The following is a 264,180-nucleotide window of genomic DNA, read 5'->3' as shown; positions in this document are numbered from 1 at the left end:
AGTTATTCCCCCTTAGTGCCCCAACACAGTAGTTATTCCCCCTTAGTGCCCCCCCGCACCGTAGTTATTCCCCCTTAGTGCCCCCCCGCACAGTAGTTATTCCCACTTAGTGCCCCAACACAGTAGTTATACCCCCTTAGTGCCCCCCCGCACAGTAGTTATTCCCCCTTAGTGCCCCCACACAGTAGTAATTCCTCCTTAATGCCCTGCTGCACAGTAGTTATTCCCCATTAGTGCCCCCACACAGTAGTTAGTGCCCCCGCACAGTAGTTATTCCCCCTTAGTGCCCCCCGCACAGTAGTTATTCCCCCTTAGTGCCCCCCGCACAGTAGTTATTCCCCCTTAGTGCCCCCCGCACAGTAGTTATTCCCCCTTAGTGCCCCCCGCACAGTAGTTATTCCCCCTTAGTGCCCCCCGCACAGTAGTTATTCCCCCTTAGTGCCCCCCGCACAGTAGTTATTCCCCCTTAGTGCCCCCCGCACAGTAGTTATTCCTCCTTAGTGCCCCCGCACAGTAGTTATTCCCCTTTAGTGCCCCCCGCACAGTAGTTATTCCCCCTTAGTGCCCCCCGCACAGTAGTTATTCCCCTTTAGTTCCCCCCGCACAGTAGTTATTCCCCTTTAGTTCCCCCCGCACAGTAGTTATTCCCCTTTAGTGCCCCCGCACAGTAGTTATTCCCCTTTAGTGCCCCCCGCACAGTAGTTATTCCCCCTTAGTGACCCTCGCACAGTAGTTATTCCCCCTTAGTGCCCCCCGCACAGTAGTTATTCCCCCTTAGTGCCCCCGCACAGTAGTTATTCCCCCTTAGTGCCCCCCTGCACAGTAGTTATTCCCCCTTAGTGCCCCCCTGCACAGTAGTTATTCCCCCTTAGTGCCCCCCTGCACAGTAGTTATTCCCCCTTAGTGCCCCCCTGCACAGTAGTTATTCCCCCTTAGTGCCCCCCTGCACAGTAGTTATTCCCCCTTAGTGCCCCCCGCACAGTAGTTATTCCCCCTTAGTGCCCTCACACAGTAGTTATTCCTCCTTAGTGCTCTCTACGCAGTAGTTATGATCCCTAAAAGGGGTTATCCAATCCCTATAATGCCCCCCAGAATGCCTGGGCCCCTCCTCTAGAACATACCTGCTTCCCATCTCTCCAGATCCCTGTATGGCGGCCGCTGCCTCTTCCCCTTCGTCATGCTAGGGAGACTGGTCACCTTTGTGGCCTGTTATTGGATTGACTTGATCATTGAGCAATCCAAATCTTTTGACATGTTAAAAAATTATCGTTTGCAGGCAGCAGATCATGGTGTCTAATAATGGCAAACCACATGGGGACGAGCAATGGCATAGCAGCGATCGCTCCTCCTCCTGTTGCTGAGGAGATCGCTGCATGAAATAGGTTTTCTCTGCTAGAGGGCAGGCGATTGCCGGGAGGGAACGCTTCCTTCCCAACAATTGTCTGCCACATCGGGCTGTGTAATACAGACTTTAGTCAAACAGTAGCGGAAGTGGGACTTGACAGCGATGCTACCTCAATCCACACAGCGTTACAGTAGAAGAGTTTTATTGGTATTTTTACAACACGTTTCAGGAACAGACTGGTCCCTTCATCAGGTAGTAGGCACCTGGTTATTACCTGATGAAGGGACCAGTCCGTTTCCGAAACTTGTAGTAAAGATACCAATAAAACTCTTCTACTGTAACACTGTGTGGATTGAGGTAGCGTCACTGTGAAGTCCCTCTTCAGCTACTGTTTGCTCTTCTTCTACTGGTACCCAGCAAGGATCGTGAGCTGCACCTCGATAACCTGCATAGGCCTTTCAGGTTGTTACGTCCTGATCGCAATTTACCAAGGTGAGCGGCCTTTTAGCTGTTTCTCTCCATATGCTGTCTGTACAGTACTGTGTGCTCTCCCTAGTTATGCCTCCTCACAGGCTGAATGCCCTCCTAGTGCCCCCCACACAGTAGTTATGCCCCCTTACAGTAGTGCTGGAGTCCAGGTATTGCATCCCTCATATTGGTGCAGAAATGCATATGTATAACAGCCATGTGAGACTGACCAATGCATGTTAGCCGCTTTCACGGAAGGACAAATGTTATTTGCTCCAATACTACTAGGTCACCTAAAGTGGGTAGCTCTGATATTCTGGCCAAATGTATGACCAAAAGACATGGGTTTGCACATTTAAGTATGTACAGGCATATACAGTGGCGGAAATAATTATTTGACCCCTCACTGATTTTGTAAGTTTGTCCAATGACAAAGAAATGAAAAGTCTCAGAACAGTATCATTTCAATGGTAGGTTTATTGTAACAGTGGCACATAGCACATCAAAAGGAAAATCGAAAAAATAACTTTAAATAAAAGATAGCAACTGATTTGCATTTCATTGAGTGAAATAAGTATTTGAACCCTCTAACAAAAAAAGACTTAATACTTGGTGGAAAAACCCTTGTTTGCAAGCACAGAGGTCAAACGTTTCTTGTAATTGATGACCAAGTTTGCGCACATTTTAGGAGGAATGTTGGTCCACTCCTCTTTGCAGATCATCTCTAAATCCCTAAGGTTTCGAGGCTGTCTCTGTGCAACTCTGAGCTTGAGCTCCCTCCATAGGTTTTCGATTGGATTAAGGTCCGGAGACTGACTAGGCCACTCCATGACCTTAATGTGCTTCTTCTTGAGCCACTCCTTTGTTGCCTTTGCTGTATGTTTTGGGTAATTGTCGTGCTGGAACACCCATCCACGACCCATTTTCAGTTTCCTGGCAGAGGGAAGGAGGTTGTAGCTCAGGATTTCACGATACATGGCTCCGTCCATTTTCCCGTTTATGCGAATAAGTTGTCCTGTGCCCTTAGCAGAAAAACACCCCCAAAGCAAAATGTTTCAACCCCCATGCTTGACGGTGGGGACGGTGTTTTGGGGGTCATAGGCAGCATTTTTCTTCCTCCAAACACAGCGAGTTGAGTTAATGCCAAAGAGCTCTATTTTGGTCTCATCAGACCACAGCACCTTCTCCCAGTCACTCTCTGAATCATTCAGGTGTTCATTGGCAAACTTCAGACGGGCCTGCACATGTGCCTTCCTGAGCAGGGGGACCTTGCGAGCCCTGCAGGATTTTAATCCATTGCGGTGTAATGTGTTTCCAATGGTTTTCTTGGTGACTGTGGTCCCTGCTAATTTGAGGTCATTAACTAACTCCTCCCGTGTAGTTCTAGGATGCTTTTTCACCTTTCTCAGAACCATTGACACCCCACGAGGTGAGATCTTGCGTGGAGCCCCAGAGCGAGGTCGATTGATGGTCATTTTGTGCTCCTTCCATTTTCGAACAATCGCACCAACAGTTGTCACCTTCTCTCCCAGCTTCTTGCTAATGGTTTTGTAGCCCATTCCAGCCTTGTGCAGGTCTACAATTTTGTCTCTGACATCCTTGGACAGCTCTTTGGTCTTTCCCATGTTGGAGAGTTTGGAGTCTGCTTGATTGATTGATTCTGTGGACAGGTGTCTTTTATACAGGTGACTAGTTAAGACAGGTGTCCTTAATGAGGGTGACTAATTGAGTAGAAGTGTCTAACCACTCTGTGGGAGCCAGAACTATTAATGGTTGGTAGGGGTTCAAATACTTATTTCACTCAATGAAATGCAAATCAGTTGCTATCTTTTATTTAAAGTTATTTTTTCGATTTTCCTTTTGATGTGCTATCTGCCACTGTTACAATAAACCTACCATTGAAATGATACTGTTCTGAGACTTTTCATTTCTTTGTCATTGGACAAACTTACAAAATCAGTGAGGGGTCAAATAATTATTTCCGCCACTGTACATATATACAGTAGGTTAGGAGATTTTTGCCAGCATGTACAACACAAGAACACATCAAGGAAATATTAAGCAATTGTGAGATGACGGAATTGTTTCAAAAACTGAGAACTATTGTAAGTAGGTCTACACACCATAGGGGCCACTGAGGAAGTAGAGGACAAAAATATATGGGGTCATTTATTAAGACCAGCGTTTTAGACACCGGTCTTAACAACCCTGCATTATGTAGAGGCGCTAGCCTGAAATTAGCCGGATATGTGGCCAGCGTAAAAGGGCCCTAACTTATTGTACTGAAGGTGTACTACAACATATAGTCTGGGCAGTGAATGTCTGGGAAGTGAGAATGTTTTTTTCATTCTCAGTAATACTTTATGTTCTGGATCTGCAATCTAACTAAACTTTCAGGCCTGCTGAATGACACCTTGTATTAGTATCTAATGATATGCGGAGGACAGTGGCGTACCTCTAATAGAGGCAGCCCACGAGGCTGCTATGGGGCCACTGGAGGAAGAAGGCGTGCCCCTGCAGGAAAGCCCCGCCACCCAATTACACAGCTAGATGTGAAAAGCTAGCTAGCTGTGCAGAAGGACCTGCGATGATGTCATCAGTATGTGATCAGGGCAGCCATACTGAGTACAGTCAGTAGTTTTACAGCTGAAGGACCTGTGATTATGTCATCATCATGTGACCGGGGCCAGGAGATAAAGCTCAACCTTGGAGAGGAAAATGTAGTGAATCTACATAGGGTGGAGCTTCTGTGTGTGCCCGGAGGAGTGGTGTCCCGGGATTGCCCATAATATCCTAATACTGGGAGTTGTAGTTTTGTCCTACTGTATCACCCTTCATGTAATGTTCACTGATGTCCTACAATAACAGTCTGGGTATGCTGGGAGTTATAGTTCTCTCCTTTTATATCCTCTCCCTATAATGTCAACTTGTGTTCCATAATAACAGCCTGGACATGCTGGGAGTTGTAGTCCTCTCCTCTATTACCCTTCCATGTATTTCCCATAAATTTTCACCTATTTTACACTGCCAGCAACGGTTCCAGCAAACTCTTCCGGCAGAGAATAACCTGCCGGAGCTCTCTGGATCCGGAATTGCTAGAGATTATCGAATTGCCAGACGGCTGAAGGCCCCATTGTATCCAGAGAGCACCGGAGGCTGTACACTGTCGGAACAGTTGGCTAGAACTACTGCCGGCAATGTGAAACTTGTAGTTCTCATCACTATTATAATGTTCTGCAGCAGCTGTGGTGTATATTAGGCTTTGTTCACATCCGCGCTAGTGGCGTTCGCTGTTCTGCTTTGTCATAGAAGTACAACAATGAAAATCACGGTAGGGCCAGATCTGGCGCATTCAGACATGGATTCTTATGTACGCCCCTGTTGAGAGATACATGTCATTATTCAATATTTAAAGGACGACTTTTTTATTGGATAAAAATAGTTAAAAACTGATAAAATACCTATAATAAATCAGGTGGTACTAGAGGAGTATCTCTCACAAATATGTGAATAAATAGTGCATAAATTAAAATATAACAATCAAAATAAATATGGTTTTAAGATGGTAAAAATTGAAGAAGTAGAAAAAGGTGAAATGTAAAAAAGAAGTGTGTCTTGATTTCAATAATGATTGTAGCAGTTGTATAATAAATAGGTATATTTGGAATCAATATCACAAATATAGGCTTCCAGTGCAAGTTGTGTTGCTCCGTGTGGTCACTCAGTGTTAATGAACCAAATGAAAAGTTAGTAGGAGTCTGGAACAAAAGTCAATTGTAGATGTGGTATTCCATATTTTCATTCAGGGTTGGTGATAAGGATTAGTAAAAATGTTAAGGTTAGTGTAGATCTTGAGATTAAGTCAGTTTATACCTTGTATCCACCTGATGGAAGTCACACTTGGGGGGGTAGAATAGTAAAATAGTAGGTATCAAACGTCTCTACTCACAGGAGACTTTTGTGGTTACGGCTGGAGTCGGGGTGTTCCACCTGCTACACAGCCACTCACCCGTCCTGATGTATCCGCGCCGGCTCTGTGTCTCTCCGTCTGATGGTTTCGTGTAGCTGGCCTCGCTACACTGACGTCTCACGTGATTTCGTGTCACTCACATGATAACATGGTGTGTCCCCTGTTACTCCTTATTCGTGAGATTCCGATTTTGTTATACTTGCAACGGAGTATTCAAATTATTTGATAATTTCAGAGTCTCCGACTTTGAGGATAGATGAAGATGAGCTTATAATAATCGTGGGATGTCGATTTTCTATTATAGTTGCAACAGAGTGTTGATTCAAATTATTTACGGATTCCACAGTCTTCGACTTTAAAGATAAATAAAATGGGCACGTAGTAATTATCCAAAAGAGTGTCCCATCCAATACCGCCAGACTCGTTTTGAGGTGTACTACCTCTTCCTCAGTGGCCTTGCACAATTTAGATTTAGATACAATTTAACGTTATTTTTGTTAATTAAGGGTACTTTCACACTTGCGTTGTTTGATTCCGGCAGGCAGTTCCGTTGCCTGAACTGACTGCCTGATCAGGCAAACTGTATGCAAACGGATGTCATTTTTTCTGACTGGTCAGGCATTTTTCAGACTGATCAGGATCCTGATCAGTCTGAAAAATGCCTGATCAGTCAGAAAAATGCATTGCAATACCGGATCCGTTTTTCCGGTGTCATCAGGCAAAACGGATCCGTTTTTTTTTCTTTTCTCATTTTTAAAGGTCTGCGCATGCGCAGACCGGAAGGACGGATCCGGCATTCCGGTATTTTGAATGCCGGATCCGGCGCTAAAACATTCCTATGGGAAAAAATGCCGGATCCGGCGTTCAGGCATGTCTTCAGTTTTTTTCGCCGGAGAGAAAACCGTAGCATGCTGCGGTTTTCTCTTTTGCCTGATCAGTCAAAACGACTGAACTGAAGACATCCTGATGCAAACTGAACGGATTACTCTCCATTCAGAATGCATGGGGATAAAACTGATCAGTTCTTTTCCGGTATAGAGCCCCTGTGACGGAACTCTATGCCGGAAAAGAAAAACGCTAGTGTGAAAGTAGCCTAAGTGTTCGTGCATGGCAAGACCACTTACTGTTATCTCACAAATATATTCTTATTCTAGCCAAATTTACCACCCTAACTCCTCCCACAGTTTTTACACTACATAGACAGTAATATACCGAAACGTGCGCATTGTTTCCGATTGGTGTGCTATTACTTTGTGGAACGTTTCGCTGAATGGTTCACAAAATATCGGCGTTTTTGTGGCGAAATTGGTCCCATAGGAATGAATGGCGGAATGCTCAAAACTAGAGTGTGAGCTGAAAAATCAGGACATGATTTCTAAACTGCCACCACTCCCATGTTCAGCTATCCCTGCTGCCACTAAAAATGTCCACGGCTAAGCCATAGTCCTGATAGTTTTCACAATATGACCATTTGTTTGCAACTCACGCCGCCCATTGACATTCATTGAAACTCCACTCTATCCACCTCAAATTTGAAGGGTAATTTCTAAACTGTGACTGTGCCTTCATTTTTAATATTTCAGAGACATACTATGCATCAAAATGTAGGTCTGGGTCTTGTGATTCTCACAATGTAAAGCTCTTTGGTGTAGGATTTATCATTTTTAAACTACGGTACAACCGTTTGTAGATGGCAACCGCCAGTGAAGTGAGCAAGTTGGAGCGGTTTGTTTTTAACCGCTCTTCTCTGCTGTAGAGTAAGTTGTCACAGGAACCCAGGTGTGTTAGCAGCCAGCAGAGTGACAAAAGCTGAAAAATCAGGACATGATTTGTAAACTGCCACCACTCCCTAATTTTCAAGCCCACCTACACAAATCGGCTGCTAATGTTTTTATAAATGTATGTTTTAAAGTAACTGTGAAGCACTTTGGGCAACAACATTGCAACTAAATGTGCTATATAAATAAATAGAGTGAGAAATGCATTTCAACTTTTATCAAGTTTGCCATGTGCACTTTTTAAATTTGATCAATTAATTGGTTAGTGTAATGTTTACTATCTTTACTCACTCCAAACACTCCACACAGTTACTCTGCCCACTCTATAAAGTTACTCTGCCTAGTCCAGCCTTTCCACAGTTACTCCAGCCACTCCAACCACACAACAGTTACTCAAGCCACTCCACCCAGTTACTCCGCCCACTCCAGTTGTAGACTACTGGTGGAGGCAAGGACATTTCACACAATTTCCCCAGAAATTGTAGCTTTTCTAGTTATTGTATATTATATTATTACTACCTATTCTCATAGTGACAGACATAATGAGATCTTGGAACGCTTCTCTGCATAGCTGAGCTGGGTTTACACAGTCACATCTACAAGGGTGCCTTCCAATGCTGCAAATTTTGTTGCAGAAACTTCTGAGATTTAAAATTAGTTCCATTCATAAGAATGTGGCTCTTTTGGCAGCAAGCACATGTGTGCCACAGAGTTTAAACAGTAAGACTCATTAAGATTAATGGAACTGATTTGCAAAAAGTGTGAAGGCACCCCTAAAGGGGATTTCAGGATTTTTATATTGATGGCCTATCCTCAGTATAGACCAGGGATGCTCAACCTGCGGCCCTCCAGCTGTTGTAAAGCTACAACTCCCATCATGCCCTGCTGTAGGCTGATAGCTGTAGGCTGTCTGGGAATGCTAGGAGTTGTAGTTTTGCAACAGCTGGAGGGCTGCAGGTTAAGGATCCCTAGTATAGACCATCAACATCTGATCGGTGGGGGTCCGACACCCGGCACCCCTGCCAGCATGACATTACCTTGTATCTCTGGCACTGAAAGTCAGCATTGAAGCTAATGGGAGCAGCATTGCAATTACCAGCGCCGTTCACTACACAATGGACAGAGCTGGGTACAAGGGCGGACTGGGAACTTAAAGTGGCCCTGTTTGGGTCCAAATTGATGGAAGGCAGAGACAGCAATACCATATTATGGCACATTATACCACCCAAACAGAGCCAAATACCACAGTCCATCACACAATACTGCCCCAGCAGTACAAAATACATCCCCAAAAGATTCCACTGGCTGGCCATAAGGAGGGCCCAGACGACCCCCTGGGAATCGGCCCACTGGGAAATTTCCCTGTAAGGTCTCTGGCTAATCCGCCCCTGGCTGTGTAGTTTGGGCACTAACTTACAGTGCTGGAGTAACAACTGATTGGCAGGGTGCAGGTTGTCAGACTCCCACCGATCTCATCAGAATACTCCATCAATATCCAGATCCTGGACAATCCCTTTAAGCTGATCTTAGTGACCAAATTTTAAATGTAATTCCCCTACAATTTTTTTAAAGGTGCTGTCTAGGGACTAAAAAATGTAAGACTTAAAGGAGGCATATTATTACCCTTCTCTAACATTATAATATCCCAAAAACAGATTTTTATATCTATCTTGAATCGCGCCACCTAATTTGCTCTGTACATTTCTCAGTCAACCATATATGAATCCTTTTTTACAAACCCAGCTTTGTTGACCAAGGGCGTCTCCAAAAGTTGTCAGGAAATCCAGTTACTTTTGTAGCTTAGAATTGTTTTCTTTCCAAATTAAATGGGAAGACAGTTTAAAGAAGACCTTTCATGGGTCCAGACATTATGAAATAACTAGAAAGTTATGTAGGGCATAGTCCAGGCATGTAATATCGCTTACTAGGTTGTCTGTCCGGCGCTTCGTTCCCCCGCTGTGGCCCCCGTTCACTTTTCCCGCCTGGTATGCTAATAGCATCGGTGCAGGGAGGAGGAGACTGCCCTGTTTCTCAATGGGCGTCTCCTTCTCCCTTGCTGTAGCGCTGTCCAATCACAGCGGAGAGCGTCACAGCCAGAGAGAAAAAAAACTCACCTTCTTCTCCACTGTGATTGGACCGCACTACAGCCAGGGAGAAGGAGACGCCCATTGAGAAACAGGGCAGTCTCCTCCTCCCTGTACCGATGCTATTCATTAGCATACTAGGCGGGAAAAGTGAACCGAGGGCACAGTGGGCGCCAAGACACACTAGAAAGCTATATTAGATGCCTGCACTATGCCCTACATAACTTGCTAGTTATTTCCTAATGTCTGGACTCATGAAATGTCCTCTTTAAAGTGTCACTTTTCTTCCGACCAGTGTTTTTTTGTATATTCTTTAAGTACATCTTCTACTAGATGTGTTAATCACTTAGAAACCACAAGAAAGTTATTGCATAGATGGTATTATCTGCCCTCTTGACTTTTTAAGATGTACCCACAAGTTTCCAATCTCTTCTGGTGTTGCACACATACTGTGGGCATGTTAATGCATATTTGGTGGTGGTGTGAGGGGATCCAGGGGTTTGGGTGCTCCATTGACCACTTGTTGCGTAAGATAATTCAAGGGCCAGTTTCATGGGGACCTGAAGTTGCTTATTTTTCTCTGCGTTTGGATTCCCTTCTGAGCTCAGATGCAATTATAACATCCCATATACTCACCGTTATTAGAACCTTGGAAAAGTGTTACTTTACCTTCCCTTGGGGGAAATCGTAGAGAGAGAGAGAGAGAGTACATTATAACTTTACCATGGAGGAAAATGGAGCTGTAGACTTGAGGCATATGTCTATAGTCTGTGGCTCATTCGCAGATTATAGGCTGCCATAAGCTAAACTATGCAATCAGTAGACAGAAGGAGAGGAAAACTACAAAGAATTTGTCTTCAAATCACAAAAAAACCCATTGTATTAGCACAGTCTACCCTACAGTGTGCAGCGGCAACAAGCTGACTTTGGAATCGAGAGCCTTCCCTGAATCCCTCACAATTCCTTGCTGCATCATTTCCTACTAATCTGCTCTGGAAATATTGGCAAAGGATGGATCGATAACCTCAGCCTCACATCCAGTTTTAGTAATATAAATTAAATGGAAAATACCATTAATATTTAATTCTGCTTATATTGACGCAGACACTGTGTTTCGTCTCATCGGTCTCACTACTTCCCTGTAACCTCGATTTCACCATGTTTATGCTATAAATATATTATTACATTATACATTTATTTTCGCATTGGAACTCGCGTCACTCATCTGTCTCCCCTCAAGTAGTGACTGCTTTCGTCATAAGGTTTTACTATGGTGACATCTGAATAAAAGATGATATGCACAGAGACAATGCCTGGGTGCATTTTATATGTCTTATTAACATGGCCTTTGCATAATTGATGAGCGTGGCAGACAACAGTTGAGCGCATGGTCAGATTTGTTTACAGTGTTATGTATTGTCTTGCGGTATAGGATTCTAACTTGAAGTAGCAAAGGTAAAGGGATAGTAAAAATAAAGTATTGCTGCGTTTGTCTTAAAGGGGTTTCCTAATTTGCATCAATATCCTTTAAAATAATAATTTATGTAGGGAGGTGTTATTTTGTAATGTATTTCTTTTACCTTTATTGCTCCAATCTTCCGTTCCGGACTGTGGTAACATGACCACGTCCATGTAGCTGTGATGGGCGGGGCAGTGATAGGGGAGTGTCTATGTAACTAGCTGGGGGGGAGGAGCTATAAACTAGCTTGGTGTGGTTAGGGGCGGTGCTGGAGCTGTGGCAGAGGAAGGAGAGGTGCATCATGGGGTTGGTTGAATGTGGCAACAGGAAGTGCTACATACAGGATGGGAACAAAACCTGCACCAAAAACCGCATGTGTCATTTCAGCCTATAATATGAGACAACCCTTTCTCAAAAGTGCACCACCCTAAGGATCAGTTCATCTTACATTTGTCCTTCAGAAGCTGTTGCAGGTGAAATGTAGTTTTGCATGCTAACCATTCAGTTGAATGGATAACCATGTAATTATATGGATGGGTCAGCTCCCCCAAGCAGAGTGCCATTCCTTTTTAGAAAAAAATAGTAGACGGCTCACCTAAAAATGGATTAACATACGACTAATTTTTTTTTTTTACAAATTATAAATAAAAATATTTTAAATTACATTGTCCTTTTTTTTTATATTGCCAGCGACTGCACTTATCTGGTCCCTACAGATATAAAAGGCTAATGAATAATGGAGGGCAGATGCTCTAGACATATATTTGTAAAATATATTTTAATAAAAATATAAAAGAAAAAGAAACAAAAAATGACTATAAATTCACATATACAATATGTGTACATCAATAAACAATCCCAATAAATACTATTCCAGTTAGTATACAAACTGCGGGCCCTGTAGTTGATGATGTTACTATATTAAAAAAGACTATATCTGGTGAACTACACATACTTCAATTTGAAAATACAATATTCTTCCAGATACGGTACAGATGCTATAAACACAATACAGACTCTCTCTCTCTAATATATATATCTTCATGCCATTGCGATTTTAATACATATAGTGTGGATCCACAATATTTATAACTGCAGGGCCCGCAGTTTATATACTAACTGGACTAGTGTAATATGTTTTCTTTTGAATTTATTGGGATTGTTTGTTGATTTATGTAAATTTGTCTTTTGTTTATCATTTTTGCTTTTATTTTTATTTTTTTCTATTTTTATTAAAATATATTTTACAAATATATGTCTAGAGTATCTGCATTCCATTATTCAATATCCATTCTTATTTACCAGCTCCCTGTCCTATCTCACGGAGGAGGATCCTGAGCTGGGAAACCACCTCTTTATTAATTAATGAAAGGTAATTCATGTATAGGTATATGGAAGTTTTTTAAAGAGTCTTCCATATGCCCTGCATTATTCTTTGCTGTTTTCTCACAGGTCTTATTACAAGGGTATTCCGAGACCCCCCAAAATGTAATTAAAGGAAGTCTTTGTGGTTCTTATATGTTTTTTTTTTGTTTTTTTTATATTTATTTGCTTCCTGCTGCACCGCTTCTGGCCCAGGTGAATGTAACCCAACTCTGCTCAAGACCTAAAAATCCAGATGTAATTACATTCAGTCCCCATACCCTTCTCCCCCATTTGTTGACAGGGCTCTCACCATAGAGAACTAGTTGTCACCGGTATTTTTTTCCCCAGCCTATCAAATCCCCAGCCTATCAGAATTAGTTGGTGAAAATTAAAGCGGTTGTCTCCCTTCAGCAAATGGCATTTATCATGTAGACAAAGTTAGTACAAGGCACTTACTAATGTATTGTGATTGCCCATATTGCCTCCTTTGCTTGCTGGATTCATTTTTCCATCACATTATACACTGCTCATATCCAGGGGTTACGACCACCCTGAAATGTAGCAGCGGTGGACGTGCTTGCACACTACAGGAAAAAGCATCAGCGTCACTGGTGGCCAGTACCGCGGCAGAACGCATATGCTGCTGCTTTTTCCCATAGCGTGCAAGCACGTCCACCATTACTGGATTACAGGGTGGTCATAACCCCTGGATATGAGCAGTGAATAATGTGATGGAAAAAATGAATCAAGCCAGCAAAGGAGGCAATATGGACCATCACAATACATTAGTAAGTGCCTTGCATTAACTTTCTCTACAGGATAAATGTAATTTGCTGAAGATGTTTCCTAAAAAACAATGAACAAATAGTGGGAAATATACATGAATATATGTCTTTTTATTTGAAATAAAAAGGTAGTCCATGCACACAGCATTGCTGTAGGCTAGAGATGACTGAAACGATTTGTCTCAGCAAGCAGAGTTCTCTACCTGCGATGGCGTGTCCCCAAAGCTGAGGACACTCCCCCTGCTGCTCGATTGACAAGGCCGGCCCTGACCATTTCACAGCTGAGCCGCTGCTCTGAGTAGCGGCACAAGCGCAAAGGCTTTGCTTCCACTGCTGGAGCAGCCACTGTGCATGGACCATTACACGTCCGGGATTATTAGGGAATTCTGAGTTAATAGAAGAGGGTTCCCTGTTTAATATCCTCATCTCTTGGCCAGAGTGGAGAGCATTACCAAAGCTTGTCCTGTCCTACATTACACAGACAACCCATTGATGTAAATGGGCACCGTTCATTTAACTTGTGGTGGTGCTGCAGGGAAAATGAACTTATTTTTGCCAAGTTTCCCCACAGATTACAGCGGATCACTGGGGGTATCAGTACGAGGACATCTTTGTGCTCAGATTATTGTCAAGGGAGCCTTCTTATAAATTGACACTGTCCATAGTGGAGAACCTCTTTAATGAGCGCTGCATTCCCTTTATTGTCTACCAGGCACAGCTCTGTATTTTTGGTAGTGGCTGTGCCTGGTATGGCAGCTCAGTCCCATTCCTTGAATGGTCCTAGTGTGTCTGATATAGAGAAATCAGGGTGCTATATAAGCAACAGACTATACATTTAGCACAGTTTTGCTTTGTTATTTAACATATTTTTGTAGCTGTTCAAAGGTTTGCTTCTTCTCAGAAGATGACTACTTAGGAAAGAACAATTATTCACTACGTTCTTAAACACTTAAGAAAAACCTTAATACCTTAATAGCTGTACTTACTGAAGCTTTGTGAATTATGCTTAGCATTCAGATGTATTCAGATACCCTGTATTCAGGCTAGCTGTATTTCTGCGGATTCTGAGAAGGAGGCATGTCTAGTAATTAGTTCCATTGTTAGCAATGTTGTATTGCTGCTCTGTAGTCCTATGATCCTTGAATTCAATCTTGCATTATAAGATTAATATTAGCCTTGGTGAACAAAGATGTCTGCTAGCTGTTTCTAGTTGGTGTAAGGGAATACATAGGATACTATTCAGAACCACCGACAGCAAACTCAAAAACTATTATCTGCCTTCCCTAACTACTCTGTTTAGTATGAATTAAGGCTGTCTCTAGGTTTTTCAGCAGAGCCTGCTGCAAGGCAGAGTGGACTTGGCTGCTAGGGACCCAGGTTACATCTGCGAAGTAAGGTAGCAGAAAACAGGTGTGAGCTCCCTAGTAGCAGAGCTACCAGAATGACTGGTTGGGGAGGGCACTAAAGAGTAGTCGGCAAGGGGTGTCAAAACCAGGAGAGACAGATACAGTCAAACTGTAAACAAGGGGTTTATCCAGAAACAAGCCAAAGTCAGTTCATCAGGAGAATCAATGTAAGCTGAATCAGCAGACTTAGGGTTAATCCAGAAACAAGCCAAAGTTAGTTTGCCAGGAGTTCAGATGCACAAGTTGAGAGTAGCACAATGCACAGGAGCCAGGACACATACAAAATCACAGGCAATAACTCATTGCCCAATTTAAAGTGACACTGACAGGCCCAATAAGCATAATTATATATATATATATATATATATATGCATGCACAGGTCTTCTATTGTGTATTAAAAACATATAAGTCTAACTCCTGTCCACCTTATAAACACTGCAAACTGATGTTTTATAACCTGATGTAATCGGTCTTCTTTCTGCCCAAGGGGCGGCGTTTCAGCTTCACTTCTGCCCAGCCAGCCGCGCCCAAACTGCAGTTTTGAAGCGCCGGCCAGCTCATCAATTTTCACTTCGCTGAGCGGCTTCTGCTGTCCCCGACGTTCCCAGATCCCATAGCTTTCTACTGGGCATGCGCGGGATCTCGGAAGGTCGGGGACAGCAGAAGCCGCCCAGCGAAGTGAATATTGATGAGCTGGGCAGCGCTTCAAAACGGCAGTTTGGGCGCGGCTGGCTGGGCAGAAGTGAAGCTGAAACGCCGCCCCTTGGGCAGAAAGAAGACCGATTACATCAGGTTATAAAACATCAGTTTGCAGTGTTCATAAGGTGGACAGGAGTTAGACTTATATGTTTTTAATACACAATAGAAGACCTGTGCATGCATATATATAGATAATTATGCTTATTGGGCCTGTCAGTGTCCCTTTAAATCCACAGCCTAGCCTTTTGTTTGGATGCTGAGCCAAAGCCCAGATTGGCTTGGCTAGGTAAGTTCCTGACAGATGGAGTGTGTGTACATTGATCATTTGACCATATACAGATGTAGCAGGGTTAACACTCAAACTCTTAACTCAAATTTATTACCTAATTGTGTTATCTTGAAACAAAAGCCATTGAAAAGCAATTGAAGGTGTTTGCTTAACGCATTTAGTTGAGATAACACATCTCATAAAGCATGAGTGTTAACTCTACTACATCTGTAAAATGGCTGAATGTACCTGGTATAGTATCCTGGCCTAGTCATCCATCACACCGAGACTATATCCAGTATATGCTTCCAATTATTAGAAAAATATGTCACAATCACACAAATTATTACCTGATTGCCCAAAACAAAAAGCCCTAATAGTTACTGATGCACCATCAATATGGGAATGAAAGATGTCTGACCTACTGGAAGCATCACTGATAACAAAAATGAAGAAAACAATTTGCTCTATGAAGAATTGTGCTACCTTCATCTTTCACCTGACCATGGCATGGTAACATTCACATGAATACTAGGACCCAAGACTTCCCCACAGAACATGGCCCAGCACGTCACACCGCCTATGCCATCTTGTCTTCTTCTCATTGGGCATCCTGGTACGATCTCTTCCTCGGGTAAGTGATTGCTCATGCACCGAGAACAGGATTTAATCAGACTAGGCCACCTTCTTCCATAGTTCCATGGTCCAGTTCTGGTGCATTTGTGTCCATTACAGGCAATTTGGCAGGGACAGGGGTCATCATGGGCACTTTGACAGGTCTTCAGCTACACAACCCCATACATTACAAACTGTGATTTCTTTGTGTTCTGACATCTGTACAGTGCTGCCCATAATTATTCATACCCCTGGCAAATTTTGACTTAAAGTTACTTTTATTCAACCAGCAAGTAATTTTTTGACGGGAAATGACATAGGTGTCTCCCAAAAGATAATAAGACTATGTACAAGAGCCATTATTGTGGAAAAAAAGCATTTTTCAGCTTTTATTTACATTTGAGCAAAAAGTGTCCAGTCCAAAATTATTCATACCCTTCTCAATAATCAATAGAAAAGCCTTTATTGGCTATTACAGCAATTAAACGCTTCCTATAATTGGAGACCAGCTTCTTGCAGGTCTCCACAGGTATTTTTGCCCATTCATCTTCAGCATGAGCTCCAAATCTTTCAGGTTGGAGGTTCTTCTTGCCATCACCCTGATCTTTAGCTCCATCCACAGATTCTCAATTGGAGACTCTGGCTGGGCCGCTCCAAAACGTTAATGTTGTTGTCTGTTAACCATTTCTTCACCACTTTTGCTGTGTTTTTTGTGTCATTATCATGCTGAAATGTCCACTGGTGCCCAAGGCCAAGTTTCTCTGCAGACTGCCTGATGTTGTCGTTGAGAATCCTCATGTATTGCTCTTCTTTCATGGTGCCGTTTACTTTGATTAGATTCCCTGGTCCATTGGCTGAAAAACACCCCCAAAGCATTAGGCTCCCACCACCATGTTTGGACAGTGGGGATGGTGTTCTTTGGGTTGAAGGCTTCTCCTTTTTTACACCAAATAAAGGAAACATCATTGTGACCAAACAATTCAATTTCTGTTTCATCTGACCATAACACAGAAGACCAGAAGTCTTCTTCTTTGTCCAGATGAGCTTTTGCAAAGGTCAAAAATTACTTGCTGGTTGAATAAAAGTAACTTTAAGTTAAAATTTGCCAGGGGTATGAATAATTATGGGCAGCACTGTATATCACAGCCAGCAGTAAGCTACAGTTCGCAGGCTAGCCTTCACTTCCCATGCTCATCAATGAGCCTTGGGTATCTATGACCATGTCATCAGTTCACCAGTTGTTCTTTCTGTGTCCCAGTCGTCTAGACACCACAATTTGGCCCTTGTTCACTCTCTGCCTACTATATCCCACCCCTTGTCAGGTGTCAAAGGTCTTTATATAGGCCGATCAGTGTATATTTTTCTAAAGCAGCATGAAAAATGGCTAGAGTGTTACCACCAGCGAAATACAGTACTATGTTTGCTTATTTTCCTCCACTGAGAAACTTAATTTTATCTCACATTGTGTGAATATGGTAAGGCTCCCTTCCTGCTCCTTTAACATTCATGGTATGGGGCTAAACCACTAATTGCGGTATAGCCCAATGTCAAACAGGATACCTTGCTTGTGATTCCGTATCCCATACAGCTAGCAGACACACTGACTGTCTGCTCTATTAGAACGCACATAGCAATTTACTGTACATGATTTCAATGTAGTCATACAAGAACATGAATTATTTAGAGCTACAGTATAATTATATTCATCAAACTGTTAAAATGCATTTTCTACATTACAATGTCAATTATACAATTTCTGTGATTTCCATATAATTTGATCCTGCTGTAACCTACAGTATGTAGTAATGCAGAGGTCCCCAACTTTTAGCTAGCAAGCCACTTTCAGATTTGAGAGTTGGAGTCAAGCCATACTTAGTATAAATGTGATAACGCATAGGAAACATCTGACCAAACGGCACTGTTCTTACACCAGTATTAAAGGGGTAAAAAAAATAAAACAGGGCAATCGTGGACAATGCAAAGAAAAAGGGTGCAGGGTTCTCCCCGCTGAGCTTTGTTCTCTTCATGTACTGATGATGTCACCTCAACAACACTTGATTGCTGTAGCCAATCACTGGTGTCAGTGGTTAGCCGCTGAGGCCTGTGATTGACTACAGTGGTCATGTTTGGTCACCATGACCTCATTGCTGCAGCAGGTGAACAGATCCCAGCTGGGAGGACCAGGGTGGCATTGCTGGATCTAGCTGGTAAGTAACGCTTGTTTTATCAATCTATTGGTTTGCCAAATTTTATCTTGAAACCAGATAACATACTGGTCAGTGATATGGTTTTGATCCTGGTGCCAAGCTTCAGTAGTGCTTTGACATAGCTTGTCTCGCTGGGGCACATTAAGGTGAGTGTTATATGTGGTTCCTGAACTACTGGTTGAGAAACACTGATTAGAGGATCTTCAGGTGGGCACAGGCTCTGACCTTGTAGCCCAGGCATGGCCAACCTGCGGCTCTCCAGCTGTTGTAAAACTACAACTCCCACCATGCCCTGCTGTAGGCTGATAGCTATAGACTGTCTGGGCATGATGGGAGTTCTAGTTTTGCAACAGCTGGAGAGCCTCAGGTTGGCCATCCCTGTTGTAGACAATCACTTGTCACAAATACCCCATCAGACCTCAATAATAATGTGTAACAATAGTGGACTTAAAATATATACTCTGTATCACCCGACCACAAATATCAAATAATCTAATATGACTGGAGTACATACTGTGAAACTGAGATACAGATAGTAATCACAGATCCTTTACTGTGTATGCGCAAGGCCTCCCTCACACAAACGTGACAGATTGGCTCCGGATGCGTTCAGTGAAACTCGCACCATTTTGAAAGCAAGTTCAGTCAGTTTTGTCTGCGATTGCGTTCAGTTCAGTTTTTTCCACATGGGTGCGATGCGTTTTAATGCGTTTTTCACGCGCGTGATAAAAAACGGAAGGTTTACAAACAACATCTCTTAGCAACCATCGGTGAAAAACGCTTCCGGATGAAATGCGCTTTTTACTGAACACCCATTCACTTCTATGGGAATATAGAACATGGTGCGTTTTTCATGCAACGCAGAACTAATGAGTAAAAAAAAACGCTCATGTACACAGACCCATTGAAATGAACAGCCAATAGCAGGCCGCGATGGGGACGAGCCTCCTAAGCGTCACAACCTCTGTGAGGGGCCCAGGCATAAGGGGGGCATTATAGAACTTGGATTACCCCTTTAAAGTCTACTTCCCCACGTGGACTTCTAATGGCTTTAATTTCAAACCCAACCAAATAAGGGCTGAAGTGAAGACCTAAGGAGAAAAAATGCACAGGTTTCTTCTACTTTTCTTTTTCTGTTACTTCCCCCAAACAATCCAGGAGTATTGTATCTGTAGATGAACAGGATTATGGGGGCGGCCATCTTGCCTGAGCTGTTCTAAACAGCATTTAGAAAGCATTTAAAGAGTTGCTTTATGGCAGCCACATGAGCCATAGACACACTGGTCTGAAGGGGACCTCATTGACTTCTATGGAAGAGTGTTCTAGGCATGCTGTGTGACCTGTGCAGAGGTCAGGAAGGACTAGATAAGCTTTAACAATCACTTATTGTAAATGGTGAACCCTGTGTTATCTATACACAGAGGTGATATCTGTTATTCTAATCCTGCCTGCAATGATAAGTGGATAACTGCAGTAAAGTGATCTGTACAGACCAAAAAGTGGCACTTATTATTAGGATTAGTAGCCAATGTGAAAACTGCCGAATTTTATTATTATTTTTGTTTAAATATAGATATTGACATAGAAAATTTAAAATAACATAATCAAAAATTCATTAAAAATATGTGTAACACAAAAATGTGATTTAACCAATAGGTTATTTTCGGATGACACATTCCCTTTAACACGGGATCCCGGTCAGTGGCGTACACACAATCCATGGGGCCCCTGTGCGAAACTGATCCATGGACCCCCCCGCCGCCGCCCCCCCCCCCAGTGGCGGATCCAGAGCCTGGTCTCGGGAGGGGCACTTCCCTGGGCAATAGGAGATTATGGGGCCCCTGTGTCCCCGCCCAGTCACCCACCCTCAAGCCACACCCACGCGCCCATACCTCTTACATCCAGTGACGTCTCCTTTGATGTACAGTAGATGTTTTCTTTCTTCATCTTCTCCATTCACACCGGACCACCATGATGATTTCTTTCAGCCATCTCTCATCTCAGCAGAGTTTGACAGACATCTTAGTTTCCTACCCCCATCAGACCCCAGTCAGACCTCAGATCAGCCCAAAGACCCCCATCAGACCTCAGATCAGCCCAAAGACCCCCAGTCAGCCCCCATCAGACCTCAGATCAGCCCAAAGACCCCCAGTCAGCCCCCATCAGACCTCAGATCAACCCAAAGACCCCCCAGTCAGCCCCCATCAGACCTCAGATCAGCCCAAAGACCCCCATCAGACCCCCAGTCAACCCCCATCAGACCTCAGATCCGCCCAAAGACCCCCACTCAGCCCCCATGCCCATCAGACCTCAGATCAGCCTAAAGACCGCCCAACTCAGCCACCAGATCATTAGCCCAAAGACCCCCCCATCAGATCAATCATTAGCCGAAAGACCCCTTAGATCAGCATCAGCCCAGGCCCCAAAAGACCCCAATCCCATCAATAAATTCGCAGGCCAGGGCCCCCACTACTCGGCCAGCTCAAACACCCCCCCCTCCCCCGGTCATCTGCCAGGGCCAGGGGGGCCCCCTCACTACTCCAGTCAGTGCGGCTTTTTCCTTACTTACCGGCTGCTGCGGCGCGCTGCACTAGGGGAAGTGAACTGTGCTGTCTCCTCGGCTCGGCGGTCCTTGCTCTCAGTCTCTCTCCAGTCCAGGTCCCGTCTGCTGCGTGAGTTCAGGCAGGCGCGCGAGACCTGCCGCGACGCCGACAACGTGCTCTCTCCTGCCCGGGCCCGGCGCTGACGGCTGACCGCAAGACAGATTAGCGCAGGGGCCAGCCAGGGGTCCGCAGGCGGCCGGGCCCCCTGGGGTGCCGGGCCCGGTCGCAACTGCGACCCCTGCGACCTCTATATGTACGCCACTGATCCCGGTCTCTGAGAACCCCTTTCATTGAATGGACCTGATCTTGTAGACAGGTGCAGAACTGTTTCTGGAAGAAAAACATTGTCCTTAGGCCCCTTTCACACGGGCGAGTATTCCGCGCAGGTGCGATGCTTGAGTTGAACGCATTGCACCCGCACTGAATCCTGACCCATTCATTTCTATGGGGCTGTTCACATGAGCGGTGATTTTCACGCATCACTTATGCATTGCGTGAAAATCGCAGCAGGCTCCTCTTTGAGCGTTGCGGTGCGATAATCCACGCAATGCAGGCCCCATAGAAGTGAATGGGGTTGCGTGAAAATCGCAAGCATCCGCAAGCAAGTGCGGATGCGGTGCGATTTTTACGTATGGTTGCTAGATGACAGTCTATTCACTGTATTATTTTCCCTTATAACATGGTCATAAGGGAAAATAATAGCATTCTGACTACAGAATGCATAGTATAATAGTGCTGGAAGGGTTAAAAAAATAAAAAAGTTAACTCACCTTATCCTCTTGATCGCGTAGTTCCCGGTCTGTTCTTTGCTAGCTGTGGGCTAAAGGACCTGTGGTGATGTCCGATCACATGCTCCATCACCACAGGTCATTTAGCCCACAGCTAGAAAAGAACAGACCGGGAACTACGCGATCAAGAGGATAAGGTGAGTTAACTTTTTTATTTTTTTAACCCTTCCAGCACTATTATACTATGCATTCTGTAGTCAGAATGCTATTATTTTCCCTTATAACCATGTTATAAGGAAAAATAATACAATCTTCCGAACATCAATCCCAAGCCCGAACTTCTGTGAAGAAGCTTGAGTTTGGGTACCAAACATGCGCGATTTTTCTCACGCGAGTGCAAAACGCATTACAATGTTTTGCACTGCGTGGAAAAATTGCGTATTTTCCCGCAACGCACCCGCCTCTTATCCGGGCAAAAAACATGACGCCCGTGTGAAAGAGGCCTTAGTTGTCAGGGTTGCCAACCAGAATTTTTATTTTTTCTGGACAACTTATCCCCAAATCACGGACAGCCAACATTTTTTACAGACAAATTTGATACCATAATGGATGATAAATGGCCAGGGGAAGGCTGGGATGGGAGGCAATTGCCCCCCAGGCCGCCCGCCGCTGGGCCGTCTTGAAAAAAATTATATATTTTTTTTATTTCCTCAGGGCCGCACCACTGATCACCACAGGCCCTGGTTCTAGTTGCCGGCGGTGGTGGTGGGGCAGTGAGAGATGAGCGCTTCCATTGTGGAAGCGCTCATCTCCATATTCACCTGTATCGCCATCCTCAGGACAGTATTAGTGTTTTTTGTTTTGTTTTGTTTTTCTTTGCAGGGGCATCTGACATTTCTTACAGCCCCATTTTTGGGGTGGCACTCTGGGGGCATTTATTTCTTGCCCATTTTTGGGGGGGGCACTATGAGGGTATTTCTTACTGGCACATTATGAGGGGCACTATGGGGGCATCTGGGGGCTCTAAAGGGGCTTTTTCTTTTATTGGCACATTATGGGGGGCACTATAGGGGAGAGCGGCACTATGGGGGCATCTGTTGGCACTATAGGGGGATTATTTGGGGGAACTATGAGGGAGAGGAGCACTATGGGGGCATCTGGGGCTCTAAAGGGGCCTTTTTATTGGCACATTATGGGGGCACTATAGAGGAGAGCAGCACTATGGGGCATTATTTGGGGGCACTATGGGGGACTGAAGCACTATTAGGGCATCTGGTGGCACTAAGAAGGGGCATTTTTTATTGGCACATTATGGGGGGTACTATGGAATCTGGTGGCACTAAGGGGGCATTTTTTACTGGCACATAATGGGAGGCACTATGGCATTTGGTGGCACTAAGGGGGCATTTTTTACTGGCACATAATGGGAGGCACTATAGGGGAGAGTGGCACTATGGAGCATTATTTGGGGGCACTATGGGGGAGTGGAGCACTATTGGGGCATCTGGTGGCACTAAGAAGGGGCATTTTTTACTGGCACATTATAGGGGAGAGGAGCACTATAGGAGCATCTGCTGGAGGCACTAAGAAGGGGCATTTTTACTGGCATATTATGGGGGACACTATGGGGAAGGGGGAGAGGAGCACTATGAGGGCATTTACTGGAGCACTATATAGGGGTATTTTATACTGGCATACATTATGGGGACATTAGCTCAACTGCGGGCACTAAGCAGGGGTATTTCATGTACTGTCATATTATAGGGAGAATTATTACTACTAGGAGGTATTATGGGGAGCTTTACTACTGCTGGGGGGCTATGAGGAACATGATTACTAGTATGGGCACTATAGGGGCACTATTACTACTTGTTTGCTCTGGCAGAGAATTCTTTCTATTGGTGGGATTTTGGGGAGCACTGTTACTTTGGGGGGCACCCTGGCACAGTATCAGTGTGCACAATAATTTTTGGGAGACATTATCTTTATACTATTAGTGTCTGGGCGCAGTTATTTTTTAGAGCACTGTGTGCCAATAATTGTTGAAGGGGGCACTATCTGTGTCGTAGCAGTATTTCCAGGGGGATTGTTTCTGCAGTATAGTATTGGGGGCACAGTGGGCACAGTATTGGGGGCACTATCTGTGTGGTAGTAGTATTTCCAGGGGGACTGTTTCTGCAGTATAGTATTGGGGGTGGCAGGAAAGGGTGTTCAGAAGATGTGAAGATGATGGAAATGTGGGAAACTAATGTCTGTTTGTCAATATCTGCAGAGACGGGAGATGGCTAAAAAATCATCATGGCGGTCTGGTCTGAATGGAGAAGATAAAGAAAGAGAACGTCTACTACAAAGGAGACATCACTGGATGTAAGAGGTAGGTGGCGCTATGTAGTAGAGGAGATGTTCCGGCTCCTGCCCCTGCCATATGTAGAAGGAGGATTCAGAGCTGGGTGAGGACGGCCAAGGGGGCAGCAGGCCACGGGCGGGTGGCAGATGGTGGGGGGAACCACAAGCCTTGAGCAGGATCTGGGGAGGGAGGAGAGCGGAGGAGCTTGCTGTTTATTGTATAATGTGAAGCAGGCAGTGCAGCCAGGACAGGCCTCCCCTCTCCGTATGATGTGTAGAGACAGGCCTCAACTATAGAATGTCAGCTGTACAGTGTTTGTTGGGAGTGGCCTATTAAATGTAGGAGGGGCTTTTAATAATGGGTGGGGCTAAAATGGGCCACTTGACTGGATTTGCCCCCCAGGACTAAGGCTGCCAGCCCTCCCCTAAATCTTATAGGTAATACCCTTCTACAGCTCAATATACTGATAAGAACTCATTACCAGAATTTACTGTGAGCTGTAAAATTATTATAATTACCACCAACATAATCTAGTCAAGTACTACCAGCCTCAAAAAAAATCATGGACACCTATTTTTACAGACTTTCCAGAAATTTCTGAGCGATTGGCAAGCCTGCTTAGTGTGTGTTTGAGATATGAGGAAATTCAATTGAAATTAAATTAGGGAATTAGTTTGATCCCAGCATCAAGTGATTTTAGGCTTGCAATTCATATGAGAGAGAAGAGAGTGTGTGGCCAGCGTCAGCCTTCACAATAAATAAAAGTTCTAGATATCATAATGAGCTCAAGATCCAATGGAGGACGACTTGCCCGGACGGTCCCCGAGGGCGGCTGCAAATTGAATCTTTCTGTGTCAGGCGGACTCTATTAAACATAAAATGTGTATATACAATGCTGGAGCCTTTGCTGGAGTGGAAAGGTGCAATTAGTATGTAGCAATGTTGTGTATTGTGTGAGACTGAGCAGATCATTTGGGTGAATGTGACAACAGCAAAAGAACAGATGCCTGTAGATGCTTGGAGGCCCCTTCAAAAGTGTCCTGTGGGGCTTGAAAACTTGTAGAATAAAGAATTTGCACTATAACCTAATTTACTTCACCCTCCAACATTCAACAGGATACATTTTCCAGGGCTAAGGAGCTACGTGTCCTTTTTAAGTCCAGGTAATTGAAGTCAGTGGGCAGTCCGTGCAATGGAGGGAGGTAGATGCTCTTTGTAGACGCTTTTCACAAGGCAAATACTTATGCAATCATATTTCACACTGGAACAATACTTGAATCACTATTTACTATATATCTCATTTCCCTGCTTGAATCGAGTGATGGTCGAACATGCTCACCGCCACTCCATAAGGTACTCAGCTTTCTATGGTACTCTCATAGAGGTGAATGAAGTGGAAGCCCAAATGCTTAACTGCTGTTCATTCATATAGGGGGACACAGGACCCCCATTCTTATGATTGATGACTCCCCAGTCCCACTATCTGTCATGTCCTATCCAGTGGAAAGGGCATAACTTGTCATTGAAACATATTTAACCCCTTAAGGACACAGCCCTATTTCACCTTAAGGACCAGGCCATTTTTTGCAAATCTGACCACTGTCACGTGCTGATAACTTTAAAACGCTTTGACTTACCCAGGCCGTTCTGAGATTGTTTTTTCGTCGCATATTGTACTTCATGACACTGCTAAAATTGGGTCAAAAAAGTTAATTTTTTTGCATAAAAAAATACCATATTTACCAAAAATTTTGAAAAATTTGCAAATTTCAAAGTTTCAGTTTCTCTACTTCTGTAATACATAGTAATACCCCCAAAAATTGTGATGACTTTACATTCCCCATATGTCTACTTCATGTTTGTAGCATTTTGGGAATGATATTTTATTTTTTGGGGATGTTACAAGGCTTAGAAGTTTAGAAGCAAATTTTGAAATTTTCGGAAATCTTCAAAATCCCACTTTTTATGGACCAGTTCAGGTTTGAAGTCACTTTGTGAGGCTTACATAATAGAAACCACCCAAAAATGACCCCATTCTAGAAACTACACCCCTCAAGGTATTCAAAACTGTTTTTACAAACTTTGTTAACCCTTTAGGTCTTCCACAACACTTCATGGCAAATGGACATACATTTTTAGAATTTAGATTTTTTGGAAAATTTTCCAATATAATCAATTTTTTCCTGGAAAAAAACAAGGGTTAACTGCCAAACAAAACTCAAAATGGGTTGCCCTGATTCTGTAGTTTGCAGAAACACCCCATATGTGGTCGTAAACTACTGTTTGGCCGAACGGGAGGACATAGAAGGAGGGGAACACCATATGGGTTTTGGAAGGCAGATTTGGCAGGACTGGTTTTGTTTATACCATGTCCCATTTGAAGCCCCCTGTTGCACCCCTAGAATAGAAATTTCAAAAAAGTGACTCCATCTAAGAAAGTACACCCCTCAAGGTATTCAAAACTGGGTTTACAAACTTTGTTAACCCTTTAGGTGTTCCACAAGAGTTATTGGCAGATGGAGAAACAATTTAGAAATTTCTATTTTTTGGAAAATTTTCCAATATAATCAATTTTTTCCAGGAGTAAAACAAGGGTTAACTGCCAAACAAAACTCAAAATGGGTTGCCCTGATTCTGTAGTTTGCAAAAACACCCCATATGTGGTCGTAAACTACTGTTTGGCCGAACGGGAGGACATAGAAGGAGGGGAACACCATATGGGTTTTGGAAGGCAGATTTGGCAGGACTAGGTTTTGTTTATACCATGTCCCATTTGAAGCCCCCTGTTGCACCCCTAGAATAGAAATTTCAAAAAAGTGACTCCATCTAAGAAAGTACACCCCTCAAGGTATTCAAAACTGGGTTTACAAACTTTGTTAACCCTTTAGGTGTTCCACAAGAGTTATTGGCAGATGGAGAAACAATTTAGAAATTTCTATTTTTTGGAAAATTTTCCAATATAATCAATTTTTTCCAGGAGTAAAACAAGGGTTAACTGCCAAACAAAACTCAAAATGGGTTGCCCTGATTCTGTAGTTTGCAAAAACACCCCATATGTGGTCGTAAACTACTGTTTGGCCGAACGGGAGGACATAGAAGGAGGGGAACACCATATGGGTTTTGGAAGGCAGATTTTGCAGGACTGGTTTTGTTTATACCATGTCCCATTTGAAGCCCCCTGTTGTACCCCTAGAATAAAAATTTCAAAAAAGTGACTCCATCTAAGAAAGTACACCCCTCAAGGTATTCAAAACTGGGTTTACAAACTTTGTTAACCCTTTAGGTGTTCCACAAGAGTTAATGGCAGATGGAGAAACAATTTAGAAATTTCTATTTTTTGGAAAATTTTCCATTTTAACCCATTTTTTCCAGCAATAAAGTAAGGGTTAACAGCCAAACAAAACTCAATATGGGTTGCCCTGATTCTGTAGTTTGCAAAAACACCCCATATGTGGTCGTAAACTACTGTTTGGCCAAACGGGAGCACGTAGAAAGAGGGGAACGCCATATGGGTTTTGGAAGGCAGATTTTGCAGGACTGGTTTTGTTTATACCATGTCCCATTTGAAGCCCCCTGTTGCACCCCTAGAATAGAAATTTCAAAAAAGTGACTCCATCTAAGAAAGTACACCCCTCAAGGTATTCAAAACTGGGTTTACAAACTTTGTTAACCCTTTAGGTGTTCCACAAGAGTTAATGGCAGATGGAGAAACAATTTAGAAATTTCTATTTTTTGGAAAATTTTCCATTTTAACCCTTACTTTATTACTGAAAAAAATGGGTTAACAGCCAAACAAAACTCAAAATGGGTTGCCCTGATTCTGTAGTTTGCAGAAACACCCCAAATGTGGTCGTAAACTACTATTTGGCTAAACGGCAGGACATAGAAGAAGGGGAACGCCATACGGTTTTTGGAAGGCAGATTTTGCTGGACTGGTTTATTTACACCATGTACCCTTTCAAGCCCCCTGATGCACCCCTAGAGTAGAAACTCCATAAAAGTGACCCCATCTAGGAAACTACGGGATAAGGTGGTTGTTGATTTGGTACTATTTTAGGGGTAAATATGATTTTTGGTTGCTCTATATTACACTTTTTTGAGGCAAGGTAACAAAAAAATTAAATTCTAAAATTTTTCTACATTTGCTATTTAGTTTTGTGGAACACCTAAAGGGTTAACAAAGTTTATAAAGTAACTTTTGAATACCTTGAGGGGTGTAGTTTCTTAGATGGGGTCACTTTTTTGGAGTTTCTAGTCTAGGCTACATCAGGGGGGGCTTCTAATGGGACATGGTGTCAAAAAAAAAAACTGTCCATCAAAATCTGCCTTCCAGAAACCATATGGAGTTCCCTTCGTTCTATGCCCTGCCGTGCGGCTATATAGCCATTTACGACCACATATGGGGTGTTTCTGCAAACTACAGAATCAGGGCCATAAATATTGAGTTTTTTTTGGCTGTTAACCCTTGCTTTATTACTGGAAAAAAAGGATTCAAATGGAAATTTTGCCCAAAAATGGGTGTTTTGGCACCGTTTTTATTTTATATTTTTAACACCGTTCATCCGAGGGGTTTGGTCAAATGTTATTTTTATAGCGACGACTTTTACGCACGCGACGATGCCCAATATGTATGGCTCTCAGACTTTGGAGACACTAAGCAGGCATCCTAAAACTGCGGCCCTCCAGATGTTGTAAAACTACAATTCCCACCATGCCCTGCTGATGGCTGTAGGTTGTCTGGGCATGCTGGGAGTTATAGTTTTACAACATCTGGAGGGCCGCAGTTTGAGGATGCCTGCACTAAAACTAATATTTTTTTGGGGAAAAAAAATTGTTTCTGTGTCTCCAAAGTCTGAGAGCCATAGTGTTTTATGTTCTCTAGGGGACTGTTGGAGATTATAAAAATTTAGTACTCCATGGAAGTGTGATACTCCCTGAAGCAATCGATAATGCAGAGGCCCGGATGATCGGGGCAAGTGTCACACTGAGTAGTGGTGTCCTTCCGTATCCCCCTCTTGTGACACACTCTGCATCTTTTTTGGGTTCGTCCCTTCTTTCCAGTATGGGGGACCACACCTGGAAAGTGTTGGCCAGGGACGATCCGGGCGCCTCCAGTTCCCGAGGTACTCCGGCCTGCTCTTTCCCGGTCCGAAAAGATCAGGTCTTTGAGGACTGCCTCATAGAATTGGAGGAATGTCCCTGTGCTGCCAGCGCTTCGGGATAGTACAAAAGAGTTGTACATGGCAACCTGCACCATGTAGACCGCAACTTTTTTGTACCATGCCCGGGTTTTGCGCATGGCATTATATGGCTTGAGGACTTGATCAGAGAGATCAACTCCTCCCATATACCGATTGTAGGCGACGATACAATCGGGCTTGAGGACCGTTGCCGTGGTACCTCGCACAGAGACTGGGGTGGTGCTGTTACCGTGGATTGTGGACAGCATAAGGACATCCCTCTTGTCCTTATACCTGACCAGCAACAGGTTTCCACTGGTAAGTGCACGGGTCTCACCCCTGGGGATAGGTACCTGGAGGGGGTGGGCAGGGAGGCCGCGTTGATTTTTCCGCACGGTCCCACAAGCGAACGTGGATCTGGCGGCAAGGGACCTGAACAAGGGAATGCTGGTATAAAAGTTGTCCACGTACAAGTGGTAACCCTTATCCAGCAGTGGGTACATAAGGTCCCACACGAGTTTCCCGGTAACACCCAGAGTGGGGGGACATTCTGGTGGTTGAATCCGGGAATCTCGCCCCTCGTACACACGAAATTTGTAAGTGTACCCTGAGGTACTCTCACAAATTTTGTATAGCTTCACGCCATACCTCGCCCGCTTTGTGGGAATGTATTGGCGGAAACTGAGTCTCCCCTTGAACGCAACGAGAGACTCATCAACCGCGACCTCCCTTCCAGGTACGTAGGCCTGCTGAAATGTGGCCCCAAAGTGATCGATGACCGGCCGTATCTTGTACAGCCGGTCATAGGCAGGATCACTTCGGGGGGGACATGCTGCATTATCGGAATAATGCAGACATTTCCGGATGGCCTCAAACCGGGAGCGTGTCATGGCCGTACTGTACAGTGGGGTCTGGTATAGGACGTCCCCACTCCAGTACAGCCTGACACTGGGTTTTTGCACTAGACCCATATGCAGCACGAGGCCCCAAAATGTCCTCATCTCGGCTGCACTGACCGGCGTCCAGCCACCGGGTCTAGCCAAAAATGAGCCCGGGTTTTGAGCGACGAACTGTTGGGCGTACAGATTCGTCTGCTCCACCATCAGATTCACCAGTGGGTTACTGAAAAAAAAACTAAAAAAGTCTATTTCAGTAAACCCCACTGTGGGAATCTGGATTCCAGGATTGCCAGCGAAATCCGGAATCTCAGGCTCAAAGTCCACTGGGGGACACCAGCTAAGTTCATCGGCAGGGGGCTCCGGTGAACTTATTTGGTGGGCCGGGAAACCAGTACGAACCCCAGGGCGGCTCGTACTAGGGTGGGCCACAGGATCCCTAGCATGTGTGGCCCCTGGCTCCGCCTGGCGGCGTCTCCGCTGCCTTGGTGGCTCATCGTCATCCGATGATGATGAGGAGGATGCGGATGACAAAAGGAACGTGGGGTCATCCTCATCCTCACTGGGGCTCTCAGAGTCGGAGGCAATCTGGGCATATGCCTCCTCGGCCGAGAACACCCGGCGGGCCATGGGTGTGTGTGTGTGCGTGTGTATGTGCGTGCGTGTAAACCTTTATTCTATGTGCGTGTGTGTGGGGGCACGGGTGTTCACGTACTAAAAGTCCAGGCAAAAAAAATGGGCAAGTGTTAGAAAAAAAAAAAAAAAAAGTTCAAACTTGCTGATCAGCGGTTCAACGCTGATCAGCGGTCGGTGGGGTGGTGGGGCGGTGGGGCGGGCGATGCGCTAACAGTGGACGGACGCTAAAAAGTGCCGGCCAGTCAGCGCACGCAGAAAAAAAAAAGTGGTGGTGGGGGGGTCTGGTGGGGGGGGGGGGGGCTGGTGGTGAGGGGGGGGCTGGTGGTGGGGGGGATGCGGGGGGGGCAAGTGGCAGGGGGGTCTGGGGTCTGGTAGCTGAAAAAAAAAGTTTGGAATAAATGTGATTTTTTTTTTTTTTTTTTTCTAACTTTTCCCTTCTATCCCTGCCTAAAGGTGCCTCTCCCTCACTGACCCTAACCTACCTGGGTGGCGATGGGTGCAGGAGGGTGATGGATGGCGATTAGGGGGACACAGGAGCTGGTGCTGGACGATGCTGCCGGGTGCTCGTGCAGAACAGGAAGAGGAGGGGAGAGAGGAGCGCAGGAAGTTTGAATCTCGCGCCTCTCTCCCCTGCACCAATCAGCACCCTGGACAGCGGCGTTCAGCACCAGGGCCAGCTCCGCCTCTGCAAATCCTCGGACTGCGATTGGTGGTGTAAAATTACGCCACCGATCGCAGTCTTTTTCCGGTTCATCGGGTCACAGGACACCCGAATGGACCGGAAACGCAGAAAACCGCAGGTCTGAATTGACCTGCGGTTTTCTGCGATCGTCGATGCGGGGGGGTCAAATGACCCCCCCCTGCATTGTTACAGGATGCCGGCTGAATGATTTCAGCCGGCATCCCGTTCCGATTAACCCCCGCGGCGCCGGCATCGCTATTTAAAGCCATGACGTACCGGTACGTCATGTGTCCTTAAGGACTCGGGAAACATGCCGTACCGGTACGTCATGTGTCCTTAAGGGGTTAACATTAAATATATACCGTATGTGCCGAATATATTTATATTCATTGTATGTTTAGGTATGTAGTACAATGTACTCTTATGTTATTCTGACCAAGGAATTCAATATTGATGGCCTATCTTCAGATCAGTGGGGGTCCAACTCCTGGCACACCCACTGATCAGCTGTCCATTGTATATTGGCTGTGCTTGGTATTGCAGCTCAGCTCCATTCACTTCTTTGGGACTGAGCCGTGCCTGGGCCAAGTGATCGATGTTCGGTGACGTCACTGCCCAATAGTTACTGTGATGCCATACAAGGAATGGGCATCGCAGTGCGCATGCGCCGGCCAAAGGAATGAGTGCGCAGGATCTCAGCGGAATAACAAATTGGTAGATAGGCGGTCAGAGGGAAAGGATGGGCGGGCGGAGGGAAGGAAGCAATGAAAAGGCTGAACTAGCAGGGCACCTTCGAGGGTAACGCCGCCCTTGGGCACTTGCGAGCCCTCATTTGCATATGTTATAAAGATCGTTTTTAATGGTTTTATAAGTCCAGGATTGATGCCAGAGGTAATGTTTTTATTAACTGTAAGCATGCTAGGGAGCTATGGGAAGGGTTAAAAAAGTGAAATGCTGATGACAGACTCCCTTTAACATTTTCTGTTCTCCAACAATTTCTGAGTGTGGTGGTTTTGCATATCCTCATCCCAGTGCTTCAGCCAATGTTCAGTTTGCGAGATAACATTGTTAACCCATTATGCACTAAACTCTCTGGTACTTGTTGAATGATTTCACCTTTACACTGGTATAATGTCCTCTGGATGGAGCCTAGGGGTCTTGTGTTGACATGATCGTGCTCCGTGCTGTGCTACTCTTAGGCCTCTTTCACACGGGCGTCCCGGATTTGCTCCGGATGCGTTGCGTGTGCATTGCAGGAAAACCATGCGAGTATGCACGTAATTGCAGTCAGTTTTGACTGAGATTGCGTTCCAATGTTCTGTTTTTTCCGTGCAAGAGCAATGCGTTTTGCACGCGTGTGAAGAAAAACTGAATGTGATACTCTGACCCGAACCCAGACTTCTTTACTGAAGTTCGGGTTTGGGTTAGGTGTTCTATTCATTTTATTATTCTTAATACAGAATGCTTAGTAAAATGTTGCTTGAGGGGTTAAAATAAATAAATAAATTAACTCACCTCATCCTCTTGTTCTCGCAGCCGGCATCTTCATCTTTCAGGACCTGCAAAAGGACCTTTGATGACGTAATTGCGCTCACCACGTGGTGAGCGCAGTGACGTCAGTGCAGGTCCTGCTGAATGAAGATAGAAGGATAGGGTGAAATAGATTTTTTTCACCACATCCTTTTGTTCTCCCATGAGATAAGCTGGTGCCAGGCACCCTCTCTCCCCTCTGAAAACACCTACACACTCGCCTGTTCGGGTGCACTGCTTATGGCCAGATAATCTGCTGCTGACCTTTCCTGTTTCTTCATCTGCTGTGTTATGTTGATCGGCCTGTTTTACCATTTGCTGCTTGTTTGAGATTACGGCATGCTTGCCTGTTCTCGCATTAAATACCTAATTAAATGTCCCACCTTTAGGCCTCATGCACACAACAGTGTGCCATCTGTGCCTGTGGACTGCAAATTGCGGTCCGCAATGCACGAGCGCCAAACATGTGCCCGGCGTCTGCTGACATGGGCCCATTCACTTGAATTGCATCTGCAATTCGCATCCGATGGTCCGCACCACAAAAAAGGAGTGCATGCATTACGTTTTTGCGGTGTGGAGGCACAGACAGAAAACCCACCGAAGCACTTGGTAGTGCTTCCGATCCGTGCCTCTGTTACACACCGCTCCATATCTTCCGAATTGCGGACTCATTCAAGCTGTTTGAGGGCCGCAATATGGGCACGGACCCTGCTACAGTTCAGTTGTGTGCATGAGGCCTTAGACAGAATCATTAGTGACCTACAATCCCCAGTGAAAATTTTTGAAAATTTCCCCTATTTCTAGATCCCTTTATATTACCCTATCTGAGCTAATCATGTTCACATTATCCAAATATTTGGAATTAATAAAGGAGAATCTTGTATTTGGGACCTCATTTAAGGGGTTGGTCCATCTCATACATATGGCTAGGATAGGTGCAGGTCCCACCTCCGTAGAATGTGAACAAGGGCGGCCACTCTCCATTCACTTCTATGGGAATTCCGAACACGGCTAAGCACTGGCTCTTTTCGGAAGTCCCTTAGAAGCAGATGCAGACTGCGCCACACATGCATAGAGCGCTTTCGCTTCACTTTGAGGACCTAGTTCTAAAGGTAGATGTGGTCCACAGACCTCCGCAACTACATTCATAGGAAAATTTCCGGGTGGATTTGCAGCAGTGGAAAAAAGTGGACTGCCACCCTAACAGTCGTTCACACAGAGTCTTTTGACGCCAGAATTTTGCTGTGGATCCCACAGCAAAAACCCAGCGGTCAGGCGGAATCCTCCTTCCATTGTTTTCAATGAGAGGCTGTGCAGCCGGTGGTTTGAGACCACCACGACTGTACCAAGAAAGAACATGTCTGGACAGAAGCTGCTGGAATCCCTGCCGGGTGCCCGTTCGTGATTTAGCTCCACCGCGTGAAAGGGGTTATTTTGGACATAAAACACGAAGATTAGAGGCTCCCGTGGAGTGCAACCTTCAAAACCGTTGCACATGGGAGGGCCAGCCTGCAATTTCTGAGGAATAAACAGCGCCTCTCCAGTCTGCGCCTGGTATTGCAGCATTCACTTGCATGAGACTGAGCTGCAAAGACAAAGTGGCGCTTTTTCTAATATTAGAGTAGACAACCTCCTCGCTCAAAATGCGTCTGGTAGTAAGGGGTTAATAAACTGAGTCCGCAAAATAACACGACTTTCTCTCGTCACATGTACAGCACACATTATACTGTAGGTGTCAGCTATTTTTATTCATTTTTGCACGAATCTCATGAAGAAATCTTCCGAATGAAGCCGCCGGGACCCGGAACAGACTGACAGGCGGAACCAACCTTCCCGGTGCAGTTCCTGAGGGGGAAGAGTGTTCTCAGCGCTCCGCTGCGTCAACTGTGGAGAGTAATGAGAAGAGATGGATGACCAGGGCTGCCCGAGGTGTAAGACCACCAAATACCGCAACCCGTCCCTGAAGCTGATGGTGAACGTGTGCGGCCATACCCTGTGAGTGGCAGCCGTGTCCTGCGCCGTGCTTCTGTCAGCGCCATCCCGTGTCCTCGCGTCTGGGCCACTGGCGCCATGCTGGGACTTGTAGTTCCACATCACGTTGTATGAAGGTGCAAATACAAAACCATGTAAGAATGTATGTGTGAAATGTCCCATGTCTGCGCCATAAGGGGTGTCAACCACTGCTTTTGTGTGAAATACAGGAAAACCTGCAAAATTGTTCAAAAATGCAAGGAAAATGGTGCAAAAATACCTGGAAAACTGTGCATAAATACCTGCAAAATTATGCAAAACTAAAAGGAAAACGGCTCCAAAAAGCCACATTTTTCAGAAAACAATGATGTGACATCCCCTATGGCGTACGCATAGGACGCTTCCCACATACATTCTTCCATGTTTCTGTATTTTCACCTTCAGGGTACGGCTGCACGGTGACATGTGTCGCAGAAAAGTCGTTCAACACAAAACGGGACCGTGTCGTGTGTCATGCAGTGTATTTCAATGTTGTGACAATGCGACGTGCTTCCGCTACAATAGTCGAAAATAAATCTGACTTGAATGTATTTCTTGTGACTGTCGTGTTACAGTCGCGTCATGGCGCATTATGACACCATTTAAATAAATTACATGAAAGTCGCGGTACCCTAAAAGTCCCAGCATGGTGCAATGAATACCTGATACCCATGGAAACACGTTGTACTGGTATTTTTGGCGCCATTTTACAGTGTGTTGCTACATTTTTCTTGACGAGAATGGCTTCGACTAGATGTCAGTTGAAAGCCAATAGGGTATTATCATGCCTTCTACTAGCAGTGTGTTATTTGTGCTGTTTTTCTCACTTGTGTTTTCGTGGTTTGGGTAGGGTTGGACGATGACAAAAATATTCCCACGAGAACGATATTAGGAAATTTATTGTGATAACGATATATATCGCGATAAATGCCCATTTAGAAGAAAAAAACACTTTGGGGCCACAAGGAGACGTTACACTGTATGGGGGCAGCCACAAGGCGACGTTACACTGTATGGGGGGCAGCCACAAGGAGACGTTACACTGTATGGGGACAGCCACAAGGAGACGTTTCTACTGTAAGGGGGCAGCCACAAGGAGACGTTTCTACTGTAAGGGGGCAGCCACAAGGAGACGTTTCTACTGTAAGGGGGCAGCCACAAGGAGACGTTTCTACTGTAAGGGGGCAGCCACAAGGAGACGTTTCTACTGTAAGGGGGCAGCCACAAGGAGACGTTTCTACTCTAAGGGGGCAGCCACAAGGAGACGTTTCTACTGTAAGGGGGCAGCCACAAGGAGACGTTTCTACTGTAAGGGGGCAGCCACAAGGAGACGTTTCTACTGTAAGGGGGCAGCCACAAGGAGACGTTTCTACTGTATGGGGGCAGCCACAAGGAGACGTTTCTACTGTATGGGGGCAGCCACAAGGAGATGTTTCTACTGTATGGGGGCAGCCACAAGGAGACGTTTCTACTGTATGGGGGCAGCCACAAGGAGACGTTATACTGTATGGGGGCAGCCACAAGGAGACGTTACACTGTATGGGGGCAGCCACAAGGAGACGGTACACTGTATGGGGGCAGCCACAAGGAGACGGTACACTGTATGGGGGCAGCCACAAGGAGACGTTATACTGTATGGGGGAAGCCACAAGGAGACATTATACTGTATGTTATACTGTATGGGGACAGCCAGGCAGCCACAAGGAGACGTTATACTGTATGGAGACAGTCAGGCAGCCACAAGGAGACATTATACTGTATGGGGACAGCCAGGCAGCCACAAGGAGACATTATACTGTATGGAGACAGCCAGGCAGCCACAAGGAGACATTATACTGTATGGGGACAGCCAGGCAGCCACAAGGAGACGTTATACTGTATGGGGACAGCCAGGCAGCCACAAGGAGACGTTATACTGTATGGGGACAACCACAAGGAGACACTATACTGTATGGGGGCCACAAGGAGACGTTATACTGTATGGGGACAGCCACAAGGAGACACTATACTGTATGGGGGCAGCCACAAGGAGACGTTATACTGTATGGGGGCAGCCACAAGGAGACGTTATACTGTATGGGGGTAGCCACAAGGAGACGTTATACTGTATGGGGGCAGCCACAAGGAGACGTTATACTGTATGGGGGCAGCCACAAGGAGACGTTATACTGTATGGGGGCAGCCACAAGGAGACGTTATACTGTATGGGGGCAGCCACAAGGAGACGTTATACTGTATGGGGGCAGCCACAAGGAGACGTTATACTGTATGGGGGCAGCCACAAGGAGACGTTATACTGTATGGGGGCAGCCACAAGGAGACGTTATACTGTATGGGGGCAGCCACAAGGAGACGTTATACTGTATGGGGGCAGCCACAAGGAGACGTTATACTGTATGGGGGCAGCCACAAGAAGACATTATACTGTATGGGGGCAGCCAGGCAGCCACAAGGAGACGTTATACTGTATGGTGGCAGCCACAAGGAGACGTTATACTGTATGGGGGCCACAAGGAGACGTTATACTGTATGGGGGCAGCCACAAGGAGACGTTATACTGTATGGGGGCAGCCACAAGGAGACGTTATACTGTATGGGGGCAGCCACAAGGAGACATTATACTGTATGGGGGCAGCCACAAGGAGACATTATACTGTATGGGGGCAGCCACAAGGAGACATTATACTGTATGGGGGCAGCCACAAGGAGACGTTATACTGTATGGGGGCAGCCACAAGGAGACGTTATAATTGGGGACAGCCACAAGGAGACGTTATACTGTATGGGGGCAGCCACAAGGAGACATTATACTGTATGGGGGCAGCCACAAGGAGACATTATACTGTATGGGGGCAGCCACAAGGAGACGTTATAATTGGGGACAGCCACAAGGAGACGTTATACTGTATGGGGACAGCCACAAGGAGACATTATACTGTATGGGGGCAGCCACAAGAAGACATTATACTGTATGGGGACAGCCAGGCAGCCACAAGGAGACGTTAATTGTTCTACTTTTATATGTAATTTTTCACCATTTCGGGTATCTAACTAGTCGATTGACTTCTAGTAACAACAAAAACATTACAGGGTTAATTCTGTACCAGAACGAGTGGTTTATAGTAATCTTGTGTATCATCTGCTACTAGAAGGTGTATTGCAGGCTGTAAGCAGAAGTGTTGGTGGCGCTCCTGTCCTGTCCTGCGCTGCGCAGCCTCGCCTGTCATCTGATTCCGATGTCAGACGTCTGGGCAGAGCCTGCATGGAGGAGCCAGGGTAGCCGCTGCGGGCAGTAATTGGTATAGAATCATGCTGGGACGGGCGGCCGCGGCCGCAGATTTTGAAGCGGTCAGCACACATGACCGCTTCTATGATGTCACAAAATACCGCGGTGATTAGGAAACAGTGATATCGCCATATCGTCATTTTTTTATACTGCGGTATATCGTGATACCAGTATATCGCCCAACCCTAGGTCTGGGTACGTTTTTTTTCTTTAGATGTCTTCCTATAGACTTAGGACTAGGAAGAAAAAAATGCGTGGCAAAAATGTGTGACCAAAAAAACACCATGAAGAAAAAAAAACTCATAGAGGCTCCTTTACACACAGTTTTTGTCCTGGTGTTTTTGAGCAAAAAAAAGCCTGAATTGCTCAGCGTTTTCGTAGCGTTTTTCAAGTTGTTTTGGCACATGGAGGTTTTAAACTACTTTCACACCAGCGTTTTTGCTGGATCCGGCAGGGTTCAGCAAAAACCTTCCGTTACTGAGAATACGACCGTCTGCATCCGTTATGAACGGATCCGGTTGTATTATCTTTAACATTGCCAAGACGGCTCCGTCATGAACTCCATTGAAAGTCAATGGGGGACGGATCCGTTTTCTATTGTGTCAGAGTTAGGGCTCTTTCACACCTGCGTTCTTGTCTTCCGGCATAGAGTTCCGTCGTCGGGGCTCTATGCTGGAAGAATCCTGATAAGGATTATCCCCATGCATTCTGAATGGAGTGAAATCCGTTCAGGATGCATCAGGATGTCTTCAGTTCCGGAACGGAACGTTTTTTGGCCGGAGAAAATACTGCAGCATGCTGCGCTTTTTGCTCCGGCCAAAAATCCTGAAGACTTGCCGCAAGGCCCGGAAGGCCGGATCCGGAATGAATGCCCATTGAAAGGCATTGATCCGGATCCGGCCTTAAGCTAAACGTCGTTTCGGCGCATTGCCGGATCCTACCTTTAGCTTTTTTAGAGTGGTTACCATGGCTGCCGAGACGCTAAAGTCCTGGCAGCCATGGTAAAGTGTAGCGGGGGAGCAGCATACTTACCGTCCGTGCGGCTCCCGGGGCGCTCCAGAGTGACGTCAGGGCGCCCCAAGCGCATGGATCACGTGATCGCATGGCATGGCTCTGACGTCACTCTGGAGCGCCCCGGGAGCCGCGCGGACTGTAAGTATACCGCTCCCCCGCTCCCCGCTCCTACTATGGCAACCAGGACTTTAATAGCGTCCTGGGTGCCATAGGAACACTGAAAGCATTTTGAAGACGGATCCGTCTTCAAATGCTTTCAGTACACTTGCGTTTTTCCGGACCTGGCGTGTAATTCCGGCAAGTGGAGTATACGCCGGATCCGGACAACGCAAGTGTGAAAGAGGCCTTAAACAGATCCGTCCACGTTGACTTGCATTGTGGGTCATGACGGATCCGTTTTGCTCCACATCCCATGACCGAAAGAAAACCACAGCTTGCTCTCTGGTATGGGAATGGAATGCATATGTATTTTGGAGCATTTTGGAGCTTTTGCATGTATGTCGTTTTTGTACATGAAAGTATGTGCCCCCCCTGTAATGTCGCTTTTTCTGGAGAGCTGTACAAGAATAAAGCATTGATTTAAAAAAAAAAAAAAAAAAAAAAAAAAAAATAAGCCTGAGCCTGCTGCACTGCAGCTTCTAGCTCCCGTGCCTGACAACCATAACCAAATACAACCTATATGTCAAGGAGACATCATTAATAAAATGAGTTCTGTGTTGTGCTTTTAACCAGGGCTGTGGAGTCGGTAGATAAATACTCCGACTCCGACTCCTCAGTTTTTTGTACTTCCGACTCCGACTCCGACTCCTCTGTATTTAATATGCAAATGTATTTTATACATTCCTTGAAGGAAAGAAAGAAGTTCTTCTAAGCTCTTCTAGCACAGAGAGGTAGTTGGGCAGAAGCTGCTGCCTTCTCCTTTGTGTGCTGATCTTCTGCTGAAGACAGGGCAGTGGGAGGATCCAAGAAGGGACATTTATTTTAAAACATGATTTCCCTAGAAGAATCCCATAGTCATGTTTAAAGAGGACCTTTCACTACTCTACAAACAAAAAACTAACTATACCTGTGGGCAGAGCGGCGCCCAGGGGTCCCCCTGCACTTACTAGTAAGTCTGGGCGCCGCTCCGTTCGCCCGGTATAGGCTCCGGTGTCTGCGCTCCCTCTGACTGATTTCTTGTAGGAGGCGTGTCCGTTGCTGCACTGCTGGCCAATCGCAGCGCACAGCTCATAGCCTGGCTAAGACTCCCATCATGCCTGGGCATACTACAGCTATCAGGGAATGATAGGAGTTGTAGTTTTGCAACATCTGGAGGGCCATGAGTTTGACATCCATGGTTTACAGCTTCAGTCTTGAACTATTGACCCTCCATTCCCTTCACTTATACAAGTGTCTCTAGTCCTGCAAAACACATATTTACTTAATCCCTTATCAGTGAGAGGCTAGGTAAACCATGGGCATTGTGTTCCCTGTAACATCAGAACACAACACAATGCAAAGTATATGTATTGCCACTCCTAATTGTGCATTGCGTACCATATAGTGAAGCATATGAAAAGCATGCTTCTTCACATCACTGAACGCGTTTGTTTTGCGGTTACGTGAGGCACTGCATGCATTGACCTTTATTCTTACAGTAGAGAAGTCATTAATTATAACTGTTTATGAATTCGGACATTTAAACTTGCTTTTTTATTTTTTTATTCCAATTTAAATTTAGTAGGAGTCGGAGTCGGAGTCGGTTCATTTTTTGCCGACTCCGACTCCAGGTACCCAAAATTGACTCCGACTCCGACTCCACAGCCCTGCTTTTAACCATAAAAAATTAAATTTTTCTTTTTTTTACATTTTCCTAGGTGTAAAAAAATTAATAAATTAAATAAGATCAAAATAAAGCCCTATGTATCATAAGGCACAAAAATTATTTAAATAACCGAACAGAAAAAAAAGGTTCACGTACTATATAACGGAAAATGCGCCTGATATCTGTCATTGTAATCCTGCCTGTAATGATAAGCAGGTGACTGGAGTAAAGTGATCTGTACAGACCAAGAAGTGGCTCCTATTATTAGGCATAGCGGTCAGTGTGAAAACTGCAGGATTTTAGCATTTTATTAAAAAATAGATATTAACATGGACAATGAATAATAACATTAGCAAGAATTCTTTAAAAATATGTCAAACATTAAAACATGATTTGAGCATCTGTGGGACCCCCTGGATGGTCGTGTTTGCTGTATGGAACCTTCCCACGCACCGTCCAGCAGCTGGGTCCACATACCTGTGACCACCTACCAGGACCTTATGTAGTCACTCCCAGCCCGTCTAGCTGCTGCCCGTGCTGCACACGGCAGATATTAGCTGGCGGTCATAATAAAGTGACTTGAATGTGTCTATAAAGCGCCATAAAAATGAAACGCATAAGCAGTGTGGTAATTAAGTTTTTTTCCCCAATTCCACCACATTTAGATTTTTTCCAGCTTCCCAGTACATCATGTGGAATACTAAATGGTGTCTTTAGAAAGTACAACTTGTCCCACAAAAAACAAGCCCTCATACGTCTGTGTGAAGAAAACAATAAAAAGTTATGGCTCTTGGAAGGCAAGGGGTAAAAAAACAGAACATGGCGACATCAGGCAGGGGTTAATACATTGCCTCCATTGCCTTGTCGTATAGAGCTGAGGCCACGTTTTTGGACTATGTCAGAGATGATGTAAAGACATAAAAGTACCTTTTTATCCTTTTACCTCACTATGCTGTACCTGACAATCAGCAGTGGTTGTCAGCTGTTAAAGGGGGTGTCCGCTTTTTGCTATTAATGACCTATCCTTAGGATAGGTCATTAATATCAGATCGGTGGAGTAAAACTCCCGGCACCTCTGCCGATCAGCACTGCCTTCTCTGCTCTATTTACCTGTTTGAAGAGAAGGCAACGCTTATACGAGCACTTCCATCTCTGCTCTGTTTACCTGCTCACTGCAGCAATAGCAGTGGTGAGCAGGTGTAATTACAAGTATGGCATCCCCTTTCACTGTCTGTTCAAGTGAATACTACAGTGCCGTCCCATAGAAGTGAATAGGGACGTCATACTTGTAATTACACCTGCCCACCACTGCTATTGCAGCCGTGAGCTGGTAAACAGAGCAGAGAAGGCAGTGCTCGTATAAGCGCTGCCTTCTCTTCAAACAGCTTATCGGCGGGGGTGTCGGGAATCGGACCACCGCTGATCTGATATTTCTGACCTATTCTGAGGATAGGGGATCAATAGTAAAAAACAGACAACCCCTTTTTAATCTTAGTTGGTTTGATGGAGGTAATCTAAATAAAACATGATAAATTGCCACAAATGATGCTCAGTCCATATGAACAGCATCTTCTTGCTCCTTGACTTGTCATATTCACCCGGACACCTGCTTTACCCTATCAAGACTGCATTCCTCGTCGCTTAAGTCAGTCACTGTCTCCGGCTGGTGCCAGCAGTAGCGTCACTCGTGAAAACCACACCGGCAGCCTCAGCATCTTCTGTGCGTTCCAGCCCCTGTGCCGTCTGCAGGTTCAGCTGCCGTGCCCTTATGTCCGTGGATGGTTTTAAAGCCTAGCAGCTGAACCAGCAGTCTTCAGAGACGCAGAAAACAGGTTTAAACAACAAACGCTGCGCTCCTGATAGACAGGAAAGCAGGTTTAGAGCCAGAAGTCATTGGGTGACCATGTGAGACCACCTCAAGCAGTCCCTCTATTAACCGTGTCATTTCTGTTGAGTTTAAAGATTTTTTTTTTATTTTTTTTTTAGAAACTTCCTTTTTGTTTCTGTTTCACAGAACCCTTAGATTTTGACCTTCCCTCGTGTGTGTCCTGGGCAAGGTGTGGATTTGTTTTTTTGGGGGGGGGGGGAGTTTATCATGTGCAAATCTGCTAATCATGTATGCCATATTAACCCCTACCCGACTGTCTACTGGGTATATACATGCTATCTGCACATGCCCTGTGCAGATAGCACATATATAAACATTCAGACAGCGCTGATCAGTGCTGGGATTAGAGCTCCTGCTACCTAGCAGGAGTAGGTGGGGTCCCGGCATTTTTTTTTTTTTTATCAGATCATTTTTTTATTTATTTTTTCAATCTTATTTTATTGTTTTCAAATGCAAGTTTACATCAATAGAAAACAGAACCATAGTACTCCATACACAGACAATGGTCATCTAGCTTATCTCACAGTGAAGCATATTAAATATTGCAAACATTCTATTGCAAATTTCTTAGGATGTCAATCAAAGAAATCTTAAATCAAATCTTAAATCAACAGGCGTGTAAATCAGTCCATATAATATTGAACAACACGTCTTACAACATTTCAATATGTCATTACAACATTTCGATATCTGGCCCTCATAACCAACATTTTGTCAACTGGATGATCTTCCGTAGTTAGCCCTTCCCTTGAATTATGCTCCGTCATTCTCATGTCTCCATTTATGAAAGCCCTACTTTGAATTCTATCGCCCATAGCGTTCATTGTGCCAATCTACCCATTTAGCCCAGTTCAAGGTAAATTTATCATGGGACATTGTCTCCCAGCTCGTCAGCTCCTCAAGTTGACATATCTCCTGCACTTTATTTACCCACTCACGTAAGCTGGGGACATTCGCTGAGAGCCAATATTTTGGTATGAGCAGTTTTGCTGCGGAGATCAGGTGAGCCGACAGCGAGTGTTTGACAAGTGTATAGTTGTGGTCAGGTAAATTCATAAGAGCCACCGTCGGGGTGATAGGTGAACTTAGTTGACAGATTTCCTGGACTGCTTTAGATATCCCATCCCAGTATACTGATATAAGAGGGCAAGTCCACCATATGTGGTACATGGTTCCCTTGTCTATACCACACCTCCAGCATTCCGCAGAGTTGGAAGGAGAGATAGAGTGCAATAGTGCCGGGGTTTTATACCATCTGGTTATTATCTTGTAGGAATTTTCCTGCAATTTAATACATCTTGACTGACCATGAGATTGGGATAATATTTTACTTGTGGTTTCATCATTCAAGGGCTGTCCTATCTCCTCCTCCCATTGTTCAATAATCCAGGGTCTAGCGTCTGAGCCAAACTCTAAGAGTTTCCTGTAAAGTAGAGATATCGTGCCTTTCTTACCCGCAGTCTGGTTCCATACCCCATCATACCAAGTGGGGATATAATTGCTTTGTGAGGAGGATAAGTATAACTTACAATACCATTTAAATTGATAGTATTGTGGGATAGTCCAAGGAATATGCCGAAATCTAGTTTTTAAGGCCAACACCTCCGGTATTTGGCGGTCAGTGAGTACGTCTCCAGTTGCTATATCACCCAATGAGGCCCATAAACCCATGTCGTCACGGAAATCCGCATTTAACAAGTAGGGTAGGAGTTTGATAGGCGTGAAAGGTGATATGGATGTGGAATTGCCTAGATGTCTAGCCATGATGCGCCAACACTCCATCACTCCTTTCAAGGATGTAGGTGTCTTAAAGTGATGTTGTGAAGAACCACTTATATCCCATAGTAGTGCTAACGCCTTTGATCCCAATATTTTCCTAGCAATCAGGCATCCCAATTTATTAACCTTGGGGCTGATTATCTCCGAATGCAATCTCATTTGTATAGCCTTATAATAACTACTAACATCAGGTAAATTAAAACCTCCTTTGGATCTAGGAAGAATCAGCCTTCGGTAGGCGAGTCTAGGTCTAGCCTGATTCCATACAAATGCCGAAAATGTTTTTCTGATCTGTGTCAAGAAGTGGTGGGGCAAATGCACTGGCAATGCCTGCATTAAATACAGCAATTTGGGGAGTACATAAGTTTTGAGAACATTTTTCCTCCCTAACCATGTCAGGAAAGGAATTTTCAACTCTTTTAGTTGAATTCTGATATCCGCCAGAAGTTGGGGATAGTTCTGGGAAAAAAGTTTATCCGGGTCTCTAGTGATTTGCACCCCTAAGTATTTGATGTGTTCGTTTTCCCATTGGAAAGGATAGTTCTTTTTGAGGTGGGCAATTGTCGTCTGAGGGGTGTTAATACCCATAGCTACACATTTGGCCAGATTTATTTTAAAATTGGACGCAAAACCGAATTCATCCAGTTGCCTCAACAAAGCAGGGAAAGCTACTATCGGATCTGAGAGTAAAAGCAGCATATCATCCGCGAATGCGGCTATAGTGTGAGGCTGGAACCCAATACTTAATCCCTGTATATCCTTATCCTGCCTAATGGCCTGTAACAGGGTCACCAAACATAGGATGAAAAGGGTAGGTGAGAGTGGGCAGCCCTGTCGGGTCCCATTTCATATTTCAAAAAGAGGCGTGAGAACACCATTTATGCGAATTCTTGCCGTGGGGCAGGAGTACAGCGACAGCACAGCGGTTATAAACTGAGAGGGAAACCCAAATTTGCCCAATGTAGCTTCCATAAAGTGCCAATCGACTCTGTCGAATGCCTTTTCGGCATCTGTGCTCAACAGGGTAAGCTTCTGACCGTGATTCAAAGCATACTGCTGTGCCTGTATTACCCGAAATGTGCTGTCCCTGCACTCCCTCCCACCCACAAACCCAGACTGTTCCGGTGAGACCAGGTCCCCCAACCAAGTTGCTATGCGGTATGCCAAAATCTTTGCCCAAAGCTTGATGTCCGCGTTAAGCAAGGATATTGGACGATAACTAGATGGAAGATTTAAGTCCTTCCCAGGCTTAGGCAGGACCGTAATGTGAGCTTCTAACGACTGTTTAGGGAGAGCAGTCCCAGTCAGCAAGGAATTGAACAGTGAGACCAGATGTGGGCCCAATATAGTGAAAAACTTTTTATAATAGGCAATAGTCAGGCCGTCCGGCCCTGGACTCTTGCCTTTAGGGGTCGACTTTAAGGCTTTCTTAACCTCCTCTATGGTCACCGGAGCCACCAGTGCCTCCTTGCCTGCGTCTGGTAGGGCTGGCAAGCGGAGCTTTTGCAAGAATGAAGCTGTCTTGTCCTGTCGGTCCTTGTGAACTTCTTTAGAGTCTCCCTGCCTTATATTATACAAGTCCTGATAGTACTCGTGAAACACCTTAGATATAGCCTTGGTGTCTGTGGAGATAAGGCCATCCGCTGACCTCATTTGTTTAATATAGGACTGCTCCTCCCTCTTTTTTATCATCGCCGTCATAACTTTACTTCCCCTATTGCCATGAATATAATGTTTATGTTTAACCCGTAGATATGCCCTGGCCACTTTAACGTTAAGTACCGACTTCAATTCTTGCCTGAGTGATACAAGCTGTTCAAACTCTTTTGCGGCTAGCGATCTTTTATGTGCTCTTTCTATCTGAGATATTTGCGTTAGAAGCTCCAGTATGCGTTTGTTCCTATTTTTCTTAATATGTGTACCTAGCGCAATGAATTCTCCCCGTATTACCGCCTTGTGTGCCTCCCAGGAGATAGCCGGTGACGTAGCCGTGTCAACATTTAATTCAAAATAGTCTTGCAATTTTTTCGCAATCGACTCCACATGGGCTTGTGTGTCAAGAATAGTATGATTAAGTCTCCAGGACCATTCTCTCCCAACTAGCTCCGGAAGCTGAAAGGCACACAACACCATTGCGTGATCCGACACTATTATACTATCTATTTTAGTGGATATCACTAGTGGCAAACTATTCTCTGGAAACATGAGGTAGTCCAATCTCTGGTACGACCTGTGCGGATTAGAGTAAAATGTGTAGTCCCTATCAATCCCATGTATAGAGCGCCAGACGTCCACTAATTGTAGTGCTTTCAACCGCATTTGTAGGGTTCTCAGGGCCTTAAATGAAACCACTGATCTTTGGGTTGATGAATCCAATAACGGATTCAGAGTCACATTGAAATCTCCCCCCCAGTAAGACCTTGCCGAATGCAAAAGCAGAGATTTTATCTAATGTTTCTAGCATCCACTGTACGGTTCTGACATTGGGGGCATATAAATTGCATAGTGTAAATTTGGTGTGGCCTATCTCACAGTTTAGTAATAAATAGCGACCTTCTGGATCAATCAGCTGTGAGTGGAAAGCAAAAGGGACGCACTTCCGCAAACCTATGCTGACCCCTTTGGACGCATTCCTATCCGAGCATGCGTGAAACCAATAGTGAAAGTTAGAGTTACCTAGGTTAGGGATATGACTAGCTGTGAAGTGGGTCTCCTGTAGCATAATAATATCTACTAGAGCCGACTTAATAGACCTAAAAATCCGACTTCTTTTTACTGGGCCCTTGCATCCGTGTACATTAAATGTTGCTATATTAATGACTAACGGTGCCATTTTTGTGTTGTATAGTAGAAGACATCCAGCTAAAACTGATCAGGACCAAGTATGGAGTGTGTAACATAAAGAACTTCGAACTTATTAGACAATACATAGTGTAAAACACCAACAGTGATACCAATGGGTCAGAGTCCTGGGTAGGGCTCAGTACCCGGGGGGTGGAAATATGTACCAGAAGCATATCCTGATCGGCCTAGATCCTTCTGATATTACCCTACATCTGCAACACTAATCTCAGCATATGTAATTCCAATTGAACTAGGGCTGCAACGATTAATCGATGTAATCGATTATATTCGATAACTGGATTCGTTGTCGACGAATCCAGTTATCGAATAATCGCCGATTCGTTGCTATGCGGGCGGGCGGGCGGTCCCTGCATCTTTATTTTACCTTTTTACAATGACGCTCCTGTAACAGCCAGGCAGAGCGGACGGCGGCGTAACGTCACTCACTCACGTGACACGCCTGCTCCGCCTCCTTCATTCATGAGGTGGGCGGAGCAGGTGCGTCACGTGAGTGAGTGACGTTACGCCGCCGTCCGCTCTGCCTGGCTGTTACAGGAGCGTCATTGTAAAAAGGTAAAATAAAGATGCAGACGTGATTAGTCCGACTTATAAGCATCGGGGCTGTTATGGGGAGGGGGGAGGATCTGTCTATGGCACTGCTATGGGGAGGGGGGTCTGTGTATAGCACTGCTATGGGGAGGGGGGAGGATCTGTCTATGGCACTGCTATGGGGAGGGGGGGTCTGTGTATAGCACTGCTATGGGAAGGGGGATCTGTGCACTGTTATGAGGAAAGGGATCTGTGCACTGTTATGCCCATAACAGTGCACATATCCCCCTCTCCATAACAGCGCCACCCACAGATCCCCCTCTCCATAACAGCGCCACCCACAGATCCCTCTCCATAACAGCGCCACCCACAGATCCCTCTCCATAACAGCGCCATCCACAGATCCCCCTCTCCATAACAGCGCCACCCACAGATCCCCCTCTCCATAACTGCGCCGCCCACAGATCCCCCTCTCCATAACTGCGCCGCCCACAGATCCCCCTCTCCTAACTGCGCCGCCCACAGATCCCCCTCTCCATAACTGCGCCGCCCACAGATCCCCCTCTCCATAACTGCGCCGCCCACAGATCCCCCTCTCCATAACTGCGCCGCCCACAGATCCCCCTCTCCATAACTGCGCCGCCCACAGATCCCCCTCTCCATAACTGCGCCGCCCACAGATCCCCCTCTCCATAACTGCGCCGCCCACAGATCCCCCTCTCCATAACTGCGCCGCCCACAGATCCCCCTCTCCATAACTGCGCCGCCCACAGATCCCCCTCTCCATAACTGCGCCGCCCACAGATCCCCCTCTCCATAACTGCGCCGCCCACAGATCCCCCTCTCCATAACTGCGCCGCCCACAGATCCCCCTCTCCATAACTGCGCCGCCCACAGATCCCCCTCTCCATAACTGCGCCGCCCACAGATCCCCCTCTCCATAACTGCGCCGCCCACAGATCCCCCTCTCCATAACTGCGCCGCCCACAGATCCCCCTCTCCATAACTGCGCCGCCCACAGATCCCCCTCTCCATAACTGCGCCGGCCACAGATCCCCCTCTCCATAACTGCGCCGGCCACAGATCCCCCTCTCCATAACTACGCCGCCCACAGATCCCCCTCTCCATAACTGCGCCGCCCACAGATCCCCCTCTCCATAACTACGCCGCCCACAGATCCCCCTCTCCATAACTACGCCACCCACAGATCCCCCTCTCCATAACTACGCCGTCCACAGATCCCCCTCTCCATAACTACGCCACCCACAGATCCCCCTCTCCATAACTACGCCGTCCACAGATCCCTCTCTCCATAACTGCGCCGTCCACAGATCCCCCTCTCCATAACAGCGCCACCCACAGATCCCCCTCTCCATAACTGCGCCGCCCACAGATCCCCCTCTCCATAACTACGCCGCCCACAGATCCCCCTCCATAACTACGCCACCCACAGATCCCCCTCTCCATAACTACGCCACCCACAGATCCCCCTCTCCATAACTACGCCGTCCACAGATCCCTCTCTCCATAACTGCGCCGTCCACAGATCCCCCATAATAGTGTCGTCCACAATTTGTTTTAATATGGCCTTTGAACATATTTTTTCAAGTAAGATCATATAAACCTGTTTTGTAATTTTGTCGTTTTTGCCGATTAATCGTAGAAATTAATCGGCAACTAATCGATTATTCAAATAATCGTTAGCTGCAGCCCTAAATTGAACATTTCTTTTGAACATTAACAGTGCTCTTGATAGTCTTATAAATAAACTAAGCATGTTTTGCGGAAAACCAGAGCACATCTAACAGCCCAAAAAGTGCAGTAAATCATATGTTAAAGAAGGGTGAAATAAGAACATTTAAGCAGTACAGATAATACCTCTCCCTCAAGCACACAAGGGAAGTAAGTCCATTCCGCCATATGCGCGAACTCAAGCCACATGTGTCTGCTATAGGGTCATATATCCATGCCTCTACTTGCCACTTTCCTGTTCCTTCCACTTCTTTGTTGCTTTGGCTGCATCCATGGGATACTCGCCGGTAAAGGTGGCAGTTCATCTTCTGAAGAAACCGGCAGCCAGGATGGAATCTCCACAGGGGTGATCCCCATCATTTCCCAAAAGGGGACTAAGTCCGCCGGTGCTCTCACGGTGAATCGACGATTTCCAGCTGTTATTAATATGCCGAATGGAAAAAGCCACCGGTATGGGAATTTTGAAGCACGTAGAAGATCCGTTAATGGCTTCAGCAGTCTCCTTTTTTGGAGGGTAGATGCTGCCAGGTCCTGGAAGATCTGTATACTTTCTCCTTGTAGCGTCACCTCCTTTAATGCTCTTTCTTTTTGCAGCAATTCCTCAGTGTCCCTGTAGCTCAATATGCCGCATATGATGTCTCTAGGATTTTCTGAGGTACCTGGTTTGGGTCTCAATGCACGATGAACCCTTTCCACTGTAATGTTCTGTGCTCTCTCCTGCCCCAACAATGAGGAGAATAGTGCATTCATCACATGCGCCAAGTCCTCCTTGTCAGCAGCCTCAGGGAAGCCCCGTATCCTGATGTTGCGGCGGCGGTTTCTATTCTCCTGATCTTCCATTTGTAACAACAGAGTGTTCATGGCTCTTGTATGGGATCCCAGCGTGTCTTTGACCGCCGTATTAAAAGTGAGCATGGCGTCCTGTACCTGTTCTAAAGACTCTACTCTGTCCCCAATATGGCGGACATCCGTCTTTATAGCAGCTAGATCCGCTGCAATGGGTGCCAGAGGTCTTTGTAGCGCTTGCTCTAAAAAGTCCCTAGTAAGCGCCGCTGCACCCGACTCAGCCTGAGGCCCGCTCACCTCGTTCGCGTCCTCGTGCAAGGTTTCAGGACTCGAGGTCCCACAGGAGTCTCCTTCTGCCTGCCGCTTGTGCGCCATTTTAGGCGTTCGCGCCGGGGCCTGTAGGTGCCGATTTCTGAAGGTACCTCTCCATGTCGGATTGGTGCTGTGAGTCCTTTCTTTGTTCAGTGGCGGCTCTGATCTGTTCTTTGGACTGAATCTTCATCTTTATGATTCGGGTATCGCTGTGACAAGGCTTACTTAGGATCTAGTGGCGGGAGCTCCGCTCTCAAGCAGCCGCCATCTAGCTCGGTCAGGCCACGCCCCCCTTTTATCAGATCATTTTTATTGTAGAAATGTACATCAATAAAGCATTGTTACAAATATACACATGTTGTATTACATAATTTGGTATACAACGTTAATTCCACTGGACAATGATACAACAACAAATGTCTATGTGGATTATAAAACTACCGCAACATACCCTTCCCACCCCTCCTTCCCCCCAACTCCCACTTCAACACTTTATGGACTTATCTGAGTATTATTCGGAGCTAATCCTCCAACGGCCCCACAATTTTTCATATTTTTGAGGACATCCCCTCTTCTTGAACACCATTTTCTCATAAACTAACATCGTGTTTACTTTCCTTCTGAATTCCTCAATGACTGGAGGGCATGACTGAATCCAATGTAAGGCAATCAACTTCCTTGCCACTTATAGTAATCGGCCAGCTACAATCCTATCTGTCTCCCCCTTTCCAATATCTGACACATAACCCAGAACACACATTTTTGGGTCCCGAGTAGAGATGAGCGAACTTCTGTTTTAAGTTCGGCGTCTAAAGTTCGGGGGCGGGTTAGCGGAGAATCCCGATCTGGAACCGGATATGGATTCCGACTTCCGTTGTGGTCCGTGGTAGCGGAATCAATAATCGGCCATTATTGATTCCGCTACCACGGACCACAACGGAAGTCGGAATCCATATCCGGTTCCAGATCGGGATTCTCCGCTAACCCGCCCCCGAACTTTAGACGCCGAACTTAAAACAGAAGTTCGCTCATCTCTAGTCCCGAGGTATCTGCAGTGAAAAGGTATTTTGAATCACTGCCAATACATCCGACCAGAAGCCATCTAATTGTGAACATTGCCACAGCATATGCAATAAATCAGCTGGTTCTGCTTGGCATCGTGGACACTTTGCATCCGTCCTGATGCCAATACGGTGTAAAAAGACCGGAGTTTTGTAGACTCTGTGTACAATGAAAAGTTGAGACAACTTCCCACCTTTGCTTAATGATACTGTCGGTATGGCTTCCTCTATGTCTTTCTCCCAACCCTTCATTCTGGATAGGGGGAACGCTTCCAGATATTTATCTAGTAAAATTTGATATATCATTGAAATAGTCCCTTTTTTATCTCCACTATTAACCGTAAGGACGCGTCTTTATGTATCTTGGTATTGTCATTTTTACACATCTCATTAAATGCGCGCCGTATTTGTAAAAACTGGTAGAAGCTGCTCTTTGGTATACCGTATTCCTCTTGTAATTTATTAAAAGTTTTGAGTACCCCTTTCTCCATTATATCTCCAATTTTGGTCACCCCCTATACTGCCATTGTTTGATAAATCCTCTGAGATGTAGGAATTCAGGTACATTGCGATTGTTCCGTAAAGGAGTAAGTTCCGTGATTCCGACTGCTTGACCTTCAGCTGCTTGACCTTCTCCCAAACCTTCCTTATTAGACATACCAAATGTGAGCGATTATCTACAAAGGGTGTTCCTGATCCCTCCAATATCCACAATAACTCCTTACCCCCAATGCATGTTTCAGTATTTGACCTGTCATGTCCGTCATGTCACTTTCTATCCAGCCCCGGTCCCGGCTGTTTATTATCGCTTCTGCCTCCTCCTGTGCTGGGAGGTCAGTGCTGCACGAGCTCATGGGGGAGAGCAGTAAGCCGCAGAGCTGCTGTTAGTCCCGGCGGTCACGTGACCCCCGGGGGTGTCTGAGGCAGAGGCAGAAGCAGAGCTGCAGGATCTAAGGAAACCATGATCAGCTATGTTTTCCCCTGTATTTGGTGCTCCTGTGGATGCCCCAGTTACAGTGGGAGAAAAAAAGTCCTCCAGAGGTCTTTTAAAAAAATGTAAAAAAAATAATAATTTAAAAATGCAGTCGCTGACAGAAACCATCACCATAGTTGCCCCGTTCGCTCAAACCTATACATGTTATGTATGAAAACAATTGTTACAAAATAGGGAACCCATTGCAATAATTATTTTTTGCGTTAGTTACTATAATTAAAAAAATTTATTTTTAATAATAATTAAGTTTTCCTCCAAATTAAACCTAAAAAAAGGGAAAAAAATGAATAAAAAAAATTAATAAAAAGTCCTAGGTCAAGTAAAAAAATAAATCGCAAAAATTATTTTGGTAGTCAAATAAATAAAAAACCTAGGGTCACTTAACCACCACGTGCACAAAATCACAAAAAGTTGCCTGGATATTCAATCCTTTTTTGGGGCCCATTCATGAAAGGGTTAAAGGGTTTGTCCGACCACTGAAGCAGTTTTCGTTAGGCCTCTTTCACATGGGCGAGATTTCCGGCGGGTGCAATGCGTGAGGTGAACGCATTGCACCCGCACTGAATCCAGACCCATTCATTTCTATGGGGCTGTGCACATGAGCGGTGATTTTCACGCATCACTTGTGCGTTGCGTGAAAATTGCAGCATGCTCTATTTTGTGCGTTTTTCACGCAACGCGGGCCACATTGAAGTTTAATGGGGCTGCGTGAAAATTGCAAGCATCCGCAAGCAAGTGCGGATGTGGTGAGATTTTCACGCACGGTTGGTAGGAGACGATCGGGATGGGGACCAGATCATTATTATTTTCCCTTATAACATGGTTATAAGGGAAAATAATATCATTCTTAATACAGAATGCTTAGTAAAAAAAAGGGCTGGAGGGGTTAAAAAAATTAATAAATGTAACTCACCTTAATCCACTTGTTCGCGCAGCCGGCATCTCTTCTGTCTTTTTCTTTGCTGTGCAGTAGGAAAAGGACCTGTGGTGACGTCACTGTGCTCATCACATGGTCCGTCACATGATCCATCACCATGGTGAATGGACCATGTGATGAGCGCAGTGATGTCATCAAAGGTCCTTTACCCAGGTCCTGAAGAAAGAAGAGAAGCCGGGCTACGCGAACAAGTGGATTAAGGTGAGTTAAATTTTTGTATTTTATTTTTTTAACCCCTCCAGCCCTATTCTACTAAGCATTCTGTATTAAGAATGCTATTATTTTCCCTTATAACCATGTTATAAGGGAAAATAATAGCAAATCTACACAACACCTAACCCAAACATGCCGATTTTTCTCACGTATTACAATGTTTTGCACTCGCGCGGAAAAATCACGCATTTTTTCCCGCGACGCACCCGCATCTTATCCAGCCCAACACCATGACGCTTGTGTGAAAGAGGCCTTATGGCTCCGAAAGTGCTCAGCCTAAAGAATCAAAACCACTTACCTATTCACAGGTGCTCCAATCCAGCTGCTTTTGGTTCATTGTGGACCGGAAATTTGCCTTCCCGGCCTTCTTCACATGCACCTCTGCAGCCTTTCACTGGCCTCTGCAGCCTTTCACTGGCCTCAGTAGCGACATGTGCTAAGCATCATGTGAAATGTGAGGGCAGTGAATGGCTGCAGCAAGTGCGCGTGGCATACGGAATTTCATACTTCCAGTCAACAGAGGAGAAGAAGCAGTAGGGACGGGCTCAGCTGTGGAACAGAGCTGCGGTGAATACATAAGTGGCTTTATCATTATAATATAAATTATGCAAACGCTGCTTTTTTGTAGTGATGTTTTAAGACCGTTTCCTTGCATTTTTTTTGCTAGGATGGCCACAGGTATGGATATAAACCTCAGGTAGAGAATCACATGGTATGTATGATGTACGGATTTTTGTGTGGAAAAATCCACAGCAGAATATTGTACCCCGACACACCTGGGTGGATTTGATTTTTAAAATGTCATGTACACGGTGCAGGAAATTTTCTCCTTGAAATTGACCTGTGGTGTGGATTTTGAACTCCGCAGGACATCAGTTGTTTGTGTGGATTTTCAGTGCAGATTTGACCCTTTGCAATAGGTGAGATCTGGAGCAAATCTGCATCAAAATTTGAAGTAGCATGTGTGGATTTGGGTTCAGATTTGGTACAGAAACATAAACATTTGCTCAGAAAATGGTAAATCTACACTGCCATGTGCCTGTACTTTAAGGCTACCTGCACACCGGTGCGGGCTGTCTTCCAAAAATTCGGCACAAATTTCTGTGTGTTTCTGATCCAAAAAACATGTTACTTGCAATTTTTGGTGTGGATTTGATGCGGTTTGCAGTGAAAAGGATGAAATCCACACAAAAAAATGCATAAAGAATTGACATGCTGCAGATTTAAAAATACGCACCATTATGTCTATGCTTACTGTGGTTTTCAATAAAAACAAATTGAACCTAAAAATACGCACCACAGGTCAATATCAGCATGGAACGATAAAAAACAGTGTACATGAGATTTGTGAAATCTCATACACTTTGGTGGCACTTTATTAGCCTGTGGTGTTCCACTCAAGTGTCCACATGGCAAAACCATGGCAGAGTGCATGCTGCACCTCGGCTTCATTCAAAAAGGGGACAGTGCACCCATGTTCTCTTGAACAGTGTGGGTCCCAGTGAACAGAACCTCTATCTATCTATCTATCTAACTCTATCCTGCTTTACTACCCCTCAACTATACCTGACAGTCTTTGTGCATGGTCTTAGGCCTTATTGAAGGGGTTGTCCTATGCCAATCAGCTGTGAGATAGGGAGGCAGCGCTCCATGTGGGCACTGCTTCCTGGTCATTACACTATGTCTAGTCTCCTGTGGAGCAATGGCATAGTGTAATTACAAGCACCCACTCCATTCACTTTAATGGAGCGAGTACTTCCAGGATGAAGTGTAGAGTAATGAAGAGGAAGCAGTGCTCACATGGAGCTGATCTGATATTGATGACCGCAGAGAGTGTCACTGCCAGGGAGAAGGTGAGCTGTTTTTTCTCCCTGGCTGTGACGCTTTCCTCTGCGATTGGACCGCTCTACAGCAAGGGGGAAGGAGAAACCCGGCCGTGTCCTCCTCCCTGTACTGATACTCTAAATTAACATATGAGGTGCCAAAAACAGCGGGGGACACAGCACCAGAACAGAGGGGTATTTTAGAAAAAAAAAAGTTCTGGCATCTGTTGGGGCTGTCCTATTTGGTAAGCATGCCAGTTTGTAAGCCCCATAATCCCATGAAAGGTCCTCTTTAATTCTCTTAGAATGGGGGTGTATGTCATCTAGTCCCAGCAAATCGTCTATTTTTTTTCTTTTTAAGACGCCGCTGTACTCCTTCCTGGGTCAGACAGGGCACTTTTAATTGGGAATTTACGTTTACATTCTGCATTTCATCTGACAGTTCAGTTTCCTCAGTGAATAGAGTGGAGAAAGAAATATTTGATAGCTTTGCTTTCTCCTCGTCGCTCTCTGCAACTCCCCCCTCATCACTCTGTAAAGGGCCGACACCTTCAGATTTATACTTTTTATAATTTATACAATTTAAGAACATTTTCGGGTTAGTTTTGCTCTCTTTGGCAATTAATTTCTGTATCTCCAGTTTGGCTGCTTTTATTTGTCTTTTACATATTTTTTACACAGTTTTTGAGATTTAAATGCTTTATTTTTTGTTATTTATTGCTTACTTTCCAATTCTATTTATCTACATAGTTTTTTTTCTTGCTCGTCACCTTTTCCCCCCCCCCATAAGGTATGTACCTTTCACAATTAGAGTTTAGGATAGTTTTAAAAAATTATCCCATTTTGTGGTCAAATTTAGCTTTTTTGAAGTTTAGTATTTTTGTGCCTCCCTGAAGAATTGCCAATTTAATGACATTTTGAAGATGATTATTTTATGGTCGCTATTTCCCAGGTGCCCCCCAACGTTCACATCTGTTGTTCTGTCAGGTCTATTGGTTAGTACGAAGTCCAGTATGGCCGTCCCTCTAGTTGGGTCCTGATTCAGTTGTCTTTGGTTATTGCCAAGAACCTGTTTCCTTTATGAGATGTAGAGGTTTCAGTTTCCCAGTCTATATCTGGCTAGTTGAAGACCCCTATAATAACCACCTCCTTATGATTTGCTGCCTCGTCTATTTCCCTTAGGCTACTTTGACATCTGCCTTTTCATTTCCGGCTTTGAGATCCGGCAGAGGATCTCAGAACCGGAATGAAACGGTTCAGTTTTGTTTTATTGTCAATGGGGATAAAACTGATCAGGATGCATAAGTATGCATCCGTTCCATTTTGGTGAAAGACACAAAACCGCTGCAAGCTGTGGTTTTGTGTCCAGTTTTTGCGAAACAGAACAAACCGGCATGTAAGTCAATGGTGCTGGATCCGTTTTTTGGTAGCCCATTGATTGTAACCCAGTACATGAACCACCCAGTCATAGCTATCATGCTGCCATGTCTCAGTTATTCCTACTATGTCATAGTTCTCCTCACACATCACTCATTCCAGTTCCCCAGTTTTATTAGTCAGGCTTCTGGCATTAGTGTAGTAGTGTAGATACAATTAAGAGTTTTTTGTATATTTTTTACCCCACACCTGTCCTTATGAACTGTTCTAGTCCCTCCTTCCTCTCCTTCCCCGGTTTCATTACCAGGTCTCTATCTGCACTACCTTCCGCCTCCTGCTTCCTCTGCCGGCCCTTCCTTCTCCTTGGTTGAGCCAGGTTCCTGTATACTCATTCCACCTAGACCTGTCAGTGGAAGCAGGAGGAGCAAGAGTGCACAGAGTGACTTGGGCCCACCCTCAGTGCACTTACTGTAACTGCTTATTTGCATATGGATTAAGAGTTCTTTTTCTCCAGAATGATGCAACTGATCGCTGATGTGTAAGGTATCTTTACATTCAGCTTAGCTAGCCCTACACGACATTGTGCCTGGTTTATCAGTAAATTTCCTGGTGGCAGGCTCCCTTTACATTTTTTGGTGTAGGGTTTCTTTAAGGGAAAAAAAGCAAGATGCTGAGGTACAGTACAGACCAAAAGTTTGGACACACCTTCTCATTCAAAGAGTTTTCTTTATTTTCATGACTATGAAAATTGTAGATTCACACTAATGGCATCAAAACTATGAATTAACACATGTGGAATTATATACATAACAAAAAAGTGGGAAACAACTGAAAATATGTCATATTCTAGGTTCTTCAAAGTAGCCACCTTTTGCTTTGATTACTGCTTTGCACACTCTTGGCATTCTCTTGATGAGCTTCAAGAGGTAGTCACCTGAAATGGTCTTCCAACACTCTTGAAGGAGTTCCCAGAGATGCTTAGCACTTGTTGGCCCTTTTGCCTTCACTCTGCGGTCCAGCTCACCCCAAACCATCTAGATTGGGTTCAGGTCCGGTGACTGTGGAGGCCAGGTCATCTGGCGCAGCACCCATCACTCTCCTTCATGGTCAAATAGCCCTTACACAGCCTGGAGGTGTGTTTGGGGTTATTGTCCTGTTGAAAAATAAATGATGGTCCAACTAAACGCAAACCGGATGGAATAGCATGCCGCTGCAAGATGCTGTGGTAGCCATGCTGGTTCAGTATGCCTTCAATTTTGAATAAATCCCCAACAGTGTCACCAGCAAAGCACCCCCACACCATCACACCTCCTCCTCCATGCTTCACGGTGGGAACCAGGCATGTAGAGTCCATCCGTTCACCTTTTCTGCGTCGCACAAAGACACGGTGGTTGGAACCAAAGATCTCAAATTTGGACTCATCAGACCAAAGCACAGATTTCCACTGGTCTAATGTCCATTCCTTGTGTTCTTTAGCCCAAACAAGTGTCTTCTGCTTGTTGCCTGTCCTTAGCAGTGGTTTCCTAGCAGATATTCTACCATGAAGGCTTGATTCACACAGTCTCCTCTTAACAGTTGTTCTAGAGATGTGTCTGCTGCTAGAACTCTGTGTGGCATTGACCTGGTCTCTAATCTGAGCTGCTGTTAACCTGCGATTTCTGAGGCTGGTGACTCGGATGAACTTATCCTCCGCAGCAGAGGTGACTCTTGGTCTTCCTTTCCTGGGGCGGTCCGCATGTGAGCCAGTTTCTTTGTAGCGCTTGATGGTTTTTGTGACTGCACTTGGGGACACTTTCAAAGTTTTCCCAATTTTTCGGACTGACTGACCTTCATTTCTTAAAGTAATGATGGTCACTCGTTTTTCTTTACTTAGCTGCTTTTTTCTTGCCATAATACAATTCTAATAGTCTATTCAGTAGGACTATCAGCTGTGTATCCACCTGACATGTCCACAACGCCACTGATGGTCCCAACCCCATCTATAAGGCAAGAAATCCCACTTATTAAACCTGACAGGGCACACCTGTGAAGTGAAGACCATTTCAGGTGACTACCTCTTGAAGCTCATCAAAAGAATGCCAAGAGTGTGCAAAGCAGTAATCAAAGCAAAAGGTGGCTACTTTGAAGAACCTAGAATATGACATATTTTCAGTTGTTTCACACTTTTTTGTTATGTATATAATTCCACATGTGTTAATTCATAGTTTTGATGCCTTCAGTGTGAATCTACAATTTTATTTTATGAAAATAAAGAAAACTCTTTGAATGAGAAGGTGTGTCCAAACTTTTGGTCTGTACTGTATATGACCGACCATAAGGAGTGAGATGAATATAATGCAAATAAATCGAGTGATACTAGAGTAGTCCAAAAATCACATAATTTATTTGAAAATCACAGTGCTGATCATGTGTCCCTTTTTGTGATTTTCAAATAAATTATGTGATTTTTGGACTACTCTAGTATCACTCGATGTATTTGCATTATATTCATCTCACTCCTTATGGTCGGTTATATATATTGGGATTAGGGGTGAGCCCTAAATTTAGTTTGGGCTATATATAGGTTTCTGTACTGTATATGGCCTATTTAAAAATCGTGACACGCTGCCCTGTATGACCTGATTTCTATTTTCACAGCTATGTCCACCACACACATAGCTGTACAGTCTGTAGTGACTTTTTGGTGATCTTTGTGCCTCCAGGGGTCATGACCTCACTCAGGTGACCTAGCTGTCTTAAACTCTGTCATCCTGACATCCAGTCAAGAAGTATGATAGACCATTATTGGCCCCCAAAGTGTCCAATTACCTTTCCTGTTATATTTCTGTATAATCTGCTGGAATTTGTACATTCGCTCACATTACGTGTTTGTTTTTGTGATGCTCTCCATGGACTTCACAGAGAAAGCCAGAAGTGACTTCAATCCAATTGTTCTTGGGATCAGGGGCGGGGGGGAGGGGGGGGGGAATGATTATTGTTAGCAGCAGCCATCACTCATCTCATACTGTGGAGGTGATCGCTGCATGTAAATGCAGCACTTCACCTCCACTTAATGAGCAGCCGATTGTCCCCACAATCTGCTGCTCCCCGCGGCATCTAAGGCTAGGGCTACACGGCGACACTGATCGTGGCCAGGATCGCTGAGTAGCGGTTGCAAGAAATCCAACACGGCTGGATTTCTTGCAACATCCGTGGAATTCCCATTCATTTCTAGGGATCATTGCTACTCTGCAATCCTGGTCGTGTGACCAGTGTCGCCATGTTGCCCTAGCCTAAATGCACCTTTAAGCACTGTTCTCGTGGCTGGAGTGTCTGCCCTCCCAATAATACATGCTGGATGAGAGGTATGTGTGTCCAGAATGCTGCTGCTATCACTAGCTCTCATGTATCAGTGCACTCTCTCTTGCTTCAGCCCATGTGGGGTCACTTTGCTGACAGACACTGGTGCTGAGGATTGAGTGGTTTCCTCCTTCACCTCCCTGCAGAGTCTGCAGTGCAGTCCTTTTGCGCTACATGTGATTCATCCCCCCCCCCCACCCCACAGGCTGCCCTGTGATCCCTTTTTTCCCTATCTACACACGGCAGCAGTACATCCTGTATGATCTGCCATCTTTGAAAACATGGATGCTTTCCTCCAGATCCACTCTCATATCTGCTGTGTACTTCCTGTGTCCTCCATGTTGACATCTCCCACTTTGAGAGGAGGGAGGGGAAGAGCAGTGAGGTCTGACACAACCAGGAGCAATATGTCTTCTGATGTGAGAAGCAGCAAGACAACCAGTTTTATACAGTGGTTGCACGGACTCTACCACAGCAAATGGTTGAAAATGTTCAATCAAGACAATTTAGAAAGTTGGAGCTGACAACCCCTGGGTAGTGATGAGCGAACTTCTGTTTTAAGTTCGGCGTCTAAAGTTCGCCTTCCGGTTAGCGGAGAATCCCGATATGGTTCCTGATATGGATTCCGACTTCCGTTGTGGTCCGTGGTAGCGGAATCAATAATCGGCCATTATTGATTCCGCTACCACGGACCACAACGGAAGTCGGAATCCATATCGGGATTCTCCGCTAACCGGAAGCCGAACTTTAGACGCCGAACTTAAAACAGAAGTTCGCTCATCACTACCCCTGGGATCTTCCCCTCTGAAAGTAACAAATACCACTTGCCTTTCCCGGGTCCCTTTGATTTCTATCCCCACAGGACCATGAAGCGGCTAAGTCACATGACTGCTGCTGCGAGTCACAGAGGCTTGAAAGTAGTGGTGGGCGATATAAACGATATACGATATTATCGCTATATATTCGGGCAACGATATAGATTTTTAGCTATATCGCCATATCGTGATAGATGACCACGGAGCGGTAGTGAATTGAAGAAGCTTCTCACTCACCGCTCCGTGGCCTCCCGACTCTGCATTACGCGCTGCACTGGCCAGGGCCTTGCGTGCACACATCGTCAGCGCACTGGCTGACGCTGTGTGTGACGTCAGGTCCCTCCTAGTGCATGCTGGGAAGAAGACGCGGTCCGTGTCCTCCGGACTCCATCAGCCAGCCACGCTTCCTGCAGGAAAGGTAAATATATTAGCAGGGGCCTGAATCTATCGGGGGCTGGGGGTTGAATTGCTATGGCATGGGGCTGATGGCGCTGGCTGGGGGACATGATGATGGTGGCAATGGCATGAGGCTGATGGCGCTGGCTTGAGGACATGGATGATGGCAATGGCATGGGGCTGATGACGCTGGCTGGGGGACATGGATGATGGCATGAGGCTGATGGCGCTGGCTGGGGGACATAGATGATGGAAATGGTATGGGGCTGATGGCGCTGGCTGGGGGACATGGATGATGGCAATGGCATGGGGCTGGCTGGGGGACATGGATGATGTTGGCTATGTAATTTGTATACATACAGAAGAAAATAATATATTGTTATATCGCACATGCTTAAAATTATATTGTGATATAGATTTTAGACCATATCGCCCAGCCCTACTTGAAAGGTACTTCACAGAAGTGAGGTACTTTTCTAACCGCAGGGACAGTCAATGCCTGTGATTGGCCACAGCGGTCACGTGACCTAGTCGCTTTCTGGTCCTGCAGGGATAGAAAGCGGTGGAAAGATGAGTGCCATTTGTTACTTTCAGGAGATCAGGGGAGGACCCCTTGGGTTGTCGGTCCATACTTTCTAAATGATCTTCATTGCCTGAGGGACCGTTTACACGTCAGGGTTCAAATCTGTTGACATACATGTGAATGGGGTTTCCACTTGCTACAGAAATTGTCTGCTACAGAAAAAATCTGCAATAAAGTGTAGAATGGGATTAATTTCTGTGGATTTTACATGGAAAAGGCATAAAAGGATTTTCCGTTTATGGTGGCTGATCCCTGTACAGATCCGTGGCACATCAGCGGCAGAAATCCGAATGGGTCATCCTGAGATCGTGTAGTAAATGCATGCTGGGTATGTAACATGTATTTGTGATCCTACCTTTGTCCTTTAGGAAAGAAATAGAACCTGCGCTGAGACTGGTTTATGGTTCACCCGTTCTGATAAATGACCCATATGTTTTATTTCCCATCAGGGTCCTCTGTTGGGGGCGGTGTTTGGTCTGAAATTGTCATCTTTACAAATGAAGTCGTGTTATTGTGCTGCAACTTGGAGTCATCACCTGCATTTCTTGTATCTCTGCAGATGTTATATATACTGAGCAATTACTACAGTAGTTACTAGCACTCGCCCTGCAGGTCAGATCCTCTGCGTCTACTCGTGTCCCGGTCCTGCTGGATCAGCAGCAGTCGGCAGAACGTTTTGTTTTGCAGGCAGCATTATTCGCCATCTGTTTTCATGACTTTGTCCATTTGGAGATCAGAAGCTGAATTGCATAACGTCTTCTACACCAAATGCTGGCCTTATAAAGATGGTGGCGGATTTCCAGTGACCTAGCCAGTTACTGTTTGTTCCTTGCAGTCCCATCTCTGTACATAGTGTTCAGGCCGAAGGATGGGAATAGCAGGGGGACCACAATTAGAGATGAGCGAATTTCCGCTTATGCAATTCGTTCACACTTTGTTTGTTGGTTAAAGGTGAATTGCGTTATGGATTCCGTTACCATGGACCATAACGCAATTCTATGTCAGAATGCAAGGCATTCCGTTATTCATTCCGTCATAATAGAAGTCTATAGGCTGCATAACGGATCCGTCCCGTTTCCGTTATGCAGGGGAGTCGGGACGGATCCGTTATGCAGCCCATAGACTTCTATTATGACGGAACGAATAACGGAATGCCTATAAAGGCATTCCGATATGCATTCAGTCATAGAATTGCGTTATGGTCCATGGTAACGGAATCCATAACGCAATTCACCTTTAACCAACAAACGAAGTGTGAACGAATTTCATAAGCGGAAATTCGCTCATCTCTAATTGTGGTCACCCTGCTATTCCCATCCTTCGGCCTGAACACTATGTACAGAGATGGGACTGCAGGGAACAAACAGTAACTGGCTAGGTCACTGGAAAGCCGCCACCATCTTTATAAGGCCAGCATTTGGTGTAGAAGACGTTATGCAATTCAGCTTCTGATCTCCAAATGGACAAAGTCATGAAAACAGATGGCGAATCCATAACGCAGTTCTCCTTTAACCAACAAACGAAGTGGGAATGAATTTCAAAATATAAAATTCGCTCATCTCTAACCACAATGGTGACATTAGTGAAAATATTAGGTAGAGAGGGTTAAAACCAATTGCACAGACTCAAGGTGCATGCAGTATGCACCATGACTGGATATGCAGCAAAAAGGTAAAAATATACCGCAGCTCCATTGATTGTAAACCTCATTTCAATTGTTTGCAGAAGGGTTAGATTTAGGCCGAATGCACACGGCCGTGTTCCGCGGCCGAGAGCGGTCCGTGGTATGCCGGGCCGGATTCCTGTTCAGAGCAGGAGCGCACGGCGTCATAGCAACAAATGACGCCGTGCGCTCCTGCTCTGAACAGGAATCCAGCCCGGCATACCACGGACCGCTCTCGGCCTAAAGTGTAACTCCACCTTGCAGCCTGCAAGATTTTTGGAGTAGAATTCCTTTAATCATGCTTTTGATGGTCCAAAATTTCAGCTCGACCACACAGATACCATTATTTTATTGTGGCTATATCAGGTGTTCACTACAAGAAAATTTAGACTAGCACATTCATATTCATAGTCACAGGTGCATATCCATCAAGCAAACATGGTTGATAAAAAAATGGCTGCACAACATTTCACATACAAACAATAGAGCTGAGAGATGGGGATCATTCTACGTTAAAGTGGTATTATACCTACTATAAATGGAAAAATATAAGCTCTTTGCGCACATTTTTGATCAAACGTGTGTCAGGCCCATCTACCAGGCGTCAAGGTGGCTTTCGCAGACGGGTCCCTAACACTAATATACCGCCTCTCTTGGATTAACCTAAGCCTACAATATTCAGGGCTGTGTAGGAACCAGCTACATTTGTACTCTGCTCAGAAGCCCCAGGCAGATGGACGTTGCTCAGTCTAAAAGAGGCGCTACTCTCAATATCTACTACAAGAAAATTTAGACTTGCACAATTATATTCATTGTCACAGCCACCTTGACGCCTGGTAGATGGGCCCGACACACGTTTGATCAAAAATGTGCACAAAGAGCTTTTATTTTTTTCATTTATAGTAGGTATAATACCACTTTAATTTACAATGATCCCCATCTCTCAGCTCTATTGTTTGTATGTAAAATGTTGTGCAGTCATTTCTTTATATCAACTATATCCAGTGTTCATTCACATATTGCAGAATTCTCAGTAATCCTGCACCTATAGATCCTGTTGAAATCGTATTAAGCTTAATTGACACAACCGTTTCTGTCTTGCGATCTGCAGACCGCCGATCTGCAAAATACAGATGTAGTCCATGTGCCATCCACATTTTCTTATGTGGACCCATTGACATATTCTATCTTTTTGCAGAATAGACTTATGGAGGGCTACAAAATTCAGACCCACTGAAGTCAATGGGTCCGCAAAAAATGTGGATGCAAAACGACGGTATCCATATTTTGTGGATCTGCAAATTCTGGACTGCAAAATACATATGATCGCTTGCATGAGGCCTAAGGCTAAATGCACACGATCAGGATTGCTTGTGGATTTTCTGCGCAGATTTGCTTGCAGAAAATCCACGCCGTAGGTCATATATATTGTATTGTATAAGAATTTGAAATTGTCATGCACATGATGCAGATTCTTTTTGCGCAGATTTTGAAATCCACAGCATGTCAGTTTATAAAAAAATTCTTGTCCGGATTTTCTTCATCCACTTCAATGGGGACAGGAAAATCCGCACCAAATCCACACCAATTGATGCGGATTAACCGCACGGATTTCCCTGCGAACACCTGCAGATTTCAGTGCGGATTGTCCGCACATAAATCCTGAACGTGTGCATTTGGCCTCAAAGGCATTCAGATGGACGTTCTGTACGTGTTGCTCCCCTTTGACTTGTCTGTTTCAGTAATGTGTTGCCAAAATAGCAATTCTTACAGTTGCTATATACAGTTTGACATTGTCCAGTTAATGGTGGGGTTATGGCCACATGTGGCACAAATGCTGCGGATTCTTTGCGCCGGAATGGCATACAGAAACCTCACAGCACTTACAGTAGCAACAAAGTGGATGAGATTTCACAAATCTCAATTTCACCTTGCGGAATAAAACCCTCAGCAGGAGTCAGCCCTGAGCATGCCAATATATGCTGCTGCTTCTACTCAAAGCTTTAAACCTGTGCAGTGCATAGGTGGAAAGCAGCGGAGTCCCCCTTTAACTCTTGCAGCAATGCCACCGCACAGCCCAGCCAGATCCGCGGTGGATTCGCTTCATACAGTGAGAATTTACTGACAATCCATCTGCCGGTCTATAGGCTTCATTCGTGCAAAAATGACAAAAAGAGAAAGCACACCTTGTAAAACAAACATGTGCAGACCCGTTTCATGTCGGCCTCATTGTAAGCGTGCTCTGTGCATTCACTTTGAAGTGTTCTGCTGATTAATCTGCGTACTGGTCGTCTGTGGAAGCCATGCTTTGTGTCATTGTGAGCATATGAAAGGCAGAGTCATGTAACGTTGGGTAATCCAGTGTGGTCAGCACAGGTGCAGGGGGTTTTGTTGTACAGTTTGGTAGGATTGAGAAAGTAATGATGTAATTGGATTATAATTGTGAGTGCACCACCCAGACCCCCTTAAAGGGCATCTGTCAGCTGATTTGTACCTATGACACTGGCTGACCTGCTACATGAGCACTTGGCAGCTGAAGACATCTGTGTTGGTCCCATGTTCATATGTGCCCGCACTGCTGCGAAAAATTATGTTTTAATATATGCAAATGAGCCTCTAGGACCAACGGGGGCTTTGCCCTTACACCTAGAGGCTCAGCTCTCTCTGCAACTGCTGCACCCTCTGCACTTTGATTGACAGGGCCAGATGTGATGATGTTTTTACTCTGCCTTTGTCCGGTCAATTAAAGTGCAGAGGGCGCAGCAGTTGCAAAAAAAAGCAGAGCCTCTCGGTGTAACAACAACGCCCCCGTTGCTCCTAGAGGCTCATTTCCATATATTAAAGCATAATTTTTCTCAGTAATGTGGACACATATGACTAGATGGGACCAACACAGATGTCTTCAGCTGCCAAGGATACGTGCAACAGGACAGCCAGTATCATGGGTACAATTTAAGATGCCCTTTAAGATGTAGTAAACTAGTACTATTACACTGCGCCGACTGATTACTGCCCACTCGTCAGCGGTCACCTCCACTGTATGGCTGACTGATTACTGCCTGCTCGTCAGCAGTCACCTCCACTGTATGGCTGACTGATTACTGCCCGCTCGTCAGCGGTCACCTCCACTGTATGGCCGACTGATTACTGCCCGCTCATCATCTCCACTGTATGGCCGACTGATTACTGCCCGCTCGTCAGTGGTCACCTCCACTGTATGGCTGACTGATTACTGCCCGCTCGTCAGCGGTCACCTCCACTGTATAGCCGACTGATTACTGCCCGCTCATCATCTCCACTGTATGGCCGACTGATTACTGCCCGCTCGTCAGTGGTCACCTCCACTGTATGGCTGACTGATTACTGCCTGCTCGTCAGCGGTCACCTCCACTGTATAGCCGACTGATTACTGCCCGCTCGTCAGCGGTCACCTCCACTGTATGGCTGACTGATTACTGCCTGCTCGTCAGCGGTCACCTCCACTGTATGGCTGACTGATTACTGCCTGCTCGTCAGCGGTCACCTCCACTGTATAGCCGACTGATTACTGCCCGCTCGTCAGCGGTCACCTCCACTGTATGGCCGACTGATTACTGCCCGCTCGTCAGTGGTCACCTCCACTGTATGGCCGACTGATTACTGCCTGCTCGTCAGCGGTCACCTCCACTGTATGGCCGACTGATTACTGCCCGCTCGTCAGCGGTCACCTCCACTGTATGGCCGACTACTGCCCGCTCGTCAGCGGTCACCTCCACTGTATGGCCGACTGATTACTGCCCGCTCGTCATCGGTCACCTCCACTGTATGGCTACTGCCCTGGCTCATCCTCATACAGATTCATTGTTTCTGGGCAGCAGATCACTGTTCACACAGCACAATCCTCGGCCCAGAAATGATGATTGAGGTTATCTGCAGCACCTTCACATAGGCCAATTTTAGGAAACGAGTGTAGTAATGTTCGCTCCCGACAATCGGGAAGTATATGTCCGCCATTAGGGTATGGCCACATGGTCAGGTTTTTGCATGCAGTTTTAGAAGCTGAAACCAGTAGTGAATTCAAAAAAGAGTCGTATCTGTCCGTTAAACTTTCTCTCCTTTTATGATCCACTCCTGATTTTATCTTCTAAAATGGCATGCAGGAACCTGACTGTGTGGCCGTACGTCTAGACAAATTGCTAATTAATAGTGTGGCCTATATCAGTTAATTAACATAAAAAGGGCTCATGCACACGATCATATGTATTTTGCGGTCCATTTTTCACGGATCCGTTTGTCCGTATCTGAGGTTTTCTTTTCTCTGATTTAAGTCCTCTTCCGTTCCGTTATTGCACAAAACATATCCGTATGGTTTCCCTATGCGATCCGTTTTTTGCGGATCGGAAACGGAAACAGTAACTTATTAATCACCAAACACATGAGCAATATGGGCTGGGCATTGCATTTCTACAGTATGGATCCGCAAAATACGGATGACATACGGATGTGTTCCGTGTGCGTTCCTTATATTTTGCTGACCCATTGACTTGAATGGGGCCTCGGACAGTGATTTGCGGACAATAATAGGACATGCACTACTTTTTTGCGCAACGGCCATCTTACAAACGGAAACGGAATTCACACGGAGTAACTTCAGTATTTTCTACAGCCCCATTGAAGTGTATGGTTCCACATACGGTCCGCAAAAAAAACTGAACGGAAGCGGAAAGAAAATACGTTCGTGTGCGTGATCCCTAACAAGGATACTCGTTACTGAGATACTCTGTAGTGCTGTGACTATTCTCATCATCTATTTTTGTTTTTTTCCAACCATATATCCCATTTGGCTTTAGAAAATGAAAGTGCCCTGTGTTTATTTATTTTTTATCGTTGTCAAATGCATTTTAACCAAAATTGTATTGAATTTCCAATTTTTGATTGGTTCGTCTGTAGAACATAATAGCAGGGTGCAGTTTTAGTCATGTGATATACATATTATACATACATTTATTTTGCTTGCTCTCGTTTTTCTAGATGTGAAAGCTGCGTTGAGCTCCTCTTTGTTCGTGGTTCCGGCACGTGTCAGGAATGCAATACCCCCCTCCGGAAAAGCAACTTTCGAGTTCAGCTCTTTGAAGACCCCACAATTGATAAGGAAGTGGAGATTCGCAAAAAGATCTTAAAAATGTGAGTCCGATGTGTGCAGTTTCACTAGGATGGATCCCTATAACTTGGGGTATCCAAAGCTGGATATCCACATGACTGACAGCTATTTCTCCCCATCCTCACATACCTCGGCTTGGCTGAGCACACGAATGTAGTGTATGGAGATTGGGAAGAAAGCTGCTGCAGACATTTCTGTCAGTGGCTTCTCTCCCCGAGAACAAAAGGATTGGGCAGTTGAAATCCAACATGCCCGATCCTCATCTCCCCTGACATAGGCGCCTGGGGGGAGGGGTTGGGAGGATACCATGCATGTTGACCGAATGCACAAAATTGGCAACTGGGCCATAGATCTAATGTGTATGGCTAGCTTTAGTGTGTAAGTTTATTTCCGTTGGTGAAGAGGAACAAGCTGTTACCAGATGCTTCTGGCAATGGCTTACCACCTCTGGGCAAAAACGGGACTGGACATTTTGAAACCCAATATGTCCAAACTTCTTTTCCTGATATCTCTCAGAGGGGACGTTTAGGAATACACCATACAAATTATTGAAATTGGTCAGAAATCGGTATGCATAAATGAACAAAAATCGAATGAGTTCTCTTTCATGGCCTTGTTTCCTGATTGGCAAAGAAGGCTTCAGGCACAGCACTTTAAGTATTATCCAACATTACATACCATTGCATTTCTAAAGCGAATGAGGTTGCACACTTTGCATAATCCCTTGTCGCATTGAGGCAACCTCTTTAATTTTTATGGTGCTTTTGCACATAAAATGCTTGCGCCATATTATCAAAAATCTTTAGTTTTTCTATGTAAGCTGTGGAGTTACTTAAAGAGGACCTTTCACCAATTATGACAATGTGAACTAAGTATACAGACATGTAGAGCGGCGCCCGGGGATCTCACTGCACTTACTATTATCCCTGGGCGCCACTCCTTTCTCCCGTTATAGGCTCCGGTATCTTCGCTCACTAAGTTATAGTAGGCAGAGATTTCAGTCACTAAGTTATGGTAGGCGGAGTCTGCCCTTGTTCTGCTGTAGCGCTGGCCAATCGCATTGCAGAGCTCACAGCCTGGGAGAAAATAACCTCCCAGGCTGTGAGCTCTGCGCTGCGATTGGCCAGCGCTACAGCAAAACAAGGGCAGACTCCGCCTACCATAACTTTGTGACCGAATATACCGGAGGGCATAGCGGGAGAACGAAGTGGCGCCCAGGGATAATAGTAAGTGTAGTGAGATCCCCGGGCGCCGCTCTCCATGTCTGTATAGTTAGTTCACATTGTCGTAATCAGTGAAAGGTCCTCTTTAAAGGGAACCTGGCATCTCTTAAAGGGGTTATCCCATGACTAATGTAAAAAATGAAAATCAGACATCATACAGTACATGAAGGCCTCTTTCTAACAAAGCTAGAACCAACCCTGTACCTCACATGGATCAAGAGATCTCCCCATTGATTGCTCTGCTAGATTTATATCAAGCTGACCGCTCAAGGGGAGTGTCCTTTCTGCTGCAGCTAAGGGGGCGTGGTCATGATCTCCCTGTCACAGCCTAGGGGGCGTGTCTCAGCTCTCACTATCGGGAGACAGTTGAAGGATGAAACTGAGCATGTGCGGCCATCTCTGTGAGCAGGTCAAAGAAATAAGAAACAAACATACAGCAGGTGGCGCCATACAGACACATTTTATTGAATGCCTCAGTGGCCATGCTAAATTTTTTATTACATGCAGTTACAAAAGTATTTAAATCCAGGAGGTGGTTTGAAAACTGTAGAGTATTTTTCGTGGGACAACCCCTTTAATGGCCTCCAACTGCCCGCTGTACCTTAAAACTGAAGTTATCTTGGGAGTCTGCCCCTGCGCAATGAGCCTCTGAAGCCCAGCACATTACAACTGGGCTCACTGTGCAGGCCCCGAAAACAAAAATAGGATGCGCAAGCGCAGGATATCAGGAGCGTCGCACCTGAAGAAAGAAATAAGAGCTGTCCATTAAGAGTGAGCGAGGCAGATAGAGGGCACGGCATGGTTGACTTGAAACGTGAAGGCCACCACTGTCTTGACTTCAAGCTGCCCAATTACATACACAAAGCTGGGGGAATAAAGTTGTTTTGATGCAGATTTGGCCATCAGGTCCCACAACAAAAGACAGTATTGGAGACAACATAATTTGAGCTTCAAACATCCCTTTACACTGGCCAATTTTGCAGGCGCCTGCTTGTCAGTTACATCAGCGATCTTCTCCACAGTATTGGGAGGAGGGATCGCTAATGCCATTGCTCGTCCCCTTACAGAATCATTGTTTGCAGGCAGTAGAGTGCTGTTTACAGACAATGATCTGCTGCCGGCAAATGATCCAAATATCCGACGAACTAGTGTTTTGCTCGTTTATCAGGTAATTGGCAGCACCTTTACACCGCCAGATAATTGCTAACAATTATATATAGGATTCTTGTCCCGTAAAAATGGTACTTAAGGTACTGCCGGGGAGGGTGCAGGCATTATAGAGATGTCAGGTTCCCTTTTAAAGGGGTTTTCCAGGATTTTAATATTATGAAATCCCAGAAAACCCCTTTAAATAACATCTGCAGTGCAAGTCTACTGTTACCAGCACATGCATAGATCTGTTAACCTGTGCATAAACGTGTGAGAGACAACCTGAGTACATGTAAACTATATCATGTTGTAAGTCCTTGTACCTCTGGAATTATACCATATTTTGTACTGAAGTCTAAGTAGCAAATGTATTCTGGAGTGCTTTCTATTTCATGCACTGACACCTAACATTGCAAAAATATAATAAACTGGATTTATATTGATTAGACATCCATTAGGCTGATGGGATGTTGCTGAATTATTGAATTATATTTAATTTTCTCCATTCTTCTCACTAGATATAATAAACGTGAAGAAGAATTTCCATCTCTAGGAGAATACAATGATTATTTGGAAGAAATTGAGGAAATAGGTAGGTCTGTTGGGGGAGTTTGGAGACTTTTAATGGGAATATAGCTTGGCCATCTATTAGAGGGGCTATCCAGCTAGAACTACCAGCTTTCTAGAAGTATAGTTCTCTTATTACCAGTGGGCTGTCTGTTGTAACCTCCGCTGAATCTTTGTTGTGCCATTCCTTTATTATTCCTTCTAGCAGTAATAACAGAGGACTGGCACAACACAGTCATACGAATAGATGCTTCAGAATTGTTATTACACGGGGGATGCAAGTAGTTACTAAAACAGTCATGTCAGGAGAGGGGAGAGGTCTTCTTTAATCTTAGAGACCATTAGTCTGTCCTTCTTTTTAAAAAAATGGCTAATAATATAACGCAGAAAGTACTTTGCTTTATCATCTTATCAGTTCTTTATGGCTAGCTGAAAGGTTAACATGACTAGTAGTAAAGTAATCTTACAGTAGAAAAGGCTCCATACTACAACTTCTTGTTAGCCTGACATGATAAAAGGGGTTCTCTGGGAATTTGATATTGATGGCTTATGCAGAGGATAGGTTATCAATATCAGATCGGTGGTGATCTGACCCCCGTCAATCAGCTGTGCGAAGAGGTCGCTGTGCTCACGGGAACGCTGTGGCCTCCTCACAGCTCACCGTACACAGCGCTGTATATTATAGAGGCTGTGCTTGGTATTGCAGCTCAGGCCTGTTCATTTGAATGGGACCGAGCTGTGCCAGAGCCACGTGACAGATTTACAGTGACGTCACAGGCCTAAGCGCTCACAAAGTGTTCCAGGCTCTTCAAACAGTTGATCGGTTAATCAATATTAAATTGCCCGGTAACCCCTTTAAAATGTTTTCTCCATGTCTTTTTCTTTCTCTCTCCTGGACAGTAATAAATCTGACTAATAATGTGGATCTGGACAACACCAAAAGAAAAGTTGAACAATACCAAAAACAAAACAAGGACACAATTCAAAGAAACAAGGTCAAAATGGTAAGTACCATACCACATACATATCTGTGCTTACATAGGAAGATTATCGGGAACGAATATTCGGACGAACTCTCATTCACGATAATTGCCCCGTGCAAATGTGCTGCTGATCACCCAACAAAGTAGCAGAACTGTTTTGTCCAGCGATTTATTGATTTATGTGGCACTAGAAATAATTTTGTCAGCAAGACATCGCCCTGTATAAACCGGCAAGTACTGCCTGCAAAGGACAAATATTCTATGGGGATGCATGATTTTCGAAAAAAATTATTAAAATGTGTATAAATGATGTGCCGGTTATAAGAAATCCTGTAGGGAGGGGGCAGAAGAGAGAAACGAGTTTGTGGGTATAAATATAAAGACCAATTTACTTTCTTTTTAGACCTGATATTTAATCAACAGCCAGACTTTATTATGTTAGAGCTCATCAGTCAGCTTGCTAAATCAATAATAACTGTATAAAATTAAACGTGTCATCACAAAAGTAATGGCTGGATCTGTAATGTAGCAGCAATAGTGCATATTACTTGCCATGTGAACTGTGCTTTGTAAGTAAATATCCTCATCTCATTCATAGACCAGGGAGCAGGAAGAGTTAGAGGAGGCTCTGGAAATGGAGAAGCAGGAGAATGAGCAGCGGAAGATCCTTCTGCAGAAAGAAGAGCACCTCCAACAGATGATGAAAAGGAAGAACAAGCAGGAGCTGTTAGATCAGCTGGTAAACAAGCCAACATTATTTCTGTGCTTTTTATTTTTGTTTTTAATATTTTTTTTTATGGTTTTGGTCAATTCCAGAATCATCTAACATGCAATAATACCAACAATGCATGTATATTTTAAAGGAGGAAGATCTGTTTGATCTGCTGATGTCACGGCGAAATCCGTCAGTCCTCTGTCTGCTGGAGCGTCCTGCCAGATCTGCTGCTGTATATATGAATGCAGCCTAATGCATACAACGTTATTATTGATTTGTGTGCTATAGATCAGTAACATGGCACCCACAGAATTCCTCATGCACGTGACCATATGTAAAATCATCCATGTGCTTTCTGCATCCGTATGTCCGTTCCGCAAAAAGATCAGATCATAAGCACTATGAAACACTTCCTCAGCACCACTAAAAGATAGAACATGTTTTATCTTTGGCCGTATGTTGCGGTTCACAGACCCATTCAAGTCAATGGGTTCGCACCCGCTGCACGGACTGCACACTGCCAGTGGCTGTGCATTTGCGGTCTGCAGTACAGGCACAGAGCCATTACGGGGATACCCCTGCTCAGGACTTTGTTCTACTAGACAAAGAAAATTAATTTGTAGGCTTCATGCGGTATTATATTTTCCTTACAAAAATATGAATTTGCTGACAAGTTGTCCCAATAGCAGTTGATCTCCAGAGGAACCAGCAGCCGACAGTGTAATAGAATAAGCAGATATTGGCATATCTGTGGGCCGGGAACAAATCTCCACCAGTAGACAGTGTCCCAGTCCTGTTTTCTTATCTAAAGTTATAATGCAGGATTTCAGTATACTGCTGTCATGAAGCAATTGTAGCCCATGTATTCAATGTAATTATATCAGCTGAGACTTATACTTAGAAGCGTAAATGCAAGGGAATGAGAGAAAGCAGCTAGTCAGCCGCCCCGGTCAGTCATGACTTTCCTTCTGCTTTTAATTGATTTAAGGTGCATTAGCTGCTGAGTAGTCAGATCATTTGTATACACAATTAAAAATAGTACCCTGGTAGTCTCCGCTCTGTGCGGTTTTACCCCTTTTACAATTACCCGTTCCACTGGGCTCCACTCTACCAGATAAAAAGCTTTTTGTGTCTTATTGAATTCATACAATGGAGATCTTGTGACATTATCTCTCCTGTCTTCCTTGCTTCGGTGGTCCTGAAACCTACACCACTGAAGCCAATAAAAATGGATTCCCTTCACCGAACTCTTTCTATCCTTGGCGACATCCAGGCTTCTAACAGAGCACATGCTGTTTGCCGTTCTCCAATGAATACTACAGCAGAAGCTCTGTTGCCTCTATGTGTAATGTAGTGCATGTAAAAATGAGGCAGCTAGTGCTTGTCCGTATGTGTCAGTTGTGTCCATGCAGGCGAGCCCCCTGTAGTGGCACCAGGCACACTAATCTTATAATTACATTACACTTTCCAGCTAATTATGCATATTAAAGGGGTTGGCCACCATATATTACTAGCTGCACATGTGCTGGGAATAGCACATGCATGCAGCTAGTGATATGTATTATTAAACTATTGGCACCCACGTCTTTCTTGGGAAATACCTCTTTGCATAGACAGACACTGATGTCACTGGCTGACCTGTTTCATGTGGACTTGGCAGCTAAAGGCATCTGTGTTGTTCATATGTGCCCACGTCGCTGAGAAAAAAATAAGTTTTAATATATGCAAATGAGCCTCTAGGAGCAACGGGGACATTACCCTTACATCTAGAGGCTCTGCACCCTCTGCACTTTAATTAACAAGCCAGGCAAGAGTGATTACATTTGCACCGCCTGGCCCTGTCAATTGAAGTGTAGAGGATGCAACAGTTGCAGAGAGAGCAGAGCCTCTAGGTGTAACGGTAACGCCCCCGTTGCTCCTAGAGGCTCATTTGCACATATGCGGGCACATATGAACATGGGACAAACATGGGACCTACACAGATGCCTTCAGCTGCCAAGGGGACTTGCAACAGGTCAGCCAGTGTCATAGGGACAAATCTGCCGACAGATGCCCTTTAATTTGAATAATTAATGTTTACATATTTTGAAGCAGTCGCACTTAGAACAGCTCCCAGAATAAGACTTTGAGGACTGTATGGTTTGCTTGGTATTCAATCAGCATTAACAGGTTTTGCTGGGTATTCAGCTGAAAAGGACATTTATGAGGAGCATTGTGAAACAATCTCAGACTGTGACATGCTCTCAGCCAATCAGCATTGCTGGGAGTGTTCTCAGCAATCCTAATACACTGAAAACATTTCACAGATTGTGCTCTTTTCACAACGCTCCTCCCAGATGTCCTTTCTAGCTGGATGCTAGGCACAGTATACAGCATCTAGTTCTGAAGACCATATCGAATGACCCACTAAATGAACTCTTTATGGGCATCATCTTTAGACAACTGTTTTTTTTTTTTTTTTTGCTTTATGAGATTATCCTGAAACCTACTCCTCTTCACCGTATTTTCTGTCTCTCTCTCCTATATGGTGGAATGTAGAATGACAACAATGAAATCCCTGTTTCATTGCTTTTATTGGCAGCAGTTCCTCTGGTATAGCCTAGTGTGAATGCTGTTTTATTAAACAATATTTAACCGGGCCTCCTATTGGCAATTTATTATCATGGCGGTCGGTTGACGTAGCCGAAATCCTATTTTAATTGTTCAATCTCAAATTACAGAACAAATAGTAAAAGATCGCCTTCTTCATTTTGGAAGACTTAACAGTGACTAACACCCGTCAGTATTCATCCATGTCGAGTTTGAAAGTGCTGGCACTTTAATCTTATTTTACCATTTTATCTTTTTTCTCGTTAATTAAGAATTACTCTTTCATCAAGATTCAGGTTGAGCAGAATTAATTTTCATTTTGTAGCCATTGTTTATAAGGCAAGTTGATTATTGTCTGAAAAGGTTCATATCTGACATTGTGAAAAATATATTTTTTTCAGTGGCAAAATACTTGGAAAATCAAATGTATCCTTTTTGGCTATGGTAGGCTTTCAGTCACTCTTTGAAGACTTTTAGACCTAACTAAAATAAAATAATGTATCGCTGCTGTAACTATTGCAGGTCCGGAGGGGGCGCTGCATGGCACTCGAATTCAAGGGACACCAGTTCAATGTGGCATGCCCCCCTCCCCCCAGGCCATGCACTAGGCATAACAGAGCGTATCAGATTTACAGTTTCCCTTTGTAATTACTTAGGAAGTCTTCTAAACTCTCCAGTCGAATATTTTTAGGCCTCTGCTTAGTGACAGAAGATGCGACATGTTAATGACAGCGCTGGAGTGTATTCATAGGTGTCAAGTCTGTCTCAAAGTCCAATTTCTCACTTGAGACCCCTTCTTGCAGACTTGAGCCACTCTGAATAGCCTCTGTCTAATGCTACATTTCCCATGCAGCAGCCAAAGACACCCCCCCCCCCCTCATAATTTTTCATGGTAGAAAGGAGCTATCAGAGGATTATTGCATCTCCTGCAAACTTAACGGGGGGTTGAAACAACCCCTTAAAATTATTTTAGAGGGGTGAATCGACTTTTTCATCTGTGAGGGTCTGTCCCCACAGGTAAAGTAGCGCCCACTAGCCACAAGATTTTGTGTGTCCCTGAGCAGAGCCTTTGTCCTTTCTCTGCTATTTGGAGCAGGAAATTGTCAGGGCTGGGCTATATATCCTGCCTGGTGAATCTAGCAGCGGATGGGCACTTCTTCACCTTCGGCGACAGCCCCTCACAGGTAAGAAGTCCTACTAATCAGATGAATTTATTAGTTAGAATCAATTCGCTCATCTCCAGTCTGGACGTTTATCGTTTTTATTATATTTCCTTCTACATGAGCAGTTGGTAAGTGCCCCATTTAAGGGGTTGTCTCACTTGAGCAAATGGCATTTATCACATAGACAAAGTTAATACAAGGCACTTACTAACCACATACAGTGGTTATGATCATCCTGCAATTCAGCAGCAGTGGTTGTGCTTGCGCAATATAGGAAAGGGCACTGGCCTCTCTGGTGGACGGGAGCGCACATAAGACAGTGCTTTTTCCTATAGTGTGCAGGCATAACCACCGCTGCTGGATTGCCGGTTGTCTGCTATCTAGGTTTCATTTTTGTTAGATCCGGTTTGCGTACGCTTGTCAAGTATTAATGCAAAGATGATAATTACATTTCCCTCCTTATCACTACAGGAGACTTCTCACCTTCCTGCATCCATCCTCTTGGCTCAACACAAAGGCAAAAGCGCCCAGATCGAAGTGCAGATAGAGAAGTCAAAGCCAGCAGTCACATTTTCTACTGGCATCAAAATGGTAAGTCATTTATTTCTTAAATGTTTAAAGGGAACCTGTCATCAACTTTATGCTGACCGTACTGAGGGCAGTATGAAGTAGTGACAGAAATGCTGATCTCAGCGGTGTCACACATCAGCTAAAAGTAAATAATCACTGCAGCCCAGGCCTGGAAAAGAGTCAAATCTACATGAGAAGAGTCCTGGTTATTATAATCTCCTGCTCTCTCGCCACCTGCTGATGATTGGCAGTTCTCTCCTAGAGGGAAAAGGAGAAAACGAGGTAGAAGACTGTCAGCCATCAGCAGGTGGGCAGGAGAGCAGGAACTCATGAATAACCAGGACTCTTCTCAGGTGGCCGGGACTCTTTTCCAGGCCCAGTCTGCAATGATTGTGATGTTGGTTCTCGGCAACCACTTGAAATCAACTCACCTGTCACTACTTTATACTGCCTTTAGTATGGGCAGCATAAAGGTGTTGACAGGTTCCCTTTAAAGCAGAGTCTACTTTAAGGTGCATGATTGGATTGGCCAGATGTGCATATTGTGGTTTTTATGGACAGTAAGGGATAACAGAGCTGGTCACTTCATCTTGATTAAGCGAACATCTATCTTTTCCAGTCTTGTGCAATCTGTTTCCCTGCCATAGCAGACCTTGGATGTAGACCTGCATTTCTATGGACCATTAGATTGTTTCCAACACATTCTTCTGTTAATCTAATGTCTGCCGACAGCCTAAACTGTGCCTTCAGATGTAGCCAGCATTATATTGACTCCAGGCATGCCAGGTCACTTAAAGGAAATGTGTCATCAAAAGTTTTATCTGCCAGTTAAAACCCAATAGTAACACATCTTCCTTTTTTCTAATCAGTTTTTATTTTCTGATTGTAGATACTTTTTATTCTACTTGCTGAACATTGCCTGAGCTGTTCTTAACAGCATTTACACAGCATTAAAAAAAAAATGCTTTATGGCAAACCCATGAGTCATAGACACAATGGACAGGAGGGGGACCCTCTTGACTTAAGGCTCTTTCACACTTGCGTTCTTTTCTTCCGGCATAGAGTTCCGTCGTCGGGGCTCTATGCCGGAAGAATCCTAATCAGTTTTATCCTAATGCATTCTGAATCAAGAGAAATCCGTTCAGGATGCATCAGAATGTCTTCAGTTTAGGACCGGAACGTTTTTTGGCCGGAGAAAATACCGCAGCATGCTGCGCTTTTTGCTCCGGCCAAAAATCCTGAAGACTTGCCGCAAGGCCGGATCCGGAATTAATGCCCATTGAAAGGCATTAATCCGGATCCGGCCTTAAGCTAAACGTCATTTCGGCGCATTGCCGAATCCGACGTTTAGCTTTTTCTGAATGGTTACCATGGCTGCCGGGACGCTAAAGTCCTGGCAGCCATGGTAAAGTGTAGTGGGGAGCAGGGAGCAGTATACTTACCGTCCGTGCTGCTCCCAGGGCGCTCCAGAGTGACGTCAGGGCGCCCCACGCGCATGGATGACGTGATCACATGGCACGTCATCCATGCGCATGGGGCGCTCTGACGTCATTCTGGAGCGCCCCGGGAGCCGCACGGACGGTAAGTATACTGCTGCCCCGCTCCCCACTACTACTATGGCAACCAGGACTTTAATAGCGTCCTGGCTGCCATAGTAACACTGAACGCATTTTGAAGACGGATCAGTCTTCAAATACTTTCAGTTAACTTGCGTTTTTCCGGATCCAGCGTGTAATTCCGGCAAGTGGAGTACACGCCGGATCCGGACAACGCAAGTGTGAAAGAGCACTTACTTGGGAAAGTTTTCTAGGCATGATTTGCGACCTGTGTACAGGGAAAGAATAGATAAGATTTGACAATCACCTTGTGAATGGTGGATCCTGTCTTATCTATACACAGAGGTGGTATCATTACAGGTAACTGCAGTAAACTGATCTGTATAAACCAAGAAGTGGCGCCAATTATTAGACATAGTGGCCAGTGCAAAAACTGATGGATTTTTGGTTTTAGTTTAACTATAAAAAGTTAAACAAAAAAATTAAAAATAACATAATCATAAATTCTTTAAAATTATGTTAAACATTAAAAAGTAATGAAAATGACAGCAGGTCATTTTCATTTTACTGTAATGTGATTTTCTTGTGTTAATGTTTTTAGCCAATCAAGATAAAATTGGCTACATCTGTTTCATTTTTTCCAGCTAGATATGTCCAAATTTCTGTGCTGTTATAGGTCTTTATGGGTCTGTATTTACCAAGCTCAAAAGTTTCTACTTCTCTTTACACAGCTAGAAAGTAAAACATCCAAATCCTGGCTGCTTGCAGCTGCCACTAGGCAGCTTTTTCTGTGTATAATAGGCATTGCATCTGGTTAAAGGGGTTATTCAACACCTATAATAACCCCCCTAATGCTCAGGCCCTTCGTCTACATTATACTTATCTGCTCCCTGGCACCTGTGTCGATCCGGATCCCTACATAGCCACCGCTTTATCTCCCAGCCGGGCGGATCAAACAATTTATCGATGGGGGGTGCAGCCAATAGCAGGTTGCGACGGCGACGAGCCTCCCTAGCATTGCCCCTCGTATACATTATACTTACCTGCTCCCTGGCACCTGTGTCACTCCGGATCCCTGCATGGTCGCCGCTGCATCTTTCAGTCGCGTGGATCAAAACGTCTATCAATGTGGGGAGCAGCCAATAGCAGGTCGCGACAGAGATGAGCCTCCCTAGCATTTCCGGTAACGCAACGCCAGCCGTGCAGGGATCTGGAGCGATGTGGGTGTCGGGGAGCATCTAAGTATAATGTATACGAGGGGGCCCGGCATTGGGGGGTCATTATAGGGGTTGGATAACGCTTTTAACCCCTTAATGCCCAGCGTACGGCGCAACTGGACGTAACTTAACGCCCAGCGCCGTACATGTACAGCGCGCTGATCGGGCGTCAGGGGTCCGGCAGACACTGATAGCCGGACTCCTGCTGTATGCGCCGGCATTGGTGAAATCACTGATGCCGACGCATTAACCCCTGCATGGCCACAGTCAGCACTGACCGCGGCACGTGCGGGCTTCAGATGTGTGCAGGGTGTCAATTGGGTCCCCGTGCTGCTGTGACGGGGACCCGATGGCAGGGAAGGCAGCCCAATGCCTTCCTTAGGCATCGTGGCTGCCTTCCGGGAGAGCCTGTGAGATCCAGCCCCCTGGATCTCACTCACAGGCAAACAGGCTGAAGTGTGTTACATTCAGCAATACACTTACAGCCAATGCATCACAATACAGAAGTATTGTGATGCATTGTAAATGGAATCAGACCCCCAAAAGTTGAAGTCCAGAGTGGGACAAAAAAAAAAGTAAAAATAAAAAGTTTAAAAAATAAATAAATAATAGTTTTAAGTAAAAAAAATAAATTAAAATGCGTCCTTTTCCTAAAATAAAGTAATATATATATTTTTTTAAATAGGGAAAAAAGAAAAGTAGAAATATTAGGTATCGCCGCGTCCGTATCGACCGACTCTATAAAAATATCACACCTAACCCCTCAGATGAATACTGTCAAAAAAATAAAAAAAAACTGTGTTAAAAAAACATAATTTTTTCACCTTACATCTAAAAGTGCAACACCGAGCGATCAAAAAGGCATATGCCCCCAAAATAGTACCAATCTAACAGTCACCTCATCCCGCAAAAATTGAGCCCCTTACCTAAGACAATCGCCCAAAAAAAAAAATATATATCGCTCTCAGACTATGGAGACACTAAAACATGTTTTTATTTGTTTCAAAAATGCTTTTATTGTGTTAAATGTAAAAAAAAATAAAAAAGGAGTCATATTAGATATCTCCGCGTTCGTAACAACCTGCTCTATAAAAATACCACATGACCTAACCCCTCGGGTGAACACCGTAAAAAAATAAACGGTGTCAAAAAAGACATTTTTTGTCACCTTACATCACAAAAAGTGTAATAGCAAGCGATCAAAAAGTCATATGCACCCCAAAATAGTGCCAAGCAAACAGTCATCTCATCCCACAAAAATGATCACCCTATCTAAGACAATCGCCCAAAAACTGAAAAAACTATGGCCCTCAGACTATGGAGACACTAAAACATGATTTTTTTTTTTTGGTTTACATTTTTTTATCATTGTGTAAAACTTACATAAATAAAAAAGTGTACATATTAGGTATTGCCACGTTCGTAACGACCTGTTCTATAAAAAGATCACATAACCTAACCCCTCAGGTGAACACTGTAAAAAAAAAAAAAAGCTATTTTTTGTCACCTTACATCACAAAAAGTGTAATACCAAGCAATCAAAAAGTCATACGCACCCCAAAATAGTACCAATCAAACCGTCATCTCATCCCGCAAAAAATGAGACCCTACCTAAAATAATCTCCCAAAAAAAAATAAAAATTGTGCGAGTGGAGACACTGAAACATGATTATTTTTAATAAAAAAATGCTGTTATTGTGTAAAACATAAATAAAAAAAGTATACATTTTAGGTATTGCCGCGTTCGTAACAACCTGCTCTATAAGAATACCACATGATCTAACCTGTCAGATGAACATTGTAAATTACAAAAAATAAAAAAGGTGTCAAAACAGCTATTGTTAGTTATCTTGCCTCACAAAAAGTGTAATACCCCCAAAAGCGCGCCCCCCCAAACCCCCCTCCCTCCCTCTATTGTTTTAATACATTGGGGCCAGTGTGCGCACCCCCCCAACCCCCCCCCCCCCCCCCCTCCCTCCCTCTATTGTAATCATCATCGGTGGCAGCGGAGTAGAAGATTTTCATACTTACCTGGCTGCTGGCTGCTGCGATGTCTGCGTCCGGCCGGGAGCTCCTCCTACTGGTAAGTGACAGCAATGCGCCGCACAGACCTGTCACTTACCAGTAGGAGGAGCTCCCGGCCGGACACAGAGATCGCAGCAGCCAGCAGCCAGGTAAGTATGAATCTTCTACTCCGCTGCCACCGATGATCGGGGGGGGGGGGCACACTGGCCCCAATGCTATTATTACAATAGAGGGAGGGAGGGGGGGGGGGGTTGGGGGGGCGCGCACACTGGCCCCAATGCTATTATTACAATAGAGGGAGGGAGGGGGGGGGGTTGGGGGGGCGCGCACTGGCCACCAACGAGTTAACAACAGGGGAGGGGGGGCCCACTGGCCACCAATGAGTTAAAAACAGGGGGGGGGGGTCTGCCCCCTGCTGCCTGGCAGCACCTGCCAGGCAGCAGGGGACAGTCATGTACACAGTTTTTTTGTATATTCTAACCTGAAGCGTCTCCATCACCATGGAAACGCCTCTGTGTTAGAATATACTGTCGGAAATGAGTTTCACGATGTAGCTCATATCCGACAGTATATTCTAACATAGAGGCGTTCCCATGGTGATGGGGACGCTACAAGTTAAAATATACCATCGGATTGGAGAAAACTCCAATCCGATGGTATAACAGAACTCCAGACTTTACATTGAAAGTCAATGGGGACGGATCCGTTTGAAATGGCACCATATTGTGTCAACATCAAACGGATCCGTCCCCATTGACTTGCATTGTAATTCAGGACGGATCCGTTTGGCTCCGCACGGCCAGGCGGACACCAAAATGACTTTTTTTTCATGTCCGTGGATCCTCCAAAAATCAAGGAAGACCCACGGACGGAAAAACGGTCACGGATCACGGACCAACGGAACCCCGTTTTGCGGACCGTGAAAAAAAACGTCCGTGTGCATGAGGCCTAAAGGTGTGAGTCCATTTTTAAAGGTGTTCTCTGGGAATTATTTAAAATGGCTGCACGAAACCCAACCTAGAATGCGAATTGGACATACATTTTCTGAGCTGACTAGGAGGGTGAGGGGTATGTGGCCATTCTACACACTGCATTGCGGTGCCTGCATGTACTCCTCATTGGTAAGCATTCCTGTCGGGCTGCTCATCCTGACTGCATAATGCACACTGGATTGCTCAGTTACTGTTTATTGCAGAACAGGAACTCTAGATGGTAATGATGCAATCCTGAGTGCAATATTGGGGTACTTTCACATTAGCGGTTTTCTTTTCCGGTATTGAGTTCCGTCCTAGGGGCTCAATACCGGAAAGAAACTGATCAGTTTTATCATTATGCATTCTGAAGAGAGCAATCCGTTCAGGATGCATCAGGATGTCTTTAGTTCAGTCACTGTACGGTTTTTCGATGGAGAAAATACTGCAGCATGCTACGGTATTTTCTCCATCCAAAATTCCAGAACACTTGCATTATTTTACATTGAAATGCATTAATGCGGGATAGTAGTAAGTATTCCTATACAGCAGAAGTCAGATTTTTATTTTTTATTTTTTTGTAACTGGCCATGCAACTCTATAGTGTAGTGGTTAAGATTCTTGGCTGTAATTTAAAAGGTTGTGAGTTCGAATCCCGTCAGAAACTTTTCAGAAATAGAGGCTAAATTAGATTTAAATACACTGACTCGAGCATTGCGCTCGAGCACACGCGATATTCGGCCGAACACCGCAATGTGCCGAGCATAGCGATGCTCGAGCCGAACTGGTGTTCGGCCGAGCATGCTCGCCCAACACTAGTCATTACACCTTGAGGCTCTGCTCTCTCTGCAACTGCTGCACCCTCTGCACTTTGATTGGCTAAGACAGGTGTGATGATGTTTTCAGTGCCTGGCCCTGTCAATAAAAATGGAGGGTGCGACCGTTTTAGAGAGAACAGAGCCTCTAGGTGTAAGGGCAACGCCCCCGTTGCTCCTAGAGGCTCATTTGCATATAGTAAAACTTCATTTTTCTCAGCAATACGGGCACTTATGAACATGGGACCAACACAGATGCCTTCAGCTGCCAAGCGCACATAGGTTTAATAGGTACGAATCTGATGACAGATGCCCTTTAATGAAAGAGCTCAGACTGAAGGACCTGGACACGCTGCACAAACATGGATAAACAGAAATCCAGTGTATGTGACTGGTCTCTCTGCAACTATCATGTAATCTCTACAGCGTGTAGATTTTGGCTAGCACCTCGCACTAGGTCTCGTATATAGCGGCTCCAGGTTTGTGGAATCTCTGTTGATGTTTTATTAGTGTGCGGTAATTTCCTGCAGAGGGAAAAGCTGAGAAATAATAATGTGGGTGGGCTAGAGATGTGTGGACTCAGCTGATTTATATTCCCTGTACATTCGATTTCAAAACCGCTCGTCCTTTTTCTTTTCTTTTTTTTTCTTTTTAATGAGAAAATATATGGAATGGACCCTGATACTGAGTGCCATATATAAAGCTGTGCTTATTCTGGCAGTTTATATCATATGACTGTCCAGCTTTCATTCTCTTTCTAAAAAGAATGGCTTCAGGTTATAAGAAGGTTTTCTCTCCTGTGGCTAGCTCACTTCTAAACATTCAAAAGATTGCACCCTATATGTGGCTAGCATGTGCACTGGACCAAAAAGGGTCATTTCTTCTTTTGGACTGGATGTTTCTAGAAAACACCAACTTTGTGCAGATTCATTTCTTAATATGTCTTTACATCAACCAGAGCTAAAAATCCCTAGTATAATCATTGGGGGTCATGTACTAATGTTCTATGGCCAGTTTTTTGTCATAGAAAAGGAGCTGATTTTTTTTGGAAGCGTTCCCCCCCCCCCCCCCCCCAAAAAAAAAGTGGGCAGGGTGTGGGCTAACGACATGTGCGCCAGAAAAACTGGCATACACAGCTCCAGCTGTTGGCTGGAGTAGGTTTCGGTTTTCGTACACAGACACCAGAAGATGCTACAGAGGCTTGCACCTCTTAATTAATTAATTAGTTTATTTTATTTTTTTCAGAGACCAGCATGTGAACTGCTCATTTTTAGTAAATGACCCCCATTGTGTTTAAAGAGTTAAAGGGGTTCTGCACTTTGTTTAAACTGATGATCTATCCTCTGGATAGATCATCAGCATCTGATCGGCGGGGGTCCCGGGAGTCTGTTTGAGCTGTTTGAGAAGGCAGCGGCTCTCTAGCAGCGCCGCGGCCTTCTCACTGTTTACCGCAGGCCCAGTGACGTCATGACTAGTATCACTGGCCTGGGCGCGGCTAAGCTCCGTTCCCTTGAATGAAGCTTAGCTCCACCCAGGCCAGTTGATACAAGTCGTGACGTCACTCTGCCAGCGGTAAACAGTGAGAAGGCTGCGGCGCTGCTGGAGCGCCGCTGCCTTCTCAAACAGCTGATCGGCGGGGGTCCCGGGTGTCGGACCTCCCCCGATCAGAAGCTGATGATCTATCTCTGTCTATATCTCTCGCTGTCTCTGCCCTTATCTCTTTTTATATCTGTCTATATCTCTCTATATATCTGTTTATATATCTCTGTCTATATCTGTCTATATCTATCTCTCTCTGTTTATATCTTTATCTGTCTATATCTCTCTCTGTTTATATCTTTATCTGTCTATATCTCTCTCTGTCTATATCTCTCTCTGTCTATATCTCTCTCTGTCTATATCTCTCTCTGTCTATATCTCTCTCTGTCTATATCTCTCTCTGTCTATATCTCTCTCTGTCTATATCTCTCTCTGTCTATATCTCTCTCTGTCTATATCTCTCTCTATCTCTGTCTATATCTTTCTCTATCTCTGTCTATATCTTTCTCTATCTCTGTCTATATCTTTCTCTATCTCTGTCTATATCTTTCTCTATCTCTGTCTATATCTTTCTCTATCTCTGTCTATATCTTTCTCTATCTCTGTCTATATCTTTCTCTATCTCTGTCTATATCTTTCTCTATCTCTGTCTATATCTTTCTCTATCTCTGTCTTTATCTCGGTCTCTATCTCGGTCTCTATCTCGGTCTCTATCTCGGTCTCTATCTCGGTCTCTATCTCGGTCTCTATCTCGGTCTCTATCTCGGTCTCTATCTCGGTCTCTATCTCGGTCTCTATCTCGGTCTCTATCTCGGTCTCTATCTCGGTCTCTATCTCGGTCTCTATCTCGGTCTCTATCTCGGTCTCTATCTCGGTCTCTATCTCGGTCTCTATCTCGGTCTCTATCTCGGTCTCTATCTCGGTCTCTATCTCGGTCTCTATCTCGGTCTCTATCTCGGTCTCTATCTCGGTCTCTATCTCGGTCTCTATCTCGGTCTCTATCTCGGTCTCTATCTCGGTCTCTATCTCGGTCTCTATCTCGGTCTCTATCTCGGTCTCTATCTCGGTCTCTATCTCGGTCTCTATCTCGGTCTCTATCTCGGTCTCTATCTCGGTCTCTATCTCGGTCTCTATCTCGGTCTCTATCTCGGTCTCTATCTCGGTCTCTATCTCGGTCTCTATCTCGGTCTCTATCTCGGTCTCTATCTCGGTCTCTATCTCGGTCTCTATCTCGGTCTCTATCTCGGTCTCTATCTCGGTCTCTATCTCGGTCTCTATCTCGGTCTCTATCTCGGTCTCTATCTCGGTCTCTATCTCGGTCTCTATCTCGGTCTCTATCTCGGTCTCTATCTCGGTCTCTATCTCGGTCTCTATCTCGGTCTCTATCTCGGTCTCTATCTCGGTCTCTATCTCGGTCTCTATCTCGGTCTCTATCTCGGTCTCTATCTCGGTCTCTATCTCGGTCTCTATCTCTCTGTCTATGTCTCTATCTATAATATCTCTATCTCTGTCTATGTCTCTATCTATAATATCTCTATCTCTGTCTATGTCTCTATCTCTCTGTCTCTATCTCTCTCTGTCTATATCTCTCTCTGTCTATATCTCTCTCTGTCTATATCTCTCTCTATCTCTGTCTATATCTTTCTCTATCTCTGTCTATATCTTTCTCTATCTCTGTCTATATCTTTCTCTATCTCTGTCTATATCTTTCTCTATCTCTGTCTATATCTTTCTCTATCTCTGTCTATATCTTTCTCTATCTCGGTCTCTATCTCGGTCTCTATCTCGGTCTCTATCTCGGTCCTCTATCTCGGTCTCTATCTCGGTCTCTATCTCGGTCTCTATCTCGGTCTCTATCTCGGTCTCTATCTCGGTCTCTATCTCGGTCTCTATCTCGGTCTCTATCTCGGTCTCTATCTCGGTCTCTATCTCGGTCTCTATCTCGGTCTCTATCTCGGTCTCTATCTCGGTCTCTATCTCGGTCTCTATCTCGGTCTCTATCTCGGTCTCTATCTCGGTCTCTATCTCGGTCTCTATCTCGGTCTCTATCTCGGTCTCTATCTCGGTCTCTATCTCGGTCTCTATCTCGGTCTCTATCTCGGTCCTCTATCCGTCTCTATCTCGGTCTCTATCTCGGTCTCTATCTCGGTCTCTATCTCGGTCTCTATCTCGGTCTCTATCTCGGTCTCTATCTCGGTCTCTATCTCGGTCTCTATCTCGGTCTCTATCTCGGTTCTCTATCTCGGTCTCTATCTCGGTCTCTATCTCGGTCTCTATCTCGGTCTCTATCTCGGTCTCTATCTCGGTCTCCTATCTCGGTCTCTATCTCGGTCTCTATCTCGGGTCTCTATCTCGGTCTCTATCTCGGTCTATCTCGGGTCTCTATCTCGGTCTCTTCTCGGTCTCTATCTCGGTCTCTATCTCGGTCTCTATCTCGGTCTCTATCTCGGTCTCTATCTCGGTCTCTATCTCGTCTCTATCTCGGTCTCTATCTCGGTCTCTATCTCGGTCTCTATCTCGGTCTCTATCTCGGTCTCTATCTCGGTCTCTATCTCGGTCTCTATCTCGGTCTCTATCTCGGTCTCTATCTCGGTCTCTATCTCGGTCTCTATCTCGGTCTCTATCTCGGTCTCTATCTCGGTCTCTATCTCGGTCTCTATCTCGGGTCTCATCTCGGTCTCTATCTCGGTCTCTATCTCGGTCCTCTATCTCGGTCTCTATCTCGGTCTCTATCTCGGTCTCTATCTCGGTCTCTATCTCGGTCTCTATCTCGGTCTCTATCTCGGTCTCTATCTCGGTCTCTATCTCGGTCTCTATCTCGGTCTCTATCTCTGTCTCTATCTCGGTCTCTACTCGCTCTATCTCGGTCTCTATCTCGGTCTCTATCTCGGTCTCCTATCTCGGTCTCTATCTCGGTCTCTATCTCGGTCTCTATCTCGGTCTCTATCTCGGTCTCTATCTCTGTCTCTATCTCGGTCTCTATCTCGGTCTCTATCTCGGTCTCTATCTCGGTCTCTATCTCGGTCCTCTATCTCGGTCTCTATCTCGTCTCTATCTCGGTCTCTATCTCGGTCTCTATCTCGGTCTCTATCTCGGTCTCTATCTCGGTCTCTATCTCGGTCTCTATCTCTCTGTCTATGTCTCTATCTATAATATCTCTATCTCTGTCTATGTCTCTATCTATAATATCTCTATCTCTGTCTATGTCTCTATCTCTCTGTCTCTATCTCTCTGTCTATATCTCTGTCTATAATATCTCTATCTCTGTCTATAATATCTCTATCTCTGTCTATAATATCTCTATCTCTGACTATATCTCTCTATCTCTGACTATATCTATCTCTGACTGACTAGATCTCTCTATCTCTGACTAGATCTCTCTATCTCTGACTAGATCTATCTCTGACTGACTAGATCTCTCTATCTCTGACTAGATCTCTCTATCTCTGACTATATCTCTCTATCTCTGACTATATCTCTCTATCTATCTCCGACTATATCTCTTACTATCTCCGACTATATCTCTTACTATCTCCGACTATATCTCTTACTATCTCCGACTATATCTCTTACTATCTCCGACTATATCTCTTACTATCTCCGACTATATCTCTCACTATCTCCGACTATATCTCTTACTATTTCCGACTATATCTCTTACTATCTCCGTCTATATCTCTTACTATCTCCGTCTATATCTCTTACTATCACCGTCTATATCTCTTACTATCTCCGTCTATATCTCTTACTATCTCCGTCTATATCTCTTACTATCACCGACTATATCTCTTACTATCTCCGTCTATATCTCTTACTATCTCCGTCTATATCTCTTACTATCTCCGTCTATATCTCTTACTATCTCCGTCTATATCTCTTACTATCTCCGTCTATATCTCTTACTATCTCCGTCTATATCTCTTACTATCTCCGTCTATATCTCTTACTATCTCCGTCTATATCTCTTACTATCTCCGTCTATATCTCTTACTATCTCCGTCTATATCTCTTACTATCACCGTCTATATCTCTTACTATCACCGTCTATATCTCTTACTATCTCCGTCTATATCTCTTACTATCTCCGTCTATATCTCTTACTATCACCGACTATATCTCTTACTATCACCGTCTATATCTCTTACTATCTCCGTCTATATCTCTTACTATCTCCGTCTATATCTCTTACTATCACCGACTATATCTCTTACTATCTCCGTCTATATCTCTCTCTTTTCTGTAATGTTATTTTAGCTCCTCACTTTTTTAGTGAAAACCTTTATATTTCCATGTGTAGGCCTGACTTTGTAATGGTGCAGAATAGTTTATGGAGTCTCTCACCCTGTGGAAAATTAAATATCCTCCAGTGAAAGGACGTTGCTAACAATGGTCTCAGAACCTCATTCCCTCGCTCTGATGTAATAGGGAAATAATTGTTTATTTAAAAGCTTTTTTTGTATTTTGAAAGCAAGATTATATTTAGCTGTGCACACGAAACATGCCCATTGTGCAAGAACGGTCTGAATTCCCTCTTAGTAATCTCCATGTATTCAGTTTAAGGGCGCTGTGCCAAGAAGAACAGGTTTGACCTGTCTTTAAGGATTTACAGCCCAGTAAACTGCACAAGTGTGTAGGCAGAGGTCATCGCAGAGGTCGAGCGTTAGGTCTTCATCGCTGGCGTTGTACGGTGGTATTCCCCAGAAGTTAATATGATGGCAAATACTAAGGAAGATCGTAATGAGTGCGCAGATAATGCATTCCTATGTATTTCCTATGCTGATAATCCAAGTAACAAGATGTCATTAAAAATGTGTCACTGCGTGTTTTCAGCCTGCGCCTATGTCCCCAATGCTAGAGCCTGAAAACATGTTCTAAAAGGACCCGGTTACGCTGTGTTCACACTAACATCATGGGCTGTTCATAATGGAGTTGTGCCAGCATTGCCAGACCTACAAATCCCTACAAAACCGGTCCCTACAAATCCCAACAGATCCCATTGACTTCTAATGGATTAGTCGGGGTTTCTACAAGATTACTGTATTTTTAAAGCAAGAATAGTGCTGTCAAAAAAATGTTATGATGCCTGAAGAAAACCAGAAAACTCAAGTGAAAATGCTGAAAAATACCCATTAGGCCAGGTCCATGATGACAGTATTATGGGCATATTGTGTGTTCTGCATTGGATAGATCCTGTATAGATTCCTAGACCCAAAAACTTTTGGTCAGGCTGAGACATTCATCGGAAGTATGGACTCATGCTGCGTCCACAATACACTTGGGAGGACCTGGCTTAGGGCCTTCTGCTGTGTTCAGGCCTTGTGCTTTCATGGAAGCCTGTCAGCTTGGATGTAGTTTAAAAGGGTTTTCCAAAACTTTCATACTGATGACCTATCCTCTGGATATATTGTCAGTATCTGATCAGTAGGGGTCCGACACCCAGGAGCCCCGCTGCTCAGCTGTTTAAGAAGGAGCCAGCGTTCCTGTGAGTGCCACGGCCTCCTCTGTGCTCAATTGCACACTATTTATAGAAAACCGTTTTTCAGTGGGCTGTTTTTCTTTTGGCAAGGCGATGCCATTGAAAATTAAAGAAGCACTCCCTCAAAATATTTTCTAACCCATTAGAAAGCTACATGATATAAATAGTAGTGAAGGCAATTTATATTATTATTATTATTATTTTTTACCAGTGGCTGTGTTTGTGAGTTATCCACTCCCTTCTGGTCCTCAGCTGTCATATGACTGACACTTGAATGTCTTTTACTTGTGAACCGGAAGTCAGTTTCTCCTTTCCTACGAGAGTGGCATCAAGGCTTTTAGTAGGAATGACTTCCTGTTACGAGTGTTGGTCACATGACAGCTGAGGACCAGAAGGGAGGGGGTAAGAAATTGCCTTCAATACAATTTACATCATGTTCCTTTCTAATGGGCCAGAGAATTATTTTGTAGGGATGCTTCTTTAAATCTAAAATAGTTATAGCAGACTGTCATTGTCAGTTTATTGCTTCTGTGAAAGGAAGATGTTTTCGGAAAGGTAATATTCATGATTAGGTGTAAATTTGTTTGCTGTGCTAAAAGTCCAAACAAAGGATGAAGTTAAAGGCTATGAACACTTTCGGGGGCAATTTAAAAAAAAAAAAAAATCTTTCTACTCATTGTGGGCTAAAAATAATTTTTGCTATTGGTCTTAAAAAGTTTCAGCCGTTTTTGCGATACACGGGTTAAAGCGATTGTACCACGAAAAATATTCAGCAGTTTTCACACCAGCACCTTGATATTATTATTATTATAATAATAATAATCTTATATAGCACCAACATATTCTGCAGTGCTTTTCAATCAGGGGGGTCATTTACAGAGTCATCAATAACATAGCAACAAACAGGTCAACAATTGCAACAAAAGGAATGAGGGCCCTGCTCGCAAGAGCTTACAATCTTTGAGGACTTTAATACTTTTGCAGTTGCATGGAATAAAAAATATAGGGGCACATTCTTAAAAATGGCGTTTTAGTAAGCCGTGGCGGTGGATCGCCGAAGTTATGTAGAGGCGCCGGCCTCTACATTACTTCGGTGCAAGGAAGCTGTCTTACGTTTAGACCATTTTCTGCGCTAAACCAGCCGTAGAAAATGATGAATGAGACGGGCCTGCCCTTTCCCGCCTACGCCACGCCCTTTTTTTTTTTTTTTTTTTTTTTTTTTTTTTTAGACCTGGCATGAGTGGGGAAGAAGTCGCAGATACTGCCGCAACATAGTGCGACAGAATCTGCGCCAGATATACGCCACTGTATATCTGTTCATAAATGACCCAGTCATTTAGTATAGCCACTGATTTAACTCCTGCATGTCAAAAACTGTTAAAAATGCAAGACCAAATGCAAAAATTATTTTTAGCTCAAAATGAGTACAATGCAATAATAATAATAATAATAATCATAAAAATTGCCCCCGAAGGTATCCATAGCATTTAAAGAATCAGGACAGGAAGTAAAATTCATGAAGAGAAATTTTTTTATCCAGAAACAGTCAACCTGTTTTTTATAAAAAAGACCGCATACACACGACCGGCATCCGCGCGCGGACAAGAAAAGCACATGTTATTTTTTATTTTATTTTTTGCGGGGCCACGAAACGGAGCAACGGATGCGAACAGCACTTGGAGTGCTGTCCGCATCTTTTGCGGCCCCATTGAAGTAAATGGGTCCGCATCGGAGCCGCCCCAAAACAACGGCTGTGTGCATGAGGCCTAACACATAGAAAAAAATACTTAACATATTATACTTTAAACGCACTCTGGGCCTCAGTTGATTTTTACCTTGGGGGTTGGACACCTTTAACAGGGTTGTCAGGCCAATAGCTTTTTTTTTTTACATGCTGCGACCAGTGATCGGCTGAGTAGTGTCCAGAGAGACCAGAGAGTAGGGACTGGTAGGGAATTGGTGCTTCTTAGAAGCATTCTGAGCCTTTGAAATAAAAAATAAATAACAAATACTATCATTATAACCTTTTTAATTACAAAGCATTTTTTTTTGTGTTGCCATCCAGGAGACATATTTAAATTTTTCCTGTTGATGTTTTGAGAGAGAAGTTATAATTTTCAATATTTATAGTTACCGTATATATCTCACTTTTGGCTTCCTGTTACTCATTACTTAGCTTTTACTATTATTATTTATTTTTTTTGGTTGGGAGAAATTCCAGTTCAATGTAAGGTGTAAATAATAATTTCATTTTATTTTGTGAGTCATCAGGCCTACTTTACAGGACAGAATTAAGAAGGGCCCATAGACTTTGTATTGAGTCTGTCTCCTGCAGAGAGTGCGATATGCGAGCTCTTCTCGTTCTAGTGATCATGAGGGTCTCAGTACAATGTTGTAAGGAGAGAAATCTCCTCCATGGCCTTTGTTAGGGTCCCCTGACGGTTATGACAGCCCATCATCACCCAGTGATTGCGTCACTTTGCCGCCAATGGGTTAGCAGGGGGACCCCCATTACTCTGTTTAACACCTTAAATACTGTAGTCGCCATTAACTACGGAACCTCTGGTTCCGTAGTTAATGGCGAGTCTACACCATTATTGCCAGGTTTTGGTTTACTTTACACACCTCACCGAACACTTACATTCTGGTGCCCTTTGATTGACAGGACCAGGCAGTGAAAACATCATCACCCTGGCCCTGATTTCTCCTGAAGTGGAGAGTATGCAGCAGTTGCAGAGAGAGCAGAGCCTCTGGGTGTAATGACAACGCCCCCGTTGCTCCTAAGGATCATTTGCATATATTAAAACATCATTTTTCTCAGCAATGAAAATGGGACCAACACAGATGCCTTCAGCTGCCAAGTGCACATGTAACAGGTCAGACAGTGTCATAGGTACAAATCTGCTGACAGATGCCCTTTAATTATAGATGATCTGTTGAAGGTCTAAATGTATGGACACACATTACACATTGTAGCACACGCACGTGGCCAAAGCCCCCCTAGTAGCGTCACCTCAGTTCTCATCCCATCTGCAAACGTTTCACATCCATAACAAGCATATGGGCGATTTCCTGCCCGGGAAGGAAAACTGTAATTGTTTGTGCTGCGAAGAAAAAAGTGCATTATTTTCATGGAATCCTATTGAGCAGGTCTCCTGGCACATCCTCGGATATCTTCTGTGGATCCCTTTGCACACAATGTCTTTCGCAGCAGCCCATGGTTTCTGAATGGTGCTCAGACTGCTGGCTTTTGGTTTATAAATTATCTATTTAGGTGTAAATTGACTTATATTAATATTTCCATAGCAAAGAAGAGGAATTGCAATTCAAATAAACCATATTAACATAAACTGTGCAGTTTCTCAATCACTTTAATAGTTTGCTGCTTATTAATAGTTCATTTGTTGCAGCAGACATGGAGTTTTGCCCTGTATGTCCTTTTTGGTTCTAGCATGCAAGGCACGCAGCCATAATACGGCATCCATATGGGCCCATACTGTACCCGTATTGCAGGTTGTTGCACAGAAGCCCTGCTGCTGGGGGAGAGCACAATGCCTCTTAGACGCACCATATGGCAACGTAGAGCAAGTACGGGTCTGTGAACCGTCATCCAGGATCCATTCATGCCACTTTGTCATGTGCGTGAGCCCTAAAGGGTTATTTGTATTGAAAGAGGGAAAAAATGAAAGTGACTAATAAATCTCTGTCAACATGGAAATTCTGCACATTTATAATCCAGCAAAGAATAAAGTAGCATTTCCTTGTTATAAACAAGCCATGATTTCAGACTCACCGCCGCTAAAAGCATGGAGCCCGGAGATTAATTAGTAAACTTTGGAATGTGCTGGAGCAAATGTGTGTGATTGGCAGCCACATCTGTTCTAGCAACTGGTGGACGGGTTACGCTGCTCTCCTCCTCAGATATTTCCAAAAAGGCTTAAGAGTTCTCGGCCACATTCTGCTTTTGTAAGTTGGAACTAATTTGCTGCCTGCGAAGCATCCCCGGTTTAATTAGGGACGGAATAGTTCAACAGTATTTTAAGGGGGTTCTTAAAGTGGCAGCATCAAAAAATAAATAAAAGTTAAAAAAAAGTTGATTCTCTCGTGCGTGTATGTGAACCGTCAGATCTTTACTGTATGTGTACAGGACAGACGTATAGGATCCAATTTTTGTATGTACAATGCAGAATTAGAGAGTCAAATTTGAGAGCTATGGCAACATGAGAGAATACGCTCCAGAGCTGATACAGCAGCGGTGGTCGTTCTTGCACATTGTAGAAAAAAAATGGGGACGGGGGCGGAGCTCCGGCGCAGCACGGCAGTTCGCGGTGAGAGGCCGCTGGACTAAAAAGTCGGACATGCAGTACTTTTTGTCCGGCGGCCTTTCGCTGTGCACTGCCATGCTGCGCTACGCCCCCATCCCGATTATAGTCAATGGGGACGGAGCGGCGGCACGGTGAAATAGCGGCAAGACAGATCCCACAGGGTGAACAGCCTGTCGGATCCGTCCTGCCGCTGGTGTGAAAGTAGCCTAAAGCCTGCGCCAGCTGTAAAGCATGAAGGCCCCTGATTTATCAACAGGGGATAATTTGAAGTTTGTCTTCAAATTAGTTTGTTTGTGAAAGGTGACTTCCTGTGAGACAAGTTTATGACAGCCGCTAACAGCACCTGTTGAATTTAGCAGAGGCCAATCGATCACTTTCTGAATTATTTTCATCCTTCACAGCTAAGGCAGGTCAGGAGTGAGGTGCAGTTGAGACAATTTTTGAGAAAATCCCTTATGATAAGAGGCCAAAAACAAGAGAATCAGCCACAAACAACTGGATTTATGAAGCTGAGCAAAAATAACTTTGGCCTGTTGCACACTATTGATACATTTTGTCTTAAGTAAATCGACAGAAAAGTTGTATTTTACTCGGAAATAAAGACAAAATCAGTTTGATAAAATCAGGGCTGAAGTGCCTGGGAACCGGTTCAGGAGACCAAACGGTTGTTTCCAATGCTAGTTCCTGGGGTGGGTCATGAAGGGGCAAATAATTGGCACCAAATCTATGTCCACTATGTTAGATATTATAATCCACTTGGTACATTTTGATGATCAGAAGGGCCACGGTGATATGATTGAGGGTGAGGTGCGGCTAGTTTTGGAAAAGGGTCTGCAAAATGTGACATTATAGCGGCAAAGTGGAAGCTAAAACCTAGGATTACAGCCTGTAATAAAAAGCAATGGTTAGGTTGTGTCTAGGTGTACTTCTTCCCGGGGTGTGAGGTTTCACTAGTATAGACTCTGCGATCACGCTGCCGGTCTAACTAAACGCAGCCTTCCTTCTATACTACTGCCCCCGGTATGTGTTCCCATCAACCCTTTGTAGTCTCATTACAGAAGCCGTCCATTTAAACTTCTTTTTGGAATATATTTTTTTTTACACAGGCACTAGACATGTCTAACGAAATCGTAACCACACCATTTTTAATACCCAAACTAGACACTCACGCCAAGAAGCCACACAAGTGAATACATTCTGGACATTTGCCTGAATTTGACTAAACAGCTGAAATACAGACGAGCCTTCCTCCGCCAGGACGTTTCTCAGACATTTCGGCTCTTATTTCTGGCATTTCACCACAGGCCGGTTTTCAGCTAAGTGGAGACCTGTAGACGTCACGACTTCTGGGTCTGTGTTACTTTTCTGATTTTCTTTCTTTTTTTCCTTTTCCTCTTCTTAGACAGTATTGTAGGATAATAACCACTACAACCCCTGTGTGACATAATGGTGGTGATGAACATGGACATTTGGGCTACTGTGGTATACATTTTGGTTGGGGATGAAATGGGATGCCAACCAGTATTTGTATCACTAATTACTGGTGAAGCAAGTGCTACAAGTGCAATATTTTTTCAAGAGACAAATGGCTTCTGATCTTAAAGGGGTCGGTCACCTCAGTGCCCCTGCTGTGCAGACCAACAAACTGAAGCATACCTACCTGCTTCCCAGCGCAGGGTCCGAGGTCCTTCACTCTTTGGCCTCTGCTGCTTCGCTCGGCTCCCCCACTGTCAACATCTGGTTTGATACTGCTGCAGCCAACTGCTGGCCACAGCATTGACCTTCTCCCCTTCTATCATGTCAATTGGTCACGTTGTGCAAGGGGAGAGGGTCACCGCTGTGGCCAGCAGTTGGCTACAGCGGCATCAAACCAGTTGTTGACAGTGGGAGAGCTGAGCGAAGGAGCTGGGAACCAGCACCAGAACGCAGGTAGGTATGCTTCCCTTTGCAGGTCTGCTGAGGGGAGAGAAGGGAAGAAAGAGATGCCAACTTCCCCCTTCCCAACGGTGATCAACCTCTTTAAAGGCTATGTACACCTTTTAGGAGAATTTTTTATGATTACTTTTTGCTAATTTTGAGCTAAATATTATTTTTTCAGTTGGTCTTTATTCAAAATCTTGAGCCGTTTCTGAAAATGGTTAAAAATCAGTCTGTTTGCAGGCCGTCACTTTCTGTTTTCTTTGAATCCCATTATCTGGAGGCTCATGTGTAGCTCTCATCTCTGATCTCCTGACCTCATGAATGCTTATTTAAACAATATTCTTATCAGTTTATTATTATTATTTATTTTTTTGTTTTAAAAGATGCTAGTCATTTTATGGAGAATACAATAATTTAATAAAACAGATTTCTGGGGAGGTGGCGGCTCCTCTTTATCGTTTTCTCCTGTGTGATATGTGACTATCCTGTCTTTGTTCCATACTGCTAATGATAAACGAATCCAATGCAGAAGATTCAAGCGAATGTGTTCAGCAGGCGTTAGATTATAATGGACCTTCCCAGGATGGAGGCCTCTGTTAGACATGTTCAGCCCTGTGGATGCGTCAAACTTCCCAAAGTGCTGAGATGTTTTTTTGTTTTTTTTTCTAGCAGCAGTGAAAGTAGGAAATGTAATTACAGAGCAGCTCTCCGTGCACAGGGCTTTTTTCTACTTGATAAGGCTCATTAAATTCTGAAATAGGTTGTGCACCAGTTTATTGGCTTTAACTCGTGTCTCTTAAAAGCCAGGCCAATACCAAATCAATGCATCTCCCCTCTGTGCTGAGCCAAGCAGTTACCTCCAGCAACGGAAAGCCTGCACTCTTGTCACCTAGGACGGACCTGCATTATTTTCCTTTGTGAATTGTAAACCGCTCAAGCCGAATGTGATTTTAATTTTTTTTTTTTGTATAGATTTGACTAACAAAATATTACCTGCGCCTTAACCCTTTTTGGTTTCTCTCATGAATGCCCTGTTTTTTTGCTGTATGCAAAATTTTTTTGCACTCTCTGCAAACCTGCTATCAGGTTTGACTCCCAGCACCCTTGCCAGTCAGCTGTTTAACCCCTTTAGCCACCGTGACATACCCGTACGTCACAGTGCCTGATGGCTTGTATGGAGCTGGTTGCTGCGCTGAGCCTGCTCTATACGTCGCAGGTGTCTGCTATATAGCACCTAGCTGCAATAACCGCGATCAGCGATCATGCCGAAACTAGTCATTTAAGCCCTCGAATGCCGCATTCTACCACAATCATGGAATCTGGGAGGTTAGGCATAGGGATGCGGCTCCCTCTGTCTACCAATTGGAGCCTCGCAGTGAAGTGGCAGGGCTCAGATTGGTTACCATGACGGCCTGGAAGCTGCTGAAGCTTCCCAGGCCTGTCATGGTAATCTGCACAGCTCAGCAGGTAGAGTGGCAGAATTCCATTCATCCTAATAGATCTCTATTAGGGTGAATGGGACTAGGGATCAAAAGATCCCAGGTTATAGCTGCCTTAGAGGAGGGGTAAAAGTTATTGTTAAAAGAAAAAAAAAAAAAGTTTAATATAAAAAAAAACATTCAACGTTTAAATCATCCCCCTTTTCCAATTTTATTTATAAAAATACATAAATAATGAAAAAACTGATATAACAGGTATCACCACTTCTGAATGTGTCTCAGTGCACGACGCTAACCTTCGGATCCCAGTTTTAAAATTGTTTCCAAGTTGAATAATCAATGTCCAAAGTTATTCAATAAAGTCTCCCACGACTTTGGGGATAATGAATTTCACCTCGGCGGAGCCCATACATTTGAATACTGCATAGAAACAGCATTCAAAACACTAATCATAATCTCTGACAAGTAGAGCAAAGAGGAGATTGAGGCAGCTCTTTACCTCGGTGCTGTGAAGTAACTTGTCCTGCTGTGTGACTAGGACATGTTTTGTGTGCACTAATAGGACGGCAGCCATTTTATTTCTCCAAATGATTGCTCCCTAGACAAAATTAGCCATTATATGAATGAAAGGTATTTTGGAATATATTTATAATAAAGTAACATTTCAGTATTTTCATTTTCTTAATTTCTGGAAAACCCCTTTAATCATACCTGCCAACTTGCTGGCAAATCTCCCACACAGGTCATGGGGGGCTGCTTTCTAGGAACTCATGAGCTCTAACCCTATACAACATCATTAGATGCAGCCCCAGCGCCCATATGTGGTCGGAAGGAGCATGACGCATCACAACTGGGGGCAGAAATTTATGGAAAAGGGGTGGGGCCTAGAAAAAGGGCGCACGCCCATGCCCTGAAATAATTCAGTGGCGCCTTTCGCACGCTGCACTCAATTGTTGGCGAGTATGCCTTTAATATTTTAAAAAAAAAAATTTATTTGGGGGGGGGGCCCCCCTCAAAATTTCCTATTTGGCCTCTTTGCTACCCAATTATATTGCAGCTGTCTGCTGGAAATAAGTGTCAGATTTTAAGACATACTGGGGGGGGGGGATCTCAAAATTTCCTATTTGGCCACTTTGCTACCTAATTATATTGCAGCTGTGTGCTGGAAATAAGTGTCAGATTTTTTTTTTTTTGCAACTGATATTATAATGTAATGCCATCTATACAAATTACTTGTATTTTGGTCCATTGGATTATTTTTCATAGTGACAAATTTCTGGCCTTACATACAATATGACGACAACCTCGAATAGTGTGTCTGTCTACTGAAGACTTGGGTATTTCTACGCCACAGGCCACTGGGGTAGGTCTAGTTGTGCAGACTGGTGGCGATCATTGCTGCCATTCTTACATCTGTGTTCACAAGAAGCAGATTCTGCCCAGTTGAACAGGTCCTCTCACTGCCGTAGAACATAAGGTGATAGTGTGGATGCAGTAATAAAAAATGTATATATACAGTACAGACCAAAAGTTTGGACACACCTTCTCATTCAAAGAGTTTTCTTTATTTTCATGAATATGAAAATTGTAGATTCACACTGAAGGCATCAAAACTATGAATTAACACATGTGGAATTATATACATAACAAAAAAGTGTGAAACAACTGAAAATATGTCATATTCTAGGTTCTTCAAAGTAGCCACCTTTTGCTTTGATTACTGCTTTGCACACTCCTGGCATTCTCTTGATGAGCTTCAAGAGGTAGTCACCTGAAATGGTCTTCCAACAGTCTTGAAGGAGTTCCCAAAGATGCTTAGCACTTGTCGGCCCTTTTGCCTTCACTCTGCGGTCCAGCTCACCCCAAACCATCTCGATTGGGTTCAGGTCCGGTGACTGTGGAGGCCAGGTCATCTGGCGCAGCACCCCATCACTCTCCTTCATGGTCAAATAGCCCTTACACAGCCTGTAAGGGCTGTTGAAAAATGAATGATGGTCCAACTAAACGCAAACCGGATGGAATAGCATGCCGCTGCAAGATGCTGTGGTAGCCATGCTGGTTCAGTATGCCTTCAATTTTAAATAAATCCCCAACAGTGTCCCCAGCAAAGCACCACCACACCATCACACCTCCTACTCCATGCTTCACGGTGGGAACCAGGCATGTAGAGTCCATCTGTTCACCTTTTCTGCGTCGCACAAAGACACGGTGGTTGCAACCAAGGATCTCAAATATGGACTCATCAGACTAAAGCACAGATTTCCACTGGCCTAATGTCCATTCCTTGTGTTCTTTAGCCCAAACAAGTCTCTTCTGCTTGTTGCCTGTCCTTAGCAGTGGTTTCCTAGCAGATATTCTACCATGAAGGCCTGATTCACACAGTCTCCTCTTAACAGTTGTTCTAGAGATGTGTCTGCTGCTAGAACTCTGTGTGGCATTGACCTGGTTTCTAATCTGAGCTGCTGTTAACCTGCGATTTCTGAGGCTGGTGACTCGGATGAACTTATCCTCCGCAGCAGAGGTGACTCTTGGTCTTCCTTTCCTGGGGCGGTCCGCATGTGAGCCAGTTTCTTTGTAGTGCTTGATGGTTTTTGTGACTGCACTTGGGGACAAATTTTCCCAATTTTTCTGACTGACTGACCTTCATTTCTTAAAGTAATGATGGCCATTTGTTTTTCTTTACTTAGCTGCTTTTTTCTTGCCATAATACAAATTCTATCAGTCTATTCAGTAGGACTATAAGCTGTGTATCCACCTGACTTCTCCACAACACAACTGATGGTCCCAACCCCATTTATAAGGCAAGAAATCCCACTTATTAAACCTGACAGGGCACACCTGTGAAGTGAAAACCAAGAGAATGCCAAGAGTGTGCAAAGCAGTAATCAAAGCAAAAGGTGGCTACTTTGAAGAACCTAGAATAAGACTTTTTCAGTTGTTTCACACTTTTTTGTTATGTATATAATTCCACATGTGTTAATTCACAGTTTTGATGCCTTCAGTGTGAATCTACAATTTTCATACTCATGAAAATAAAGAAAACTCTTTGAATGAGAAGGTGTGTCCAAACTTTTGGTCTGTACTGTATACACACACACAATTAAGCTTAATGTAACTGAAAAATAAAACCACAAATAGAAATAGACCAATTTATTATTTCCATTTTTTATAAATTTACAAAAAAAAAGAAAACCTATATAGACTTGGTATCCCTGTAACAGTACTGTAAGGCTAAGGTAATATTAGTGAACAGGCTATATGAAAAAATACTGAAAAGTTTTATGTATATACCATAAATTGAATGCTAACTTATGTATCACAAAATCGAGTCTAGAAAACCTATAACTTGTCCTGTGGAAAAACAAGACCTCATTATCTCTGTCAAAATGCATGGTAAATCTGTCCTTAAAGGTAGGTTCATCTTCTGGTTTTTTTTCCGGCAGACGCTCGCCTCATGGCTGCACCTGCAGGGGGAAGCATACTTACCTGCTCCCTGCCACTGGGTCCTGGCTCATCGCTGTGGCTTTTGAGTCCCCTGTGTCAACATTTGACACTGCTGCTGCCATTGACTGGCCTCAGTATTGAACTGCCCCTTCCCTCCCCACCCCCCTTGCGTAATGTGACCAATTGTAAACTTATGTCTGTGGGGATTTATTAGATAAGTTGTGACTCATGATTCTTTTATGGCATTTCTCTGCCTTGGCCCTTCTTTTTCTGATGATCTCAAAATACCCCTGTGCCTGGGCTAGTGCTTTTGTCCTGAAGGTATTAGTGCCCATAAATGGGGGCCAGTTCTCCAGGCCAGTTCCAAAAGTAGTTAGGTATATCGGCTGCATTTCTGAGATACACCTTCTTCTACATCTTCAAAAAATGGTGATGAATCCCACCACAATCAGGTGTTCCCTTCTCCATTATTGGTGAAAAAATGGCATATGCTGGATGCAGTATGAACGCTGCATGTCTTCCTGCAGATTTAGGGTTTTTATTATTTTCTTTCAATTGTCTAAACACCATGATTCCGTCTTCTGTATAAAGAAGCAGCAGTATTCCCCTCCAGAAGGAGACGTTCTAAAATTCTGATCTGTGTTAGGTACAGTTCTTTTTTTTTTTTTTAGCTGCCGGGCCTTCTGTGAAAGCCACTCTGTCTTATGTACAATATTCCAACCACAGAGTCTTCTGCGCTCTCTGACGGGCTTTATTTGGAGGCGCCTGAGCATTGTGCATGCAAAAGTGTGCAGTAATTATTTTCTTAGTGAGAAAAACAGGAGGAAAAGGGCTTTGTGAGAAACTGAGCAGAAAAGTCTAGGGGCCAGATTTATGATTAGCTCAAGTCAAAATAATGGAGAAAAAAAGTGTAACATTTTTGCGCAATCACTAAAACTGCACACAAAAAATTGCGACTTTTATTGGCTCTGCGCTATGCTCGCCAGTTTTCTAAAAGTAGGCGTGTTTTTTTATGTAAATAATTCTCTTGACAGATTTACTATTGCGACAATTTAAAAAGTCGCAAAATATTGCACAATTTCACTACAGTGAAGACATGCTTATCTTATGCAACTTTTTAATAGAACATGGTACTTTTTCACAAAGAGGTGCAACTTTTGTAAAGGATAAACTGCTACCGTCAAACCACATTTATCACAGTATTAAAGGGACACTGACAGGCCCAATAAGCATATTTAGGTGTATATATGACAGTACAGGTCTTATCAAGTGTATTAAAATCATCTAAGTATCCCCCCTGTCCACCTTATAAATACCGAAAAATAAAGTTTTATAACCTGCTTGTCTCGTCTCCAATCTGCCCAAGGGGCGGCGTTTCATCTCAAAATGCGCCCAGCCAGCTGCTCCCAACTGCCATTCTGAAGCCCCGCCCAGCTCATCAATATTCACTTCGCTGGGCGGCGGCTACAACTCTCCCCGACTCAAGATCCTGCGCATGGCCAATTCAATCCTCTGGGCACGTCCTCCGTCTAATCTTCAGCGCATGCGCCCGGCCGGGGTCACATTGCGCCTGCGCACAGACGGTCTGCGTCTTAGAGGCCGCTGCAGCCTCTGCTTTATGCGCATGCGCTGGGCACTTGAGTCGGGGAGAGTTGTAGCCGCCGCCCAGCGTAGTGAATATTGATGAGCTGGGCGGAGCTTCAGAATGGCAGTTGGGAGCAGCTGGCTGGGCGCATTTTGAGATGAAACGCCGCCCCTTGGGCAGATTGGAGACGAGACAAGCAGGTTATAAAACTTTATTTTTCGGTATTTATAAGGTGGACAGGGGGGATACTTAGATGATTTTAATACACTTGATAAGACCTGTACTGTCATATATACACCTAAATATGCTTATTGGGCCTGTCAGTGTCCCTTTAAAGGACCATTAATAAATCTGACTTAGCCAAAAGTGACTTGGAACATATGTAAAAGTGGAGTAAGATGTAAGTCTAATGATAAATCTGGCCCTAGAGCTTTTCTGGCGCAATTTAATATGGCTTCTTTAACGGGGTAGTGCAGAAACTTACAAATCACATCTCTGGGTGGCTCTCCTTGTTGAGGTTTTGCTCCGAGAGCTCTGTGGGCCCTTTCTAGAAGCACTTTGTGTGCTGAGTCTCGGCCAAGGAGTGAAAGGCATATCTGGACTACTGTGCCCGGGATGTCATCAGTGACAACTTCTTCTGGGATTCCCCTGAAGCGCAAATTATTGCATCTGCCCCGGTTTTCTTGATCTTCGATTGCTAAATAGATAGCGTTTAGGTGGGCTTGACACTTATTTAAGCCCATGGACACTGCGCTCTGATGCTGGATGGCAGCAGCTTGGGATTCCTCTAAGGCCCCTTTCACACGGGCGAGTATTCCGCGCGGATACGATGTGTGAGTTGAACGCATTGCACCCGCACTGAATACTGACCCATTCATTTCTATGGGGCTGTTCACATGAGCGGTGATTTTCACGCATCACTTGTGCATTGCGTGAAAATCGCAGCATGCTCTATATTCTGCGTTTTTCACGTAACGCAGGCCCCATAGAAATGAATACGGTTGCGTGAAAATCGCAAGCATCCGCAAGCTAGTGGGGATGCGGTGCGATTTTCACGCACGGTTGCTAGGAGACGATCGGGATGGAGACCCGATTATTATTATTTTCCCTTATAGCATGGTTATAAGGGAAAATAATAGCATTCTGAATACAGAATGCATAGTAAAGTAGCGCTGGAGGGGTTAAAAAAAAATATACAAAAATTTAAAGGGAACCCGTCACCGGGATTTTGTGCAAAGAGCTGAGGACATGGGCTGCTAGATCGCCGCTAGCACATCTGCAATACCCAGTCCCCATAGCTCTGTGTGCTTTTATTGTGTAAATAAACCGATTTGATGCATATGCAAATTACCCTGAGATGAGTCCTGTCCCTGACTCATCTCACATACAGGACTCATCTCAGGGTAATTTGCATATGTATCAAATCTGTTTATTTACACAATAAAAGCACACAGAGCTATGGGGACTGGGTATTGCGGATGTGCTACCGCCATCTAGCAACCCATGTCCTCAGCTCTATACACAAAATCCTGGTGACTGGTTCCCTTTAACTCGCCTTAATCCACTTGATCGCGAAGCCCGGCATCTCCTTCTGTCTTCATCTTAGCTCTGTGCAGCAACAGGACCTGTGGTGACGTCACTCCGGTCATCACATGATCCATCACCATGGTAAAAGATCATGTGACTGATCATGTGATGACTGGAGTGACGTCACCACAGGTCCTGTTGCTACACAGAGCTAAGATGAAGACAGAAGGAGATGCCGGGCTTTGCGATCAAGTGGATTAAGGCGAGTTAAATTATTTTTTCTATTTTTTAACCCCTCTAGCGCTATTTTGCTATGCATTCTGTATCCAGAATGCTATTATTTTCCCTTATAACCATGTTATAAGGGAAAATAATACAATCTACAGAACACCGATCCCAAGCCCGAACTTCTGTGAAGAAGTTTGGGTTTGGGTACCAAACATGCGCGATTTTTCTCACGCGAGTGCAAAACGCATTACAATGTTTTGCACTCGCGCGGAAAAATCGTGCGTGTTCCCGCAACGCACCTGTACATTTTCCCGCAACACCCGTGTGAAAGAGGCCTAAGGCCTCCACTCGCCGCCCCACATGTTGAACGTCCTCCTTAATAGAGGCTAAGTCCTGGCTGAGGGGGCATAATGCTTCTGCTAGGCCCTCTTTCAGAAAGTCCCTTGATATGGGGAAGCCCTCGGACTCTGGGAAATCATCCCTACCTTTGCCCAGGCGCGAGATTTATGTCCGGCTGCTTTCGGCGTTCCGGGTGCCATCTTGGATTCTCTGGCAGTGTAGGTACTTACAGCCTTTTTGATAAATGTCTCCATCTCCCCGGCTTGAATGTTGTTTCTAGATGGACCGGACGGGTCAGAGGCTTTAGGTCCACCGATCTTGCTAAGAGGGTTCAGCTTGAAGCGGAGCTGTGCTTCACCCTTCCATCAGCGTCCGGCGCAGGCTCTGCCCCCCTGGCCCTAGAGCTTTTCACATGGCCCCAAGAAACATTGCCACCCAGAGAAATGTGACCATCGTATGGGTGATTATCAGCTGTCAGGAAGATATAGTTTGAAAACTATCTGCAAAGTTTGCAAAATATTTACAAGTCACAAGGTCTAAAATAAAATACACAGCCGTGTGATCTGGATGGGCAAATCTTTTTTTATTTATTTTTTATTGTGTCTTTGCAGTAGGGTGGCACTTATGTAATGACCTTGAGTGGTTTTTTTTTAACATGGGAAATCTTAAAGGGAATCTGTTGACAGCACTGGGTAGGGGTTGGGGAGAGCAGTACAAACATACCTTTTGTGGATCTCTTCTCATCAGGAGAAATGTGAATATGAGGTTTTAGTCTGCCAGGTTCTGCTCCTACAAGTGCCCAGGAGGGCTCTTAGGTTAGGTGCATCTTACTCCGAGGGATCAAGACGGGCGTATGGGAACACCAGTCTTGATAAATGTACTCCACACAGTTCGGTCTGCGAACATGGACAATCTAACATATAGAGACACGGGATGAAATCTCCCCCACAGGCCAATCTTCAGGTGGCTGTTCATAGTCAATAGCTGTAGGCCAGCGACTATCTCTCCCGACTCCTGCATACACGTACACGTTTTTGTCGGTCGGGAAAGGGGAGAAAGCTACGGCCAGACACTCCTGGAAGAATACAAGGATTGGGTAATCTGTTATGGGATATTCTGGAGCTCCCCATACAAAATATACAAATATGTATGGGAGTCTTTAAGCTGAACATACATATTAAGGTGGTTTTCTGGTAATTCAGTATTGATAATCTATCCTCCAGGGACCCCTAATGATCAGTTTGATTGGGCCAAAGAACAATATACCAAGCCCAGCATGCTACATGGTATAACAGCTGTGCTTTGTTCCTATTCTCTTCAATGGGACTGAGCTGTACAAAGGCCATGTGACCAATAGGTGTGACATCACTCACTGAAGTGGGTCCCCACCGATCAGATATTGATGACCCATCTTGAGGATAATTCATCAGTATTGAATTCCTGGGGGAAAAAAATCTTTAAAGCGGACATGTCACCTCTGTTTTAGTAACTACTTGCATGCACCATGTAATAATAATTCTGGAACATCTGTTCTTATGACTGTAGATGTGCTATTCCTTTATTATTCCTGTTAGATGTTATGAATTAATTGCTTATAGTTTACAAAGAAGGTCCAGATGGGTGTTACCATCTGGGGGGGGGTGTCTCTGCACAGTCTGACAATGGCAATACTGATTGGCTAGTTGGACACATCCCCACTGGTAACAGTTGCACCTGTATTACATTCTGCTGGTATTTCATTAATAACTTCTAGCAGGAATAATAAGGGAATGTCATATCACAGAGTCATCAGAATAGAATTATCGTTACAAGTAAGAATGCAAGTAGTTACTGAAACAAACAGGAGAGGGGACGGGTCCTCTTTAAAGGCTATGAACACCTGGGGACAGTTTTTTTTTAATTATTGCATTCTACTCATTTTGGGCTAAAACCATTTTGCAATTGGTTTTTATGAAAAATCTTCTGCAGTTTTTGTGATACATGGGTTAAATTTCAGCCTATTTGCAGACTGTCACTTTCGTGTGGCTTATATAGACCTCCTATCCTGACCTCAGAAATACAAATTATAGCTAAATTGTCACCAAACTGATAAGACTATGGCTTAAATGAGGGTTTATGAGTTCAGGGAAAAGAGCTATAAATGAGCTGTCATCCCATTAAACAGAAAGTGACAGTCTGCAAGTAATCTGAAATTTAACCCCTGCATCACAAAAATTGCTGCAATTTTTTTTTTAAAGACCAATTCCAAAAATGATTTTCAGCTCAAAATGGGTAAAATGCAATTACGGTAATCAAAAATTGCCCCAAAGGTGTCCATACCCTTTGAAGTTGACCACTGATCTAATATGTAAGGGGCTGCCTAACAACCAGCTTATTCCCTCTTGTCATTCCAAGCTGGCATGTTTATGAGGGGAGAAAACCAGAGCCTTTGGCCTACAGCTATGTGATAGGAATAGCCATCTTTATTGCTTTTCCCTGCCTAGTCCCCCTATTTCCCTGCCCACTGTATTAAGGCCCTATGACACCTACAGATTCTGCAGGCGATTGTTGGGAGCGAAGCGTTCCTTCCTGGCAATTGCCTGCTTGTTAGCAAAGGAGACCATTGCTATTACATGCAATGATCTTCTCCACAGTATGGGGAGGAGCGATCGCTAATACCATCGCTTGTCCTCATTCAGACTCATTGTTTGCCAGCAGCAGAGTGCTGATTACACGGCACGATCTGCTGCCGGCAAACGATTATTTTTAAACCTATTGAAAGACTCTGATTACCTGATGAATGACTGTTTGCTCGTTCATCAGGTAATCAGCAGCAGTATTACAGATCATCGCTAACGAGTGTTCATACGAGCGCTTGTTAGCAATGATCTTAGCGATTATCTGTAAGTGTAATAGGACCTTTAGAGATTAATAAAAAAATAAATATCTAAATGTTTTTCCCCTGAAATGTTACCCATGTAGGCCTACATCTTGTAGGATATATATCTGTGTGGATGAAAGTATGTGGAGAAGCAGTCCCCTTATTAGTGCTTGAAGGCAGACTTTTACCTGTATATCTACAAGTGCAGGTTCATGTACAGCTGTGTCTGACGTATTTGCCCTCCGTTAGTAGAAAGTATCGTTGATAGATGAGTTTTTGGTTGCAGTGTCCGGAAAAGAAAATATTCTGGGGGTATATAATGTTTCACTGTGTTGAAAATGGAGCCGCGTTAATGACATTCCCATTTACCTTATGGCGCAGTGTGTTAGTTTTGGTCGGCCTGCCTAGGGCCTGTATATCTGTTTTTGTGGTATATGAGCTTTAACTGGTTTGCTATGTTTTTAATTTACACAGTCACTAAACTTGACATGAGAACTTGTGATGTCATTATGGGGTAGCCTGGTGATTGAGTGCCCCCTGCAGGGCTGCAAGTCACAGGAATGACCTCTGCCTTTGCCAAAGCCAATTAGGCAATCAATCATGTCATTTATTCACTCTACATTGTTTATCTAACACGTCTTGTCACTGCATGTTTTTTCCTCATTATTGGTTGTTCAGTAATTTGATAGTTTCCCATATCCAAAGGGGGTTTAAACATTAACCTCGTCTCAAGGCTGAAAATACCAGAGTCTTTAAAGGGTTAAAGTTATCTCTTGCGATATGGAAGCAAACATACTTATTCATGTTTACCTTATCTGTCTATATCTCAGTGGACATATGGGCGGCACATAGAATTTTTTTTATAGTTGACAGGCTGTGTCCGATATGATACTATACAAATTTTTGTTAATAGCATATAGAACCACATACCTATTACATCCAGAGTTGTCTCATCTGAAGTAGACATTCTCTTTCCTCCTCTTCTTCATTCAGACCAGACCACCATGACAACTTCTTTCAGCCGCGTCTTGTTTCTGCAGAGTTTGCCACACAGAAATTTTGAATTCCTCACTTCTCCATTATCCTCACCCTCCTTGTGGCCCAACATTGTAATCCTGCTGTTACCCCCAATACTGTGTCCCCTGTGCTCCTAAATACTATACTGCAAAAATAATAGTGCTATACAAAAGGTTCCCCCCTTCAATAATAGTGCTCACAGACTGCCTTGAATAATAATACATCCCCTACAGTATTCTCAATAGTGATAGTGCTCCCCATATTAGTTGCAATGCCCTCCATATTGTGCCCAATAATAATGCCCCCACAGTACCCCCAGTAGTAATAACACTCCCATGGTGCTCCCAGTAGAAATAAGACTCTCTTATAGTGCCCAGTAGTAACAAAGCCCCTCTATAAGGCACCTCTGTAGAGCCCACAGTAGTAATAAAGCCCCTTATAGTGTTCCCATTAGTTATTATGACCTCTATTGTTGCCCTATTATTTATTATGCTCCCTGTAGTGTCTCCAGTATTTATATCGCCCTCTGCCGTGCCCCCTGTAGTTATAATTCTTCATATAGTGGTCCCAGTATTTATAAGGCTCTCTGTAGTAGCTCCAGTAGTTATAAAGCCCCCTATAGTGCCCCTAGTATGTATAATGTCCCCTGCAGTGCCCCCTGCTTTGCTCTCTGTATTATAATGCCGCTTGTAGTGCCAGTATGTGTAATGCCCCCCCCCCCTGTATTATAATTGCCACTGTAGCGCTTTGGCCTGTATTAATACCCACTTGTAGTAAACTGTATTATAATGCGCTCCCCCGTTAGTGCTCCAGCCTGTATTAATGACCCCCCTGTAGTGCCCCTTGTATTAGAAGGCCCCCCTTCCCCTGTAGTGCTTTAGCCTGTCGACTTGTGGTGCTCCAGCAGTGCGGTTTCCTACCCCGCCATGAACATTGTAGACTTAGGTTAGGCCCAGGAGAGGCAGTTGTGTTAGTGTTAGGTACCCATCTGCAGAACTGACCTTGACGTTGGTGGATGGGCCACATGTGGGACACATGTTTGATGAAACATTTGTGCAAAGAGCTTCCATTTTTCATGTATAGTAGGTATATTACCTTTGCAACCTTTTTAACCACTTATTTCTGTCTGTAATTTTATAGTTGCATTGGACTAGCAGGGCTGGCTACATTTTAATTGGCAGACCCAGTGACATGTTATATGGAGGTTTAGAGAAAATATCATTTTGCCCTCTACCGGTATTTTTGTTAGTATGCTGCCCACCATAGAAATGTTTTTGTTTTTTACTTCATATTTCCTGTAGGATTATGTCACCTAGTTGTCTTTTCTGTATGATTAATTACCCTATAAGCTAATACTTCCAGGAAATCATTAATGGCTGTCATTAAAACGCAGTCTCAGAGACTTTTGTGGAATACCGTTAATTAATTTCTTAATTGCTACAAATGTTCAGTCTTTGCAGATTTTGGGTGTTCACAGTTACCTTAAAGGGAGCCTGTCAGCAGGTTTTACACTATAAACCATTGCTACCACTATGTTTGTCATGACCTTTTTTAAATTTATAGCCCTTTTTAGTGCTGCCGACCTCACAACACAAACTTGGGGGGGTTTCACATCATACCCCTTGAAAAAACCAACGGCAAAACTCACGTCAACGGTGGTGGCTGATATTGGTGTGGAGTATCATGTCACAGCCTAGTTAGATTCATAATCGTAACACCACTTGTGGTTTCTATTGTGTATTCTATATATGTGTGTGTGTATATATATATATATATATATATATATATTTTTTTATATATATATAGATATAGATATATATGGGATATTGGTGCTTTTCTTCATATCAGCACTCTGCTTTATTTGTCTGTACATGATACTTCCCGTCTACCACCTCTTATGCTAATGATCGCTCAATGGTTGGGCATATTCAGACCTTACCAAGCCTGCGCTGGTCCATTGATTGACATCTCCATTGGTTGATGCCTTCAACATCCTTTTCAGTAGAGAACCAGCTTAAAAGCTGTGTACACCTTCGGGGGTGATTTTTTTTATCATTGCTTGTTACTCATTTTGGACTAAAAATCATTTTTTCAATTGGTCTTTATTAAAAATATTGTCAAAAAAGGGTTAACTGTTTTTGTAGCTGTTTGAATCCTACTTTCACTTATTTAAGCCACATTCTTATCATTAAGATAAGAACTGAGCTATAATAAGTGTTTGTAAGATCAGAGATAAGGAGCCGTCAGCTGAGCTGCCTGACTGAGCAGAGAGAAAATTCAGATCCTGCTAATAGAGCATCTCAGCTCTGTACAGAGAAAAGGACTATATATATATATATATATATATAGGTAGCAAAAGAATGAGGCAGCACTCCGACATAAGGTGAAAGCAAACGTGGATCCTTTATTCCCCTCTGCAACGTTTCAACCGCTCATTGCGGTCTTTATCGGTCTTGATAAAGACCGCAATGAGCGGTTGAAACGTTGCAGAGGGGAATAAAGGATCCACGTTTGCTTTCACCTTATGTCGGAGTGCTGCCTCATTCTTTTGCTACCTAGATCTACATATAGCTGTTTGAGCCTGCGGCTTTGAGGATACTGCACCTGCCACAATTTTTGTCTTGTGCTGCTGGTTCTCTTTTTTGTTATTTATATATATATATATATATATATTACATACAGTCATGTGAATGTACCCTTAGGGGGGTTGTCTCATTTCAGCAAGTGACATTTATCATGTAGATAATTATCATGTAGAGAAAGTTAATACAAGGCACTTACTAATGTGTGGTGATTCTCCATATTGCTTCCTTTGCTGGCTTGATTCATTTTTCTATCACATTATACACTTTTTTTCATGGTTACGACCACCCTGCAATCCAGCAGCGGTGGTTGTGCTTGCACACTATAGGAAAAACGTTAGCCACTCTGGCAACCAGGACCGTTGGAGTGCACATAGGCTGGTGTTATTTTCTATAGTGTGCAAGCACGACCGCCACTGATGGATTACAGGGTGGTCATAACCATGGAAAAGAGCAGTGTATAATGTGCCTTATATTAACTTCCTCTACATAATAAATAGTATTTACTGAAGTGACACAACCCCCTTTAAACAAGCTCCCTCCAGTACAGGGTTGATGGTGCTGTGTAGTTCGGGCGCCGAACAGCTGATCTGCAAGGGTGCAGTTTGTCGTGCTCCTGCCGATCCGCTACTGATGGTCTATCCTAAAGATAGGCTGTGATTTAATAAAAGTTGGGCAAACCCTTTAACATTTCTGTATTGAATTTACCCCTCCATTCTGCTGAAAGCCAAGTCGTACTTTTGAGTAAAACGCATACAGAAGAGTTGATGTGCATTTTTCTTCTCTATTTTATGTGTAGGGTCAATTATGTGCATTTATTTTCTCTCTTTTATTTGTAGGGTCAGCATATTTCTTCTGTGCCAGTTCCAAGACTGCAAGAAGTTTTGTATCGTTATAAACCTATTCACATAGAAACATACGGCCCAGCAGTCCCTGAAATAGAAGTGCTGAGTAGAATGGGGTAAGTGTATTTTCTGTTTGTACATGTGTCTACAGAATGGGATCATTCACGGACATAAGCTGTCTATAGTAAAGCGAGCGTCAAATGTACACATAGTTAATTGCAGAACATCTGGTTTAGTAAACAATGTGTCGGACATAGGACGGGCAGAGTCTTGCTGTGACGTAAGTGAAGCTTGTAAGTCAACCTTACACTTTGTAAAATAAGTCCTAAACATTTTAGCACGTTCTGTGGTTTCTACAAGAAAACATTTCTGAAGGAGCTCAGAAATCTAAACTTTGCTTGCAATTAAATCGCATTTCACCCTAAAGTGAAAAAATAATAATAAAAACTGGAAGCCCAAGGTCCGTTCTTTTAAATTAAGTCTTTAAAGGAGTTCTCCGGGAATTTATTAAGTTATTTTTTGGGCCTGAAATGCAAAACAAAATCCACAAATATTCCCTGTTTAGCGTCTTGACATCTAACACCGGTGTCTCTATTCACTTACATCTCCTTATGTTCCATCTTGTATGATTACCTCCAGTGAGTGCAGCAACCAGTGCATGGCTGCAGTGGTGACAACACTGGACAGAATGCTGCTGCCCAGGATTGTTCTCAGGATTAAACACAGGGATATGACTGTGTAGAGCTTGACAACAGTGGATAGGGTATGGGTAAGCTTTGGTGCAGCAGTTAAAGAGTAACTAAACTTTTAATTGTTTTTTTTTGTAAAATATCCCAAATGCCCTAATAATACTTTTTCTAATGTACTTTATTTATGGATTTTGAATTTTTAAAAGAGATATTCCCCCTAAAGCGCACCTTTCCCTGTGCGCTTTAAATTCACTATTCTCCACACAGCTGACTTCTCAGTGGTGTACGGAGTACGGGCTGTACACTTTATGAATGGGGCTGCAGCGCAGTGAGTACGGGCAGAAGCACACATTGCTGCTCCTGCCCATGCCCCCCAGGTTTACTAAAGGCTGGCATAGCACACGGGTACTCTGTAACCATGTGCTATGCCAGGATTAGCTGAGCCGAGCAGCTCCTGCCTGTGCCTGCTTCGCTAAGCTAAGAGTCCTGCATGTAAGCTTTTAGTCTAAGGCATATTGGCACACCATAGACTTTTTCCAGGGCATGTGTGCCCACGGAGAGGACTTTGAGTGCCGCCTCTGGCACCCATGCCATAGATTCGCCACCACTGGGATAAACTATGAAATTGTAGTAAGTAGATTGCAAATTGAATTTAGTAAGTGTGAACTATGCACACATTTTATGCTGTCTGTTCCTTATAAAATCTGCAGAACTTGTCAGTTCATAGCCATATCTGCTAGGTGTCAGTGGGTAAAATGATTTCACTAAATCTGAGTATTAACTGACATGCATCTATTCTTTTCTGTTACAGTCAAAGTTATCCCTACATTTGTAGGAAATCCTAATTCAGGGAATAGTATAGAAGCTTTATGTTACTACAAGAATAATGATTCAGGGTATACCATATCATCTTATGGAGAGCACCTAATTGGAGCTGGGAGTCTTATAGGCCAGGCAATGCTTCTCTGGAATTCTGGGAATAGGGTATTCTAATTAAGTTGAACATTGACTTATAGGATAGCCACCTTCCATCTGGTGGCATTAGAGGCAGAGCTTGTTAAGAGCTGGTTTACATGCCCTCTTCCCAGAATTACAAGGATAATGACACATTTTGTATGGGTGATTGGACCTGGTCCAGTATGTGTACAATAAGAAGATGTCAATAGCAGGAACCTTTTTGAGTTCATGGCTTCAAAAATGAACAAATTTCATCCTTCAGTTGTTACCATCAGACTCCTCTCCACGGTATGAAGGGTTTATGAAAACAATATCCACTCTGATCAAAGTAAATCTTTAGGAAACCATCGGAAAGATGTCTGATGCTAATGATGTAGGAAAGGGTTACAAAACCACGTCTAAAAAGTGTGGCCTCCATCAGTCCATTGTTGGCCAAATAGCTTACAGATGTCAGAAGTTTTACCCTCGAGATTACTTTATGGGGAAGATGACTCTTCTTTAGTGAGGATGTTTGCCAACCTCTTAAGGATGATTCATGAATATAAAAAAAGTACATTTGAATTTGACTAAAATGAAAAGTATTACATTTGGAATACAAGTCCAAGACATTGGCTCTTTATAAAAGCACCTCGTCTCGGCCTTTGAGTAATGGTGGCATTGTCTTTGTTTGGAACCTCTCTGCAAATGATGATCTAAAACTGCCACAAAGTGATGAGTCAAGTATGAACTGGAATGGATGAGGCCATGTTCTGAACACAAACCAAAAGAGATTCTGAAAGGGTCATGTATCAGGCTAATGTTAGGCTTTGGTCAACAGGATAGAAAAAAAGTTTTGGTAGTAGCAAAGGGGTCTCCTCACCATGACAGTTTCTGTCCATATGCCCTATTATTGCAGATGAACGTAATGGAGTGGACTAGAATATTCTGTGAGAACTTTTCCGCACTGATGGACCTGGCTCATCCATACATTACATGGATGGTCATTTATTTGAATAACCTGCATGTAGTGCTGTGTGGCTGGCCACGGATTACAGTAGCCAGATCCACAGTGATCTGCTGATCATCGTATCTGTGTTTAATTTTTTTAGGGTCATCTTCAAGAAACTGTCACGGCTTGGTGGTAGTTTGCAGTGACACTTTCGCCGCGCATGATGATGGTTGCCGGTGGCAACGTGTTGTTTGTTATGCATGCGTGTGCACTTCCCCTTTAAGGCTGTTTCCCTTTCCTTTTCTGGTGTGTATGGGGTTAATGTGTGTGCAAGATGGAACTGGGTGTGGCCTCTTGGCTCTTCTTGTTCTGAGTTGTAAGCCTGAGGTCAGATTGTCTTCAGTGTCTTGAGGAGCTCAGAAGGGCCTAGGTTCGAGAGTATAAGCCCCCCTACCATCGAGGGCGGCTCATACAGTCAGGAGGTCAGGGATACGGATTTAGGGATGCTTAGTAGGTTTCCAGCTCCCTTTTCCCTGTTTTCAGGCCTAGCTGCTACCTTCTTCCCCACATTGTACGGTGGGGGGTTTCCCCCACTCCCCATCGTGACAGGATGTCCCATAAGGTGGCCCTCAAGGACTGGGCAGATGGAAAAGCACCAGCTCCTCAAGACACTGAAGACAATCTGACCTCATGCTCACAACTCAGAACAAGAAGAGCCAAGAGGCCACACCCAACTCCACCTTGCACACTCCTCCCATACACACCAGAAAAGGGAAGGGAAACAGCCTTAAAGGGGAAGTGCACACGCATGCATAACAAACAACAAAGATGCCATCGGCAACCATCATGGTCGGCGAAAGTGTCACGGCAAACTACCACCAAGCCGTGACAGAAACACTGTTGTAAAAGAAAGACTTCCCTTCCATCTGTTCTAGAATCCGCTTTGCCCATCTGTGACCTGATATTAAAAGATTTGGTCACCTCTATAGTGTGCTGTCTTTTGGCATATTTTAAAGGTATTGTCTCAAGGATAGACATTGGTGGCATTTTACTCGGCCACAATGGTCAGACCCCTGACAATACCTGGAACGAATTGGCAGTGGTGATTGTGTGTCATTTCTTTTCCTCTCAGTTCCGCTAGTCTTTCTTTGGAGTCCGTATAATTTGTCTGTTATAGTAAATGAACAACAGGGAGTTGGCGTTCAGTAAAAGCCCAGACAGTTGTGATCTTCGATGTGCCTCCTTTTAAAGAGGACCTGGCAGAACTCCTGTGATGTCTAGTAAATGATGGTGCTCCCCATAAAATAACAATTTAGAGTACCTTTTTGTAAAGCTCTGCATTGTGCTGTTGCTCTTTAGTTCCTGCTAGATATGAATGAATTGCCAACTTGCTTTGACCAGATTGGGGCAAGCCCCTGCACAGTGTCACACAGTCCAGTCAGTTTTGACAGTGACCATCTGTTACGGATGCACCCCTTTGACAACGTGAATAGTAACATACAGTTGTCTATTCGAAAATATCTAGAGATCCAGGAAAAGATGCTCCAGAATTACTACTTCATGGGGAATGCAAGTAGTTACTATAACAGACATGTCAAGACTGGTGATAGCTCCTCTTTAAAGGGGTTGTGTAGGATTTTGATAGTAGTGGCCTATCCTTAGGATGAGGCCATCAGCATGGGATCAGCAGAAGTCCAACACCCCGCCAATCAACTGTTTAATTGAAGTCCCGGTATTGGAACTACACAGTTCCTTTCAGAGTAGAAGCTGGTAACTGCAGTTCTGCTCCCATTAAAGAGCTATAACCAAACAGCTGATCTTCAGACCCCAGCTGATCTAATATCGATAGTCTATCCTTAGGATAGACCATGAGTATCAAAATCCTTGACAACTCTGTTTAAGCAGCTGTCTATGAAAGTAACTCATAAGCATAGGTATGTCGATTTTGTCCCCCATCCTCTGTTTCTGAGACCAAGGCACATAAATGTTCATCCAGTATGCTTATGGTCTGAATCCTGTGATCTAACCATTCCCATCTGTTTTTAAGACTCTTGACCTTTTGATACTTGATCAACCCCTGGGCGGACCTCTAATCTGCTCTACATAGTTGCAGGGCTCCACGTTGGATTTGCTGAGCTGCCACACACCAGATGTTAGGTGGTTATTGAACCCTCATTTTAAACATTTTAATGTGGATTATAGACATAACATGCAGAAAGGGTTAATTCAATCACCTGCTCTTCCGAACCAGAAGAGGAAGTATCTGTTACTCAGATGAGTTGAAAATCATATGCATAGTATATTGTAAAAGTGTGACAAGAGCTCCTGTAGTCTCCATGCTGCTTGATGATGAGATTCCTGCTTTCTGCAGGTTTCATCATAAAAGAGCCACATAGTGAGAGCGGAGAGGCAGGAAAGAAACAAAGTGCAATTAATATTGGAATTATGTAAATTAGTCTTCTGCCCCAAACATATCATGTACTGGGGATCATTTTTTGCTAAAACGGCAGTTGGTTTCCTGGAAGTCCCGCCTATGTGACCTCCATTAGTATGGAGACACCCACTCCCCCTCCTCCTTGTGCCAAGCAAAACTGCCGACGGCAGGCGAAAAAGGGAGGAGAAAGCAAGGCAGGCACTTCGTACTCTCCTATCAGCGTCGTATTGGCCCACAAGAGTACCTAAGGATCCTCCAGTGGTCCCAGGTTCTGATACCATAGTTGGCCCAAAGCAACAGAAGAAAGTGATGCCAAAAGGTCCAGGAGGAAAAAAAATCATTTGGAGCTGCCATTTGAGATAGTAATTTGCCCCTAGGGTCTATTTATTTGAATTAAAACCTGTTAGACTTGTTTTAGTTATATAGAGTTCAGGCCTGAGAATAATTTCCACTGGTCGGCCCAAGGAACCCCTGCTCTCCATAAAGGTTTATGAGAACAGCTGCCACCTGGTGAACTGGTTCTGGCTACTTTTTCTTGTGTTTTTGGTGGTGAGACTTACTCTTGGCGACAAATCCATAAAGTTGATAATGATGTTATTGACTGTATCAAGCTCCATCTCTTCTTCCTAAGCGGTGACAGACTGTTCCTGATCCATGGAGATGACAGTGCTCACTTTTTGATATGTACCACTTACATGTTTTAATTAATTGAAACTAATTTCGAAAGTTCTTTTTATTCTATTTTGCTGTCCATTATTATAAGAGCAGCCATGCTTTACAGCAGCCACATGGACCAGACTGTAGTCTGGAGATGACTTGTGCCGGGAGGGGGTGGAGGTTAGCTGTGTTCATAAACTATTGTGAGTGGTTTGATCGTATGTTACGTGCCATTGTAATCCTGCTTGTGATGATAAGGAGATGACTGCTAAGAAGTGACTAAAGTGATTTCTACAGACCAGGAAGTATATGCCTATTATTAGGCTCAGTGGCCAGAGTGAAAATTGCAGGATTTAATTGATTTTTTTAATTAAATATAGCTGACATGGAAAATGTTAAAAAAATAATAATTATGAAAATATGTTGAATATAATAACTTGATATAAACGATAGGTCGTTTTCCGATGACATTCCCTTTAAGGTATTTATTTGTCTGCAGCTTTATGGAACAATGGATAATCTTCATCCTCAGAAGAATTCTTGGCGTTGTTCTATGTTGGTCTGGGAAAGTGTTTGACTACAATATTTTTGGCTTTAGATGGTAAATGTAGTTGTAGCCTTTATAACTAATCTCTGTAAATGTTTCAGTCTTTAACAGCTTCAATGACTTTAGCAGAAGTCGGTCATACGATACTGCGTAGGATGTACTGTTGCTGTTCTACTGCCATTAAGTTTAAAGTATATATGTGAAGTGAGGTTTTGGGACAATATCCTCTTGTCCATTATTTGTCTCTCAAAGGTTTAAAGGGAATCTATCACCAATAATTTGCCTATTTAATGTTAAAGTTGTGCACTCAGACATCATTCAATGCATTCCTATGTTATGTTTATGTGCATTTCTGATTGCAAGAAAATGAAGTTTGCAGGGTGTTACAAATCTTGCAAAGAGTCCAAGCCCACCTCTTCTACTGCTCCAGTACCATCCCATGCGCTCCTAAATCTGTGCAACGCCGCTGATGCCCTCCCCCTCTGCCTGTGATGTCACCTCTCTGCTGACAGTCTGTCTGGCCCTGTGCACCACAGTGCATACAGTGGGCATCAGCCTCACTGTACTGCGCATGCTTCGTGCCCCTGGCTTCACCATGGGACCTCAGAGATGGTTGTTATTTCACTTCTGGTGGTTCCACAGTGATGAAGCCAGCTGGGCTGAGCATGAGTAGTACACCCACAGTGAGGCTGATGCCCCTAGTGTAAAATGTGGTGTGCAGGCCCTGACAGACTGCGAGAGTTGATGCCACAGAAGGACAGAATTAAGGTTGCATGGGAGAGGTACTGTGAACAGAAGAAGAGGGCTCTCAGAGGAGGCGGGTTGAAAGATTAGAAACACCCTACTGGGCACTTTGAGATTAATTTGCATATGCTCCAAACTTCGTTTTCTTCTGATCAGAAATGCAAATAAAGTTAACAAAGGTGTTCATTTGATGTCTGAGTGCACAACAGCACCTTAGCATTAGTTATATAGGCAAATTATTGCGGGCACATTCCCTTAAACAATCATGTCTGCTACGGAGGTTATGGCACAAGCCTGCTAGTTTAGTGGAAGGAAAAGTGTCACAAAGTCAGTGATGGTTGTTTTTGTTGGCTTGTGATTCAGATTCAGAACACTTGGTGGTATCAGAGTGATGGGGTATTTAACAGATGAATAATGGTTCTTTTTTTATTTTATGCCATAAGAAATGTTTTTATCTGCCTAGAGCATCACAAACACTACATATTTTTTCTAACCAAACCCAGAATGCTTTGCTCTGTAATGTTTCACAGGGCTTGCTCTGCCTAACTAACATGGAAGAGGGGGGGCTTAGCGTACTGCAGAGAGAACAGTGTGGCAGGCAGGGCCAGCTTTGAGACACATTACAGAGTAAAGCATGCTGGGTTTGGTTAGAAAACCTGGCAGAAAGCTGATCAAAACAGGAAGTTCTGCATGTAAACATCCTGCCAGGATGCAGTGATGCTAAGAAACAGAGGAAGGAAAGTGCTTACCTTTGGATCTCTCATATTTTGGATTTGCTGTCACAGCAACGCTGGATCGGGGGCACTCTGTTCTTGAGATGGCTGCAGGTTCCACATCGGATGTTTATCATCCATGTCCAGATTGGAATAACCCTGGACAGATAACAGGAATTTTGTCCATGTACCGGACCTTGAACATAGATGAGTTTTTAAAAAGACCCCATTTACTTGACCATATGAGTCTTGCAGGAAACCCGTAACAGAATGATCCATGCAGCAATTTTCTCTGGGCAGACTGTGTGGAAAATCGCTCATGTGAAGTGACTCATGTGTAGTGACCCATTGATTATAATAGGTCAGCGTTCAGTCTGGGTGCTGTCTGCTTGTAGAAAACATATTTGGAAAATTGTCCCACTGAAAGGAGTCCCTTTACACTGGACTATTATCAGAAGAACTGTTCATACATACAAACGCTCATTCCTAATAATTAGCCCATGTAAAGGTGCCGCCAACCACCCGATGAATAAGCAAACCCTAAATTCATCATTTATCCTGACCAATAAATCATCGTCTAAATCTGTATACGGTTGAGTAATGGCAGTAACAATCTGTGTCCACATACAGTGGAGGGGATTGCTGCATGTAAATGCTGCTCTCACCTCTTCGGACAAGCAGGCACTTCTCAGGAAGGCAAATATAGTAGTTTGTGATGGCTCACCTGATTATTGCATATGGAATGGGTGCCCCAACCAATATAGACACACCCAGTCTATAGAAAGAAGATCAATATAAAGTATTGGGTGGTTGTGCACACCTCATTTGGAGGGGTTATCTAACGTTTTTATATAAAACAAATTCCTAGTGTAAAATAATTGCCGTTTTATTTCCAATATGTTAAAAACGGATGTATGACAATATCCAATGTACAGGGAAATTCAGAGATATTAACCAGTACGGACCGAGGTCAGATGGACCATAAAATATTGGGGTCTCCGTAATGAATATCTCGGATAGTCCTGAAGTGGCTGTATAGCCCTCTGTCAGTTCAGGAAAAATAAATATAAATAAAGTTCTAATACTTAACATTTGTGTGGTAAAAGTCCTTTCCTCCCAGGAGATTTGGGCAGAGTAATGGTGCACAAACCAATTTGATTGGATCTCCCACTTTGTGACACCGAAATATCCAGGGATTGCATTTTTATGCCTTTCCCTACAGGGCAGGCCTGAGGGGGATTCTCACTCCCACCTCTGGCTCAGCCCTTCTGGGCCAAGCTACATTACCCATACAGCCGGCCCCCCCGGCCAACTAGGGAACAGGTATGAAAATATCAAAAATATAGTTTCCCAATTGCCCTGGTAAACATACAGACCCCAGCCCTTCTTCATAATTCATATCTCATCGTTACAAGTCTAACGCTACACGTACAGGACACTCGGAAGATGAGATCCTTATTTTAAGAAGATGAAGGGGAGTTGATTTGCCATGTCTGGTGTCCATGCGATGCCCCCATCATACCAGAGATGATGAACTAGATTTTGGGGACATCCGATCCCTCCTGAACAAGTTATAAAGGATTACGGATTATGGTTCATGCTCTGGTTAGGAAGCCCTTGATGCTGACACAAGGCGCCGGAGAGTCTGCTGTTCGCTGTCCACTGTCCCGAGTGTGACCAGCAAACGGGCCTATCCTGGTTAGCATCTCTGTGCTAACTAACCCCCGGGGAGCAGGCTGCTGTTTTCCAAGGTATGAGGCAGACATCTCGTCTCTCTATGCTGCCTTTAAAGGGAGTCTTTCACCTAAAATGACCATTATAGAACACTAACCCATGATCTGCATTATAGTCCCCGTATTTGAATGCTATTTACCGTATAGCTGTTCGTCGCTTATTTTCACAAAAAAACGCTTATTTTCAATATGTAAATTAGGTTCTGTAGGTGCCCAGGGGCGGTGTGCAAGCGGCCGGTGCCCAGGCCCCTCGTCGCTTTTCATATAAAAAACCCTCCCCTTACACCCATCTGGCCCGCCCTATGTTCTTCAGAAATCCAGCGCCAGCGCCGTTCACAAGATTCGCTGCATCGGTGCACTTCATTCCCCATTATGGGCAGAGGCACTAGGCCGGCTAGATGTACGGGCCGGCACATGCGCATGCCCATAATGGGGAATGAAGTGCGCAGGCGTGGCGAATCTTGTGAATGGCGCTGGCGCTGGATTTCTGAAGGACCTAGGGTGGGCCAGAGGGGTGAAAGGGGAGGGGTTTCATATGAAAAGCGACAAGAGGCTTGGGCACCAGCCACTTGCACGCCGCCCCTGGGCACCTTCAGAACCTAATTTACATATTGAATAAAATAGTTTTTTGGCGAAAATAAGCGACGGACAGCTATACACTAAATAGAATTCAAATATGGGGACTATAATGCAGATCATGGGGTTAGTGTTCTATAATGGTCATTTTAGGTGAAAGACTCCCTTTATCTTATAACTAATTCATAAATCCATTACCCCCAAAATGGCTGCTGGCCTTGTTACAAATACATAAATACCCACTGTTCACATGTAAATCACACCGGAATATGTTACACTATAACATATAACTATAAAACATATAATATGACAGCAAAAATTAAAATAACTAGGAATAAGGTGGTCCTTATTCCTGACAGTAGGGTGGAGAAAAAAGGTACGGTAAGTGGTGCTGTTCCGGGAGGAAACCTGGAAGCAACAAGGGGGCGCCACAGAGCCAAAGGGTTCACAGTCCAAAGTATAATATAAATCTCATAAAGTGAGAGTCGGTATATTATGTTAAATATAGTGTATTTATAAGAGACGGTAATTTAAAACAATCAGAAAACTTGTATGAAAATACATACACATCAATCTTATTACCACAAATGGCTCAAATTCGTGGCTATTGATCGGTAGAATAGCAATGGTAAAGGACTTATTTTACCGGGGAGAGAAGTAAAGGATAAGCTCAATACACCAATACTTGCACCTCCCCTGCCGAGGTCGCCTGTAGGTGGCAAAAGTAGCTTCTCTGGTCCCCAAAGGATGACACCTGAGGGCTCCTGGGTATAGTAGAAGTCTTTATTTTCAATAAAAAGCGCTCGACGCGTTATGGGATAAGATCCCCTTTATCAAGAGCATAATTACAGTATGATGTGACAGCATTTATATAGGGGAACCTATTGCACATGGTTAGTAGTCAGGTGATTGGAGAGGGACCAGCCCTATATGACCTCATTTCCTGGTCCTGCACAGGGAGTGAATGGGCTTATATAATAAAATCAATTTTAGATACAGTGGAGAACATGTATAATCAGGTTTTGGATAGAAAATCTTTTATGTAGTTTGGATTTTTTGCTTTTTCTGAAAAATACTGTTACCGGAAGGGGATGGGGGGGGTCCTTGTGTTCCAGGGTGGGACGCATAAGGAAGGGGAGCTGAATACACTTTCAAATGAAATAATCCATTAGACTCTTCCTAAAAGGAGTTTGTGTGGAGTCTCTATGATGGAACGCACCAGATCGGAAGTGTCAGATAGCTACTGCGCTTCACTATGGGGCGCACTAGTCAAGGCAGTTTGTAATCCAGTGTCAGGGAGATGGTGCGTTCCACTGTGGAACACACCAAATGAGAAGTGTCAGGTGATGGATGTGTTCCACTCTGGAGCGCACTGGTCAGGGCCGCTTGTGCTCTAGTGTAGAAGGCAACTTGAGGGTCGTTTATGAAGCGAGCGAACACGTGGGGTGGGGACTAATGGATAGAGACATCAGGGTGTAAAGAATTGGGTGGAGGACTCAAAATCGCCATTATGCCATAACTTTCATATTTCTATGTCTAATAGTTGGTGGGCATATTTACAGAGAAGGGTAAAAGTCAATGGAATGGATGATATTCAATGAATGATTGGTGCTTAGGGATGTGCATTATGACAATTGTGGATGGCAAAATTGTATATCATTATACACAGGACATTATATACAAGATATAAAAACCGTTAATGGTGATACAGAAATATATAAATACATAATAATGAATACATAATAAAAGATTGACATGTGTATGATAAATAGGTATATCCCTAATAAGTATGAAAAGTTCGGGAAATATACATGTATATAATTACAATTAATTTGTGCATATATGTACATATATATGCACACATTTGTATGCACCTAACTGCACATCTCTCGATTGTAAAAATACATATATTGGTAAGTTAATAGAAATTACTAAAAACTGATAAAATCTCAAGTTGGTTAATTGGGTGCACTAATTCATGTTGTGATTCATGAAATCAAAGAGTGGATCATTATAGTCACCCGAAGTTGTTATGTTCTAATGACTCATTTAAGCCAAAGGGGGTCAGGGAATTAAAGCGGAATATCCAATACATTTCCTTTCTGCATAGTTGCAGGTAGGAGTTAGGGACCCACTCTATCGGCGTTGATCGTAGGAGAGATGCATCACCTGAATGTGTCTCCGCACAGTGTCTCGAGACACTGTGTTTGGCATATTTGAGTGGTGTGAATTCAGCCTATCCCTAATACTCTAAGTGTTTCCGCCTATATATTGCAGCCCACAGGGGCACTCGAGCATGTATACCACATTTGTGGTGCTGCAATTCATATGTCTGAGGAGGGGGATCTTTTCACCAGATCCGTTAATAGTTGCATACTGTATATCATTGACTATTGTTAAGCAACACTTACATAATTTATGTCTGCATTTATAAGATCCCTTAGGGTTCTCAGAATTTTTGGTCCGTTTTGGCTTTTCAGCAGTGGATTTATCTTATGGCATATGGTGCCACAATTTGTTTCAGAGTTTTTGCCCTCCGATATGTCATATGTGGTGATCTGGGTACAGAGCTGCCAATAATCGGGTCCTTCAAAAGTATTGGCCAGTGTTATTATGGGAAGAGGTGTATCGAGTAATGAAATTATAAACTTATTTATTGCTTTCATGGGTCTGTGGTTTCTTTTTCTCTGATTTATATTTGGGGAGTAGGCAATCTTTTTGGGTTTATTTTTTTATTTTGAAGATTGAATCAGAGATGAGGCCCTCCGGGTATCCCTTTTCCAGAAATCTAGACCTGAGAGTTTCTGTTTGGTCTTTCATTATCGCGTCTTTGGAGCAGTTTTTGTGTATTCTCCTCATTTGACCATAAGGTATGTTGCGTTTCCACTTATAATAATGGAAGCTCTTATAGTTTAGGTAGCTGTTAGCATCCACACTTTTAAAGTGTGTGCTGGTTTCAATCCGTTTATTGTGAGCCACTAGTTGTAAGTCTAGGAATATGGCAGTTGTCGTATCAATCTGTGCAGTAAAACTCAAATTCCAATCATTCTGGTTAATATGTAAAATGAATTTATCTAAAAGTTCCCGTGTGCCTTGCCAGATAAAAATAATGTAGTCGATGTACCGTTTATATAACCTAATATTGGGTTGTTGCATGAAACCAAATTGTTCTGCAAAAGCTCCCATAAAAAGATTTGCGTAGGATGGTGCGAATTTTGTCCCCATTGTGCTACCCCGTTTTTGAATATAAAAACCACCATTAAAACTGTAATAATTGAGATTTAATATAAAGGATATGGAGTCTAGGATGAACCTGTTTTGTTCAAGAGGCATGTATGGGTCTGTAGAGAGGAATTTTACGATGGCGATGATGCCTACGGTAGCTCATGGATTATATTACTGTGTTGGAATGCTACATCAAGTGTTACCCAAACCATGTTCTCCTCCCATTCAAAGTCTTTCATGGTCAAAATCAGTTGGCCTGAGTCTCGGAGGTAGGTAAGAGGGTAGGCCTACTACGTATTTCTGTAGCAGGTTATCTACATAAGCTGATAGATTAGATGTTATGGAATTGATTCTGGATATAATTGGCCGACCGGGGGGATTGGTGAGAGATTTGTGTATTTTGGGTAAATAATAAAAATACAGTATGGATGGATGTTCGATTGACAAATAGTTTTTCTCCTGTTTCGTAATAATTTTGTTTACATAACCTAAATCAGAGCTGAACCCGGACGTAACCATATTTTTCCCCAGGCAGCCCCCCTGATGCTAGCATCGGAGCATCTCATGCTCCGATGCGCTCCCTTGCCCCTGCGCTAGATAGTGCAGGGCACAGGCTTTTTTGTTTACAACAACACACTGCCGGGTGGAGGCTTCTGCCCAGCAGTGTGTTTGGTGACATCACCGGCTCTGATGGGCGTGCTTTAGCGCTGCCCTAGCCACTTTACTGGCTAGGGCAGCGCTAAAGCCCGCCCATCAGTGCTGGTGACGTCACCGGGCTCACTGCTGGGCGGAAGAAAAGGCTTCGCTCGGCAGAAAGGGACCCGGTCCGTCAATGACTGTAAGAAAAACGGCACTTCCGTCTGGGATTTTCTCAATGGCATAAGAATTGTCTGGTCAAGGTAGGAGAAGTGTAAAATTTAGAGCACTGTTGTCCACACACACCAATCTTCCCAATCCCGGACAACCCCTTTAAGTTGTCTATTGAACTCTTTTTGGTTGGATCTGTTTGAAGTTTACAATAGTAAGTGTTGTCACAGAAGATGGCAAAGGAAGAGGCTGAGGAGGAGTAAAGTGAAAAGAAGGCAGAGCAGCCTGGGCACTTACACACTGAACTCCTCCCTGGGCACTTGCGAGTGCTCATTTGCATATGAATTAAACTCCGTTTTTCCTGCTGGTGCAAGTCTAAAGACAAAGGTACTGTTACAATCCTGTATAGGTGTGCTACAGGACAATGTAAGCACTGTATATGGCCATATGGAGGTGACAGACTCCCTTTAAGTATAGCAGACACATATAAAAGTCAGTTTTCTTCTCAATGAGAAATCACAAAATATGATGAAGAAAAGCCAACAGCCATGTCTCATGGCTGCCTGAAAACTATTCTATATCTACCAATGCAATGGCAGTAATAACACAGAGCTGCCCCCTGTAGGACGCAGGTTTAAGCTGAACTTCTCTGTCAATGCTATTAGATGTTGGAAATTAAAGGTAGACCGCTTATGAAGCGGAGAGATTTTCTCCTCCGCCCACCTGGGGGCATAGTGTGGGCTCTGTAATAGCAAGGGGTCCCAGGAGTGCGATAAATGCACAGAATATGGAAAATGTTGAAAGAAGCATAGAGGAAGTCTGCTTGCATGGTGCAGTTAGTTATATTAAAACTTGGCTGCTGCTAGAGCACACCACTAAATTAACCTCAAAAGCTGGCCATGACGGCAAAATATCCATAGTAATTGTTTTTTTTGGCTTTTAACTTCAATATTAACTCATCGATCTTACATGAACCTCAGTGCTTGGAATGCTAGTCTGGCTGTGTCATTTTTTTCCTTTTTTTTTTTCAATTTTTTTTTTTAACTCCTTAAACTTTTTTTTAATGTAATCATGGAAAAATATGTTTCTGCTCGAAGCAGTTGTCAAACAAGTTTCTTTCATCGACAATCAGACGTAAGGCAGCTGAATGGAGCTGTTTAGTCTGGAAGGCATACCCAGGAGATTACATTCACTGTAGGAAATGTAATTATACAGAATACTCTTTTTGTAGGGTGGGATTTAAAGTTGGAAAACCCAATGTTTACCTCCATGAAAAAAAAATGAATAATATCAGATATAAGACATTTATCTAAAAAATAAATGTGTTATAAAATATAAATATATTTTTTTGTTTTTGTTTTGGTCTTTGGTTGTTTTAATGTAAAGTGTGGATAACTAAAGAAACACAAAGTAAAAAAATAATATAACTTTTGGAAATATTTCCTCTCAGTAGACAGTCTTCTTGAGTTATTTCTGTGTTCATGCGGATTATTTTACTTCAAATAATTACAGTACGTCTCGGGGGATGGACACATTTTTAGACTTGGGTTAGAAAAAAAAAACCTGTTTCTTTCACCATTTCTGATTCCCTTTTCCACAAACTAATTAACCTGGAAGGAATAATGTCTGTGATCACCAAATTTAGTTTACTTTTAAACATATTAGTTTTGAATATACATTCAAGTCCATAAATATTCGGACATCAACACAATTCGAACATTTTTGGCTCTATACAACACCACAATGGATTTGAAATTAAACAAAAAAATATGTGATTTAACTGCAGACTGTCAGCTTTAATTTGAGGGTATTTACATCCAAATCAGGTGAACGGTGTAGGAATTACAACAGTTTGCATCTGTGCCTCCCACTTGTTAAGGGACCAAAAGTAATGGGACGATTGGCTTCTCAGCTGTTCCATGGCCAGGTGTGTGTTATTCCCTCATTATCCCAATTATAATGAGCAGATAAAAGGTCCAGAGTTCATTTCAAGTGTGCTATTTGCATTTGGAATCTGTTGCTGTCAACTTTTAAGATGCGATCCAAACAGCTGTCACTATCAGTGAAGCAAGCCATCATGAGGCTGAAAAAAAACAAAACAAACCCATCAGAGAGATAGCAAAAACATTAGGAGTGAACAAAACAACTGTTCGGAACATTCTTAAAAAGAAGGAACGCACCGGTGAGCTCAGCAGCACCAAAATACCTGGAAGACCATGGAAAACAACTGTGGTGGATGACCAAAGAATTCTTTCCCTAGTGAAGAAACCCTTCACAACAGTTGGCCAGATCAAGAACACTCTCCAGGAGGTAGGTGTATGTGTGTCAAAGTCAACAATCAAGAGAAGACTTCACCAGAGTGAATACAGAGGGTTCACCACAAGATGTAAACCATTGGTGAGCCTCAAAAACAGGAAGGCCAGGTTAGAGTTTGCCAAACGACATCTAAAAAAGCCTTCACGGTTCTGGAACAACAGCCTATGGACAGATGAGACCAAGATCAACTTGTACCAGAGTGATGGGAAGAGAAGAGTATGGAGAAGGAAAGGAACTGCTCATGATCCTAAGCATACCACCTCATCAGTGAAGCATGGTGGTGGTAGTGTCATGGCGTGGGCATGTATGGCTGCCAATGGAACTTATATATTGTATTTATCTATGATGTGACTGCTGACAAAAGCATCAGGATGAATTCTGAAGTGTTTCGGGCAATATTATCTGCTCATATTCAGCCAAATGCTTCAGAACTCATTGGACGGCACTTCACAGTGCAGAGGGACAATGACCCAAAGCATACTGCAAAAGCAACCAAAGAGTTTTTTAAGGGAAAGAAGTGGAAGGTTATGCAATGACCAAGTCAATTGCCTGACCTGAATCCGATTGAGCATTTCACTTGCTGAAGACAAAACTGAAGGGAAAATGCCCCAACAAGCAGGAACTGAAGACAGTTGCAGTAGAGGCCTGGCAGAGCATCACCAAGGATGAAACCCAGCGTCTGGTGATGTCTATGCGTTCCAGACTTCAGGCTGTAATTGACTGCAAAGGATTTGCAACTAGATATTTAAAAGTGAAAGTTTGATTTATGATTATTATTCTGTCCCATTACTTTTGGTCCCTTAACAAGTGGGAGGCACATATGCAAACTGTTGTAATGCCTACGCCGTTCACCTGATTTGGTTGTAAATACCCTCAAATTAAAGCTGACAGTCTGCAGTTAAAGCACATCTTGTTTGTTTCATTTCAAATCCATTGTGGTGGTGTATAGAGCCAAAAATGTTGGAATTGTGTTGATATCCCAATATTTATGGACCTGACTGTAGCGACTGACGGTAGCCATAGTTAGTATCCATGGGTTCCACCTGATGGGGACAGTCAGCTCTTAAATGGCCTGGCTCCCGACACCGCCAGCAGACTATCGGAGCCAGGTCCGTAGAGGGTACACCCCGGGTGGGTTTGGCTGGTACAAGTTGCCGGGTCTGGGATAGAGATTTATGGGATTTGACTGCCCCCCTCCCAAAAGAACCCCCTGTAACAGTCTTAGTGGCCTTGTAGCACTCCACCATGTCCACCATTTCTAGGGCGTTGCCAGGAGACACCTGGCCGATCCAGTGCTGGAGAGGGGGTGGCAGAGCCCTCCAGAACATGTCAGTCAATAGTCTATCCAGCATAGCGGTGGGACTCAGCACATCAGGCTGTAGCCACTTTTGCAAGAGGTGGAATAAGTCATAATACTGGGTCCTCGCAGGCTCACCCTGCTTAAACCCCCAGTGATGTACCCGCTGGGCCCGGACCAACACATTCACCCCCAGTCTTGCCAAAATCTCACCCTTTACTTTTTGGTAGTCGGCCGCTTGATCGTCCGGTAAGTCGAAATACATGGGAATCGGATGCCAGAAATGGAGCAACGACCTCAGCCCACTGGTCACGGGGTAGCTTTTCCCTGATGGCCACTTTCTCTTACATCGCCAGGTAGGTTGTGATGTTGTCTGCGGGGGTCATCTTAGGAATCGCGGCCCGGACTGCTTTTCGGGCATCGTGGACGCTCGGGGTTGCTCCTGCTGTCTGCAAAGCCATCACGTGTTGTAGCAGCAACTGGTTAGTCTCCTGCTTCGCGATGGTGCAGGTTTGTCTCTCGTTGCTGCAGATTAGCCTCCATGAGGGCCTTTAGAACAGCCTCCATTTTGTTGTGAGGCACTGGTTGTAATACAGCTGGTTTAATGTACGACATACAACCGTGCCTGAAAAATGCAGAAACCAAAAATATCGGCATTCACGCCAGCCTCACTGCTCCTGCCTGCATCCTCCACCATTTGTAGGGTTTCGCTCTGGTAGATAGGGTAGGTGGTCGCAGTACAGGGGCAAAATACAAGTTCTTAACTCAAAACGTCGGTGTTTATTCACACTTGAGGCAATTGCACAAAACAACATGTCACTTTGCAGTCTTTGGTGTTAATTCACACACAATGGAAAGTTCATATAACACAAGCACCTTGCTGGCATTTCTGCCTCCAGTATTCCACAGCAGGCTTAACGGGCCTGTTTCCCCGCATGCGGCTCTCAGCCCTCCAGCACGGCACAAAGCCTCAGATCCCAAAAACAGAGAGATCTCTGCTGTGCCCAGCTGCCTATTTAAGGACAGCCAGTTGCTGCCAAAACCCGGATCGGCACTTAAACTCCTGTCCGGTATTTGACCTCACCTGGCTGGAAACCAGTCCAGCCGCATATGCTGGGAGGAAAATACCTGCCTTGCCAGACACAACCCCTCACTGTGTCACAATATATATGCGGTGTGTGTGTGTGTAAAAATATATTTTATTCTGAGTCTTCTTTGGACTCTATTACCAACCAAGAGAATGAATGTTAACCATGGAAATGAAGTGACATTGTGGACCTGTATTATGTGGCCTTGACATATGAATAATTTTTTATGAAGTGCATTTCATAAAACTGAAATTAAAAATTCTGACGTGTGGCTCGATCTTAGCTAATCACCAAAGGATGTTAAAGGACTTTCTCATCCAACACATGAGCTGTTAATGAAACGAGGTTTAGTGGATGACAAACATGTTTTATTCACCTCATAAGACCCTCCAATATGGATTCTCATCCTATGTGTTTATAGCACATGAAATCAAGCCGGTGAAATATTGCCTGAAAATAATTCTCATATGAAAGCATTCTTCATTTTACTCCTGCAAGGAAACCGCAGCCTTTATTCAGACAAAAAGTTGAACCTTATTATTTTTTGGATATAACCAGCCCCACAGATTGCAGTCCTCAAAATGGAAATGAGGAGGAAGCATGGTTTTCATTTGGTACAATTTCCTGCGGTTTGTGCCTCTAAATAAGATTCATATTTATACCAGTACAAAAAACGCGTCCGGTCCATTTTATAGTCGCTGAGGAACGGCTCCGAGCATTGAAGGCATTGTCTGGATCAGAAAAAAAAAAGCCATGATTTTTATCTGTAGTTTGACCATTCCCCTTAAGACTTTTAGTATTTGGTTTATCCCTTGATTAAATTTCTTCCACCTCCAAATACTGAACATCTTCATGTTCTGGTCTTGGTGGTCGCATGCTATTGGTAGCTGCTCTCCAACATGATATAATTGGGAATTACATCCGGCCAGCAGTATTACGCACCTGGAAAATCCCTTTAAAGGGAGTCTTTCACCGAATATGACCATTACAGACCACTCAGGTCAGGTTCTCCATTACTTTCCCCAGATTACTATGGTACCTTTCATATTGCAGTCCATCGCCGATTTGCTCCAAAAAACACTTTTATACCATATGGTAATTAGGTTCTGAAGGTGCCCAGGGGCGGCGCGTTCATGCGGCCGGTGCCCAGGCCCCTCTGCGCTTTGCTTACCAAACCCCTCCTCTTTCACCCCCCTGGCCCGCCTCTGTTTAATCTGATTACCTCCTCCTCTCTGAAATCCTGCGTCCTCGCCGCTCCACACATTCCCGGCACGTGCGCAATGCATTGCCCATTGCGGGCAGAGGAACAGGGACTTTCAATGCGCATGCGCCAGCCTGCGCAAGCCGATCCAGCCGGCGGAGGTGCAGGATTTCAGATGGAGAGGAGGAGGTAATCAGATTAAACAAGGGCGGGCCAGAGGGGTGAAAGAGGAGGAGTTTGTAAGCAAAGCGCAGAGGGGTTTTAGTGTCTCCATGTTCTGAGAGCTATAGTTATTTATTTATTTATTTATTTTTTTGGCCGATTGTCTTAGGTAGGGGCTCATTTTTTGCAGGATGAGGTGACTGTTTTATTGATACCATTTTGTGGGACATTCGCCTTTTTGATCGCTTGGTGTTGCACTTTTTGTGATGTAAGGTGACAAAAATGGCTTTTTTTTTGCACAGATTTTTTATTTTAATTTATTTATGGTGTTTATCGGACAGGGTGGATCATGTGATATATTTATAGAGCCTGTCATTATGAACGCGGCGATACCTAATATGTGTTTTTTCTTTTTTTTTATGAAAACATATTTTTTACTTTTTTTTTTCTTTACTTTGTTTCTGATGTTCACTTTTGGGGGTCTAATCCCCTCTGCAATGCATTACAATTCATCTGTATTGTATTGCATTGCCTGTTAGGGTCCATTCACACGTCCGTTTTTTCTTTCCTGATCTGTTCCGTTTTTTCAGGAACAGATCTGGACCAGATCTGGACCCATTTATTTTCAATGGGTCCTGAAAAAAAACGGACAGCACAATGTCAGATTTTTTTCAGGACCCATTGAAAATGAATGGGTCCAGATCTGGTCCAGATCTGTTCCTGAAAAAACGGAACAGATCAGGAAAGAAAAAACGGACGTGTGAATGGACCCTTAGTGTATGACACTGAGTCATACACTAACAGGTTGCCTAGGAGACGGGCCTGAGGCTGGATCTCCTCGGCACCCGTAGAAGGCAGTTCCCGATGCCGTGCAAGGCATTGAGTAGCCTTTGCACGGCATCGGGCTGCCTTGTGTTGCATTGGGTCCCTACCACAGCAGCGCGGGGACTCGATGCGATCGCTCACCTGACACAAACCTCTTCTACGACGATCAGCGGCATAGAAGGGGTTAATCCGCCGTCATAGGCTTTTACAGCGATGCCGGCGGATACAGCAGAGGCCCGGCTACCACGGACTGCCGGGCCCCTGCAGTGATTGCGCGCACACCGCTCCGGTGCCCGCGCGAACACTATGACGTACTATTACATCAAATTGCGGGAACGCACTGGTTCCCATGACTTAGTAGTACATCATAGGTCGGGAAGGGGTTAAAATAAAACTACTTAGCCAATAAAAAAAATAAACATGGGTATCGACGCGTATGAAAATGCACATACAATTAAAATATAACAATATTAATATCGTAACGGGGGGGGGGGGGGGGGACGACTGCCAATTTGCTATTTTTTGTCACTTCAACTACCCTTTTTTTAAAAATTAAAAGTGATTACACACATGTCGCACACACTTTAAGTTGGTATCACTAAAAGGAACAGATCGTGCCCAGACACAGCCCCGTACACATAACTACAAAAAAGTTATAGGGGTCAGAATATGGTTATAAAAAAAAAAAAAAAATTTCCCTCAAAGGTATAAAAAAAAAAAAATTTCAGTATTAAAATGCAAGAAATATTATACAAGTGTGGTATTGTTGTAACCATACTGACCTGGAGAATGAAGATACCAGTAGGTAAATTTTACCGTATAGTGTAATGTGTAAGAAAATTGTGTTTTTTCCCAATTCTACCCCATTTGTATTTTTTTTTTCCACTTTCACCTACATGGTATGCAACCATAAATGGTGCCATTAGAAAGTACAACTTGTCCCGCAAAAAATAAGCACTCATAAGGCTATGTGAATGGAAAAATATAAAAAATTTGGACTATGGGAAGGCGGGGAGTGAAAAACAAAAACGTAAAAATAGAAAATCTCATGTTCCTGAAGGGGTTAATATGTCAAAATGGATGTGCATCTGTGCAGTCTTTATCCACCATTTGTAGTGTCTGCACATCAGGTGCGGAGTAACAGGTAGGGATGAGCGAACTTGTGTTTCAAGTTTGGCGTACAAAGACTTTAACTTATGGTAGTGGAATCCATAACAGAATTCTTAGATAACCCGAACCTTGTACGCCGAACTTGAAAACAGACGTTCGCTCGTCCCTACTCCTAGGACGACTTCTAGGAGTACAGAGGTGCAGAATAATGGCGGTGGTAAGGCTGGATGAATCTTATCCTGACCGGTCTGCAGGAGGAGGAGCGAGAGAATACGAGATGTATATATGTATAAGAGTTTAGATTTCGGCAGCAGATTGGTGACATTTGTAGGAAATAACTGCAATACCACTACAATGGATGGCATGAAGAACTGGATCGTGTTTAACAGACAAAAACTTGATGAGTGACACAGACCGGAGGCGAAGGTCAGGAAGTCTTCTTGGTATCATTTTGTCAAGCAGTAATTGCTACAAGTACATCTTGTGCTTCAAGCAGCAGTTGTCACAGCCCTCCTAAACCAGTATCAGGCTGTGCTTTGTGGATTGTGCCGTTGGAGGGACACAAGGCAGCATGACACGACTCAAAAATCTCAATTATTTGTAGCTCAGCTTAAAGAGGACCTGTCGCCACTCCTGAAACGTCTGTTTTAGTAGATACTTGTATTGCCCATGAAGTAATTCTGGGGCATCTTTACTTTTAACTCTGCTTTGTGGTGTTCCTCTGTTATTCCTCCTAGAGAAAAATGAATATATTGACAACTGGGTGTTATTATTTCCTGTTGTCAAAGGGTGTGTCTTTATACAGTGATTGACAGGGCCAGGCAGTGTACATGTGATCACACCTGCTTGCCTTGTCCATTAAAGTGCAGATGGTGCAGCAGTTGCAGAGAGAGCAGAGCCTCTAGGAGTAATGGTAACGCCCCTGTTGCTCCCAGAGGCTAATTTGCATATATTAAAACATAATTTTCCTCAGTTATGCGGGCAAATATGAACATGGGACCAACAGAGATGTCTTCAGCTGCCAAGCGCACATGTAACAGGGACATAGGGACAAATCTCTGCCCTTGAAAGGGCTTCTGTTATTAGAAACATGCTTAGCAAACTGGCTGACCTTAGACATGTGCGAATGGCAGCTGAAGCTAACAGTGTTAGGCCTCTTGCACACGACCGTGTGTATTTTGTGGTCTGCAAAAATCGGATCCGCAAAAAATATGGATGACATCCGTGTGCATTCCGTATTTTGCGGAACGGAATAGCTGGCCCCTAATAGAACAATGCTATCCTTGTCCGTAAAGAGGACATGTTCTATTTTTTGGCCGAACAGAAATACGGACATACGGAAATGGAATGGCACAGGAATGGCACAGGAGTGGCGACAGGTCCTCTTTAAGCTGAGCTACAAATAATTGAGATTTCTGAGTCACGCCATGCTGCCTTGTGTCCCTCCAACAGCACAATCCACAAAGCACATTGAAGTGAATGGTTTCGCATACGGTCCGCTAACAAAACTGAACTGACACGGAAAGAAAATACATTTGTGTGCAAGAGGCCTAGTCTTTTTTTCCTAGGTGCCTCCGTTTTAGAGAGAAAAATAACTTATGCAAATGGTCCTCTAGGAGCAATGGGGATGTTGCCCCTACATTTAGAGTCTCCATTCTCCCTCCTCCTGTTGTGCCCTGCTCACCTTGAATGACAAGACCAGGCAGTGTTCATGTCATCATCCCTGGTTCTGACTTTGGCACAAATCTCACGCCTGCGCCGTGCTGTTCAGTGTACGGCGCAGGCGTAGTAAAGGAATGATGCTCGCCGGCTGCATACTTCCTTACTGCGCAGACTCAGTAAGGAAGTCCATGGCTGACGAGCATCATTCCTTTACTACGCTCCACCACTGGGACCCGCACCTATGTCCTAAACGGAGCCGGAAAGTGGTGGAGGGCTATCTCCGAAACTCCAATAGAAATGAATGGAGTGGCCACGTTTTCGAGTGTAGCTAGCGCCACATCCGCCAGGTGCCTGCAGTTTTGAACAGCAGGGACCCGGGGCGAATGTATGCAATCGCCTATAACGTTGATTGCACACATTTAAGGCCTCATGCACACGACAGTATTGCTTTTTCAGTGTTTTGCGGTCCGTTTTTCACGGATCCGTTTTTCCGTTTTTTGTTTCCATTGTGTTTCCGTTTCCATTCCGTTTTTCTGTTCCGTTTTTCCGTATGCCATGTACAGTATACAGTAAATACATAGAAAAAATTGGGCTAGCCATAACATTTTCTATAGATGGTTCAGAAAAAACTGAACGGAAACGGAATACATACGGATGCATTTCCGTATGTGTTCCGTTTTTTTTGCGGACCCATTGACTTGAATGGAGCCAAGCACCGTGATTTGCGGACAAGAATAGGACATGTTCTATGTTTTCACGGCACGGAAATACTGAAATACTGAAACGGAATGCATACGGAGACACTTCAGTATTTTTTGCTGAACCATTGAAATGAATGGTTCAGTATATGTTCCGCATACTGAGCTCAAAAAACGTCCAGTATACTGAACGCAAAATACTGTCGTGTGCATGAGGCCTAACTCAGATACGTGGTCAAATGTGACCACAGCGTCTGTGAGGTCAAAAACCCAGAGCACGCACTCCTGCCCGCGCACCAGCTGCCCCTAGCAAGGGTCGGCGGAGCTGGATGGAATGTGTGGCAGCCTTGGTCCTCCGGAGTGACATGAGGCTGCGCACATTAGTTCTTATGGAGAGCCTGCGTTGAAGTCTATGGGAGAAGCAATCTAATGATTGCTTGTTCATGTTCCCTAGAGCAGAGTTCCCCAACTCCAGTCCTCAGGGCCCACCTACCAGTCAGGATTTGAGAATATCCCACAGAATGAACACCTGTGGTAAGTCCTAAGGCATTGACACTAATTATATCACCTGCTCAATACTAAGGAAATCATAAAAACAGGTGGGCCCTGAGGACTGGAGTTGAGGAACACTGCCCTAGAGGAACTATTAAAAAGTGTTAAAAAAATATATAAAAATTCAAATCACCCTTCTTTCCCTAAAATAAAAAACATAAACATCATGGCCATGGCCCCGTGCAAAAATGCCCAAAATATTAAAATATTTATCCATTGTACTGCATGCGAAACGCTGTCAAATCAAAACCAATAAAATTGTGGTGGAATTGTTATTTGTTTTAGAATTACACCTTAGTTATAATTTTTTTTCTTGCTTCGCACTACATTGTGCCCCACAGTAAATGGTGCCATTAGAAAGTACAAATTGCCCTCATATGGCTGTGAATGGAATAATAAAAAAAAGTTATAGCTTTGGGAAGGCTGAGAGAAACAAACAAACATAAAAAAAATAGAAAATTGCCCTGTCACTAAGGGATTAACTGTTCACAGTAACAGTAATTCTGACCAGGGGTGCCCAAACTTTTGCATTGTAATTCCTTAATATTCTCCTGTTATCAGGATTGCTCTTCTACTATGGCATTTATGGCCTCCTTGTGGGGGGGGGGGGGTCTAGTTTAAAGGCGTTGTCTCACAATGACATAATATCAGAGGATAGTATCGCCTCTCACATCAGCGGGTGTTGCCACAGCCTAATTTCACTTTGCCACCACTTTATTTATACCAACCCACTAATAGAGTTGCAGTGGAGTGCCTCCATATTTGTGCCTCCATTACACACATCTGAAATGATCTGGTTAGTTCTTTTATCGTTATATAATTGAAGCACATTGTGACTTCTTATATTCAGTCAGGTTTAACAACTATATGTCGTTTTCCTCACCCTTGCATGATTCTGACTTGTACTTGTGCCAGTCTGTAGATGCTCTCTTGTATAATTTCCCTGGCATCTGGCTGGTACCCTAGGTTTTTCTTTGTGATGGGATCACCTTTATAATGATGATGGTGGTGGTTGTATGCCCATAATATTCGCAGAAAGATAGTACAAGGATCCCTCCTATAGGTTATGCTCTCTGTAGACACTTACACATTTCGGCCCTTCATTCACCCATGTATCTGTCTATATATATTTACTCTGGAACCTTCTAGCTGTGCTCCCTGACTCCGTCTATCTGTCCGTCTGCTTCTGTATAGCTACCTTGTAGTTGTCCATAAATAGAAGAGTACGTGGTCAGCATGTCCTTGCCCTTTATATTTTTAGTTTCTGGCACAGGAATTCCCAGTAATGATTTATTACACTATTCAAAGCTGCATTCTTGCATACCTATATTTTCATATAGCGTGCTTACGTGTGTCCTCAAGCAGCTGGAGGTGACCAGACACATGGCTTAGGGTCTTTCATTTTGTAATGGAAAAAAATAAAATGTAAAATGTTTGCAGACTTTGCTTACGCCCCGAGTCTCAGTGATGTAAAAGATATATATGCCAAATTTCAAGAAGATTGGATAATATTTAGAGGTTGCACACTTTGATCCGTTTTGTAAAAGTAGGAAAAAAATAAGATTTTTCAATGTTAGTTACTTTTATTGGGAAAACTAGAAATCACAAACTTAAGATTAATAGGTAGTATGATAGGCAAAACATGTGTTATATTAATCAGCTTTGAACGATGCAATCCCTTCTGTTAGCTTGGTGACGGTTTTTCTGTGACGCTCGACTTTCTCAACAAGAATTGTTTTTGTTGTTTGTCTCTGACTGATTCGTTAAACTTTTTTATAAGAGCAATTTCTCTTTCTGCAGTATCATTGACCACCTTAAGAGCGTTCACATGGCTTCTTAGAGAATCACTGCAGTATTCTGTCACGTCGTGGATCCCAAACAATTCAAAGAACGTCTTTGTTTTATTAGTAAGGCCTCTTTCACACGGGCATCATATTTTTGGCCCGGATAATAGGCGGGTGCGTTGCGGGAAAATGCGTGATTTTTCCGCGCGAGTGCAAAACATTGTAATGCGTTTTGCACGCGCGTGAGAAAATCGGCATGTTTGGTACCCAAACCCGAACTTCTTCACAAAAGTTTGGGTTTGGGATTGGGGTTGTGTAGATTGTATTATTTTCCCTTATAACATGGTTATAAGTGAAAATAATAGCATTCTGAATACAGAATGCATAGTACAGTCGTGGGCAAAAGTTTAGAGAATTACATAAATATTGGAAATTGGAAAAGTTGCTGCTTAAGTTTTTATAATAGCAATTTGCATATACTCCAGAATGTTATGAAGAGTGATCAGATGAATTGCATAGTACTTCTTTTGCATGAAAATTAACTTAATCCCAAAAAAAAACGTTTCACTGCATTTCATTGCTGTCATTAAAGGACCTGCTGAGATCATTTCAGTAATCGTCTTGTTAACTCAGGTGAGAATGTTGACGAGCACAAGGCTGGAGATCATTATGTCAGGCTGATTGGGTTAAAATGGCAGACTTGACCTGTTAAAAGGAGGGTGATGCTTGAAATCATTGTTCTTCCATTGTTAACCATGGTGACCTGCAAAGAAACGCGTGAAGCCATCATTGCGTTGCATAAAAATGGCTTCACAGGCAAGGATATTGTGGCTACTAAGATTGCACCTCAATCAACAATTTATAGGATCATCAAGAACTTCAAGGAAAGAGGTTCACTTCTTGTTAAGAAGGCTTCAGGGCGTCCAAGAAAGTCCAGCAAGCGCCAGGATCGTCTCCTAAAGAGGATTCAGCTGCGGGATCGGAGTGCCACCAGTGCAGATCTTGCTCAGGAATGGCAGCAGGCAGGTGTGAGCGCATCTGCACGCACAGTGAGGCGAAGACTTTTGGAAGATGGCCTGGTGTCAAGAAGGGCAGCAAAGAAGCCACTTCTCTCCAAAAAAAACATCAGGGACAGATTGATCTTCTGCAGAAAATATGGTGAATGGACTGCTGAGGACTGGGGCAAAGTCATATTCTCCGATGAAGCCTCTTTCCGATTGTTTGGGGCATCAGGAAAAAAGCTTGTCCGGAGAAGAATAGGTGAGCGCTACCATCAGTCCTGTGTCATGCCAACAGTAAAGCATCCTGAGACCATGTGTGGTGTTGCTTCTCATCCAAGGGAGTGGGCTCACTCACAATTTTGCCCCAAAACACAGCCATGAATAAAGAATGGTACCAAAACACCCTCCAACAGCAACTTCTTCCAACAATCCAACAACAGTTTGGTGAAGAACAATGCATTTTCCAGCACGATGGAGCACCGTGCCATAAGGCAAAAGAGATAACTAAGTGGCTCGGGGACCAAAACGTTGACATTTTGGGTCCATGGCCTGGAAACTCCCCCAGATCTTAATCCTATTGAGAACTTGTGGTCAATCCTCAAGAGGCGGGTGGACAAACAAAAACCCACAAATTCTGACAAACTCCAAGAAGTGATTATGAAAGAATGGGTTGCTATCAGTCAGGAATTGGCCCAGAAGTTGATTGAGAGCATGCCCAGTCGAATTGCAGAGGTCCTGAAAAAGAAGGGCCAACACTGCAAATACTGACTCTTAGCATAAATGTCATGTAATTGTCGATAAAAGCCTTTGAAACGTATGAAGTGCGTGTAATTATATTTCACTACATCACAGAAACAACTGAAACAAAGATCTAAAAGCAGTTTAGCAGCAAACTTTGTGAAAACTAATATTTGTGTCATTCTCAAAACTTTTGGCCACGACTGTACAATAGTGCTGGAGGGGTTAAAAAAAAAAAAAAAAATATTTAACTCGCCTTAATCCACTTGCTCACGCCGCCCGGCATCTCTTCTGTCTTCTTCTTTGCTGATTGCAGGAAAATGACCTGTGGTGACGTCACTCCGGTCATCACAATATCTATCACATGATCTTTTACCATGGTGATGGATCATGTGATGACCGGAGTGACGTCACCACAGGTCCTTTTCCTGCAATCAGCAAAAAAGAAGACAGAAGAGATGCCGGGCTGCGCGAGCAAGTGGATTAAGGTGAGTTAAATTATTATTAGTATTTTTTAACCCCTCCAGCGCTATTGTACTATGCATTCTGTATCCAGAATGCAATTATTTTCCCTTATAACCATGTTATAAGGGAAAATAATAAAATAATCGGGTCCCCATCCTGATAGTCTCCTAGCAACCGTGCGTGAAAATCGCACCGCATCCACGCTTGCGGATGCATGTGATTTTCATGGGGCCTGCGTTGCGTGGAAATCGCACAATATAGAGCATGCTGCGATTTACACGCAACGCAGAAGTGATGCGTGAAAACCAACTCTCGTGTGCACGGCCCCATAGAAATGAATAGGTCTGCATCTGGGTAAGTGCTCAGAAGCTGTAGCATATCCAAATCATTCTTTGGAGCCCATCGACTTACAATTGCCTTGTGCAAAAAGTGAACATATATGAGGCTGACAAAATGTACAATCCGTTTCATTCCTTTCAATTCTCGTTGAGGAATATTCAACTGTTTAGTGAAGAGGACAATTTTAAGTGCATATATTGCCTTTGCCATCCACCTTGCTTGATGCCAGGCCCCTGGGATCCTGAAACTGAAGTCGTTTTTAGACCAACCTCCTAGGTACAGGAGTGAGAGTAGTAATAAAAGTGATCAATGTGTGCAACCCCTAAATATTATCCAATCTTCTTGTCATGTCTTTTACATCACTGATTCTCGGGGCGTAAGCAAAGTCATATGAAAATCACATCTTTGGAAAAATGAAACACCCTAACGTGTCTACAAGCCCTTGCGTTATTGAGGAGCAGTCATCCCTATGGAGCAGGATGCAGATGTATACGGCGCACAGATTTGGTCTGTGATTAGGATACTTTGTGTATGGATTTCTACAAGTGCTGGGTCAACACACAGGAGACCTCCATGTGATAAATAAATAGGACTTGTGGTGGAATCATGATATTTAATGTGGTTATTACAGTAACTACATTACTGCATACAGGCCTCACAGAAGAGCTCTCATTTATTTGCTTGGTCGGCATGTAATACATTTCCTCTGCATCAGCTTGAATTTAAAGGGAATGTCTCAATCAGATAAATCTCTCAAAATGGCATATTCACATGTAGCAGAAATGTCTGTGGTTGTCTCAATGGGGACTTTGGTGGTAAAAGGTGACTTGCGTTATGGATTCCGTTACCACGGACTCCCCTGCATAACGGAAACGGGACGGATCCGTTTTGCAGCCCATAGACTTCTATTTTGACGGAATGAATAACGGAATGCTTCTAAAGGCATTCCGCTTTTACCACCAAACGAAGCGTGAACAAATTTCAAAATATGAAAATTCGGTCATCTCTAATTATATGATTTGAAGCGTCACATGACTTATACTATATGTTAGTTAGGCCATGGATAAATTACACAGGACTGACATATGTTCTATACCATTCTACTGCATATTGTGGAATATAAGAAAATTGTATGATTTCCTACTGTACAAACAACAAAAAAAACTGACATTTTTTATAAATTTTGTTCTTGCGGTGGATAAGCGACCCTAACTTTTTGTTGGACTATTAAAATAGTTCTTGCTCTGTTTTTTTGTGACACAAAAGGCCAGATTTACTAATACTGTTGTACTTTGCACTAAGAATACAAATCACAGTCTTAAAATTAGACTATTCTGGAGCATGGATCTTTGTAAATTTGGAGTATCTTAAATCCTGTGCCACATTTATGCTACAATTCTGTCCATGCACCAAAACACTGTAGTCTAAGTTTACGCCACCTATAAGTTGGCGTAGTTTCACTCCTATAATTCTGCAAAGATGCATTTAGACCATACCCTTGCTCAGTATGCCACATCCCTTTCACAGGAAGTTACGTCCCTTGTTGCGCGAGGTGTAAAATGCTTAGAAAATAGTGTAAAACAGTAAATATGATGCAAAGCATGGACGCCACAGCAAAGTAGAGGAGAGGGAGATGTTATTATAGATAATATAGTAGATGTCACCTGCAGTCCTATGTAACACCACAGATAACAGTGATAACTGTACAGATGATGTACATGTCACCAGCAGTGCAGATCTATGATGGTCATACAATTCTTCTTCTTGTGTGTTTGGGGGGTACTACTATGGGACACTATAATTGTATTATAATTCCAGTCACAGCCGGTGTCACCAGGCCTCCCCTTCCTCCTTACTGTTTTCTCTCCATCCTCTGATCTCTTTAATCGAGCTGCAGCCTGTCGTCTGTTCACTTCCCTGCAGTCTTGTCCTCCATGCTTGTCTTGCCCCACCCCTTCCTTTTGGTCCTGCAATCTTCTATTCCCCCACCTCCGGTATCAGAAGAGTCATGGTTCCTATTTGGCAGCCGCTTCCTCCTCTGATTTGCCGAAAGGTCCAGATGCCAGAAAGGGGATGGGGTCAGCAGAAATCCTCCCTGGCTATGGGGCTTGCCTGTACTGTGAATGCTCTGTCCACCGGGGCCCTATAGTAGCACAGTGCTGGACATAGGAGTCAGATTGTAGGGTATGCCGTGCCCTAGTGGCCCAGGCCCCCAACTGGTGCGGCTCCATAGCAGCCTTTATGGCAGTAGTTATGCCCCTGAGTGAGATACTAATGTAATTAGTCCCTTAGGGAAACATTTTATGAACTTTTAGAAGAGTGATTGCACATGATCACAATCACTGTTATGAATGGGACACTTGATAGTATTAATGAAGCTCAAACCAGGAGTAGATCCAAAAGAAGACAAGCAGAAGACGTCTTATTATCCTCCCCTGGTCTGATGCTTTACTTTGTAGCATGCTGTGCTTTCTCAGATAGTAGTGTTGTGGATGTTCTCGTCTTGCACTGGAGAACTATAATAATTGGAAACATTAAAGGAGATGCCAGCTATATTCGTAATGATATATATGTGAGCATAGGTGTCTGTTCACATTTGTGTGGGAGGCTATGTTGCAAATTATATCACAATTGACAAGACGAACAGCGTTCCATGCAGCGTCAGATCGCAGAACACCATTGGTATCGGTCAATTCAAACAAAGCATCACGGTCACTGGTTTAAACAGAACACACAATACAAATGTGAACAGAAACTAACCTCTAGTTTGGAGATTGACTTAGTCAGGTATGGCCTTTAAGATTTCAGTCACCTTTTATAAACAACACATACAATATATATATAGTTCAGTATGTAATATATGATGTGTATGTAATGCAGTAGCTGTACGGTGCAGTTGTCACACCGATCCCTGTTGCGGCTCACAATTTGAATAATCTAATGTAGTATTTCTAGTAGTCGCATAGTATGTAAACTGTGTAATAATGTAATATTTCATGTATGTATTGTAGTAGTAATATATTGCGTGATGGTTACACTAAGACCGTTACCCAATTGTCATAATCCGTTTTGTTTTGGTGCTAAATATTGGCTGGTTTCATATGGCTGCATCTTCTTCCATCTGTAACACCCAGTCCTTCAGTTTTCTGTTGATCACCATAAGCACCTGGGACACGACAATGCGGCCGTATTATGTGCGTGGCAAACCAGTCTTCTTGATAATATTGTACTACTGCTACATACTGTGTGATACATGGGCGGTCATCATTTTCCTTTCATAAGTACATTTATATCTTAAACTAGAATTCCTTCCTTTACGAAGAGGCAACAATTCTCTGTCCTTAAAAAAATGTCAATGCAGAGCCATCTTCCTTCTTGGTCTACTGGTGTCCAGAAGTGCTGGGTATCTGTCTGTAACACTGGCCGTTTACCAGTATAGCCACGGACCACCCCCGCGTGTCCACAGGATCATACCTCCTTAAGAGGGCGGCTGAACAGTGCTCAAAATGCACAAAAACACTCACCTTTTCAGTGATGTCCCCATGGCAGGGCTGAGTGCTGTTTTTTATTGATGTCGGACAACCCCTTAATATAAAATGTGGCCCTTACACCGTGGCCTGCACTTGAATATTCAGTGTATACAGACTTTATCTTGCTTTGGGCTTAGCTTGCTGACATAGTGAACTGCTAATTTATAGCTTGTTAAAAGCCCTCCCTGGAGCGAAAGTGCCCCCCACTGAATGTTCTCCTATCTCAGGGTCAAGTGCACGTGACTCCTGCCTTAGTCATAGATCTATTTGTGGATCCAGCTCTGCAGTCTCTCCAGTGTAATCCATACTAGTCCTGCAGGGAACGCTCTTTACAGGAATCCAGCAGACTGCAGTGTCCTTGCCGTGGCTCCTAGTGAAGGATGTGAAATCGCTTGCTTGCAGCTTCTTCTGGGGTTTCTGCAAGGGATGATTGATTCCTTGCATCTAGCAGTGCAGGCCTAGCACAATGTGCAGGGTGTTGAGAGCAGTGACAGCTGCTGGCCTGGCTCAGGATGGAGTGGGGGGATGAGGAGAGATTTGGGAATATGACAAATGTGGAGCCAGGTGTCCTGATTCTTGGGGAATGCATTTAAATGCTCCATTTCCAGAACTCCACAGCGGAAGCTTTTCACTGCTGAAGGAATATTTCCTGCCAGTGATATCACGGTTACCAGAAATAATCATTAACCTTTCATTACTAAAATGGAAAGATAATGAATTCCGGAATCATTTAGGGAGAAAACCCTTCAGGACAATGTATTTCAGGGAGCTGGCTGCCTCCAGCGCTGCTATTATCCGAGATAACACGATTAGGACAAGATGCACTTTTCAGTGCGTTCTCCGAGGGTCCGGAGATTAACTTACTGAACATCCCCTGGTACCTGGGCTGCAGGCCAGCCACACCAAGGGAGCTCCAGCCCTCCAAAAACACTGAGTGTATACTACAGGGATCAACAACCTTAAGCACTCCAGCTACTGTGAAACTACAACTCTCAGCATGCAAACATGCTCAGCTGTTCTTTAAACTCCCATAGAAGTGAATGTAGCTGTAGCATCAGAACACATGGAGTGCTGGAGGCTGCTGATCCCTAGTAAAGTATATGCCAGGCATGCTCAACCTGCGGCCCTCCAGGTGTTGCAAAACTACAACTCCCAGCATGCCTGAACAGCCTACAGCAGGGCATTGTGGGAGTTGTAGTTTTACAACAGCTGGAGGGCCGCAGGTTGAGCATGCCTGGTATATGCCATTTTAGTTGCTGGACATATGCAAAGAGCAAACTCTGAAGAAGAGATCTGACCTTCACATCACTGAATCATTGTAGTACAAGTCACCACAGACTGGCATATATTCACATTATAAAGTAATGTCCACGAGAGTCTCAAGATTATATAATATGGCTGGCTATATTATAGAGTATTATGCCCCCCCCCCCCCACAAAATTTTAGGGCTCATTCAGACGGCTTTATGTTTCTTTCCACATCTGATCCGCGATTTTGCGGATTAGATGCGGACCTATTCACTTCTATGGGGCCCAAAAAGGTGCAGACAGCTATACGCATCTTTTGTTCCCTTCCACGGCCCCGCAAAACAAATAAAACATGTCCAATGTCACTTTCAGTGAAAATTGGGACGTGGCCCCATTGAAGTCTATGGGTCCGCAAAAATGCAGAATGCAATCTGTTGGCTGACCTGTTACATGTGCGCTTGGCAGCTGAAGGCATCTGTGTTGGTCCCATCACACCAAATCACAGAGCACCGCATATAATGAATCAAAGGGATACTTTATTCAATACATGTAAGACAATACATTATTAAAAAATAATAGTGGCAGTATTATTACACAGGAATGACGAGAACCACAATCAATGAGTTACATATCACACATACAGACTCCTTGGGGACCACTATTCATGGCAATCCTGTGTAGCCACTGAAATATGGAATCCACATCATATGGTAAACGTCATAAACTCCCAGTGGAGAACAGCGGATACACAGGAAAGCACGAACATCCAATGAATTAGAGTCTTAATTTAAAGTGACAAGTGCCATAAATATCATATAGACCTCAAGAAGTACTGATAATAATAAACATACTGACCAGTGTGTACAGCTTCCTCAGGGGATGAATGTGCATTGGGCCCACTGGCTTTTTATACCCTGTTTATGTCCAGACTAATTAAAACTTGAGTGAAGAAACCCCTTCATGTGTAGCTACATCAGCCCATGCGCCAACACTTTGGTAGTAGGAGAGGGGTCCAGCATCAGGGGTCCTCTTACTTTTCTACTGTTAGTCTGTCTACTCGAATCCACATCAGGATCGTGGACATACTCTGTTTCTGTTTAGGGGACACAGCTGATATCTTTGTCAGTGTACCCGGTTCAGTTAAATAGCCCAAGCTCCCTTGTTCCCCCTGATGAGCTTTACACTCATCTTTGTAGCGAAACATGCGTGTAGGGACTAGGCAGGAGAGGGCTTTATAGGGCACACTAATTCCAGGGTTAGGTTCCTGACTGTGACCGTTCACGGGGATCCGTGATCAGGTCACTTAGGCCAGTGTAGGTCCCTAGGGCATCACTAGGGCCACCTAGCCTAGCATCCCTAACTCTGCGTTTGACGACTGCCTCCAGCAACGGTGTACGTACATCATCCAACACCGGTGAGGCATTCGTTGTACCAAGGAGCATCTCATCAGAACGGTAGGACCACCTGGTTACTTTTTTGGTGCCGCCGAGCACCTCTTGCTATCTAAGTGTGTTCTGGTCACTGAGTGCCACAATTACTTATGGGGTGACCCTCCGCATTGCTTCCTTTTTGTATTTTCAACATTGTTATCTATTTATCTTGGAGCCAATTTTCTATGATTACTTTATTAAAAGTTAAGTTTTAAATAATTGATCACTTACCTTAATTTTCTGTATGACTCAGGTGGTCTAGAATTGTTATCTGTTCTGTTATATACACATATTAACATGGGACGAATACAGATGCCTTCAGCTGCCAAGTGCACATGTAACAGGTCAGACAGTGTCATAGGGACAAATCTGCTGACAGATGTCCTTTAAAACAGGGTAATCATCATAAGTTTTCATACAAGTGGCGGTATTATGGACCCATGTTATACAGATCTATAATACAGCACCCATAGGCTCTGCTCATGTTTAGCGTATATTCTGATAAAAACTCCTGGCGTATAAGGGTTTCCATAGGACTCCATTCACTCAGTGGATGCCAGAATAGTGTCCTTCTGGTCTATGCCAGGCCGCTATATGTTGTTTGTACTGTATCTCCTTATAGAGAGAGGACGCTATATGTTTTTATGCTTGGCACATTTTGACTTGGCAAGATTTGCCCACTCTTCTTTGCAAAAACACTTCAAATCTGTCAGATTGTGAGGGCATCTCCTGTGCACAGCCCTCTTCAGATCACCCCACAGATTTTCAATCGGATTCGGGTCTGGGCTCTGGCTGGGCCATTCGAAAACTTTAATCTTCTGGTGAAGCCATTCCTTTGTTGATTTGGATGTATGCTTTGGGTCGTTGTCATGCTGAAAGAAGTTCTTCTTCGTGTTCAGCTTTCTAGCAGAAGCCTGAAGGTTTTGTGCCAATATTGACTGGTATTTGGAACTGTTCATAATTCCCTCTAGCTTAACTAAGGCCCCAGTTCCAGCTGAAGAAAAACAGCCCCTTGGCATGATGCTGCCACCACCATGCTTCACTGTGGGGATGGTGATCTTTTGGTGATGTGCAGTGTTGTTTTTGCGCCAAACATATCTTTTGGAATTATGGCCAAAAAGTTCAACCTTGGTTTCATCAGACCATAACACCTTTCCCCACATGCTTTTGGGATACTTCAGATGTGTTTTTGCAAAATGTAGCCTGTCTTGGATGTTTTTCTTCGTAAGAAAAGGCTTTTGTCTTGCCACTCTACCCCATAGCCCAGACATATGAAGAATACGGGAGATTGTTGTCACATGTACCACACTGCCAGTACTTGCCAGATACTCCTGCAGCTCCTTTCATGTTGCTGTAGGCCTTTTGGTAGCCTCCCAGACCAGTTTTTCTTCTCGTCTTCTATTTTGGAGGGACGTCCAGTTCTTGGTAATGTCACTGTTGTGCCATATTTTCTCCACTTGATGATGACTGTCTTCACTGTGTTCTATGGTATATCTCCTGACTGATACCTTTTAACAATGAGATCTAGGGCTGCAGCTAACGATTATTTGAATAATCGATTAGTTGCCGATTAATTTCTACGATTAATCGATTAATCTGGAAAAACGACAAAATTACAAAACAGAGAGGTTTATATGATCTTACTTGAAAAATTATGTTCAAAGGCCATATTAAAACAAATTGTGGACGACACTATTATGGGGGATCTGTGGACGACACTATTATGGGGGATCTGTGGACGACACTATTATGGGGGATCTGTGGACGACACTATTATGGGGGATCTGTGGACGACACTATTATGGGGGATCTGTGGACGACACTATTATGGGGGATCTGTGGACGACACTATTATGGGGGATCTGTGGACGACACTATTATGGGGGATCTGTGGACGACACTATTATGGGGGATCTGTGGACGACACTATTATGGGGGATCTGTGGACGGCGCAGTTATGGAGAGGGGGATCTGTGGACGGCGTAGTTATGGAGAGGGGGATCTGTGGACGGCGTAGTTATGGAGAGGGGGATCTGTGGACGGCGTAGTTATGGAGAGGGGGATCTGTGGACGGCGTAGTTATGGAGAGGGGGATCTGTGGACGGCGTAGTTATGGAGAGGGGGATCTGTGGACGGCGTAGTTATGGAGAGGGGGATCTGTGGACGGCGTAGTTATGAAGAGGGGGATCTGTGGACGGCGTAGTTATGGAGAGGGGGATCTGTGGGTGGCATAGTTATGGAGAGGGGGATCTGTGGGTGGCGCAGTTATGGAGAGGGGGATCTGTGGGCGGCGCTGTTATGGAGAGGGGGATATGTGCACTGTTATGGGCATAACAGTGCACAGATCCCTTTCCTCATAACAGTGCACAGATCCCCCTTCCCATAACAGTGCCATACACATACCCCCCCTCCCCATAGCAGTGCTATACACAGACCCCCCTCCCCATAGCAGTGCCATAGACAGATCCTTCCCCCTCCCCATAACAGCCCCGGCCCCGATGCTTAGTCGGACTAATCACTGCATCTTTATTTTACCTTTTACAATGACTCTCCTGTAACAGCCAGGCAGAGCGGACGGCGGCGTAACGTCACTCTCACGTGACGCACCTGCTCCGCCCACTTCATGAATGAAGGAGGCGGAGCAGGCGTGTCACATGAGTAAGTGACGTTACGCCGCCGTCCGCTCTGCCTGGCTGTTACAGGAGCGTCATTGTAAAAGGTAAAATAAAGATGCAGCGACCGCCCGCCCGCATAGCAACGAATCGGCGATTATTCGATAACTGGATTCGTCGACAACGAATCCAGTTATCGATTATAATCGATTAATCGTTGCAGCCCTAATGAGATCCCTCTGATGCTTTGGAAGCTCTCTGTGGACCATGGCTTTTGCTGTGGGATGCGACTAAGAAAATTTCAGGAAAGACCAACTAGAGCAGCTGAACTTTATTTGGGGTTAATCAGAGGCACTTTACATGATGGCAGGTGTATGCCGACTCCTATTTAACATGATTTTGAATGCAATTGCTTAATTCTGAACACGGCTACATCCCCAGTTATAAGAGGGTGTGCACACTTATGCAACCACATTTATTATTTTTGTTGTTGTTTTCTTCCCTCCACCTAAAAGATTTCAGTTTGTTTTTCAATTGAGTTGTACAGTTTATAGGTCACATTAAAGGTGGAAAAAGTTCTGAAATGATTTATCTTTGTCTCATTTGTTTTACAGCACAGAAACCTGACATTTTAACAGGGGTGTGTAGACTTTTTATATCCACTGTATGTGGAGGTTGGGGGAGTCTATATTCTGAGCTGAGAGCTAACAGTCTCTACATAAGGACTGCTTATCACCTATAGGGTTGTAGCATGAGTAAAGACATATGACATGGTCCTGTAAAGGATATGTGTAATAAGTTTTCCTTTTTTTTGGACAGTGTTTTTTTCAGGGCTGTGGAGTCGGTAGATAAATGCTCCTCCTCCTCAGTTTTTGGTACTTCCGACTCCGACGTATTTAATATGCAAATGTATTTTATACATTCCTTGAAGGAATGTATTTTATACATTCCTTGAAGGAAAGGAAGGCACCATACATGTCATTACCACAGAACTACTAGCTATGAAGCCAACAGTCTACTGTATTGAACTGTTTAAGCAAAAGACAAACACAATGAAAACAACAAAGTTTTATTTTTATGTTTTTATCAAGTGGCTGGATAGTAGCAGCAGGCATAAACAACAGGAACTTTACCAGTTCAAAAATGGTGCTGCTGCTGCCTTCTCCTTTGTGTGCTGATCTTCTGCTGAAGATAGGGCAGTGGGAGGATCCAGGAAGGGGCATTTATTTTAAAACATGATTTCCCTAGTAGAAACCCATAGTCATGTTTAAGGGGGTTATCCCACTTTGCATTTTCATACTTACCTGCTGCCAGCCCGCCGATCACTTCCTGGATTCTGGCTGGGGGTGGGCTTCATCTTGATTGAAGTCTTCTCCTGGCCAGGCCGCGCGCTGGACTGAACGAGCAGCACGCCGCCGCACATGCGCCATGGTGACTTATTCCTGGCCAGTATAGTACAGAGCCGGTGTGCGCATTCGCGGCTCTGTACTATTCTGGCCAGGAATAAGTCACCATCGCGCATGCGCGGCGGTGTGCGCGTTCAGGACAGCGAGCAGCCCAGCCGGGAGAATAGGAGTCTTCTGCGCAAGCGCGGCCACCGGGATTCCAGAGAAGAGCGGTGGCCGTAACCAGGGGAGACTGAATGACAACAATGAGGTAAGTGGGGATGGATTTTCTCCTAAACGGTGGGATTTGGTTAATCAAATATATTTACAAAAATGATCACTGTCAAATTATTAACAGATTTAACAGTGATCATTATGATGGGATACCTTTAAGCTAACAAGCTAAGTTTACAAGTTTTTATAGCCTCAGCTGAATGATAGAAGTTTTTCAAATGGTTTACAGCTTCAGTCTTGAACTATTGACTATCCATTCCCGTCACTTATACAAGTGTCTCTAGTCCTGCAAAAAACATATTTACTTAATCAGTTATCAGTGAGAGGCTAGGTTAACCATGGGCGTTGCGTTCCCTGTAACAGCGGAACACAACACAATGGAAAGTATAAGTATTGCCGCTCCTTAAGTGTGTGTTGCGTGCCATATAGTGAAGCATATGAAAAGTACGCTTCTTTACGGTCACTTAACGTGTTCGTTTTGCGGTAACGTGACGCACTGCATGAATTGGCCTTTATTCTTACAGTAGAGAAGTAATTAATTATACCTTTTTGTGAATTGGGACATTTAAACTCGTTTTTTTAAATTCTAATTTAAATTTAGTAGGAGTCAGAGTCTGAGTCTGTTTATTTACTCCGACTCCAGGTACCCAGAATTGCCTCCGACTCCTCAGCCCTGTTTTTTTGTCCAAGTGACAATTTTCATATTCACCTCCTCAAAAACCACCAGGCTGAAATTTTGATTTCCTAAAGGGACCCTTCCATCAAAAAGTGGTGTTTAGTTAAACTTAATATATACTAGAAGTTCTACTGGTGCTGCTTGTGTATGAAGTGTTGGTCTGTATTTCTGTTTATTGGATTTGTCCCAGGTGGCCAGTCCAAGCCCTCATTTTTTATTTTTAACTGTCCCCCATAGCACAGACCTCCACAGCACCACACCCCCCTTAACAATGACCTCCACAGTGCTCCACCCCCTTAACAGTGACATCCACAGCACCCCGCCCCCTAAATAGTGACCTCCACAGAGCCCCGCTCCTTTACCTATTACCTCCACAGCATGTCGCCCCTTAATAATGACCTCCACAGCACTCCACCCATTAACAGTGACCTCCACAGATCCCTGCCCCCTTAACAGTGACCTCCACAGCAACCCATTCCCTTAACAGTGACCTCCACAGCAACCCATTCCCTTAACAGTGACCTACACAGTTCCCGCCCTTTTAACAGTGACCTATAACAGTGAAGAAAAATTGTTGAGTTGTTATGGAGACCTCGTGTAAGACTGTGTGTGTTAGTGAGGTGAAGACTGAAAGACCTGCGAGCTTCTATTGGCATATATTTTTGGGAAATATCTGAAGAACGGTACGTCCTAAAGAGTTGAGAACTTTAAGAAAACCTTCCCAGACATGTGTGAAATTTCGTGTCCGAGGACAGACAAACAGGTATTGATTTGTATTATATACACTCGCCTAAAGAATTATTAGGAACACCATACTAATACGGTGTTGGACCCCCTTTTGCCTTCAGAACTGCCTTAATTCTACATGGCATTGATTCCACAAGGTGCTGATAGCATTCTTTAGAAATGTTGGCCCATATTGATAGGATAGCATCTTGCAGTTGATGGAGATTTGAGGGATGCACATCCAGGGCACGAAGCTCCCGTTCCACCACATCCCAAAGATGCTCTATTGGGTGGAGATCTGGTGACTGTGGGGCCATTTCAGTACAGTGAACTCATTGTCATGTTCAAAACCAATTTGAAATGATTCGAGCTTTGTGACATGGTGCATTATCCTGCTGGATGTAGCCATCAGAGGATGGGTACATGGTGGTCATGAAGGGATGGACATGGTCAGAAACAATGCTCAGGTAGCCCGTGGCATTTAAACGATGGCCAATTGGCACTAAGGGGCCTAAAGTGTGCCCAGAAAATATCCCCCACACCATTACACCACCACCACCAGCCTGCACAGTGGTAACAAGGCATGATGGATACATGTTCTCATTCTGTTTACGCCAAATTTGGACTCTACCATTTGAATGTCTCAACAGAAATCGAGACTCATCAGAGCAGGCGACATTTTTCTAGTCTTCAACAGTCCAATTTTGGTGAGCTCGTGCAAATTGTAGCCTCTTTTTCCTATTTGTATGGAGATGAGTGGTACCCGGTGGGGTCTTCTGCTGTTGTAGCCCACCTTTCTTTCCCATTCTGACATTCAGTTTGGAGTTCAGGAGATTGTCTTGACCAGGACCACAACCCTACATGCATTGAAGCAACTGCCATGTGATTGGTTGACTAGATAATCGCATTAATGAGAAATAGAACAGGTGTTCCTAATAATTCTTTAGGTGAGTGTATATATATATATCTCTATCAATTTTAAGAATTGTAGTCTTTTCATTTTGGCAGTACGGCGTCATTGAAAATGAAATACAAAATACACTTCTTCTGTAGCAGTCAGCAAAGAGAGAAAATCTCCTGTACGGATAGGTAATCGATTGTCCGTTTACTGCTGCTGTTGGGGAAGATGATATCTGAAGAGTAATTCAGATAATAGTCGATGTGGCACTGGAGTATGACATCTCTAGTGTTCTCTTGCTAAGCCTAGATAAAGATACCCACAGAAGAGCATTGCACTTGTGTGACTAGTGTGATGCTCTAGTTCAGGGCTGGCCAACCTGTTGACCTCCAGCTGTTGCAAAACTACAACTCCCAGCATGCCAAGACTGTGTACAGCTATCAGCCTACAGCAGAGCATGGTGGGAGTTGTAGTTTTGCAACAGTCTCCGGCTCTCTGGTCACAGCGATGGTCTGACAGCGAGTTAAGCGAGGCTGTTTACTGTACTAAAAGCCCACACACAGAAATGGCTAGAGATAGAACAGGAAGCAGAAATCATGGAGTGACTTAAAAAAAAAGTATATCCAGGAAAAACATCCATTCTCAGCCCATGTAAAGGGCTTTTTAACTGGCTAATTATTTGTTAATGAGAATATGGTTGTAAAAAACTCTATGGATTCCCCTAAAAACTGCGGCTGTAGCATCCCAGAAAACAAGGCAAGTCTTTTGTTGACCAGAGCCTTCTAGTATGGAATGTGACATACCTCCTGCAGCTTACTACTAATGATGTACTTGTTATACCGGCCGCAGCTCTGTACAGTATTATACTGATCATGGCTGAGGTAGGTTTTCCTGCAGATGTTGCTTTAATCTGATGGCAGGACTGGAATGTAGTCTGCAGTAGGAGCCTTGTATAGACACCTAACAGTGCGTATGATCCTAATTTATCCCAGTGTGATTGCAGGAGGAACGGGGAAGGAAGCTTCCTGAAGACACACATGGTTCTCATCATCTATTAGAATAATGCCCAGGTTCTAGTATGTTCATATAGACGGCTCATACTGAGGTTCGTTTGCTGATCTCTGTCCTGCAGAATATTGCTTGGAAAGTAAAAGTATAAATTGAATGAATAGGTGACTGTACACACCAGTCTAAAATTAATCAACAGATTTTTTCAACTAATAGGATCTGGATTTCGGCCCTATTAGGGGATGGGGGAGCCAACGACCCATCGAGGATGGTGAATGGCATTGTTACCATGTAAAAAAAAGAATACTTTCTATCAGTAATACCTAGATATAGATAACGCTAATCTTCAAATAATAATTAGTTTACGTGGCCAAGGGATGCCTGATAATATGAAAAGTAATGCAGGGATAATTAACAGTTAAAAAACATATAGAACAGTGCCGTAATTTAGTGATGTCTATGCCGATCATATGACAAATCCGGTAAGGACGCACATGACCGAAGAAGGCAGGACTAACGTTTGACCGCTTACGGTGACGGCTGCTGTCCAATACAATAGATGTCACAAGTGACGTTAGAAGTGACGTAGCGGCACATGCGCGATGGGAATGCGGGGACGCCACACACGCCATGTGTGTTACATACTCGTGAGTTAATTAAATTTACAACGCCCCCATGGATGTATCCTGCAGCCTGAGACATAGGTAAGAAATGGAGCAATAGATATGAGTAATGACTTGAGATATAAGACTATATGCTAATATGGTTGATAAGTAAAGGGGAGCTGTTTATATTTAATTGAGGTGGAGCTAATATTAGGCAATTGTAGGTGTTCACTAGTTGTATGTTTATATGAGCTTGATAAAGACCAATGCGGTCGAAACGTCGCTACATTCGGTGTGAATAAAATAAGAATTTTTGTATCATTGGAGTGCCGCAGTTTTCTACAACATTGCTAATGCCCAGTAATGGTTAGATATATACATAAGGAGTGATAATTTTGAGGGAGGGCACATGGTAAAGGCAGCCATTTTAACTGTTTACCTAGGACTACCAACTGACGGCCTGTCCTAGATTATGACAGCATGTCTGATCCAGGGACCTACTAATCAGTAAAACAAAGCTTATCGGGGTGCTGAGGTCCCGTCACTGTGCGTCCAGACACAGTGACACATGTGTACATATATTTGAGCCCAGCCCCAGGTTTCCAAGTGTCAGATCCCCCACCCTAGCGGAAGGCTTGTCTTATGGAAAATGACTGCCTTTACCATCACCACTTACTTTGATAACTACATAATACCATGCACTAGCTGAACTCAGTATTTGGTCCCTAAGGAAATGCCCATCATTTTCCCACAAGATGCAATGGATTATATACATTAAGGTCCAAAAATATCGGGACATTGACACAATTCTAACATTTTTGGCTCTATACACCACCACAATGGATTTGAAATGAAACTAACAAGATGTGCTTTAACGGCAGACTGTCAGCTTTAATTTGAGGGTGTTTACACCCAAATCAGGTGAACTGTGCAGGAATTACAACAGTTTGCATATGTGCCTCCCACTTGTTAAGGGACTAAAAGTAATGGGACAGAATAATAATCATAAATCAAACTTTCACTTTTTAATACTTGTTTGCAAATCCTTTGCAGTCAATTACAGCCTGAAGTCTGTAACACATAGACATCACCAGACGCTGGGTTTCATCCCTGGTGATGCTCTGCCAGGCCTCTTCTGCAACTGCCTTCAGTTCCTGCTTGTTCTTGGGGCATTTTTCCTTCAGCAAGTGAAATGCATGCTCAATCAGATTCAGGTCAGGTGATTGACTTGGCCATTGCATAACATTCCACTTCATCATCAATAAATAGAAGAGAACCAGTTCCATTGGCAGCCATACATGCCCACGCCATGACACTACCACCACCATGCTTCACTGATGAGGTGGTATGCTTAGGATCATGAGCAGTTCCTTTCCTTCTCCAGACTCTTCTCTTCCCATCACTCTGGTACAAGTTGATCTTGGTCTCATCTGTCCATAGGATGTTGTTCCAGAACTGTGAAGGCTTTTTTAGATGTCGTTTGGCAAACTCTAATCTGGCCTTCCTGTTTTTGAGGCTCACCAATGGTTTACATCTTGTGGTGAACCCTCTGTATTCACTCTGGTGAAGTTTTCTCTTGATTGTTGACTTTGACACACATACACCTACCTCCTGGAGAGTGTTCTTGATCTGGCCAACTGTTGTGAAGGGTGTTTTCTTGACCAGGGAAATAATTCTTCGGTCATCCACCAGTTGTTTTCCATGGTCTTCGGGGTCTTTTGGTGTTGCTGACCTCACCGCTGTGTTCCTTTTTTTAAGAATGTTGAGAGTTGACAGCAACAGATTCCAAATGCAAATAGCACACTTGAAATGAACTCTGGATCTTTTATCTGTTCATTGTAATTGGGATAATGAGGTAATAACACACACCTGGCCATGGAACAGCTGAGAAGCCAATTGTCCCATTACTTTTGGTCCCTTAACATGTGGTAGGCACAGATGCAAACTGTTGTAATTCCTACACCGTTAACCTGATTTGGGTGTAAATACCCTCAAATTAAAGCTGACAGTGTGCAGTTAAAGCTCATCTTGTTTATTTCATTTCAAATCCATTGTGGTGGTGTATAGAGCCAAAAATGTTAGAATTGTGTCCATGTCCCAATATTTATGGACCTAGGCTATCTTATTATAATGGTCGACCTCTTTCCATCCAGTATATTAGACATTTGCAGCCTTTGATCCACTTCAGAAATAGAAAATGAAGCACAAGGAAGAGGTTCACTTCAGGACACAGTATATGAGTTCCTATAAAGATAGATTCAACAGGAACAATTGGTATTGAGGTTTATGACTGTAGAACATATAAATTGTATGTGGTCTGTGCTAGTAAAGAGCGGCTTCAGTGTTTTCCATACGGGAAATTCCTCTGGTGGGAAGCTCCAGGCTGATAGTTTTAGGGTTTAATGCTGACTGTATTACAGTTTTACACTTTTATCTCAGGAGTGTAAAATACTAGTGTACTGAAAGGAAATGGCATCACTGCCGAACACAATATATCTGAAGGTCCCTACTAGATTTACTGAAATTTTTCTCCGGGGGTGTCGCCTTCTATATGTACTCAGTGTGGGCGTCCATCAGATGGGTTTTTTGGTAATAAATATATAAAATGACTAAAGAGAAGCTGTCGCCTTTCCTGACACGTCATAGTAAATGCTTTTATTTCCATAGAAAATATGGTTCAGAATTATTTTATCAACTGTAAGTTGCACCATTCATCTATTTTGGCTCCTAGAAATGCATGACTACATTGACAACTGGGTATTACCATGACCTCGTGAGGGACAGAGGTCTCTCTACTGTCCAGCCAGTGTTGACAATATCAGACTTTGAAGAGATACACCAACTTTAGGGCTAAAATGTGTTTTGGTCCCTCCTAATTTTTTGTAGGATGCCATGGTAGAGGCGCACTTCATATACCTCAGTTTCTACCCCGCCCGTTGTTTTATAAAGGAGCCGGATACAATGTCTAAAGGGTCAGCGTCAATAGATTGCTAGCTGTAGACAAAAAATGTAGCATGTTGCGGTTTTCTGTCTGGTAGTCTACGGGGTTATTCACGCAGCAGTTTTTGACCACTTATTACTGACCGAGATTCCCCATACAATTGAATAGGACCATTTTAAACATCTGTTTCTCAGAAAGGCATCAGTGAAAAAAACGTCTGTTAAATATGACAGTTTAGGCTACTTTCACACCAGCGTTTTTACTGGATCCAGCAGGGTTCAGCAAAAATGCTTCCGTTACTGATAATACAACCATCTGTATATGATATAGACATGTTATCTTTAACATAGCCAAGATGGAGCAGTCATGAACTCCACTGAAAGTCAATGGGGGATGGATCAGTTTTCTATTGTGTTAGTTTCTATTGTGTCTTGCTCCGCATCCCAGGACGGAAAGCAAACTACAACATGTTGCGGTTTGCTCTCCGGTATGGGAACGCAACTAAACGGAACAGAATGCATTTTAGAGCATTCCGTTCAATTCAGTTTTGTCCCCATTAACAATGAATGGGGGCAAAACTGAAGCGTGTTTCTTCCGGTATTGAGACCGTATGACAGTAGCCTTATCTGTGCTACTGTGGCCTAAACAACCAGTAGTGCAGATTTGAAATCTACATCCCATGTGGATTTGCCCTTGAGACTAGGGATGAACGAACTTGAAGTTTTCCAGTTGGGGTTGTGGCTGAATTCTATTATCAGTGAATCCATACGGTTTCTGTTATGCAGGAGTTCTGTCCTGCATACCGGAAACCGTCCGGATCCGTTACGCTGCCCATAGACTTCTATTATGACGGAATGCCTCTTAAAGGTTTCCGTGGTGCATTCCTTCATAGAATTCCGTTATGGTCTGTGATTCAGTCACAAATCGAACCCAGACTTGAAAACTTCAAGTTAGCTCATCGCTACCTAAAGAGGACCTTTCACCAGTTTGTACTTTAGAAAAGTGATTCCTCACACTGTAGCCCATGGTCAGTAGATGTGAGATCGCTAATTATTTTCTTGATCCGCTCCTCCGTTGTGCCCCTCGTTCTGTTTAGGTGCGCTGTATGCTAATTAATAGCATCGGAACACAGGGGAGGAGACATCAGCTTTTCTCCGTGGGCGTTTCTTCTATCTGGCTGTGACGCTGTCCAATCACAGCGGAGCGCGTCACAGCCAGGGAGAAGGTGAGCTGTTTTTTCTCAATGGCTGTGACGCGCTCCGCTGTGATTGGACCGCGCCACAGCCAGATAGAAGAAACGCCCACGGAGAAAAGCTGATGTCTCCTCCTCGGTGTTCTGATGCTATTAATTAGCGATCTCACATCTACTGACCATGGGCTACAGTGTGAGGTATGGCTTTTCTAAAGTACAAACTGGTGAAGGGTCCTCTTTAAGACAGTTTTACATGAGCTTGTTAAGTCTGGGAGACACACATTTTCCGGACTGAACACTGCTGCTCTAACAGTCAGGGATGATCAACCTGTGGCACTCCAGCTGTTGCAAAACTACAACTCCCAGCATGTCCTAATAGCTGTAGGCTATCCAGGCATGTTGGGAGTTGTAGTTTTTGAAACAACTGCAGGTTTGGCATATGATGCGGAAAATTCCTGCCTGACCACAGGTCTTCTGTACTGTAGTCACACAAGCAGGAACTCACGGCATCATAAATCATTATGATGCCATGAGTTTGGGTTAGAGGAGCAGTTTTCAGACTGGGAAATGTGGCCATGACAAGGACTGGCTTTGTAGGACTGAACATGCTTGTGTGAAATTAGGCTTAGAAATGTCTCTCTAGGTGTTGCACTGGTCCACAGGTAACACTAAAGACATTGGACGGCCTGTGCAAGTTAATTGAGTTTTCCGACCTATCCTCAGGATAGGTCATCTGTATCTGATTGGTGGGGGTCTTTTATGTGCTGGTTATTCGGCATCCTATAGATCACAGCATCTCTCCTATTATACAGAGTGAGGCTAAAAGGTGACATACGCTTTTAACTGGTATCATTTGAATAAAATTTACTTCCAAAGTGTAAAAGTATTGATTGTGAGGGAGGCTGTATTATTTGGTAGATGAAACCTTTTCAGCCGCCATTTTGAATTCAGCTCAGGTCTTTTCAGGGCAAAAGGTCTTTCTTAGCAAAAATATACCGTAGTCAGACACACTGGGAATGTCAGTTTGCCCTGTCTTTACCAGTTTAGGAGTTAACAGGGTTGTCTCACTTCAGCAAATGGAAAGTACCATGAAGAGGAAGTTAATACAAGGCACTTACTAATGTATTGTGATTGTCCATATTGCCTCCTTTGCTGGTTGGATTAATTTCTCAATCACATTATACACTGCTCGTTTCCAGGCGTTACGACCAGTATAGAGCTGGAGGAGCTGAGCAGATTGATTATATTTTTGTTGAAACGATTCAGTAAAACCTGTAATTTTTACATTTATATCAGAGGTCACACTACATTTTTTGCCAGAATAGTAAAAAATACTCCTCTTACTATTTTTGAGGCGTATTTTTATCCATGAAGTATGAAAGTTGCAGTAATTCCTATAAATAAGGGTGTATTTACACAACCGTATGTACTGTGGTCGGCAAAACATACAGATGATGTCTGTGTGACATCCGTATTGGATCCATTGTGACTATGCCTTCTTGTCCGCAAAACGGACAAGAATAGGACATGTTCTATCTGTTGTGCGGGGCTACGGGACGGACAGCACACAGTGTGCTGTCTGCATTTTTTGCGGACCTATTGAAATGAATGGGTCCGCATCCTATCCACAAAACTTGCAGATCGGCTGCAGACCAAAAATACAGTCATGTGAATGGGGCCTAATACATAGGCCTACATAAAGTTAAGGGGTTATTTACATCTGCGTTGGAGGCTCAGTTCGGGGCCTCTGTCACAGATTATGTCAAACAGACCTGACAAAAAAGCCGTACATGCAGGACTTTGCCTGGTAAAAAAGAGACTGGATCCTGAACAGAAACTAAACTCAACGGACTCCATCTTAGTCAATACAGTCTGTTCGGGTCAGTTATGTGCCATACATCATATATTACACACATCTATACTTTACACACAGATTATATACTGCACGACATACATTACACACATCCATCATTCATTACATGTACATCATACACTGCACCACATACATTCATTGCACGACATATATCACACACATCTGTGCTGTCACCTTGTAGTACATGTGAAACTGGCTGGGCTGCAGTTGTCCACCACTTCAGCTCCACTGCTGCCATTTTTGCCGATGTTCCCAGGCAGAGCTCACCGCTCCTCCCTACTGTCTGGTTACAGCAATGGCCCTGAACTTACCACTCCTTCCTCGTCAGTTACAGCCATTATGCCCGCCGGCAGCCTGCCCCGACCAACCAGTAACTAGGCTCCTTGCTGTACAGAGCTTTGTTATTAGATGTTTCAGGCACCAGCAGAATTGCTGCGCTGTCTGTCCGTTCATGAATGACAGGGAAAGGTATAACGCGTATTGGTTGTCTATGGCGTTGAAGTCCTATTACTACATGAGGGAGGTGCCATCAAGCACTGATAACACTTCCATCCTGTACCTATAGGTATTCACAGGTAGTGGAAAAAGGTAGAAATTACACATTTTACTGAATCTTTTCCTACAAAACTACATCAATCTGCTGGGCTCCTCCTGTTCTATACCAAGGTGGTGACAGGTCTTCTTTGATGTGACCAGTCAGGTGCTCACACGTCATCTATAAACACTTTCCTTGCAGTACATATATCTATCAGTGTGAGCCGGGCCCGCCGCGCACTGGTTCCAGTTACTTCACTTTCAGGATCTTGGATGTGGCCCAATGAGACGCAGGTGAAGCAACATAACCACAGGGGTATTAACACATCATAATTTCAATTCCTGTTTGGGATGCCCCTTTCCAAGCATGATGGCATCAAAACAGTATTAAACCATCCAAGGTGTTTTACTGGTGGTCCTGTGTTTTCTCCCCCTCCTCCTGCCAGAAATGCATCTGTTTTTAGTTTCTTGGTGCTACCCCAGAATCGTAGGTCTGTCTGTTCTATGAAGCAATGTAAATGACTCAGTGCTCCCAAGATGTTAAGAATGAAAGCATAACAGTAGTCTAATGGGCTTTTAATCAGTTGTATGTATCAGATGCTTCCCCAGAAGCTGATTGTGACTTAAACCTAAACCATATTTCTGGATGTAGAATACGGGCGGCATGTGAATCGTATACATCTGGACCGCCCCGGTAACATGAATTAGCATTTCATTTTATGTAGTAGCTAAAACAATGTTCTCCTTTGTTCTAGGTATCTAAACCATGTACGGGCCGCTTCCCCACAGGATCTCGCCGGAGGCTACACTTCCTCTCTTGCATGCCATAGGGCACTACAGGACGCTTTCAGTGGGCTGTTCTGGCTGCCACATTAGCTGACACGCCGGACAGAACAGGACTCTGGCCCAGGACCAGTATCTAACACAAGCAAATCTGGTAAAATTACTGCCATCTGCACCATACCGAAGTTGCTGTGCACTTTAATAAAGACAGCTGTGTTTCCCGGGGAATGTGTTGGTTTTTTTTTCTGCTCTTATGGCACAGCCCAGAGCAACTGAAACAACAAGTCACGTCTGATGGAAGCTATGAATAATTCCATTTATATCATGGGGATTTCTCTTAAGAAGGTGTACATTTTCAGTTTATTTTTCAATAAAGCCAAGTTTTATTAGTTTTGTGGTTTTCTGTATGAGTGTTTTTTTTTTTTCTAAATCAATACTGGTAGGAATTGTGGAGCTGTACACAAACAAACATAAGGGGCACATGTAGGTTTTTGTTTTGCTATCAAAATGGGGCAGATTTTACGGAACACCTTCCAGACAAAACTGATCATTTACACCAATAAAACTAACAGTTTTGCCCCACAGAAGACTGCAAACACAATCCAAACATACCTGGGGTCATTTATTAAGCCCAGAGTTTTAGAAGCCAGTCTTAATAACCCCTGAGCTGGTGGTAGATCCGCTACATAACTTAGGTAAATCCACCAGCTCCCTTGCTGGCGTAGATTTAGATAATTTTCTACCTCTAAAACAAGCGTAAAAAAATGATAAATGAGACGCCCGCCCCCTTTTTTAGACTTGGCGTAAACAGGGAAAAATCACAGATTCAGACACAAATCCCCTTTGCGACAGATATGCGCCAAAAATGATTTTATAATAAATTACCCCCTTTGTGTCTGTATTCCATTGTAATACACTAATGCAGTCCACTCAATGTGTGCAGGTGGTCTTATTCATTTGAAACACAGCTCCCAGGGCAAAACACAACTGGCTGGGCCTTTGGGAGCAGATTCTCATCAGAATAAAGTTCTTTTCCTGGATATGGAATATAGTAGTAGACACAGGTGTCTTTGAATCATGTTTGCAATCTTCTGTGGGGGTAAAGATAAAATAAAATAGGTGACAGACTCATTTAAAGAGGACCTTTCACCTGGAAAAACATTGTGAACGAAGTATCATGACATGTAGAGCGGCGCCCAGGGATCTCACTGCACTTACTATTATCCCTGGGCGCCGCTCTGTTCGGCCGCGATGTCCTCCGGTATCAGCCTAGAAGGAGGCGACGCCCAGCAGAACAAGGGCAGTCTCCGCCTACTATAACCAAGTGAGCGAAGATACCGGAGGGCACAGCGGAGCGGAGCGGTGCCCAGGGATAATAGTAAGTGCAGTGAGATCCCTGGGCGCCGCTGTATGTCATAATACTTAGTTCACAATGGTTTTCCAGGTGAAAGGTCCTCTTTAATGCAATAGTTTTTCAGCTGTTGTAAAACTCCCTACATGCCAAGACAAGAGGTAAAGGATATTCCTATGTTAAGCATCATTTATCAGAACTTTGTGGCAGGAACCAACACACATTTTTTACACAGCTTTGCTGTCATGGCATGCTGGGAGTTGTAATCTCACAACTGCTGAAGAGCCACTGGTTGGGAACCCCTAGCACAATGTGAGAACTGGCAGGACAACCTCTGACAGCTAAGGCTACTTTCACACTCGCGTTTTGGCTTTCAGTTTGTGCGATCCAACATGGGCTCTCACAATCGGTCCAAAACTAATCAGTTTGCCCTAATGCAATCTGAATGGAAAAGGATCTTCTCAGAATACATCAGTTTGCCTCCGGAGGTCATGACAGGATCCGTCTTGGCTATGTTAAAGATAATCCGTTCATGACGGTTGCATGCAGTTGTATTATTGTAACGGATCCGTTTTTGCAAATCCATGACAGATCCGCCCAAAACGCAAGTGTGAAAGTAGCCTAAATCTGCAGCGGGAAGGACACTGCTCATGAATATGATAGAATTGCACTACTACTAATTGGTCTTATTCACATACTGCAGATTTGGTCAATATTTTGAAGGCAAAACTAGGACTTGATCCTAAACACAGAGGAAATATCATGCAAACCTGTACTGGAATACACTGCGAGGATGTCTGAGCTTGTGCACTCCTTGAAGTCCTCTCAGTGTATACCAGCGCCAGTTTGTAGATGGGGCAAGTATGGACTCGGCAGGAGCAGTACTATTCATGTCCTCTTAACTAATCTTATCTACCTATGGTATACATTTTAAACCCACAGCATGTCAATTTATGATGCAGATTTCACCGTTTGCTATGCATAGTGTGAAATCTGCCCGTATGACCATACCCTTAGACCAAATGCAGATTTCAGCTGCATCATAGAGGACCAGCTAAGACTGGGTTCACATTATGTCTTTCCAACCCGTTTAACGTATACAAAAAAAGCGTACATCAAACAGATGCCATACAGTGGCATCTTCACCGAAGAGTTCCAATGTTTAAAAAAAATATATAAGTATATATTTACCCACATACACTTCTTTTACAGGATGGGCAGGATACAAGAACGCGGTGTGCTCCGTTTTTTTGTATAATTTTTTTCTAATGTATACATCAAATGGAAACCTAAAACATGATGTGAACCCACCCAAAATAAATGGTTATTAGTGCAGAAACTTTCTGCCCCAAAAATGGGATTTTGAAATCAGCAGCATGTCAATTGTTTGCGTGTTTTTTCACCCTTTTCAATGCAAACTGCATGCAACTTGGATTTTAGTGCAGAAATACACTGTACACTTATGTACAGAAAATCTGCAGCGGTTTACAGTACCAGCAAAGTTAACACGTTTTTAACAATTCACATGCCGTGTAGATTTTAAATCTGCAGCATGTCAATTTATGTTGTGGACTTTCATTGTAGGTCATGTACATCAAATTGGCAGCATTTTTTGTAATGAAGTCCCCATCAAAACACAACATTTGGCGATTTTTCTTCTGCAGATTTCCAATTTGTGTGTATATGTCATATATATATACATATATATATATATATACATATATATATATATATATACATACATACAGGTGAAACTCGAAAAATTAGAATATTGTGCAAGTTCATTTATTTCAGTAATGCAACTTAAAAGATAAACTAACATATGAGACTCATTACATGCAAAGTGAGATATTTCAGGCCTTTATTTATTATAATTTGGATGATTATGGCTTATAGCTTATGAAACCCCAAAGTCACAATCTCAGGTCCCCTTTGCTCAGGGGGTATGGATTAATTAGCTGACTAGAGGGTGACACTTTGAGCTGAGAATATTGAGCCTTTTCATAATATTCTAATTTTAGGTTGCATTACTGCAATTCATTTGTATTACTGAAATAAATGGACTTTTGCACGATATTCAATTTTTTTTAGTTTAACCTGTACATTATATAATATGAAATATGTATAGTACTTCTCTTCTTTCCATCCAGTCCTGATACGGTGTTTAAAATACGAATGCAAAATACTAACCAAATCTGCACTGTAATAATCAGGCCATAAAACACCAGTCATACATAACACTCCTGAAATCAGCAGGTCTGCTTTTTTTTTTTACTCTACAACAGTTTCCTTAATACTCTGGCAACCCCTTCAAAGTGCTTTCCTGAAATTTTTTGACCCCCCCAACGTAATGTGAACAGAGCTTAAAGGGGTATTCTGGTTGTTGTGGATAGGGGATAACTATTAGATTGTGGGGGTCCTCACACTGGGACCCCAACTGATTAGGAGAATGGAGGCCCTGTACCCTCTGCAGTTCCCCTGAAAAGAACGGAGCGACTGGTCGCACATGCGTGCGGCCGCCCCATTCATTTTTATGGGAGTTCCAGGGACACCTAAGTACAGCACTAGGACCCCCCACCAATCTAATAGTTATCCCCTATACTGTGGATAGGGGATAACTTCAACCAACCAGAATACCCCTTTAAACTCTGTTCACATTACGTTGGGGGGGTCACATGCTAGTCATATACCAGCAGATTTACAAACGAACATGATAATGATGGGGAACAAAGCAAGACCTGTGAGATTGTATGAGATCACTCAGTGAAACTTCCATCTCTATATGCTCTCCAAAGAAGTATCCAAGAGATAGAAAGTGACAGGACAGCACTGTACACATATGGTCAATGGCTGCAGACACTTATTCCAACAGACTACAAAGCATGGTAGTAAAGTTGAGTGAACAATCAGAGATTAACATGAACTTGTGATGGGAGCAGTAAATAGCTATATTGTTTCTTTGGCTTATTATTTTTATCAAAAGGTAAAATAAGCAATGAATGACGCACCTAGAGCCCCTAGGCTAGTACGTATCTGGGAATGAATATTGAAATTAAAAAAATTATAATAAACTCTTTGATCCAAGAAGCTATACTTGAGCCTCACTGCAGCCTTCATCTGTTCGGGGACGTTTGGAGACTGGTTCACCTGAAAAACAAAATTCACAGAATTAGGTCTACATTAAAAAACAGCGTGTGTATGCAAAATTAACAAAACTTACCCTGGCAGCATGTGCAGGGCATAATCTCTTCAGATACTCCGCCAGCAGCATTGCAGAACAGAATGAGGGCTCATGCACACGAATGTTTGGTTCTGCATCCGAGCCGCAGACAAATTCACCTTAATAGGGCCGCAAAAGATGAGGACAGCACACCATGTGCTGTCCGCATCTGTTGCTCTGTTCTGTGAGGGCGCCAAAACAATAGAACAGGTCCTATTTTTGTCCATTTTGCAGGCAAGAATAGACGTTTCTATTATGGGCGACCCGTTCCGCAATTAGCGGACCGGAAAACACAGTGTAGTCATGTGCATGAGCCCTAAGGCTGTGTTCACATCTTTGGTTCCCCAGATCTGGCACTGACGGATTCTCTAGATCACTGCCAGATCCCCACTGACAGTAATGAGGTCAAACGGTAATCTGGCTAAGCAGAGTTTATGCCGGATCATCTCTGATGGAGAAGTGAATGCAGCCTTACAAGGTATGTCCCATCCCAACAACTACGGCATAGCATTAGGACCTGCTTCTATCTCCAAAACAGCGCCCCCGAAGTGAAGGGAGACCAGCCACGCATGTGTGCCCACCCTCCATTCACCTCTATAGGAATTCCGTAAATAGCAGAGCGCGGGTTTGGCAATTTCCAGCAGTCCCCTAGCAGTAAGAGTTGGTCACTCTTGCACAACTTGCTCTTCTGCTATAGGACCACTGAAAATAGCCCAGGTCGCTCAGCTATTTACTGAAGTCCCACAGCAGTAAAAAGAGAGGACAACGTACATGTGCAGTGTGCTCTCCTTCACTTCAGGGGCCCCATTCTGAAGACAGAAGTGGGTCCTAGAGGTGGGACAACCCCTTTAAAGGGAACCTGTCACCGGGATTTGATGTATAGAGCTGAGGACATGGGTTGTTAGATGGTCGCTAGCACATCTGCAATACCAGTCCCCATAGCTCTGTGTGCTTTTATTGTGTAAAAAAAACGATTTGATCCATATGCAAATTAACCTGAGAGGCGTTCTGTACGCGAGATGAGTCCAGCGTGAAGGAGCCCAGCACCGCCCCGCAACCTTTAAAATCTCCTCCTTGCTCCCAGTCAGAAAGCCAGAGCGCCGTAATCTCGCGATGCGTGAGCTAGCGCATGTGCGGTTCCTTCCCTGAGGCTGATGCCAGCACAGGGAAGGAACAGTATGACTACGCTGCGCGTGTGCTAGCTCGCGCATCGCGAGATTACGGCGCTCTGGCTTTCTGACGTCGGTGAGCAAGGAGGAGATTCTGAGGATGCGGGGCGGTGCTGGGCTCCTTCATGCTGGACTCCTTCATGCTGGACTCATCTCACATACAGGACACATCTCAGGTTAATTTGCATATAGATCAAATAGTTTTTTTTACACAATAAAAGCACACAGAGCTATGGGGACTGGATATTGCGGATGTGCTAGCGGCCATCTAGCAACCCATGTCCTCAGCTCTATACATCCAATCCCGGTGACAGGTTCCCTTTAAGTGTGAACTACACAGCCCCTGAAGCAGTGACTACTACAGTCGTATGCAAATCTATTCTGCACCAAGATCCTACTATGGCCGTTCCAGGCACTGCAGCCCTGTAGATAGAGAGATATATCCATCTTCTATCTACAGAGCTGCAGTGCCTGGAACTGCCATAAGCAGGATTATACATCTATATACACACACTATATATATGGAGTGGACTAGGAAGAATATGTTGAATTCTACTTCCTCCTTTTTTCCTTTACTCTATCATTAAAGGGTTGTCCATTGCTATAAAAACAAGGTTGCTTTTCCCCCTATAAAAAAACCAGTCACTGAGCTGTCCGCAGGCTGCATGTGGTATTGCACCTCAGACCCTCTCTCTTCAGGGGCTTTCAGCTTTCTCCATATTGATGGCCTTTCCTCAGGAGCTTTGCATTCTCTTCAAAAAGCTGATCAGCAGGGGTGCTGGAAGTTGGCCTTGCTGATCTGATATAGATGACCTGAGGATAGGTGATCTGGAGAAAGCAGAAAACCCCTTTATGCTGCCTGCAACTTAGTGCTCTCCTGTGGACTGCAGCTGTCACCTTAAGGGGTTGTCTCATCTCACAGTTACTAAGGTGAGATGAGACCGGCCAGAAAACAGCCGTGCATGGGAGCTACAGAAACAGTGTAGCACAGCAAGCTATCCTTAACTCGGAAACGCACTACAATGGGAGCTACTGAAACAGCGAGCACCGGAGTGCTGTTTCCCGGCTGGCGGTCGGGACGGTCTCATCTTGCCTTAGTAACAGAGAGATGAGACAACCCCTTTAAAAGTCAAAATCAGCCTTGTAGCACTGAAAAGTCTAGGTGTGGCCTTAGCCTAAAGTAATAGTTACCGCATCAATTTGCACCTCAGCAGTAAAACATCAGGGCAGCCACTTCTTATTGAGAAATAGCCATCTGACCCCCTTTTTTAACCACTTAAAGGCCATGAATACACATTTTTGTACTGAAATATCCCTTTTAAAGGGGTACTCCAATCTATTTTTGGAAGTCGTCCCTCCATTCACCAGTTTAGGACTTCTGAAAGTAGCCATAGCCCGTGCTCAGCTATTTTCTGAAGTCCCATAATGGTGAATGGAAGGTGGCTGTGCTTGAGCAACTTGCTCTCCATTAACCAATATGGGACCTATGAAACTAGCCGAGCATGGGCTATGGCTATTTTCGGAAGTCAAATGGAGGGGCGACTGCAATTGTGCTCGCTCGGCTATTTTCGGAAGTTCCATAGCATTGAATAGAGAGGTCGCTACCCATGTCCAGAATCATGGTGACAGTTTCCCTTTAAGGATTCGGGTGAATAATGGGTCATACATTGCAAGACAGGAGTGGAATGATTTTCCCCATGGACACATGGTGACACATTGAGTCTACATCTACAACGCTATAGGCACACTGTGCCGCTATATGGTGCCTCTGTCCAGCACTGTATTGCATGGAACTCATAGAATCCCAGAGGAAACAAAATTGTACCACATTATAATGAAGGCATACAAAGATACAATATAGTCCCATAGACGTCAAGTGTCAGAGCAGTCATACAGACATGTGCATAGTCTGAACACTTACTACTCACCTTCATTAATTGTTTGGCTTCCAAATAGAACCTCAGCAGGCAACTCAAAACTGATGCACATCATCTCCTTGTTAGGTGCAACCTTCCTTACAAGATGGATGGAGCAATTCTTCAGGATTGTTCCCAACATCTCCTCTGCCCGGTCTTTTACTTCTTTCTCTGGGTTGTCGTCTTTGGAGAAGCCATAGCAGTGCACAGTCGGTAAAACAACTTCACAGTGAGACTCCTCAGGGAGGAGATGCCTGAAGGTATCGAGGAATTCCAGCGCTAACGCCGGCAAGTTCATTACAATATGGAGCCGGTGTTTCCTCTCTGTAGAGAAGGACTTGATGTATTTTGACAGCTCCTCTTTGACCACAGTCCTGATGAACTCTCGGCCATCAGTGTTGAAGGCCTGGACCTTTTTGTCCACTTTATTCAGTTTGCAGTTATGTACGAGCCATTTGTAGGATTCTGGGTTCAAATCATTGGCATAGACTATACAGTTTCTTCTAGCGGCAGGAATAGCGAATGGCCCCACTCCAGCAAACACATCAAACACCACATCCCCATTCTTCAGGAACCCGGCGATGCGGTCATGTTCTGTGGAGAGTCGTGAGTTCCAGTAGACTTTGGAAAAATCAAATTCATAAGTAAAGCCATTTTCTTTCACCTGAAATGATAAGACACTGTAAGAAACTGGACGCAAGACCTGACTGCTAGAGGTAGGCGATTGTAGTGAGCTCCAGCTGTGCACACATCAGTTCTGATAAGAAGTCCCAAAAAACTATTTAGCATCATTTTAAACTTAGATGCCTAAAGGGATCTATGGTGTTGCAAGCTTGGTTCAGTAGTACTTCCAGGGGTCAGGGTGCTACATCTGGAATACAACTGTCCGACACAAGTCCAATACAACTACAGTTGAACCCAGAAGTTTACATACACTATATAAAAAGACACATTTGCATGTTTTTCTCAATATCTGACATGAAATCTGAATAAACCTTTCCTGTTTTGGGTCAATTAGGATTACCATAATTATTATTATTTGCCAAATGCCAGAATAATGAGAGAAAGAATGCTTTAAGGCATTTGTATTACTTTCTGCAAAGTCAAAAGTTTACATACGCTGATTACTATGCCTGTAAACAATTCTGGACTGCCCATATGATGATGTCATGGGTTTGGAAGCTTCTGTTAGGTTTGTTGGCAACATCTGAGTTAGAGACACACCTGTGGATGTATTTAAATGCACACCTGATACACACTGCTTCTTTGTGTAGCATCACGGGGAAAGTCTAAAGAAATCAGCCAAGATATCAGGAAGAGAATTGTGGACTTGCACAAGTCTGGCTCAACCTTGGGTGCAATTTCATGATAACTGAAGGTGTACAAAGGCAAGTACAAACAAGATGGGAATGTCCAGCCATCATACTGTTTAGGAAGGAGACGGGTTCTGTGTCCCAGAGATAAACGCGCTTTGGTCCGACATGTACATATCAACCCAAGAACAAAAGCAAAAGACCTTGTGAAGATGATGGCGGAAGCTGGTAAGATTGTGTCAATATCCACAGTGAAACGAGTACTGTATTAACATGGGCTGAAAGGCCACTCTGCCGGGAAGAAGCCATTACTCCAAAAGAGGGAAAAAGGGAGAAGCTTGGAAGCCTAAGAACACCATCCGAACTGTGAAACACGGGGTGGCAGCATCATGTTGTGGGGTTGTTTTGCTGCAGGAGGGACTGGTGCACTTCACAAAATAGATGGCATCATGAGGAAAATGATGATTACACTTACCGGTAATTGGATTTTCCAGACCCCATAACAGCACCACAGAGAGGATCTGCCCCCAGAGACAGGAAACCTGCAGAATAAAAAGGTGGAGCCTTTCTCCAACCTCAGTGGTTTACAGAGCATGAGAGCGACTCCGACCTAGGTTAGTTCATCTAAATATGTGTAATATATATATAAGGAAGGGTGCTGTCGTGGGGTTTGGAAAATCCGATTACCGGTAAGTGTAAGGCTACTTTCACACTAGCGTTCGGGTGTCCGCTTGTGAGCTCCGTTTGAAGGGGCTCACAAGCGGTCCCGAACGCATCCGTCCAGCACTAATGCATTCTGAGTGGACGCGGATCCGCTCAGAATGCATCAGTCTGGCAGCGTTCAGGTGTCCGCCTGGCCGTGCGGAGGCAAGCGGATCCGTCCAGACTTACAATGTAAGTCAATGGGGATGGATCCGTTTGAAGATGACACAATATGGCTCAATCTTCAAACGGATCCGTCCCCCATTGACTTTCAATGTAAAAGTCTGGACGGATCCGTTCAGGCTACTTTCACACTTAGAATTTTTTTTTACAATATAATGCAGACGGATCCGTTCTGAACGGATCCACCGTCTGCATTATATGAGCGCATTATATTAGCGCAAGTGAACGCAAGTGTGAAAGTAGCCTAATCATCATTTTTCCCTTCCCCCACAACAGCACCACAGATAGGATTTACAGAGAAGAATACCCCTTCTGCACCACTTGCAGAACTTCTTACCGACAAAAGAACAGAGGCTATCTGGCTAGTGAACTCTTCGAGGCCGCCTTACCCTTATTTATGCCAGAAAAAGGGAACAAAAAGCGCAGAGGGCTTTTTCCGATCCTTAGTTACCCATAGGTAACGTATAAGGCATCTCCTTAAATCCAGACAGTAGCAACTTATTCCTTTTGATCCATGGGTTTATCAAAGTAAATCAAAGCTAAGAATACCCTGATGGAAGCAAAGGGAATCTAAAAGCTAACTAGAGGTCCGAACTTAAAGAAAAAGGGTCAATCAATAACATCCTAGGAAATTTTAATACCGGACATCATACTTAAATCTAGCATAACCTTATAAAAGAAATATCATATGGGTTTCTCATCAAGTGTTTATCAAAATAATAACAGACTTTCACAAAACATCTTAGAGATGTGTGACGAAACCAACCTCGCCACGGTGTTTTGGAGGGGGCTGTTTGCCAGCCTCTTGCCTCAGGATTATGGCCCATACTAACTTTAAAGGAGAAGACAGACCGGCCGCACAGCTTAAATCTGTCTTTGGAATTGTATTTTATGTTATTATGCGTTCGGTTAAATTGTATGTTATGTGAGGGTGCGCAGATAGCTAATAGTATTGTATTCGTGTATTCTGAGTGCCATTCACCTAATGATATGCACTCAGACTTGAGCTATCTGGGGATATGTTAAATGTCTGTTTGCTGTGGGGGTGTGACATTTGGGTGGTGATTCCTGTCCTGTTGTCTCCACATGTGTATTGGCGACTTCCCTTTGTCCCGAGAGATAATTGGATTGCTCCTCGGGTGTCGCCAGGGCAGAGAGGAGGAAACCATGATGCATTGTGGGGATGTGTTGTGTCTCTGTGTCGCAGTCTCCCTTCTGGTCCCCTAGGGGCGTGGCCACCAGATGGGGACCTGCATAAATACGGGCGAGTAGCCCTCAATAAAGAGTTCCTGTTTTATCCTTCATCATGTTGAGACTGGTGTTTGGATAACTGATCAAAACTGGGGCATTGCTATACGCTGAAGATTTGCTATACTCCCCTGGCATAACTACTAGCTCTTGTAAGAGCTGTTCCTGCTCTCTGGCTGTAGGAGAGGTTCACCCACTGGGGCCTTGTCGCAGGTCCAGCGTGGGTGGAGGACGGTGAGACCCCAACCAAGCTGCGGCGGTTCGTGGGGTCTGCAGTGCGTACGGTGTCAAGTGGAGGGCTTGGAGTCCTCGGAAAGCACAAGGAGCATCTATCGACGGAGGTACCCGGTCGGGGTGCCAGGTGATCCGTTACATTGGTGGCAAGCAGTGGGATGGCGTCCTAGTGTGAAGAGAAGCAGCTCGGAGACACCGTTCGTGGAGTATATTGAGGGCAACGCTAGTATCCGTACAGCGCCCCTGGCTACAGCAGGATGGAATCGGCTAGTCTTCGAACAGCGTTCCACTACGAGGAGGATGATGACCCGGACTGGAGGGATGCAGTCCGGAAAGGCGTCTGGCACGAGGCCCTGGAAGATGTACAGCGTCGGCGGGGCGAGTGTCTCCCCAGTGAGGAGCAGCAGTTGCGGATGCGAGTGGCCCTGCGAATGCCCCTTCTGGGAGAGAAGCCCCTCAATGAGTGGGTGACAGAACTGGAGAGCCTGGTATGGAAGGAGCTTTGGCTAGATGACGCCTACCAGGCACTCTGGTGGTATGTGATTCGGCACTCCCCCGGGATGGCTGAGCACGACAGACCCGAGGGTGAGGATTATGATGGCCCTGGCCTGTTTGAGGCCTTCGCAGAACCGGAGTTCGGAGATGCTGGAGGGTCCCGGTTCTGGGATATCTATGACCACAGAGAGGCTATGCATGATTGGGCTACAGCGAGAGAGGTGAGACAAGACCTGGCATCTCTAGTGACAAAGGAGTGGGAGCTGGAGCAGGACTACCAATACTTCAGCTCAATTCGGTCCCAATATACACTGCCAGAGAGCTGGGTGGCAGTCCCAGACCTGCAACCCTACAGCTGGGAAGACCCGACTGAAGTATCCCCTGCTTCAGTACCAGCTACAGAGGTAGGGGTCCTCATAGACTGGTCCTGTGAGGAACCACAACAGGCAGGTGGAGACGGGACCGAGGGGTCTCTACCGGGATGCTGGGCAGCTGGCCCAGACCCTCAGCAGCAGCCGGAGTTGCCAGGTGTGGACGCAGGTGGTCCTTACTCGCAAATGTTGAGGGACCTCACAGACTGGTCCTGGGAGGACCGACAGATGGCAGGTGGAGATGGGACCGAGGTCTCTCTACCGGCCCTACAAGGATGCTGGGCCGCCTGCCCAGATCTCCAGCGGCAGTGCATATCACAGGGAGAGGAGACAACCGGTCTCTCTCCCCAGCAGCAACCTGAGTTCCAGGGGGAGGAGATGCGGGTCCCTCTGTCCTACAGCAACCAGAGTCCTGGGGAGGAGAGGCAACCGGCCTCACCTTCCACCAGCAGCCGGAGATACCCGGAAAAGGGGAACACAAGCCCCTATGCATGGGCACAGATGAGACCGCGGGCTCGGTGCCAGTCCTACAGGGATGCTGGACACTCGGTCCAGATCCCCATCCATCTCCGCAGGGATACCAGGAGGAGGAGGTAAGCGAGCCCTCCCCTTCCCAGCTACTTCCCAACAGAGTTCTGGGGGCAGGGGATGAGCTTGCGATACCCACTGATCCCTTCCCAGCGGAAGAGCTGGCATCAGGGCAGAGAGCCGCTAGCCTCTGCTCCACCGACCCCCTTGTTACAGGACTGGCTTGTACCCCCCTCACCCCAGCAGAAGAGCTGGCATCAGGGCAGAGCGCAGTCGGCCTCTGCCCTCCCCTATCCTCTTGTCCAGAGGCTGACTCCCCACCGGCTACCCCAGCGGAAGAGCTGGCATCTGGGCAGAGCACAGTTGGCCTCTGCCCTCCCCTATCCTCTTGTCCAGCGACTGACTTCCCACAGGCATCCTCAGCGGAAGAGCTGGCATCTGGGCAGAGCGCAGTCGGCCTCTGCCCACCAAGTACCTACAGCTCCAAGCTGGAGAACCACAAGGAAGCAAGGAGTCGCAGATGCCCACTCAACAGCTGGGGACATACAGAACAGAGCCAGGCCCCAAAATTCAACAGGTCCAGTATTGGGTTGTGGTTGGACTGCCAGACTAACTCAGGTACTGACCGTGAGGTCAGGTATCTGGTTAGTCTTCCCTGGGAGGGGGAGATGTGTGACGAAACCAACCTCGCCACGGTGTTTTGGAGGGGGCTGTTTGCCAGCCTCTTGCCTCAGGATTATGGCCCATACTAACTTTAAAGGAGAAGACAGACCGGCCGCACAGCTTAAATCTGTCTTTGGAATTGTATTTTATGTTATTATGCGTTCGGTTAAATTGTATGTTATGTGAGGGTACCCAGATAGCTAATAGTATTGTATTCGTGCCATTCACCTAATGATATGCACTCAGACTTGAGCTATCTGGGGATATGTTAAATGTCTGTGTTTGCTGTGGGGGTGTGACATTGTGTGTTTGGGTGGTGATTCCTGTCCTGTTGTCTCCACATGTGTATTGGCGACTTCCCTTTGTCCTGAGAGATAATTGGATTGCTCCTCGGGTGTCGCCAGGGCAGAGAGGAGGAAACCATGATGCATTGTGGGGATGTGTTGTGTCTGTGTGTCGCAGTCTCCCTTCTGGTCCCCTAGGGGCGTGGCCACCAGATGGGGATCTGCATAAATACGGGCGAGTAGCCCTCAATAAAGAGTTCCTGTTTTATCCTTCATCATGTTGAGACTGGTGTTTGGATAACTGATCAAAACTGGGGGATTGCTATACGCTGAAGATTTGCTATACTCCCCTGGCATAACTACTAGCTCTTGTAAGAGCTGTTCCTGCTCTCTGGCTGTAGGAGAGGTTCACCCACTGGAGCCTTGTCGCAGGTCCAGCGTGGGTGGAGGACGGTGAGACCCCAACCAAGCTGCGGCGGTTCGTGGGGTCTGCAGTGCGTACAGTGTCAAGTGGAGGGCTTGGAGTCCTCGGAAAGCACTAGGAGCATCTATCGACGGAGGTACCCGGTCGGGGTGCCAGGTTATCCGTTACAAGAAGTACTTATCTTGACAAGGAATGACCAACTGAAGATGATTGCTGAACAATTCCTTTGGTGCAGAATATATTGCGAGACAGATACTTTGATCCAAGATCCACTGGAGGCCTTGTGTTACATCTACCAGAAGAACTTTAGATGTCAAAACTCCAATTTTCCTTGCAATCTGGCATCCATGATGGAAAACTACAGTGGCATCAATCCCCAGGGGGAGCTCACGGGTCTGCTGCAAGAGGTCCAAAGAGCACACTGGATCCTTCAGCTTTGGAATTCTAGATTGGCGGCAAGTATTTATAGAGTTTGCTGTTGCGCCATACCTCCTGTATGCCATTCAGAATAAATGTTCCAGTCCATCTTATTACTCCCCACCAGGAGTCATATAGGGCTTTGTTGATACGCCATTCATACTGTAGGCTATTCAAGCAATATGGTCCAGTCTTCTCACTCCTCATCAAGAGCATTATAGGGCTTTGTTGGAGTGCTATGCCTATTGTAGACTATTAAACTACAAATTGACAACCAAACATAGCCACAGAACTAGTTCACCCTGCATGCATAGCCACCGCCACAATGACATGGTGGCACCCCAGGCACTGCTGGTTACATAGAGACCCACTCAGAGCCAAGTACATTCATCCAGACACTGCTGCATGAGCGGTCAATTATTTAGACATGGCAACAGAAGACACCAGCCATGCAGACATGGCCGCCAGGAGCCGTCCCCCATGCAGATACGGCTGCAGAAGCAGTCAGCCATGTGGAGCTGTCCGCTAATCAACACAACCGCACTAGATAAACCCAGGAGCAGAAACAGACAGCAAGAGCAGTCATTCCAGCAAGCATAAACACAGAAGCAATCAGCTCCCTAGGTACATGAGGTCAACCAGGCAAATACTGAAATGCAGGAATCACAGTAGTACCATCATTCTAAAATATAACTTTTAATATTACAGTATAAAATGTCAATACACCCTCTTAATTATAAATAAATAGAAATATGAAATACTGAAATGCAGCCAGCCCGCCAGACGGGTACAGGCTCAAAGGCAGCCCGCCAGACGGGTACAGGCTCAAAGGCAGCCAGCCAACAGGTACGGCTTCACATGCAGCCAGACAGTCATCCAGTCTCCCAATGGTAGTCATCCCAGCCCTGAAGCCGTCGACCCGGCCCTGAAGCCCTGAGGCCGTCGACCCGGCCCTGAAGCACTGAGGCCGTTGACCCGGCCCTGAAGCCCTGAGGCCGTCGACCCGGCCCTGAAGCCCTGAGGCCATCGACCCGGCCCTGAAGCCCTGAGGCCATCGACCCGGCCCTGAAGCCCTGAGGCCATCGACCCGGCCCTGAAGCCCTGAGGCCATCGACCCGGCCCTGAAGCCGTCGACCCGGCCCTGAAGCCGTCGACCCGGCCCTGAAGCCGTCGACCCGGCCCTGAAGCCCTGAGGCCGTCGACCCGGACCCCCCAACCTCCACTGAGGTTGGAGAGAGGCTCCATCTTTTTATTCTGCAGGTTTCCTGTCCCTGGGGGCAGATCCTCTCTCTCTGTGGTGCTGTCGTGGGGGAAGGGAAAAGAAGATTATGTGGAAATACTGAAGCAACATCTCAAGACATCAGCCAGGAAGTTACAGCTTGGGCAGAAATGGGTCTTCTAAATGGACAATGACCTGAAGCATACTGCCAAACTGGTTACAAAGTGGCTTAAGTATAACAAAGTCAATGTTTTGGAGCGGCCATCACAAAGCCCTGATCTCAATCCTATTGAAAATGTATGGGCAAAGCTGAGCAAGGAGACCAACAAACATGGCTCAGTTACACCAGTTTTGTCAGGAGGAATGGGCCCAAATTCTGACCAACTATTGTGAGAAGCTTGTGGAAGGATATCCAAAACGTTTGACCCAAGTCATACAGTTTAAGGGCAATGGTACCAAATATTAATGAAATGTATGTAAACTTTTGACTTGCAGAAAGTAATAAAAATGCCTTAAAACATTCTCTCTCTCATTCTGGCATTTGGCAAATAATAATAATTATGGTAATCCTAATTGACCAAAAACAGGAAAGGTTTATTCTGATTTCATGTCAGATATTGAGAAAAACATGCAAATGTGTCTTTTTATATAGTGTATGTAAACTTCTGGGTAACTGTATGTAAAGGAAGCCTTTATTTAAAGGGTTTCTACCACTTGCATATGACATATTTGGTGTTCAGACACTAGCGATCCGCTAGTGTCTGATGTACCATACAAGCTAATTATTACATTAATCCGTTTGGCCGTTTTGTCAAAAAAAGCACTTATATATTTATGCAAATGAGCCTCTAGGTGCTATGCGGGCGTTTTTCCAGCACCTAGAGGCTCCGTCTACCTTGCAGTTTGCCGCCCAGCGCCTCGCTCCAGCACGCCCATCTTCAACTCTATTCGATCCTCCCCCTGCTTCTGCCTTCCGAAATCTCGCGCCTGCGCCGTTCGTCGCGGCATTCGGCGCAGGCGCAGTCAATGTCTGACCGCTCCGTGCTCAGACATTTCCACTGCGCCTGCGCCAATGACATCGGCGCAGGCGCAGTGGAAATGTCTGAGCAGGGAGCGGTCAGACATTGACTGCGCCTGCGCCGAATGCCGCGACGAACGGCGCAGGCGCGAGATTTCGGAAGGCAGAAGCAGGGGGAGGATCGAATAGAGTTGAAGATGGGCGTGCTGGAGCGAGGCGCTGGGCGGCAAACTGCAAGGTAGACGGAGCCTCTAGGTGCTGGAAAAACGCCCGCATAGCACCTAGAGGCTCATTTGCATAAATATATAAGTGCTTTTTTTGACAAAACGGCCGAACGGATTAATGTAATAATTAGCTTGTATGGTACATCAGACACTAGCGGATCGCTAGTGTCTGAACACCAAATATGTCATATGCAAGTGGTAGAAACCCTTTAATAGCAAGAACAGAACCGATTCCCCTCAAACATTAGTTGCTACTTGCAGCATTTATACGATGACTGAAGCCTCACAGTTTCTGCCCCTATAAGGGTGCATGCACACAGTGCGGATTAGGTGCAGTTTTTCCGTGCGGATTTCATGTGTAAAAACCGCAGCGTAGTACGTTACCAGCAAAGTGTATGAGATTACACAAATCTTATGTACACATTGCTTTTTTTCTTAGGTGCAGAAATTGATCTGCTCTGAGGATTTTGAAATATGCATCATGTCAATAATTGTGTTTTTCTGTGTGAATTTCATCCTTTTCAATGGAAGGGTGAGATCAGCGGAAAATCTGCATCAATAGCCGGTGTGCAGCCAACCTCACTTATAATTTCCTCAATTGTCAGTTAAACGTTTAGACTTTGCCAGACATGGAATACAACAAGGCTTGTGTCACTGAATGGACATGAATATTACAATCATTATTATTACATTACCTTCGTCATCATATTTTCCTCGCCAGCCAACACTTCCATCTGGAAGTTCCTATACGTGGAGTCAATGATGTTGGTTTTATTGACAACAGACGTCAGACCAGGATTCTTATCCAGTATCACCTGACCTAACAAGCAAAAAAATTTTTTTTTAAATAATTACTCAATGCAAATTATTCTTGTTACATTATTTACAGAACTGGTCCATATCCTGTCCTATATCACCCAGAAAGCCTTTAGTGATGCTGCAAACCCATTCCTCAACAGGCAGTAACAGTAGTCCTCACTTCTAGTGGTCACAGCAGGACTTGCCCCATGTACTCACCTCCTGGGATGTTAGACGGGTGCGCAGGGAGCACATGTGCTGTGTGCTCTCTATAATACATACCAATCAAGTTCTTGTACGGAAGCTGGTGATCCCGGAGATTCATATGAGCTATATGTCCTATGCGGCTGAAACTGGAGGTGACATCTTGTCCTTTAGGTAAAACAGCTTCTAAGATCTCGTCAGTCTTAAAATTCTCATACGTGAGCTGCAGATCGACCTGTAAAACCTGGGGGCTGATGTCCAGCTGCTTGAAACTCTCACGATCGCGGTCATCAAATGAGTCCTCGGACGAGACTATGAAGGGGTCCAGTATAACATTCTTGATGCTGTCATCCTCTGGATCATCACTGATTCTCTTGACGTGCGGCCGGTGGATGAGTTTGTGCTTCAGGGTTTTCATGACTTTATTGATGATTTCTTTTCTTATTTTGAGGACAGGGACCTGTATAGTTTTACTGAAGGCGTCGCGGTCCAGGTTCACCATGCCGCGGACAGAGGGATTAGGACAGAACAATCCCGCGTTCTCACTATTCTCCTTTATTTCCATCATGGCTAAACCACTCAGTTTCTGGAATGTCCTGAAGGTGTACGGCTCACAGAACCACTGCTTGGATTGGTTCCAGACTAATTTATTGAAGGTGATGAAGCCATAAGAGTTTAGAAGAACCGCCGAGTGGTAGCACTGTCTAATGAGCCTGGAGGAAGAGAGAAATAACATGACTAACATCTACTATTTGCACCCCCCCCCCCCCCCTTCAATAAAAAAAATAGACAAGGCAGGGAACTTTTGATAACTTTCTACTAGTTTACAATTGTAAGAGTATTATTTTTTTACTTTAGACATTGGTCCATTACAGTCTATTGGAGACAAGGAACTCAGGGAGTGTGCCGAGCTCGCTGCATGCCTTCCTCCTGGCCACTGTACTGGAGCGTGACTGGGTATGTGCGGCTATTCCTATAGTGGAAAATTCTAGGATGTGAGGTAAATCTTTTACAGTTAGGGCTCATTCAGACGGCCGTATGCTATCCGCAAAAATGCGGATCTGTTTTTTTTGCGGATTAGATGCTGACCCATTCACTTCTCTGGGGCCCTTTTCTATTCCACGGTTCCGCAAAACAAATAAAACATGTCCTATACTTGTCTGTTAAAATCAGGACATGGCCCCATTAAAGTCTATGGGTCCGCAAAAATACTGAATTAGCATTCAGTTTTTTTTTAGGACAGCATACGGCCGTCTGAATGAGCCCTTACACAGGTGCATGCATTCTACTGACTGTATATTACACAGGGTGGCAGACCGCACCAGGACTCACATGGAAGCCAAAACGCTGTTTTTAACCCCTGTCCTGATGTATATTGTTTCCTTTACAGTAAACCTGGACCCTGAATAGGCTTCCTCCACAAAGCACAGTTAGAAGGTGAATTAAACTGGGCTACATGATGCCAAAGGGTCCAGTAGAAGTAAGCCCCATCTGGACTCCTTAGAAACCGGATGATTCAAAGGGTCAACGCCAGAGGGCAGGGTGAGACCTCTCTCTAAAGTAGCCTAGGCCACTAGGGAATCAGATTCCATAGGAAACCCAGGGGCAGGTAATGGTTTCTCAGTGCAACCGCGGCACACCATTATCAAGACAAAAGGCACTTGTATGAGCAACTTATGCCGCTGGCTTGAGTCCACATGAAGTTGCACACAATGAAGTGTAAGGGCTCATGCACATGAATGTGGGCGGCCTGTGCACGCGCTGTGGACCGCAAAGGACAGGCACCAGCCGTGCAGCTGCTGTTTGTGGATGCAGACCCATTCACTTGATCCGCAATAGACGACCCGCACTGCATAAAAATATAGGACATGTCCTATTTTTTGTGGTGCAGAGGCATGGACTGAAATCCAATGGAAACGCTCTATAATGCCTCAACGGGCTTCTGCTCCATGCCCCCGCTCCGCATCTTGCGGACCCATTTAAGTGACAGCGGGCAGAAATACGGGCACGGTCTACACACTTTTGTGTGTATGAGCCCTAAGGCTCAGGCTAAAGACTTTTTTGTAGTGAGATTTTACCGTGTTTAAAGCCACAGCTGTCATCCAAACTAAAACATTGTTGCCTGCAACTTAGTGAACCATTGTGGACTGTAGCGGTCACAAAACAGTTAAAATCAGTCTTGCAGCACAGCAAAGTCTAGGTGTAGCCTGAGCCTAAAGTCAATCAGGTTGTAGCTCAGAAGTATCACATCAGGGCAGCCATTTATTACTAAGGAATACTCCTCTGACTTTAAGGGGCCCTCCAGCAGATCGATAAATCACCTCGCCGATCCTCCACCGCTGCTGTTCCAGCAGTGTTATTTTCAGAACTCCTCATAGCAGCGAATGGAGAGCACGGTGCGCATGTACGGTATGCTCTATGTTCATGTGGGGCCTCATTCTGGAGACAGGAACGAGACCCAGAGGTGGACCCCCCACCAGCGATATACCATATAAGTCCCATATAAACACAGTACACTAGTGACCCTGCTTGTACTGATCCATTATAATTCAGAATTCTCTTCACACCAGCCAAGCATACAAGCAGAGAGATAAGGAACCGCCCGACACCGCTCATCTCTGGCAGGAACAAAGGATAAAGTGTGATAGAATCTAGCCTGGCCGATCCTGGTTACCTGTCCCCATACACATTACACATCACTGTCAGGGCTCATGCACACCAGCGTATTTTTTATGGGTCGGATGTGGACCTATTCACTTCAATGGGGCCACAAAACATGCGGACAGCACACCGTGTTGTCTGTTCCGCGGCCCCGCAAAAAAAGAGAACATGTCCTATTCTTGGCCATTTTAAAGGACAGTTCTATAGAGAGCAGGATATTCTGCTTTGCAAAATGCGGAACATACACAGCCGGTATCCGTGTTTTGTGGATACACAATTTGCGGACCACAAAAACAGCAATGGCTGTGTGCATGAGCCCTTAAAGGATAAGATGCAGGCAGTGACCCCAGAACCCATGCCACAAGAGCAACATCATGCCTATACACTGGGAGTCATTTATTAAATGATTGATGTAAAAGGTGAAATCCAGACATTATATAGTACTTGAAAATCTCTAGAACCAGCCCTGTCCCTCACATGGATCCAGAGATCTCTCCATTCACTGCTCTGCCAGATTTATATCAAGCTGACAGCTCAGGGGGCGTGTCTTTTCTGCTGCAGCTCAGGGGGCGTGTCCATGCTCTCCCTATCACAGCTCAGGGGGCGTGTCCGTGCTCTCCCTATCACAGCTCAGGGGGCGTGTCCATGCTCTCCCTATCACAGCTCAGGAGGCAGTTGAAGGATGAAACTGAGCATGTGCAGCCATCTCAGTGAGCAGGTCAAAGAAATAAGAAAAAAAAAACAGCAGGGGGCGCTATACAGATATTTTATTGAATAACTCAGTGGCTATGCTAAAATTTAAAGGGGATGTCTCACCTCAGACATTGAGGGCATATCGCTAGGATATGCCCCCAATGTCTGATAGGTGCTGGTCCCAGATGTGGGACTGCAAAGTTAAGGAGGGCACACCACACATGCGCGGCTGCCCTCCATTCCTGAGCACTGGCTCGGCTATTTCTGTCAGCCTCATAGAAGTGAATGGAGCGGCAGCCACACGCTTTCCATTCATTTTAATGTGACTGCAGAAAATAGCAGAGCGCGATGCTTGGCTGTTTTCGGCACTCCCATAGAAATGAATGGAGGGCGGCCACGCATGCATCCTTCTCTGCTTTGTGGGCTCTGTTCTATAGGTGTGACAATGGCAGAATATCCTAGCGATACGCCCCCAATGTCTGAGGTGAGACAATTCCTTTAAAGGGGTATTCTGGTTGTTACGTCTAAGGGTATTTTCACATTAGCATTTTTCTTTTCCGGCACTAGGGGAGTTCCGTCCTAGGGGCTCAATACCGGGAAAGAACTGATCAGTTTGATCCTAATGCATTCTGAATGGAGAGAAATCCGTTCAGGATGTCTTCAGTTCAGTCACTGAACGGCGTTTTGTATGGAGGAAATACTGCAGCATGCTACGGTATTATCTCCGGCCAAAATTCCTGATCAGTTTCTGAAATGCGCAGACCTTTAAAAATGTGAAAAAAAAGTGCCGGATCTATCTACAAACACTGTCCATTTGCATGCAGATTGCCGGATCACTCTGCCGCAAGTATGAAAGTAGCCCAACAGGATAGGAGATAACTATTGGACCCCCACCAATCACAAGAACCGGGGCCCGTACAGCCCCCTGAAATGAACGGAGCAGTCGGTCGCACATGTGCGCAGCCGCTCCACTCATTTCTATAGGCGTTCTGGAGACAGCAGAGTGCAGCGCTCGCCTATCTCCGGAATCTTTAAGAGACGCGACAATTTTAGTTGTAAAAATATTTGCAAAAACCTTATTTTTGACTAACAGCCGGTTTTAAACAGTGTTTAGCATTTCGGTGGGACGGGGACTTTAGGAAATTTACTAACATTTATGCCTGGAAAACGGGGTAAATGTTGTAAAAAACAACAACTCGCGCCTCGTCATTAATTAGACTAATCTTACTGCCGCGTAGGGGGAATGTTACTGAAATTCGCCTTTTGATTCGCACTAAACGCCATTTTGAACTGGTCCAGCCCAGCTAAAAAGCCCCTTTTACAGTCCCACTGCTTGATAGGGGCACCACTCTGCTATTTGGGGGCGTGGTCTGACAACAAACTTGCTGACTGTTTCCACTAACAACCATCAGGCATTTGAAAGCAGCTCTGGAGCCGAATAAAGGGCAGTCTCAGATAAACAGACAGATGTATATAGAAGGCTTGGCTGGAACTACAAGTCCGTGTGTGTCCTCGCCTCACTTGTCATGCTGGGACTTGTAGTGTCACAGCCTGCAACAGAGCCGCAGAGCTCTCCCTCACCTCATGCTGCTGGTGCGCCATGCTAGCGGTCACGTCATCACTTCGCGACTGAGGGCAAAGCCGGCAGCCACGTGACTCGTCCCCGTGCTCCGCTGCGGTCACGTGACGCCTGGAGTAAATAAGGAGGAAGCTGGAGGCGATGAGCTGCGGTTCTGGAGCGGGATGTCACCGCTGTGTGATCAGTGACCTGAGGACATTGCCTCTGTGCACGGCTTCTTACCATGCAGCCCGCTGAGCACAGTATTAATACAGATTATGGACACCATGTGTCTGCTCAGGAGGAGACCGCTCCACTGCTGGGAAACGTGAGTTGTCATCTGTCTATATGTGATCATACTACTAAGAGGTCTGAGTGCCTCTCAGGGTACTGCAAAACTACAACTTTGGCTGGCCAGGCATGCTGGGAGTTGTAGTTTTGCAATAGCTGGTTGGCCACAGGTTGTAGATTACTGATAGAATGTACCGGTTTCATACAGACTTGGCCGGTGTGTGATTGTCCAAAATGTTACTGCCCCTGTCACACGAGCGCTGGCCAGCACTGCCTTTGGCATCTAAAAAGGTTTTTATTTGTAATAAACACATGAATTAAAATAGTAAAGGCCGTCACTGACGCGTTTTGGCTGCTGCGCCTTCCTCAGAGAAGGATCCATTCTGTAATGGAGGGGCAGCACCCAAAATGCGTATGGATTTTATAGTTTCTGCATTTATCACCCTATAAGTTTGCGCTTGTTCCTTTTCTCTCAGTGTTCAGTTAGTGATTTCCATCATTGTAGAAAACAGACCGCCACTCACTTAATAAAATGAATGTAGTGATTTATTGTGGTCACATTATCATGTCATGTGACGCGTTTCAGCTGTGTCTGAGGAAGGCTTACACAGCTGAAACGCGTCACATGAGGTTATAATGTGACAATAAATCACTACATTCATTCAAGCGAGCGCCGGTCTGTTTTTCTACACTGTTTCTACAATTTTTTTTTTATCCGACATGCTCGACAAGTGGTAGGGCTTTGTGGGAAATAATTGGGTCTAGGAGGCGACACTTTACACCAAAAGTTTAGCGCAATTCTGGTATAAAAATCTCTCAAAGTAAGTCAGCCAATGGTTAGTATAGAGTCAGAGAAAAGTGTCTCTCTGCACAACATTTATCATCCATAGACTTAGGCTAGGTCTACACGACGACATTTGTCGCACCAATGTCACGCAACAATTTTTATAATGATAGTCTATGGTGTCGCGTGCTGCGACTGTTGCAGTATGTCGCAGTGCGGTTGTGCCCTATCTGTCGTGCGATACATTTCATCGTGTAGACCTAGCCTTACATGCAACATCTGGAGATGGTGATTTTAATCAACAACAAAAAAAGCTGCAACAAAAATGCTAAATTGCCTATTAATGCAAAAAAATCCGCTTTATGGTGTTACTGTCAGAATACAACAACAGACATTTTCAGATTCTGGACTGCTGTCCGCAGATTACTAGCTGTTCTTCTCATGTGCTAAGCTTCTTGTAATCATTGTCTTTCAGAGACCACAGAGAAGGTCGGCCCCTGGAACATCTTTCGGACTTTCAGTGTTCAACTTAATGAACGCCATCATGGGAAGTGGCATTCTTGGCTTGTCGTACGCCATGTCCAACACCGGAATAATTGGATTTAGGTGCATTTGTTATCTAGTATTAAGATTAGATTGTTTCTACACAGCTGTAAGGCCTCTTTCACACGACCGTATGGCTTTTTCAGTATTTTGTGGTCAGTTTTTCACAGATCCGTTGTTCCGTTTTTTTGTTTCTGTTCCGTGTTTCCGTTCCGTTTTTCCGTATGGCATATACAGTAATTACATAGAAAAAAAATTGGGCTAGGCATAATATTTTCAATGATGGATCCGCAAAAACGGAACAGATATGGACGACATACGGATGCATTTCCGTATGTGTTCCGTTTTATTTATTTTTGCGGACCCATTGACTTGAATGGAGCCAAGGAATGTGATTTGCAGACATTAATAGGACATGTTCTATCTTCCAATGGAACATAAATACGGAATGCATACGGAGTACATTCAGGTTTGTTTTTTATTTATTTTTTGCGGAACCATTTTAATGAATGAAAAAAACGCCCCGTAAACGGAAAAAAAAATAAACGGCCTTGTGAAAGAGGTCTATAGAAACTAGGACACGAGAATTTCACAGCAACTTCTGCTATTGATGCATAATGGTGGTGGGGGTTTGCTGGTGGAATGTAGACTGCTCTAAACAGCGGTCTGCATTCTGTGGATTAGGGATCATTGACACAACCGAGTGTGCCCAGTGCCCGTTTTGCAGCCTGCAAACTGCGGGTCCACAATGTACGGCATCGGCCGTGTGAGTTCCTTATCACGGATGAGGACTCATTCACTTGAATGGGTCCGCAATCCGCAAGACATGATGTGGAGGGAGGCACAGATCGGAAGCACTACAAAGCGCTTCTGTGGATTTTCAAAACGTGTCCTATTTTTTGCAATGCAGACCGTCTCTTGCGGCACGCAGCATGGGACACACGGTTGTGTGCATGAGCCCTAACAGACATCTATTAGGGAATTGCTAGGGTCAGTTTTTGCTTATTTCCTGTAAAGTATATTGCAGATTTCAATGCATTTTGCATTTACATTTTTAACATCTTTACATGTATAAGCTGTTACAACAATATGTATGTCAAAATCACAGGAGTTGGCCACTGAGTGGGAAGTTCTTGACATCCATTGCAATGTCCTTAATGACTTAAAGGGGAACTAAAGCCAGAATCCAAACACAAAAAAGAACAACCAACAAAACGTAACACAATCTTCTTATTTGTCTGTTATTTGCACTTGTTTCACCAGTTATCACAATTACAGCCCATGAAAAATAAACTTGTTCTCTCAGGCTGCAGCCATGGGTTCTACCCTTCCTTCTCTCCCTCTCGTGCTGATGCACATAAGCCAAGAAGGACAGACTGAAGGGGCTGGGTTAGGTCTGGATCACACTGTCTACCGAGTGTAGTTATGTTGGAAGGAATCTCCTAGTTACTTTGTGCAAACAGATTTGGTTACCACCATGTGGAGCTATAGTAGACTGTAGAATAGTAAATCTACCAAGATAAATCCCACCCCCCGTTCCTAAATAGTGCCATAGCAAGGCAGACTTGCTGTTCATGTTCCTGGGGAATCATGGCTACCACCATATGGAACGGTGTCGGACTGCAGAATAAAAAATCTACCGAGAAAGAAAAACCTTCTAAAAAGTGCCAGATTTGCCTTTCAGAGTCCAGGGAAACCTGGGTTACCACTGTGTGGAGCTGTAATAGAAATTGCTAAATACTAAATCTATAACGATAAATCCCCCTCCCAACTCAAATATAACCCAGACAAGGGTCTGTAGTGACAGTCAGAAAAAACACTTAACCATATCCGTATGGTTTCGGTATGCGATCCATTTTTTTTTTTTTTGCGGAACGAAAAAAGTTACTTATTAATCACCAAACACATGAGCGTTCCATATTTTTTGCAGACCTATTGACTTGAATGGGGCCTCGGACCGTGATTTGCGGCCAATTTTAGGACATGCACTACTTTTTTGCAGAACGGAAATGGAATGCACACAAATTACCTTCAGTTGTTTTTGCGGACCCATTAAAGTTAATGGTTCCGCATACGGTCCGCAAAAAACTGAACGGAAGTGGAAAGAAAATACATTTGTGTGCATGAGCCCTAAGGCTGTGCTCACATTACATTTTTGTGCTACGTTTGACATGAATACTACATATATGTCAACGTCTGCTTCAGATGGATGCCGTCTGCTTGAAGATGCTAGTAAAATGGACTGTTGGGTGCTGCTGGAGGAATCGGGATGCATAGTCTTTATTAATAAAGAGGACAGAACTACAACTCTTAGGCTAGGTCTACACGACGACATGTGTCGCGCAACAGGGCACAACTACACTGCAACATTTTCTCGCGACAATTTTTATAATGATAGTCTATGGTGTCGCAATGCGACATGCTGCGACTGCAACGCGACAGTCACGGAAAAATCCATCTCTAATGGATTTTTTGCGACAGTCGCAGTGACAGCATGTCGCAGTGCGACACCATAGACCAGACATGGCCAACCTGCGGCTCTCCAGCTGTTGTAAAACTACAATTCCCACCATGCCCTGCTGTAGGCTGTCTGGGCATGCTGGGAGTCGTAGTTTTGCAACCGCTGGAGAGCCTCAGGTTGGCCAGCCCTGCCATAGACTATCATTATAAAAATTGTTGCGCGGCAAATGTTGTCGTGAAGACCTAGCCTTAGCATGTCCAGACTGTTATTATGGGGCATCAGTAGCCATTACATGGAAAGGGATAAAAGAGGACAGAGCTACAACTCCTAGCATGTTCAGACTGTTATGGGGAATCAAAACGATAGATATCTTTTGGCACTCTGCAATTTCTAATGGGGGCTTAGAATAGGGATCCCACATAAATCAGGAAATTCTAATACTCCAAAGGTCCAAATGCAAATCAAGACTCTCTATATAAATGCGGCTGCACACGTGGCATTTCAGTCCGGAAGGACTTGCGTCAAACCACTGCCGCTGTAGCTGAATAGGTAGGTAGAATAGCGCCAGGGAAAAGTGTATCCACACTGTGTTATGCCATAACGTAACCGCTCAGTGCTGCTGTAGATCTCATTATGGTGCATGGCCTGCTGGCGAATGAGCCTAATTTATCCTGAGCCCTACACCTCGTCCTAAATTAGGCGCATCCTCCCGCAGCGCAGGGGACATCAAGACCGGTCTTGATAAATCTCCCCCCAAATGCTTTCTCTGCAAGATCTTCGAGATGTTCCTAGACAAGATGTGGGAGCTAGGGAGAGCATTACAAAACATACCTTTTCTGGACCCTTTGTAATCAAAAGTTGCGAGAATATTATTATTTTTTTAAGCTGTCACTGAACGTAGACGGGAAGGGCTGTGAAGCCGTTCGATGCAGAGGGAACTTGCAGGAGCAGAATAAAAGTTCATATTCACACTACATCAAGATATTTTGATAAATCTCCCCTTAAATGCTTTCTCTGCAAGATCTCTCCTAAACTGTTTGACATAACACTGTGTGCACTATGGATTACATTTACAGTATTTGTCCAATTATGTTTCCAGGACGTCCCCCATGACAGCACATGGGAGGATGTCCAATCCAATCACTGTTGGGACAGGAAGTGAAACAGATTAAAAGCCCCCCCCATCCCTCCAATCTCCAGTGTCTTCCTGTCCCTACTGGGATAGGGGTGAAGCAGGTGATCGTTTTAGGAGAATCGGGTGCTTACCTAGGCACCAGGGGGCCAGGTCGGGTCGGGGGTTCCGGTACTCCCCTCTCAGGCCAGATCGGGCGGCGTCCCGTACGGCCCCGCTAGCTCCCCCTCCGGGGGTTCTCTAGCTTGTCCCGACCTGCCTGGGACGGCGGCAGGCGGGACGCTGATGCCGCTTCTCCTCCGGGAGCTCTCGGCTCAGCGGCGCGCTCCCAGCGGCGTCGTCGTCGCATTATGACGTCACTTCCGGGTCAGCCGGAAACAAGATGGCGGCGCCCAGCACAAGCGCTGGAGGCCTGGAAACCCGGCCTCGCGCTCAGGGGTTGACTCCCTCCCCCCGGGGGGGTTGAGTTCCCCTTATAAGAACGGAGCAGCGCGGCAGCAGAGGTGGAGGTAAGCCCCAGTGGGGAAGTTGTGAGCGGCTGTGTGTTTGCTTAGCCACCATGGAGCCCCAGGCGTCAGCCAAATCTGAGATTGCGTCTGACCCCTCTGCTGCAGCTCATGTAAGTGTCTTTGTCCTTATACCCTGGTGTACTCTCCCCAGTCATTGAGCGCGGTTTCTCGGATTTTTTCTAGGATAAAAAGAGTTCTGGGCAGTCGTCTTCTCAGGACCCCAGAAGGAAGCCGAGAAAGTGTGCAACTTGTGGGGAAAAGATGCATATATCTTACAAGAAGCAGCTATGTGCCGATTGCATTGCCAGGTTAATGAAGGAGGAGCAGCCGTCCTTTCTCACAGAACTTAGGAATATCGTTCGTGAAGAAGTACAGGCTACGGTTTCTTCCCTAAACCCTCCGCCACCTCCTTCTCAACCTGACTCCCCTCCCCCAAAAAGAAGGAGGACTCAGGAGGACTCTGATCCTGATAATCAGGAAGTCTCGGACGGAGAGATTGAAGACGACACCATCTCTGCTTCCGGTTCTTCAGACCACCCTAAAAGATTTTTATTTTCTACTGAGGACTTAGACGCCCTCCTCCATGCGGTTAGAGATACCATGCAAGTAGAGGAAGCTAGCCCTCCCATATCCGTTCAGGACGAGATGTTTGGGGGGTTAGGGGCAAAAAAGACTCGCCTATTCCCAGTAAACTCCCATCTGAAGGAGATAATTCTGGAGGAATGGAAGGAGGCCGAAAAGAAGCTAGTTATGCCTAGGGAATTTAAAAATCGGCTGATTTTTAATCCTGAGGATACTAAACTATGGGACGAAGTTCCCAGGATAGACATCCAGGTGGCGAAACTCACAAAGAAGACCACCATCCCCTTTGAAGATTCCTCAAACTTAAAAGACCCTATGGATAGGAAGGCGGAGGGGCTACTTAAGAAGGCCTGGGAGTGTTCATCTGCTCTTATTAACGCCAACATCACTGCCACCTCGGTAGCCAGGTCTATGGGGTTATGGCTGAATCAGCTAGAGAACCACCTTAGACTAAAAACCCCAAGGGAAGACATTCTAGAATCTATTCCCCTTCTTAAAATGGCTACGGCCTACCTGGCGGACTCCTCGGCCGAATCCATCAGGATTTCAGCTAGAAACAGCACCCTGGCGAATTCGGCAAGAAGGGCCCTTTGGCTAAGAAGTTGGTCAGGGGACGTAGCATCAAAGAATAAACTTTGTTCAATCCCTTTCTCAGGTTCACATGTGTTTGGCCCTGTCCTAGATACAATCCTTGAGAGTGCCGCGGACAGAAAAAAGGGCTTTCCGGAAGAGAGGTCTAAGAAGACTCAGTCCTTTCGGAGGGATTCAGGCCAGGGTCAGTCACAGAATTTTCCATGGTAGAGGGAAAGGCAAATCGGGCAGGTGGAGCTACCCCAAAGGTGGGAAGGGGAGGGGGTTCCTTCTCAAACCCAACACTTCCTCTTACCAGAGTAAATGACGCCAGACCTGTGGGGGGGAGACTTCGGTTCTTCAGTCATCAGTGGCCTTTAGTAACTCAGAACCCCTGGGTACTGCAGACGGTTCGAGAGGGGTACAAGATAGAGTTCCGTCGTCCTCCCCCTCAAAGATTCTGTGTTACCACTCCCCAGTCTCCGTCTCTAAAGAACCAGATGGTTCAGGACTTGGAGAAACTTTGCGCAATGGAAGCAATAGTTCCCGTTCCAGGACCCCAACAGGGCAGAGGCCACTACTCCAAACTGTTCTGGGTAAAAAAAACAGACGGTACACTAAGAACTATCATAAACCTGAAGTTCCTGAACAATTGGATCCAATATTTCAGATTCAAGATGGAGTCAATACGTTCAACGGTTCCACTGATTCCAGCAGGGGCATTGATGTGCACCATCGATCTCAAAGATGCCTACTATCATGTCCCCATTCATCCAAGCCATCATCAGTTCCTCAGGTTCGCGGTGACGTTAGATGGCATAGTGCATCACTTCCAGTTCCAATGTCTTCCATTTGGGATTTCAAGTGCCCCACGCATCTTTACGAAACTAATAGTAGAGATAATGGCGTTCCTGAGACAACAGGGAATAACAATAGTCCCATACTTAGACGACTTCCTCCTGACAGCATCCTCAGAGGTCCTTCTGCGGAACCATCTGCAGACGACGTTACGGGTTCTACAGGACTTAGGCTGGATTATCAACCTAGAGAAATCAGATCTTTGCATGAGCGAAAGGAAGATCTTTCTTGGCACCCTTCTGGACTCCCAGAGACAGATGTCCTTCCTTCCAGGTTCAAAACGCGACGCTTTCATAGAAGAAATATCCTCCTTCCAAAGGAAAAACCTCTGCTCCATCAGGAAGGCTATGCGGATACTAGGCCTGATGACATCCTGTATACAGATGGTCCAGTGGGCCCAGATCCACTCAAGGCCACTTCAGGGTCTAGTCCTCACCAAGTGGGACAAAGACCAGAGGTCTCTAGACAAGAAGATCAGGATCCCAATGTCCATAAAGGAGTCCTTGAACTGGTGGATAACTCCCGACAACCTACAGAGAGGGGTTCACTGGTTGAGAAGACCTTGTTTGACGGTGGTGACCGATGCCAGCATGACCGGCTGGGGTTCACACATAGAAGATCATCTCTTTCAGGGTTCATGGTCCCTGGCAGAGAGTCAGCGCTCCTCAAACATAAGAGAATTAATGGCGGTACTAAGGTCTCTCCAAGCAGCAGAACTTCTCTTAAAGGGGAACCACGTTCAAGTTCTGTCAGACAATATAACTACAGTCTGCTATATAAGGCATCAAGGGGGAACTCAGAACCCAGGCCTTCAGGAGGTCGCAGAAAAAATCTTCCTTTGGGCACAGGAAAATATCCTATCTATCTCAGCCCTCCATATCAGAGGGAAGGACAATGTTACAGCAGACTACCTGAGCAGAAGAAGATTCCATCCGGGAGAATGGATGCTGAACAGGCAAGTCTTTCACCAGATCTGCAGGAAATGGGGGTACCCCCAGGTGGATCTCCTAGCTTCCAAGGAAAACGCCCAGGCGTCTCAGTTCTTTTCCCTAGATCCCAGCGGGGATCCTCTGGGGATAGATGCCATGTCAAAATCATGGGACATGGATCTAGCTTACGCCTTCCCGCCAATCCCGCTTATCCCGGCCACTTTGAGGAAGATCAGCGAGAGCTCGGGGAAGTTCATTTTCATAGGCCCAGCCTGGCCGAAGAGGAGCTGGTATCCCCTGTTAGACAGGCTAAAGGTAGAAGAACCAATATCCCTCCCTCTGCAGCCGGACCTTCTCACTCAGGGGTCCCTTCTCCACCCGGATCTGGAAAAGTGGAATCTGAAAGCCTGGATCCTGAAAGGAGAATGCTGAGCAGGCAGGGCTTGTCACATGCTGTAATCTCCACACTACAAAAAAGTAGGAAACCAGTTACAAACGCTATATATAGGAAAATCTGGAACAGATTTAATTCCTGGTTGGCTGATATACATCCATCCAGATCAACTCCTTCCATCGCGCAGATTCTTGACTTCCTACAGAGAGGCTTTGACCTAGGGCTACGCCCTAGCACGATCAAGGTGCAGATATCTGCCTTATCATCCTTCCTGGACTACCCACTAGCAGAACATCGTTGGATAAAGAGGTTCGTAAAGGCTATATCCAGACTAAAACCCACTCTGAGACAGACTGTTCCTCCTTGGGACTTATCTATAGTTCTAGATGCCCTCTGTAAGATGCCCTTTGAACCCTTGGACACCATTCCATTAAAATTGCTCTCCTGGAAGACGGCCTTCTTGGTAGCCATCACTTCAGCACGCAGAATTGGTGAACTTCAGGCCTTATCCATGAAGGAACCTTTCTTAAGAGTCTGCTCGGATCGAATAATTCTTCAGTTAGACCCAGCGTTCCTCCCTAAAGTCGTCTCTACTTTCCATAGGGAGCAAGAAATATTCTTACCTTCCTTTTACGCCTCTCCTAGAGATCCGGAAGAGGAGAAGTTCCATTGCCTGGACGTCCGTCGGGCAGTCCTTGAATACCTTCGCCGAACGGATCCTGATAGGAAGGACTCAAACCTCTTTGTACAATTTGGTAGAGCAGGAAGAGGGAAGAAAGTGACTAGAAGGACTCTGACACAGTGGATCAAGTCAACAATTGTGGAAGCATATCGTCTTCTGGATAGTCCCTGTCCTATCTCTATCAGAGCACATTCTACTAGGGCAGTCGCAGCTTCCTGGGCGGAGAAGGCGAACGCCTCTATAGATCAGATTTGTCAGGCAGCCACCTGGACAAGTTATAACACCTTTTGTAAACATTACAGGTTGAACCTACCGTCCAATCGCCAGCTTTCCTTTGGGCGTAAGGTTCTACAGGCTGTGGTCCCTCCCTGATGGCTAAGTTGGTAACTCTCCCATGTGCTGTCATGGGGGATGTCCTGGAAATCGGTAGTTAGTCTTACCGGTAACGTTCTTTCCAGGAGTCCAACATGACAGCACTACTAATTCCCTCCCTATTATGTGATTCAGTGTGATGTTAACATTGCTTATCATATTAGTAATAAAATTGTGTTGCATCCATCCGGTGTAGTAATTTAGAAGACACTGGAGATTGGAGGGATGGGGGGGGCTTTTAATCTGTTTCACTTCCTGTCCCAACAGTGATTGGATTGGACATCCTCCCATGTGCTGTCATGTTGGACTCCTGGAAAGAACGTTACCGGTAAGACTAACTACCGATTTTCTCAGGGTTTAGTTCCCCTTTAACGGCATCATTATTGGGTATAGCAGTAAATGGGGCTGGCACGGTGCCACCAAAATCTCACTGCTGGGCAAGAAAGACAACAAGGTCCTGTAATAGCAATGATGTCTATTGGGTTCTTATAATATACAATTTATTTATTTTATGCACTTATATAGCGCTGACATATTCCGCAGCGCTTTACAGACATTAGCATCCAACTGTCCCCAACGGGGCTCACAATCTAAGGTCCCTATCGGTATGTCTTCGGTTTCCTATCAGTACCCGGATGTATTCAGGATATTTCTGCTTTCCTTTAATAAAGAGTCGGCCGTTGAAGGGAATGAAAGAGGAAGCTGCTCAGCCATCTGGTGACTGGAGTAGGAACATCTTGTGCTGACATGAGTCCTACATTCCATCCACCTTGTTCTCAGATTGGTCTCCACTATTGTATTAGATAATTGCTTATAGAGCAGTTCCCTAATGTGTTTGTTATATGTTGTATACCCGAAAAACCAAACTTACCTGTTCTTTGTTCCTTAGTATCCTGCTGCTAACAGTCGCCCTCTTGGCTGCCTACTCCATTCACCTGTTGCTTTGTTTGTGCATTCACACATGTAAGTTACTGAGGGCTGTACTGTCATCTACTACCAATCTATGTCATTCAGGAAGGTATGTTTAACCCATTAAAACCATGATGCTGTGCCAATGTCTTGATTGCCAGGACATGCTTTGGCCTTGTTATGGTTGTGTGGTATGTAGACCTTAAGCCTCATTCATAGGAATGTAAGGGCTCCGTGCCCGTATTGTGTATCGCAAATGGCAGGTCCACAATATACGGACACTGGTCTTGTGCGGCTTGAATCCATTGACTTGAATGGGTCCACAAGATACGGCAAAAGATAGGACATTTCCTATCTTTGCAGAGTGGAGGCACGGATCAGAAGCCCGCAGAAACACTCTGAAGCACTTTCGTGGGCTTTCAGGTCCGTGCTTCCGCCATGTCCTATCTTTTGTCGTATTTTGCGGATCGTGGACCCATTCAAGTCAGTGGGTCCACATCCACAGCACAGAGTGCACCCAGCCAGTGCCCATATATTGCGGACAACTATTTGCAGTCCGCAGCATGGGCACGGAGCCCATACAGTTGTGTGAATGGGCCATTAGGCCCCTTTCACACGGGCGAGTATTCCGCGCGGGTGCAATGCGTGATGTGAACGCATAGCACCCGCACGGAATCCTGACCCATTAATTTCAATGGGGCTGTGTACATGAGCAATGTTTTTCACAGGCAAAGCAGGCCTTATAGAAGTGAATGGGGCTGCGTGCAAGCAAGTGCAGATGCAATGCGATTTTCATGGATGGTTGCTAAGTAGATGATGAGATGAGCCCAGGGACCCCATTAAAGTCCATTTACTTTATTATTTTCCATTATAACATGGTTATAATGGAAAATAATCGCATTCTTCAATACAGAATGCTAAGTAAAATGTCCATTAAGGGTTAAAAAACAATAAAGAAAATTACTCACCTCATCCACTAGATCGTGCAGCCGTTAGTCTTCTGCACAAGGACCTGCGCTGACGTCATCTCGCTCACCCGAGCGCGTTGACGTTAGCGCAGGTCCTGCTGAATGAAATTAGAAGGACCTTCTAGCTTCATACAGCAGGACCTGCGCTGACGTCACTGAGCGCGACGACGTCAGGGCAGGTCCTTGTGCAGGTCCTGCAAGATGAAGAAAGAAGACTATAACGGCTGCGCAATCAAGTGGATGAGGTGAGTAATTTTTTTTATTATTCTTTTAACCCTTAATGGACATTTTACTATGCATTCTGTACTTATTAATGCTATTATTTTCCCTTAAAACCATGTTATAATGGAAAATAATAAAATCTACAGAACCCGAACTTCAGTGAAGAAGTCCGGGTACCAACATTCAGTTTTTATCACGCATGTTCAAAACACATTAAAGCGCTTTGCACTCGCGCGGAAAAAACTGAACAACGCAATCGCAGACAAAACTGACTGAAATTGCGTGTGCACTCGCGCGGGTTTCCCACAACGCATCCGGACCTCTTCTGCGACGCCAGTGTGAAAGGGGCCTTAGGCCTCTTTCACACGAACGATGCGCATTAGGTCCGGATGTGTTCAGGGTGCGTCCAGTGAAACTCGCACCATTTTGCAAGCAAGTTCAGTCAGTTTTGACTGTGTTCAGTGTTTTTTTTTTTTTTTTTTTTCTGCACGGGTGCAATGCATTTTGATGCATTTTTCATGCACGTGATAAAAAACTAAAGGTTTACAAACAACATCTCTTAACAACCATCAGTGAAAAACGCATTACATCCGCACTTGCTTGCGGATGCAATGCGTTTTTCACTGAAGCCCCATTCTCTTCTATGGGGCCAGGGCTGCGTGAAAAACGCTGAATATAGAACATGCTGCGTTTTTCACGCAACGTAGAACTGATGCGTGAAAAACAACGCTCATGTACACAGACCCATTGAAAAGAATGGGTCAGGATTCACTGCAGGTTCAATACGTTCACGTCACGCATTGCACCTGCGCTGAAAACTCACTTGTCTCTACTGTTGGAATGGCATTGTGTATAGGCATTTATATAGGTACTTTATCAGAACTCCAGACAACTCTGTACTTTATCAGAGTGCGCTGCAGCCATTTGCTCCTTATTAATTATTATGCTCTAATGTCCAGCTTAGAAAACCTATTTTGATATGACCTATTAGGTACTTTTAGTTAGAATCTTCCCACAGTGGAGAGCGGTTACAAAGAGCGTCTCTCGCTCTGGAGGACTTGTCCTGTTCTGCATAAAGTTCCTACACACACAAATTTGCGCTGGTATATATATGTGGTGGTGAACCACAGTTTTCAGGCGGTTTTTTTTCCTTACAGGGGAGACCTTTTCAAAATGCCAGAAAAAAATAAAATGCTAAGCACTTCACAAAGTTACTGCCATTTTTCCAAAAAGGCAAGGGACCTTATAAGAGCCACCTAATTAACTACTGGCAAACAAACAAACAAAAAACACCTGTGTCTCCTGCGTTTCATATTTCCCATAGAGCTTCAGTTGGACTGGTGTTTTTTACAGCAAAACAAAAAAATGCATCAAAAATCACAGGAGCAAAAAAATGTGACTAAATCCAAATGCAGATAAGCGCCACTAAAAACCTATATGTGAACCCACCTTTAAGGGTACAAGCACACGTTCAGGATTCATCTGCAGGTGTTTGCAGGCAAATCTGTGCAGTCAATCCGCATCAATTGGTGCGGTTTCGGTGCGGATTTTACTAAGTGATTGAAGAAAATCCGGTCAGGAAAAATAAAATAAATTGACATGCTGCGGATTTTAAAATCCGCACCGCAGGTCAAAATCCGCGCGGAAAAAATCTGCATCGTGTGCATTGAGAATTTCAAATTCTCATAGAATAAAATATATATGACCTACAGTGCGGATTTTCCGCGCGCAATCCTGATCGTGTGCATTTAGCCTAAGGGTACATGCACACGTTCAGGATTCATGTGCGGAGAATCCGCACTGAAATCCGCAGGTGTTCTCAGGCAAATCCGTGCGGTCTGCATGCAGATTTGGTGTGGATTTTACTAAGTGAATGGAGAAAATCCGGTCAGGAAAAATAAAATAAATTGACATGCGGATTTTAAAAATCCGCACCGCAGGTCAAAATCTGCGTGGAAAAAATCTGCATAGTGTGCATTGATAATTTAAAATTCTCATAGAATACAATGTACATGACCTACTGCGCGGATTTTCCACACGCAAATCCGCGCAGAAAATCCACACGCAATCCTGATCGTGTGCATTTAGCCTAAAGGCACCAAAAAAGGCAAAACGTCAGAAAAAGACCATGTGACACCACCCTCATTCAATTCAATGGATCAGAGCTGCAATACCATACCTTTTGGACGGGCATGGTGCAGTTTTTGAACTTTTTCTCTTTACCTACCTATTACAGACTACATGACTTTTACGATGACAACCACAATGTGTAAAGCCATGTGCGCCAGCCATTCAAATGAATAGCTGTCCTTGTAATGCATGGTCGCACTGGGTCCAGTAAAGGGTTCTGGCTAATAGAGGGGAGGTCCTGGGCAGGGTGCCCCTCTTTCTGATGTCCTTATTCTGCATATTGAAAGCAATTGTTTTTGTGACTCCAAGAAATGATGCAGAAATGTGACTGTGCCGGTGATCAGTCATTAGATTTGCACCGTATGAAAACAACCCTGTTATGTTACGGTCAGCTCCATGTGTTTGTTTTTTGGCCAGGCTATAAACTTTTAAAGCTTTTGAAAAACATGAGCTTTGTACTCATGTGATCCTGGAGACATTTCCTTCCGATGATGCTCCTGTCCAAAGGTTATGTACAAAGTCTTTGTCCCTTATGCGCTCACACAATCCTTTGTGAAATTAAAGGGGCTGTCACTCTGCAGAAAAACATGCTACAAGCAATATAAATGTATGTGTGTGTGTGAATCCAGCCTAGAAGACCATCTTATAATTGTATTCAGATTGCTGAAATGGTCACCTGTTATTTAAAAGGAATAGGGTCAGACGTTTTAGGCTAGGAAGAGACTGACAGAAACGTGTGCCTCGTAAATAATACTTTAGGCAAGGATATAGGGACAGGGTTTGCCATCAGTAATGGGGCTCTGGGCCCCTTCTGGGTGTAGATTACACAGTGTTGTATAGCCCCTTCAGAGATTAGGTTCTGGTCACACTTTGGTCTGATGCTTTTCATCTTGAGTTCTGCTGTTTTTATAGCAATTATAGCTCCATCTGCAGAACTATTCTTACAGTCAAAAATACTGGAACCCTAAGAGAAACCAGACCGATTTGTCAGGATATATTTAAAAAATAAAATAATCCGGCATAGCTCCTCTGGAACCTTTATTAACAGAAGCCATGACATTAGTGTGATCCTAATACTATTTAAGTATGCAGTTACCCTAGGTTCTAAAGACTAAGGCCTAATGTTCCGTGATCCGTGTCCGTTTTTGTTTCCGTGTGTCTTCCTTTATTTTTGGAGGATCTCCAAACATGAAGGAAAGTAAAAAAAAATATCTAAGTTTAGTTTGCCATGCAAAAGATAGGAAAAACGGATACGAATGACAATCTTGTGTGCATCCGTGTTTTTTCACGGACCCATTGACTTGAATAGGTCCGCGAACTGTTGTCCGTGAAAAAAAATAGGTCACGGATGCGGATGACAAACTGTGCATTATCCGAGTTTTCCATGGACCCATTGAAAGTCAATGGGTCCGCAGAAAATCACGGAAAACGGAACAACGGACACGGGACACAACAACAGTCGTGTGCATGAGGCCTAACAAGGTGTACATGCTGGAATCGGTATGTGAGAGAGATGGTAGATAAAGTTGGTAAAGGGCCCTCTAGTGAAGCACCCCAACTTAAAGGGAACCTCTCAGGTGGATATTTGATTATAATCTAACTAATTATATACAATCATTAACTACTAAAAAGTGCCTTAGATGTATTCACTTACTGGTGTGACAGATGGTTACCTCATAATATACACACAAAGATGCCGCATGCTAATGAGCTGATTCGAGTCCAGCGTGATGTCACTGAGTCCATCGTATATTTAATTCAGAGCTATAGCCACTCCCCTGCCCACCTGCTGCTGATTCATATGGAAACAAACTGTCATTCAGCAGCAGGTGGGTGGGGAGAGTCAGGAGCTCATGAATATTCATGACTCATCATTATCAGCTGGAGCTTTTCAATACAAGATGTTGGCAGATTGACTGGGTCAATTAAAGAAAGTGAGCCAGCATTTTGAAGAGAATCAGTCACTTATTTATGTTCCCCTTAGTTAGGACACCATAAAACTGGTGACAGGTTCCCTTTAAGAGTCTGACAGCACTAGGTGGGAGCTAGGGAGAGCATTACAAATATGCCTCTTCAGGAGTTGTGAGAATGTGAGGTTTTTTTCCTGCTAGATTCTGCTCCTGCAAATGCCCAGGAGGTGGAGCTTCATGGTGGCATGCTTTCTGCATTGAGCTGCTTCACAGCCCCTCCCCTTTGCTCTGAGTGACAGCTGTAACATCCAACCAGGAGACCACAACAGCTGTCACTCAATGTAGAGAGGAAGGGCTGTGAAGCCGTTCAATGCAGAGGGCACTTGCAGGAGCAGAATAAAAGTTCATATTCACACTACTACTGATAAAAGCTCCACAAAAGGTATGTTTGTACTGGTCTTTTGAACCCTTAAACTGCTGATTGCACTAGCTATCTTTTAACCACTTTGCTAATGTAAGGTACTTCCAAGGTGCACAAGGTGTGTATAGAGCTGGCTCAGACCCAAACCAATGTTATACATCTGACACCTACTGCAGTGATCAGGACCACGCCATCTGAGAGGTTAGTCAGAGGGAAAGGGTTCACTCTGACCTGGGTGCTAATTGGTTGCTTTGCAAGCCTGAGGCGGGGCTTAATAGGAAGTATGCAGAGTCTACATAGATTGCAGTGGTAAAACTATTAGGCTGGTTTCACACGGGCATCATGGATTTGGGCCGGATAAGATGCGTCGCGGAAAAATGCGCGAGTGCAAAACATTTTAATGCGTTTTGCACGCGCGTGAGAAAAATCTGGGTTTGGGTTAGGTGTTGTGTAGATTTTATTATTTTCCCTTATAACATGGTTATAAGGGAAAATAATAGCATTCTTGATACAGAATGCATAGTACAATAGGGCTGAAGGGGTTAAATAAAATGTAAAAATAATTTTACTCTCCTTAATCCACTTGTTCACGCAGCCCGGCTTCTCTTCTGTCTTCATCTGTGAGGAAAAGGACCTGTGGTGACGTCACTGCGCTCATCACATGACCCATCACCATGGCGATGGACCATGTGATGAGCGCAGTGACGTCACCACAGTTTCTTTTCCTCAAAGAAGAAGACAGAAGAGAAGACGGGCTGTGCGAACACAAGTGGATGAGGTGAGTTAAATTATATTTTTTTTTAACCCCTCCAGCCCTATTTTACTAAGCATTCTGTATTAAGAATGCTATTATTTTCCCTTTATAACCATGTTATAAGGGAAAATAATAATGATCGGGTCCCCATCCTGATCATCTCCTAGCAACCGTGCGTGAAAATCGCACCGCATCCGCACTTGCTTGCGGATGCTTGCAATTTTCACACAGCCCTATTCACTTCTATGGGGCCTGAGTTGCGTGAAAATGCTGCTATTTTCACGCAACGCACAAATAATGCGTGAAAATCACCGCTCGTGCACAGCCCCATAGAAATGAATGGGTCCGGATTCAGTGCACCCGCATGGAAATCTCGCCTGTGTGAAAGAGGCCTTAGTCTATGGTATAAATGATAAATGATCCTATATTCAAGTGCCCTAGGGAGACAAAAAAATGTAACATGAAAGGCTAGGGTTACACAGCGACTTTGGTTACGTTACAAAAAAGAAAAAAGTGAGATTTGTCTGTAACTTGTCACTTGCTTGAAATGGAGCTATTTTAGGGTGCAATATGTCGTATATAGGAGTCACATTCACACATGACTTTGGAGAAGTCACTTGCATTTTACAATCTAAAACAAATATTCAGCTGGATTTTTTGTAGCTGTTGTGTCTTTGTGTGCAGTAATGTGATTACATTCACAAATGTCACTTACGATATTGCAAATATTACACATGGCGAATAGGGGAAGTGGATATATTGAGTGTTTAGTTGAAATAAACCAAAATTTACCTCAAACATGTTTCTTCTAAAAAAAAAATACATTAAGCTCTTCTACTATTCACAGCTGTCACATCATATGAGGACCTGGGCCTACTTGCGTTCGGCTCGCCTGGGAAGGTACGATTATTTTGTAGCTTTTTATCATCAAAGTCTAATTCCAAGTGCCCTGTGGTTTTATTCTTGTCGACACAAACACGTATAAATTTTTGATTTAAAAAAACAAAACAAAAAAAAAAACAACATTTTGTAACTGGTGATTTTAGAAACGCCATTTTGCATTAGGAAAACAATTCTGTATTTGTTCCCCACCACATATTTTGAATCATCAATATAATTAGAGTACAGAATAAATTATAATGTTATTTCCAGTAAGGACCGCAATAGCCAGATGTAATTTGTGCACTGAGAATGCAGGATCATTTGGGTTACGTTGTAGGGGAAATAACCACAGGATTTTATTTGCAGTTACTGCCATCAGTCTTTCATTTTATCCAGACATAATTGCCTGTTCCTCTTATTGTGTATTATTTGTTGTTTTTCTGTTCAGATCCTAGTGGCGAGCACAATCCTGATTCAGAACATTGGAGGTATGATTTGCTTTTAGAAGTGGAATTCTAAAATAATGCATGGCGTGGCTAAAATGCCAATTCCAGACTGTACATATTCTTTAAAAAAAATGGATTTAAAGGGACATGAACTGTATATAAAATACATACAAGCACTTCCATCTTGATTATGTTAAAACTTTAAATCCATATGGTAAAGGTGCAGGGCTTAAAGGGCTTCTCGAGGAATTGAGAACATGAAAATAATTAAATATTACTTTATTATAAATATATTCCCTAATACCTTTTATTATTTATAACTGCTCGTTTTGTCTGGAGAGCAATCACCTGAGGGGGCAAAAAAAATATGGCCGCTGTCCTATTAGTGCACACAAAACCTGGCCTAATCACACAGCAGGACAAGTTACTTCAGAGCACTGAGCTGAAGAGCTGCCGCCTCCTCCTCTCTGCTCTGCTTGTCAGGGATTATGATACTGAATACAGATAAGGTCTTCAGCTGAATCTCCGTAGGAATGGAGTTCACGAGGAGACATGAAGTACTGAGAGGAGGGTGGGGTATGGCTAATGAGCAGCAACACTTGTATGCAGTGTCAATTACCACAGCCGCACATTACCACAGTCTGTCCTGTCCGTCCTCTCTGTACTTCATGTCTCCTCATAAACTCCATTCTTACAGAGATTCAGCTGAAGTTCTTATTAGCTGTATTCAGGATCATAATCCCTGACAAGCAGAGCAGAGAGGAGGATGAGGCAGCTCTTTGGCTCAGTGTTCAGAAGTACCTTGTTCTCCTGTGTGATTAGGACAGGTTTTGTGTGTACTAAAAGGACGGTGGCCATTTTATTTATCCTGATGATTGTTCCCTAGACCTAATGAGCCATTCTAACTAATGAAAGGTATTTGGGAATATATGTATAATAAAGTAATATTTTAATTATTTTCATTTTCTTAATTCTCTAAGAAGCCCTTTTAAAGGAGTTGTTTAATTTTAGTAAATTCTATCAAGGACTGTGATCATTTCTAAAAGTGGCTACAAAGAGTCTGTGCCATGTGAGGACCAAGCACTTCCATGTATTATTTGGACTATCCACTAAGTTGGCACTGATGCCTTGCATTACTAGGGGTCCAGGGTTCGAATCCGACCCAAGGACAACATCTGCATGGAGTTTGTATGTTCTCCCTGTGTTTCCAGGTACTCCCACAATCCAAATGACATACTGATATAGGGAGCTTAGATTGTGAGCCCCATTGGAGACAGCAAGTAATGAGAATGTAAAATGCTGCGGAATATGTCAGCGCTATATAAATGGGTAAAAATAATTTTATGCAGAGCTGGGGACGTTGATGCAGCTAAATTCAGGAGGGCATCTGTACATGCCGACCAGGTGGCATAAGTACCCGATGCTCCTATATCAATTAATGCTGAGAGCACCAGATCATTATGTAGCATGCCAACTGGCTTTGAGGAGGGCTCGGCTATACCCTGGGCATCTGCCCACAAGGAAATTTCCCTGTAGGGTCTATGGCCAGTCCACCCCTGGTTTGCTTTTGAATCCCACCACAGATTACAGTTTAGCATTGGAAAAGTCCAAAGCAGACAACACCTTTTAAGCTCCCCTGTTTCTTGTTGGAAGGTTGTAGAACCTCTCGTACATCTGTGCTGTAAATACTACCAAGCTGAAGCCAGTGTTCTGTGAACCCAGATCCCCCTTTTTTGGGTGGATTTTTGCCTACATTCGTGTAATTTGCATGCCCACTTTAACTTACCGTATTTTTCGCCCCATAAGATGCACTTTTCCCCCAAAAAAAATCGGGGGGAAATGCCCCTGCGTCTTATGGGGCGAATGCTGACAATTTAACATCGCTGGATGCGATGTAGAGTGAGCAGGGGCCGGGGGAGGGACTGGGAGGAGGAGCTGGGGGCCGGGAATAGCGGCGGGGCGGTGCAATCAATGTACTATAGCCCCGCCGCTCCGGTATACTAATATTAAATGTCTTATTCAATTAAAATGTATTAGATATGCCCCCTCACTCCTATATTGCTAATCGTACCTTAAATCCTATTCCTAGGTGCTGTAATGCAGGCCGGGCGGGCGGCAGCGTAACTCCTTGATGTCACGTGCCTGCGCCGCCTACTTTATGAATGAAGCAGGCGGTGCAGGCAAGTGACGACAGCGAGTGACGCGCCGCCCGGCCTGCATTACAGCACCTAGGAATAGAATTTAAGGTACGATTAGCAATATAGGAGTGAGGGGGCATATCTAATACATTTTAATTGAATAAGACATTTAATATTAGTTTGGGGGGGGGGGGGGCGGGCGGGTGATCGAGCTGATCCGTGGATGGCACAGTTAAGGGGGGGGGGGTCTGTGGATGCCACTTATGGGCTGGGAGGCTGTGGATGGCACATATATAACAGTGCCATCCACAGATCCCCCCTGTAACAGTGCCATCCACAGATCCCCCCCTGTAACAGTGTCAGTCATCCACAGATCCCCCCCGTAACAGTGTCAATCATCCACAGATCCCCCCCCATAACAGTGTCCGTCATCCACAGATCCCCCCCCCATAAGTGTCAGTCATCCACAGATCCCCCCCATAACAGTGTCTGTCATCCACAGATCCCCCATAACAGTGTCAGTCATCCACAGATCCCCCATAACAGTGTCAGTCATCCACAGATCCCCCCCATAACAGTGTCAGTCATCCACAGATCCCCCCCATAACAGTGTCAGTCATCCACAGATCCCCCCCATAACAGTGTCAGTCATCCACAGATCCCCCCCATAACAGTGTCCGTCATCCACAGATCCCCCCCATAACAGTGTCCGTCATCCACAGATCCCCCCCATAACAGTGTCCGTCATCCACAGATCCCCCCCATAAGTGTCCTTCACAGATCCCCAGTAATAGTGCCACCCACAGACCACCATTAGTTCCAAACCCACCAAAAGCACACCTTTTGGTTAAAAAAATTTTTTTTCTTATTTTCCTCCCCAAAAACGTAGGTGCGTCTTATGGGCCGGTGCGTCCTATAGGGCGAAAAATACGGTGAAAGGCATGAGGGTGCTATTTTCAGAAAATTATATTAAAACCCTTCGAGATGCTTACAAGAAGAATTAAATATATCTCAGCACAGGAATAATAAGAGGCTGGAATGGCAGGCCTATTACATCAGTGTCATTATAGGGAAGCTGGGTCTTATAATGTGCTACACTGAGCTGTAGAGATTCCAGCGCAGCTTTTCTTTAACATTTTCAGAGCAGGAATTATATATATATTATGCAGTTGTGCATATCTTCTAATAGGTCTTCTTCTCTTAACCGTTAGTCTGCTCTTCCCTCCCCTGAGAGATCTTTCCTCCGTCCCCTAGTAGACGTGATGAAGTCAGACATCATCAATCCAGGCTTGTTTCTCAGAGCAGATGTTGCATAATGGATCCTAGGTCATGTGGTCACTTGACCTTGCAGAAGCAATATGTCCTAGTGCCCGGCCATTTGGTTATGGGTTACGACGCGTAAATACATCAGTTGCAAAAACCACATGGAGATGGCACAGACGGGCCTGATATTTCGTAGCTCATTTTCCTAGTCTCAGAGGACTACAATTTATCAGCTAGATTCCATCCTTTGTGTATTTTAAGTGCTGCAACCATTTTACCATTGGGATCTGCTCATCTGTCAAATTGTCAAAAACCATATTCGGGCATTTTTTTCTGGGAGAGATTAAAAACAATATGGCCACAATCCTAGTTCCTGTAAAAGTTATCACACTGCTAACTAATCTGCCTTGATATGGAAATTGGAGATTAATTACTTGATAAGTAAGTGATCTGGGGGTTACAATTTCTCATTGTGGAGAGCCTCCAATAGGCATAAGGAGTCTTGTAGGCCATGTAGTTCTCCTCTGGGAAAAGGTGTGCAAATTAGTTCTCTTTCCAAAGAAGAAAATAAAGATGTGCCTCTGCTGCCAGCTATCCTGTAAGGCAATAGTTCACCTTTAAACAGTCCTTGATACATAATTTAGGATTTTAGCTAAGCTAAAACCTCTTCTGCAGACAGCTTTTTTGCTGGTGATTGCCCCTCATCAGAGCAGAGAGAAGTGGCTTACAAAGGCTTCTCACCCAGCTAAGGCTACTTTCACACTAGCGTTCGTCGGTCCGCTCGTGAGCTCCGTTTGAAGGGGCTCACGAGCGGACCCGAACGCAGCCGTCCAGCCCTGATGCAGTCTGAATGGAGCGGATCCGCTCAGACTGCATCAGTCTGGCGGCGTTCAGCCTCCGCTCCGCTCGCCTCCGCACGGACAGGCGGACAGCTGAACGCTGCTTGCAGCGTTCGGGTGTCCGCCTGGCCGTGCGGATCCGTCCAGACTTACAATGTAAGTCAATGGGGACGGATCCGTTTGAAGATGCCACAATATGGCTCAATCTTCAGGCGGATCCGTCCCCCATTGACTTTACATTGAAAGTCTGGACGGATCCGTACGAGGCTATTTTCACACTTAGCTGTTATATGCTAAAATAATGCAGACGGATCCGTACTGAACGGAGCCTCCGTCTGCATTATTATGATCGGATCCGTTCAGAACGGATCCGATCGAACGCTAGTGTGAAAGTAGCCTAAGTAACTTCTTTCTGTTCTGACCTAATGAGAGACAATCACCCAAACAGCTGTCCGCAGATGAGGTACTGGTTTGGCTATAACCCTAGGTTATGTCTCAAGGTCTGTTTAAAAGGTCAAACATTGATTTTATAGCAGGGATGCTCAACCTGCGGCCCTCCAGCTGTTGTAAAACTACAACTCCCACCATGCCCTGCTGTAGGCTGATGGCTGTAAGCTGTTCGGGCATGCTGGGAGTTGTAGTTTTGCAACAGCTGGAGGGCCGCAGGTTGAGCATGCCTGATTTATAGGATAGCAACCTTCCTGCTGGTGGCAGAGGAACAGCTTTGCATTTGATATTCACGAAATGCTTATTGACAGTGAGTTGCAATGGTAATTTGGTTTTCCACTATCAAATATGGCAATAGCTGAAAATAATTTGCAAACCATTTTTCACATGTGACAATTAAAAGGGTATGCCCACCATTACAATTATTTTGTTTTGTATTTTAAAAATAAAGAACGTGTGCAATTAGGGCTGCAGCTATCGACTATCTTTGTAATCTAGTATTCTATTGATTAATCCAACGATTAATCGAGTACTCTAATAACAAAAAACGAATTAAAAGAATGTTTTTATTTATAAAAACTCATTAGCTCCCCATGCCCTCAGCCCCCCCCCAGTGCCACTCTCTCCCCGTTCTAGTCATGTCCCCAGCGCCAGTGGAATAAAATACTTACCTCTCCTGTAGGGGCTCCGCTCCACAGCTCGTCCATCTTCTGTCAGGAGGACAGTGCGGTGCGGGCCGGCCGGCGACCGGTAATAGCAATCGCTTCACTCCTGCTCCGTGGTCACATGACACAAACGAATCCTTGATGCAAAAAATTAGCATCGAGGATATTTTTATGTCTCGTTACTTTATTCAATAGAGTAATCGTTTCAGCTCTATTTGCAAATTTCCTGTAATTTTCTTTCTTCATCTCCTGTGTAATCCTGTGCGTCTCCCATGGTTACAGATTACAATCAAAACTCTGATCCTGCAGTCATACTGCCTTCCATCTGCACCCCACTTATTTAATTCTCTTAAGTGAGGGGGCATTCACATGACCGTATCCATTTTGCGTTCCACAAATTGCGGATCCGTAAAGAACATGGAGACTGTGTGCATTCCGTATTTTGAAGATCAACACGTCTCGCCCTTTGTTAGAAATGCATGTTTTTTTTTGTCTGCAAAATGGACAAGAATAGGACATGTTCTATATAATATATTTTTATTATTTTTTTGCGGGATGGTGGAACGGAGATACGGATGAGGACGGCACATGGCGTGTTGTGCACATCTTTTGCCGCCCCATTGAAATGAATGAGCCTGCACCCGATACACATAAAATACAGATCGGATGTGGACCGGAAAATACGGTCTTGTGAATGCCCCCTTAAAGATAAAGAGCACAGAGTGGGTATGACTGCGGGATCCGACTACATGGGGTTTGATTGTAATCTGTACTATGGAGACACATGGGAACTCGACACAAAATTAAATTTGTAATCCGCACTTTTTACAAAGTTGCATTATTTTCTATTTGAAATACTTTGTAACCATGTTTAATTGTTAGAGAATTGTATACCTTGTATCCCTCAGTTATATACACTCTTCTTGATCCTCCATTTGGACAAATGTGTGACTTTAAGTGCAAATTCAGTAGACCATGTAATACCATTTATGAACGTTTGTAGCAAAAAGGAAGCCAAACACCTTTACAGCTGGCATTTAGTTTCTGGCTCCTTTCGATGGAGACGGAAAAGGCAAATCTCCCAGACCATGCATGCTTCCATTAGTTCCGCTGTATAAACACATGTTCTGAAACTCATTGTTTATAGCAGTTTCTCAACACTATCCTTAAGAAACCTCCTTCCAGTCCCCATTTGTAAGCTACCAAAAGTGGAATTGTGCTAGTCCAGGAGGTGCTTTTCCTTTTAATCCTGCTGGTGGACGTATCGATGGCAGGTGAGATAGGGATGCACACAGTGGTGTCAATAATTGACATACCCTTCAGAAGATTGAACTCTTGTCCATATTGTTTTATTTTATTCACTTATATAGCGCTACTATATTCCGCAGCACTTTACAGACATTAGCATCCAACTGTCCCCAATGGGGCTCACAATCTAAGGTCCCTATGTGGGAGAACCCCGGAGGAAACCCACGCAAACACAGGGAGAACCTACAGACTCCATGCAGATGTTGTCCTTGGTCGGATTCGAACCTAGGACCCCAGCGCTACAGGGCACCTGTGCTAACCACTGAGCTATTACTATTGGTGCATATGAGGGAGTCCCTGCTTTCTATTACCCACGGCAGAGAAGGGCTGCACAGAGCCGCTCCTGAGGACTTAGTATTAGGGCTGATTCACACGACCGTGATTGGTCCATGTATTGGCCGCATCTCCAAGACCGACCACGGCTCCCCTGACCCGAACTGACTGCATCATATTACTAGTTCAATGATCCAATCAGTTTATATCTGATCGGACGTCTATTGCAGTATACTCACATCATGTGAGCGCAGTACAATAGCCCTGCGATCAGCATAAAGACTGATGCATTCAATTCAGGTCAGCATGTGTAAAGGCGGCCTAAAGGCTGTATTACACTGGCTAATATTTTGCATGAATATGTTTGCATGAACGCTCGTTAGCGATCATCTTGGAGTGTAATACTGCTGCCGATCATGGGGCATGGCAGATTTTTAAGCATGCTTAAAAATCCGTGCTTGCCGGCGGCAGATTGTGCCGTCTAATAGCAATCTGCCGCCGACAAAGCACTAGACAGCATGGGGATGAGCGATGGCATAGTGATCGCTGCTCCTCATGCTGCAGAAGAGATCACTGCATTTAACAGCAGCAATCTCCTCTGCTAGCAAGCAAGCGATTGCCGGGAGGGACAATCGTTTGCTGATCTGCCTGTCTAATACAGGCTTATCTGGTGTGGTATGTTCAGCAGCCGTTTATGGTTGGTTAAAACTGCATCTCTTCTGCTACATGTGAATATAATCTTATCCCTGGGTTGTGTCTGGTGTTGCATTTTAGCCCTGTTGACCAAGGCTGACCCGCAATAGCAAACACAACCCCAGGACAAGAGTGGCGCTGTTTCTGGAAAAACCATGAAGGCACTAGAGTGGCACTGCACTGCTAAATTGTGCTTGTTTTGTGGCGCATGTTGCAGTTTTGCGCTAGTCATAGTTGGGGTCCATTCACACCTACTGCTTGGGGTAAAAAAATATAAAAATTGCAACACAACCCCTTGTTGAAACCCTGCTTTTACATTTCGGTGCATTAAAATACTGCTCGTCCTTGATTTTAGACATCTATATTTCTGTTACGTAGAATTTGATTTTCTAAACCCACAGAAATCTGTTGAGTTACTCCTGCACCACTTACAACACATGTGTATGGAAAAATGCGGATTTCAGCAGGCGAGGATTATATGTTCCCGCTCCGTTGGTTTTGATTGCCATTTCTTAATGACTGATATACAGCCTGCACTCTGCTAGTGACGCCAGGGTTTAAAATAGCCCTTACTTCAGACCGGGGCCGTACCCCTGTGTCACCGCTGGAGTGTAAACTGCTGGGTTAGCGCAATTTGTCTGCCTTTGATTCAACGTTCCTTTATGGCCACTGCGCTGTTAACCCTATTGAATCATAGCTCCTATTAATCATTACTGGACACACATCCTTCACGTTACCCTGAATCTGTAAAATGCACCTTATGTTTCTGCCGGTAGAAGAACAGGGTTAATAATCTCTCCTTGCAAAATCGCTGACACCCAATTAACACCTTACTCGCTAAATTTGTTAAATACATTGCAGACCTTTCCTTACCCCCACAACCTTTCTCTATAGGAAACCCGATACTCTCGGCTTTCACTGTCGGGCTGTGTTGACCACAAGATCTGTAGTGTAGCCTTGGGTGTATGTTGGTGTTTGAAGCATTATTTGGTTGCAGCAGGGGTTGTATTTGCTGCCTTTCTGTGCTATTTCTATGCGAATCCAGTTTTGAGCTGAATTTGTTATAGTGTAATAATAATGTCATCACTGCTCTGAAAATTATTTCTAGCAGTTGTGATTGAGCTACTGAGGCTGACCCTTCTCAAGGCTACAATTGTATCCAGTTTAGGCAATCTTCCATGAGCTTAATGCACCAGGAACTCATAATTCCTCTTCTGATACATTTTATCATTGTAGAAAACTATCTTTCAATTAGTACAATTAGCTTGCAGTTGATTCCCTGGACTGGATATAGTATTAAATGGAGCCTCCAGTTATAAAAGAACTTTCTATAAACGAATAATACGTGAGTGAATAGAAGAAACTTTGTAATATATCCTATTAAAAGAAAATCTGCTTCTACCAGTCTTCTTTGAGCTTTTAACATGTCTGTGGAGAGAGGAGGCTGCTCGATGCACACAAACTGCAGCTTTGCTATACTTAGGACTTTTGTCTCTACTACATCTAGTAAGGTAAGGCTCGGTCACTGTTCAGATGAGGTAATCACTTACTAGCCTCCATATCCTTCCATAGACTTTTGTGTGCTAGGCTGGAGACCAAGACAGGAACTAATAGAGATAGGAGGCCGAGTGAAGGGAAAGAGAAGGAAAACAGCATGAAAAACCCAGGAGGAAACCTAATTCTTTAATAAGATATATTACAAAGTTTCTAAAACTCACCTGTACTAATTTCTAAAAACTTGTTTATAGCTGAAAGTACACTTTAACCCTTTGACAACCAGTACATGTACAGCGAAAGTCATCGCTTTCAAAATGGCTGCTAGATGTCTGCTCTTTCACACAGCAGACACCCAGGGCTAATATCTGTGATCGGCAGACATCTAACCGCTCAGATGTTGTGATCAAATGTGACTACGGCATCTGAGAGAGGAAATCCTGGGAGCGCTGCGCTCCCAGGGCCTGAAACAATGCTGATTGGGGGAGCCATTGCTTGTCTCTGAAAGCCCTGGGCTTTTAAAGGTATGGTTCCTATGGAGCTCTGCAGGTGGCAGGGCTCCATAAGAACATGGGAAATCAGCAATTCAATGCAATGTATTGTAGAAGCAATCTAATGCTTGCTTATAGTTACTAGTTAGTTGAATAAAAAATAAAAAAAAGTTTAAATGTTTAAAAAAAATAAAATAAAAATATATAGAACTATTAAATATAAAAAGGTATTTATCCTGTATTGTGAACGCTGTAACTGGAAAAAAAAAAGGTTGATTCCTCATTTTTTTTGGGGGGGTTTTTCACTTCAACAAAATTTTATAAGAAGTGATCAAAAAGTCACACACACTCCAAGGTGGTCGCAATTTTTTTTCAGTATTAAAACTCAAGAAAAACTATATAAATGTGGTATCGATGTAATCGCAGTTACCTGGATAAATAAGGTAACAGGTCAGTTCTACCGCGTAGGCAATGCCGTGAAAACAAAACCCATAAAACTGTAGTGGAATTGCATTTTATTTCCAATTACAATCCATTTGGATTTTTTTTCTAACTTCCCACTAAATCATATGCAATATTAAATGGAGCCATTAGAAAGTACAACTTGTCCTGCAAAAACAAGGCCTTGTACAGCTATGTGAATGGAAACATTTTAAAAAAAGTTGTGGATCTATGAAGGAGTAAAAAAAATAATAATGGAAATGCAGAATCAGTGAGTGGTCGAGCGGCGCACGGTGAAGTGATAAACTACTTTATCCCTCCTAGTAAAACTTTCGGCAGGGCATAGTCTACATGTACTGTAACATCGGGGCCTTAGTTTAGTAAGGCTACTTTCACACTTGCGTTGTTAATTCCGGTATTGAGATCCGGCTGAGGATCTCAATCTTGGAATTAAACGTATCCGTTTTGATTTTGCACATCAGGATGCATCCGTTCCGTTAGAATGCGGTTGTGTGAAATCAAAACGGAAGAAAATGGATCCGTCACTAAATTTAAAAGTCAATGGGTGACTTATTTTTTATTTTTTTTTAGGCTCCAAAAAAAATAAATAAATTGATCATTCACTATTGACTTACATTGTTACATGTTGCTATGAGTTACTACTTTTGCGCACTTTTGAACTTGCGATAGTAAATCACCCCTGCTGTCACAGCTTTGGATAGCTATGATCAGGCGGAGGAAACTTGATGCTTTACTTTGGAAATGCACTTGATTGTGTGATGAAAGAAGGATGAAGAGACATACATTGTCAGTGAGCTAATTAGGGCTATGCCTGTCCTGTAGAGGTGATGCCACACTGCCATCTGCTGGACAGAGATGCGGATGTGCCACTAAAAAGAACATGAGAGAGCACGGTTCAGCATGCATATATGGATTGTGCCATTTCTAAATAAAGAAATGCTATATATTTATTTTTATTTTTTTCCTTCTTGGCATCGAAAACAGGGAAATAATATATTAACTGTATATTATAGAAGTAATAAATAGTGAGAATGCAGGACGTAATCTATTACTGTTGTGGTTGAATATTGTGTTTGTGTGATCGTTAATTAAAGGGGATGTGGAGTGGGTAAATACTGATGACATCCTCAGGATAGGTCCTCAATATCATACTGACGGGGGTCTGACTCTCGGCACGCTCGCGGATCAGCTGTTTGTAGCGGCGCGTGTTATTTCACGCATCTCGCTTGCAGAGGCGGTGGTGTTGTAATTACACTGCGCCACTTCTGCAAGCGAGACGATACGCAGTGTACTGGTGGGGGTGCCTGGAGTCGGACCCCCTCTGATCTGATATTGAGGATGGGTGATCAGAATTTACCCACCGAGCAACCCCAAGGAGTATTCTCGCTACAACTGGCATATTACTGGGATTTCGGTATCTGTGCCGACTTAACCCCCCAAATAGCTAATGAGATGAGACCATGGTGCTGGGAAAGCACTGCGCCACTTTGGCTTCCCAGGAGTTTTTTTTGTTTTTTCATAAGACACAGTGGTGGGACTCCCTGCAATCAGACATTGATTTCCTATCCTAGTGGTCTGTAGTGAGAAAACCTCTTTAACCCTTTCCTCGCCAAGCAATATTATTTCTGTTTTTGCATCATCATTTCTTCTTCCTCCCTTCCCCACAACTTTATTTAATTTTTTTTTCGAGGGCTTTTTTTTTTTTTTTTTCTGGATAAGTTGGGCTTTCTAATGCCACCATTTAATATTGCATAGGATGTAGTGGGAAGCTGAAAACATTTTCGAAAGGGTGAAACTGGGGAAAAAACCAAAAAAAAAACACCACAGTTTTATGGGTTTCATTTTTACCGTGTTTCCTATGCAGTAAAACTGATTTTTGTTTCCTTTGTTCTATGGGTCAATACGATTACAAGGTCACCACATTTATATAGTTTGTACTGTGTTTTAATACTTTGGACATTTTGTTTTTCTTTGCATCACTATATTCAGACCCCCCATAACTTTTTTTTTTATTTATTTATGTCTACGGAGCTGGGTGGGTGATCTGTATTTTTAATTTGATATTATTTTGGAGTGTGTATGACTTCTTGATCTTTTTAAAAACTTTTTTTTTTTTTTTTCACTTATTTTAAGTCTCCTAGGGAACTTTAACATACGATCATCTGATTGCTTCTCCAATAGACTGCACTGATTTAACACTGCAGCCTATGGGAGAGTCACTGTGTTCAGGGCCTGATAGGAACTTCACTATGGCAGACCCTGGAGCCTTCAGAAGGCCCGAAGCTGTCATAGCAACCGAACGGCTCCCGCAATCTCAGCACTCCGGGGAAAAGACTGCTAAGATACTATTACCTTGGCGTCTATGGGGTTAAAAGTCAGTACTCAGCATATAACAGCAGGCACCCACTCTATTCCTCTTTGGGCGCTGTCTTTAAAGACCTGACATCTGCTGTATATTTACAGCGGCTGGTTGGGAACGGGGTTAATGTGACCTCTCCTGACACGTCTGTTTTAGTGACTTCATGCATTCCCCATGTAATAACAATTCTGGAGCATCTATTCTTGTGACTCTATGTTGTGCCATTCCTCTGTTATCCCTGCTAGAAGTTATGAATTGCTGGCGGTGCGTCCCCGCACAGTCTGACACTGGCAGCACTGATTGGATCATGTCAGACAGGGATGACCGTGCAGGGACACACCCACAACTGGTAACAACCAGCTGGACCTTCACTGTAAACTGCTAGCAATTCATTCTTAATTTCTAGCAGGAATAATAAAGGAATGGCACATCATAGAGTCATAAGAATAGGTGCTCCAGAATAGTTATTACACGGGGAATGCAAGTAGTTACTGAGACCTGTCAGGAGAGGGGACGGGTCCTCTTTATTGTAGCGTTCAGAGTAGAATAGATTCTTTTTGCTTTCCCAGGGATGGCAGAAAGGATAAAAAAAATAAAAAGATTTCATACAAGTGAAAACTGTACAATATCTAAAGGATTTTTTGCAGTTCTGTGTGCAGCCCGATGATGCTGCCATATAGCGCTGGATGCTCCAGATGACGCAGTACTTCTGAGAAGTGAATACTTCCGTAGTGGAGCATCTAAAGGAAGGCATATGGACCCACACTGTATGGGTGCCGGATAATGAGGCCTTGGTATCGAGTATATTAAAATGACAGGCACACTTCCAAAGCAGGTTGTGCATGGCATCTTTGCTGGGCGTCTTTCACTGCTAGGGTCCCTCACCCATAGAATGTATCTAGTCATAGGAAGTCCATTACTTTGCGGAGAAGGAGAGAATCTGACACATTCTGTCCTCACCATACTTGCCCTACAAATGTTTATTATATAAATGAAAGAATCCCAAAGCTGCAGGATAAACAGGCGACTTCCTCCCATAGTGCATCTGTTTGTTTAGTGATGGCTAATTAATCCTCTAAGTAGCTGACAGTCTCCCCCCAAGTGCTGAAAGTCTGATTGTCTCCTTAATTCAGTGTAAACACTCCACATTCCCTCTAGTACCCGGCTACAAACACACAGCAGAGCATGAAGACTAGATTAGCGAATTGTGGAAATCCAAGGGAAGTGAACTGAGAAAATGCAAAGCACAGAATATTCTCCCCCCACCTCAATTTTTTTTAAAATAAAAATAAAATCTTGCAAACATTGTGGCTGAGAATGTAGCAGACCATTCCATCAGGAGAGCCCTGATAAATGGTGAGGGCTTGGAAGGGGTCGTCTCATAACAGACAACCCATGTAATACCAGGGCCCTTAGGGTGCCAAGACTGCCAGCAAACAGCTGATTTTCAGGGGGAGATGCCGCTGGTTTATTTCCCCTGCAGCGGGCACTACAGGGACATGCAGTCATTCAGTTGAATTGCCATCCAAAGGATATATGGAGGGACCCCTTGCATGTTTATACCCTAATAGGGCATGTACACAGAGGTGTTCTCGTAGGGTGTGACCACATGCAGCCAAGCCATGGCAACCCGCAGCAACCAAAGGGAGCAGGAGTTTTCCACGGATGAGCGTGACTTGGCTGAACACCGCGATCATACCGTGTGTGGTCGCATCCATAAAGGTGTTATCAGACTCTTTGTAACTGATAACCTATCCTCTGGGTGTCAATGGAATGGGGCTGAGCCTAGGCCACGTGACCTATGGTCGTGACGTCACTGGTCTAGGGAGAGCGGTAAGAAGGTCCCAGCGGTCGCAGGAGCCCCACTGATCAGTTGCTGATGACCTATCCTCGGGATATATCCCACTTAGCCCAGAACGCCGTACATGTACGGCGGGGGAGGCATTGCCAGAATGCATTCCGCCGTACATGCACGGCGGGATGATGGGCGGGCACCGGAGCGACAATAGGTCATCAGTTATAAAAGCTTTGGTTAACCCCTTTAAGTGTCCCTCAAATTACGGCCTCCTACCTGACCGGACACCAAGTGTGGAAAGGCAGATACTCTCTGGGGACGTTCCTGTGTGCACCGTAACAATACTGTCCAATGCTATAAGTCTCCTCACACTGATTAAGGTGCTCTCTCCCTAAGGAGAGTTAGTTCTCCCCTGACCCGGACACAGGCCTCCTACCCGGTTAAGCCAGTACTCTCTGCTCTGCACTGATGAGGGGCAATCACCCTGAAACAGCTGCCTGCAGATGAGGTGCTGGCTTATTTAATATACAAGTCATGTCTCAAGGCTTATTTTAAGAGCTAAACATTGACTTATAGGATAGCTGCCTTACATCTGGTGGCATTAGAGGCAGAGCTTGTTAAGAGCTCATTTGCATCCCTTCCCTCCCAGAAATCCAGAGGAGCATGTATGGCCTATAAGCCTCCTCACACTGAACCTAAGGAGAGTTAGTTCCTCCCTAATACTGTCCAATGTACTGTAGCGTCTTTCTACTAATAATGTTGAGTGGGAGATTGCAACTGGGGCGACACATTAAGGCTAGGTTCACATGTCTAGGTGCATAGCCAAACCACAAAAAAAAATGAAAAAAGCGAAGTGCCACAATTGTGCAATATGATTATTTACTACGATTACTTCCTTAGGTTTTGTTTTATGTATTTCCAGTTGGGTAAGAGTTGAGTGCGAGGTCCCAGAGAAGGGAGTCCAGTTATTCCTGCTCATAATCACCTGTAACTCTATATTATTTAGTTAGCTGATCTGCTCCCCGCACCAGAGCGATGAGGACGCTGGCAGAGCTGCTGAGCCGCGCTCAGGCCCCATATGGCAGTGGGATATTTCCAAGTGTGAGAGATTCTCCATTATTCAGGAATATCTCATTTTTTCCATTGACCCAGCAACTGCTTTTACTTGACCTTCCTGTAGTTATCAGGAATTTAACATTCAAATAAGTCACATTTCACATAAAATAACATTCTCAGGTTTCTCCTTTCCTTCAACTTCTAATGAATATTACTTTTAGGAAAACATAATTAAAATGCTCTTACATTAGGGTAAAGCATAATGGATCCTTTTGTGAAGCTCGGAGAGAAGATGTAGAAACTTATCTGTAAGGCCTCATGCACACGACCGTATGCGGTCCGCAAAAAAATTGATCCGCAAAAAATACGGATGACATCCATGTGCATTCCGTATTTTGTGGAACGGAGCAGCTGGCCCCTAATAGAACAGTTCCGCAAAAAAATAGAACATGTCCTATTCTTTTTTTTTTGCGGAACGGAAATACGGACATACGGAAACTGAATGCACACTGAGTACCTTCCGCATAGGTTCGTGTGCATGAGGCCATTCACACGTCTGCAAAATGGTTCCGCAATTTTTCGGAACAGGGGCCCGAATGTGCTTTGCGGATCTGCGCTTCCGTTCCGCAAAAAAAAAATAGAACATGTCCTATTCTTGTCCGCAATTGCGGACAAGAAAAGTTATTTTTTATGAGAGTGGCGGCGATGTGCGGTCCGCAAAATGCGGAACACACATTGCCGGTGTCCATGTTTCGCAGATCCGCAAAACACATACGGACGTGTGAATGGACCCTAATTCTGTGAGTCATTTGGTCCAGTCAAAAAGGCATATACTATATGGCCACCATTACAGCGGTTGTCACAGATTAGATGACTTGCAGATCAGCCTATGGGGTATTCTCAGGGGCGTACACACACCCCATTGCGCCCCGCAGCAAAACTTCCTAGTATGCATGCTTCAATCACTCCCAGGAAACACAGAATTTGACAGAATTTCTGTCAAATTTACAAGTTGAGTTTTTTTTTAATTATTATTTTTTTTTAATTGAAAGTGGAAGAGACTAAAGCTTATTAACTAAAAATTATTTAATAAAATAAAATCGCCCCTCCCTCTGGCTCACTTTATCCAACTTCTATGTTGGTGCTTCATAAATAAGGCGCTCATTCTCAACTATTTTCTCAATGTATTTACAACAGACAGCTAGTATAAATACATAGAGCTTCCCTTTATACAGTATAACACTGGCTGCCTGCGGCCACCACTAGGGGGAGCTCAGTGCGTAGGAATTTATACAGTTACCATTTTTATCAGTGAAAGCTGTAAATCTGAACTGAGCGCCATCTATTGGTGGCTGCCTGAAAATGCAGTAAATCTGTCAGGAACAAGACAAGCAGTTCAATGCTGGGTCTTATAACAGTGGTGTGGTATGTCTCTATGGTAGGTAGGACTCTTGGTAGTTGTACTGTATGTTTTTATCTATGTGCTATATTAGTGGCTGGTGTACCCATCCCCGCTCGGATCTCTTATTTACTTGGATGTTGGATCCAGCTCATCTGTGCATTACACTGACAGGCGGTTGACTTAATTGAGCTCCATGTGATGCAGCGACAGTGCAGAAAAACTAGAATTGCTGGCTGCGGCCTTTAGGGTTAACAGATGATTGGTTCATGTTCTAAGGGGTTTTCCAAACCAGAAGTAGGAATAACTAGACAAGCTACCACCTACCTGTAGGGGGCTATCTTGTACCATGTCCAACCCTTTCTCCCAGAAAAACCCTTTAAAGGTTGTTGAGAGTATTGATGATCTGTCCTCCACTGATCAGCTGTTTGTCGAGGTTGCGGCCTCCTCACAGCATCGCAAGCACAGTGCCATACATTGTATAGTGGTTGTGCTTGGTATTGCAGCCCAGGACCATTCACTTAAATGGGATCGAGCTGCACCTAGGCCTAGGAAGAGAGTGCAGCGCTAACAAAAGCACAGCATCTTCAAACAAGCTTTAAAGGGATTTTCCCACAACTGACTTTTCTGCAGATAGGCAAAACAATTTGTATCACTGGGGGCACCATGATCACTAAAATGGGGGTCCCGAACCCTTGTCCCGTTTACCTACAAGACACTCAGCCCCATAAATCTTAATTAGAGCAGCAGGGCCACCCATTCAAACTTCTCCTTAGGGTCCATTCACACGTCCGCAAAATGGGTCCGCATCCGTTCCGCAATTTTGCGGAACAGGTGCGGACCCATACATTTTTAATGGGGCCGGAATGTGCTGTCCGCATCCGCACTTCCAGATCCCCACTTCCGTTACGCAATAAAATAGAACATGTCCTATTCTCATCCGCAATTCCAGACTAGTAAAGGCACTTTCTATGAGAGTGCCGGCGATGTGCGGTCCGCAAAATGCGGAACGCACATTGCCGGTGTCTGTGTTTTGCAGATCCGCAAAACGCATATGGACGTGTTAATGGACCCTTACTGCTTTACTGCAGGGAGTTAGGACCCCGATTCATGTGATCAGTAGCTCACAATTATTCATTGCTTACTATTGTATACCAGCCAGCGTGCATATTATCCTAGGGCGGAGAGGGAGTAGTGTTTGGTACTTTATGTGGCACCACACCAGATTTATGCTTACACTGTGTCCTTTTTTAATTGTTTTTAACCTAATACCGAGTGTGTAATAAAATTGGCATATTTTGAATCAGTTATTTTGTCAGTGGCCTATACACATCACTTTTTTTTTTTTTTTTTCCTTCTTCTGCAAATTCACATAATTCCGGTATTCTTTTCTGGCATCGGAACAGAATACTGGAATAGCCAGATCCAGCATATTCTAGACACCACCAGGTGTCCATCAGGTTTCCACATGGATACTGGTATACGGACGGATAAAATACTGCAGATGTTGAACCTAAATTAAGCTGGCCTCAAACTGCATCAAAAACTGCAAACTGAAATAACCTGAAAATATCTTGGTGTGGAAATTCACCTTTTATACATTTTATGTCATATTTGAGAAAAGGGAAGAACTATTGTGTCCAGACTCTGTGTGCACCATGGTTTGCTCTAATTTTACACCAATAGAAGTTACTATTCATGATCCCTAATGTCTCTATAAACTCAAGTGTATGTGAAATGTTTGACCTTCACCCATTTATTTTTGCATTTATTGCAGCAATGTCATCCTACCTGTTCATTATCAAATCTGAGTTACCAGCCGCTATCGCCGGGTTCTTGGCCGGTGACCACAGTGGGTGAGTGCTTCCAGTAGGCAAGCATTATATTTTATAAAGACTTTCCCCATAAAAAAAAATAAAAAAATCGCTTTTATCACAAAAATATGTTGTTTTTACATCACCACACCTGACAGCAAAGGAAATGCTCCGATTCCTGTTCGCCACACATGGAAACTGATGTGACGGACTTTCGATGCGTATTCCACAAGAAATGATAATGCAATGTGTGTGAATTGGGCTTTCAAAGCATCTCGACATGTGGAAAAAAATATGTATGCCAGTTTCAGGAAATACGGTGGGCAGCATGCCTATTATCTTACAGATTCATTTTTCCATTACGCTGCTCGTTTTCAGGAGTTACGACCACCGCTGTATCGCAGATCGGGACGGGAGCTGCTGCACATACGTGCTTGTGCGCGCTTTCAGGGTCCCGACCACCAGAGAGACCGGCACTGTTTCCTATAGTGTTCAAGCACGACCACCACTGCTGGATTGCAGGGTGGTCATAACCATGGAAACGAGCAGTGTATCATATGATGGAAAAATGAATCCAGCCAGCAAAGGAGGCAATATGGACAATCACAATACATTAGTAAGTGCCTTGTATTACCTTTCTCTACATGATCAATGCCACTTGCTGAAGTGACACAACCCTTTACGCATATAGGGGCTGTGCTCGTTTTAATATCCAGTAGTAAAATGTATAAATCTGTTTCAGGGCCTGGTACCTGGATGGTAGATGGCTGTTAATAATTACAGCTGTGTGCGTTGTACTCCCATTGGCGCTGCTCCCCAAAATAGGTAAGGAAAAAGAAAAAAAATCTACGGATGAGGGGAAACAGTCCCCTCTTAATAGGCTGGCAAGGGATAGCAAAGGAAAGGGGCCCCGGTAGAAAGTCATTAGACCCTATTTCATATGGGATATTTTAATTTGTTTCAGTCAGGGGGCCTGGCTTGTTAAGCCATTACTTAGGTTGCAGTAGTATGTTGTCTGCTATACAAAAATAAAATCTTTACAGGAGAACATTAAAGGGCAGCTTTTACTTATGGCATTCCATTAGCGGTAAAGCTCGTCCTAATTCGGCCCTACAAAAACGACATGAATGATCTGTGACAGGCACTGGGAAAGGCTGTTATTTTGAGCTTTAAGCTCCAGATACCACGCACTGTAAAATAAAACATGCCAGAAATGTAAAACCTTAGCTCTGCATTAAGATCAGGTTCCATATAAATTGCTTTTTATTTTACTGTTATTTTACAGGCTTTCTTGGCTACACAAGTAGTTTGTCATTTTTCTTTATGGTCTACTTTGCCATTGTGGTAAGTCCTTAAAATAACTCTTTCGGGGGGCTTAAGTGGCCGAAATGACTTGCTCCCTTTTCACTTCTTTAATGAGTCCGTGCTGAATGGAACTTTTTTTTCCTTTTCTCCTAATGTATTTTTATCACCTACACGTCTTGGATTGAGTTTTAGGTCACTGTGGTTTGAGGAGAAAAATAATATGCACAAATAAAATTTCCTAAATCAAGTTTTAGGAAGTCTTTCAGATTTTAATATACCCGTAGAGGACAAATATATAATTTCATACCTTGCAAAAATAGAAGGGGGAAAGTTCTGACTTGGGTCGTACCCAACTGTGTCACCTTTTAAAAGGAGTTGTGTAGCACCCATATGATGGCCTGAATGCTGTGATCTGAGGTGTGAAATTGTACGAGGGGACGATGCAGCGGGCTTCTCCCATTACAGTTGTGTCTGTACATAAAAAGACGAGATTTTGTAAATCCCATCTAAAGGTATGTACTTTGGTCTTAGTTGTCCATGCACGCTTATTTTTGGATCTGAAGAATCCATCATCTGTATTGACCCATCCCCAAGGAGCATTGGTAGATGTGTAGGGGTATAAAAAAAAGTTTTACGCACGGGTCTGCGCTTCCGGAGGGTGCAGCAAATTTGTGGTCATGAATTTATTGCATCCTCTGGCTGCCCTAGGTTGAATGGTGTGAATAGACATGTGTCTGGCCTTCTGGCCGCCCTTGCAATGCTTCCTTTTCATACCTCTTCTGAAAAGTGGCATTAGGTCCAAAAACTCGCAAATTTCACCACGCAACATTTGCGACTTTTCCATGCCAGAATTCTGGTGTTTCCACCAAGTGATCAGTGAGTAATATACATTACTCGGGCATGTTAGATGGGTATCAGTGGGCACCTAGGAGTAGACCCCAACCAGCGTTTTGAACAAGTCAAGTCCTAATGGGCTTTTATGTATTTATTTTTTAAATTGGAGATGATGGCTAGGGCCCACCCTCCGTGTCCTTAGGGGTCTATTTGCATATTGGATTAAAAGTGACTTTAGGGCCGATGCAGCAATAGGTTTGCACAATAAAAGGTAGCGTTTTAATACTTTATGTTTTATAAAGCCCTACCCACCATTATGCTAGGTTACTTATAGAGAATCTTGCAGACTGACTCCCTCTATAAGGAATGCGTGCCAGCGACCTCCCAATCCAACCTTTTGCATAGACACATAGCTGTAGTTCACCTGATTAAAACGCTGTTTTTCTTTTGTTGATCGGAGGCTCCGTTCCCGAGTTATATTTTCCGTAATATGCAAATTAGGCCTTTAGTGCAATTTAAGGAGCCAGCACCCAAGCTCCACTCCTTCCTGTGGTCAGCCCCTTCCTCACTTCTTTGATTGACAGGGCCAGGCAGTGACAAAGCGGCCAGGGAGGGCCTCGCCACAGAAATGGGCGGAGGTTGTGTGCAACACAAACAATGGTAACGCCCTCATTGCACCAAAGGCCTAATTTGCATATTATAAAAAATTTGCATAACCTGGGAATGGAGCCTCAGATTAAGGCCTCATGCACACGAACGTATTTTGTTTCTGTGTCAGTTCCGTTTTTTGTTTTTTTTTGCGGATAGGATGCAAACCCAATTATTTCAATGGGTCCGCAAAAAATGCGGACAGCACACTGTGTGCTATCCGCATCCGTATGTCCGTTCCGCAGCCCACGCAAAAAAAGTAGTGCATGTCCTATTTTTTTCTAGTTGGCGAACAAGGATACAATGGATCCGCAAAAATAATGATTCCGCAAAAAAAAAAACTGATGCCATATGGATGTCATCCGTTTTTTGGGCGGACCGCAAAACACATACGGTCGTGTGCATGAGGCCTAAGAAAAGAATAACCGCTTTTTAATCTGGTGAACCACAGCTACGTGTCTATGCAAATAGTTAGATAGGGAGGTCACTGGCTATGCACTTTTAATAGAGGTCAGCTGAGTGCTCATTTGGCGGACAGCTGTTCCTCCCAACCCTCTGATGCACATGCCAAGCATGCAAGTGTTGTGCCTGAGGAAAGGGAAGAAAATGTTCCAAGACTCCTTTTGGCAGTGACTTATTTCCCCTGAGAACCTAAGGACTGGGCATGTCGTATTCCATCTGCCCAATCCTTCTTTTCCTAGACATCAGCATTTGGGAGAATGTCAGGATGCCCCCTACACATTCGAGGGTTGGTCATCCCTGCTCACATGTATTCCATAGATTAGTAGTTTTGAGTTAACCGTAATTTAAAGCACAGGGGACAGTCAATTTATATAGCTTTTTTTTTTTTTATAATTTTTTTTTTTGGGGGGGGGGGGTTACATTTTTGTATGATTTTCCGCTGCCATTTCTAAATGACCTCTCACACTCCTGTCTGAAAAAAAGGGAGTAGATCCCAGCACATTTATACTGGGTACCGCCTGCTACTGTGTATAAACCATAGTGTAACTGGGAATACAGTGAGCACTATGTGCAGCTGCGTAATACAACCACAATGGGTCATTTATGGTGCTATCCTTTCAGCTTTTCAATATGGGTTTAATTATGTGTAATGTAGATATTCCTGCACAGTGATTTTTTTATTTTTTTATGTGGTCATATCCGATACAAAAATGCACTTGCACATCTGGAGGATTGGGCCACCCTTCCTGCCGGGTGGTTCTCAGTAGGACGTAGCATGCCATGTCCGCTTTCCAGACAGATTAGATGGCTGACTTGGATGTGAAACCTCAGTGTGGATATTATTAGGACGTTCACGTCACTTTGTGTCTGGTTGAATCACTAGAAGGTGTCTGGGGGTGTCAGGGTGTTTTGCAGCCTGGCTTGTAAATTGGGAGCCCATATTTCAATAGGATGAGCTTCCACAGAAAAAATATCTAAGTTTTCTATACCGCTATCATCTCCAGGAAAATATTTTTTTACAAGCTGAAAATAAAGATGACTTGAAGCTTGTCCTTCTGGAAATTTTAGAATTTCAAAAATTTTTCAAAACCTCAACACCCCCCTCTTCTACATCAGGGGTTTCTTTAGACTTTTTGTAATATAATTAACCAGAAGTATAAGCAAAAGGTCTGGTGTTTGTGTGAGTAGAAGAGAATTGTTTACATCTGTACAGCGTGTGGATGGAGCTTTTTCAAGACCTTGAAGGAACCGTGTTATCGTTGCCAGGATGAAATTTTGCTTGCGCTGTTCAGCCCACACCTCGGGGAACATGACAAAAGCCAAATTTTTGGGATTTCATTATTTACCAAGCAATCAATCAGTAAACCGTTTTGTAGAGCGCTAAAAAAAATTCTATGGACATGCCAAAAATCTGGTATATCCATGACCCCAGAGAAATGGGCCGGACCACCAAGACTCGCACTGATGGTTGCAGCACTCATCTTGACGGTTCCTCCTGCCTCAGCTGTAAGGAAGGATGGATGTACTTCTCTACTGGCTCTGAATATTGCTGGCTGTTCTAAATTGGAATAATTGTGTCCTCTGTGTATTTTTGTGGTGCTGCATGATGATTTCCATTTCAGTACTCTTTTCCACAAGGCTCCTTAGATTCATACACGTGTCTTGATTCATTCTTGTGTTGGCTTGTGTGTTATTTCACAAGCCATACATGAATGTCCACCATAGGTCAGAAATTCTGGGCTGATTAGTTTCATAATACCTATTCTTACAGTGGTTGGAGTTCCTTTTTAGTATTATATTTTACAGAATATCCCCTACCTCGTCCCTTCACCACATAATGCATATGGATTTATATTGTTATTACACCACAATTGAGTTCAATAACTTGATATGCACCCTGTTTGGGGCACATCATGGTGGCATAAGATTTTGCACCTTTTTGGAGGTTTGACACCTATCCTTTTTTCTAATATGTTTTTATTTTCTGATTACAGATTTATTTGTTCTATTTCCTAAATATGATTGAGGGCGGCCATCTTGCCTGTGCTGTTGTCAGCATTTAGAAAGCATTTAAAGAATTTCTTTACGGCAGCCCCATGGGCCATAGACACAATGGTCAGGAGGGGACCTCATTGACTTCTATGGGAGAGTCTTCTAGGCATGCTGTGTGACCTGTGCAGAGGTCATTGTACAGGGAAAGAAGAGATCAGATTTAAGATTACAAAAAAATATTTAAAAACATAAAAATGTGATTTAAAGGCCATGTACACCTTTGGGGCAATTTTATATCATGAATGTTGGGCATTTAAAGAGGACCTTTCACTACAATAAAAAAATCTAAACTAAGCATACAGACATGGAGAGCGGCGCTCAGGGATCTCCCTGCACTTACTATTATCTCTGGGCGCCGCTCCGGTATCTTCAGATTTTCGGCTCAACTGGGTGGAGCCTGCCGGCGTCTCCTTCTCCGAGGCTGGAGCGCTGGCCAATCGCAGCGCTCAGCTCATAGCCTGAGAGAAAAAAAACCTCTCAGGCTATGAGCTGAGCGCTGCGATTGGCCAGCGCTCCAGCCTGGGAGAAGGAGACCGCGGCAGGCTCCACCCAGTTGAGCTGAAAATATGAAGATACCAGAGCCTATACCGGGAGAACGGAGTGGCGCCCAGGGATAATAGTAAGTGCAGGGAGATCCCTGGGCGCCGCTCTACATGTCTGTATGCTTAGTTTAGATTTTTTTATTGTAGTGAAAGGTCCTCTTTAAGTAGAAGCAGCAATGGTGATTTCCTCATCTCAAACAATTTTTATTGAAACAAAAGCCAACACCAGTGCTGGGTACACCTCCGCAAAATGTCACTGTCTCAATAACTTGTCATGTGGCCTTGAGCAGCCCGGGGGGATACTGATATGGCATCCTTCCAATTATAAATTGACTGAAGAGGCAGGTGAATTAGTCATTTCAAGGTGATCTAGTGCAGTGTTTTCCAACCAGTGTGCCTCCAGCTGTTGCAAAACTACAACTCCCAGCATGCCTGGACAGCCTTTGGCTGTGCGGGCATGCTGGGAGTTGTAGTTTTGCAACAGCTGGAGGCACACTGGTTGGGAAACACTGATCTAGTGCATATACAAAATAACAGCAGGAAACTTTCTAAGCACTGACAGCAGGGGCATGGCGGTACATGACCCAACAAGTGTAATAGGTTTCTTGTCTGCACTGAAAATGTATGCTTCTGTATTGAACGTTAATGGCTGCAAGATTGGGTATATCTGATCAGATGAGCCACTGCAAGCAGTATTGCCTGTTTGCATGCAAAGTTGCTCACTTTTTAGTACTGCTGCATCTGATCAGATAAACGTATGCGTGACATTTCCATGTGTTCACATGCATTACCTCTGATATATTTGAGCAGGTTATGACTCCTTGATTGTGGTCTCTTTATTTCTAACCACGCTTTCCAGATCCTAATACCTGTCTGTTTGGTTTTCAGGTTGTGATAAAAAAATGGTACATTCCGTGCCCTCTTCCTGTGAATCATACTTTGGCATACACGGAGGTAAGATTGCGCCTGTAGATTGGCAGATAGAGATATTGAAATAGGTTGGAACTGAAGGGGACAGAACCATGGTTAACCTAATCCATCAGAAACATTGACCGCTCAGCTGCCGTTGACCCACTTTGACGGTATATACTGCAGAACAAGGCTAACTGCCTTTTAGGAGCCACAGGGACAACTAGCTGCAATCGGGAACTTCAGCCAAGGAAGCATAGAAGCATGTTCCGCCGCCAATCGGATGTAAACCCTACTCCTCCAAACCCAACCCTGATTGTAAAATTCTATATCTTGTTCTCTAGGGAACACCAGATTAGGGCTGCAGTAAACGATTATTTTAGAAATCGAGTATTCTGTTGATTATTTTTTTACGATTAATCAAGTAATCTAATAAGAAAAAATGAATTAAGACTATTTTCCTTTATAAACACTCATTAGACCCCCTACCATCAGTCCCCAACACCCTCGTTCCCCCCTTGTGCGATCAGCCCAAGTACATCAGCTCCACTGTCTCCAGTGCCATCAGCTCCACTGTCTCCAGTGCCATCAGCTCCACTGTCTCCAGTGCCATCAGCTCCACTGTCTCCAGTGCCATCAGCTCCACTGTCTCCAGTGCCATCAGCTCCACTGTCTCCAGTGCCATCAGCTCCACTGTCTCCAGTGCCTTCAGCTCCTCCACCCCAGAGCCATCAGCTCTCTCCCCCTTGTTCCAGCAACTCTTCCCCCCGCTCCTCCTGACAACCAGAGTGCACAGCGTCATTGGTTGATATGACACTGTGCACTCCGGGCCCCCGGGCCTTAGTCGCACCAACCTACCTTTCCTACATCGTTCCGCGCTGCTCTGTGCCTGACCTAACACAGCACATGTAAGAAGGTCAGTGCAGCGCGGGACCATGGACGTGCTGTGGAGTGTCCAGAGGCCCCCTGCTGGAAAGGTGAGTATTCAGAGCGCAGTGGGAGACCACTGAGCGGGAGTAATAGCAAGCGCTTCACTCCCGCTCCGTGGTCACGTGATACAAACGAATCTTCAATGCAAAAACTTTGCATAGAGGATTTTTTGGTGTTGAATTACTCTATTTAGTCGAGTAATTGTTGCAGCCCTACACAAGATTTAACAATGACCTCCTGAATTTCTCAGCTTTGTAGTGCCCACAACACATTGTCGCCAAAACATCAATCCTACCAAGTGGCACCATGCTCCAGCTATTTCACATTGCAATGTCCAAGCAGAAGTGTAGGCAGAATGGTAGTTTTATTAAAGGGGTTGTCCCACCTGCACCAGCACCTGTATCTGAATACTTCTTTAATTGCATATAATTAAAAATTTTGCATAGCCACTGAGTTATTCAATAGAGTGGATCTGTATAGCGCCACCTGCTGTTTGTTCCTCCTTTTTTTTTTTTTTTTACCTGCTCAATTTTACCTGCCGCACATGCTCAGTTTCATCGTTCAACTGCCTCCTGAGCTGTGATAGGTAGAGCACGGACACGCCCCCTAAGCTGTGATAGGGAGAGCACGGACACGCCTCCTGAGCTGTGATGGGTAGAGCAGGGACACGCCCCCTTAGCTTCAGCAGAAAAGACACGTCCCTTGAGCTAAATCTAGCAGAGCAATGAATGGGGAGATCTCTGGATCCATGTGAGGTACAGGGCTGGTTCTAGCTTTGTTAGAAAGAGGTTGTCATGTACTATATGATCTCTGATTTTTTACATTAGTCATGGGAGAACCCCTTTAAGGATAAACGCAGATTATACCATTGTACTGCCACACAGAATTATCCATAACGTGATTCTGCATAGCATGGAATATAAAATAGTTTAACATTGTCCAAAAAGTAGTTACTGCTACTGCAATGCCCATACAACATTTGCCCGGCACAGTGCCCCTATAATACATCACTTGTTCTTTTCTCATGATCCATGGCTCTGCTCTCTACCATTTCTTCTTATGAAGGGCACCTAGTAGGCATATGAATAGATCAGTGAGAAGAAGAAAAAAAGGATGCTAAGGAGCACAGCCAAGACGAATCGTACTAAATTTTACCTGACGATGGGATCAGTACGATTCTGAAACGCATAGTTTTTTTTTTTACCAGTAAAGCCAGCATCAAATTTTCCTCTGGGCTGTCCTCCTTAGCAGCGCTTCCATCAGCTCCCATTTTTTTTCTCACTGACCTATTCAGCAACAGTTCTGGCCACTACCCTGGACTGGAAGGACAGCGTGCAGCAGCAGAAGCAACCCTTCACCCAGGGCTACTGGCTGTTGTGCCCCGAGATCAACAACGCAAAGTGAGCAGCCACTATTCAATACATCTACATCTACTATTTCTGTGCGGTCCTACCCATGCTGCTCTCCTTCTCTTTCCCCATCACCATAAGGAGTGTTATAAGCTATGCAATGCTCCTCTGGGAAGTATGCAGTGCCACCAATTAGATGTGGCTCCCTACTAGTCAAGATCCGATTTTCCAGCAAGCTTTGGGATTTGACAAGGGAATATAGCCAAACCAGATATCCATCCGTAGACCGCTGTTTTGGGTGCTTGCCCTCATCAGCATAGAGTAATATTCTGGCTGGCTGAGTGTGATGAGTTGGAAACGGCTTAGTTAGAGGTAAGAACCCCGAAACAGCTGTCTACAGATGGATATCAGGCTTGGCTGTATTCCTTTGTCGAATCCCAAGACACTTTGGAAAGTCGGATCTTGACTTATAGGAAGCCACTTCCAATAGGTGGCGCTGGCGAGATGTTTTTCTTGGGAGATGCCTCTTTAATACTAGTTTCCCCTGGAGCATTGCCAGTAAATCTCCATACCATGGGGTACTCCCAGTAAGTGTCAATACAGGACTGGTCTCTTTAAGGAGATTCGGCACCCTGCCTGGAAGAAAAATGAAAGGCTCTGGCACCGCCTGTTGAAAGGCAGCTATCCTATAACATAGTACATAAGGCCAAAAAAAGACATTTGTCCATCCAGTTCGGCCTGTCATCCTGCAAGTTGATCCAGAGGAAGGCAAAAAAAAAAAACTGAGGTAGCAGCCAATTTCCCCCACTTCAGGCAATCAGAAAAACTTCCTGGATCAACAACCCCTCTCTAGTAGCTATAGCCTGTAATATTATTACGCTCCAGAAATACATCCAGGCCCCTCTTGAATTCCTTTATTGTACTCACCATCACCACCTCCTCAGGCAGAGAGTTCCATAGTCTCACTGCTTTTACCGTGAAGAATCCTCTTCTATGTTTGTGTACAAACCTTCTTTCCTCCAGACGCAGAGGATGTCCCCTCGTCACAGTCCTGGGGATAAATAGCTGATGGGAGAGATCTCTGTACTGACCCCTGATATATTTATACATAGTAATTAGATCTCCCCTAAGTCGTCTTTTTTCTAAAGTGAATAACCCTAATTTTGATAATCTTCCAGGGTACTGTAGTTGCCCCATTCCAGTTATTACTTTAGTTGCCCTCCTCTGGACCTTCTCCAGCTCTGCTATGTCTGCTTTTTTCACAGGAGCCCAGAACTGTACACAGTCCTCCATGTGTGGTCTGACTAGCGATTTGTAAAGTGGTAGGACTATGTTCTCATCACGGGCATCTATGCCCCTTTTGATGCAACCCATTATCTTATTGGTCTTGGCAGCAGCTGCCTGTTTATTAAAATTCCTAGGTCCTTTTCCATGTCAGTGTTACCGAGTGTTTTACCATTTAGTATGTACGGGTGACTTGCATTATTCCTTCCCATGTGCATAACTTTACATTTGTCAGTGTTAAACCTTATCTGCCCAAGCCTCCAATCTATCCAGATCCCTCTGTAGTAGTATACTGTCCTCTTAAGTGTTAATTACTTTACACAGTTTGTGTCATCTGCAAAAATTGATACTTTACTATGCAAGCCTTCTCCAAGATCATTAATAAATAAATATATTGGAGAATAGGGCCCAATACTGACCCCTGAGGTACCCCACTAGTGACAGTGACCCAATCTGAGTGTGTACCGTTATTAACCAACCTCTGTTTTCTATTACTAAGCCAGTTACTTACCCACTTACAGACGTTTTCTCCCAGTCCGAGCATTCTCATTTTATATACTAACCTTTTATGTGGTACAGTGTCAAATGCTTTGGAGAAGTCCAGATACACGACATCTATTGATTCGCCGCTGTCAACTCTAGTACTTACCTCCTCATAGAAACTGATTAAATTAGTTTGGCATGACCGATCCCTCATGAAGCCATGCTGATATGGCGTTATTTGCTTATTTTCATTGAGGTACTCCAAGATGGCATCTCTCAGAAAACCTTCAAACAGTTTACCCACAACAGATGTTAAACTTGCCAGCCTATAGTTTCCAGGCTCTGTTTTTGGATCCTTTTTGAATATTGGCACCACATTTGCTATGCGCCAATCCTGTGGGACATTCCCGGTCAGTATATAGAGTCTGCAAATATCAGAAATATGGGTCTGGCTATGACATTACTTAATTCCCTTAGGATACGGGGGTGTATGCCATCCGGTCCTGGCGATTTTGTCTATTTTAATCTTCTTAAGCCGCTGATGTACTTCTTCCTGGGTCAGACAGGACACTTTTAATGGGGAATTTATTTTTACATTCGGCATGTCATCTGACAGTTTATTTTCCTCAGTGAATACATTGGAGAAAAAAAATATCTAACAGCTTTGCTTTCTCCTCGTCGCTCTCTGCGACTTCCCCCTCATTACTCTTTAGAGGGCCGACACCTTCAGATTTATACATTTTAACATTTATATAATTGAAGAACATTTTATGGTTAGTTTTACTCTCTTTGGCAATCAATCTCTCGGTCTCTAGTTTGGCTGCTTTTATTTGTTTTTTACATGGTCTATTTTTTTCCTTATAGTTTTTCAGTGCTTCCGTGCTACACTTCTGTGTTAGTGATTTATATGCTTTCTTTTTGTCATTTATTTACTTTACTGTTCTATTTATCCACATTGTTAGTGTCCAACCTTTTTAAAACAGGACTTGTAACATAATTTAGGATTATAGAAACACACCAGACATTCGTCTTCAGACAGCTGGTTCAGGGTGATCGCCCTTCATTAGTGCAGAACAGAGAACTTCTCTGGCTTTTAAACAGCCCATTAAACGCAGCAATTTTTTCCTGTGCCAACCTGTACAGTCTGAGGTTGGGGTTGATAGTACACAAGTGATCTGTGACTGAGTTCTTTTAACAGGACAGAAGTACGGTGTACCAACATTCCTTGACTGTCTCCATTGAATTCTGGACACTTGTTTGTCAGAGTTATCAGGAGTCACTGGAAACGGGAACATAAACTGCATGTGACTCTGTAGCCACCTCTGCTGACTATGGCATTCAGCATCTGGACTCGTGGCAATTAGGTTACCCTTTCTGGTCCCCATTGGGCTCTACTTCCTCGCATCTTAGCAGGTCTGTGCACCTGAATTTGCTCCTTGCCACACAATTTTTGAACAGTGGGGAGCATGTCATAAAAGGGCACAAAAATGCTAATGTTTTTCTTGTGCAACTAACTATTTCTGACTTTTTGGATCGACTATTCTGGTACAGGAGCTAAATAAATCCCCCTTAGTGCTCCTCCAATGAGTCTTGTTCTAGACTACCAGAAAATGCATTGCAGACAACTATTCTGATGCCGTCTGTTCTAGCCACCATTCATCTCTTTCTGGAGAGGTGCTATGTTGGAGAAATTACATATTACGATAATTATTCCTGCTCGACCTAATTGTAATATTTTGTCTTTTTGTTTCATAGATTTCGAACAGTTCAGAATGTAAACCAAAACTTTTTGAATTTTCTAAAGAGGTGAGTTTCCAAGTTATAGGTGATGTTTGTACATTTGAGATGCGTATAGATAGGAAATGTACATTTAAGGCTGCTTTCACACTCTCGTTTGGTGCGGATCCGTCGTGGATCTGCACAAACGCATCCGTTCAGATGATGCAACCGCATGCATCCGTTTAGAACGGATCCCTTTGTATTATCTTTAACATAGCCAAAACGGATCCATCTTGAACACCATTGAAAGTCAATGGGGGACGGATACATTTTCTATTGTGCCAGATTGTGTCAGTGAAAACTGATCCGTCCCCATTGACTTACATTGTGTGCCAGGATGGATCCGTTTGGCTCAGTTTTATCAAAGCGGAATGGAGACGGAACTGAGGCAAACTGATGCATTCTAGGCGGATCCTTATCCATTCAGAATGCATTACGAGCAAAACTGATCAGTTTTGGACCGCTTGTGAGATCCCTGAACGGATCTCACAAACAGAAACCAAAATACCAGTGTGAAAGTAGCCTAAAGGGGGTTCTCCGGGAATAAAGACTTTATCTAATGCCCGCAGCCTGCCTCCATAAATAGAAGGTTCATACTTAGGCTAGTTTCACACTAGCGTTCGGCTGTCCGCTCGTGAGCTCCGTTTGAAGGGGCTCACGAGCGGACCCGAACGCTTCCGTCCAGCCCTGATGCAGTCTGAATGGATGCGGATCCGCTCAGACTGCATCAGTCTGGCGGCGTTCAGCCTCCGCTCCGCTCGCCTCCGCACGGACAGGCGGACAGCTGAACGCTGCTTGCAGCGTTCGGGTGTCCGCCTGGCCGTGCGGAGGCGTGCGGATCCGTCCAGACTTACAATGTAAGTCAATGGGGACGGATCCGTTTGAAGATGCCACAATATGGCTCAATCTTCAAGCGGATCCGTCACCCACTGTGTTTCAATGTAAAAGTCTGGACGGATCCGCTCAGGCTAATTTCACACTTAGCTTTTTTTTGCAAATATAATGCAGACGGATCCGTTCTGAACGGAGCCTCCGTCTGCATTATTATGAACGGATCCGATCGAACGCTAGTGTGAAAGTAGCCTTACCTGCATCTTATTTTGATGACCTATCCTATGGATAGGTCCTCGATATGTTGGTCCAGGAAAAAAAAAAAACAACTTTCATTTCTTTAGAAGACTTGATTCGCTCCCATAGGCAACTGCTACACTTTTTCTTTGAACCATTTGCGGCAGATTTTTCCTAATGCTTTCTCCCGAAAATCATACAATAAGGGTGCAGCAGAGCCTTTACGCTCGAGAGTTTTGTTCCTACAGTACGTCTGCAGCTTACTCATGTATAACTGTGATCTAGTAGGAGTTCTGGTGAATGTAGAAACTTAATCACTGTATTTCCCTCCAATAGATCATTTTAAGAGGCCCTTGGCATAACAATATTGATGGACTGATATGGAGTCAGAAGGATCAGAGACCCTCTGATCTTCTGATCTTCAAAAGCTGGCACCATTCAAGGGGATAATAGGCCCCATGGGAGAGTTGGGTTACACCAGGGATGACCGACGGGTGGGATTTAAAATGTTGGGGACATTTAAAAATGTAATCCAAGGATGCTTGTTCTTGTCAAGCTTGATTTACCCATTGGCTTTTATAGCGGTATTGGGTTACAAGCACAACAAAGTTAAGTGTCTGCCCTTGGTCATTATCTGGGATACAGCTACCTGTGCATGGTAACTGCAGAGATTGTGTCACATCAAGATAGGCCAAGTGTGAAATGGTTTGTTTTTCTTTTGTCTTGCTATTTTTACAACCTATTTTCCCTTTTTATAGTCTTAAAGTTGCCATTTGTTGCAGCTCAGGAGTTTACTCTATTAATTTTTTTTTTTCGTACATGGTTTCGTATGGTTTGAACGTTTTGTTTAGCCCTAACAGAGTAACAAACCTCATATCTGTGACTCTTGCTGACAAATGCAACACTATGGTAGGACGAGCAGTTGTACACTGCGCCGCCTCTACAAAGGAGACAGCGCACAGGTAATTTTGAAGAGGATGCACAAGCGCCGCTTACCCTTCAAACGTCTGATCAGTGGGAGTGCCGGGAATCGGACCCCCACCGATCGGCTATTGGTGATCTATCCTGAGGATAAGTCATCAATATCGCAGCACTGCACAACCCCCTTTTATTTCTCCAAAAATAAGGTTTCTTAAAGTGCTTATCTAGTCAAAAAATGATTGACTAGCAGACAAGGTTCATAGGATAGCCACTTGAAGTTACATGCTTACCTTTTGATGCTAAAACTTCTTGGATAACTCCATCCGCTACAACCTTCTGATCCTCTGGCAACAGGTTGTCAAAGGACTGGAAGCGATGCCTTCACGTCCTCTTGATGTTTGGTAGAGACGGGTCCAGTGTCTGTGTTCAGTTGCTGCCAGATAAAAGGAATAGGTGTATAAGTTCACAGTACTATTGTGTATGCCTCATTATTGGGTTAATCAGCTTTGCTAGAAGACCTTAAAGGAGTTAGCCCTCGAAGAAAATGTATCATGATAAAAAATGGCTGATCATGTCTGAGCATCACCACAGAGAATGGGGATCCCGAGCTGTGAGGATGTGTTTGAATGGATCGGCGGTCGAGCATGTGCCCTGTGGGACTCAAAGCATAGCTCTGTCAGTCAGTCCCATAGATATTGAATGGAGCAGCAGCGCACGTGACCACTGCTCCATCCATATTCCACTTCACTGCGCTCATGCACTAAAGAGGAGGCAAAACCAAACCAGACGATCCTGGTGGGGTCAGGCAACAGACTGTGTAAGCCGACCTTGGTGAGGTAAGCCCACGGCCTGAAAGAGGAGAATAAGCCTCCATGTTTGTGATAGTCAGATGAATGAGTGTTCTTCTGACAGCTATGTCTAGGGCTAGCTTAAAGGGAACCTGTCACCAGTTTTATGGTGTCCTAACTAAGGGCAACATAAATAAGTGACTGATTCTCTTAGCAAAATGCTGGGTCACTTGCTTTAATTGACCCAGTCAATCTGTCAACATCTTGTATTGAAAAGCTCCAGCTGATAATGATGAGTCATAAATATTCATGAGCTCCTGACTCTCCCCGCCCACCTGCTGCTGAGTGACAGTTTGTTTCCATATGAATCAGCAGCAGGTGGGCAGGGGAGTGGCTATAGCTCTGAATTAAATATACGCTGGACTCACTGACATCACGCTGGACTCCAATCGGCTCATTAGCATGTGGCATCTTTGTGTGTATATTATGAGGTAACCATCTGTCACACCAGTAAGTGAATACATCTAAGGTACTTTTTAGTAGTTAATGATTGTATATAATTAGTTAGATTATAATTAAATATCCACATGACAGGTTCTCTTTAAAGGGAGCCTGTCACCATGAAAATGCAAAAAAATCTGCAGGCGGCATACATATTATAGAGCAGGAGGAGCTGAGCAGATTGATGTATAGTGTTATGGTAAAAAAAAAATTACATAACTTCTAATTTATCAGTTTAAATTCCTGCTCATTCTGGGCTGTGAAGTCCAGGAGGCGGTCCTATCAGTGATTGACAGCTCTCTCTGTATACACAGGCATAGAGGGAAGGCTGTCAATCACTGATAGGACTGCAGCTATCTCTGTATACACAGGCATAGAGGGAAGACTGCCGATCACTGATAGGACTGCAGCTCTCTCTGTATACACAGGCATAGAGGGAAGACTGACAGTCACTGATCGGACTGCAGCTATCTCTGTATACACAGGCATAGAGGGAAGACTGCCGACCACTGATAGGACTGCAGCTCTCTCTGTATACACAGTCATAGAGGGAAGGCTGTCAATCACTGATAGGACTGCAGCTCTCTCTGTATACACAGGCATAGAGGTAAGACTGCCGACCACTGATAGGACTGCAGCTCTCTCTGTATACACAGGCATAGAGGGAAGGCTGTCAATCACTGATAGGACTGCAGCTCTCTCTGTATACACAGGCATAGAGGTAAGACTGCCGACCACTGATAGGACTGCAGCTCTCTCTGTATACACAGTCATAGAGGGAAGGCTGTCAATCACTGATAGGACTGCAGCTCTCTCTGTATACACAGTCATAGAGGGAAGGCTGTCAATTACTGATAGGACCGCCTCTGGATTCCAAAGCGCAGAATGAGCAGCAATATAAATGGAAAAATTACAATTGTTACTGAATCTTTTCCTATTAAACTATATATCAATCTGCTCAGCTCATTCTGGTCTATAACCTGCTTTCTGCTCAGATGCGATGTTCAACATGACGGGTGCCTTTTTAAAGGGGTTGACTAGTTTATGGTAACTTTTAGAAATGTCAACTGACTAAAAGGCTGTAAGAACATTTCCATTGCAGCACCAGCCCCTTTTTGCTGACATCCGGCTCCTGTGTAAACATAATTGATTCTTCCCCCAATATGGCTGCTGATGGAGGGGAATGTGACTAGACCTGACCATTAGCAACCTCTATTGTGGAGGCACTGCGCATGCACCAGTTAACCAAGCCCTGCGCAGTGTTGTTCTATGGAGGCTGCTGCTGCTGGACAGGTCTGGTCAAGTTCCCCATAAACTGGCCAAACCCTGTGACTCCGTACAGGTAGAATGTATATACGGTGCTCCCTCAGGACACAATATTTTCAGCATACAATGGTCTTTTCTAACCCATCATCAGTTCAAACTAGACTCCAAATACAATGCCTCAGATCCAACCAATCAAGGTCACTTCTCTGGTAAAATATCTGGATTAGTTACTAGTTAGGAGCTATTCCTGACTGTTATATGTGAGGACTTGTTTTATATGTCTTAGTTATCTGCTTATTTTTCTTAAATCTTCCTTTTCTCTGATCTTGGATGACATTTTGGGGCTTTGGAACAAATTGCTCAAGGTACAATGGTTTCAACATACAACGGTAGTCCTGGAACCAATTAATATTGTAACTTGAGGGCCACTGTACAGCCTTCCCCCCAAGAGCAGCTCAGCGTCGTCCATGTTCAGTTTCAGCCACTTCCATTATTAGCTTGTATTACAACTCTTATGTTATACTAATAGGCTCAGTAGAAATCCAGTCCTTGGCTGTCCTCCTGTGCACTGTGGTGGGAGGCGCTGGGTTATGGACCACAAAAGACCAGTCTTTGGGTACCTAAATGGACTACATTCATTTAATCAAATAGCCGTTTCCTTAGTGTACTGAAGACAGTCTCACTGTAATTTTATTCATGCGATTCATTATTCTTTTTATTGGCAGCATTCTTTATTCTTGTCTTGCGTTTCAGAGCTCATTTGCACTACCCACCATGGCTTTCTCATTTCTCTGCCATACATCTGTTTTGCCCATTTACTGTGAGCTTAAGAGGTGAGTAAGTCAGTGATCTACTGCTAGTTTACTAGGCGACTGGACTCCTTGATATCATTCTATAAATTGCCTCTTAATTTATCCTAAGTCGATGTTTTTGAGAACAAAAATTGTTCTTCCTCCTGGAAATTTTAAATTACATCGACAGCTAAATGTTAGCATTCAGTCATTGATGGGGTGTACCCAGAATCCTTCTTTCACTTCTATGGAAGTTTCATGAACAGCTAAGTAAGTGTGCATGCTGGGAGTTGTAGTTTCATAGCAGCTGGAGTGCTGAAGGTTGCCGATCCCTGCTCTACATATTCTGATACTGTCCAACCAGTGCTGACAGTGGCCATATTAGGATACGCTCTATTGGCAAGGGGAATGGTAGTGCTCAATTGTCAATTTATTTATACATTGCCATGTGGAATAAAGGAGGGACAGCAGAGTTCTAAGAAAATTTCTATTTTATGGGGAATAAAAGCTTATACTAAAACAGATGTCGGAAGAGAGGATGAACACTATATTGCTTTGATATGGATAATTGGACAAATTATTGTGATTTTCTTATGTGGAGCTGGGAAGGAAAGCACGTACAGCATGAATGTGATAGGTCACGGCTGTGTGCCATTTTCCAGCCCGACCAAGTGTATATCTATGTAATGCATTGTGTTAGATGATATCCTTGTATTCGAAGCTCAGCAGAATGGATGAGGCCTTTTCCTTTCAAATACATTTCTTTTTTGTCCTTTTTTTACCAGCCCCTCCAAGAGCCGGATGCAGAATGTCACTAACCTTGGAATATCTCTAAGCTTTCTTATCTATTTTATTTCCGCACTGTTTGGTTACCTTACTTTTTATGGTAGGTACTCACTGCAATGTTTGCTGGCATAGTCAAGATTTCCTCATTTTCTGTCTGTTATTCTATTGAACTTTGGCACCTCTGTTTAGCGACAAAGTATCAATTATCTACAATTATCCTAAGATTGTATTAGTGTATTTTTATTTTATTTATTTTTATTAATTTCACGTTCACCTTTTTTTTAAATTTGGTTTTAATATAAAACGCAAATCAGCAAGCAAATATGGCCATGTTTTTTACAAGCTAAAACACAGTATTGATTTTATACTAGAGGATTGTAAAGGTCCCCACACACAGGAGAGATTTATCAAGACCAGTGCTTTTTGCTCTGTGCTGCTGGAGGATGCTCCTAACTTATAATGTGATAAAATAGGTGCATCCTCTGGCAGTCCGTGCACTTAAAGGGAACCTGTCACCAGTTTTATGGTGTCCTAACTAAGGGCAACATAAATAAGTGATTGATTCTCTTAGCAAAATGCTGGGTCACTTTCTTTAATTGACCCAGTCAGTCTGCCAACATCTTGTATTGAAAAGCTCCAGCTGATAATGAAGAGTCCTGAATATTCATGAGCTCCTGACTCTCCCCGCCCACCTGCTGCTGAATGACAGTTTTTTTTTTTCCATATGAATCAACAGCAGGTGGGCAGGGGAGTGGCTATAGCTGTTAATTAAATAAACGCTGGACTCAATGACATCACGCTGGACTCAAATCAGCTCATTAGCATGCAGTATCTTTGTGTGTATATTATGAGGTAACCATCTGTCACACCAGTAAGTGAATACATCTAAGGTACTTTTTAGTAGTTAATGATTGTATATAATTAGTTAGATTATAATCAAATATCCACATGACAGGTTCTCTTTAAACAGAAATCTTACATCATTATGTGAGTACAGTTCAGTAGATCTGAGGTCTGGCAGGAACCCACAGCAGTGTTCAGCCCGGGATATACTGCTCTCACATGGAGCCTGTTTCCCGGACTGAATATGTTCATGTGAGATTTTCCTTACAGGACGACTGAGTAGCCTGTAAGTCATGGACTAGGGAAATCATCCCCTACAATGCCTAGAAGTGGAGTAACCGCCTGAAAAGGGCGAGCACCCACACACACACACACACTTATCGGTGGCTAAACCCTGTGCTGTACCCCAGTTGCTCTAGAAAGTGATCACTTTATTCTGTTAGTTCTGACGCATTTTATGCCAGCCTTTGATATCCACTGCACTGCCGGAGCATGTGCTTAAATTATGACAAGGCGCAGACCTCGTCGGATATTAGTTGCATCCTCCTAAACCGAAATCTACTCCAACCCCTAATTATAATTTACACCAGGAAGCTGGGATAAAATCAGTGAATTTGCTTGGGTTGATTGCTTTCCTCCTCCACATCTCCAACCCTCCGCAGCGGCGAGGGCAGCGTGAAAACGTGAAGGTGTGCAATTCTTTTAGGTCACTAAGGCTACTTTCACACTAACGTTCGATCGGATCCGTTCTGAACGGATCCGCTCATATTAATGCAGACGGTGGCTCCGTTCAGAACGGATCCGTCTGCATTATAACTTAGAAACATTTTCTAAGTGTGAAAGTAGCCTGAGCGGATCCGTTCAGACTTTACATTGAAAGTCAATGGGGGACGGATCCGCTTGAAGATTGAGCCATATGGTGTCATCTTCAAGCGGCCAGGCAGACACCCGAATGCTGCTTGCAGCGTTCAGGTGTCCGCTCACTGAGCGGAGCGGAGGCTGAGCGCTGGCAGACGGATGCATTCTCAGTGGATCCGCCTCCACTGAGAATGCATTAGGGCCAGACGGCTGCGTTCAGGGCCGCTCGTGAGCCCCTTCAAACGGAGCTCACGAGCGGACACCTGAACGCAGGTGTGAAAGGAGCCTTAGATTGCCACCATTCTCAGAAATATTGACTTGATTGAATCTTTATTTCCATCCAATCCTTGTGATGTCTAAGCTGCCAAGTACAACCGAAGCTAAGCAGTCCTTGATTGTCTAGTAGTAGAGCTGTGCACTGGTGATCCTACACCTAAGTAAATCGCGGACGTGTGCTGTCCGTTTTGTCCTTGGATAGAGCATGTATCCATTTATTTTAATTTGCTTATTCAAACTCCCCCGGAAAACAATGGAGACATGCACTACTTTGGTCTGTGATGCGGACCAAACACGTCCATTGAAGTCTATGGCTCCGTGAAAACCACAGGCACAACACGGATGGCATTTGTGTTCTGTCTGTGTTTTTTACTGACCCTTTGAAGCAGATGCTCCGGAAATCCGCCTAGCCGTGCATGTGGAATATAGATATAGAAAACCGACACACGGACCAACAATGGACATGTGGAAGAGGCCAAAGCAGTGCCAGCGACTACCTAATATGATGTGCGCTTATGTAATTGCAGACAAAGTGGAGTCTGAACTATTACAAAGTTACAGCAGATTCCTGCCAAGTGATCTCCTGATTATAACCGTCCGGCTCTTCATCCTGCTTTCCGTGCTGCTGACCGTGCCACTCATTCATTTTCCTGTACGTAACGCAGTTCTTTTATTTGTATTGGAAAACCTTTTTGAAGAATTATTAATTGCCTTTTTATTTTAATTTTTTTAGGCAAGAAAGGCTTTGATGATGATGTTCTTCTCCAACCATCGATTCTCCTGCCTCCGTCACACAATAGTGACTTTGTCCCTTAATATAGTTATTGTACTTCTGGCCATATATGTTCCGGACATAAGGAATGTATTTGGTGTGGTTGGTAAGTTACCGAAAACCCACTCTGATCTCTTTTTCACTACATCTGTATATTGTTAAAGGAGACCTCTAAGCTGCTTTAGTAAATAATTATAATCGCCATGAAATATTTCTAAATCTCCTCCTCTTGTACCATGCAGTGCACAGATCCTCTTTAATTCCTCCTGGCAACGTATGAATAAACGATACCATTGCCCTTGTCAATGAGGTGTCTCTCAGTACACAGTCTGACACGGTCAGCAATGATCGGCCAGTGTCGGGCGTGTACAAAGGGAATAGTGAAGCATTTACTAAGGCAGACGTATACAGGTGGAGAAGAATAAACTTTAAAAGTTCCATTTCCTAATTGGCATCACAGATTGGGAGAGGCGACATTAGAAACTGGTTTTTAAATGATTGGCATTAGTAGCATCCACCTGATTGATTGCTACGGCAGCTGCCCCACTTTTACACGTTTTCCTACTTTTTCTTAAAGGGCATCTCTCAGCACATTTGTCCCTATGAAACTGATCCATCTCTGTACAGTATTAGAATGTATGGGCTCCAATGAGCCGAAGTTAGTTATTCGCAAAGTCGCACGTGACTTTGGTAATTAAAAACCACTTTAAAACTTGAAACCGAACTCTGCTTTGGTTCCGAGGTACCAAAGTTAATCAACGAAGTCACGCGCAACTTTGCGAATAACTAACTTTGGCTCATCAGAGCCCATACATTCTAATACTGTACAGTATTAATCCGAAGTTTTGAACGAAGCGACTTCGGATGTAACGTTCTAAGCTCGCTTCGCTCAACTCTAATGTTCTCACATTTGACAGGAAAAATGCACAGTATGCTGATCTATTTTTTTTCTGGAAAAACAATAGACATTATGATGGAACCCGATCAGTGGAGTCTATTAGGTTTTGTTGATTTCAGCTACACGACGGCCCTGACTCTGTGGAATGGTTTTCATTCATGATGCAGATGTCAACAGAGCCCAATTCACTTTGCTAGATGTAAAATAACATTCTGGCAGCACCTGAGCTCCCCCTAGTGGTGTCTGCAGGCAGCCAGCATCTTATATTTTCCATCTCTACTTATACATGGCATCCAGAAACTAAAACTCCTTCTATCAGAAATAAGAGGAGCCCTGACCGTTATATGAAGATGTAATTCAGCACAGAATTTTGGACCGAAAACTAACATATAGATAATAGAGCGAGATTCACTATAAGCATATATTGTGCATAGTACCCTGCCAACATGACCTCTGTGTGGTTCCCATTTAAACTGAAGTAGTGGGCCTAAATACCCGATCAGCACAGCATTATGCCCATTATGATTAAACATTGCTCATCCCAGACCGTTGTAAGTTGAATTATACAGATACGTGAAGTCTATTGTATTTTTGGAGAAATGCCGTTCAGAAGATATTTCTCTCGCCTGTTTAGGATCCACCACTTCAACATGTCTGCTGTTTGTGTTTCCTGGGATGTTGTACTTGAAGTTAAGCTTTGAAGACTTCTTATCCCGGCAGAAACTTGGGGTATGTGGATTTCTTCTTCCTGTTGTGTTTTCTGTATAACCTCCTGTTTCTTATGCCACTATAACTTGGTGGGCATATTCCCAAGCTACATGTTTATGTAACGTCCTACAGTGTCCTGTCCACTAATAGAGGCCGAAAGCTTCTGGTCTCTAATTTCCTCAGCCTTGTTGTTGTTGAGGCAGACCCCTTTATTGGCCTTGGTACAAGAGCAAATGCTTTGTAGCATTGCTTTACCCTGCTGACAGTCCTTTAGTCTAAATTACAGAGAACAAATTTGATGTAAATTTTTTTATACGTTTACCTTACATGCCATACACTTGTATTTTCAGTTGACAAACCGTGCAAAAAACACTTCACACATCACATTTTTAACAAACAACTATCTGCCATTGGCCCTCACAAACCGTCATGTATTATTTCTAAATGATCGCCGGCCAAGATGGTAAAAATCATCTACACGTATTTCAGACATTTATAGCCGTTCTGTGTGACGACATCCCCACAGATCTTCTACCTACATGGGCATGATTTGTGCTAGACCACTGAGGAAGTACCCATCATGGTTGACGTCTGTAAAATGTCCTGTGCATCGCCATAGTGTTATTGTATAAGTAGGGCTGGGCGATTAATCAGTTTAATTATTTCACTGACGAGTGATCAGTATGCACCTCACCCATATCAGGCGACCCGAACGCCATGGGAGCCCAGCACTCACTGAGGCCGGCTGCTGCAGTAACGGTTGGAAACTAGGGCGGCAGCTATCTATTATTTTAGTAATCAAGTATTCTATCGATTAATCCAACAATAAATACAGTACTCTAATAAGAAATAACTAATTAAAAGAACGTTTTTCGTGCCATCAGCTTCTCCCAGTGCCATTAGTCATCTGTGCCATCATCTACCCTCCAGTGCCATCAGCTCCCCCTAGCTCCATCAGCTCCCCCCAGTACCATTAGCTCCCCCATTGTCATCAGCTCCATACAGTTGTGTGCATGAGGCCTAACACTGTAGATGCCATGGCATAGTGATAATGGTATCTGCAGGAGAATGACCACATGGAAACCTTTCCTAATTTAGCTTTACTTGCACTCTCTGTATAAGTGCATTGTTGCATTTTCTGAAGTCAGGAGGCCGCTCAGTGATCTGCAAGCTGTAAAGTCCTTGATTTTCATGAGGTACTGGTGCCCCAGGCCATCTGCTGCAGATAAACAGCTTTCTCTCTATGCTCAGTAATAAGGAGAAAGCCATCAACCAGTTTTGTGGGGGCAGGAGGAGCCGCTATGAGTACTCCACGCTCAGCTTCAACTTACCTAGTAAACAGATTTTGCATCGGTGCTAAAAAAACGGACCGTGCTAAAACACTGATGTGTAAATACACACATTAAAATGAATGGGAACGTGTGCTGTAAATTGAGAACATGTACAGCACACATCTGTGGAACACCGACGTGTGAATGAGGCTTAAGTGACACACCGCTAGAATCAAGGTTTCTGTCTGATCGGGTTCCATTTCCTTTTGACAGATTCCCTTTAAGTTCAGAAATGTATCTTAAACATAAGGCTGCAAATAACCTCCTCTCCTGGCAGCAGGACAGTCTTTTATATTGATTGGACCCTGGGCAAAAATTTACTTGGGCCCCCTGGATCCCGCCTTCCCACACCTTAGCAGGCAATCACGCCCTCCACCACAACACACACAAAAAAAATCCACACATCTGGTACAGTGAATAACTGTAAATACTTCCAGTTCTGAAGACTCCAGCGGCTCAGGATCAGGGCTCAGGGCTGGAAGCTCTGCAGGAAGGAGACTGGGGCTCGGCTCACCCTAGCGTTACAGTGCACCCCAGCACCCCACATTATGCAGCATAGCACCCTATAGTATACAGCACCCCACACTATACAGCACCCCACAGTATATAGTACAGCAGTATAGCACCCCACGGTATACAGCACCCTACACAGTAGAGCAGTATAGCACTCCACAGTATACAGCACCTCACAGTATACAGCACCCCACAGTATATAGTAGAGCATTATAGCACCCCACAGTATACAGTAGCGCAGTATAGCACCCCACAGTATACAGCACCTCACAGTATACAGTAGAGCAGTGTAGCACCCCACAGTATACAGTAGAGCAGTGTAGCATCCCACAGTATACAGCACCTCACAGTATACAGTAGAGCAGTGTAGCACCCCACACTATACAGTAGAGCAGTATAGCATGCCACACTATACAGCACCCCACAGTATACAGTAGAGCAGTATAGCACCTCACACTATACAGTAGAGCAACATAGCACCCCACGGTATACAGCACCCCACACTATATAGTAGAGCAGTATAGCACCCCACAGTATACAGTAGAGCAGTATAGCACACCGCAGTATACAGCACCCTACAGTATACAGTAGAGCAGTATAGCACTCCACAATATACAGCACCTCATGGTATACAGCCCCCCAAACTATACAGAATACAGCACCTCACAGTATACAGTAGAGCACCCCACGGTATACAGCACCCCACAGTAGAGCAGTATAGCACCCCATGGTATACAGCACCCCACACTAGACAGTAGAGCAGTATAGCACCCCACACTATACAGCACTCCACAGTATACAGTAGAGCAGTATAGCACCCCACACTATACAGCACCCCACAGTAGAGCAGTATAGCACCCCACACTATACAGCACCCCACTGTATACAGTAGAGCAGTATAGCACTCCACAGTATACAGCACCCCACATTATACAGTAGAGCAGTATAGCACCTCACATTATACAGTAGAGCAGTATAGCACCCCACAGTATACAGTAGCAGTATAGCACCTCACAGTATACAGTAGAGCAGTATAGCACCCCACACTATACAGCACCCCACACTATACAGTAGAGCAATATTGCACTCCACAATATACACCACCTCACAGTATACAGCACCCCACACTATACAGCACCCCACAGTATATAGTAGCAGTATAGCACCCCACAGTATACAGTTGAGCAGTATAGCACACCGTAGTATACAGCACCCCACACTATACAGTAGAGCAATATAGCACACCGCAGTATACAGCACCCCACAGTATATAGTAGCAGTATAGCACCCCACAATATACAGGACCTCACACTATACAGCACCCCAAACTATACAGAATACGGCACCTCAGTGTACAGTAGAGCAGTATAGCACCCCACAATATACAGCACCCCACAGTATACAGTAGAGCAGTTTATAGCACCCCACAATATGCAGCCCCCAACAGTATACAGCCCCCACAGCATACAGTATACTGTACCCCACAGTATACAGTAGCAGTATAGCACCCCATAGTATACAGTAGAGCAGTATAGCACCCCACAGTATACAGCACCTCACAGTATACAGTAGAGCAGTATAGCCCCCCACAGTATACAGCACCCCACACTATACAGTAGCTTACAGTATATTAGTATAACAGCCCCTGTCACCTTTTCCTGATGTAATCTTCACTCAAAAAAAGCTCCACAGTTAAGGCAAACTTCTCCTGCAGCAACACTCCTGGTAGAAAGAAAGGACCTTTGATTGCCTCATAGCCATGTGACCAGTAATATCGCTAGGTTACTGGTCACATGGTGATGTCGTCATCTAAGGTCCTTTCTCCTAAGAGAATCACAGCTCTCACAGTTCACTGCCTGGAGTGACGGCAGGCATGGCATGGCAGCACCCCCCTGTGTAGCTGACAGCCTGACACCCACCCCAGGAGCAATTACGTCCAGGGCAGATGCCCCTTTTGCCCCTTGCTAAAGATGGACCTGCCTATAGGACATTTCCACATGCATTTCTGTGCATATATCACAGAGATGATACAGGTCTTGGTCATTTATGTACAGTCTTATGTTTTAAAGGGGTTTACAAAAACCTATTGCCTATCCACTATGGGGATACGTGTCTGATTGGCGGAGGTCCTACTACTGGGGCCTGTGTTCCTCAGTGTGAATGGAGCAGCAGACACGTGTGCCCCCCGCCCCGCACCATTCAACTCTATGGGACTTGTGGAGAAGGCTGAGCGCTTGTACTCCACTATCTCCTGCAGCCCCATAGATTGGGTTAAGTAGCAGAGCACATGAGTGTCCGTCGTGCCATTTATACGGGGGAACATGGGTCCCCATTCTAGTGATCTTTGGGGGGCCCCAGCAGTCTGACCCCCGCCGATTAGACACTTACAGGGAATAAGTTCTTGTAATGGGACAGCCACTTTAAGCAGTTTTCACAACAGCCTGCATGAACCTGCTTTGTGCTGTTGGCATGCAGAAGGTTTTTTGAACAATTGCACATAATAGCCATCGCCAACCTGTTTTCCCCAACCCGCAAATCATCTGAACTGAAGCCTGAATGATGGGCTGTTCTCACATAGTGAAAATTGATTCCTTCCACAAGTACTAATTTGTGTTTGTTTTCTCTTGTGTTCCCAGGCCTGTGGGCTGGTTGTTCTTGGTATTTGTATTGGTGCCTGCAGTTTAACACTAATTGCCGTGAACTGGGCTTACAATGAATGAGAGGATCACGCCAGAGTTTACATTTGAACAGAATGCGCAACGATTTACAGCCAAGGATATCCAGTTTCAGGAGGGAAATTGGTTGAGAAACAGTTTATGTTGAAAGCACGACTCTCATCCACACTACGGGTCTTCTGGGAAAGTAAACTTGTCATAGCCTAAAATATGGGGGAGTGGTAATTCTGTTCGCTAAAGGGGAGAGTCAAGTGTGGAATACTGCAGAAGCTTGGCCAGGAGGTTGGGTTTTCACTCTACAGTTTGGATGCGTTTTTGGAGCCGCTGGGAGGTTTTACCTGTGGCTCCAAAAATGCATCCAAACCACAGCGTGAAAACCCAGCCTGAGGGTACGGCGAAGGTGGTGAGGATAGCAGAGTAGCGGTAACCTCATCGAAATGAATGGGATCGCTGCACTAGTCTCTGGATTTTCTTTGGGACTCGTGCAGCGATCCCATTCATTTCTATTGGATCACCGCTACTCTGCTATCCTGGCCGTGACTTAAGTCACCCTACCCTTAGATATACCTCCTCGTATCACTGAAAAATGTAAATTTATATGGGTTCTGTCAAGCCTTTGCAAACTGTGGCTGACTATATGCAGTGAATTTGTAACTCTCAGCATATCCCACCAGCTACTGTCAGGTTATGATGGGAGTTGTAGTCTCACAACAGGTGCTGGTTGTAAACCACTGTTGTAAAGAATATTCTTGTTATTTTAATTAAGTGCCTTCATTAACTCTCTTTTTTAAATAATTTTAATTAGATTTTATACATGTAGTTATTTTTTATGTCTATTTTATGTTTGCAACCTCGCACACACCAAAGACATAGGGAACTTAGATTGTGAGCTTCACTGGGGACAGCGAGCAATGATTATGTCTGTAAAGAGTAAAATAAATACAAACTGGTTATAAAGGAGTAAGGCCTCTTGCACACGAACGTATTTTCATTCCATTCAGTTTTTTTTTAGCGGACCGTATATGGAACCATTTATTTCAATGGGTCCACAAAAAAAAAAAAAAAAAAACAGAAGGTACTCAGTGTGTATTCCATTTCCATACCGCTAAAATATAGAACATGTCCTATTATTGTCCGCATTACAGACAAGGATAGCATTGTTCTACAAAGGGCCAGCTGTTCCGCAAAATACGGAATGCACACGGATGTCATCTGTATTTTTAGCGGATCAGTTTTGTGGACCGCAAAATACATACTGTCGTGTACAAGAGGCCCAAGGCGTAGGAAATGAGCCCCTCCATCAGTGTTCTGGTAAATCAAGTATTGTAGCGGGTGCTTTTATTTAAAGGGATTGTGCAGCTTGTTTATACTGATAACCTATCCTCTGCATAGGTAATCTGATCAGTGGGGGACAGACACCCGGTATCCCCGCCGATCAGCTGTTTGAAGAGGAGGTGGCGCCTCTATGCACATGACCTATATGCAGCTCAGTCCCATTCAAGTGAATAGGCCAGGGCTTCAACACTGAGCATAGCCTCTATACAATGTACAGCATGTGCCTGGTAAGCTATGAGGAGGCGACCAGTTACAGTGGTCTCTTGAAACAGTTGATCGGTGGGGGTGGCGGGTGTCGGACTCCCACCAATCAGATACTGATGAACTATCTTGAGGATAGTCCATCAATACTAAAATCCTGGACAACCCCTTTAAGGCTGGCTGAGATCTTTACACCATTAGGTAACCCTATTGCTAAATATTCAGCTTAATTTTAAGCCTCATTGTAAACTCTAAGTTGGTTTTTGTTTTGCAATCCGTCCGCGCCCTTCATTCAGGGCAAGGTAGGATTTCCCCTCTAGCTCCTATATCGGTATTGCCCACGCTTCTGTGCCCCCAAATTAATTATCCCTCTGAAATATGGCTTTCTATGTCAAACCATAGATTGGGAGATTTAGTGAGACTGGAAACTACTGTTGATTACTTTAGTACTTTCGCAGGAGACACTGACCTGGGGAAAAACTTTATACAGAAACACGATTTTGAGTCCATGTGTAGGCGGTTCAAGTCGTCTGAGTTCGCCCCCTTGCCAGACCCAACATGGTTGGAAAACTTTGTCTTACTACCACGTTTGCCTCATAAGTGCACCACTCTCATTTACAGGCAAATCCTCACTGCCAGAGACTCCAGGCCCCCGCCATGGTTAGCTGACTGGGAGACGGAACTGCAACTCACCTTGAATGATACTGATAGGAAATGGGTGCAAAAGTGTTCACACGGCTTTTCTAAATGCATAAAAACGCAGGAAAATTCGGTTAAGGTGGCATTCCGGTGGTACAGGACGCCTGAATTTCTGTATAAAATTCAGTTGCTCCCCACAGACTTGTGCTGGCGATGCAATGTTGCTACTGGATCCATTTCTCATATCTGGTGGTCGTGTAAAGGCATAAAAAATTTCTGGGCGGAAGTTGAGAGTACCATAAATCTGATTTGTAACTCAGCTTTAAAGCTCACAGCCCAATTGATATTACTCTGGTTGCCTACCCCAGCTTTCCGTCCTGGAAAACACAACTTGACCACACATTTGCTGATGGCTGCTAAACTCTTGATCCCTGTAAAATGGAGGTCGGTAGACCCCCCTACCCTGGATATGTGGAGAGATAGGGTCCACCAGATATGCCAAATGGAGGAACTGATTGGATGGACACACCATGACAGGGACCGCTTCCTGCAAATCTGGCAGCCTTGGCTACACTATAGAGTGGCGTACTTAAACTCACTACACCTCGGTACCACCGCACCATAAATGATGAGGGAAATCCTGACCATTCTCTAGATTCCCCCCCCCATCCTCAACATATCTGAATACCTCCTACACTAACAGGATTTATATAGATATACCATGTATATTTGAGAACTAAGCTTTTACGTGGGGTGACACAGTGTTAGAGCCGTTGCTCTGTTTACCTGTTTGTGCTATGATTCTACCATTGTGAGATCATTTGTCTAATGAGACTGTTTGTCTCAGATAAGTGGTCACCTCATGCTTGCGTGTATTGTCTGGCGTTGCCCTTGATGATGTATGTCTGCTTTCATAATGATGTGACTCACTCAACTTTGCATTGAGTTTTTGAAATATGATCTTTGACTAATAAAAAGAGATTTCAAACAATCCGTCCGCGCCATTAACAAACAGTTTATGGTCTTAGATTTGCTTTAACATTTGTCATTTGTATTGGGGAAGAGCTTCTAATTACTTCTAAGTCCGTCGTCACTGAGTCACTACAGAGTTTGTACTCCATTCTGCTGAAGTGTCCAGAAAGGGAATTAAATACACAAAATAAAGGGATTAATCTCTTCCGTAAACCTTCCCAACTGCTTATCTGAGGTGCGCTGCAGAAGAAGCCCAAAATTAGCAGTTGGAAATAGTGCCTTATGCTCTCATTAAAGGGATTGTCATCAGAAAATGACCAATTGTGGAAATCAAGTTTTCATGTTATACATATGATGTTCTTTTTAATTTTCTATATCACTATATTAAATACTAAAATTGCACTGGCCACTAAGCCTAATAATAGGTGCCTCTTCTTGGTTTGTACAGATAACTTTTCAGCAGCCATTTCATTATCATCACAGTCAGGATTACAGTGATGGATAGATAGACCTGTTCACCTATTGTGGATCATAGATATATATATAATTTATACACAAACACAGGATCCACCATTTACAATAGATGATATCTCAGCTTATCAGCTCCCTCCTGACCTCTGCACAAGACACAGAGCAAGCCTAAGAAACTCTACCATAAATGTCAATGAGTCCACTTCAGTCTATTGTGTCTGTGGCCCATGTGACCATTGCACCATTCATTTGGGGGGACTCCAGGACCCCCATTCTCATGGTCGTGGGAGGTCCCAGTGTTTGGACTCATACTGATCAGCTACTTATCAATATCATGGCAGGACAACCCCTTTAAAATAAATAAATAAAAAAATAAAAAAAAATAGGAGAGAAATTATATAAACAACCAGTAAAGAGTGATATATAGCGTACTAGTGGATTGACATCTACCTGTGTTTTTATATAGAATTTCTATTCTTGAATGTGAATTCTTTTCATTATACACAAATACAAAGCACTATACTTTTTGTTACATGGGATATAAAATCTCAACATGTTTGCTCACTTTCAGCATCAAGCTTTGTTAAATGGGTTGTCCCACGAAAAATATTCTACATTTTTCAAACCAATACCTAGATCTGGATACTTTGGTAACTGCATTTAATTACAAATGTAGTATATCCACTGTGTTAATCAATGAAATGTATGTCTATAGCTTCTCCTGCTGTTTGTTCTTATCCTTATTTCTCTGTCCACCGTGCGGAGGCGGATGCACGTGCTCCGCTCCATCCTTCACCTGTCAATTCCACTGTTAAAAGCTGTGACAGTTAGGCCCCATGCACACGGCCGTGTGCGGGCCGTGGAAACCCGGCCGGGATTCCTCCTGAGAGCAGGAGCGCACGGCGTCACTGGTTGCACGGCGTTACTGTATTGCGGCGGCAGCAGGGAGCGCACGGTGTCATAGCAACCAGTGACGCCGTGCGCTCCTGCTCTCAGGAGGAATCCCGGCCGGGTTTCCACGGCCCGCACACGGCCGTGAACAACGGCCGTGTGCATGGGGCCTTATAGGGAGAGAGCTGCAGCACAAAGTGCACCCGCCCTGAAAAAAGGGACACGCCCCCTGAGCTGCCAGCTTGAAATAAATCTAGCAGAGCAATGAATGGGGAGATCTCTGGATCCATGTGGGGTACACAGCTGGTTCTAGCGTTATTAGAGAATATCATTTACTATATGATGACTGATACACATGATGTCCCTACATACTGTATCTGCTGGTAAAAGGATTTTGTGTCCCAGATCAATCTAAATGGTAATTCTAAATAACAATATAAAGCTGCTAAGAATGTTCTATTTGTGCTGAATGTCTCACCTTGTTATATCTCTCTTTATAACTCCTGTAAATAAAAATCTTCTGGTTTAGAAATGTGTCTTTTTCCCCCCCAAAAAATAGGGTTTTGATTTACTAATAAAATATTAAAAAATATACTGGCATTTTTATCACCAGTCTTGATGTAGTTTGCGATGGTGTGAGATATGCCAAAATTATTAAGAGGTGCACAACAACTAGGATCTGGTGTAGGTTTCAGGCTTGCACATAGGTTCGGGGGTCTGAACAGACGCGTTTCGGGGTTGGGGTATCCCCTTCCTCAGTGGTCCACTGAGGAAGGGGATACCCCAACCCCGAAACGCGTCTGGTCAGACCCCCGAACCTATGTGAGTGCACCACATCTTTGGATCTAACTAAGGATATTGCGGAAATCAAGTGAGAAGCTCCAGCTCGAAAGGTGAAGGTAACACAGCGTCTATGCTCGCACAAGCTAATCCACGTGGAGCAAACATCTAGCGCTGCAAAGACCAAACTGAAAGAACGAACCTGAGCAAGCCTCCCCCGGACAGAAGAAACTATCCGCAGATAAGATCGGAGATCCATCATACCGGTAAGACTGTTCTTTCTTGTAAAACCGGTATAGTAATCCAGCCAAAGTCGGCACATCACTTTAGCCTAAACCCTGACCGCTAGCGGGACGCCGCTGGGTCAGGTACACGGTGTGTATCTGCTGTCGACAGCACGTTTGCAAATTGCAAACATCTATTGATTATTAATTACACAGTGTACGGGCTATTTACATCTAGTAAATATTCTACTGAAGGACTCTACTGACGGCACTTTAAATCCCCCCTCTCTGGATACATCGAGGGTTAACTCAAGACTGTGTAGGCTACAAACTATTTTATTCTCCACAGGTGGATCCATAAATATTGTGCATGCTATAAAGCAACATAGTCTCCCTATTTATCCTTAGGTGGATACATCTATATTGCGGAAGCAATAGACTTCATCATTATTAACCATTATTGCCTCCATTGTCACTAATGTGCTTTGTTCTCTTTTCCTATTGCTGCTATTTTGACATTCTAGTTTAAATTATTGATGTTTAATGTCTTAAACTAACACAGAGTTACATTCTACATATTACAGTCTATACCCTATTGTAATTTTACTTTGTTTTTTAATAATTAAAATATTTACTAATTAAAGTATTTGACCTCATATCCTAGGTGTGCCCAGTCTTTTTATCTATATTTCTTTGTTCTATTCAACAGTGGGGTGACACTGTGGGACTGTGAGCACCCTTCTTGGAGGATCAGCATTCCTGTGCATCTTCTTCACCATTGATATACTATTCTTGTACACAATTCTCTTTTTGCAGGACTGTGGAGCGGACATACAGATGCGGACACTGTGTACTGTCTTTTTTTTTTTTTTTTGCAGACCCATAGAAATCAATGGGTCCATTTGAGATCCATGAAGTATGCAGAATGAAAATAGGGTTATGTGAATGGGGCCTAATTAGCTGCAGACTTGCTGTCGGTGTGGCAAATCCGCAGCGTTGTACAGTACCAACAAAGCGGCTGAGAATTTCTGAATTCTCATTCACACACTGCACACAAAAATCCCAAAGTAAATTAACCTGTGGTGCAGATTTAGAATCTGCAGCATCTCCATTTATGCTGCGGATCTCTTCTTTTGCAATGGCGAGGATGAAGTCCGTTTGGCTTTTCTGTGGCAAAAATCACATCTAATACTTGCGGTTTTGGCAACAAAAACTGCAGCAAATTTTTCCATTGGATTTTCAGTCACATGTGAACCCAGGGTCTGAATAGAGACCTATACACTTGTCTGGAGGGAAGAATTCTGATTACCAAGCTAGTTAAGGCTTCCTGCGCACATTGCGGATTAGAAGTGTTTTTCCCCACAGCATAAGGGCTTGTTGACACAGCCGTATGGTTTTGCGGTCCCTTTTTAACTGATCAGTTTTTGCGTTCCTTTGTATTTCCGTTTAGTTTTTCCGCAAAAAAGGTCCGTATTGCTTCAGTATGTTTTCAGTTGCTGTTGTATTTTTTGCGACATGAAACGTAACCATGAATGAGTTAAACTTTAGGCTCAACCCATTTTTTTTATACCCCCTATATATAATGGTCATGTGATCCTCCGCCCTCCATTTTCAGCAGCTTTGATAGTTTGGTTTGAAGCTGGCGTTTTGCATTGGTTCCTCACTCTTGCTATTGGTTGTATTATGGCTGATGACTCTGCGGAAGAGGCTCTCTTGTGCTGGCTGCATACTCGGCGCCAACTATGCTGAAGGAGGAACCAAGGAGGCGGCATTGGGTTCACCCAATTGTCTCGCAGTGGCACAGGAAGGGCCACTTCCACACTCTGTACATGGATCTGCGACAGCATCATGATACATTTCATCTATATTATCGTATGTCTGAGCAGCGTTGACATTTTGTTAGCGGCTCTGCATCCTGGACTCGCACACCAGGACACAAATATGAGGCCCTGCATTTCACCTGAGGAACGGCTCATTGGGACGTTGAGGTAAGTGGAATGTAGTCTTGTTTAGGTGTTTTGATTTGAAAAAATTGTCTTATTGTTCGTCAAACATGTTAAGTGATTTGGCAGCGACTCCAGGACACAGTGATGCCAGAGCCCAAGGCTGAGGATTGGATCCGAATTGCTGAGGGCTTTCACGCAATGGATGGCAAACACATACGTGTCAAGAAGCCGCCTCACTCTGGGTCCCGGTTCTACAATTATAAGCAATACTTTTCTGTAGTGCTGTTGGCTTTGGCAGACACTACGTATAAGTTAGTAATTGTGGATATTGGAGCCTATGGGAGCACTGCAGATGCGCGCAATTTCAGTTCTAGATGGAGTGAGAAACTTTGTGCCAACCATCTTGCCCTCCCAGAGGCCAGAAGGCTGCCTGGTTCTGCGGGACCACCGGCACCGTTTGTAATTGTGGCTGATGAAGGGTTTGGTTTGGCCCCACATGTCATGCGACCCTTCCCCAGACGCAACCTGAATGATAAACTACGTATATTCAACTATCGGCTGACAAGAGCCCGTCGGTATGTCGAGTGTGCGTTTGGAATACTTACCAACAAGTGGAGAGTATTCCTGTCATCCTTACAGATGGCCCCGGAAAATGCCACTTTAGTTATTCAAGTATGTGTGATCCTGCATAACTTCGTCAGGATTCAGGATGCTCCCTCAGATGCTAGTTTGGAGGAAACGGGTACATATTCTTCATCATCTGGAGGATTGGACCTAACTCGTCATGGCCGGCCTGGAACTGCAGGACTTGTAGTTCGAGACCTCTATGCCGAGTACTTCTCTATCCCTGAGGGTTTCATTACCGTGGCAGATGGACGTAGTTCAGGGGAGACTCTAATAACATGTGGACTCTCTATAATTTTTTAGACAGGTTTCATTTTCTTTTTTTTTTTTTTAGATAGTGTAGGGCAGTGATGGCTAACCTTGGCACTGCAGCTGTGGTGAAACTACGACTCCCAGCATGCTCCATTTATTTCTATAGAGTTCTGAGAGCAGCCAAGCAAGCGCGGCATCTTGGGAGTTGTAGTTTTACCACAGCTGGAGTGCCAAGGTTAGCCATCACTGGTGTAGGGACTCGCAAGACAAAGAGGACCCTTGACGTGGGCTGGGATTGATGGGAGGAAAATATGTTTGCAAAAATTATCTTGATTGCAAAAGCAATGTAAAATGTGTCCAAGTATATACATAATGTTTATACAGACATATTTTGCCCTACTGTAATCCTCTAATACCTGTTTTAGGTTTTTATAATCACATGAAACATGTATTTTGATGTGTGTTATTTGTCAGTCTGGCCAAATATTTTGAAATTATTCTCGCCAATACTCAAGGGATGCGTAAACGGCACCCCTCAAGCTGTTTACAAAGTACAAAGCCCATCATGGCCTGACACCCTACAGCTATTACTCACCACCAGTGCTTGTTTATAGAGTATTATTTTGTATGCAGATGTGTTGCAGCAGGTTGCCCATCCTGGAAACGCTAGCTGAGAACTGACACTTAAGGCACTGTCCAAGGTACCATAAGTGTAAGGGGCTTATATTACAATGAGTGAACCTAAAAATCTGATATCTTAATAAACTTTGCCTTTCTATACATGGGCTAACTTGTAAATGAATGTTGGGTACTAAATTTGCAATAAAGTTTTTTAATCTATAACTGTGTTTCAAGAATGAACTTGTAATGAAAGTTATGTTCACTGGATATATGTGAACATCAATAAAAGACACGTTAACCATGTTTAAACTAATTAAATAATTTATTTTTAAAAAATAAAGAAAGTTGCTTTACTTTCAGCAGTTATCAAAATAAAAACAACATCAACAATTAAAGTTCCAATAAATCCCTGGTGAAAGGGCCACCAACAGGGCCTTGGGGGTGGTAATCTTGGTGTGGGCGGAAATAGGGCTGTGGCCACATTTGCTTAAGGTCCTTGGAATACAGGGGCTATGAACTAGGCCCTGGCTGGGGATGGGGATGTGGGTGGCCATAACTAGGCCCTGGCTGGTGATCAGTGTACGAAGAACTTGTGCCTGGCTGGGGATCCATGCCCACTAGACGTTTCTTCATGGTGTCCAGGAATCCATGTAATTCCCGTTGATCCAGAGGAAAATCCATGATCGCAGCGACAGTGGACATTGCGCTGACATACTGTCGCAATTTTTGGGCCAGCCAATGTTGGATCAGGGGAGCTAGGCCACGCGACAGCCTCTCCTTGACGCTTTCACTGCAAAATTTCCCCAACTAGTCTTCCTCGAGGATCTGAGCCAGAGACGGAAGTTACTCATGCCCCCCTTCTGACGTGGCTATGTTGTTTGGGGTTCAGAGCTACTTATTGTGGATCCATGGCTGACTCCTCTTCTGCCAATGGTTGGGTTTCCTCTTGCTCCTGACTTGTTTCTTCCACAGCAGCTTCTTCTTCTGAAGTTGACTGGGCCTGGTCTCCTGCATCTTCAAGGCTGTCTATGGTTCTAGCAAAGAGATTATTATAATTAGACACATGTCATTAATCTGACATTATATATCTGGCTAGTAGTAAAGCCATTTCCCTTGTCAAACACCAATAGTCTGACACTTCACAAAGGGACCAAACACCACTATATAAAACAGGCATGCTCAACCTGCAGCCCTCCAGGTGTTGCAGAACTACTACTCCCATCATTCAGTCACAGCCTACAGCATGGCATTGTGGGAGTTGTAGTTTTACAACCCTGCACAAGAGGATGACATTTTGTGCTTCACCAATACATTGCACGTTTGGGGGACTAGTCACCTTTACTACTTGAACCCATCCTTTGCAAACAATAAATATGCACTACCATTATACACACAGAGTACAGTATGTTCTTACGGCCTTAGATCCAGAATAGGCTTAAGAAATTGGAGCTGTCGGGTATAGAGGTATGGCCTATTCTTCGACCCCCCCCATCCCCACTGTGGCCATGTGCCGATGACAGTTCATGGTGAAACTGGTCCCTGCAAGACTGCCACCGCCTTTTTTCCATGTTTTAGAGATGAGAAATCTAGGAATTCAATACAGGCCAAAGTGCATGTGACAAAATCTCATCACTTTAATATTTCGAAATAAGAAAAAGGTTTAGCCAATTGCATCAATGTCTTCACAATGTGCGTGTCCCTTTCTTAGAAGATACTTCTTGCGTCCTCAGTCCCCGTGTCACTCCTAATCCAGCGAAGAAGAGCATTCTATGTCCCTGTTGTGGCGAAAACAACATCCACAGAGGGCGATGTACACACATTATCACACCACTTACGCAACAAGCATTCTTGCTTTGTGTGTGACATCACCCATGATGAAAGGCAGCTTCTGAGCCATGTGGTTTATAATAATGTCTGTACAACCCCCGATGATGTTGGTTTCTAGCCACAACAGGGACATACAGTGCTCTTCTTCGCTGGATTAGGAGTGAGACGGGTGCCAGAAGTATCTTCTATAAAAGGGACACGCACGTTGTAGCGGCATTGACGCAATTGGCTAAATCAATATCAACATGTGTAAGCGATTAATAAAATTTAGTTCTGCTAATGCACTATGTGCTAAACGACATTAACTAAAACATATGTGCAAATAATTTCTACGGGTCTACTCCAGAAGTGGACTACTTGACCATAGCAAACAATACTATTTCAAACCGTACTAGTTCAAAATGAGCTGAATAATAATACGTTTGCATTTGGATAGTTTGCTAGGGGCAACTTAACCACTTCGTAGTATAGACAAGTTCACATAATGTACACAATAAAATATTGGCCATGTGAGCGCTTACCTAATTCTGCCCGCTTCTTGACGTTTTCCTTCTCCCATTGTTGCGGCAACATTGTCTGTGCCACCTCATCATACCCTGTCATGGTACACATCACTCCTGGTGTCCCATAGCTCTGGGTGTTCTTGGATGATTGTTATTAGGCGTTTGACATCCATCC

The 264,180-nt window shown here is 44.1% G+C and overlaps 3 protein-coding genes and 1 long non-coding RNA gene across 4 annotated transcripts; 2 read left to right on the top strand and 2 right to left on the bottom strand.

Annotated features, from left to right (window-relative positions):
- Positions 1-34,779: 34,779 nt before the first annotated feature.
- On the bottom strand, positions 34,780-52,980 carry LOC122921784. Its single transcript, XR_006387064.1, has 2 exons — positions 52,863-52,980; positions 34,780-34,936 (listed from the first exon to the last, which is right to left on the bottom strand). It is a non-coding gene; the product is annotated as an uncharacterized LOC122921784 (long non-coding RNA).
- On the top strand, positions 34,909-165,400 carry MNAT1 (MNAT1 component of CDK activating kinase). Its single transcript, XM_044272019.1, has 8 exons — positions 34,909-35,047; positions 69,288-69,440; positions 72,308-72,381; positions 73,257-73,360; positions 73,938-74,078; positions 78,278-78,397; positions 114,081-114,202; positions 164,982-165,400. Exons 1-8 carry the CDS (start codon positions 34,959-34,961, stop codon positions 165,100-165,102), a joined length of 924 nt encoding a protein of 307 aa, XP_044127954.1. The 5' UTR covers positions 34,909-34,958; the 3' UTR covers positions 165,103-165,400.
- Positions 165,401-168,279: 2,879 nt separating this feature from the next.
- Positions 168,280-187,997, bottom strand: TRMT5 (tRNA methyltransferase 5). The gene is made up of 5 exons (XM_044272171.1): positions 187,926-187,997; positions 183,069-183,703; positions 182,684-182,808; positions 172,678-173,329; positions 168,280-169,507 (listed from the first exon to the last, which is right to left on the bottom strand). Exons 1-5 carry the CDS (start codon positions 187,928-187,930, stop codon positions 169,449-169,451), a joined length of 1,476 nt encoding a protein of 491 aa, XP_044128106.1. The 5' UTR covers positions 187,931-187,997; the 3' UTR covers positions 168,280-169,448.
- Positions 187,998-188,035: 38 nt separating this feature from the next.
- On the top strand, positions 188,036-255,887 carry SLC38A6 (solute carrier family 38 member 6). Its single transcript, XM_044272823.1, has 16 exons — positions 188,036-188,230; positions 189,453-189,583; positions 198,899-198,972; positions 206,171-206,223; positions 206,654-206,693; positions 225,111-225,189; positions 225,890-225,972; positions 226,433-226,491; positions 231,879-231,944; positions 237,701-237,751; positions 243,022-243,101; positions 243,845-243,945; positions 246,350-246,474; positions 246,556-246,700; positions 248,127-248,221; positions 252,681-255,887. The coding sequence occupies exons 1-16, from the start codon at positions 188,147-188,149 to the stop codon at positions 252,762-252,764; spliced, it is 1,350 nt and encodes a 449-aa protein (XP_044128758.1). The 5' UTR covers positions 188,036-188,146; the 3' UTR covers positions 252,765-255,887.
- The last annotated feature ends 8,293 nt before the right edge of the window (positions 255,888-264,180 follow it).

Source organism: Bufo gargarizans, chromosome 11 (genome assembly GCF_014858855.1).
Source record: "Bufo gargarizans isolate SCDJY-AF-19 chromosome 11, ASM1485885v1, whole genome shotgun sequence".
Lineage (NCBI taxonomy): Eukaryota > Metazoa > Chordata > Amphibia > Anura > Bufonidae > Bufo > Bufo gargarizans.
The sequence above is the reverse complement of the archived record's forward strand: the minus strand, read 5'-3'. Positions and strand labels throughout refer to the sequence as shown.

Excerpts from the sequence above, each read along its gene's own strand:
- MNAT1 (XM_044272019.1), top strand. The coding sequence starts at position 34,959 with ATGGATGACCAGGGCTGCCCGAGGTGTAAGACCACCAAATACCGCAAC. Across the intron at positions 35,048-69,287 it reads AACGTGTGCGGCCATACCCT|ATGTGAAAGCTGCGTTGAGC; the intron begins GTGAGTGGCAGC and ends TCGTTTTTCTAG. Across the intron at positions 72,382-73,256 it reads GGAAGAAATTGAGGAAATAG|TAATAAATCTGACTAATAAT; the intron begins GTAGGTCTGTTG and ends TCTCCTGGACAG.
- TRMT5 (XM_044272171.1), bottom strand. Across the intron at positions 182,809-183,068 it reads TCCGTACAAGAACTTGATTG|GTCAGGTGATACTGGATAAG; the intron begins GTATGTATTATA and ends TTTGCTTGTTAG. Across the intron at positions 173,330-182,683 it reads AGGAAAATATGATGACGAAG|GTGAAAGAAAATGGCTTTAC; the intron begins GTAATGTAATAA and ends TTATCATTTCAG.
- SLC38A6 (XM_044272823.1), top strand. The coding sequence starts at position 188,147 with ATGCAGCCCGCTGAGCACAGTATTAATACAGATTATGGACACCATGTG. Across the intron at positions 225,973-226,432 it reads GGCGCTGCTCCCCAAAATAG|GCTTTCTTGGCTACACAAGT; the intron begins GTAAGGAAAAAG and ends GTTATTTTACAG. Across the intron at positions 243,102-243,844 it reads ATTTACTGTGAGCTTAAGAG|CCCCTCCAAGAGCCGGATGC; the intron begins GTGAGTAAGTCA and ends TTTTTTTACCAG.